The following is a 288,358-nucleotide window of genomic DNA, read 5'->3' as shown; positions in this document are numbered from 1 at the left end:
AAAAAAAAACGTACAATATTTGGACACAAAATCTGAAACCAGTTTCAGCAAAGCAAATTTCAAGATCTATTTTTCTAATTTGTTTTTGTGCTATATCCAGTAGAGGGGTACAAAATGCCTGGGTGGGGGTAGTTTGTTAGTTTGTTAGTTTGTTAGTTTGTTCAGGGTATAAGGGATTTTATTCAATCAATTAGATACTTTGCTTCACTTGTTATGAGTAAAAGGAGTTTTAAAAGCATAGACAATTACTACAGCACTGGACTGAACACCCTCAACATTTAGAAAACAATCTACATAAATTTGGATAAAAATTATATTCCTAGAACCCAGAGTAAGATGTCAGTGACTCAGTGGTGTGTGAGCGGGTAGGGCATAAATTGTGAAAATATTCTTGGTTTTAGTCTTGTCAGGATACTATTGAGTATATGCCACTGGCTCAGAATTGATAACCTGTACACTAAAGTCCCCTAAAACTTTGGAAAAATCTCTCTCAGCAAGATGCTAATTTTGCCATTTGGCATTTACCATATCTGAGAACACATGCACCTATCCCCACTGCTTTCTCTTTGAGAGTGGCATTGAGACAGTGACAATGGCAATGCCTTATTAAAACAAATTTATTTGTGGTAACTATTTAATTTTTTTTTCCTTATTCAATCCTTCTGTCTTAGTCAGTCTGGCTGCTTTTTAAAAAAGTGCCATTGATTGGGTGGCTTGTAAATAGAAATTTATTTCTTAAAGTTTTGGATCCTGGGAGTTCATCTGAGTGACAGCATGGTCAGTTCTGGTAAATGCCTTCAGGGTTGCTGGTTATCAGGCCTTCTTGTATATTCATATGATGGAAAAAGACAGTGAGAGAGCTCTCTGGGGTCCCTGTGATAAGGGCACTAATCTCAGTCATGAAGGATGCACCCTTGTGGCCTAATTACCTCTGAAAGGCCCCACCTCCTAATACCATCACCTTGGAGTGAGAATATGGGGAGCATACAAATAATTCAGTTCATTGCAACCTTCTAAGCTTCTTAATTTCCAGGTGGTCTCTGACATTTCTTCAAAGCATTGAATATGTACTTTATCTACTCATGTAACATTGAAGAACTCCTCTTTGTAGGCATTTATAGTCTTAGGCTAACTGAGGGCTGTTTACAGTCCCATTCCTAATATTCACAGGGTCTGGGAGAAGAGTACAAGAATAATTTCACATACCATTTCTCTAAGGCTTCTTCTCATCCCACAAGTTTGAGCTTAGCAATTTTCCCTGATCGTGTGCACCTCCATGACCCACCTCAGGTTGTACACTAAGAATATCATATTTTATGTTCTTCAAAGGAAATTAAAGTGGAAAGTAAAGTCACAGATGTGAATTTCTCTGAATTTAAGGAATGTAAGCCAAAACATGGGCTACAGACCAAGCCAGTTTCTTACCGTTCAAACTTTCCTCTGTCCATCCAACAATCCGCCTTTTATTCCAGTACCAGTTTGCATTTACCACTGGGTTATGCCTTAGATTTAAGAATATGTGTATCTGTCACCTTGAATTTTCTGGAAGAAGGATATAAGGAAAGACTGTGCACTCCTTAAAAGTAGGTACAGGACAATTTGGTCAGGATATTCTGAGGACCTGAATATGCTTGTGTGTATCTTGTGAAGGGCTGGATTGTGGGCTATAAGTAGAATTACCTGTTCCCTGGGTTTAAAGGTGATCTGGACTGCAACATTACTTTTTGCTATGACATATATTATATCTAAGAAACCTCACCTTCTGAGGTAGTTATTTCTCTCTGTAAACAAATGCAGAGTCAACTTGAGCCTGCTTGTAAAACCCATCGAACACATGTGCCCAAATACTTGAAGATAGAAATATCGTGCCACACTGCGATGCCTAAAAGACATGTCTACTGAAAACCATTTTCCCTGGCTTCAGCTGCCTCTGTACATCAAGATCTTCCCAACCTGCTGTTGTTAGGTTGCTCAGTCGTGTCCAACTCTTTCATGACCCCCATGGATTGTAGTTCCCCAGGCTTCTCTGTCCATGGGATTTTCAGGCAAGAGTACTGAAGAAGGTTGCCATTTCCTTCACCAGGAGATCTTCCTGACCAGGCATCAAACCCACATCTCTAGCATCTCCTGCCTTGACAGGCAGGTTCTTTACCAGTGCACCACCTGGGGAAGCCCCCTTCCCAACCTACTATCTGCAACATAATTCACTTCCCCCTCTCACATAGTAATGTTTATGCCTGGTTCTGTAAAATCAACCTTGTAAAGTTGAAAGTTGCATCTTAAATCTCCCATAATGTGGTCATGACCATCTATGCAGATGTACACATTTTGCTTTCCAAAGCTAAGTAAGCTACCATCTGCTGAGGCACCTTACTTAGCCAAAAAATTCACCCCTGTCAATGGTCAAGGGATCCTCTGTACATTTTCTTGAGGCACAAATGGCCCCACATCCTGGCTGAATCCTGCAACTTCGCAGTAGGACCTGCATGTACATTCCTCTCTTCGGTGAATTCCAGTACTTCCAATAAACAAAGCTGGCATAAGCTTTAGTGACTGACAAGGTCAATATAGCATGTGATCTATGACTTACAGCCATTTGTCTAAATACCAATAATAAATGAGGCACTCACCTGAGGCAAGCTCAGTCTAATGACCCATTTTAAACCTTTAGAAACTATCAAGATCAAAGCTCTTGTATGACATACCATAGTCAAAGACCTTAGTCACATGAGAAAAATGAGCCTTTCCATTTATATCTTGTTCAATATATTTTTACCTTCCTTATCTATTCCTGAGACTCACAGAGTGAGGGCCCAGGCTGCCCATGGTTAGCTTGCCCTTCTGAAGTCACCATTTAGAAAGTTTGCCCTCCCACTCCTGACCTCCACCTTCAGGGAGGAAGTGTGAAACAGAAGGCAGACTTTTTTTTTTTTTTTTTAAATAAAGGTCTCTTTAGTACCCTGGTATAAAACATCAGGTCTTAGATGCAAGCTACCCCTCAGAAGAAATTATAAAATGTTACATTTTTCAGAAAATCAAACCAAACAAAGGAAAAACACTTGGCAGGAAGCTGAACAGTTAGTTGGTGGAAGGGGTGGGTGAGGGCAAGAAAAAAATAAAAACAAAACATCGTCATTTAACACAATCTTATAACCTCCAGCTTGCTAAAATTTCTGCTTTCTGATTATATTTCTCTGTAGGTCAATTTGAAAGAAAACACTAATTGGTGCATTTAACCTAATAGAAGCTATATCATGACCTTGTACAAGATAGGTATTCCTGTTGACAAGAATATTCACCAGAGATTTTATAAACAAATTATTGCTTGGCTTCCTGTATCTCTGAATCTCTCTCATATATGCCGATTAGTCAATTGTAAGACTTCTTAACAAAGCAGTATTTCATTATTTATTTTTGAAATTTTAGCATACATAAGTAATTTAATTTTAAATTGTCCTTTATATCTAACTAATAAACTTTATGTGAATTCATCCCATTTATTTACTATAATAAATGCCACATGTATTAGCCAACAAAGTACTTTTTAACATGTACAGAATGCATATCTTTCATGAAACATTTGCCCTTTTAAAGATCAGCATTAAACCATTAGGATGGTACTATGATAAGATATTTCTTATATCTTTTATTACACTACTGACTTGGTCATTCATAAACCAGATAGATAGATATATAGACAGATCTTTTTTTTAGTTAAATGAATTCTAACTTTGCTATTAGCTTATAAAGAAACTTTTTATTTTATTTGCCCTAAAGCTACTATGGAAGCAGAATTCAGTTAAGTCCTAATCTGAGGTCTGACAATAACTTGATATATAAATTTAGACAAATTGCTTAATTTCCCTGGGCTCCATTTTTTTCCCACTGTAATGATTTCTCAGCCCATTTCAATTCTAACTCCATATGCACTTATTGTTAATAGGCAGGTCATTTTTGGAGCAAAACTCTGGGGGTTTAAAGCAATGGATCTTGTTTAAGGGTCATACACTCAGGACAAATTCAATAACACTCTCTGATATTCAGTTTTATTATTTTCAAAATACTATTGTCAATGATATTATCTCTTTCAAAGAATCAAAGGAAGGATCCAGTAAAATAAGATTACATAAAATCATTTTGTACTTGCAGGACAAAGCTTAACTATAAAATACTACTTTAATTCCAAGAAATAAGTTCCATACTTCAAAAGTTTGGTGTCCAATATTTTATTTATTTTAGCCTTAATCTTTACCCTATCAGAAATATTTATAATATGTATTATGTGTTGTATATTTACAATATATATTTTTTCTCCCCTTCATTTCTGATGTTATATTCTTTGTTCTCCAAGGTTGTTCCTCTGTCCTCCTGATCATCTTTGAGCCATGGTTTTGAAATTAACAGAAGTAAAATACATATGTTGTTGGCTGGCATTTATTCTATGCCTGGATTGTCCATAGATGTCAAGATGAAGTTTCCTAAATTGCTACTGATATTTAGTGGAGGCAGGGCTGGGGCAGAATGGGTCACTTATTGTAGTTGATCACAATTCAAAACTGAATGGTGGGTCTTGTCTGTATTCTCAGAAAGCAATTTATATATTCTTTGTGCTTCTTTTGTTTGGGGTCTGAAAGAAGCAATGTGTTTTTACCAGAAATTTTCACTGATCAGCAAAGATCAGTCCTACTCTCTCCCTTTTGTCCAAGTGGCTTCCCTGGCAGCTCAGATGGTAGTCTGCCTGCAGTGCAGGAGATGTGGGTTCAATCCCTGGGTAGGAAATATCCCCTAGAGGAGGAAATAGCAACCCACTCCAGTATCTCCTAGGGAGAATTCCACGGACTGAGGAGTCTGGCAGTCTATAGTCCATAGTGTTGCAAAGAATCGGACATGGCTAAGCAGCTTACACTTTTCACTTTAATAGCATTGAACCTTATCTGCAGTATTTTTTTTATCTCTACAGCCTTCTTGAATAACATCTTATTCTTGACTATGATATCTCTGCTCTGTATTCTCAGAATTAAACTTAAGTCTTATCCTTTATATATGGAATCTGAAAAGAAATTATACAAATGAACTTACTTCAAAACAGAAAGAGACTCACAGACTTAGAAAGTCTATGATTGCCAGAGAGAAGGATCCAGGGAAGGGGGAGTTAGGGAGTTTGGGATGGACGTGTACACACCGCTATGTTTTTAATAGATAAACAACAAGGGCATGCTGTATAGCACAGGGAACTCTGCTCAATGTTATGTGGCAGCCTGGATGGGAGGGGAATTTCGGGGAGAATAGATGCATGTATATATATGGCTAAGTCCCTTTGCTGTTCACCTGAAACCATCACAACATTGTTAATCAATTATATTCTGATATCAAATATAAAGTTAAAAAAAGCAGTCTTGTTTGTTAATAGCCTGGAATGAAATCTATTTCGTCATGAAGTTTTTGGTAGACCAATAATTTTGTGAGTTTTATTTTTCTTTTTTATCTTTAACTAGGTTCAGTTTTCTTTTCTTGAGATGTAGATTTCTTTATATTCTTTCACCATCATAAATAACATTGTTCTTGAAGATAATTTTCTGCAATGACCAAACTGAATTATGAGAGGCATATAGTACACTTACCTATAGATTTACAGTCCATTCTTATCATTCAAAAAATTCAAAGAATATATTAAGCTCTTGAATTGTGCTTTAAAGAAATTAATAACACAAGAATATATACACGCCTTGTGTATATCAGCATGTCCCCCCCAATGCATTTCAGTTGTTCATTTAGTGAATCAAACCATGCTTTCTATGCAACATAATTGTACTCAAAAGTGATGTCAACGTTGATTTTTATAATAAAAATAGTATTATCTTCTGAAATTAAAAAAAGATAAAGTAAAATATAATTGCCCAATGATACTTCTTGTTACACATAGTATTACGACTTTAGTATGGATTGAAATATAGCATTTTTATGTGAAAAGCTGTTATTAGATTGAGAGATCAGAATCAGCACTCTTTACAATTAAGAAAACATGACTGGAGTAAAGGAAATATAAATTTCTGATTCAATGTCAATGATGGATTGATAATGCATATTCAAAGCATCAGCCAAGATGATGGAGTAGGAAAACCTGAGTATACTTCCCCTGGGGTGCACATCAAAATTATAATTATCAGGTTCCAAAGAATAGCAAGGAGAGATAAGAAAGCCTTCCTCAGTGATCAATGCAAAGAAATAGAAGAAAACAATAGAATGGGAAAGTCTAGAGATCACTTCAAGAACATTAGAGATACCAACAGAAAATTTCATGCAAAGATGGGCTCAATAAAGGACAGAAATGGTAGGGACCTAACAGAAGCAGAATATATTAAGAAGAGGTGGCAAGAAAACACAGAAGAACTATACAAAAAGGATCTTCATGACCCAAATAATCATGATGGTGTGATCACTCACCTAGAGTCAGACATCCTGGAATGTGAAGTCAAGTGGGCCTTAGGAAGCATCACTATGAACAAAGCTAGTGAAGGTGATGGAATTCCAGTTGAGCTTAATCAAATCCTAAAAGATGATGCTGTGAAAGTGCTGCACTCTATATGCTAGCAAATTTGGAAAACTCAGCAGTGGCCACAGGACTGGAAAAGGTCAGTTTTCATTCCAATCTCAAAGAAAGGCAATGCCAAAGAATGCTCAAACTACAGCACAATTGCACTCATCTCACACACTAGTAAAGTAATGCTCAACATTCTCCAAGCCAGGCTTCAGCAGTGCATGAACTGTGAACTTTGAGATGTTCAAGCTAGTTTTAGAAAAGGCAGAGGAACCAGAGATCAAATTGCCAACATCTGATGGATCTTCGAAAAAGCAAAAGAATTCCAGAGAATCATCTATTTCTGCTTTATTGACTATGCCAAAGCCTTTGACTGTGTGTATCACAATAAACTGTGGAAAATTCTGAAAGAGATGGGCATACCAGACATCTGACTTGCCTCTTAATAAACCTGTATGCAGGTCAGGAAGGAACAGTTAGAACTGGACATGGAACAACAAACAGCCTGGTTCCCAATAGGAAAAGGAGCACATCAAGGCTTTATATTGTCACCTTGCTTATTTAACTTCTATCCATAGTACCTCATGAGAAACGTTGGGCTAGAGGAAGCACAAGCTGGAATCAAGATTGCCGGCTTGAATATCAACCTCAGATATGCAGATGACACCACACTTATGGTAGAAAGTGAAGAAGAACTAAAGAGCCTCTTGATGAAGGTGAAAGAGGGGAGTGAAAAAGTTGGCTTAAAGCTCAACATTCAGAAAACTAAGATCATGGCATCCAGTCCCATCACTTCATGGCAAATAGATGGGGAAACAGTGGAAACAGTGTCAGACTTTATTTTTTGGGCTCCAAAATCACTGCAGATGGTGATTGCAGCCATGAAATTAAAAGACGCTTACTCCTTGGAAGGAAAGTTATGACCAACCTAGACAGCATATTAAAAAGCAGAGACATTACTCTGCCAACAAAGGTCCATCTAGTCAAGACTATGGTTTTTCCAGTGGTCATGTATGGATGTGAGAGTTGGACTGTGAAGAAAGCTGAGCACTGAAGAATTGATGCTTTTGAACTGTGGTGTTGGAGAAGACTCTTGAGAGTCCCTTGGACTCCAAGGAGATACAACCAATCCATCCTAAAGGAAATCAATCCTGAATATTCACTGGGAGGACTTACGCTGATGCTGAAGCTGAAACTCCAATACTTTGTTCACCTGATGCAAAGAGCTGACTCACTGGAAAAGATCCTGATGCTGGGAAAGATTGAGGCCAGGAGGAGAAGGGGACAACAGAGGATGAGATGGTTGGATGGCATCACTGACTCAATGGACATGGGTTTGGGTGAACTCCAGGGGTTGGTGATGGACAGGGAGGCCTGGCATCTGCGGTTCATGTGGTCTCAGAGAGTCAGACACAACTGAGCGACTGAAGTGAACTGAAAGAGAAGCTATCAATGAGAATGACCTTAAAACTAGCAGAAAGAATTTTCCTTAAGTAAACTTATAAAGAAGGAGCAACAGAGAGAGAAGTAAGAGGGTGGAGGTGTGGTATCATCACAGCCCACATCCTTGACTATGAAACTCACAAATGGAAAGAGACTCAAAATTGCAGAGGTTCTCTCCAAGGATTCAAGAGTCTGAGTTCCGCCTTATGTTCCCCTCCTCAAGGTTTCTGCACCAGGAAGATAAGCCCTCCAAATACCAGTCTTTGAAGGCTAGCAGAGCTTGCACATAAGAGAGCTGGAGGGCTGTGGAAAACAGAGACTGTGGTCTTATAGAGCATGTGTAAAACTTTGTATTCTGTGAGAGGCAGCACAGAAGCAGTAGTGTGAATGGAGACTGGGTAAGACTCACTTACTAAGCCTGCAGAGCCCCACAGAGAGGCAGGAGTCAACGGGGACTCTTGGAGACACACTCTGGCTGCGCCCATCTTGGGGAGCTCATTTTACCATGAGGACTCTGGTGTGGGCAAGCGCCATTTTGGAGTCCTCTCTCTAGTCTGTGAGCACTCAAGCCCAACCACTATTGGAGGGTTAGCACGGCTCTGGAACAACAAGTCCCTGGCCAGTCCGACCAATAGGCAAGTGCCAGCACTGAGACCCCTACTCCCTGCAGCCAGCCATCCCAAGACACAACATCAGTCATGAGCAGACCAGCAACAAGGATCCCCAGATTCCCCAGTTGTAACTGTTCCTTCCTGACCTGCATACAGGTTTATTAAGAGGCAGGTCAGGAACAAGCCCAGGATCCCCAGGTTCTGTAGCCAGCTTCCCAAGTACCAGGCCACACTCACTGAGATGGCACCTAACCAGGTCTCACGAACCTCACAGCCAGTCTCCTCAGGACTCAGCCCTGCCCCCTAGAGTCTGGTAGTCTTATACAAGTCGGGGTCTGTCACACCACTGGGCCAGAGATCAGCCCTTCCTAAAAGCATACCCACAGAGGTTAGGACCGCCACAACAGGAAGGCACGCTCAGTCCACGCTGGGCGTGGGTGGGGCATGCCAGATTATACAGGTCTGGTTATCAGAAGGAAGTGTACTGCTGGCTTCCTAAGTCATCTCCAACATAAAGCCACTTCTACAAGATCAGAATACAAAACAATCTACCTCATACATACAAATAAATACAGATAATCAAGAAAAATGAGATTACAAAGAAATATGTTTCAAGAAAAGAAATAAAGATAAAAGCCAAATTGCTATATTTAGTTCTTTTTTATATTTTCTAACTATCATTGTGTTTATCCATTCTCCTCCTGAGTTCATTGAGCAACTTATATTCATTAGGTTGAACTCAAGTAAAAGTAAGTAAATGGGGCTATATCAAGCTAAAACACTTTTGCACAGTGAAGAAAACTACCAACAAATTGAAAAATCAACCTATTGCCTGGGAGAAGATATTTGCAAATGATATATCTGATAAGGGGTTGATATCCATAATATATAAAGAACTCATGCAACTCAATAGCAAGAAAACAACCCAATTTTTATTTTTTTAATTTTATTTTATTTAACTTTACAATATTGTATTGGTTTTGCCATATATCAAAATGAATCTGCCACAGGTATACATGTGTTCCCCATCCTGAACCCTCCTCCCTCCTCCCTCCCCATACCATCCGGGGATGTGAATGGGTATTTTTTCCAAAAAAACACATAGATGGCCAACACACATATAAAAGGTGCTCAACATCGCTAATCATCAGGGAAATGCAAATCAAAACCGCAATGAGCTATCACCCCACACCTGTAAAAATGGCTGTTACTAAAATGCCAACCAATAACAGGCATCGGCAAGGATGTGGAGAAAGGGATCCTTCATGTGTGGTTGGTGGGAATGTAAACTCGTGCAGCCACGATGGAAAACAGGATGGAGATTCCACACAAAAAAATAGAACTATTGTATGATTTAGCAGTTCCACTTCTGGTTACTTTACTGAAAAAAACAAAAACACTAAATTGAAAAGATATGTGCACCCTATGTTCACTGCAACATTATTCACAATAATGAAGACATGAAAACAACATTAGTGCCTTTCAATAGAAGAATAAATAAAGAGGAGGTGCTAGTACAAGGGAATACAACTCAGCCATAAAAAAGGAGTGAAATCTTACTATTTATGAAACCATGAAGACCTAGAGGATATCAAGATAAGTGAAACAGGTCAGATAGGAAAAGACAAATTGCATGTTTTTTTGTTTTTTTTTTTACTTATATGTGGGATCTGAAAAGCAAAAAAAAAAAAAAAAAGTGAGCAAAGCCTACAAAACAGAATGAGAGGCATAGATACAGAGAACAAACAGGTATCTGCCAGAAAGGAGGGAATAAAATGGTGAGGGAAAAGAAGACATACAAATTTCCAGTTACGAAATAAATGTCACGATGATGAAATGCACTGCCTGGGTAATAGAGTCGATAATAATGTAATATCTTATATAATGACAGATCATAACTAGGCTCACAGTGATCATTTTGTGACATAAGGAAGTAACAAATAACCATGTAGTACACCAGGAACTAATACAGCCTTTACAGCATAGTACAATTACACTTCACAAACAAAAGCTCATAGAAAACGAGTTCAGATTTTTGGTTATCAGCAGTGGGGGACTGGCAGAGAGGAAATTGAATGAAGCCAGTCAAAAGATATCAACTTCCAGCTACAAGATAAATAAATACTAGGGATGGAATGACAACATGATTAATATAATTGACACTGCTGTGTGTTCTGTATGAAAGTTGTGAAAGAGACTAAATCCTGAGTTCTCATTATAAGGAAAAAAGTAGTATTTTTTCATATTCATTTATTTTGTATCTATATAAGATGATGAATGTTCACGAAATAATTGTGTGAATCATTCCATGATTTATCTATGTCAAAACATTATGCCATATATCTTAAACATTAGCAATCATAGTTATATATGATAATGCAAATTATATTTCAATAAAACTGAAAGAAATACATTCATCCTTAATTCATATAGTCATATCTTTTTAACACATTTTCCCATCGTTACTGAGGTGTGGTAGATCAATATGATTACGCATAGCTAAAGAGTATAACATTATGGTTTGCCATATGCATACTTTGAAAAATGATTACCACAATCATGTTAACTAATGAATTCATCATCTCACATAATTCATTTTCATCTGTGTATGTGGTGAGATGCTTAAGTGTTACTCTCTTAACAACACAAGTATGCAACACAACAAGTACGCAACACAGGTGTTATTAATGACAGCTCCTAGTCTGTATATTTGATTTCCGGAACCTAATATCTGAAGGTTTATATTCTTAGATCAGCATCTCCCCATCTTCCACACCCGCTAAGCACTGGTAACCACCATTCTATTTTCTGATTCTGAGTTTGACTTTGTCTTTTTCTGTATATTCCACATAGAAGATCACATAGTATTTGTCTTTCCTCTGAATTATTTCACTTTGATTCAACCATAAGGACATATTCCATGTATATATACACCACTTCTTTTTCATTTATTTAGCTGGTTGTCTATTGTGAATAATGCTTCAATGCACATGAGAATGCAGATATCTCTTCAAGATATTGGTTTCTTTTCCTTCGGACTCAGAGGTGGGATTTCTCAATCATATGGTAATCCTATTTATGTTTCTTTTTCTATATTTTTTTTAAGGTAACATCCATTCTGGTTTCTATAATGACTGAATCAACTTACCTTCTCACAGCAGGGTACAAGGGTTTCCCTTGCTTCCTATCCTCAAAATCACTTGTTATTCATTGTCTTTTTAATAAAAGTCATCCTAATAGCTGTGAAGTAATATCTCATTGTGGTCTTGATTGGTGTTTGCCTGATGATTAATGACTTTGAGCATCTTTTCATGTACCCACTGGCGTTAGTATATCTTTGGTAAAATGTCTATTCAGGACAAGTGTTATTTTAAGTTGGGTTAGTATTTTGCTATTAAGTTGTATGGATTCCTTATATGTTTGGAATATTAACTTTTTATCACATAAATGGCTTGCAAATATTTTCTCCCACACCGTTTAACTTTACTGGTGCTTTGCCTTTCCTTTGCAGAGCTTTATAATTAGATGTAGTCTCAATTATTTTTGCTTTTGTTGCCTGTGTTTTGGATTTCACATTCAAACAATTTTGCCAAAGACCAAAGTTAAGGAGCACTTTCCCTATGTTTTCTTCTAGGAGTTTTATGGTGACAGGTCTTCCATTTACCTCTAATTTCTTCTTAATTTTTGAGAGTACTATAAGTTAGCAGCCCAGTTTCATTCATTTGCATGGTGGATATCCAGTTTTCTCAACACTTCTTATTGAAGATACTACCTTTTTCCTACTTTGTGTTTTGGTATTCTTGCCAAAGATTAGTTGGCTATATACACTGTGCTTATATCTGAGTTCTCTATTGTGTTTCATTGATCATGTGAACCCACATATGTCTGCTATAATGTTCAATGCAGCCTGTTTCGGTTCTTCTGATGTCATAATATTGCTTGAAATCAAGGAAATGTGATGCCTCCAGCTTTATTCATTGTTCTTATTTTTCAGATTTTTTTTTGGCATTTGGGGATTTTTTGATGTGTTTCTATAGAAATTTTAGGAATCCTTTTTAATTTCTACAAAAAAGTACCCTTGGAATTTTTGATAAAGATTGCATTCAATCTGCAGATTGCTTTAGGTGATATCAGAGAAGGCAATTGCACCCCACTCCAGTACTCTTGCCTGGAAAATCCCATGGACGGAGGGCCTGTATAGTCCATGGGGTCACTAAGAGTCAGACATGACTGAGCGACTTCACTTTAGGTGATATGGACATTTTAATAATTTTAGTTCTTCTAATCCAAGACCACGGAATATCTTTCCATGGAATAGAGTACTGTATTTAAGACACAGGGAGCACTGGGGGATTCTCATTGCCAGTTGTTGGTAATCCATAAGCAAGATAATTCCAGTGGCTTGCTGCTGGGCTTTCTGATGGAGTCCAAAGTGTAGTTAGGAGGATCTGAGTCCCTTTGATAACATATGAGAGCCTTAGCTCCTGTTCCCCCAGCTTCTTCTTGCCATCCACTCCAAGTCTATAGAACACCTCAGTATTCTGAAGGGGGTGAGAAAGAAGTAAGCCTCTTTAATAGCATCCCCTAGAGCTGGTAAAGCTTGGTACTCACCATGTGCTTTCTCTTCCTTTCATTTGCAGAAATAGTGGGCTGAGATCTCTCTTGGAACTGAGCAGTGAAACTTGGGGGAAATGTGACTGGGGTAGAGTGAACCTATTTTTCTTACCCTCTTCAATGTGTCAGATTTCAAAGTTTTGTCTCTTGAAGTTCAGGATTGAACTTCTCTGTTGAATTCTTGGACTGCCACACATGCATTCTAATCAGTGGGTGATTGTCAGAATCAGTGGGAGGAAGGTGGCAGGAAACTTCTCTTCCATCATGTGATGGTTCCTCATCATTCTAAGCAAGACAGTAAGCAAAGCATTATCAGTCTGAAAAACACAAAGAGGAGTTAGAAATGGATCCTGTCTTCAGCATGTGTGCAGCCCTGTGTAATTGGTGCACATTTACAAAGGGAAAAATAATATAAAAGCAAAGAGAAAAATCGTTAAAACAGCAGAATTCAGAGGAGAATTTACTGAAAAGTTAACTTGACACAGCAGTTTGACATGACACATTTCTTATATTTTATGATTTGTTATTTCAAAAACCTACTAAGAGGTTCAGTCCAAAAGAATATTCTGTAAGTACAAGACTAATCGATGGCATACCAATATTTGTGCACCAAAGTACTTTCCCTTTCTTTTTCTTGCTGAAATTTCTAATCATGTATTCTGTTTCTTTACTCTAGATCCAGCATTATACTCATCAAATTTGGGGACTAATGAAACTGTACTGTCTTGATGAGATGCAATTGTTACTATTCAAGTCTTAGCATGTTCAACTTCTTAAAATAATGCAGTTATATGTCACAAATCTAGGTCTAAATTTAGGTGTAAACTTCTTTTCCAATAAAATAACTCTCAACTACAAGTCCTTTGATGGTATATCACCCTTGAAAATACATAAGCCTAGGCATTCTTCCCCACCTTTCACTTAACTTTAAGACCGGTCTGCAAAATCACACAACAGCTGCCTTAGTAATCCCCTTACCAACATCCTTTAACCCTCCACACAATTGTGATTTTGAGGGGTCACATCCCTCAAATCCCATTTCATGTCATATCCCATATCAAATCAAACATGGGTCTTTATTGACAGAGTGAAAATGCCAATACATGTTTTGCTTTGCAACACAAAGTTCTTCTCATGTGACCATTTTTATCTTATTTTCCTCCCACTGCCCACAACTATTCAAGCCACATCTAACTTCAAAATTCTCATTCCTGTTTTTCTAAGGAAGCGTCAAGCATTAGCCGTATGCAAGTAAAATGAAGGGCTGGGAAGATACTTGGGCAATTTTGATTTATATAGTTAACATTTTTATAAAGAGCAGACATTTAAAACTCTAATAGAATACATGTGTGTGTGCATTCTCAGTCTTTGCAACCTGATGGACTGCAACCCACTGGGCTCCTCTGTCCATGGAATTTTCCAGGCAAGAATAGTGGAATGGGTTGCCATTTCCTTCTCCAGGGGATGGTCTTGACCCAGGGATCAAACCTATGTCTCCTGCATTGGCAGGCAGGTTCTTAGCCACTGCGTCACCTGGGAAGCCCTAATAGAATATATAGGGAGAGGAAAAGAAAGTTTTGATGGCTTTAATTGCTTGATAAATATTTTTTCATTGACATCAACTTGTTATTGAGGATATTTTATTCTTCCTTGGTTCTTTAAAATTGAATGTATTATGACATGTTGTATCAAAAGAATAATGTTGAAGCTGTAAAGATCACAATTGGGCAATAATGTTTACAAGAAACCTTATAAATTTTAATAAATGAACTTTTCAGGAAGTTGTCAATAGCAAAACTTTTAGGTAATAAATCCAGTAATTCATTTAATAACATATATTTGTCTATCTCTATCTACACACTTTTGTATAATTTATTCATTTCACATCATATATCTGTCAATTATCTATTTCCATGTACACACTTTTGTATACCTTAATTTACAATTAGGCATTTGGAAATAAAAATATATTAATGTTATTGAACACAGCTATTGTAGGATAGTTTACTAAAAGCATTGCTTTTATCTAAATTTTAAAATAGTTTATGAGCAACGTAATTTTTACCATACAAACAGCATCTTCACAAAATGTACAGGATAGGCACAAATGTATGCATATATACAGAGAGAAAAAAAAATAAAAACTGTCCTAAATAACATGCTTGTTGGAATGCTCAAGGCTTGCTTTTCAAATTATGCATAATATCACAAAGCAAGGGGGAAACCCTGTCATTTTAGCTATGGAGTTCAAACACGCTAATGAGTACATACTTTGGCATAAATGTGGTTAGAAATGTACTGTGTCAAAGAGATTGATCTCCATAATAGTTAATGAATCTGAAATGAAGAATAGAAGATACAGTGTCATAGATCCAATTATATTACTTGGAATTATATTCGCCCTTGGCAAAGCAGCTTGTTTATTGGTGCTCATTATAGCTGATACAGTATTGTAGACTACTTTAATCTAAAAACAAAGGTTATCAAAGATCATAACGTAATGCAGGCATGAGTTTTCACAACACTTCAACATGCTTTTATTACTGACTATAATACAGTAATACATGTAGTGTAAGTATTAGCATTACAATTATATTAGCAACACCTTACCTGTAGTTTTAGTGTCAAAAGAAATTATATTTAGTCAAGCTTGGATAATGGTGCAGCTAAAAGCAGCATTGAAAAATCAACACGGAATGCATGGCAAACATTTGAAAACACAGAATGGATTTATTATTCATATTGAATACAACTATTTCATAGTACCAGTGGAAAGAATACACAAAACAGCATGACATGCCAAAGACTACTTTTGTTTTAATATTAATTTACTGGAAATGCTTTTAGCTTAAGGGATCTTGGGAAGGAGGTGGCAGACTGCTGCACCAAACTATAATGGTCTATAAACTTAACAGTTTAAAATGTATTGGTTCTTTCATACAGAGATATTTAAAAGGCAATAATTTCATTATAAAAGTTATATTGAGCCATCCTTAAGTGAAGCTTAGACATTTTAAATATTTTTACATGATTTGCCTACCCATTAGACATATTTAATTGCATGGTATTTTAAAACTGAGCAGTCATTTTACATTGTATTTAGAAAAGGTGGTGATCTCTGGTTATATTAAAAGGCCACTTTTCACCTCAGCAGTGTCAGAGTGTATAAATAAGCTATTAAAGAGAAATCATGAATATTTTGCCAAAAATAATAAATTACATATATTGAATGAATATGTTTTTTGTTTTCATTATAAAGCAAATGAAATTTTCCAAAGTTTTATAAACTGTTTCATTTATGACATTGAGATTACTTTATTCATTTCATCAAATACTTATAAAATTATGTTTGACTAGCATATTTGATGCAATATTCCCCAGCATTTACTAAAATACTTAGGAAAACACAGAACAAAATGTACCTAAATAAAAATGTAGCCTATTAAGGACACTTACTTTAAAGTGAGAGTAATGATATTAGTTTAAAAACAAAGTCTATTTAGGCAAAAGCAAGCTAAATGAAATTTTCATCATCTCAGGATGATGAAAGAGATTTAAAAATAAGATGAAATTGAATACTGCAGAAAAGAATAGCAAAGCAGTTTTTACTATACTAAGAATTTATGGGAAAATGTAATTGTAAAAATAAAAGTTACAGGACACAATTTTATAAAACCATCCGACATGCTATGAGAAGCAAAAAGACATGCATGGTTGCTACAAGGAGAGAAGAGATTACTGAGAGAGAAAGCAAATGAAAAACAAACGGAAAACAGAATGCATTTCAAAGACAGAGTGTTAGATAAAAAAAGGCAATTGGCTGAACTAAGTTAAAGACTGCAAATTTAAAACCCAGTAGCAAATTTATTTCTTCCAGCCCAGCGTTTCTCATGATGTACTCTGCATAGAAGTTAAATAAGCAGGGTGACGATATGCAGCCTTGACGTACTCCTTTTCCTATTTGGAACCAGTCTTTTGTTCCATGTCCAGTTCTAACTGTTGCTTCCTGAACTGCATACAAATTTCTCAAGAGGCAGGTCAGGTGGTCTGGTATTCCCATCTCTTTCAGATTTTTCCACAGTTTATTGTGATCCAAACAGTCAAAGGCTTTGGCATAGTCAATAAAGCAGAAATAGATGTTTTTCTGGAACTCTCTTGCTTTTTCCATGATCCAGCAGATATTGGCAATTTGGTCTCTGTTTCCTCTGCCTATGCTAAAACCAGCTTGAACATCTGGAAGTTCACGGTTCACATATTGCTGAAGCCTGGCTTGGAGAATTTTGAGCATTACTTTACTAGCGTGTGAAATGAGTGCAATTGTGCGGTAGTTTGAGCATTCTTTGGCATTGCCTTCCTTTGGGATTGGAATGAAAACTGACCTTTTCCAGTCCTGTGGCCACTGCTGAGTTTTCCAAAATTGCTGGCATATTGAGTGCAGCACTTTCACAGCATCATCTTTCAGGATTTGAAATCGCTCAACTGGAATTCCATCACCTCCACTAGCTTTATTCGTAGTGATGCTTTCTAAGGCCCACTTGACTTCACATTCCAGGATGTCTGCTTCTAGATGAGTGATCACACCATTGTGGTTATCTGGGTCGTGAAGATCTTTCTTGTATAGTTCTTCTGTGTATTCTTTCCACCTCTTCCTAATATATTCTGCTTCTGTTAGGTCCATACCGTTTCTGTTAGGTCCATACCATTTCTGTTAGATCCATACCATTTCTGTCCTTTATTGGGCCCACATTGGGAACATGAAATGTTCCTTTGGGATCTCTAATTTTCTTGAAGAGATCTCTAGTCTTTCCCATTCTGTTGTTTTCCTCTATTTCTTTGCATTGACCCCTGAGGAAGGCTTTCTCATCTCTCCTTGCTATTCTTTGGAACTCTGCATTCAAATGCTTGTATCTTTCCTTTTCTCCTTTGCTTTTCACTTCTTTTCACATCTATTTGTAAGTCCTCCCCAGACAGCCATTTTGCTTTTTTGCATTTCTTTTTTCCTGGGGATGGTCTTTATCCCTGTCTTCTGTACAATGTCATGAACCTCCATCGATAGTTCATCAGGCACTCTGTCTGTCAGATCTAGTCCCTTAAATCTATTTCTCACTTCTACTATATAATCATAAGGGATTTGATTTAGGTCATACCTGAATGGTCTAGTGGTTTCCCCAACTTTCTTCAATTTAAGTCTGAAATTGGCAATAAGGAGTTCATGATCTGAGCCACAGTCAGCTCCTGGTCTTGTTTTTGCTGATTGTATAGAGCTTTTCCATCTTTGGCTGCAAAGAATATAATCAATCCAATTTCGGTGTTGACCATCTGGTGATGTCCATGTGTAGAGTCTTCTCTTGCATTGTTGGGAGAGGGTGTTTGCTATGACCAGTGCGTTGTCTTGGCAAAACAAGCTGGAATCAAGATTGCTGGGAGAAATATCAATAACCTCAGATATGCAGATGTCACCAACCTTATGGAAGAAAATGAAGTGGAATTAAAAAGCCTCTTGATATAAGTGTAAGAGGAGAGTGAAAAAGTTGGCTGAAAACTATATTCAGAAAATTAAGATCATGGCATCTGGTCCCATCACTTCATGGGAAATAGATGGGGAAACAGTGGAAACAGTGTCAGACTTTACTTTTTGGGCTCCAAAATCACTGCAGATGTTGATTGCAGCCATGAAATTAAAAGATGCTTATTCCTTGGAAGGAAATTTATGACCAACCTAGATAGCATGTTAAAAAGCAGAGATATTACTTTGCCAACAAAGGTCCGTCTAGTCAAGGCTATGGTTTTTCCAGTGGTCATGTATAGATGTGAGAGTTGGACTGTGAAGAAAGCTGAGCATGGAATAATTGATACTTTTGAAGTGTGGTGTTGGAGAAGACTCTTGAGAGTCCCTTCGACTGCAAGGAGATCCAACCAGTCCATTCTAAAAGAGAGCAGTCATGGGTGTTCATTGGAAGGACTGATGCTGAGGCCAAAACTCCAATACTTTGGTCACCTCATGTGAAGAGTTGACTCATTGGAAAAGACCCTGATGCTGGGAGGGATTGGGGGCAGGAGGGGATGACAGAGGATGAGATGGCTGGATGGCATCACTGACTTAATGCACATGAGTTTAGGTGAACTCTGGGAGTTGGTGATGGACAGAGAGGCCTGGCGTGCTGCAATTCATGGGTTCACAAAGAGTCAGACACAACTGAGCGAGTGAACTGAACTGAACTGAGCAGGTTTGTTAATGTTTCACATTGAGGGAGGAGAAAGCAGAAATGAAAGTGAAATTGAATACTGATCTGAAGAATAGGTCAAGACAAACTGCTACAATGCAGGAAACCTAAACTAAAATGATGAAAATAACAAGACAATATACAGAGAAGAAAGAGTGAATTAAAATCAGCTTTATTTAAAGAAGAAACAAAATTTTAAAAAGTAACAAATGTAAAGACATAATTAAAAATACTTTAATGGGTTAAAATACAAACGTTAATATATGTTTATATAAATATATAACACTTTGACAACACAGATTCAAAGTATACAGCATTTAAGCAAAGTAAATAAAAACAGACATATAAATCAAATGAGTGGAATTTTCAATTAGGCAAATTTACATATTTTACTATTTGGGTAAACATCCTACAAACATCAAGCATCCAACTATGCAAAAATACAGGAAATAATTGGTGGAAAGAAAAATAAAAGGACATAAAATACCAGCTACAGTTTTAAAAAAAAGTCAGGCAGAACTCACTAATCTCCTTTACAATTGTAAATGAAAGATAATGTGATTTTGTGAACAAAAATACAATCGTAAACAAGAATCCTCATATGATTTAATTTGTTGAATATATATATAAACCACTTCCAAACACACATGATCATAACAAACAAGAATAGAAAAATAAACACAGTGTTTTTCTTTTTTTACATGGAAGAGACTCAAATGATATTGTTCAAAGGTATTCCAGGAAAAAAAGGTTACAAAATACGTTTTCAAAATCTACAAAAAATATTGTTCAGATTTATTTTGAGGTACCCATTGGAATTTGTGGAGAGATGGAGAGCAGGGAATTCAGTAAGTATATCTGGTGTCTGGAAGGAGAGAGATTACTGGTGTCACAGCTAATGACGGTCGTTCAAACTATAAGAATGAATGAGTTTCAGCAGGGAGGACTTTTAATTATAGGTTCCTGATTGGTGGGTCTTGGTATTATTGTGCTTGAGAAGGGTTTCCAGGTAGCTCTGAAATATTTTTAGCATTGTTACTCAGAGGACCTGGACCAACTCAACATCTGCAGAGTTAGGAAGCTGTTTGCACTGACACTTTGACCCCACTCCCAGAAATGGAACACTAACATTTAGATACTGGGCACTTCACCACACAGAAGCAAGTAAAACAGAACAAAAAAGGTTTATGCACGGGGCTAAGAAAAAGAGATTGCTCTGTTTCTTAAAATATCAAATAATTTTGGATTACCATGTGATTGTTAACTGTGCTCTCTCAGATATAAACCCGGAAGTCACTTTTAAGTGCTTTAAAATGGTGGAAAAAATATGATAACTAAATATCAGCTTTTCTGCTAGGCAGTTTGATACAAATGAAAAGAGTACGATGCAGTGGTAGTGACTCAGTGTCAAGAGAAGGGGAGGAGTGAGAGCACATTGACATTTGAAGAAAGAGAAAGCGAAGAGCAACTGGTTTACAACAGGAAGAAGAAAAGATTATGGATGGAGCAAGATTTCTGGAACGAATGCAGATATGAGATTACCTAAAAGAGGAAAAAAAAATGTGACTATGGGATTTTCCTCTATAAAGAAAGAAGCAATGCCATCTGCTTCCAGGGAGAAGGAAACATTTAGTACAAGGGATATCAAGAAGAATAGTGGAAACTGGAAATAGTGATCTTGAGAAAAGAGTTGCCTATTAAAGACTCATTACCTTGTCAAAGCTGACTTTGAAATTATGAATTTGTAATGATGTAAAATATACTGTGAACACTAGGAATGTCAACAGCATTTATCTATTTAATCTGAAATTAAATGTTGCTATGAAAATCTTATGTTGTATTACATTGAACAAGCCTTTTTTCCCTCCTTCATATTTACTTTATTTTTTAATGAGAGAATGAGAAATTTTGTCAAATATATTTAAAAATCTATTGAAATGATCATGATGTTTTTCTTTAACTTATATGTGTTCATCTTATAAACATGATTCCTAAATCCAAAGCATCTATGCTTTCTAAGTATAAGCTTCACTTACAATTAAATTGGAAAGAGGGAGAGGAGGAGTAGCAAGAGAGAAAAAAAAAGAGAAAGAGAAATGTTGTGTTAAATGTTGTGTGTGCCTCATTTCATCAGATCTTCACTGCAAGTACTTGTCACTGTTATTTCTGTATTCAAATTAGGCCCTTATGATCATCAAATGATAGAAATGAAGATCATTTCGAGTTGTTGGCTATGTTTGTGAGTCATTTAATTCCTCTTTTGTGTAGTACCCAGCTATGCTGTATACTTCATATTGAATATTTGGCATAATGTGAAAAATGTCAAATTCTTTAGCAGTTCTGAGTCAAAGAGCAGCCAGTTTCAGTCAAATCATATGGTGGTTGGTGGTTTAGTCGCCAAGTTGTGTCTGACCCTTGTGACCTCATGGGCTGTAGTCCAACAGGCTCCCCTGTCCCTGGGATTTTCCAGGCAAGAATACCGAAATGGGTTGCCTCTTTCTTCTCCAGGGGATCTTCCCAACCCAGGGTTCGAAATTGCATCATTTACACCTCCTACATTGACAGGCAGGTTTTCTGTTTGTTTGTTTTTGTCTTTTTTAACAATAGCACCACCTGGGAAACCTCCCAAAACATGTGTCCCACTATAATTTCCCCTCATTTAAAACATATAAATAAGCCACAATGTCAGAATATTGTTTTAACACATTTTATATTTTTATTTGTTTACATAGCTTGTTCTCAGGAATGCATTCAGTTCTGTTCAGTCGCTCGGTCGTGTCCTACTCTTGCGACCCTGTGAACTGCAGCACGCAGTCTTCCCTGTACATCACCCACACCTGGAGCTAACTCAAGCTCACGTCCATTGAGTCCGTGATGCCATCCAACCGACTCATCCTCTGTCAACCCCTTCTCCTCCTGCCTTCAATCTTTCCCAGCATCGGGATTTTTTCAAATGAGTCAATTCTTCATATCAGGTAGCCAAAGTATTGGAGCTTCAGCTTCAGCATCAGTCCTTCCAATAAATATTAGGAATGATTTCTTTAGGATGGACTGGTTGGATCTTCTTGCTGTCCAAGGGACCCTCAGGAGTCTTCTCCAACACCACAGTTTAAAAACATCAATTCTTTGGCACTCAGCTTTCTTTATAGTCCAGTTCTCACATCCATACATGACCACTGGCAAAACCATAGCTTTGAGTAGACAGAATTTTGTTGGCAAAGTGATGTCTCTGTTTTTTAATATGCTGTCTAGGTTGGTCATAACTTTTCTTCCAAGGAGCAAGCGTCATTTAGTTTCATGGCTGCAGTCACCATCTGCAGGGATTTTGGAGCCCACCCAAAATAAAGTCTGTCACTGTTTCCATTGTTTCCCCATTTATTTGCCATGAAGTGGTGGGACTGGATGACATGATCTTAGTTTTCTGAATGTCGAGCTTTAAGCCAACTTTTTCACTCTCCTCTTTCACTTTTATCAAGAGGCACTAGTTCTCTGCTTTCTGCCATAAGTGTGGTGGGCAGTTATTGCTATTTCTCCTAGCAATCTTGATTCCAGCTTGTGCTTCCCACAGCCCAGTGCTTCACATGATATAGTCTGCATATAAGTTAAATAAGCAGGGTGACAATATACAAACGGAGGTACTCCTTTCCCATTTGGAACCAGTCTGTTGTTCCATGTCCAGTTCTAACTGTTGCTTCTTGACCTGCATACAAATTTCTCAGGAGGCAGGTAAGGTGATCTGTATTCCCATCTCCTGAAGAATTTTCCACAGTTTATTGTGATCCACACAGTCAGTCTTTGACATAGTCAGTAAGGCAGAAGTAGATGTTTTACTGGAACTCTCTCACAACAGATGTTGGCAATTTGATCTCTGGTTCCTCTGCCTTTTCTAAATCCAGCTTGAACATCTGGAACTCATGGTTCACATATTGTTGAAGCCTGGCTTGGAGAATTTTGAGAATAACTTTGCTATTATGTGAGATGAGTGCAATTGTGTGGCAATTTGAGTATTCTTTTTTATTGCTTTTCTTTGGGATTGGAATGAAAACTGATCTTTTCCAGTCCTGTGACCACTGCTGAGTCTTCCAAATTTGCTGGCATACTGAGTGCAGCACTTGGACAGCATCATCTTTTAGGATTTGAAATAGCTCAACAGGAATTCCATTACCTCCAATCACTTTATTCATAGTGATGCTTGCAAAGCCTCACTTGACTTGACATTCCAGTATGTCTGGCTCTAGGTGAGTGACCACACCATTGTGATTATCTGGGTCATGAAGATCCATGTGTAGCTCTTCTGTGTATTCTTGCCACCTTTTCTTAACATCTTCTGCTTCTGTTAGGAACATACCACTTCTGTCCTTTATCGTGCCCATCTTTGCATGAAATGTTCCCTTGGTATCTCTAATTTTCTTGAAGAGATTTCTAGTTTTTCCCATTCTATTGTTTTCCTCTATTTCTTTGCACTTCTTATCATTCCTTGCTATTCTTTGGAACTCTCCATTCAAGTGGATATATCTTTGCTTTTCTCCTTTGCCTTTCACTTCTCTTCTTTTCACCGCTACTTGTAAGGCCTCCTCAGACAACCATTTTGCCTTTTTGCATTTCTTTTTCTCAGAGATGGTCTTGATCACTGCCTCCTGTGCAATGTCATGAACCTCCATCCATAGTTCTTCAGGCACTCTGTCTATCAGATCTAATCCCTTGAATCTACTTGTCACTTCCATTGTATAGTCTTAAGGGATTTGATTAAGGTCATAACTGAATGGTCTAATGGTTTTCCCTACTTTCTTTAATTTAAATCCTGACTTGTCAATAAGGAGTTCATAATCTAAGCCACAGTCCACTCCCAGTCTTGTTTTTACTGACTATATAGAGCTTCTCCATCTTTGGCCACAAAGAATATAATCAATTTAATTTCGCTGTTGACCATCTGGTGATGTCCATGTGTAGAGTCTTCTCTTGTGTTGTTGGAAGAGGGTATTTGTTATGACCAGTGTATTCTCTTGGCAAAGCTCTATTAGCCTTTGCCCTGCTTTATTCTGTACTACGAGGACAAATTTGCCTGTTACTCCAGGTATTTCTTGACTTCCTACTTTTGCATTCCAGTCCCCTATAATGAAAAGGACATCTTTTTTGGGTGTTCGTTCTAAAAGGTCTTGTAGGTCTTCATAGAACCATTCAACTTCAGCTTCTTCAGTGTTGCTGGTCGGGGCACAGGTTTGAATTACTGTGATATTGAATGGTTTGCCTTGGAAATGAACAGAGATCATTCTGTCATTTTTGAAGCTGCATCCAAGTACTGCCTTTGGACTCTTTTGTTGACTATGATTGCTACTCCAGATCTTCTAAGGGATTCTTGCCCACAGTAGTAGATATAATGGTCATCTGATTTAAATTCACCCATGGCAGTCCATTTTATTTCACTGATTCCTAAAATGTTGATGTTCACTCTTACCACCTCTTGTTTGACCACTTCCAATTTGCCTTGATTCATAGACCTGGCATTCCAGGTTCATATGCACTAGCATTCTTTACACCATCAGACTAACCTCCATCACCAGTCACATCCACATGCTCCAGAATGCATGCTCCAGAGGTAATTTCTATAGTGCAAAGCTTGCAAAAAATGATTGATTTTTTTCTGACTTGGAGATGGATTAACAGGAACAGAGTATTACAACAAAATATCCTGATTTTTAACATATCCTATGGTTTATTTGGACAGTGAAGCATATTTTCAAGCATAGAACTCTTGGGGGGTGGAAATGCCTCTCTTTAAATTTAAATTTTATGTTTTTTTCCTTTTATTTTTCAGCACAGCATTTAATTTGGATTTTCTTATAACTCCCCTGAGATAAAAATTTTATAGGCAGCAAGGAAGAAGAGGCTGAAAATAAATGTCATTGCTCACAGAAATAATGGATTTACAAGAAATAAAAGCAGTTTGATACCATTTATTTTTTGTTTTCTTTGACTATTTGATATCTTGTCACTTCTGAAAATAATTGAGTCTAGCTGCCCATGCTGAGTGTACCCCATAGCTACAACTACTTTGAGATAAGTCTATGCTTATATTTCCTTCATTATTTTCGTAAAATTCATCCAGTGCTTTTGAAATAGATTGATGGAAAGTACTCCCTTCTTATTTGAATATTGTATTTCTTTTTAATCTAGGGCTTCATTTATGCAATTTTGTTGAAAATCAATGTCTAAGTGAACTGACTTTATTTTTACTTGAAGTGGAATGTAGACATTTTGGATGTAAACTGAGTCAAAATCAACTACAGCATGAATTGCACTGGCTGTAGTCATAGCAACAGAAGATAAAACCTCTTGTATATAGATTGGCACATAAAAGTTTTTCTCCTATAATCTTAGACATTTCCAATGCTGGTTTATAATAAATGTTAGAAACAAAAATCAATCAATTTGGTCACTATAATTCACTATATTTCAAACAACATGGTTTATAATAATGATATAAAAGTAATTAAAATACCATTAAAAAAAAGTTCAGATTCATGGATGTTTTGGTTACCAGCATATTTCATTATCTACCACGATGACAAAAACAGGTGTATGAACCTTCTGTGATTTTCATGAAAATATATTGATGTGCATCTCAAAAGACCTAGAGTTTAGAGCTTCTTGACTGGACAAGCCAAAGTTGCTACATTGTCCCCTTTATCAAACCTCTGATACAGGATTTATTTTTGCTAAGTCATTTTTCATACTGCAAAATAACTTTTTTTCATGATCAAAGTATCACATCTACAGATATATTTCTATGGTGTGAAATTCCTTAACTACACACATGACCATAGTCATAAAATGACATAGAGGCAAATTTGTGGATGCTTCTCCCCAAATCAGCTTCCATTTGTTACCTGGGAGTGCATCTCCATTGACTGGCAATGCAAGTAGCTGCATTCTGGAGTCTCCTCTGTTTAAAAAATTGTCTGGCACTAAGTATCATGCCTATTCTAGTCTAATTTCTTTGGATTTGACATTCTTCTTCGGAGCTCTGATAGAGAGGACATTAGTGTTTCTTTAAATTTGGCAAAGTATGACACTAGTAAAACTAGTTTCTGATAAACTTTTTCAATAGTAGAAATAGGTGTATGGGGAATTGGTGAGAGTTTGAACATTTAAATCAGAGAAAAAAAGAACATAGATATAAATAGTACACAGAAAGTCACTGACACAGTTTTCTACTGAAATTTCACTTTGAAAGCCTCTCCATTGGTTGTACAAATTAAACCAAGTATCTCTTTGGCCTTTAAAGTAGTATTGATTTTTATGTAAAATCTTTATTTTCTGTGAAAAATATTATAGTATTGCCTATTTACAAGAAAAAAAATAGTTGAATTTGCTTTAAAGAATGATCACAAACCTATACAGATGACAATATGCATCTTTGTATAACTATATAGATTTTATAGATATATACATATACTCAAATATATATATATATATATATATATATATGCCCACACACATATGTATATATACCTCTTATCATAATGCTCCTTCTCTCATGCCTGAAAGGTTAGAAAATTATTAGCAAGGAAATCTATTTCCTACAAGGAACGTAACAGTAAACCTTTATAGAAGGACAGATTAAACTGAAATGTAAAATTTCTCATTTGTTTCAAAGTTATTGGCATATAAACTTCGAAAGTGCATGACACATATCTTCTTCTTTCTGACATGACAGCCCTTTGTAGAACACAGGAATCATTGAAATAACTGCTTCAACATCTCATTCAGGGGCTCACAATTCTTCCATCGTATGCCTTTGTCATTTCTTGGGCCTCAGAATCAATGCTAGATCATTTGCGTCCAACAGGATAAGCAAAGAAGTATAGAGAGTCATAAAGAGGTATTAAACCCTGGTATAAAAGCGATGCCTTACTTTGTTGCTGTTTAGCCAATAAGTCATCTCCAATTCTTCTCAAATCCATGGACTGCAGCATGCCAGGCTCCTCTGTCCTTCACTATCTCCTGGAATTTTCTCAAACTCATGTCTATTGAGTCAGTGATGATATCTAACTATCTAATCCTCTGTCACCTCCCTCTCCTCTGCTTTCAATCTTTCCCAACATAAGGTTTTTTTTTTTTTTTTTTTTTTTAATGAGTTAGCTCTTTGTATCAGTTAACCAAATTATTGGAGCTTCAGTATCAGCAACAAATCTTCCCATGAATTTTCAGGATTGATTTCCTTTAAGATTGACTGGCTTGATCTCCTTGCAGTCCAAGTGATTCTCAAGAGTCTCCTCCAGTACCACAATTAGAAAACATCAGTTCCTCAGCTCTTAGCCTTCTGTATAGTTCAACTGTCATGACTACTGGATAAACTATAGCTTTGACTATATGGACCTTTGTTTGCAAAATGATGTCTCTACTTTTTAATATGCTGTCTGATGCTTTAGTTTTGCATCCATATTGCATTAGACTGATCTCAGTCACCTGGTCTCAAATGCTAAGCCACTTCAGTCGTGTCCGACTCTGTGCAACCCCATAGACGGCAGTCCACCAGGCTCCACCATCCCTGGGATTCTTCAGGCAAGAACACTGGAGTGGGTTGCCATTTCCTTCTCCAATGCATGAAAGTGAAAAGTGAAAGTGAAGTCGTTCAGTCGTGTCAGACTCTTAGCGACCCCATGGACTGCAGCCCACCAGGCTCCTCCGTCCATGGGATTTTCCAGGCGAGAGTACTGGAGTGGGTTGCCATTGCCTTCTCTGTGGTCTCAACTAACAACAGCAAAAAAGCTGGAAACTGTTGTCTAAGGCCTACAAGAAGGAAAAGGAAAAAAAATAAACAAAACTGATTAAGTAGAGTTGTGTCTCTGTCAAAGCCTTATATTCCAGCAATGAGTAATTTTTTAAACCTTCCTCTTGCACACAGAACACACACATGCTTCTCCAAAGAACAGAACTCAAAATCTCACTTGGTCACTGCAACTCCAATTCCAAAATGTCAGAGTCTTTGTCACTACGTGTATACATGAACTGTGTGGTCTAAGAGTATCATTATTATCAAGTATAGATAAACTACTTGGTCATCATCATACTCTTATAGTCTACTTGATTAGCACACACACCCACATATATACACATACACAAAAATATGCAAAGAACAATGTTAATGTTGGCCCCTTTAACAGTATTTATACACACATATATCACATATTTGTGTTTCCCAGGTGGGGCTAGTGGTAAAGAATCCACCTGGCAACGCAGGAAACATAAGAGATGCTGGGTCAGTCCCTGGGTAGGGAAGATTCCCTGGAGGAGGGCAAGACAACCTACTCCAGTATTCTTGTCTAGAGAATTCCATGGACAGAGGAAACTGGAGGGCTGCAGTCCATAGGGTCGCCAAGAGTTGGACATGACTAAAGTCAATTAGCACATTTATATATTTCTATCTAGATCTACATCTGTGTATAGTACAAAATTTATATATTTATATGCATATATTATATATACATTTCTATGTGTATGCAGAAAGTTATATAAATATAAATATTAAATATTTGTATATATATGTGTGTGTGTATATATATATATACACACATTCAAATATTCTTATTTGAGGCAAAATTTACAGGGAATAAAATGTACAGATCTAAGAGTACAATCATTTGTGGAATTTGTATAAAAGCATATCACTACTTCTATTAACTTATTGAATAGCTTCATTATCCTAAAAAAGTGTCTTCATTCCACATTCTACTCAATCCCTAGTATTAGCTCTTTTCCAGGTAACCGCTATTCTCCTTCCTATCCTTGGACATTAGTTTGCTTATTTCTGATTTTCACATATAAAAGAAATTAAACAGTATATATTTATTTGTATCTGGATTCTTTCATTTAAAATGGTGTCTTTATATAAAGTCATGTTACTATTGTGTTATGTTGTAGATACAGTCAACTTGTATCATTTTCAAAAATTAATAGAGCAGTATGAATTATATTATAATACATACTCTTTGCAATTTTAAAAATACAGCTTCCAGGTGATAAACAACTGGTTTATTTACAGTTATTATTATTATTATTTAAGGGGAATAAATACACTTGTGTAAGTTTTTGTGGAATTTCATTTGGGGAAATAAATTCCTTGATTTATAAGACAGATGGTTCTTAAATTTTATACAAATCTGCCAAAATCTGTCCAGAGTAATTGTACCAGATAAATCTCTATTAGCAATTTAGAAGAATTTCATTTGTTCTACATATTTTCCACTATTATATGGTTATTTACCTTCTTTCTTTCTGGTAAAATGAAATTATATCTTATGGCAGGTTTTTTTTTTTCTGCAATTTAATGATACCTAATGATATTGGGTAGCTTTCCATCTATTTATTGACCGTGTCTATTCAAGACATGTCTATTCAAGAATTTGCCAGTTGAGGTGTACATGTTTTTCTTTTCATTATTGATTTCAGAATCAATATTCTACATATCAATTCTTGATTTAAACTATTTGCTGCATATAAGGATGGTGAATATTTTCTCTTAATTCCATTACTTGTCTTTTTCAAAATATTTTACTTTTAGAGCATTGTTAGATTAACAAGAAAATTGAGAGGAAGGTACAAAGATTTCTCAGACTTGATTTCTTCATACATGCATAACTTCCCTCATTGTCAACATCTTGACAATGGAGCCCAAATTCATTGGAAGGGCTGATGCTAAAGCTGAAGCTCCAATACTTTGGTCACCTGATGTGAAGAGTTGTCTCACTGGAAAAGACTCTGATGCTGGGAAAAAGATTGAAGGCAAAAGGAGAGGTAGTAGAAGAGGATGAGATTGCTAGATAGCATCACCAATTCTATGGACATGAATATGAGCAAATTCCAGGAGATAATGAGGGACAGGAAGGCTGGAGTATTGCAGTCCATGGGATTACAAAGAGTCAGATATGATTTAGTGACTGAATATCAACAACACATAATGAAATTGAATAGTTATACATATTATTTGACTTTTTCTGAGTCTATGGGAACTTCTTACTAGAACAGGAGCTATACAATTTTTTGTACATATAAATAAGTTGCAAGTTATTGTGCAAGAAAGCCATATAATAGACTTCTGGATTGCTATCAGCATATGTTCAAAATGATAATCATCAGCACATTAGCTTATTAAGTGCTTGCAGTCTAATAATTTGAGCATTTAAGAATAATTGGATAATGATTTTATATCATGTCACTTAACTGAATTTGTTAACTAGTTTCAAAAGTTTTTGACTGAGTCTTTATTATTTTTATATATAAGATCATAGAGACAATTTTACTTCTTTATTTCTGGTTTGAGTGATTTTATATTTTTTATTTTTCTTGCTTGATTCCTGTAGCTAGAACTTAAAGTCTAAGAATGGTGTGAGTAGACCTGATCTTCGAAGGAAAGCCTTAACAATTTCAACATTACCTATTATATTTACTGTGGGTTTGTTATATATGGCCTGTATTATGTTGAGGTATGTTTCTTTGATATCCAATTTGCTGAAATTTGCAAAGAAAGAATTTCATATGTAGTCAAATGCTTTTTATGCATCTATAGAGATGATAATAGTATTTTCATCTGTTAAAATGACATATCACATCTATTAATTTATATATTTTGAACGATCTTTGATTTCAAGGAATAAATCTTACTTGATAATGGTGTATGATGTCATTAATATGTTGCTGAGTTTTGTTGCTAATATTTTGTTGAGATTTTTTGCATTTACATTCATTAGGAATATTGATCTTATTTTTATATTTTTATTTTCTTGTAATTTCAGACTTTTGCATGAGGTTATTGCTGGTCTCATAAAATAAATTTGATAATGTTCCTTCCTCTTCAAATTTTGGAAGAATTTGAGAAAAATCATTCACAAGTAAAGCCATATGGTCCTGGGATGTCTTTATTGGGAAGTTTTAAATTCCTGATTCAGTCTCTTTACTCTTTATTGTATTTCTAAGCACTAAAAACAAACAGTCATAAAGAGAAATCAAGAAAAATCCCTTTTATAGTTGCATGAAAAAGAATAAAATACTTAAGGATAAATTTCATCAAGGAAGTGAAAGGTCTATGCAATAAAAACCATAAAGATTTTGACAGAAATTGAAGAATATGCAAATGGAAGTGTATTCCATGTTCATTGATCAGAAAAATTAATATTGTTAAAATGTCTATACATATACATATATGGGATATTATTTATGAAATATTGCCAGCTATGAGAAAGAAAGAAATCCTAACATTGTGTACAATGTAAATTAAACTTGCGGGCATTAGGATAAGTGAAATAAGTCAGACAGAGAAGACAAATGTTGTTTGATTTATTTTATGTGTGGAATTTAAAAAGCTAAATTCATAGAAACAGGGAGTAGAATGGTGGTTACCATGGGGTTAGGTCATGGGAAAATTGGGGAGATGTTGGTCAAAAGGTACACAGTCATTATAGAAGAAGAGTACTTTTGGGGGATCTAATGTACAGCATGGTGCTTATAGTAAACAGTACTGTAAAACATACTTGAAAGTTTCTGAGACTAGATCTTAAATGTTATTGTCATAAAAATGAAGTAATAATGCAATGTAATAAGATGTTAGCTAGATTATATTGTAATCATATTGTAAGATAAAAGTTTATCAGGTCAACAGAGTTATAAGTCAATTATATCTAAACAATAAAAAGGAGAAACTGAAAATATTCTTTAGCCTAACTTAAGAGTTCTTTTCGGAGAAGGTGATGGCACCCCACTCCAGTACTCTTGCATGGAAAATCCTATGGATGGAGGAGCCTGGTAGGCTGCAGTCCATGGGGTCTCAAAGAGTCGGATATGACTGAGCGATTTCACTTTTCACTTTCATGCATTGGAGAAGGAAATGGCAACCCACTCCAGTGTTCTTGCCTGGAGAATCCCAGGGATGGGGGAGCCTGGTGGGCTGCCGTCTATGGGGTCGCACAGAGTCGGACACGACTGAAGTGACTTAGCAGCAAGAGTTCTTTTATGTAGGTGATTTGTCATATAAAATGAAAATAACAACACCTACTCTGTAAGGATCATTTTGAAGATTAAATCATGCAAACACATGTAGAACACTTAGAATAGTTTGTCATCTATTGAAGACCAAGGGCTTTCCTCGTGGCTCAGATGATATAAAACCTGCTTGCAATGCAGGAGACCCAGGTTTGATCCTTGGGTTTGGAAGATTCCCTGGAGGCGGAAATGGCTAATCCACTCCAGTATTCTTGCCTGGAGATTTTCGAGGACAGAGGAGCCTGGTGGGCTACAGTCCATAGGGTTGCATAGAGTTGGACATGACTGAGCAATTAACACTTTCACTTATTGAAGACCAAAGACTGCCTACTGTTACTATTATTACTGGGGAAAATGAGGTATAGCTATATCTTAGAGTGATTGTCATGGAGTAAAAACTAAATTGGAAAGTAGAAAATTGTTAGCAACAATTAAAATTAAAACTTAAGCATGATAATTTTGTCCAGTGATGAAAAATTATGGTTAAGGAAATGCCATTGAAATGGAAAAGAGGAAAAGAGTAGCCTATCAGGCTCGTCTGTCTGTGGTATTTTCCTATCAAGAATACTGGAATGGGTCGCTGTGCCCTCCTCCAGGGTATCTTCCCTACCCAAAGTTCAAACCTATGTCTACTGAATCTTCTGCATTGCAGGGATGTTCTTTACCCACTGAGCCACCAGGGAAGTCCTTTAAATCTTGGTAGCCACTGAATATAGTAAACCAGGCAATTTGTTAAAGATGGCCCTAAGTCTCTTAAGTTGTCTACCTGGATATACAATGATACCAGCAAAAATGATAGGTAATAAAGAATGAAAAAGAAAGGTAAGATGTTCCAATTTTAATATGTTGGGTTTGAGTAACTTTAGAATAACCATATGCTAGTGTCAGTTAGGAGTCGGATATGACTGAAGCGACTTAGCAAGCATGCATGCATTGGAGAAGGAAATGGCAACCCACTCCAGTATTCTTGCCTGGAGAATCCCAGGGACGGAGGAGCCTGGAAGGCTGCAGTCTATGGGATCACACAGTCAGACATGACTGAAGCAACTTAGCAGCAGCAGCAGCAGTAGCAGTGTCAATTCTTAGCAAGTAACTCTTGAAAATGATATTAGGAGAAAAATCTAGGTTTTTTGTCCATTAAAAATGGTTAATCAATGTGCTAAGCATCAAAATTGATACCTTGAAACTGTGGTGCTGGAGAAAACTCTTGAGAGTCCCTTGGAGAGCAGGGAGATCAAACTAGTCAATCCTAAAGGAAATCAACCCTGAACGTTCATTGGGAGGACTGATGCTGAAGCTGAAGCTCCAGTACTTTGGCCACCTGATGCAAAGACCCAGCTCATTAGAAAAGACCCTGATGCTGGGAAAGATTGAAGGCAGGAGGAGAAGGGGATGACAAAGGATAAGATGGCATCACTGACTCAATGGACATGAATTTGAACAAACTCCAGGAGATAGTGAAGGACCGGAAAGCATGGTGTGCTGCAGTCCATAGGGTCACATAGAGTCAGACACGACTGAGTGACTGAACAACAACAAACCAATGTGCCAGATTATTTCTTCTTCAAAATCCATGAGATTAATTATTCTCAGTACAACTACAGACTTGTTTCCATTACACATATATGGCTATTCATTTTAAATTTGAGAACAACTGGTATTAAGAAAGAAAGAGTAAGAGAAAGGTAAAGAAAAACTGTGGAAATAATCAAGAGATAAGAAAAAGATAGAAAATAAAACACACACCCAGAGTTAAGGGAGAGAGAGAAATTCAGAGAAAGACCTTGAGGAAGATACTAAGACCAAATATAGAGTGCAGATAAAAAGGAACCACAGAGAGCAAGATACAAAATGGATTTGGAAATGAACTTTAGTTACAATCATTACATTTTAGTGAATCGCATTGTCACTTTTGAAAGAGATTAGAGAAAGTCGCTCAGTTGTGTCTGACTTTTTGAGACAGCATGGACTATATAGTCCGTGGAATTCTCTAGGCCAAAATATTGGAGTGTGTAGCCTTTCCCTTATCCAGGGGATTTTCCCTACCCAGGGGATCCAGGGGATTTTCCCTACCAAGGGATCAAACCCAGTTCTCCTGCATCGCAGGCAAATTTTTTACCAACTGAGCCACAAGGGAAGCCCAAGTATATTGGAGTGGGTAGCCTGTTCCTTCTCCAGCAGATCTTCCCGACACAGGAATTGAACTGGGGTCTCCTGCATCGCCGGTAGATTCTTTACCTACTGAGCTATTAGGGAAGCCCAAATATAAATAAATAGTGATTAACTATTTAATTATTGCTGATAGCTCTTTAACTGTTTAACTGTGTGTGTTAAAGTCACTTCAGTCCCATCCAACTCTTTGTCTGACTCCTCTGTCTATGGGATTATCCAGGCAGGAATGCTGGAGTGGGGATATCTATATGTTTAGAAATATGCTGAAGAATGTAGTGAAACAAATATCTTATCAAGTGTATTTTGGAATTATCATATCAGTGTCAAAATATTTTGTCACTATAAACTGGTTTTATTAAATCAGAGATTTTAATTTGGTTCTTGTCTATCTTGTCAACTTCACCTCTTTGTAGTAGTTAATATGATTAGAATTGTGCTTATACACACAAAAAATAATTTTGAACCACCTCCATAAAAATACAAGAGTTTTAATCTGTTTGAAAGTGAAAGTGAAAGTTGCTCAGTTGTGTCTGACTCTTTGTGACCATTGGCTACACAGTCCTTGGACTTCTCCAGGCCAGAATACTGGAGTGGGTAGCCTTTCCCTTCTACAGGGATCTTCCCAATCTAGGGATCAAACCCAGGTCTCCCGCATTGCAGGTGGATTCTTCAGCAGCTGAGTCACAATCTGTTTATATGAGATAAAACCAGGATAACAAATAATTCTAGCTATGGATCACATCATTTCACAAAAACTATTTGATATCAGTTTGATATCAAAACCCATACACACATACACAAACATACATAAACACATTCCTTCACCATGATAAAAAACTCAAACTAAATATTTGACTAAATGAATTGAACTGTTTTAATATTTTGATAGCAATTTTACCCATGCTAGTGCACAGTTCATGTTCTCTTTTTGGAGTAGAACGTATAATTTTCTTAATAATTAATTAATGGAGGCTAATTCATTGTAAACTCTAAACAGATAAAGTACTAGATATATCTTTCAGTATTAATAAAGTACTGTTCTCATATAATTAAGATTCTGATGACTGACAGCATTCAGACCCTCTCCTGCTGTAATTAATGTCCTTTTCATTTTCTAAAGCCTACTTTGCATTATTCATATGGGGAATTAAAGTGAATAGCACAAATGGACATTTTAACAGCAGCCAAAAATCAGGATTTGTGACTTACAATGTGATAGCTGTTCTGAGTTCCTAATCCATTTACCCTGAGGAGTCAAAGAATAGCCTTAATACTCTGTATGTAAGCCACTTTGTTTATAGTTCTACAAATATTTAAGAAGATAACCATTTTTCCATTTGAAACTACAAAAAAGGACATCGATAATTAATGACTGTGGTTGAGCATGGGGAGGTTGCTGAGTATTATTGGAATGGAATGAATTAAAGAATTTAAGCAGGGTGCTTTTATGCTCATTTGGATGATGGTGTTTTGTGCTTCCTACATGCTCTATTTTGGTTTACAACTGAGTACATTTAGCTACCTAATGTCTTTTATGAAATAAGGTGAGATATTAATAAACACATAAACATAAACAAAAACTATTAAAGAAATGTGTTTTGTTTTGGGGGAAGATTAAACATTATAAAACACAAACCAATTATGACTTCAACAGGGACTTCCAATTCTTAAATCTGTCTTTGTTTTCAAGAATATTCCCATTATATTTCCATTTTATTTCTTTGTAGTTGCTATCTAGGAACAAAAGCAGTAAAAACGCTAGCCCTATGTATATAAATAAATTAAACAAACACATAAAAATAAGCATAATAAGGAAAAATAGTTGAAAAGAAGAATAACACAAATATATCAATAATTAAGGAGATTGTGAATAGCCAACATTTTATGCTTACACTGACTTCAAAGCTTCATTCTCCCTGCCTTTTATTTTGGCTGCAAACATTTATTTTCACATTCTTCGGGTTATGAATATCCCAATAAAACTAACTTCTCAGATGCCAATAAATTGAGTTTCAGTTTTTAAAGAATTCTTCTTAGGGACTATGGAGATACTAAATTTTTTACTCTAACATTATAAAACTATTACAATATCATCTAAAATAACTCCATATTTTAAAAAATCAAGGATAGCATAACATTTGTATAACTTGTCAATAAGCTATATCTTGTTAATATGAAATTATTAAAGAGAAAATTTTGAACTAAGGGCTAAGGATTTAGCGTATACAATGGACAGGGAAGCCTGGCGTGCTGCAGTTCCCTGGGGTCTCAAAGAATTGGACATAACTGAGCAACTGAACTGAACTGAATAACTTTACATTATGAAAAAAAGCACTCAGATGATGTGTAAAATAACCTGGTTTCTAATCCTAGCCCCTGAAATATCTTGTTGGTGTTAGTTCTTGAGTTGATTGTTCATCAGTACTACTCAGCAATTATATGTGATGGGGGCATATATAAGTGGTGAATGAGCATAAATATCATTATTAACATGACTAAAACATTATGCTTGACATTATTTTATATTTTCTTACTCTTTATCATTGTGTCCCAGACAGGTGGAAAGCTTAGTTCATGTCAGGTCTAGGGAAGGATTGTCATGATGATTTTACATGGCCTTCACTCAGGAGGCAGCTGACACTGTATCCTCTATCCTTGACTTCCCAGGATATCTTTGTCTTAGAGAACAGTGTTCCCTTTCCATCAGCATTCCCTCTGCCTCAAACACCCACTTTAGTCAGTACTCCTTTAGGACTCAGTAAAAGAGAAGCATATGCTCCTTTTATGGGAAATGTATGGGCTTAAAGCACTATTTCTTATAGTCAAGTTTAGGAATCAAATAGATAATCACAGAGTCTCTAAGTTTTTATGTTAAACTTAAAAATCAGTTTGTAGCATTTAAAATGTGACATATATACACAAAAATATATATTGTATATATATATATATATGTGTGTGTGTGTGTGTATACTTTCATCATTCATTCAGTTTGCAGCAATTAAAACGTGATACATAGGCTTCCCTTGTGGTGCAGTGGGAAAGAATCCCCTTGCCAAAGCAGGAAGTACAAAAGACACAGGTTTGATTAATGGATTGGGAATATCCCCTGGAGCATGAAATGGCAACCCACTCCAGTATTCTTTCCTGCAAAATTCCATGGATAGAGAAGCCTGGTGGGCTACAGTCTTTGGGTGCAAAACGGTGGACATGACTGAGCATGCGCACAGAAGTATGAAATGTATATATAAACATTTACATTTATGTAAATATACATATAAAAACTCCTATCCTCTTTTTATTTATCCCACTGCGACTATACACATTCATCTTTCTGTCCTTAATATAAAGTTCTTCTAAAAGATTTTGGTAATACCATGAAAGTCTGCCTTTTTTTTTTGTCTTTTTTTACACAAAACATGAAGATATTAGCTGCTTTGAATTATATAAAAAAATTGAAATCTGACACAGTCAGTGGTATGCTGAACTTATTTCTTGATCTGTTGAACTTAAGCACTTTATAGATCCACTGCTTCAAATCAACAATTTAAATATTTACATATATAGAACAAAATGCCTATTTTGAGGATACTAGTATTGATTATAACATCAGAGTCATCAAGTTACAGGTCTCCAGGAGAAATAGTGCGAAAAAAAGAAAAAAAAAAAAAGGTGAATCTGTTGCCTAAAAATAGTAGCTTTGAGCCAAATCACAATTTCAAAAGATAATAAATATAACTCTTCAATGATTATTTTATAAATATCTAAAATTTTTCAAAACTAACATTTAATCATTATATAAAATCTCACTTTAATGACTACTAAAGCTTGCTCAATGAATTTACTATGTTTATTCTAAATTTGGACTTCCCTGGTGGCTCAGATGGTAAAGAATCTGCCTGCACTACAGGAGACCCAGGTTCAATCCCTGGGTCAGGAAGATCCCCTGGAGAAGGGAATGGCAACCCACTCCAGTGTTCTTGCCTGGAGAATACCAAGGACAGAAGAGGCTGGCAGTCTACAGTCCATGGGGTCGAAAAGAGCTGGACACAACTGAACAACTCTTTACCATTTCATTCTCAATTTACTGTCCTTTTTTAAATTGTAGAACCCACTTTTAACTCATAGGATTTATTGAATACTCTGTGCTAGTTATACTCTGAAGTTCCTAGAACTTCATAATGAGAAAATCAGACAAAAATTCTTCCACAGAAAATAGCCTGAGAGATTTAGGATTAATATGGTGGAGTTTGCTAGTGGAGGTAAATTGCTATTGTAAGTATGTGAGAAACTTGGGTGAGGTGTTTAAATTTAGATATCATTGGTTATGACAAAAAAATGAAAGAAAAAAGTAAAGTTATCTCCAAGCAAGTTATCCCCTTCACATTTGGTTAGGCAAGAAAGAGTAACTCAAACATGTCTGAGAAGAAACATCAGATAATTGGACAAAAATCAGGAATATATACTTTCATTGTTCATTCAAAAGAGGAACATTTTTCTAGTAATACTATTTACCAGAACAAGCATCTAAAAAAACTGAAAAGAATCTGAAAGAAGGGTTAGAGAATGAATAAGTCAGAGGAAAAAGGTTTTGAGAAGCCTGTCTACAAAGAGGAACGGAGAAAATAGGCTGTGTTTGAAGTAAAGATGTGGCAAAGTGAGTGCCAGTCACTCAGTCACACCCCACCATTGGCAATTCCATGGACTGTAGCCCGCCAGGCTCCTCTGTCCATGGGATTCTCCAGGCAAGAACACTGGAGTGGGTTGTCATTCCCTTCTCTAGGGCATCTTCCCAACCCAGGGATCAAACTGGGGTCTCCTGCACTGTAGGCAGAGTCTTCACTATCTCAACCACCAAGGAAACCCTAATGTGGAGAAGCCCTAATGTGATTCAGTGCAATCAATGATGAGTTCACCAATGAGGAAAAGTCCCTGAAAAAATAAAAAGGGTACGGCCAGTGGGAAGGGCAGCCAAGATAAAGGTGGGGACACGGGAGGTACAGACTATTGGGTGTGAGAGAGGCACAAGGGTGTGTTGTACAGCATGGGCTATCTAGCCAATACATTGTAATAGCTAAATGCAAAGCAACTTTTAAAACTGTATAAAAACTTAATTTAAAAAAATTAAAAATAAAAAAGGCTATGGCATACAGGATACACTGTAATGACTAATTTTTGATAGAAAGAGGATAAATCTCATCATAGAAATGGAAGAAAACAGTAGGAGCACAGATTAGTAGTCTACTGTATTTATGGATAAATATATTTATATGGTTTCTGTCCATTCATGGCTGTTTCAGCCATTAGCTGAAAGTGAAGTGGTGAAAGGGAATGAAAGGTTTTGAAAGAGAAAAAGTGATATTAACTATCCCTTGGGGAATGTGAAAGTGATTTTATAGCTATTTATCAAAGAAATGGAGTACATTACTGAGCCAGCTAAAGGTTTATCTGATCTTGCAGATCCTGAATTCAAACGGATCCAGTCTGCATAGGAGGTCACTTTTTTCCAGCCATGCTTAGTCCCTACCTCCCTATTTCCTACCGTAGGAAACAAAAGAAGGATAGAGGAAAAATAAATCTGAGATAATTTTTTTATAGTGAATTTATGAAAGGTCATGGATATATTAGTTTCCTTGGGGTTGCCATAACAAATTGCCACAAATGAGTAGATTACCACAAGAGAAATGCTCTCTCACAGATGCCTAAAAGTTCTAGGAAAGAATCTTCCCAATTTCTGGTGGCCTCAGATGTTCCTTTGTCCGTGTTAGCATAGTTCCGATCTCCGTCTCCTTTTTCCAAGGGCATTCTTCCCTCTGTGGATATGTCTAAATCTACCTCTCCTTCCTCTTATTAAGATTCCAGTCATTGGATTTAGGTTCTACCTAACTCCAAGGAGACTTTATATTTACACCCTTAACTGATATATCTGCAAAGATGCCTTTAAAAATAATTATAGACAGTCATTTCACTATGGCCTAGAGATAATTATTTTCAAAATTAGCTGAAATTGAAAATCTCAAATGCAAGCATTAAGGGGTCATCAGAAAGAAGAAAGAGGAAGTTCTAACTGGTACAGAAATATTTAGCCTTCACTGAGGTTATGAGCAGATCTTTCAATATTACTGGAATGAAATGGAAAAAAGAATGAGTATTATAGGCAATTTTGGAGACGGATGGTGAAAGTTTGAGAATGAGCTCATTTAATGTCATTTTTAAAAATTGTGTTACACAAATATGTGCTGAACTTGAGGCAACGATTTTGAGCTCTGAGAATGAAAGAAATGTTTAAAATTGAGAGTGAACATTAAGAAATACTGCAAGAGTTTGAAGAGAAAAATTACAAAAGAAAGAAAAATACCATGGGTCAGGATTTTGGTTTAATAAAATTAGTGACCATGCTCTTAAACACAATTCTCTAATGTCTCCTAAAGCCAATATATGTAATGTATAGGTTTTTATATGCCAGATGTTTTACATCTATTATTATTGAATCTCACTAAGACTCTTTAACTTTGGTACAGTTATTTTTACACAGGAAGATTTTAAGACAATGTTAAGATTCACTGCATTGCACACTTTGAAAGATAGTCTACCATATTTTATTTTATATCAAGAAGTAGCAAAATTAGAATTATGTACCTTTAAGAAATATACTATTATTTGGAAAAATACTAGGGCTTGCTTCATTAAAAATGAAGGTTAAAATCTATTAAAAATAGAAAATAACTGGGGCAAAAATCCTTAGAAATAATTTTCTCAGATTAATTTTCTTGCCACCATAAGACAATATACTTCATACAGATTTGTTTTGTCCATACACTAATTTGCTTTTATCACTGAACCTCTTTCTACCACTTGAATATAAACTGCTAGATTTTGCTTAATATGATAATTTAAATGTCTTTTTCTTTTTAATTACCTGCAAGAGAAGGTGAGCCAGAACAATTTTATGCTTCATATGGTGTTCATAATTTGGCATACTACAATCATGAAAAGACCAAAAGCATGGAGTTTAAACAGATGTCTAACTTGTACAGGTCCATAATACATTGGCAGCTTTTTCATCATGAACTCTGAGGCATCCTGATTTCAGTTAGGTGGAAGAAAAGACAGGCCTGATAAATGTCTAGGAGGAAAAAAATAAATCAGTGCAGCTGTGACCCAGGTCAGGATTATTCTTAATATTCACAATTAATTTCTGGAGAACAGCTTGTATACAACATTACCAGCTGCTTTTTAAACAAATATGTGCACATTTTGGCAACCATAGATTTAGTAATTTGCTCTACTCACATGAAAACCAAAAGGTGAACTCATTTTGCACCCTTTGCTTTTTTTTTCTAGTTTCCTTTATAGTGATAATGCTTTTCATTGTATGAATTACAAGTGCAAGTTAATTAAGAATGATGTGATTGACATTTGAGCTATGAATGAGCATTGTTCAAGTTAGGGTACATGTCTTAATTAAAATGTTGGTGAATGGTAAAGGTAGACCTCTCAGTGACTTTCTTTTCTTTTTTGTTCTGAATCATTGTAGAGATACTTTCATTTTTGCTAATCTGTTTATGTACTTTGCCTAAAGTGTAGATATCGAATTAGATTATATTAGTTTAGATTCAGTCTGCAATGACTTGAAACACTTGTGTGTGTGTGTGTGTCTCCTTTACAGAGATGAATGGTTGAAAGCAGCCCATGTGTATCTCCTATGCAAGGTGACACCCCTCTCTCCTACCGAATCTCTTTTAGGATTGTTTTGTATAGATTCCTGTCCAAGGGCTGAAGGATGAATTACATGACCTTTCGACATCAATTCCATCTGCATGCAGTCTTCTAACACTAAAAGATACACTAATTAAGAAAATTCAATAGTATCGTGTGAGTATTAGTTAAATGTGTTCAAAGGTGAGGGGGCAGTATTAGAATTCTATAAAACCAGAACTGTGGGGAAATACAGACTTTGTTTTTGCACCTTATCAATTACAACCAGGGTTTACTTAAAAGATCCAATGTTTTCGAGTTTGATTTATAAAAATGACTATATGAATGTATACATAGGGTTACTGAAATGCAGGTTCAAATATCTGACATCACATATATCATTTTGTGAATTTGGTGCTTAAAATGAATACAGATTATGACCCTCTTTTCTAAAATAGATTTGAGAAGATCAAGAACTAAATAATGTGAGAATAGGGGAGAATTCCTAAGGATTATACTAAAAAATCTAGTGTAACAGTTGAATAATAACCAATTTTTATTTTGAGCGCTTGTATACTCAAAGAAATAATGGAAAGGACCTACTCAAAATTCATATTTTATTCATTGAAAAATAAGTTCTACTATTAATTAAATCAATCTATAGATTTTTATAACTGTTGCTTTTTTGTGAAGGTAAATATTTTTCAAATACCTTTTTTTAAAATTTATTTGTAATATATATAGCCTCTGTTATTTCAGGGATGACTGGGGGAAATTAGGAATTGATTTTCTTTAAAATTCACATATATCCAAGTAGTGCCTTAATTTGCTGGGGTTGCCATATGAAATGCCACAAGCTAACTGGTTTAAACAGCAGAAATTTATCTCCTCACAATTCTAGAAACATGAAATCCCAGGATCAAGGTAGAAGCAGGGTTTAATTTATTTTAAAGCCTTTCTCTTTGGCTTGTATATGTCCATCTTCTCCCTGAGTCTTCTCCCTACTTCTCTAAGTCTCACTGTGCTTGTCTGTGTCCAATCTCTTCTTATAAGAATGCTAGTCAGATTGAATTAAGGTCCCCCCATATGACATCATGTAATTGTCTCCTTAAAGACCCTTGATCCAAATACAGTCACTTTCTGAACTACTGGGGGACTAGACCTCAGCCTATGAATTGGCGAGGGAGGTATGATTTATCCCATAGCATATGCCTCACTATGATTATAAATGTGTTGTATTTTTCAAAATTTATTTATTTCTGATTGCATTGGGTCTTCTTCATTCCTGCACGGGGTGGGGATACTCTTTAGTTGTGATGTGTGGGCTTCTCACTGCAGTGGTTTCCTTGTTGCAGTGCATGTACTCTAGAGCATAGACTCTAGCTGTGGAGCATTCACTTAGTTTTCCCTAGGCATATGGAATCTTCCCGAAATAAGGCTTGAACCAATGTCCCCTGCATTGGCAGGCAAATTATTTACCACTAAGCTACAAGGGAAACCCAGTATGTTCTTTTTTTTTGCCTTACAAAGAAATTGTCTTTGCAATACTCAACAATATTGTACATGGGACAGCATAGGACACACTTGAAGATTTGTGTATTAATCATTATGAAATATTGATTTTATCCTTTTCTAGTATCTTGATCTTCAATTAAACTGAAGACTATTGCTATCAATGCTTTTTTTTGTAGTTTATATTCATTTGCCTGCCACTTTACCGTTACATGACATTCAGTGATGCTGTGTTATTCTTTTCTTGTTGCTGTTGTTCAGTTGCTCAGTCATGTCTGAATCTTTATAACTCCATGGACTGCAACATGCCAGGCTTTCCTACCCTTCACTATCTCCCAGAGTTTGCTCAAACTCATGTCTACCAAGCTGATGATGCCATCCATCCATCTCATGCTCTGCTTCCCCTTCTCCTCCCACCTTCAATCTTTCACAGCATCAAGGTCTTTTCCTGAATATTCATTGGAAGACTTGATACTGAAGCTGAAGCTCTAATACATTGGCCACCTGATTCGAAGAGCCAATCCATTAGAAAAGACCCATACTTAGCCCGACCCAGAGACATCTGATATAGTCAATTCCTACTCAGTTCAGTCCAGTTCAGTCTCTCAGTCGTATCCAACTACTTGTGACCCAGGGAATGCAGTAAGCCAGGCCCCTCTGTCCATCATCAACTCCCAGAGCATACTCAAGCTCATGTCCACCAAGGTGGTGATGCCATCCAACCATCTCATCCTCTGTTGTCCCCTTTTCCTTCCACCTTCAATCTTACCCAGAATCAGGATCTTTTCAAATGAGTCAGTTCTTCTCATCAGGTGGCCAAAGGACTGGAATTTCAGCTTCAGCATCAGTCCTTCCAATGAATACCCAGGACTGTTTTCCTTTTGGATTGACTGGTTTGATCTCCTTGCAGTCCAAGGGGCTCTCAAGAGTCTTCTCCAAAGCCACAGTTTAAAGGCAGCAATTCTTTGGAGCTCAGATTTCTTCATAGTCCAACTCTCACATCCATACATGATTACTGGAAAAACCATAGCTTTGACTATATGGACCTTTATTGGCAGAGTAATGTCTCTGCTTTTTAATATGCTGTCTAGGTTTGGCATAGCTTTTCTTCCAAGGAGTAGGCATCTTTTAATTTCATGGCTGCAAGCACCATCTGCAGTGATTTTGGAGCCCCGCCAAATACAATTTCTCACTGTTTCCACTGTTTCCCCATCTATTTGCCATGGAGTGATGGGACCAGATGCCATGATTTTCGTTTTCTGAATGTTGAGTTTTAAGCCAACGTTTTCACTCACCTCTTTTACTTTCATCAAGAGGCTCTTCAGTTCTTCTTCACTTTCTGCCATAAGGGTGGTACCATCTGCATTTCTAGGTTATTGATATCTCTCCCAGAAATCCTGATTCCAACTTGTGCTTCATCCACCCCAGCATTTCTCATGATGTATTCTGCATATAAGTTAAATAAACAGGGTGACAATACACAGCTTTGACTACTCCTCTCCCTATTTGGACCAGTCTGGTGTTCCATGTCCAGCTCTAACTGTTACTGCTTGACTTTCATACAGATTTCTCAGGAGGCAGGTCAGGTGGTCTGGTACTCCCATCTCTTTCAGAATTTTCCACAGTTTGTTGTGATCTACACAGTCAAAGGCTTTGACATAGTTAATAAAGCAGAAATAGTTGTCATTCTGGACCTCTCTTGCTTTTTCAATAATCCAGTGGCTGTTGGCAATTTGATCTCTGGTTCCTTTGCCTTTTGTAAATCCAACTTGAACATCTGGAAGTCATGGTTCACATACTGCTGAAGGATGGCTTGGAGAATTTTTGAGCATTACTTTGCTAGTGTGTACGATGAGTGTAATTGTGAGGTAGTTTGAACATTCTTTGGCACTGACTTTCTTTGAGATTGGAATGAAAACTGACATTTTTCAGTCCTGTGGCCACTGCTGAGTTTTCCAAATTCACTGGCATATTGACTGCAGCGTTTTCACAGCATCATCTTTTAAGATTTAAATAGATTGACTGGAGTTCCATCACCTCCATTAGCTTTATTCATAGTGATGCTTCCTAAGGCCTACTTGACTCCACATTCCAGGATGTCTGGCCCTAGGTGAGTGATCACACCATCATGGTTATGTGGGTCATGAAGATCTTTTTTGTATAGCTCTTCTTGCCACCTCTTCTTAATATCTTCTATTAGTTCCATACAATTTCTGTCCTTTATTGAGCCCATCTTTGCATGAAATGTTCCCTTGGTGTTCGAATTTCCTTGAGGAGATCTCAAGTCTTTCCCATTCTATTGTTTTCCTCTATTTCTTTGCATTGTTCACTGAGGAATTCTTTCTTATCTCTCCTCGATCTTCTTTGCAACTCTCATTCAGATGTGTAAATCTTTCCTTTTCCTCTTTGCCTTAGATTTTCTTCTTTTGTAGCTACACATAAGGCCTCTTCAAACAACCATTTTGCTGTTTTGAATTTATTTTGGGGGGAGATGGTCTTGATCACTGTCTCCTGTGCAGTGTCACAAACCTCCATCCATAGTTCTTCAGGCACTTCGTCACTTCCATTGTATAATCATAATGGGTTTGATTTAGGTCTTACCTGAATGATCTAGTGATTTTCCTTACTTTATTCAATTTAAGTCTGAATTTGGCAATAAAGAGTTCATGATCTGAGCCACAGTCAGCTCCCCATCTTGTTTTTGATAAGTGTATAGAGCTTTTCCATCTTTGGTTGCAAAGAATATAATCAATCTGATTTCAGTATTGACCATCTGGTGATGTCCATGTGTAGAGTCATCTCGTGTTGTTGGCAGAAGATCTCTATGATCAGTGCATTCTCTTGGCAAAACTCTATTAGCCTTTGCCCTACTTCATTTTGTGTTACAAGGCCAAATTTGCTTGTTACTCCAGGTGTTTCTTGACTTCCTACTTTTGCATTCCAGTCCCCTATAACAAAAAGGACATCTTTTTTTGATGTTAGTTCTAGAAGGTCTTGTAGGTCTTCATAGAACTGTTCAACTTAAGCTTCTTCAGCATTACTGGTCAGGGCATAGACTTGGATTACTGTAATGTTGAATTGTTTCCCTTGGAAATGAACAGAGAGATCATTCTGTCATTTTTGAGATTTCATCCAAGTACTGCATTTCAGAATCATTTGTTGACTGTGAGGGCTACTTCATTTCTTTTAAGGGATTCTTGCCCACAGTTCAGTTCAGTTCAGTCGCTCAGTCGTGTCTGACTCTTTGTGACCCCATGAGTCGCAGCACGCCAGGCCTCGCTGTCCATCACCAACTCCCAGCGTTCACTCAGACTCACGTCCATCGAGTCAGTGATGCCATCCAGCCATCTCATCCTCTGTCATCTCCTTCTACTTCTGCCCCCAATCCCTCCCAGCATCAGAGTCTCTTCCAATGAGTCAACTCTTCGCATGAGGTGGCCAAAGTACTGGAGTTTCAGCTTTAGCATGATTCCTTCCAAAGAAATCCCAGGGCTGATCTCCTTCAGAATGGACTAGTTGGATCTCCTTGCAGTCCAAGGGACTCTCAAGAGTCTTCTCCAACACCACAGTTCAAAAGCATCAATTCTTTGGCACTCAGCCTTCTTCACAGTCCAACTCTCACATCCACACATGACCACTGGAAAAACCATAGCCTTGACTAGACGGACCTTTGTTGGCAAAGTAATGTCTCTACTTTTAAATATGCTATCTAGGTTGGTCATAACTTTCCTTCTAAGGAGTAAGCGTCTTTTAATTTCATGGCTGCAATCACCATCTGCAGTGATTTTGGAGCCCCCCAAAATAAAGTCTGACACTGTTTCCACTGTTTTCCCATTTATTTCCCATGAAGTGATGGGACCGGATGCCATGATCTTCATTTTCTGAATGTTGAGCTTTAAGCCAACTTTTTCACTCTTCACTTTCACTTTCATCAAGAGGCTTTTTAGTTCCTCTTCACTTTTTGTCATAAGAGTGGTGTCATCTGCATAACTGAGGTTATTGATATTACTCCCGGCAATCTTGATTCCAGCTTGTGTTTCTTCCAGCCCAGCGTTTCTCATGATGTACTCTGCATATAAGTTAAATAAACAGGGTGACAATATATAGCCTTGATGTACTCCTTTTCCTATTTGGAACCAGTCTGTTGTTCTATGTCCAGTTCTAACTGTTGCTTCCTGACCTGCATACAAATTTCTCAAGAGGCAGGCCAGGTAGTCTGGTTTTCCCATCTCCTTCAGAATTTTCCACAGTTTATTGTGATCCACATAGTCAAAGGCTTTGGCATAGTCAATAAAGCAGAAATAGATGTTTTTCTGGGACTCTTTTGCTTTTTCCACGATCCTGCAGATGTTGGCAATTTGATCTCTGGTTCCTCTGCCTTTTCTAAAACCAGCTTGAACATCAGGAAGTTCACGGTTCACATATTGCTGAAGGCTGGTTGGAGAATTTTGAGCATTACTTTACTAGCATGTGAGATGAGTGCAATTGTGCGGTAGTAGATATAATGGTCATCTGAGTTAAATTCACCCATTGCAGTCCATTTTACTTCACTGATTCCTAAAATGTGGATGTTCACCCTTGCCATCTCCTGTTTGACCACTTCCAATTACCTTGATTCATGGACCTAACATTTCAGGTTCCTATGCAATATTGTTGTTTATAGCATTGGACTTTACTCCCACCACCAGTCACACCCACAACTGGGTGTTGTTTTTGTTTGACTCTGTCTCTTCATTCTTTCTGGAGTTATTTCTCCACTCTTCTTCAGTAGCATATTGGGCACCTACTGAGCTGGGGAGTTCATCTTTCAGTGTCCTATATTTTTCCTCCACTTCCTACTATCTAATAACTTTTCTCAATCTTCTCCCTCACCATGCCCATGAAGGACCTCCTTTTCATTCTCAGTTTTTCCAAGTTCTTTGCCTAGAATTTGTGTATAGTGCTTCTTCTTGCTGTAATGAAGTTCTACAGCTTGTGACTCTATTGTCCAGGTCTAACCTTTAAATTTTCAGGTTGTATTGTTTCTCTTCACAATAGCGTTCTGTGACTTTGCTTTCTGTTATGCTACCAGCTTTTTTTTTTTTTTTAATTCCAGTCATTCTGTCACATTACCATCCCTTATTTCTTTCACAGGCCGTTTCAGCATTGAAATTTCCTCTCTGTCTTGTTACTTCTATATTAATACTTTTCAATAGAGAGTTGTACAATAATTGAAGTGTTCTATCTGCATTGTCCACTACCGTAGCCACTAGCCATGTGTGTCTATTGAGCACTTGAATGTAGCCATTGAGACTGTTGAACTAAATGATTAATTTCATTAAATATCAGTTCATTCAAATTTAAAATTATGTAGTCACGTGTGTCTGGTGGATTCTATATTGGGCAGCACAATTCTGTCTCCTCCATTAAATGCAAAATTCCAGAATAACAGGAAATGTTTCTGTGATAAGGGCTCATCTACCTTTATAACATAGTACTTAGAATGTTCATACTTAATGATAACATATATAATGGTATATGTATATAAAATATTTGTTTATATTACATTTATATAATGATAAGTATATAAAGTATTTGTAGAGTTAATAAATGAATAGATGAATAAATAATAGTACTATGTAATCTATTTATTTTCATTGTTGTTTTTCTTATCTTAGTTTGACCATCTTTCTTCTTTCCCCTCTCCTGGCTTCAGTTCGATTGATCAAATCTTCATTATTTGTTTTAATCTTATACATTTGGATATTCAAATTGCAATCATAATATATTTTAAATTATTAGTAATTAATATCGGACACGTCTATGAGTTCTTCACTTTTCTTACCTTGTCTTACTTATGTCATAAATGAGGGATGAGGTCTTACTCTATAGCACAAGGAATTATATTCAGTATCCTGTGATAAACCATATTGGAAAAGCATATTTAAAAATACATATATATGTATTGCTGAATCACTTTGCTGTACAGTAGAAACTAACACAACTTTTAAAATCAACTATATTTTTATTAAAAAATAAATATGTATATATACACATATATATATATATATACACATATATATAAGATTAAAAAAGTGAGGGAAGGTGGTTTCAAAGGTTATTTTCCATAAGTTTTACATTGCTTCTAAATTTGTAAGCATTCTTATTATGCTAGAAGCTATCCTTAAATTAAAAAATTTGAAATTATATTTACTATTATGTGAAGTTGCTCAGTCATGTCCGACTCTTTGCAACCGCAAGGACTGTAGCCTATCAGGCTCCTCCTTCCATGGGATTTTCCAGGCAATAGTACTGGATTGGGTTGCCATTTCCTTCTCTAGGGGATCTTCCCAACCCAGGGATTGAACCTGGGTCTCCCGTATTGTAGACAGATGCTTTACCATCTGAACCTATATTGAAATATAAATACTAAGAATCACATGCTGCAACTGAGTCCACATGCTCCAATGAAAAGTTTTGCATGCTGCATTGAAAAATAGAAGATCCCACCAGTTTCAAGTAAGACCCAGCATAGCCAAATAAAAATAAATAATAAGAAAAAAAATTGAGTATTAAAAAAATATATCTGTAAGGCACTTTCCTTTCTAGCAGTTTCTATATTTTACCATCAGCATTACCCCAGGTTGACAGTTGTGCTGTACAGTTTGGATTTGGAAAGAGTTGAAAGGACAGTTGTCTCTTTTCAATAATTCCTGGCTTCACCAGGCAAGACCCTAAAGGAATTTCAGAACCAGCTAAGCCACAGGCTACAACTGTGGGCTCTTTCTTTTCCATACAGGTCCTATCAATTCAGGAGACCATAAAAGATGCAGGTTCAATCCCTGGGTCAGGAAGATCCCCTGGAGGAGGGCATGGAAACACTTTCCACTATTCTTTCCTGGAGAATCCTATGGACAGAGGAGCCTGGCTGGCTACAATCCATAGGCATAGGGTTGCAATGAGTTGGGTGTGACTGAAGCGACTTAGCACACATGCATGAACAGCTACTTCAAATACCAAAATGCAACAGGACACGGTGCTTTTTTCTCATCATGTTTCCTTCACACTTCCATACTGACTAACTGATAAATAGGTAAAGCAAATGTGATATATAGTTATACAAATTATTAATGTTACAGATTTATCTATAGTCAACAGGAAAACTAATTGCTCTATAGAAACAAAACTAAGTAAATAAATTAAAACTCTTATGCCTAGAAATACATATTTATACACAACCCAAATCCATCTTTTGGCTCTGTTTGCATTTTTGACTTGTCTTTCTGGAACTATCTGTGTCAAAGAACTGCCTACAGTCATTCCCAAATTAGACTTGCTTTTCCACTCTTTATTTACATGTCATTTATGGCATTTAAACTCAAGTTTGGAGCTTGCATCCTTGAAACCTGTGCATTTATTTCTTTGTAATGACCCTAAAGCTAGCTGATTCTCTTCCAAATGTCCAGAAAATATGTTTCTGTGATCAAAATTATAGAAAGAACCAAATGTCTACTTTCTATTATAAAAACCAGTTGGTATTAATATGACCTTCACACTTCTTATTTTATTATGCAAGCCTCTTTCACCTCAGATGGAGTTTATTTCTAAAACACTATGTGTTAAATAGTAATATATTTCAGTTTTTTCTTTAACATTTTACTCCCAAGATGTATAGATACATAAATAAAAATAGGAAAATATGTAAATTCAAATTCTGATAAAATTAAGGCAAAAACAATACCTTAAAATTTAATACCCAAAACAATAGAAAGTGTAAGTGAATATTTTTTGGACCTGGTATGGAAGGGATTTCAAAGTAAAATGTATAAGAAAAGTTTCATAATTTGACTGCATTGAAGTAAAACACACTTAACAATTGTATAGATTACAAACTGGGCAAGATTTAAACAGGCACAACCAAGAAAAATATACATATGAGGATTACATAAATAATTTGCAAAAATCAATAAAAAATCACAAAAAATAGGGAAGAAAAATAATACTAACAGATAGTTCTAAGTCTGGGAACCACATATGACCAGCTAACATACAGAAAGATGTCTAAACTGTAATCATAAATTCCATTGTCTCTTTTTATTCTTTTATTTAATTTTTTTCAGCACTGTATAATGTGGTCACATTCCTTTATGAATCTTTTCTTTTCTGGCTTATAGTCCATGCTCAATCACACTCCTTTACTTGTCAGACACATTTCTTCATGTTACAACCTCCTGCTTATTCTTAGTTCAACCGTTTCATGTAACAAACTTGCTAATACACCTTTGTATCTCAAGTGTTGACTCAAGAATGATAGGAAATGAAAAAAGATAAAGCCTTTTTTCTCCTTGTCCTTTAAGTGCTTATGATCTAGTAAAAGAAGACAGACACATCACAGCTAATTTTTAGCATCAACCTTCTCACTCAATGATTCCATCTTACTAATATGATATATAACCTCCTCTCTGAAACCTCCTCAGAGTTAGCTTGTCAGCTGTCACAGACAATCTAGGTCCTATGGGTACCATGATGACTTTGTTATCTGCTTTTTGTGGGCAGAAATGAAATCTCATATGGTTTAAGAAGAGGATAACCAATGGAACATATCATAAAATTTATGTTATACATTCTATAATGAAAATAATAAAAATGCATAGAATTTTAATGCAAATAAAATCAATGGGAGAAACTTTCAAAAGGAAACAGCAGGGGAACTATATGATGGTCAAAATGGATATATTGGTAAAGACACTTATTAGAAAAAGGAAAAACATGATTCAATCTTTATTTTGATGTATGTAGAGAAATTAAGGCTGTGATTTGGCTCCAAAGAGGTCTTTGGCATTATCAACTTTGTTTCAAATCAACTAGAAATCATGAGCAAAGAACTGGTCACAATTTTAATAAAAAAGCATGTTTAGGGTATATAATGCTAATGTAGGTGGCTATTGCACATGTAAATTATATCACCTGCATTTAAAGAACTACAGTATTGTGAGAAAAAACATAGCTATATAACATAGTATCAAAAGTGCAAGAAGTTAAGAGAGATGAGTTAGAGATCATACTGATAGTTACAAGGTTTTTCTCTAATTGGAGGAGTATTTGTGTGTGACTCTGCTTTAGTTCGGAGAAGGCGATGGCACCCCACTCCAGTACTCTTGCCTGGAAAATCCCATGGATGGAGGAGCCTGGTGGGCTGCAGTCCATGGGGTCGCGAAGAGTCAGACGTGACTGAGCAACTTCCCTTCACTTTCATGCATTGGAGAAGGAAATGGCAACCCATTCCAGTGCTCTTGCCTGGAGAATCCCAGGGACGGTGGAGCCTGGTGGGCTGCCGTCTATGGGGTCACACAGAGTTGGACACGACTGAAGTGACTTAGCAGCAGCAGCAGTAGCTGCTGCTTTAGTTCTTATATAAAAAAGAATGAAACATTTTGTAATCTCTTGTAATTTATAATGCTGCTGAAAATTTATGCGTAGCCAAGTGAAGTCTCAGAAATCATCAAACTTTAGTATTTGTCTAAATTCTTTAGTTTTGGCGAGTGGCATAAATGTACAGCATTGATAAGGATAGACTAATCTCACTATTATATTGGTTGGCAGATAATAGTCTGAAGGATTTGGACAGAAATATTAAAAAAAAAAAGACTCCCTCAAAACTAGCAATTATGTATGCTACAAAAATTGAACATAAGTAACCTGAAATCTGACCTTATTTTTATGTTAATTTATTCAAACATTTTAAAAGTTCATTCAAAAATATCTATGCTATGAGGGCTTCGTATTTCCTGGGTTTAATGCTAGTGACTATGTGTGGACAGTGATAGACATTTCCACTTCAAAAAGCTCAGAGTTCAGTGCAAGAAAAAGACATGTGAATAGATGGTAGCCTGAAGGGAAAAACAGTAGTGCATATACTAGAAGGGTGACCTCTGGGAAAGAAACGGTCTTCACACCTGTGGTAATATTAGAGGAAGCCTCCAAGTGGCTCACTGGTAAAGAATCTGCCTGTCAGTGTAGGAGACGTGGGTTCAATCCTTGGATTGTGAAGATCCCCTGGGGTAGGAAATGGCAACCCACCGCAGTATTCTTGCCTGAAGAACCCCTTGGACAGAGGAGCCTGGTGGGCTACAGTCGACGGGGTTGAGAGCAGTCAAACATGGCTGAGCACCATGCTGTGTCATTAAGGCTGATCATGATACTGAGTTGATGTGAAGAAGAGCATTTCAGGCGATTTGCTTCCAACCCAACCCTACCATAGCCCACAACGGTTAAGACTACTTGATTTCCAGTCATTGCTCTACTCCTTAATCCTGGATTCTTTTTTTAGTGCTGAATCTCATCACAAAGTCAAGTTTCTATGAGTAGCTTGATGGAGCTGACTGTCTCTCAAGATCACGATGTAAAACTTCCCATGATTTGAATCCACTTATTTTAACTAACTCAGTCCTATGTTTCCATTATTTTTGTATTTTTCCATATATTTTTATGCCTATTAATATCAGAGCTGAGTTTTCCATTATGGACACAGTTTCCTAATGGTCCCACTGATGCACAAATCAATTAACAGTGTCCTGGTGACAAATTTCATGAAATCCCATAAAACCAATTTAATGCTTTTCTTCATAAACTTTGAATCACATTTATTTGTCCATATTGCCTAGATACCCTTTTAGTACTTATTTACATCCTTCTTTGTCCTAAGCCCTGTAACTAGTGCTATTTTTTCTCTTTTTTTCCCTTGAATTTCAGTCTTCTTACTGTACATAAATATGCTATATATATGTATATATTTTTTCTTTATGATTAATGTACTTCTTCAATTTATATTAACAGATCATTCACGGTATGCCAAGTAGTCATGAATTGTATTACAATTGTATCCATGCCCACAAAATTAATCTTGGTAGCATAAACAAAATGCATTTTACAATGCCATTAACTTTCCACTCTCTTTGGTGACTTTAAGATGAGACATTATTTACAGAACATTTTTAATGCCTGATGGTAACTTTATTCTCTGAATTGAAGGTGAAATTTTTATTTCTGAAGATTTAAAAACTAGTTAAGAAAAACTTGAAAAAAGGAAGAGACAATGTGTACATAAACGTTTTGCTTTTCTCAAGGAATTCGAAGTTTAATTAAAGTAAGTCGATCCACCATTATTTTTAATCTCCTAATCAGGTGCTATTTGCATTTTTTCAATTTGAATATGCCTATATCTTTTAAGCTAATGAACTGTATAGTTACAACTAGTCTGCAATGCTAAAAAGGCAGACTTTCCAAATCATCAGGACGGTTTGGGTAACATAAGTCAATTTAATTTGTGTAAAGTAGATCTCCCTATCAGGGTTTTTTGCTGCAGGTCTTTTAATTTCCCTATAGGTTTTCAACTCCATGATGATTTTTTGTAATTAAGAGTTATGTATCTAATGACATGAGGCTTGTGAGGTAAAGTGCTGCTGCCTACACTGCTAACAGCAAACTAAGAGCACGCTCTGAAAGGCTGCATTTCCCAGTTGAAACCATAGGACTCTAAGCTTTCCTCTGCAGTAAACGTGCCACGCTATTAGACTTGTAATTTTTCTGGTTCATAAGCAAAGGTTTGCACTCAACAGACTCCAGAAACAATCCCATAGTGTTGAAAGGTTTCAGATACTAAGGAAAACTATACAAAGTTTAAGACTAGTTAAATTGAGGCACTTTTCAGTTGCTACAAGGTGCTACAAGCTACAAGTTGCTTTTATTTCATAGGTAAAATAGTAAATAATAATAATAATAAAAATCTAATAAAACAATGCTTCAAAGTAACCAGACTATTATTGAGGAGATGTGAGACGGTGGATCTCCTATAGGAGCAACCTCATTGTGAAGATGTTCACTATGACTTGTAGCTAAAATATATGACGTTTATGCTCAACATTTTAAAATAATTCTGACTTTTGGATCATTTACAGTTTGGATCATTTGAATCATTGCTTAGTGATTCTACCAGACATGAAAATTACTTATTAATCATTTGGAGGTTTATATTGTGAGAAGGTTGAAATAAATGTAAAATAATAGTTTTAATTCTTTAGGTGACACAACAATATGTGCTTCAGAGGACCTGACAATTTCAGTGGCACTTGGATAAAAATGATGACTACTCAACGTTTCAGGCAGTCTCGCTGATCCTTAATAAAATTGTGAATGACATGAGCTTTATTTCAGCTGAGTTTGTAATTGACCTCTGCTTTAGACAGAAGGTGGTCTTCTGTTCTCTCTTGGCTGCACACATGCAGCTACTCAGTGTACAGGCAGAAAGGCAAATTCTATCTTTCTCTACTTCCTCTAAAAAACGCTTTTTGTTTTTGTCCTCATTCCTTCAGTGTTCATATTTATGGCAGTTTATATGGTACAATTATACCTGCTAATTTGCTCAGTGTGAGAAAACTTCTTTGAAATACAGAAATGATCAAAGTTTACTCAAGAAGTGAATGATCTTTACATATTAATGAAACAACCCCTTGCAACACCCCAGTCTAGATAGCGTCCCTTGGGAATTCTACAAAATTTTGGAAGAAATCATAAAAAATTATACGCAGAATCTTTCAAAATATAAAACAAGAGAATAATACCTAATTTAATCCATGAGTCAAGAATCACTGCTACCCTGCTATAAAAACCAAAGACACTAAAAATGAAAGACAGAAAGAGAGAAAACAATGATTGCAATGAATGCAGGAAGAGCATTTGAAAGAAATTCACTCTTTCATGATAAAAAAAAAATTAGTTATGTAAAAATAGGAAATTCCTCAAGAAGGTAAAGGCATCTATAACGAGTTTTAAATTAGCATAATTTTTAATAGTGTAAGAATGTATGCCTTCACCCAAAGACTGGGAAAAGGAGAAACACAGACACACACAATACTTATAAACCTAACCAGTGTAACTGAATGAAAAATAAATAAGCAAATGAAAATTCATCAAAATTAAAAACTGCTTTCTCTTCAAAGGACAATGTTTTGAGCATCAAAAAAGCCAGCCATATACTGGGAGACTATACTTGAAAATCACGTAACTGATAGAGGATCATATCCAGATTCTATAAAGAATTCTTACTAATCAATAAGAAGAAGAAAAACAACTCAATAAATAAACATGGGTGAAAGGTTTGACCAGACATCCACCAAGGAAGATATACAAAAGGTATAATCACTAAAAAGCTGCTCAAAAATGTTAGTCATTAAGAAAATGAAAATTAAAGCTATAATGAAATACCATTACTCTCACCTGAATGGCTAAACTTACAAACACTAACAATATCAAATTCTGGTAAGTTTAAGGTAGTGAAGCACCTGGAATTCTTGAACATTGCTGGTCCAAAAAAAAAAAAGAGTATAAGCACGTTGTAAAAAAATGTTTTCACATTTTTTTAATAAAGTTAAGCACACACTGACCTTCCCTGGTGACTCAGTGGTAAAGAATCCACCTGGCAATGCAAGATACTTGGGTTCAATCCCTGGATCAGGACGATCCCCTGGAGAAGGAAATAGCAACCCACTCGAGTATCCTTGCCTGGGAAATCTCATAAACAAAGGAGCCTGGTAGGCTACAGTCCATGGGGTTGCAAAGAGTCAGGGTTGCAAAGAGTCAGACACAGCTAAACAACAACAAAATCACACACTCACCACATGATCCAATAATTGTACTCCTAAATATTTGTGTGTGCTGTGTGCTTAGTCATCCAGTAGTGTCTGACTCTGCAACCACATGGACTGAAGCCTTCCAGGCTCCTCTGTTCTTGGGGATTCTCCAGGCAAAAACACTGGAGTGTATTATCATGTCCTCCTCCATGGGATCTTCCCAACCCAGGGATCAAAACCAGGTCTCCCTCATTGCAAGCAGACCTACACAAGTGCTCATAGAAATATTATTAAAATTGTAAAGAACCAATGTCTACCAACTGCTGAACCTATAAATAATTTGTGTACTGTCCCTGCAATGGATTACTCAGAAATTTAAGACTACACTAACAAGGCACACAGAAACATGAGTAAACCTCAAAAGCATTATACTAAGTGAAAGAAGTCACTTAACAACAGACCATATGCATATAAAACAACATATTAGACATTCTAGGAAAGGCAAAATAATAATGATAGATAACATCAGTATTATCACAGGCCAGGTGGTATGGGGAAGAACTAAATTCCAACAAGCAAAAGGTAATTTTATGAATGGTAACAATATTTTGTCTCATTATTTCCATAGTTGGTACAGGATGGTATTAAAAAAAAAAAAAACTGATGTATTTTGCGCTTACATTTGATATATTTGATACATAAATAAAACCAAATGACCAAAAACCAAGAAGCAGAAAGTGGCAGTTTAATTCAGTTACTGTTGTCAAACAATCAAATCACTAAAAATGAGAAAGAATGACTTGTTTTTTCATTCAATGCCATAGAAGTATATGCTTTATGTATTGTTACATTAAGAAAACAAAGTATGTATAGAATATAATTTACTTGTGTTTTAAAAATAAGAAGTATCTAGGTGAGTATGAAAATTATTATCAAATATGTGTAAATAGCATGTCAAAAATTTCTCTAAAATGTATTTCATGATGAGGGGAAAATAGGGCATTTTACTTCTTATTGCACAAAATTCATTCTATGTGATTTTGGTTTAAATAATGAATGTATTTTAAAATAATTATAATACATTTTAGAAGGTGAATTAGTATTATTATAACAAAATTCAGATTATTCTTTTTAAGTAACGCAAAATGTGAGGCACTCTAAAATTGATGAAAATTATCAATAAGTTAGTAGATGTCCATAGGTGGATTCTAGTCTTGGAAATTTCCCTAAACTTGCAATTCATCAAATCCTTCCTTGGGAAAAACTAGTGTTATGATATATTATTTACATATAACTATTAGTTTAAATATGATACATTACATATTAAAATTCTCATCCAAAATGTTCCATTCCTTCTTATTTCTCTTCCATGTATTTTAATATTTTGTCACATCATCTCAATAGAAATACAAGGGTTATTAATAGAAATGGAATAGTTGAAAAGTGTACCAGAAGTATTTTAAATTTCTTCAACTCACAGATATGGCCAAGTATCATTGCTGGAAACCTTCCACAGAGGTGAAGATTAGTTCTACTGGTTTATAAAGATTTTTCTCCATACTGCCTTATTTATCCTCATAATACACTAGTGAGACAACACTGGTTGTTCAAATCAAAAGCTTTTAAGTCAGCTTCATTTGTATGTGACAAAATTCTCAATTAGTCTTAGTTCTCAATCAGTTCAGTTCAACTCAGTCACTCAGTCATGCCCGACTCTTTGTGACCCCATGGACTTCAGCACGCCAGCCCTCCCTGTCCATCAACAACTCCCAGAGTTTACTCAAACTCATGTCCATTGAGTCAGCGATGTCATCCAACCATTTCAACCTCTATTGTTCCCTGTTCCACCCACCTTCAATATTTCCCAGCATCAGGGTCTTTTCAAATGAGTCAGTTCTTCGCATCAGGTAGTCAAAGTATTGGAGTTTCAGTATCAGTCCTTTCAATGATTATTCAGGACTGATTTCCTTTAGGATGGACTTGTTGGATCTCCTTGCAGTCCAAGGGACTCAAGAGTCTTCTCCAACTCCACAGTTCAAAAGCATCAATCCTTCAGTTCTCAGCTTTCTTTATAGTCCAAATCTCATATCCATACATGACAACTGGAAAAACCATAGTTTTGACTAGGCGGACCTTTGTTGGCAAAGTAATGTCTCTGCTTTTTAATATGCTGTCTGGGTTGGTCATAACTTTTCTTCCAAGGAGCAAGAGTCTTTTAATTTCATGGTTGCAGTCACCATCTGCAGTGATTTTGGAGCCCAAAGAAATAAAGTCTGTCACTGTTGCCATTGTTTCCCCATCTATTTGCCATGAAGTGATGGGACCAGATGCCATGATCTTAGTTTACTGAATTTGAGTTTTAAGCCAACTTTTTCACTCTCTTCTTTCACTTTCAACAAGAGGCTCTTTAGTTCTTCGGTTTCTGCCATAAGGGTGGTGTCATCTGCATCTCTGAGGTTATTGATATTTCTTCTGGCAATCTTGATTTCAGCTTGTGCTTCATCCAGTCCAGTATTTCTCATGATGTACTCTGCATATAACAAGTTAAATAAGCAGGGTAACAATATACAGCCTTGACTACTCCTTTCCTGATTTGGAACCAGACTTTTGTTCCATGTCCAGTTCTAACTGCTGCTTCTTGACCTGCATACATGTTTCTCAGAAGGCAGGTCAGGTGGTCTGGTATTCCCATCTCTTGAATAATTTTCCACAGTTTGTTGTGATCCACATAGTCAAAGGCTTTGGCATAGTCAATAAAACAGAAGTAGATGTTTTTCTGGAGCTCTTTGGCTTTTTTGATGATCCAACAGATGTTGGAAATTTGATCTCTGGTACCTCTGCCTTTTCTAAATCCAGCTTGAATGTCTGGAATTTCATGGTTCACATACTGCTGAAGCCTGGCTTGGAGAATTTTGAGCATTACTTTACTGGTGTGTGAGATGAGTGCAATTGTGCAGTAGTTTGAGCATTCTTTGGCATTGCTTTTCTTTGGCACTGGTATGAAAACTGACCTTTTCCAGTCCTGTGGCCACTGATGAGCTTTCCAAATTTGCTGGCATATTGAGTGCAGCACTTTCACAGCATCATCTTTTAGGATTTGAAATAGCTCAACTGGAATTTTATCGCCTGCACTAGCTTTGTTCATCGTGATGTTTCCTAAGGCCCACTTGATTCTGCATTCCAGGATATCTGACTCTAGGTGAGTCATCACACCATCGTGGTTGTCTGGGTCATGGAGATTTTTTGTATAGTTCTTTTTATTCTAGCTATCTTTTCTTAATATCTTCTGTTAGGTCCATACTATTTCTGTCCTTTATTGTGCCCATCTTTGCATGAAAATTCCCTTGGTATCTCTAATTTTCTTGAAGAGGGCTCTAGTCTTTCCCATTCTATTGTTTTCCTCTATGTATTTGCATTGATCACTGAGGAAGGCTTTCTTATCTCTCTTTGCTATTCTTTGAAACTCTGCATTCAAATGGTTCTCAGTAATAACTTATAAAGTGTTACCATGTGGCACAGTTAAAGACCCCACCTGCCATTGCAGGAGATACAAGATATGCTGATTTTATCCCTGGGTCAGGAAGATTCCCTGGAAAAGGAAATGGTAACCCACTCCAGTATTCCTGTCTGGGAACCACCATGGACAGAGGAGCCTGATGGTTCACAGTCCATGGGGTCGCAAAGAGTCAGACACAACGGAGCACTCACACCACCACCAGTAACTTATAAGCACAAAGTAATTTTCTTTCTACAAATCACCAAATGTCCCTGTCTAAAATACAATAATCTCCACTTACCTATTAGACAGACACAATTAACTTTTCTGAAGGAATTTAAATACCTCTGCAAAAATTTTTCAAAAGAAGAACTTTGTATTTTCTACACTTCACTTTTTTCCTTCAACGAATATTAGATAATGAAATTCTCATGCTTTATCATTATTATTTTCATCTGTTTTAAAATATCTATTGTGAACAATTGCTTTCATGTTTTTCTGTTACTTTCTCTTACCCAGGATTTGAACCCAGGTCTCCTGGATTGCAGGCAGGTTCCTTACCGACTAAGCTATGAGGGAAGTCCTCTCTTCTATTACTCATTCTCTTACATAAACATTGCCCATAAAACAGATTGCATAATTTCAAGAAATTTGTGTCCAGGAAATTCTGTGGTTTTGGAGGCACTTTCATAATTCTAGAATATTATTTAATATCACTTTAGGTAGAATAAATATCACTCCTTCTTACATTTAGCTCTTACTTCTTCTTTTACTGGTATTTTTAACCATCTTTTATTTGTCCAAGCCTATGTAGAATAAATATCACTCCTTTTTACATTTAGCTCTTACTTCTTCTTTTACTGGTATTTTTAACCATCTTTTATTTGTCCAAGCCTATGTTATTTCCTGCCTTTAATCTATCACCATTCTATATAACTATTTTATAAAAATATTATTATATTTGAACAATTGAAATTCATTTACTCAGAATAAATTAGTTTAGCACTGAAAAAGAAAGATAAATATGGATAAATATTTTAGAGATGGTTTCTTCTCAGCATAATAAATTAGGTTTTCACAAAACTAGCAATACTAATTATAGTTGTTTATTGATGCTTAAACTTCTTGTTTTTTCCTATTGTTAATAGCCAAGTATTCTATACAACCCCCAAAGCTCAACGTTTTTAAGTCAGATATTCATCTAAATTATCTTGTCTTTTATTTCAATACCTTGAAAATTTTGGGTCCTATTTCCAAATTTCCTCTTGCCTCAAAGACCTTATTGTACTATTTGTTTACTCTGGCTAAACTTTACTTTGTACTGAGTTAGAATCCAATCCGAACTTTTACTTAAGTGAAAGAAACACAAAAGTTTGAAGCAGTTAATTTTACAAGTTATTTTTGATTCAAAAGCAACCCAAGTGACTAAGCTCAATTTGCATGCCTAAGGTGTAACTTTTATATAGAAGTAAAGTCAATTTTAATTTTTCCCTTTTCATTTGATTATGCTTAAAATCTCCAGAATTTTCATTGAGAATTTGGTAACTGTTTTAGCATCCTTTTAATTAAATTTTGGTTTCAATTAAAAAATACTTGTATTGACAAATACTTTGTTTCACCATTTTGCCCAGGTATATTACTCTGCTTCCCTCTCTAGGAAAAGTCAAACATTTGTTGTAGAATTATACTATCACTCTATGGCTTTGAATTGTATCATTCAAATAGTTTTGATCATGAAAATTATCTAAATATGAACATCCTGGCAAAAATACATAACTATTTTACTTGGCCTTTAAATTCAAACAATATTTAATGACATTCAATAAAAAAGATAAAAGAATAGTTTATAGAAATGTGTACACATATATACATGTAAAATAATTTTAATGAAAACTTTACATTTTTAAATTTGAATCACCAATATATACAAAATAGAAATTATATAAAGATCTTCAGCAGGACTTCCCAGGTGGTGCTAGTGGTAAAGAACCCACCTGCAGGAGAGGCAGTCCTAAGAGGGTGGAAGAATAGAATGGGGAGACCACTTTCTCCCCGACAAATTCATCAAAAGATCACTGGAATGCTGAGCAAATCCCACAAAACAACCTCTGAACCCTGGCAGAGGACACCAGACACCCAGAAAAGCAGCCCATTGTCTTGGAAAGGAGGTAGAACAAAATATAAAAGATAAAAGGATAAAAGAGTTAGGGATGGAGACCCATCCTGGGGAGGGAGTCTTAAAAGAGAAGTTTCCAAACACCAGGAAGCCCTCTGACTGGCAGGTTTGTGGGGAGTTTTGGAATCTCAGAGGGCAACATAACCAGGGGGAAAAATAAATAAATACATAAATAAACCCCACAGATTTCTTGCTTAATGGCAACTCCCAGCGGAGAAGTAGCCCAGACACTCGCATCCACCAGCAGCAAGAGGGGCACTGAGCAGGGAGGTGCGGGCTGCATTGCTTAGGGCAAGGACTGGGCCTGAATGCCCTGAGGGCAATCTGAGGGGGCTAACGTGAGATAGCAATCCAGACTGGGATAGCCAGAGACAGGGAATAAAAAAAGAGAGAGAGAATTACCCCTGAAAAGCCCTAAATTAAGGCACTGCCGGGCCCGCTCACAGAACAAAGGACTGAGCGAATACCAGAGGAGAGCTAGCTGGCTGGGGACTTTTCCATCCGCAGAGGCAGGGAGACAGGCAGTAGCCAGAGCTGGAAAGGGGCAAACTTGGCCTTAGAGATGGCATCCTCTACCAAACTGCAAGCAGGCTTCTAGTAGCTAACCAAGACTTCCTGGGATTCCCTGACGGTTGACATCCAATGGGAGGGTTGCCGCCAGAGATCAGCTCCCCAGAAGACACACAGCACACCTGAGAGGGCATGCCTGCTGCCACGCAGGAATTCAAGTGGCTGGCAGGGAGGTGATAAGATGCACCACACCTAAGGAGAGTGTGCTCGCCAAGCACCTGGTTGCCTGAGCTGCTCGGACCTGGGAAGAACACAAAATGTAGGCCCAACTGAGTCTGTGCCTTTGTGGAGTACCCAAGAACCTGAACTTGAGTGGCTTAGACCTGGGAAGAGCACGCAACTCAGGGCCTGCTCCCTGCAGAGCAACCTGAAGCCTGAGCAGTGTAGACTAGAAAAGCATACACGCCTTGAACGGGCACAAACCCAGTGTGGCCAAGACACTGCAAGCATTCCTCACACATGCCTGTGATATTTGTTTGCAGTGTTCCTCACTGCCCACAGCACCACTGAACAAGTGAGCCTAAATAAGTGACCACCTTCGCCCCTTGTGTCAGGGCAGAAATTAGACACTGAAGAGATCTGCAAACAGAAGAAGCCAAAATAAACAGAGGGAACCACCTTGGAAGTGACAGTTGCAACAGATTAAAACCCTGTAGGTAACACTGACTACATTGGAAAGGACCTATAGATCTTGAGAAGTATAAACTGGAACAAGGAACTATCTGAAACTGAGCTGACTCCACTGCCCACAACAGTCCCAGAGAAATTTCTAGATATATTTTAACTATTATCATTTTTTTAATTTAATTTTTTTTATTTTTAAATTTTCTATTACTCCTTTAATTTTCATTTTTATAACCTACTATTACCTTGCAAAAAAAAAAGACTCTATTTTTAAAGCAAACTTCATATATATTTTTTATAATTTTTGTGATTTTGTCTTGTTTTTTTAATACTGTATTTTTGAGAGTGTAACATCTACTTTAGATTTTTAATCCTTGCTTTGGTATTTGTTATCAAATTTGTACCATTAAGAATCCAATCTTCAGTATCCATTTTTACTTAAGAGTGTGATTACTGGCTTGATTGCTCTCTCTCCCTTTTGACTCTCCTTTTTCTTCCCCAGGTTACCTCTATCTCCTTCCTGCCCCTTCTCTACTCTTCCCAACCCTGTGAATCTCTTATGTGTTTTCCGGGCTGTGGAGAACACAGGCAACTGATTACTGCCTAGATCTGTCTCTCCCCTTTTGATTCCCCCTCTTCTCCTCCTGGTCACCTCTATCTCCCTCTTCCCTCTTCTCTTCTCCATGTAACTCTGTGAACCTCTCTGGGTGTCCCTCACTGTGGAGAATCTTTTCACCATTAACCTAGATGTTTTATTATCGGTGCTGTATGGATGGAGAAGTTTTGAGGCTTCCATAAGAATAAGGCTGAAAACCAGAGGCGGGAGGATTAAACCCAAAATGTGAGACACCAGAGAACTCCTGACTACAGAGAACATTAATTGATAAGAGATTATCCAAAAGCCTCCATACCTACACTCAAACGAAGCACCACCAAAGAGCCAACAAGTTCCAGAGCAAGACATACCACACAAATTCTCCAGCAACACAGGATCATAGCCCAGAGCTTCAAAATAAAGGCTGCCCAAAGTCACACCAAACCCGTAGACATCTCAAAACTCACTACTGGACACTTTATTGCACCCCAGAGAGAAGAAATCCAGCTCCACCCACCAGGACACCGACACAAGCTTCCCTAACCAGGAAACCTTGACAAGCCACTCGTCCAACTCCACCCACAAGGAGGAACCTCCACAATAAAGAGGAACCACAAACTGCCAGAATAGAGAAAGGCCATCCTAATGAGAGAGTCATTTCCTAGGCAGGTTGATAGGGAGTCTAGGGGTCCCCAAGGAGACAGGGGTCGGGAATTCTCAAGGAGGAAGAAAGGACAAACTTTTTTTCTTTCTCCACATTCCTTAGGATTATATAACAATAATGTATCCTGCCTAAGGACAGTCTTTGGATTCAACCTTCTGTGATCTTAAAATGTTAATTATAGGAGTAGACCTGGTCTTTAAAAGGATGTATCTTGCCTGAGGACAGTGTTATCTTAAAATGTAAATTATGGGAGTAGGTCTGATGAGGTCTTTACAACCTCCAGACATTCTTTGGATTGTATAACCTCATTGTTAACACTAGCAAGCGGGTACTCTTTCTGCTCCCTTCTGATGCCTATGTCAGAAGCTTTCTCTATCTCCTTTATACTTTAATAAAACTTTATTACACAAAAGCTTTGAGCAATCAAGCCTCGTCTCTGGCCCCAGATTGAATTCTTCTCCTCCGGGGGCCAAGAATCCCAATGTATTCACGTGATTCAACAACAACCTTTCATCTTGGGGGCTCATCCAGGATCCTTCAGGACAAGGTAAGGAAGCTTGGAGCTTTAGTTCTTTGTTCTCTTAGCCAACACGTTTTCTGCTGTGCTTTACTAACTCTACCGTGTGCTTGTGTGAATGAATGGCATGCCCTGTGTGAAGCAAGTAAGGAGCCCTGCTCTGTGGTTCCATGGTGATCTCACAGGGCTTATGGCAGAAACCTGTCGGGGTGTTATACCGACCTGCCAATGCCAAGAGGCACGCAATGTCTCCTTTGGGAACCGACCAGAAATGGGCAAAGTATGTGGACCGAACTCTCCTTTCTCGGTCAAACTTTTCGGTCTCTTTGACCATTTCATAACCCCTTGGGAATTAGAAGTACTAACCTAGTCTATTGGATCATAGACTTTCAAGGGACTTGTGATCTATACTGTTATTGTGTACTGTGGCTTAGGTCCCAAACTTAGATTGGTAGCCAATAAAGTGCCTAGCCTCGCTAGGAATCGAAAGTTCGGAAGCTAGATGGAGCTCTAGCTCCAAGAACATCTCTGAGGTTAAAGGTTACTCAGATTGGGACTGCAATGGGTTTTTTCCTTTGGTAACGCCAGCTCTTAGTAGATCAGAGGAGGCTGTTATACTGGTGTGGTGATACTTGGAAAGAACATATCAGTTTTATGTTCGTGTCGGTCTTATTGTAGTCAGGAAATACTCAGGGTCATGCACAGGCACTCAGGTGATGAATGTTTCCCACAGCGGTCTTAGCTTGGGAGGCATTCCGGAAGGTTACTCTGACTCACCCTGGGTGACATCAGAGGCAAGCAAGGTTAAGGGTGAAGAGCTGGACGTCAAGTAGGGATGCTATCAAGTCTACCCTTGGTACATGCCCACCCCATCTCGGTGGTAGAACCGGGAGGGACGAGTACGGAGCCTGCGTTGGTAAGGGACAGACTAAGTCCGACCAGGAAGGAAAAGCTTTTGGTGTAACGTCTGTCTACACCCCCATCTAGAGCAGGGAGGGACGCCTCCGGTAGAAAAAATGGCGCTGGTCGCTTTTTTTCTCTCTTACAGATGGGAGCTAACAATTCCAGCCTCACTCCTTTGAACTGTATCCTGAAAAACTGGGATAGATTTGATCCCCAGGGCTTAAAGAAGACACACCTGGTCTTCCTATGTGATACTGCATGGCCACGGTATCCATTGGAGGATGGCAAACAGTGGCCAGTTGGAGGGTCTCTTAAGTGTAATACTGTTCTACAATTAGACCGGTTCTGTAAGGAACAAGGGAAATGGGTAGAAGTAGCATATGTGTTGCCCTTTTTCTCTCTGCGAAATATGCCAGACTTATGTCCTAAGGGTATACATTTGGGCGTGAAATCTTCAGCTCCCTCCTGTCCTCTTACTTTGCCCCCATACCGGGGACTCCAAACTGGGATTCAAACTGCCCACATGGAGGTCCAAACAACTCCTGTCTCAGTACGACCTCAGACTACTCTGGTTTCAGTAGAAACTCAGACCATCGAAGTAAGAGATGAGATGGAGGACAGGAGACAAAGAGAAGAGAAAAAACAGGTTTCTCCAATCTATCCCTGGGATCATAAGCACAGAGCAGCCAAAGAGACTGAGGAACAGCCACACAAGCTGTTGCCTCTTTATGAAACACCCACCAGGAGAAATAATCAGTCTGTGAGAGTTAATAAGCCTTTCTCTTATCAAGAAATACAAAGAATCAAGGAGGATCTGGGAGACTATTTAGAGGACCCAGAAAAAGATATTAGAGCCTTTAAAGGTGTTACTCTGCTTTATGACCTCACTTGGAAGAATGTGATGTATATCTTGGGACAAACGCTGACTCCCGAGTCAAAGACTCGAGTTTTGGGAAAAGCGGTTGCTTATGGAGATGAATGGCTTGGTAATGAAGCAGTAGGGAAGAGGGAGAATGAGATAGCCGCTCTCCCCACTGGGAATCAGGCGGTCCCAACTATAGAACCAGACTGGGACTACAACACAGCTAAAGGAAGATGGGATCAGAGTCATTTTGTTAGACGTATTCTTGAAGGACTTAGGCAGGCGCGTTCTAAGCCTTTAAACTATGGCAAATTGGCAGACATAGAACAGGAGGAGAAGGAAGCTCCTGGTAAATTCCTAGATAGACTGAGAGAAGGCCTTCGCAGATTCACTGAGATTGATCCCGAAAGTGAAGAGGGAAAAGTGATCTTAAAGGATAGATTTCTCACTCAGTCGGCTCCAGATACCTGCTGTAAGCTATTAAAACAGGCGTATGGAACAAATCAGTCTTCAGATACTCTGTTACAACTGGCTCAGACAGTCTACTATGGTAGGGAATATGAGGAAAAGAAAGAAAGGCAAAAAAAGAGAAAGGAAAAGGTGGAAGCCTTCGCCATGGCTATGAAAAACTTTCTTAAACAGCCTGAGAAAAATGCCCAGAGGGACCCAGGTGAAAAGGGGTGGCCTTGCTATTACTGTGGAAAGGAGGGGCACCTCAAGTGGGATTGCCCTCAGGCATCTAAGCCACCCCCTGCTCCATGTCTGGTCTGCAAAGGACCACACTGGAAGAGAGACTGCCCCCAGAAGTGCAGGTCTCTGGGGTCGGACTCTCAAGACAATCAGGACTGAAGGTGCCCAGGGGACCCCACACAAGCTCCCGTCCTAATTACACCTGAGGAACCCCGGGTATTAATAATTGTGGGGGGCCAATCCGTCGATTTCCTTTTAGATACTGGGGCAACTTATTCTGTGCTTACTGAAGCCCCTGGCTCACTTTCTTCCCTATCCGCTTTCATAATGGGACTGTCTGGACGAGCCAAAAGGTATTATTTCAATTCTTTATCTTGCAACTGGGATTCTGTGCTGTTTTCACACGAGTTTCTGATTACGTCAGAATCTCCCTCACCCTTTTTGGGAAGGGATATACTGAGCAAGGTCCATGCTTCTGTTTTAATGAATACGGAGCCCTTCCTTTCTCTCCCTTTAGTTGAACAAAATGTAAATCCTAGATGGAAAATCTGTGGGTCGAGCACAAAATGCTATTCCTGTAGTTGTTTAGCTCAAAGACCCACACGTATTTCCACATAAGAAGCAGTATCCACTGAAACCTAGTTAAGGAAGGATTAAAACCCATCATTGAAAATTTAAAGGAGCAGGGACTATTAATTCCCTGTAACAGTCCTTGCAACACTCTTATTTTGGGTATAAAGAAATCGAATGGTAAATGGAGACTAGTTCAAGATTTACAAATAATAAATGAGGCTGTAGTTCCTTTACACCCCGTGGTGCCTAATTCTTATACTCTATTGTCTGAAATTCCTGAATGGGCCAAATATTTCTCAGTAATTGATTTAAAGGATGTTTTCTATTCAGTGCCTTTGGCAGAAGAAAGTCAATTTCTATTTGCCTTTGAAGACCCTACGCAGCCAGCTTCTCAGTTAACCTGAACAGTTTTGCCCCAGAGATTTTGTGACAGTCCTCACTTATTCGGACAAAGTTTGTCACGGGATCTACAAAACTTTAATAGCTCTGAAGCAGTGGTGTTACAATATGTAGATGATATTTTGCTCTGTGCTGAGACAGAGGAAGCTTGTTCGTGAGCCTCAGAAGATTTCTTAAACTTTCTGGCAGACTGCGGTTACAAGGCATCAAGAGAAAAGGCTCAGCTTTGTCAACAAAGATATCTGGGCCTAATCATATCAAAAGGGACTAGGGCCATAGGCCCTGAGAGAATTAAACCTATACTAAATCACCCCCTACCTATGACTTTAAGACAATTGAGAGGATTTTTGGGAATCACAGGTTACTGTCGCATTTGGATTCCGGGTTACGGGGAACTTGCCTGGCCTTTATATAAACTTATAGCTGAAACTCAGCAGGCCCAAACCGACAAACTGGTTTGGTCTCCAGAAACTCAAAAAGCTTTTAAGGTTCTTCAGACTGCTCTCCTGCAAGCTCCATCTCTGAGCTTCCCACAGGGTCAGAATTTAATTTGTTTGTCACTGAATGAAAAGGTGTGGCATTGGGAGTTTTGACACAACCCCGAGGGCCTCACCAGCAACCTATTGCTTATCTAAGCAGAGAATTAGATGTAGGTTCACGTGGGTGGCCCACTGCCTAAGAGTAATTGGGGCAGCGGCTTTATTAGCACCTGAAGCTTTAAAAATAATTAATGGAGGAAACCTTACTGTACTGACTTCTCATGATGTGAGTGGAATCTTAAATTCTAAGGTTAATATTTGGATGACAGACTGTAGGTTTCTTAAGTATCAGTCATTGTTGTTAGAAGGACCAGTAACTAAGCTTAAAGTTTGTGAAAATTTAAATCCTGCCACTTTCCTTCCTGAGAAGGAAAATGAAACACCTGATCACGATTGTTCTCAATTCCTAACTTTAAACTGTGCAGCTCGGGAGGATCTAAAGGATACCCCATTAGACAATCCTGACATGGAAGTATTTACAGACGGCAGTTCTTTTGTTCAGGATGGAAAGCATAAAGCAGGTTACGCCGTGGTGACTGCTGAACAGGTTTTGGAAGCAAAATCTCTCCCCCAGGGAACCAGTGCTCAGTTAACAGAGCTTGTGGCTCTGACCTGAGCTCTAGAGTTAAGCAAAGGGCAGCAGATGGGCCTGATAATCTATGTGAGTCTACTTCTGCTGACTCCAAAAATCCTGAGTCTGCTGTTTGATCCTCAAGACAATGCCTTCCTGTCCTGGGCTCACTCCTACGCTGCATTCCACAATCGGTCTAACTGCTGGATCTGCGGGGCACTCCCCTCTTCATCAGTGGATGGCTTCCAGTGGTGGACATCCCCACTTCAAGGAAAAGACTTTCTCTAAGTCTGTGAATACCTTCGACAACAATCACATGCGATGCCTCTTCTTCATCTGATGACATTTACCAACCCTAAAATGGACTGGTGCAACACTTTGCACTTTAACTATGGACATATGTGACTTTTAATTTTGATTCTGATTGTTTTGTTTTTGCTGTTTGCCCCCTGCATCTGTAATTTGTTTCTAGCTGCATGAAAGCTTTTAAGTTACAAATGGTTGCTCAAACTCCTGCTACTGCTGTAGCTTCCTCCAACTACTATTTGGGGCCCCTGGATCAGATATCCTCAATATGAGGATTAGGAGAATATGTTGCCTCACCAATTTAGGGACAACACCCCTTGTCAGCTCGGAAGCAGTTATGGAATGAGAACGATGCCCCTTTTCCCTAGGCAACATAATTCTCCTAAAAGAAAAGGGGGGAATGAGAGAGTCATTTCCTAGGCAGGTTGATAGGGAGTCTAGGGGTCCCCAAGGAGAGAGGGGTCAGGAATTCTCAAGGAGGAGGAAGAAATGACAAACTTTTTTTCTTTCTCCACATTTCTTAAGATTATATAACAATAATGTATCCTGCCTAAGGACAGTCTTTGGATTCAACCTTCTGTGATCTTAAAATGTTAATTATAGGAGTAGACCTGGTCTTTACAAGGATGTATCTTGCCTGAGGACAGTGTTATCTTAAAATGTAAATTATGGGAGTAGATCTGATGAGGTCTTTACAACCTCCAGACATTCTTTGGATTGTATAACCTCATTGTTAACACTAGCAAGCGGGTACTCCTTCTGATGCCTATGTCAGAAGCTTTCTCTATCTCCTTTATACTTTAATAAAACTTTATTACACAAAAGCTCCAAGTGATCAAGCCTCGTCTCTGGCCCCAGATTGAATTCTTCTCCTCCACGGGCCAAGAATCCCAGTGTATTCGCATGATTCAACAACAACCTTTCACTAAACACAGCAATGTAAACAAGATGAAAAGGCAGAGAAGTACTCATCAGGTAAAGGAACATGATAAATGCCCACCAAACCAAACAAAAGAGGAGGAGATAGGGAGTCTGCTTGAGAAAGAATTCAGAATAATGATTGTAAAAATGATACAAAATCTTGAAAACAAAATGGAGTTACAGATAAATAGCCTGGAGACAAAGATTGAGAAGATGCAAGAAATGTTTAACAAGGACTTAGAAGAAATAAAAAAGAGTGAATCAATAATGAATAATGCAATAAATAAGATCAAAAACACTCTGGAGGGAACCAACAGTAGAATAATCGAGGCAGAAGATAGGATAAGTGAGGTAGAAGATAGAATGGTAGAAATAAATTAAGTAGAGAGGAAATAAGAAAAAATAATTAAAAGAAATGAGGACAACCTCAGGGACTTCTGGGACAATGTTAAATGCCCCAACATGATGTCCCAGAAGAAGAAGACAAAAAGAAAGGCCATGAGAAAATACTTGAGGAGACAATAGCTGAAAAATTTCCTAAAATAGGAAAGGAAATAGTCACCCAAGTCCAAGAAACCCAGAGAGTCCCAAACAAGATAAATCCAAGGCGAAACACCCCAAGACACATATTAATCAAGCTAACAAAGATCAAGCACAAAGAACAAATATTAAAAGCAGCAAGGGGAAAACAAGAAATAACACACAAGGGGATTCCCATAAAGATAACAACTGATCTTTCAATAGAAACTCTTCAGGCCAGAAGGGAATGGCAGGACATACTTAAAGTGATGAAAGAGAAAAACATACAACCTGGATTAGTATACCCAGCAAGGATCTCATTCAAATATGAAGGAGAAATCAGAGGCTTTATAGACAAGCAAAAGCTGAGAGAATTCAGCACCACCAAAGCAGCTCTTCAACAAATGCTAAAGGATCTCCTTTAGACAGGAAACACAGAAAGGGTGTATAAACTTGAGCCCAAAACAACAAAGTAAATGGCAAAGGGATCATACTTAATAATTACCTTAAATGTAAATGGGTTGAATGCCCCAGCCAAAAGACTGGCTGAATGGATTAAAAAAAAAAAAATAGCAAGACCCCTATATATGCTGTCTACAAGAAACACACCTCAAAACAAGGGATACATACAGACTGAAAGTGAAGGGCTGGAAAAAGATATTTCATGGAAATGGAGACCAAAAAAAAAAAAAAAAAAGCAGAGGTAGCAGTACTCATATCAGATAAAATAGACTTTAAAATAAAGTCTTTGAAAAGAGACAAAGAAGGACACTACATAATGATCAAAGGATCAACCCAAGAAGAAGATATAACAATTATAAATATATATGCACCCAACATAGAAGCACCAGAATATATAAGGGAAATGCTAACAAGAATGAAAGGGGAAATTAACAATAACACAATAATAGTGGGAGACTTTAATACCCCATTCACACCTATAGATAGATCAAATAAACAGAAAATTAACAAGGAAGCACAAACTTTAAATGATACAGTAGACCAGCTAGACCCAATTGATATCTCTAGGACATTTCACCCCAAAACAATGAACTTCACCTTTTTCTCAAGCGCACACAGAACCTTCTCCAGGATAGATCACATCCTGGGCCATAAATCTAGCCTTGGTAGATTCAAAAAAATTGAAATCATTTCAACCATCTTTTCTGACCACAATACAGTAAGATTAGATGTCAATTAAAGGGGGGGGGGACAAACTATTAAAAGTTCCAACATATGGAGGCTAAACAACACGCTTCTGAATAACCCACAAATCACAGAAGAAATTAAAAAAAAGAAATAAAAATATTCATAGAAACAAATGAAAATGAAAACACAACAACCCAAAGCCTATGGGACTCCGTAAAAGCAGTGCTAAGGGGAAGGTTCATAGCAATAAAGGCATACCTCAAGAAACAAGAAAAAATGTCAAATAAATAACCTAACTCTACACCTAAAGCAACTAGAAAAGGAAGAAATGAATAACCCTACGGTTAGTAGAAAGAAAGAAATCTTAAAAATTATGGCAGAAATAAATGCAAAAGAAACAAAAGAGACCATAGCAAAAATCAACAAAGCTAAAAGCTTGTTCTTTGAGAAGATAAATAAAATTGACAAACCATTAGCCAGACTCATCAAGAAAGAAAGGAAGAAGAATCAAATAAAAAAAAATTAGAAATGAAAATTGAGAAAACACAACACAGAAATACAAAAGATCATAAGCGACTACTATCAGCAACTTTATGCCAATAAAATGGACAACTTGGAAGAAACGGACAAATTCTTAGAAAGTATAACTTTCCAAAATTGAACCAGGAAGAAATAGAAAATCTTAACAGGCCCATCACAAGCACAGAAATCAAAACTATAATCAGATATCTGCCAGCAAACAAAAGCCCAGGACCAGATGGCTTCACAGCTGAATTCTACCAAAAATTTAGAGAAGAGCTAACACCTATCTTACAGACTCTTCCAGAAAATTGCAGAGGAAGGTAAACTTCCAAACTCATTCAATGAGGCCACCATTACCCTAATACCAAAACCAGACAAAGATGCCACAAAGAAAGAAAACTACAGACTAATATCACTGATGAACATAGATGAAAAAATCCTTAACAAAATTCTAGCAAACAGAATCCAACAACATATTAAAAAGATCATACATCATGACCAAGCAGGCTTTATCCCAAGAATGCAAGGATTCTTCAATATCCACAAATCAATCAATGTAATACACCACATTAACAAACTGAAAGATAAAAGCCATATGATTATCTCAATAGATACATAGAAAGCCTTTGACAAAATTTTACATCCATTTATGATAAAAACTCTTCAGAAACAGGAATAGAAGGAACATACCTCAACATAATAAAAGCTATATATGACAAACCCACAGCAAACATTATCCTCAGTGGTGAAAAATTGAAAGCATTTCCCCTAAAGTCAGGAACAAGACAAGGGTGCCCACTCCCACCACTAATATTCAACAAGTTTTGGAAGTTTTGGCCACAGCAATCAGAGCAGAAAAAGAAATAAAAGGAATCCATATTTGAAAAGAAGAAGTAAAGCTCTCACTTTTTGCAGGTGACATGATCCTCTACGTAGAAAACCCTAAAGACTCCACCAGAAAATTACTAGAGCTAATCAATGAATATAGTAAAGATTCAGGATACAAAATCAACACACAGAAATCCCTTGCATTCTTATACACTACTAATGAGAAAATAGAAAGAGAAATTAAGGAAACAATTCCATTCACTGTTGCAACGAAAAGAATAAAACACTTAGGAATATATCTACCTAAAGAAACAAAGACCTATATATAGAAAACTATATAACACTGGTGAAAGAAATCAGAGGACACTAATAGATGGAGAAATATACCATGTTCATGGATTGAAAGAATCAATATAATGAAAATGAGTATACTATCCAATCTATAGATTCAATGCAATCCCTATCAAGCTACCAATGGTGTTTTTCACAGAACTAGAACAAATAATTTCACAATTTGTATGGAAGTACAAAAAAAAACTCAAATAGCCAAAGCAGTCTTGAGAAAGAAGAATGGAACTGGAGGAATCAACCTGCCTGACTTTAGGTTATACTACAAAGCTACAGTCATCAAGACAGTATGGTACTGGCACAAAGACAGAAATATAGATCAATGGAACAAAATAGAAAGCCAAGAGATAAATCCATGCACGTATGGATACCTTATCTTTGACAAAGGAGGCAAGAATATACAATGGGGAAAGGACAATCTCTTTAACAAGTGGTGCTGGGAAAACTGGTCAACCACTTGTAAAAGAATGAAACTAGAACACTTTATAACACCATACACAAAAATAAACTCAAAATGAATTAAAGATCTAAATCTGAGACCAGAAACTATAAGACTCCTAGAGGAGAACATAGGCAAAACACTCTCCGACATAAATCGCAGCAGGATCCTCTATGACCCACCTCCCAGAATATTGGAAATAAAAACAAAGATAAACAAATGGGAACTAATTAAACTTAAAAGCTTTTGCACAACGAAGGAAACTATAAGCAAGGTGAAAAGACAGCCTTCAGAATGGGAGAAAATTACATCAAATGAAGCAACTGACCAAGAATTAATCTCAAAAATACACAAGCAACTCCTGCAGCTCTACTCCAGAAAAATAAATGACCCAATCAAAAAATGGGCCAAAGAACTAAATAGACATTTTTCCAAGGGAGTCATACAGATGGCTAACAGACACATGAAAAGATGCTCAACATCACTCATTATCAGAGAAATGCAAATCAAAACCACGGTGAGTCACCATCTCACATTGGTCAGAATGGCTGCTATCCAAAAATCTACAAGCAATAACTGCTGGAAAGAATGTGGAGAAAAGGGAACTCTCTTACAGTGTTGGTGGGAATGAAAACTAGTACAGCCACTATGGAGAACAATGTGAAGATTCCTTTAAAAAACTGGAAATAGAACTGCCACATGACACAGCAATCCCACTGCTGGGCATACACACAGAGGAAACCAGAATTGAAAGAGACACATGTACCCCAATGTTCATCAGAGCATTGTTTACAATAGCCAGGATGTGGAAGCAACCTAGATGTCCATCAGCAGATGAATGGATAAGAAAGCTGTGTTACATATACATAATGGAATATTACTCAGTCATTAATAAGAATACATTTGAATCATTTCTAATGAGGTGGATGAAACTGTAGCCTATTATACAGACTGAAGTAAGTCAGAAAGAAAAATACCAACACAGCATACTAACACATATATGTGGAATTTAGAAAGATGGTAATGATAACCCTATATGTGGGACAGTGAAGGAAACACAGATGCATAGAACAGTCTATTGGACTCTGTGGGAGAGGGCAAGGGTGGGATGACCTAAAAAAATAGCACTGAAACATGTATATTATCATATGTGAAATGTATTGCCAGTCTAGGCTGGATGCATGAGACAGGGTGCTCAGGGCTGGTGCACTGGGATGATCCAGAGGGATGGAATGGGGAGGGTGGTGGGAGGGGGGTTCAGGATGGGGAACACATGTACATCCATGGCTGATTCATGTCAATGTATGGCAAAAACCACTACAATATTGTAAAGTAATTAGCCTCCAATTAAAATAAATAAATAAAACGAACTCACCTGCAAATGCTGATCTGAGTGGCAGGTTCAATCTTTGGATTGGGAAGATCCCTTGGAGGATGGCAGGGCAACCCACTTTAGTATTCTTGTCTGGAGAATCCCAAGGACAGAGGACCCTTGTGGGCTATAGTCCATGGGTTTGCAAAGAGTTGGACATGACTGAAATGACTTAGTATGCACACACACATAGATCTTCAGCACATCTGTTACTGAGTCCAAACTCATTCTGCTTACTACAGGACAGGCCAATAAATTGGGAGAAGGGTTGTTGGAGCAAGGAATAACGTCTATATTCAGAAAAACCAGCAGCCAGAAAGACAGACTAACGTCTTAGAGAACGATCTTTCAGTTCAGTTCAGTCTCTCAGTTGCATCCAACTCTTTGCGAATCCATGGAGGGCAACACGCCAGGCCTCCCTGTCCATCACCAATTCCCAGAGTCCACGCAAACCCAAGTCTATTGAGTCGGTGATGCATTCCAACCATCTCAATCTGTGTTGTCCCATTCTCCCCTCACCTTCAATCTTTCCCAGCATCACAGTCTTTGCCAGTGAGTCAGTTCTTCACATCAGGTGGCCAAAGTATTGGAGTTTCAGTTTCAGCATCAGTCCTTCCAATGAACACTCAGGACTGGTCTCCTTTAGGACGGACTGGTTGGATCTCCTTGCAGTCCAAGGGACTCTCAAGAGACTTCTCCAACACCACAGTTCAAAAGCATCAATTCTTCGGCACTCAGCCTTCTTTATAGTCCAACTCTCACATCCATACATGGTAAAGAACCATCATTACCAACTTAAAAATCAGCTTCTTTTATCCTAAACGGGAAGGAGATGTGTTTGATTGCTGTAAATTTCTTGGTGTCAGAATCCTTTGTTCTTGCATCTGTCTACTTAGTTCAGGTCATGATGTTCCTGCAAACTTCCAACAAGTTAAATGCTATTCTGTTCTGCAATTCTTTGTCTCTATATGAATGGAAGAGTGTTATACCTATACAGGTCAGAGTCTAGAAAATGGTCTACCTTGTGTGTTTCAAGCTATAGGAGCATTCTTTAACAGAAGATGAAGAGGTAGTATAGCTAAGCACTGGCAACAGAAGAGCACACGGGTTAAAGTGAAAGAACTATATCTGCCACGGAATAGGGTTTGTTTTATCATATTACACATCCAGGCCTCCTAGTTTCTGTTTAAAATTCCATTATTTCTGATACAGATATACTTTCAGGTTCAATAAATTACTTCACTGCAATATATTGAAAATTATTTTACATGTTGAGTATATGAACATGACATAGCAAAACACTGTGTATTGCACTCAGATTTTTTAAAGAATGGCCATGTATGCAAACATATTTATGTTTTATGTATGCAAGTTTTACCTGACATGTTTGGATTAGAACTTTTTGAACATAAATGTCGTCCACATTTTTTATTACTAATATTCTTTAGCTGAAATTTTAAAGTGAGTTTTTATTCTATTTTCTAAAGTTTCCTAGCTAATAACTATCTTCAAGAATTTTAGTGATAGTCATCTTTATAACTGATTTTCATAGACTTGGGACTACTTTTCAATTAGACTAAAAGTCAACTGGCTTTCAGCCTATTTGTACATAATCTATTATAGGCATAAGTAATATATCCTAAGTTGCTTTGTAGATGCTTCAAGGTAGGGAATCTTTTTTTGGTCTCCTTTAAACTGTGAAGTATGTGGGCATGACTACACGATGATTATTTTTTCCAGAAAGATACCAGAATATTTCAAGCATAGTGGTCCATCTATGAGTGAAATGGTCCTTTTTGATATATTTTTAATACATATTTTTATATATATTTCCATGGTTTAAAAAAAAAATCCCAAACTTTAACAATTGAATTAATATTACAAAATTTAACAAATTCTTATAAACTTCCAAAATCTTAAAATGTTAGAAATTATAGCTAAGAATTACTTAACCAAACATTTACTGAATATCTACTATATACTAAGCACCATTTTGACATGCAAGGTAAAGCTATGTGAAACCTCATTCTTTGGCTGCTTTCTCTCTGGTGAGTAAAAATATCTTTCTTAAAAAATACTATTCAAGTGGAGATGAGTGATGTAGATAAAATAGAATAAGGTAATGTAAGAAGCATCACTGACTCAATAGGTATGAATTTAAGGAAACTCCAGGAGATAGTGAAGGACTGGCACACTGCAGTCTACGGGGTCACAAAGAGTTGGCCATTTTTAGATAGAAATTCTACAAAGTTCAAGATGTTAAAGATGCAATAAGATAGTACAAAAAAAAAAAAAAAACAATATACAGGGCGCATAAGAGTAGTTGTATTGGATGCTTTGGGAAATATAGGACAATCTGATGCAAGCTCTTTCTTGTGCAAAAGGGCACGGCATTTCAATTTTATGCAAATAGTAATAGGATATCCTAGGTGATAGGATTATGATTATTTGATGCAACAGCTACCATGAGAGTTGCCACTCACTAACCAAAATTTACAAACTATTAGATTCAGTGCCAAACTACAGTAGAATAACTTGATATTCTACTACAGTTGCTCTGCTGCTGCTGCTGCTAAGTAGCTTCAGTCATGTCCCACTCTGTGTGACCCCATGGACTGCAGCGTACCAGGCTTCTCCATCCATGGGATTCTTCAGGCAAGAACACTGGAGTGGGTTGCCATTTCCTTCTCCAACTACAGTTGCTCAGACATACAAATAAGTTTGAAAATAACTATATTCCCATATTATCTTCTGTTAAAATGAAGTAGGGCAAAGGCTAAGAACGTTTTGCCAAGAGAATACACTGGACACAGCAAACACCCTATCCCAACAACATAAGACACAACTCTACACATGAACATCACCAGATGGTCAATAATGAAATCCCTTATGATTATACAGTGGAAGTGACAAACAGATTCAAGGGATTAGATGTAATAGACAGAGTGCCTGAACAACTATGGATGGAGCTTTGTGACATTGTACAGGAGGCAGTGATCAAGACCATCCCCAAGAAAAAGAAATGCAAAAAGGCAAAATGGTTGTCTGACAAGTCTGTAAAGATAGTTGAGAAAAGAAGAGAAGTGAAAGGCAAAGGAGAAAAGGAAAGATATACCCATCTGATTGCAGAGCTCCAAAGAAGAGAAAGGAGAGATAAGAAAGACTCCCTTAGTTAAAAATGCAAAGAAATAGAGGAAAATGATAGGATGGGAAAGAATTGAAATCTCCTCAAGGAAATTAGAGATTCCAAGGGAACATTTCATGCCAAAATGGGACAATAAAGGACAGAAATTTTATGGACCTAACAGAAGCAGAAGATGTTAAGAAAAGGTGGTGAGAATAAACAGAATAACTGTACAAAAAAGATTTTCATGACCCAGATAATCACGATGATGTGATCACTCACGTAGAGCTAGACATACTGGAATGTGAAGTCAAGCAGGCCTTAGAAAGCATCACTGCAAGCAAAGCTAGTGGAGATGATGGAATTCCAGCTGAGCTACTTCTAATCCTAAAAGATGATGCTGTAAAAGTGTTGCATTCAATATGCCAGCAAATTTGGAAAACTCAGCAGTGGCCACAGGCCTGGTAAAGGTCAGTTTTCATTCCAACACCAAAGAAAGGCAATGCCAAAAAAATGTTTGAACTACTGCACAATTGCACTCATCTCACATGCTAGCAAAGCAATGCTCAAAATTCAAGCCAGGCTTCAACAGTAGGTGAACTGAGAACTTCCAGATGTTCAAGTTGGATTTAGAAAAGGCAGAGGAACCAGAGATCAAATTTCCAACATCCACTGGATCATCAAAAAAGCACGAGAATTACAGAAAAACATCTACTTCTTCTTTATTGACAACACCTATTCCTTTGACTGTGTGGATCAGAATAAACTGTGGAAAATTCTTAATGAGATGGGAATAACACCTTACCTGCCTCATGAAAAATCTGTATGCAGCTCAAGAAGCAACAGTTAGAACTGGATACGTGGCAATAGACTGGTTCTGTATCAGAAAAGGAGTAGTCAAGGCTATATATATATTGTCACCCTGCTTATTGAACTTATATGCAGAATACATCATGCAAAATTCTCAGCTGGATGAAGCATTAGCTGGAATCAAGATTGCCAGGAGAAAGATAAACAGTCTCACATACTCAGATGACAACACCTTATGGCAAAAAGTGAAGAGAAACTAAAGAGCCTCTTCATGAAAGTGAAAGAGGAGAGTGAAAATGCTGGTCTAAAACTCAGCATTTAGAAAATTAAGATCATGGCATCTGGTCCCATCAAGTTCATGGCAAAAGATGGGGAATCTTTGGAAACAGTGACAGATTTTATTTTCTTGGACTCCAATATCACTCCAGATGGTGAGTACAGTCATGATATCCAAATATGCTTGCTCCTTGGAAGAAAAGCTATGCCGAACCTACACAGCATATCAAAAAGCAGAGACATTGCTTTGCCAACAATGGTCCATCTAGTCAAATCTATGGTTTTTCCAGTAGCATGTATGGGTGTGACAGTTAAACTATAAAGAAAGCTGAGAGCTGAAAAATTGATGATTTTGAACTCTGGTTTTGGAGAAGACTCTTGAGAGGCCCTTGGACTGCAAGGAGACCAAACCAGTCAATCCTAAAGGAAATCAGTCCTTGAATATTCATTGGAAGGACTGATGCTGAAACTGAAACTCCAATACTTTGGCCACCTGATGCGAATAATGGACTCATTGGAAAAGGCCCTGACGCTGGGAAAGATTGAAGGCAGAAGGAGAAGGGGATGATAGAGGATGAGATGGTTGAAACGTATCACCTACTTGATGGACTTGAGTTTGAGCAATCTCTGCTACTTGATAGACAAGGAAGCCGGAGTGCTACAGTCCATGGGGTCACAAATAGTCAGGCATGAGTGAGCAACTGAACTGATCTGAAATGATTTGATATTTATCACTTTTTCAATAGAATATCTTTATTTAAAATGAATATTATATTTATTGTGTCGGTCCATATTTTTTACCTTACTTAACGACTTCACTTTCACTTTTCACTTTCATGCATTGGAGAAGGAAATGGCAACCGACCCCAGTGTTCTTGCATGGAGAGTCCCAGGGACGGGGAGCCTGTTGGGCTGCCGTCTATGGGGTCGCACAGAGTTGGACACGAGTGAAACGACTTAGCAGCAGTAGCAGCAGCAGCATAATCTTTTGCTATACTGTGTAGTCATGAAGGTACAATGAAAGTTGGCTCCAATATCGTGTCATGATCTTACAGATAGTGTTCATTTCCTCATTTGATGACTGTTGGACAAAAACAAAGATTCTGAAATGATTAAATATTAATAGCAGACATGAAATGCTCTTGCATCATCATCGTTTCAATATTTGCAATTTGCTGTAGAAAAATTATTTAGATCTTTAAGTTATTTACTTACTGTTTGGTTGCTACATTTCTTACTAGTGCTTTTATTTACACGGGAAAAAGAAAATACCAAAAGAAAAATATTAATTAAAGAATTAGTCTAACCAGCATACCCTAAATCTAAGAGTTCAGTTATTATGGAATTTTTAAGGCAAGTACTGCTCTGGTTAATTAGCTAAGTGAAAGTCAACTCTTTGCTGCCCTGCTTGCAAAGACAACCTAAACTTTCTGTTTATTTTTCAATAATTCACATTTAATGTAATTACTGATATGGTCAAATTTTAAACTATTAGCTTGATTTATTTTTTCTGTCTCTTTCTTTCTCTTTTCTTCTTTCTCTGCCTTTTTTTTAATTAACTACTTTAAAATAATTTAGTTTATTTCCTTTTTTGACATTAGATATAACCCTTTGCTTTTTTAAAAACTGATGTTTTTGGACTTCCCTGGTGGCTCAGATGGTAAAGCATCTGTCTACAATGTGAGATACCTGTGTTCGATCCCTGGGTTTGGAAGATTCCCTGGAGAAGGAATGGCAACCCACTCCAGTACTCTTGCCTTGAAAAAACTTGGTTCAGGCTACTATCCATGGGGTCGCAAAGAGTCGGGCACAACTGAGCAACTTCACTTTCTTTTCTTTCTTTTTTTCTGTAGAGTGGATTTACAACTTCTGTTAGTTTCTACTGAACAACAAAATGACTTAGGTATACATATATACACATTTTTTAATATATTATTTTCCATTATGGTTTATCGCAGGTCATTAAATATACTTCCTTGTGCTGTACAGTGGACCTCATTTATATCCATTCTATGTATAATAGTCTGCATGTGATAGCTCCAAACTTGCAGTCCATATCTCCCCCACATCCCTTCCACTTGGCAACCACAAATCTCTTCTCTAGGTCTGCATAGCTCTTTTTAAAAACCTTTTATTTTGTATTGGAATCTATTTGATATATATTTGATTAGCAATGTTGTGGTATCAATAGCTTCAGGTTTACAGCAAAGTGATTCAGATATACATATACATGTATCCTTTTTAGATTCTTTTCAATTTAGATTATTATATAATAGTGAGCAGAGTTCCCAGTGCTATACAGTAGGTCTTTGTCATCAATTTTAGGTATAGTAGTGTGTACATGTTAATCCCACATTCCCTAACAATCCCACCCCCCCACCATTCTCTCCTGATAACCATAAGTTCCTTCTCTAAGTCTATGAGTCTGTTTCCATTCTGTAAATAAGTTCATTTGGCCATGAAGTACATGAAAAGATGTTCAACATGGCTAATTATTAGAGGAATGCAAATCAAAATTACCATAAGATATCTCCACACACCAGTCAGAATGATTAAAAATCCACAAATAAATACTGGAGAGGGTGTGGAGAGAAGGGAACCCTCCTACACTGCTGTTGGGAAAGTAAATTAATACTGTCATTATAGAAAACAGGATGGAAGTTCCTTGAAAAACTAAAAATAGAACTACCACGTGATCCAACAATCCCAATCCTTGGCATATATCCAGAGAAAACTATAATTCAAAAAGATATTTTACTGCAGTGCTGTTTACAGTAACCAAAGCATGTAAGCAACCTCAATGTCTATAGACAGTGAAATGGATAAAGAAGATGTGATACATTTATACAATCGATATTACACAGCCATTAAAAGGAATAAAATAATGTCATTTGCAGCAACATAGATGAACCTGATTATTGTCATACTGAGTGAAGTAAATCAGACAGAGGTAGAGAAATATGGTATTATATTGCTTATATGTGAATTCTAAAAAGGAGTCATACAAACTCTTTGCTCTTTTTTTCTTTAGAACTGGGAGTATGGAACTTTAACTCATCACAATCTGCCATCAAGTAAGAACCATAAAATAATATCATTTTCCTTCTGACCATTGTGGTATTGTTGTTGGGCATTTTATTTTTGGAGATTCTAGGAGATAACTAGTGGAAATAGACTTCTGTTTTGTGATGACTCTCCAACTGTAATACATCAATAAATTATATTATATGCAGGCATTATTCTGGAAAGTAAAATATTTTCTCCAGAGTTTTTCTGGCTTATAATTTGTCTAAGATTACCATTAGTCAGATGTAGGGCATTATTTATAATTTATTTCAGGTATTCAGTGCTTATAGAAATGGAGTTAATATATCTCTGAATTACAAGCCAATCACTTTACAAATCTCTTTTGAGAGAAAGTTGTCTTCTGAACTATTCCAGAAAGTCAGGTTTGTTTAAGCTTATAGACTGGATTATTTTCCTATTGATAAAGTTATATTTTGTTATTTGTTTATTAATATTTATGTCCATCACAATTATATACACACAAAACCATTTGATACAATTTTCAGGGAGATTAATAACAGCAGACACGATCAACAAACTAAATGGGAAAAAAAAGTACTATATCAGAATTTAATGATCTTTCTCTTGCCATGTTGAACAGAGGCTACATGCTCTTATCTTCAAGCTTGAGCCCGACACATATTCAAATAGAGAATCTAAAGATTTGTTGATAGAAGAAAAGTGGTTCCCTGTTTGCATTGAGAATAAGCCTTGGGTGCTTTAATATAAGATGTTTGCTTACATAAAATGTTTATCTTATAATAGATTGCTTGTCCTACCTCGACCCTGAAATTCAACTCTAAAACAAATTTTGTTATGCAGGACTCTCACACAAAACTGCTTACACATCTATCATTGTCCTCTACAAGGCAAGCTTTGAGTCTGTACTATATTTATTATGCAAATTCTTTTGAAATCTGTAGTGCAGGTGTCTCATGCCTTTCAAAATTAGTTTGCATATTAAATGTAGTATAGAAAATGATGGCCCACAAACTTTAGCTGCTTGATTTTAATGAGAGAGTGTAGAATAAAATGCTTTGGGTATTCAGAATAATTCACACACAATGGGAATAATTAATGGGAAATACTCTAGCACACAATTTGTTTCAAACTATACAAGTTGAAGAAAGCATCTGTTACCCAAACATGTTTTCCTCAATTGTTTCATTTTATTTGAAAAATATCTGAACAAGACAAATATGTACAACCCTTTCTAGAAGGATATTTGTGGGACTGACTGACTTTTTTTTTTTAATTTACTTTTATTAAGATAAAAAAAATTGCCTCAGGATGACAAATATATTTTTCTGATGACTGTATAATGAGAATGGACAAATGCTTTATGAAAATATTCATCAGAAAACTAATCGCTGGAGCATTATTTTTTAAGTAGAATGAATTTAAATAAGTTATAAATCAGCAAATAAATTGATGCATAATTTGAAGCATTTCAGAAATGGAATATTTTAGTGCCTGTTTTTATGATGATAGCTGAATTATAGGACCACAGTATGAAAATTTATTTATAAAATACTTGCAAGTAATGGGAAGAGTGATAAATAGTTAGAGCATGGGGATTTTAAGGGCAGTGAAAATATTCTGTATGATATCACAAGGCTGGATACTTTTCATTTTATATCTCTCAAAAATCCAAAGACTATACAAGAGTAAACACTAACCATCAAAATTTTGGTGATTATGATGTATCAATGTAGGTTTATCAATTTAAGCAAATGTCCTACCCTGGTGGGGGATGTTGATAATAGTTGAGACTGTACTTGTTCTGAGGGAAGAGAGGATATAGACAAAATTTCTGTAACTTCCTTTGAATTTTGCTGTAAACCTAAAACTGCTTCTAAAAAAATTGTCTTTTTAAAAATCACTTCCAGATAATGTTTAAATACCACTTACAAAGATGACAGAGAACTTCCAGTTTCAGCTCCAATATTTAAAGAGCTTATATGTTATCACTCCATTTTTTCAAGAATAAATAGTAAAATAACCTGAAAATCAGTGACTTTTCTTGGATCAATACGAAAATTGAAATTTCAGGGAAGCTGCACCCTAAAATTTGGAGAGACAGGCAAATCCAGAGAATTACAGTCAGAGATCAAATTACCTGGAGCAGGAGACAATGAGGCATTTAACTGCTAAGAACACTAATACTGCTGACAAATTGCTATAGGCTGAGAGAAAGTGAGAAAGTGTTACTGAGTCCAAGCTTGTTTTGCTCACTGCACAACAGGTCAGGATATTGAAAGACAAGTTGCTGGGGGGGAAGGAATAGATATTTTAGTGGGAAAGCCACCAGATTGACAAGACAGTGGACCATCTTTCCTGGGTTTGGATGCTAGTTTCTTTCATGCAACAAAGAGGGAGGTGAGGAAGTAAAGTTAAAAGGTGAAAAGTTGTTGCAAGTATTTCCTGGTTCCAGCCAGAGTCCAGAGAAGATATGCTTGTTTCTTCTTTCCTGTTCTAATTATTTGACAAGATCTTTCAAATCTATTGGGCTTCCCAGGTAGCTCTAGTGGTAAAGAACTCACTTAACAATTCAGGAGACATAAGAGATGTGGGTTGGATCCTTGTGTCAGGAAAATCCACTGGAGGAGGGCATGGCAACACACTCCAGTATTGCCTGGAGAATGACATGAACAAAGGAGCCTGGTTGGGCTACAGTCCATGGGGAGGCAAAGAGTCAGACACAACTGGGGCAATTTAACACTAAAAATTCATTTAATCCTTGCCACAAACTTTGAAGATAGAAAACATCGTATCTGCTTTTTACAGATATCAGAGAAAAGTAGAAGAGAGTAAATGCTCAAAATTGTACAGCTAATAAATTATGAAAATGTGATTTGAGCCTAAATTAAGGAGAAATGTAGGGAACATTATTCTGTGTCCTTCTAAGTTTGCTTTGAAACATGGATTGGGTTATAGAGTTGAAAAAACAGAACAGCTAAGTAACTCTTTCTGAAATAGGTATAAGGCTCCATCTCTGTGTGTGCTTAGTCGCTCAGTCATGTACAACTCTTTGCAACCCTATGGACTGCAGACCACCAATCTCCTCTTCCCATGGGGATTCTTCAGGCAATAATGCTGGAGTGGCTTGCTATGCCCTCCTTCAGCAGATCTTTCCAACTCATGGATCGTACCCAGGTCACCAGCTTTTCAGTCAGATTCTTTACAGTCTGAGCCACCAAGGAAGCCCAAGAATACTGGAGTGGGTAGCTTATCCTTTCTCCAAGAGAGTTTCCTGATCCAGGAATCAAACTTGGGTCTCCTGCATTGCGGGCTGATTCTTTACCAGCTAAGCTTGCAGGGAAGCCCAAGGCTCCATCAGTGGAACATAAATCTGAAATTTCTGAAACAGATGGACACTACAAGGATTCCCAGGCAGCAGTGGAAAATCTTTAACACTCAAAGAATGAGTGACAGTTTTAAGTAACCTGTAGCTTTGTGAAGGTTAGATGGATAGCTGGAATGGCTAATAGGTATGAGGGCCATCTTTCTCTATCAGAAGAATCAGGAGCAACACAGAGGCTGTCAAGAATTATCACATTGGACACCGTGACAGAATTCTGATTCATGTGAGAACAAGGCACAGAATCAGAAGACATATGACATGTATTATTAATAAAGATGAAACCCTTAGCTCAATGATATAAGAAGTGGGGCCAGACTGTGGTAGGAAACTTTTTAGCAAGTTAAAATTAGGAACTGTAAAAACCCCCATTGTAATGATGGAAATGTGGGAAGTCATGATGATGAGGGATGTGACAGCTATCCTAAGAATAAAAGTTCCCACTCAATGGTCACACACTCCATGTCAGAAATTATATTAAGCATTAAAATATTTCCTTCCACTTAACTTTTACAAACATCACTTCTTCTTAAGAGTTAGAAAGACAATCTGAAAAAAAAAAAAAAGATCTATCTGATCAAGTCTGTGTTTAAAAAACTTTTCCTAATAAATTGTGATAAAATATTAAAGCATTAGAGAAAATGGCTCTTATCTATAAGATTGTAATGAGGAAGATAAATTTAGAATTAAAGATTTTATCAATTGATAATAATGTGATCAAGTCAGCTTATGAAGATCAAGAAGCTCAGGTACAAAAGGAGAATTCTTGACTTATTCAAACCAATTATATAAAAACTACATTTAAAAATATTTATGTATGAAAAAGTGTTCTACATTATGTGTTAGGGGAATACAGAATAAAATAACTGTCAAACTCTTCAGTTCAGTTCACTTCAGTCACTCATTTGTGTCTGACTTTCTGTGACCTCACCTACTGCACTATGCCAGGCTTCCCTGTCCATCAGCAACTTCAGGGCTTGCTCAAACTCACGTCTATCGAGTAGGTGATACATTTCAACCATCTCATCCTCTGTCGTCCCTTTCTGCTCCCACCTTTAATCTTTCCCAGCATCAGGTCTTTTACAGTGAGTCAGTTCTTTGCATCAGGTTGCCAAAGTATTGGAGCTTCAGCTTCAGCATCAGTCCTTCCAATGAATATTCAAGGACTGAATTCCTTTAGGATTGACTGGTTTGGTCTCCTTGCAGTCCAAGGGCCTCTCAAGAGTCTTCTCCAACACCACAGTTCAAAAACATCAATTCTTCAGCGCTCAGCTTTCTTTATAGTCCAACTCTCACATCCATACATGAATACTAGAAAAAGCAGAGCTTTGCTTTGGCTAGAGACATTTTTTTGTAAAGTAAGGTCTCTGCTTTTTAATATGCTGTCTAGGTTGGGGATAGCTTTTCTTCTAAGGAGCAAGTGCCTTTTAATTACAGGGCTGCAGTCACCATCTTCAGTGATTTTGGAGCCCCCACCCCCAAAAAATAAAGTCTGTCACTGTTTCCATTGCTTCCCCATCTATTTGCCATGAAGTGATGGGGAAGGATGTCATGATCTTAGTTTTCTGAATGTTGAGTTTTAAGCTAACTTTTTCACTCTCCTTTTTCACTTTCATGAAGAGGCTCTTTAGTTCTTCCTTGCTTTCTGCCATAAGGGTGGTGTCACCTGCATATGGGAGGTTATTGATATTTGTCCCGAAAATCTTAATTCCAACTTGTGCTTCATCCAGCATGGCATTTCACATGATGTAGTCTTCATATAAGTTACATAAGCAGTTTGACAATATACAGCCTTGACTACTCCTTTCCCAATTTGGACCAGTCTGTTGTTCCATGTCCAGCTTTAACTATTGCTTATTGACTTGCATACAGATTTCCCACGAGGCAGGCAATGTGTTCTGGTATTTCCATCTCCTTAAAAATTTTCCACAGTTTTTTATGACCCACACAGTCAAAGTCATAGGCGTAATCAATAAGCAGAAGTGGATGTTCCAGTGGATGTTGTCAATTTGATCTCTGGTTCCTCTGCCTTTTCTAAATCCAGCTTGAACATTTGGAGGTTCATGATCATTGAAGCCTATCTTGGAGGATTTTGAGTATTTCTTTGCCAATGTGTGAGATGAGTGCAATTGTGTGGTAGTATGAACATTATTTGTTATTGCCTTTCTTTGGGATTGGGATGGAAACTGACCTTTTCCAGTCCTGTAGCCAGTGCTAAGTTTTCCAAATATGCTGATATATCGAGTGAAGCACTTGGACAGCATCATCTTAGCGGATTTGAAATAGCTCAGCTGGAATTCCATTACCTCCACTAGCTTTGTTCATAATGATGCTTCCTAAGGCCCTCTACTTCACATTCAAAGATGTCTGGCTCCAGGGGAGTGATCACACCATCATGGTTGTCTGGGTTGTGAAGATCTTTTTTGTATAGTGCTTCTGGGTATTCTTGCCAGTTCTTCTTAATATCTTTGTTTCTGTTAGGCCCATACCACTTCTGTCCTTTATTGGGTCCATCTTTGCATGAAATGTTCCCTTGGTATCTCTAATTGTCTTGAAGAGATCTCTAGTGTTTTCCATTCTATTGTTTTCCTCTATTTCTTTGCATTGATCACTGAAGAAGGCTGTCTTCTCTCTCCTTGCTATTCTTTGGAACTCTGCATTCAGATGGGTGTATCTTTTCTTTTCTAATTTGCCTTTTCCTTCTCTTGTTTTTTCAGCTATTTGTAAGGCCTCCTCAGGAAACCATTTTTCCATTATGCACTTCTTTTTATTGAGGATGGTCTTGATCACTGCATCCTGTACAATGTTAGAAACCACTGTCCATAGTTTCTCATGCACACTCTATCAGATCTAATCCCTTGAATGTATTTGTCACTTCCACTCTATAATCATAAGGGATTTGATTTAGGTCATACCTGAATAGTCTAGTGGTTTTCCCTACTTTTTTCAATTTAAGTCTGAATTTGGCAATTTGGAGTTCATGATCTGAGCCAAAGTCAGCTCCTGGTCTTGTTTTTGCTGACTGTAGAGTGCTTCTCCATCTTTGGCTGCAAAGGATATAAAAAATCTGATTTCCTTGGTGACCATCTGCTCATGTCCATGTGTAGTCTTCTCTTGTGTTTTTGGAAGAGAGTGTGTGCTATGACCAATGCATTCTCTTGGCTAAAATCTGTTAGCTTTTGACCTGCTTCTTTCTGTACTCCAATTCTAAATTTGCCTGTTACTCCAGGTATTTTTTGACTTCCTACTTTTGAATTCTAGTCCCCTATAATGAAAAGGATATCTTTTTTCAGTATTAGTCCTAGAAGGTCTTCATAGAACAGTTCAACTTCAGCTTCTTCAGCTTTACTGGTTGGAGCCTAGATTTGGGTTACTGTGATAGTGAAAGGTTTGGATTACTGTGATAGGAAACGAACAGAGATCATTCTGTTGTTTTTGAGACTGCATGCAAGTACTGCATTTCAGATTCTTTTGTTGACTATGAGGGCTACTCCATTTCTTCTAAGCAACTCTTGCCCACAGTAGTAGATACAATGGTCATCTGAGTCAGATTTCCTAATCCAGTCCATTTTATTTCAATGATTCCTAAAATGTTAATACTCACTCTTGCCGTCTCCTGTTTGACCACATTCAATATACCTTGATTCATGAACCTAACATTCCAGGTTCCTATGCAATATTGTTCTTTACAGCATTGGCCTTACATCCATTACCAGTCACACCCACAACTGGGTGTTGGTTTTGCTTTGGATCCATCTCTTCATTCTTTCTGGAGTTATTACTCCATTCTTCTCCAGTGACATATTGCGCACCTACCGACCTGGGGAATTTAACTTCTAGTGTCCTATCTTTTTGCCTTTTCTTACTGTTCATGTGGTTCTCAAGGCAAGAATACTGAAATGGTTTAAAGCAATGGCACCCGACTCTAGTACTCTTGCCTGGAAAATCCCATGGATGGAGGAGCCTGGTAGGCTGCAGTCCATGGGGTCACTACAAGTCGGACACGACTGAGTGACTTCACTTTGACTTTTCACTTTCATGCATTGGAGAAGGACATGGCAACCCATTCCAGTGTTCTTGCCTCGAGAATCCCAGGGATGGGGGAGCCTGGTGGGCTGCCGTCTATGGGGTCACACAGAGTCGGACACGACTGAAGCGACTTAGCAGCAGCAGTAGCAGTCCCATTCCCTTCTCCAGGGGACCACATTTTGTCAGAACTCTCCACCATTACCTGTCCGTCTAGGGTGGCCCTACACAGCTCATGGTTTCATTGAACTAAACAAGGCTGTGGTCCATGTGATCAGTTTGATTAGGTTTCTGTGATTGTGGTTTTCATTCTCTGTGCCTTTTGATGGATAAGGATAAGAGGTTTATGGAAGCTTCTTGATGAGAGAGCCTGACTGTGGGGGAAACTGAGTTTTGTTCTGATGGATGGGACCATGCTCAGTAAATCTTTAATCCAATTTTCTTTTGATGGGTGGGGTTATTTGACCTGAGTCAATACTCTGGTGAAGGTAAGGAAGATAATGGCAACCTCTTTCAAAAGGTTCTATGCATGCATTGCTGTACTCAGGGCCCTCAACCCTGCACCAGGCCACTGCCGACCCACACCTTTCCTGGACATTCATGGGCAAATCTGGGTCAGTCTCTTGTGGGATCACTGCCCCTTTCTCCTAGGTCCTGGTACACACAAGGTTTTATTTGTGCCCACCAAGAGTCTGTTTCTCCAGGCCTGTTTAAGCTCTGGCAGCTCTATGGTTGGGTTAATGGTGACCTCCAACTATTAGAAAAGCCAAAATCCAGAACACTGACAAAACCAAATGCTGTTGAGAATGTGAAGCAACAGGAGCTCTCAATCAATTGCTCTCCAAAAGTCAACATTCTACTTGAGGGTGGGGGATAATGAACACAATAATAAAATATGGAAGAGTAAAATAAAACAAGGTGAACTTAGAAAAAACTTGGAGAGACATAAAATTTAGATAAATTAGTGACAGTAATCTCCTCATAGAAGGGGCTATTTCAGTTGAATCCTGAGAGAGTGGGAGAAAACTATCAGGCATCTAAGAATATTGGGAATGTGTTGAAAAATGCAATAATTTTGAGGAGGAGATGAGATGAGTAATCTACTGACACAGACAGAAGTCCTGTATCTAGTGTCTATTCATCTCATTTTGTTTTTCATGTTTATTATAGCTTATTTTATTTCATAATTATATTAGAAGGCAAAGCAGATCTACCATTTAATTTCAATTCTAATAGAATGCTTCTTTCTCTGAAAACTAGCATTGAACAAGATAACAATTTATATGATATTTTTCAATAAACATTATACTTATTCCCCTCTGTTTCACAGTACTTTCAGGTGTGCTTTAAAATCCAAATCATAGTTTCCTACCAGATTTTTGGCTTAATGATGTTATGATAGTGTTGAGAGAAGGAATCTGGTGTGCAGAAGAGTCTCTGCCCATGGCATAGTCTCTGAATTAGGTAAAGCTGCTGCAGTCCATGGGGTCGCTAGGAGTCAGACACCACTGAGCGACTTCCCTTTCACTTTCACTTTCATTCATTGGAGAAGGAAATGGCAACCCACTCCAGTGTTCTTGCCTGGAGAATCCCAGGGACGGGGAGCCTGGTGGACTGCCGTCTCTGGGGTTGCACAGAGTCGGACATGACTGAAGCGGACATAACTGAATCAACTTAGCAGCAGCAGCCATTAAAAAGCTGCAAAAAAGAGAGAGAGAGAAACTCAGCCAGACCTGCCTTTGAGTGTTTGAGTGTCTCCTGAGGAGGTATGGGTCAGCAGTGCACTGCCACAGGGGCAGGGGCTCTGGGTGCAGCAGACCTGGCTGTGGCATAAGCCCACTTGGAGGAGTTCTCCATCAACCTCAACATAGAACCACCAGAACTTACAAAGAACTTGGGAAACAGACTCTTGGAGGGCACAAACAAAACCTTGTGCACACCAGGACCCGGAAGAAAAGGGCAGTGACCCTACAAGAGACTGATCCAAACTTGCCTGTTAGTGTCCGAGAGTCTGCAGTGGAGGCATGGATTGGAGGTGGCCTGCTGCAAGGTCAGGGGCACTGAGTGCAGCAGTGCATGCATAGAATTTTTTGAAGGAGGTTGTCATTATCTTTATTACCTCCACCATAGTTTGGTCTCAGGTCAAACAACAGGAGGGAACACAGGCTGGCCAATCAACAGAAAATTGGATTAAAGATTTATTGAATATGAGCATGGTGACTGCAGCCATGAAATTAAAAGAGGCTTGCTCGTTGGAAGAAAAGCTATGACCAATCTAGACAGCTTATTAAAAAGCAGAGACATTATCTTGCCAACAAAGTTCCATCTAGCCAAAGCTATGGTTTTTCCAGTAGTCATGTAGAATGTGTGAGTTGGACTATAAAGAAAGCCGAGGGTCAAAGAATTGATGCTTTTGAACTGTGGTGTTGGAGAAGACTCTTGAGAGTCTCTTGGACAGAAGAAGATCCAACCAGTCCATCCTAAAGGAAATCAGTCCTGAATATTCATTGGAAGGCTGATGCTGAAGCTGAAACTCCAATACTTTAACCAACTGATGTGAAGAAGTGACTCATTGGAAAAGATCCTCATGCTGGGAAAGATTGAAAGTGGGAAGAGAAGGGAACGGCAGAGGATGAGATGGTTGGATGGCATCACTGACTCAGTGGACATGATTTTGGGTAAACTCTGGGAGTTGGTGATGGACAGGGAAGCCACAGGTGCTGCAGTGCATGGGGTTGCAAAGAGTCAGACACAACTGAGTGACCTAACTGAACTGAGCATGGGTCTGCCCATCAGAATAAAACCCAGTTTTTCCCACAGTAAGTCTCTCCCATCAGGTAGCCTCCATAAGCCTATAATCCTTATCCTTCAGAGGGCAGACAGAATGAAAATAAAAATCACAGAAAACTAATCAAACTGATCACATGGACCACAGCCATGTCTAATTCAATGAAACCATGAGCCATGCCATGTGGAGCCACCCAAGAAGGATGGGTCATGGTGGAGATTTCTGACAAAATGTGGTCCACTGGAGAAGGGAATGGCAAACCACTTCAGTATTCTTGCCTTGAGAACCCCAAGAACAGTATGAAAAGGCAAAAAGATATGACACTGAAAGATGAACTCTCCAGGTCAGTGGGTGCCCAGTACGCTACTGGAGAAGAGTGGAGAAATAACTCCAGAAAAAATGAAGAGACAGAGTCAAAGCAAAAACAACACCCAGTTGTTGACGTGACAGGTCATGGAAGTAAGTCTGCTGTAAGGAACAATATTGCATAGGAACCTGAAATGTTAGGTCCATGAATCAAGGTAAATTGGAAGTGGTTAAGCAGGAGATGGCAAGAGTGAACATCGTTTTATGAATCAGTGAACTAAAAGAGATTGGAATGGGTAAATTTAACTCAGATGACTATTATATCTACTACTGTGGGCAAGAATCCCTTAGAAGAAATGGAGTAGTCCTCATAGTTAACAAAAAACTCCAAAATGCAGTTCTTAGGTGAAGTCTCAAAAATGACAGAATGATCTGTTCGTTTTCAAGGCAAACCATCCAATATCACAGCAATCCAAGTCTATGCCCCAACCATTAATGCTAGTGAAGCTGAAGTTGAACAGTTCTCTGAAGACCTACAAGACCTTCTACAACTAACACTGAAAAAAAAAAGATGTCCTTTTCATTATAGGGGACTGGAATGCAAAAGTAGGAAGTCAAGAGATACCTGAAGTAACAGGCAAATTTGGCCTTGGAGTACAAAATGAATCAGAGAAAAGGCTAACAGAGTTTTGCCAAGAGAATGCATTGGTCATAGCAAGCATCCTTTTCCAACAACACAAGAGGAGATTCTACAATGGACATCACCAGATGGTCAACACTGAAATCAGATTGATATTATTCTTTGCAACCAGAGATGGAGCAATACATTTGCTGACTCTATACAGTCAGCAAAAACAAGACCAGGAACTTACAGTGGCTTAGATCTTGAACTTATTTTTCCAATATTCAGACTTAAATGAAAAAATAGGAAAACCACTAGACCATTCAGGTATGACCTAAATGAAATCCCTTGTTGTTATACAGTGGATGTGACAAATAGATTCAAGGGTTAGTTCTGATAGACAGAACACTTGAAGAATTATGGACAGAGGTTCCTGAAATTGTACAGGAGGCAGTGATCAAGAACATCCCCAATGAAAAGAAGTGCAAAAAGGCAAAATGGTAGTCTGAGGAGGCTTTACAAATAGCTGAAAAAAGAAGAGAAGGGAAAGGCAAATTAGAAAAGGAAAGATACACCCATCTGAATGCAGAGTCCCAAAGAACAGCAAGGAGAGATAAGAAAGCCTCCATCAGTGATCGATGCAAAGAAATAGAGGAAAATAATAGAATGGAAAAGACTAAAGATCGCTTCAAGAAAATGAGAGATACCAAGGGGAAATTTCATACAAAGATGGGCTCGATAAAGGACAGAAATGGTATGGACCTAACAGAAGCATAAGATATTAAGAAGAACTGGCAAGAATACCCAAGAAGCACTATATAAAAAAAATCTTCATGACCCATATAATCACGATGGTGTGATCACTCACCTAGAGTCAGGCATCCTGGAATATTAAGTCAAGTGGGCCATAGGAAGCATCACTACCAACAAAGCTAGTGAAAGTGATGGAATTCTAGCTGAGCTATTTCAAATCTTCAAAGATGATGCTGTGAAAGTGCACTCAGTATGCCAGGAAATTTAGAAAGCTCAGTAGTGGCCTCAGGACTGGAAAAGGTCAGATTTCATTCCAATCCCAAAGAAAGGCAATGCCAAAGAATGTTCAAATTACCTCACAATTGCACTCATCTCAAGCTCAAAATTCTCCAAGCCAGTCTTCAATAGTATGTGAACTGTGAACTCTCAGATGTTCAAACTATATTTAGAAAAGGCAGAGGAACCAGAGATTAAATTGCCAACATCCATTGGATAATCGAAAAAGCAAGAGAGGCTTTTTTTTTTTTATTTTATTTTTAAACTTTACATAATTGTATTAGTTTGCCAAATATCAAAGAAAATATCTACTTCTGCTTTATTGACTATGCCAAAGCCTTTGACTTTGTGGATCACAACAAACTGTGGAAAATTCTTAGGAATGGGAATATCAGACCACCTGACTTGCCTCCTGAGAAATCTGTATGCAGGTCAAGAAGCAACAGCTAGAGCTGGACATGAAACAACAGACTGTTTCCAAATTGGAAAAGAAGTAGCCAAGGCTGTATATTGTCACCCTGCTTATGTAACTTATATAAAGACTACATCACAGGATGCTTGGGGCTTGTGCACTGGGATGACCCAGAGGTATGGTACAGGGAGGGAGGTGGGAGAGGTGTTCAGGATGGGGAGCACGTGTACACCCGTGGCAGATTCATGTTGATGTATGGCAAAACCAATACGATATTGTAAAGTAATTAGCCCCCAAATAAATAAATTTAAATTAAAAAAAAAAAAGACTACATCATGCAAAATGCCATGCTGGATGAAGCAGAAGCTGGAATCAATATTGTCCAGAGAAATATCAATAACCTCAGATATGCAAATGACACCACCATTATGGTAGAAAGTGAAGAACTAAAGAACCTCTTGATGAAAGTGAAAGTGGAGAGTGAAAAGCTGCCTTAAAACTCAATGTTCACAAAAGTAAAATGGCATCTGGTCCCATCATTTCATGGCAAATGGATGGGGAAACAATGGAAACAGTGTAAGATTTTATTTTCTTGGGCTCCATAATCACTGCAGATGGTGACTGCAGCCATGAAATTAAAAGATGCTTGCTCCTTGAAAGAAAAGCTATGAGAGCCTAGATGGCATATTAAAAAGCAGAGACAATACTTTGCCAAAAATGGTCCATCTGATCAAAGCTATATTTTCCCAGTAGTCATGTATGGTTGTGAGGGTTGGACTATAAAGAAAGCTGAGTGCAAAGAATTGATGTTTTTGAACTGTGGTGTTGGAGAAGACTCTTGAGAGTCCCTTGGACTGCCAAGAGATCAAACCAATCAGCCCCAAAGGAAATCAGTCCTCAATATTCACTGGAAGGACTGATGCTGAAACTCCAATACTTTGACCACCTGATGCTAACAACTGACTCATTGGAAAATACCTCAATGCTGGGAAATTTGAAGGCAGGAAGAGAAGGGAAGGGCAGAGGATGAGATGGTTGGATGGTATCACTGACTTGATGAACATGAGTTTGTGTAAGCTCCAGGAGTTGGTGATGGACAAGGAAGCCTGATGTTTGCAGTCAATATGGTCACAAATATTCGGATAGTACTGAGTGACTGAACTGACTGACTGAGCTTTTTAAATGTATTCTTTAGGGTAATATCTGATTCATGTATTTACTCATTTTCCCCATACGATGATCCAGTTTTGTAACATACCTGTGCTTATCATCATTCAAGTATAATTTGCTTCTCTCGTGTAGAATGACTTGCTATCAAGATTCTAGGAAAAATAAATTCCTCATTAGCCTGCATTATCATTCCCTATCTCTCATATTCTGCTATTATCAATGATCTTTTTCAGTCTTTGTCTACTTTGACCTATCTACAGCTTTTGGTAAGATTGACCAGTATATCACATTTTTGTCTGAACTTTTCCTCCTTTTAATCTTACGGCATGGCCGTCTTTTTTATTTCCTCTTGCTCTCTGATTACCTCTTCTGTCTTGTTCAGTGTCTTTTATTACATCACACTACACACAGTGTTTCCATGGTTTCTCTTGTCCAGCATCTTGCCTATCTAATTTGATTCTGTCTTGATGATCTCAAACACACCATGGCTTTATCTATCTTCTTTCTGTATATGATTCTTTTCTTCTAAAATGTAAGCTTCACTAGGACATAGGTGTGTGTGTATGTATGAATGCACTTGTGTTTTCCATTCGTATGTCCCAGCAACAATGCCTGTCACAGATATAATAGGTATCCAATACTTAAGTGTTCCTGAAATAACTTCTAAGTATACAATCCCAAGAAATCTCTAAGTTTAATATGTGTTATGATAACCTACAGTGTTTAGGTGGCATATCATCAAGTCTAATACTAAAAGATTTCTGTTTATTGGTTTGATCTAAGACAAGAAATGTTCATGTCTAGGTTCTTTGGTGACAGATGTAATTCTTGCTTTTAGAAACACTGGATTAGACAAGTATGTTTAACTGCTATGAAATATCTGTTGCTGAGTATACTATTAATACTTTTAATATTTTTAATTTAATACTTTTCTTTTAAATGTTTACTCTTCTGTTTCTAAGAATGTAGTCTCTATTATGTTTTTCCTGCTTTAAAAACACCTATAATTCTCGTGTATACTTAACAGTTAAGATTTTTCCCATGTATGTTCCTTCTATTGAGCTCTTTTCTTCCCCCTCCACTGCCATTTAACAATTTCAAGAACTTAAAGTATGATCTTGATTTATCTTCTTAGTTTAATGCTTTAAATAAAAGGTGTTATTACTACATGGACAATACCATTGTTTTAATTCAGTTGCTTAGTCGTGTCTGACTTTTTGCAACCCCATGGACTGCAGCAGGCCAGGCTTCCCTGTCCTTCAACATTTCCCAGAGTCTGCTAAAACTCATGTTCATTGAGTTGGTGATGCCATCCAACCATCTCATCCTCTGTTGCCCCCTTCCCCCAATATCATATCCTCCAAGAATTTGAAAATAAAGATTAAGCCTGAGCAAACATGAATTTAGAATGAGAATAAATGTAAAAATAAACAAAACATACTGAATAGATTTATGACCTAAATTTTATTTTATAAATCTTTGTATTATATGATATTGCTTTCCATCAAATTATATTATATTGTTTTTAATATCTTATCAACAAAGGTCCATATATAGTCCAAGTCATGGTTTATCCAGTAGTACTTGTTTTTTCAGTAGGTAGGGATGTGAGAGTTGGACCGTAAAGAAGGCTGAGCACCAAAGAATTGATGCTTTGACCTTTGGTGCTTGAGAAGACTCTTGAGAGTCCCTTGGACAGCAAAGAGATCAAACCAGTCAATCTTCTAGAAAATTAACCCTGAATATTCATTGGAACAACTGATGCTGAAGATGAAGCTCCAATACTTTGGCCACCTGATGAGAAAAGCCAACTAATTAGAAAAGACCCTGATGCTGGAAAAGATTGAGGGAAGAAGCAGAAGGGAGTGACAGAGGATGAGATGGTTGGATGGTATCACGGGCTCAATGGATATGCATTTGAGCAAACTCTGGGAAATAATGAAGAATAGGGAAGCCTGGCATGCTGCAGTTCATGGGGTCACAAAAAGTTGGACATGACTGAGCAATTGACTACAAAAATCTTAGTATTTATTGAGAATATATACACATAAGAGAGCAATTTAAGTACTTTGGGGTTATTTGTATTATACATGTAAAAAGATTATGTATTATAACATTTTAGAAATTTGAAGGAAAGGAAAATGTATCAGATCAGATCAGATCAGATCAGTCGCTCAGTCGTGTCCGACTCCTTGAGACTCCATGAATTGCAGCACGCCAGGCCTCCCTGTCCATCACCAACTCCCGGAGTTCACTGAGACTCACGTCCATCGAGTCAGTGATGCCATCCAGCCATCTCATCCTCTGTCGTCCCCTTCTCCTCCTGCCCCCAATCCCTCCCAGCATCAGAGTCTTTTCCTATGAGTCAACTCTTTGCATGAGGTGGCCAAAGGACTGGAGTTTCAGCTTTAGCGTCATTCCTTCCAAAGAAATCTCAGGACTGATCTCCTTCAGAATGGACTGGTTGGATTTTCTTGCAGTCCAAGGGATTCTCAAGAGTCTTCTCCAACACCATAGTTCAAAAGCATCAATTCTTCGGCGCTCAGCCTTCTTCACAGGCCAACTCTCACATCCATACATGACCACAGGAAAAACCATAGCCTTGACTAGACGAACCTTTGTTGGCCAAGTGATGTCTCTGCTTTTGAATATGCTATCTAGGTTGGTCATAACTTTCCTTCCAAGGAGTAAGCGTCTTTTAATTTCACGGCTGCAGTCACCATCTGGAGTGATTTTGGAGCCCAGAAAAATAAAGTCTGACACTGTTTCCGCATCTATTTCCCATGAAGTTGGGACGGGATGCCATGATCTTCGTTTTCTGAATGTTGAGCTTTAGTTAAGGGGAAGACTGTTCTAAGTTTTAACAATTATATAGACAAATAATCATAGATATAAACTTTTGTGTTTGTGTGTACTTGTGCATATGTGTGTGATATTGCATATTTGTGAAAGCAAATGTTTAGATGATAACTCAATTATAAGAATAATTTTCTATTCTTGATGAAATAATGCCTGCCTTTATTATGTCACATAAAACTCTGTATTTTTATTGTAGGGTTTAAATTCAATCTCTTTTTGCTGTCTTTCCCTAGAGATTCAAATTTTTTTCTTATACCTAACCAAAAACTTTTGTATATATTACAGGGAATCAATCAATCAGTAAGAAGTGAACAGTAGTAGATATTTATAGAACAATACAGTTATATTTAGAAGCAATTTTAGTTCTTTTTGAGTACTATTTCTATTATAAATAGTAATATTTCAGCTTAATTTTGAAAAATGCTCAGTATATAAATACTTTAATTTAGTTTCATTCTTATTCTGAAGCAACAGATGCGTAAAATAAAGTACAATTTTTAGATTCAAGCTTTAAGTGATTTTAGCAATGATTGTTTCATTTTCTATTATACTAATTCCATTTGTTAGCTATACATTTAAAATGTAGACAAATATCAGTACATAAGGAATTTAATAACAAAATAGTTTGAAATTTTCATAGGGTAATATTTTTTAAAATATGTGATTATGATTTATTTTTCTCTCTTTTTTCTTAGATTTTCCCAGGAAGTGTTACCTTTTTGGACATCTTAAGACATCTGTGATGCTGAGGATGTGAAAAGTGGAAAGATAGGTATAGCAGAAGTTAAACATTTGTATTTTAAAGACTAATTTTAATTTTTACATTGAGATCAGAGTTTTAACCCATGTTTCCTGAGAAAGATAATTATTTCCTAAATTTTATATTTCCTTGAATGTCAGTGAAAATATAGTAAATAAGTCTGGTGTACTTGATCATATCATTTTAAAAATAGCTTATACAATGTCTTTTCTTCTATAGAAAACATCTTTTCTATAGAAAAATGTCTTTTTCTTCTGTGGTAGAATCAACAATAGATATGGCATTTAAAAACAGTGCAACTGTACAGATTTAAAGTCCTGATTTGTTAGTGTAACTGTCTTTGTGGCATAATGTTCTACTGCTTATGATGCCATTTTGTCCAATCACTAGAAAAGCTTTGGCTTTAACATTAGTTCAGCAGAAATAGACAAAATCACTTAGTGAAAGTTCATGTCATAGGCTCTGCCAAGTATCTGTCCTTTCTGATCCAGCCTATTATGGAATGTTTTAGGAAAACAGAAACAGATGGTACCATGTTCAGATATGGTTTGCGATCCTCTCATTCTGTATACTTTCTGGAGAGAAGTGGTTAAAATGTTGAGAGTGGTTCTAGGCAAAAAAGTGTAAGATCTTAAGAAATGTATAAAAATAAGTTTGGGATGAGAATAAATTCAGTAGAAGAGAATATTTATGGTCTGAATTTACCTCTAGCTGGCAACTCTTGGCTTCTGGTTTTGTATCATACACAGCATGGACTTTCCAATGTAGGTAGGAACTTTATTCTACAATTCTGTGGGATAAGGCTATCTTTATTCTTCTGTTTTCTAACATTGAGACAGGTACAGGGAGTGCCAGTATGATAAGGTGCCTTATTAACAGCCCACCATGTTCATATTACAAAGGACATCAGGAATCTGGCTATGTCACCTTGTTGCTTAGAACTCATGAGTGTCTCTGTATTACCTTCAAGGATAGATTTCAACTCCCTTTTCCTGGATAGGAAACTCAGAATAGTGGTCTGTCTATTTCCCTTCCCACCATGTCATGGCACCCATTTAATCATTCCAAACATTGAAGTTTGTGGCTCTCATGCCTCTTCTAATTGCGCCTTTAATTTTTCAACTTCACTAGTTTTGTTCTCTTCTGGAAAACTTCTCCCCTCCTCTTCACTTGGCTAATTTTCTTTCAACTTTCAGAAAACTCAAGAACCACCTCTTCCAGGAAGCCTTACCTAAGTTCCCAAGTTGATTGCAGAAAGCTTCCCATCCTTTTGCTCCCCAAATAAATTCACTCCTGAACAGGCCCAAAATTGCTCTCGATGAAAATAGCTTCATTAGAGCCAAGCATATTTACATTTCTTAACAAGAGAAGACAACAAGAAAGCTTGGGTTCATATAACAGATAATACTGATGCTGTAAAATCCCAGAATACCTGAATATGTTCTAGTTCACACATGAAAGGAGGGCACACATTTAATTGTTGTTGGTAACAGTCCAGTGGGGTATGCAGCAAAAAACTAGAATCCAGAATTGCCATCCGCTCTCAAGGAGGTTATGTGACAGTTGGTTGCTGAGGACCTTTCCAGTGGGTATCAAAGTGGTGAAGTAGTCACAGTATTCAGGGCAAGCCAGGAAAATGAGAAGGAGTGGAAAAATGTGATTTATATTTCCAAGCTGTAGAAACTCCAACAATAGCTCCAGTGGAGTCTCAGGGAAAATCATTTGACCCAACTGAGTTGATGGGGAATAGAGCCAACATAAAACCAGCCATCCAGAACAGTCCCCAAACTTTTTGGAACCAGGACCTGGGTTTGTGGAAGACACTTTTTCCACAGACCAGGGGACAGGATGGTTTGGGGATGACCCAAATGTATTACATTTATTGTGTGCTTTATTTTATTAAGAGTACATTGTGATACATAATGAAATAATTACACAACTCACCACAGTGCAGAATCAGTGGGAGCCCTGAACTTGTTTTCTTGCAACTAGACAGTCCCATCTGGGAGTGATGGGAGACACTGACACACAAACTATGTTGCTTGTGTCCAGTCGACTCCATAATCTTGTTTTGGTTGCTGTCACTGCAGAAAACCCTGCTTCACAAATATAGGATGTTGGAAATGGAAGTGGGCTTTTCAGTGATTTTGTGACAGTCTCAGGATATTCAGCTTTTATTTTAATCCAGAATATGTGGAGATTTGGAGCTGTCTCAAATACACTTTTAAGGCCACCATCACTTGTCATCTCAAGTAATTGATCCCATTCTAGCACAGTTAAAAGTGGATTCACCTCGCTTATTCACAAATGTCTCAAGAATCCCTTGCTTCTCAGTTTGGGTGCCTTTTGTAGTTAAGAAGTAATGCTCAAACTCTTTTGAAAGCTGAGATAGATGATTATGCACCAGCTAGGAGAAAGTAGGCCCTGGATCAGTATCTTTCAAACCCCTGCTAATGTTTAAAACATGCCAAAAATCCAAGTCTTCACTCATCATCCCCATAATTCCAATTTGACTTTGAATGCAGGGACTTCATCCACTGACTTGAACACAGTTGTTATTCTTTCCTGAAGTGACAGATTGAGTTTGTTGCAAGTAACAGTAACAAAGTTTTGCAACTCATTCTATGTGTCTGAAATGCCCTGCTAGTGATGACTTTTTTTTTTTTTTTTAAGAAATCTCTGGAGCGTCCCTTGTAACTCAAAAACTCTGGCCAGTGACCTACATTTAGAAAACCGTCTCATTTCCATGTATAAGAGAACACATGTGTGCTCTGCATCTCTCTCCTCACAAAGCTGCACAAACAGACATGAGTTAAGGATAGGTACTTTGATATGGTTGATCATTTTGTTACCAAGTCCAAACTTGCCCTGCTTGCTGCATGACAGGCCAATAAATCTGAGGAATGAGCTGTTGAGGCAAGGAATATAACTTTATTCAGAAAGCCAGCTGACCAAGAAGATGACAGACAAATGTCTCAAAATAATAATCTTACCTGGGTCTCTGGATGTCAGGTTCTTTTACAGAACAAAGATGGGGAGAGGTAAGGAAGTAAAGCAAAACAAATAAAAAATAGCAAACCTTGGGAAGGGGATGTGTTAATTTCTTCCTTCCTGCCATCCACAGGTGGATAGGGTTCTGAATAAAGACACTTCAGTTTAATACTCTGACAGAGGGTCAGAGTTCCCTGAGGCAGGCCTTTATGTATAAACAGTATTCTTCTAGTAAACAAAAGCAGTGGGAAAGAAAGGTTAAAGTTAAACAAATAGACTCAATATTGAGTCAGAATTGACTCTTCCCCACAACAATTTTAATCAATCATATCCTTCAAAACACTGTTAAATTCAGGTGACATTTTTAGGCTAGCCAGCATTTCTCTATGGATAACAGTGCATAGACTCACATTCAGAAGCTTCCTCTTCTACCCAAGCAGGGACACCCGAAAGCCATCCAGTCATGGCAGCTGCTCTGTCTATACATACACTACCACAAAATGACCAGTCTCATTTTCCTGGTATGTAATCATTCAAAGGCTTAGATGGTTCTGCAGCTGTGGTGTTGGTTAACAAGAGTGCACATAACATATCCTCAAGCACATCTTCCTGAAAAATATATCTCACAAAAATAAGCATTGTTTCCTTGTTGTCAACATCCGTAGACTTGTCAACCTGGAGTGCAGACCACAGTAACTCATTAATCCTGTCTAATAATTGTGGCTCAGTATCCTCTGTTATTTAATCAATTTGACTAATTATTGTGCTAATCAAAAGAGGAACTCATGCCACCTTTTCAACCGTAGCCTCTCCTACTCCTACAAGTTTATGATGAATGTCATTAGCAGCAGTCACCTATACATCACTGACAGTAAAGGGATTCTTAGCTTTAGCACTGTGGTTCTGAATCAGTTCAGTTCAGTCATTCCGTCATGTCTGACTCTTTGCGACCCCATGAATCACAACACGCCAGGCCTCCCTGTCCATCACCAACTCCCGGAGTTCACTGAGACTCACGTCCATCGAGTCAGTGATGCCATCCAGCCATCTCATCCTCTGTTGTCCCCTTCTCCTCCTGCCCCCAATCCTTCCCAGCATCAGAGTCTTTTCCAATGAGTCAACTCTTTGCATGAGGTGGCCAAAGGACTGGAGTTTCAGCTTTAGCATCATTCCTTCCAAAGAAATCTCAGGGCTGATCTCCTTCAGAATGGACTGGTTGGATCTCCTTGCAGTCCAAGGGACTCTCAAGAGTCTTCTCCAACACCACAGTTCGAAAGCATCAATTCTTCGGTGCTCAGCCTTCTTCACAGTCCAACTCTCACATCCATACACGACCACAGGAAAAACCATAGCCTTGACCAGACGGACCTTTGTTGGCAAAGTAATGTCTCTGCTTTTGAATATGCTGTCTAGGTTGGTCATAACTTTCCTTCCAAGGAGTAACCGTCTTTTAATTTCATGGCTGTCGTCACCATCTGCAGTGATTTTGGAGCCCAGAAAAATAAAGTCTGACACTGTTTCCCCATCTATTTCCCATGCAGTGATGGGACCGGATGCCACGATCTTCGTTTTCTGAATGTTGAGCTTTAAGCCAACTTTTTCACTCTCCTCTTTCACTTTCATCAAGAGGCTTTTTAGTTCCTCTTCACTTTCTGCCGTAAGGGTGGTGTCATCTGCATATCTGAGGTTATTGATATTTCTCCTGGCAATCTTGATTCCAGCTTGTGTTTCTTCCAGTCCAGCGTTTCTCATGATGTACTCTGCATAGAAGTTAAATAAGCAGGGTGACGATATACAACCTTGACGTACTTCTTTTCCTATTTGGAACCAGTCTGTTGTTCCATTTCCAGTTCTAGCTGCTGCTTCCTGACCTACATACTGATTTCTCAAGAGGCAGGTCAGGTGGTCTGGTATTCCCATCTCTTTCAGAATTTGCCACAGTTTATTGTGATCCACACAGTCAAAGGCTTTGACATAGTCAATAAAGCAGAAATATATGTTTTTCTCGAACTCTATTGCTTTTTCCATGATCCAGCAGATGTTGACAATTTGGTCTTTGGTTCCTCTGCCGTTTCTAAAACCAGCTTGAACATCAGGAAGTTCACAGTTCATGTATTGCTGAAGCCTGGCTTAGAGAATTTTGAGCATTACTTTACTAGCGTGTGAGATGAGTGCAATTGTGTGGTAATTTGAGCATTTGGAATGAAAACTGACCTTTTCCAGTCCTGTGGCCACTGCTGAATTTTCCAAAGTTGCTGGCATATTGAGTGCTTTTTGTTAGTCACTAAGAATGATGCTCTCAGTACAGACACATCTGATAAAAGTGATTCTGTTCAGTTCAGTTCATTTCAGTTGCTCAGTCGTGTCTGACTCTTTGCTACCCCATAAACTGCCGCACGCCACACTTCCTGTCCATCACCAACTCCAGGATCTTACTCAAATTCATGTCCATTGAGTCAGTGATGCCAACCAGCCATCTCATCCTCTGTCGTCCCCTTCTCCTCCTGCCTTCAATCTCTCCCAATGACTCAGTTCTTCATATCAGGTGGCCAAAGTATTGAAGTTTCAGCTTCAACATCAGTCCTTCCAGTGAATATTCAGGACTGATTTCCTTTAGGATTTACTGGCCCAATCAATCCAAGGGACTCTCAGGAGTCTTCTCCAACACCACAGTTCAAAAGCATCATCAATTCTTTGGCGCTCAGCTTTGTATATGGTCCAACACTCACACCCATAAATGACGACAAAAAAAGAAACATATCTTTGACTAGACGGACCTTTTCGGCAAAGTGATGTCTCTGTTTTTTAATATACTATCTAGGCTGGTCATAACTTTTCTTCCAAGGAGCATGCATCTTTTAATTTAATGGCTGCAGTCACCATCTGCAGTGATTTTGGAGCCCCAAAATTGCTTCTGTTCTCCTTGTTCACATTTATTCTTCTGGAAAATTCCAAAGGCTTGTCTTTTAATGCAGGATGCTTGGTCCTCATATGGCAAAACAGTTTTGAAGCTTACATGGCTTTGTTGGATACCCACAAACAGTTGCCATATATTATACAAAGCAGGCTTGGAGAATATGACTCACTTGTTGCAATGAACCCATAATTTAGGTAGGTCTTTGGTATTTTCTTTTAAATGCAACTTTTTTTTCCAATGTCTTATCCTTTGGTCTTTCCCCTTTTTCAAAGAAGCTCTCTAATGATATTTATTTTTTACTCACTTTAGCTACCGTTAGCTTGAGAGCCTACCAAAACTGTGACTGCAATAAGTGCATAGTTTGAGAATGAGCCATGTATGAAAGTGGTAAATAAAATAACGTGTGGGCCACTCTAAGACTAAATTAAGTGCTGGATTCTGATTTAAAACCTGCCACCAGATGCCCCTTAATTGTCACATGTCACTCACTGATAAACTTTTAAGATGAGTACGCAAGCAACTGATTTATTATGGTCTCTGTGCAGTCAAACCTCTTTGCTAATGATAATCTGTATTTGCAGAAGCTTCCAAGTGTTAACATCACCATCTCAGTTTCGTCTCAGATCAGCAGGCATTAGATTCTAGATCCCTTGCATGTGCAGTTCATAGAGGGTTCATGCTCCTCTGAAAATCTAACACCACATTGATCTGTCAGGAGGAGAAGTTTAAGTGGTAATGGTAATGCAAGCAATGGGGAGCAGCTGCAAATACAAATGAAGCTTTGTTCACTTGCCTGCCTCTCACCTTCTCCTGTGTGGCCTGGCTCTGAACAGGCCATAGGCCAGTACCTGTCCATGGCTCAGGGGTTGGCCCCTGTTCTAAACCATCAATTTCAGGAGAATGAGCAGTAGCAGGTTAAAAGACTATTGCTGCAGATACCACAGGAATTGAAAGACAATGCTAACATCCAATGTGAAATCTAAAATGATAGGTCACTTTTTTGCCACCACCCCACCTTGGAGGTTGTGCAAGCCCTCCTTCCACATATATCATTGTCAGGAAGAAAGAGAAAGGGGAGGATGCCAGAAAGCTGAAGACTTAAATAAATGAAACTGGATTACTCAAGGAGAAGAGATTATTAAAATTGAAATGTGATTACTGGATTGATCTCAATTTAGCATTTTAGTTCGATACTAATAAATAAGATGAGAACCTCAAAAGGACTACAGTTGATTATGGAAAAAAATATGTTACATTTTCTTTATATTTCTGGATGGAGAATCAGTGGATGTAGATTCTGGTGTATAATAAACCTTTAATTGATATGTGTGTGTATTTCTCTTATGAATTTATGTCACTTGAAAAGGATTGAACATTTCATATATACTGTGAATATCTCTTGCTAGATTAAAATAACTAGAATTAAAAACCTACATATGTCTAAATTCAAATACTGAAAACAGGAAAAGTCTTAATTTGTATTTATATATTGAAAATCTCTTTAATTTTAGTGAAAACATATTCACACTCCATCCCTCAAAATTATCAGCTCTGTTATTCTTAAATAATGTCATTATTAGCAAAGTAATACATTTTATAAGTTAAGACATAATTCACAATAACTTTAGTTTTTAATAATGCTTTATTATTTATCTCACAAAAATCATGATTACTCTTTTTATTCTTCTTTACCTTTGAAGAAAATATTTAATATTATGCATAAAATAAACTGAAAACTATATAAATATAATGTTCCAGACAAAATCATCACAGTATATTTTTAGGTTTTATACTACTTTGGGGCATAAATGATTTATACTACTCTTACTATTCATTATCTCTTGTAGCTTTCCATATTTTACTTGAGATAAGTGTTTCAAAATTTGATATGATTTCTCATTTTAGTGAAAACACAAATAATTTTTGTGGTATCTCCATTTTCTCTTTATTCTTATAAACTAAAAGGTAAAAATGTCTCTTGTTACTATGAAATAATTAATAATAAAAAGGCATTTTTAAGAGTTTCATTTTCTAGAATAAACTGTTCAATTTTCCATCTTATCTTAATAACCCTTTGTTAAAAATTATAGAGACAATAGGCATTGAAGTGTTAATTATCTATAGATTGTAATAGGAATTGAGGATTATTATTTTTTGATGATGCTTTAAAACTCTAAGATATAAAATGAAGAAATTTAATGAATATGTAAAAATATAATCCTAATTAATTATTTTTAAATAGGGCATGGAAATTAATATCAACAGATTTTACTTTGAAGGAATGTATGAACTTATGAGAACTTTCAAAAATAGTAAGGCATATCTCATCTAAGAGTTAATCTAATTTAAGAAGTGCTCATTATATTTTAAATGTAAAAATATAATATTTCCTTTATCAGAGGAAATGACACCTAGAGAGACGGAGGTGTTAGCAGGGTATACTATGATGGACATCAGTACACAATAATATTGCCTTGTCTATCACTAATTCTTATCCTCAGATGACACAGATACACTTGGAGGAATGCAGTTCCTTGTTCAAAGTCCCACATATAAAACCAGTGGGAGCAAGGGTAAAGCAGATGGTCTGGTTCCAAAACCTGTACTCCTCACTACTATACTGATAACTTCCCTTTGATGTATAAAACTCCCTCTTATGGAAGTGAATGATAGGGATCTACAAGTCATAATTTCCTCAGGAAAGGATGACCCAAACATTACAATAACTGATCAATGAAGAGACAGCCGATTAACCAAAGGCATTATTTCAGCAAGAGTTGACATTACTGAGGTGGTAAAGATACAGTCTTACTAACAGCTTCCAATTTTCTGGAGTATAAATTAGAAACATAGAATACATACATCCAAATGTAAAGAATAGTATTCAACTCATGCAAGTATACAGATTATCAACCCTGATGTACTAGACTGTAAGGAAGTCACAGCCACCAAAATCTAGGGTCAGACAGAAGGAATATAAAAGTTGTTAAAAATCTGGAAAAGGTTCATGGCAGAAATAATCCTTAAAATTGAATTTTATCTTTTCATAAAATGAAATCATTGGTCATTCTTATTATAAGAATTTTGCTTTTTTAAAAAGTTATTTTATGCCCATTGACCATTTCTTTATAGATAACAAGCTTGATTTGTTACTTGTTTTATTTTTAGACATTTTATTTTTAAAATTTAATGAAAAACTAAGAAGATAGTACACAAAGTTCCCATACACCTCATCTCCCATTTTCACACCTTGTTTCCCCAATTATTAATATCTAGAAGTAATATAACTTGTTAAAATGGATTAATGAATATTGGAAATTAAGAGTAACTAAAGTATATAATTTACATTGTTTCACTCTGTTTGATCTGCCTCTTGAGAAATTTGTATGCAGGTCAGGAAGCAACAGTTAGAACTGGACATGGAACAACAAACTGGTTCCAAATAGGAAAAGGAGTACGTCAAGGCTGTATATCGTCACCCTGCTTATTTAACTTCTATGCAGAGTACATCATGAGAAACGCTGGACTGGAAGAAACACAAGCTGGAATCAAGATTGCCAGGAGAAATATCAATAACCTCAGATATGCAGATGACACCACCCTTACGGCAGAAAGTGAAGAGAACTCAAAAGCCTCTTGATGAAAGTGAAAGAGGAGAGTGCAAAAGTTGGCTTAAAGCTCAACATTCAGAAAACGAAGATCATGGCGTCCGGTCCCATCGCTTCATGGGAAATAGATGGGGAAACAGTGGAAACAGTGTCAGACTTTATTTTTGGGCTCCAAAATCACTACAGATGGTGACTGCAGCCATGAAATTAAAAGACGCTTACTCCTTAGAAGGAAAGTTATGACCAACCTAGATAGCATATTCAAAAGCAGAGACATTACTTTGCCAACAAAGGTCCGTCTAGTCAAAGCTATGGTTTTTCCTGTGGTCATGTATCGATATAAGAGTTGCACTGTGAAGAAGGCTGAGCGCCAAAGAATTGATGCTTTTGAACTGTGGTGTTGGAGAAGACTCTTGAGAGTCCCTTGGACTGCAAGGAGATCCAACCAGTCCATTCTGAAGGAGATCAGCCCTGGGATTTCTTTGGAATGAATGATGCTAAAGCTGAAACTCCAATACTTTGGCCACCTCATGCGAAGAGTTGACTCATTGGAAAAGACTGTGATGCTGGGAGGGATTGGGGGCAAGAGGAGAAGGGGATGACAGAGGATGAGATGGCTGGATGGCATCACTGACTTGATGAACGTGAGTTTGAGTGAACTCTGGGAGTTGGTGATGGACAGGGAGGCCTGGCGTGCTGCAATTCATGGGGTCACAAAGAGTTGGACACGACTGAGCGACTGATCTGATCTGATCTGATAGGTCTTGATAACTGCATACTGTTATATACACATCATTACAGTGTGATACAGAATAGTTTTACAATTCTGTATAATCTAAACATTTCCTCTTTATCTATTCTCTCTCCTTCCTCCTTCAACCCAACCCCTTAGTAATCATGGATATTTGTACTGTCTTCACAGTTTTCTCCTTTCCAGAATGTGATACATACAGCTGGAACCACACAGTTGATGGCCTTGTCAGACTAGCTTATTTCAGTTAGCAATGTACACATGAGTGTCTGGGTTCCCAGGTGGCGCTAGTGGTAAAGAACCCGCCTGCCAATGCAGGACACACAAGAGACATGGGTTCAACCCCTGGGTCAGGGAGATCCCTGGAGAAGGAAATGGCACCCCGCTCCAGCATTTTTGCCTGGAAAACTCAATAGACAAAAGAGCCTGGCAGGCTACAATCAATGGGATTGGAAAAGAGTCAGGCGTGACTGTGGGACTGAGCATTTGAGTGTTTAATTCTGCTTTTCATGGCTTTTCATGGCTTATTTCTTTTTATTGCTGAATAATATTTCATTTTTCATACATACAATATACCAGAGTTAATCTATTTACCTATTGATGAGCAGCTTGGTTGCTTCTAGTTGGCAATTATAAATAAAACTGCCGTAAATGTCTGTGTGTAAGTTTTTGTATGTTGTTGTTTAGTTGCTAAGTCGTGTCCTGCTCTTCGTGACCCACCTTTGTGTGAGATATCCCAGGTGAGAATATTGTAGTGGGTTGTCAGTTTCTTCTCCAGGGATCTTCCTGACCTAGGAATTGAGCCTGCATCTCTTGCATTGGCAAGTGGATTTTTCTACTGCTGAACCCCACCAAGGAAGCCTGAGATTTTTGTGTAGAAATAAGTTATCAACAGAATTGGGTAAATACTTAAGAGGAGATTTGCTAGATCATATGGTAAGACTATGTCTAGATTTTTAGAGACTGTTGAACACTTGCAAAACAACTGCATCATTTTGAATTTCTACCAGCATCGAAGGCATAATGGAATTCCATGATATACTCTCCAGCACCTTATATTGTCAGGTTTTCCTATATAAGATGTTCAAATAGGTGTACAATGTTATCTCATTTTTGCAACTTCCTAATGCCATGAAGTTGTGCATCACTTTATATGCTAATTTTCACTAATTTATCTTCTTTGATATGAAGTCTCCTTATATATTTTGCTCATTTTTGAATTAAATTGTTTCTTTCTTTCTTTTCTTTTTGCTTTTTAAGGGTTATTTGTATATTTTAGTTACTAGTCCTTTATCACATCTTTGTTTCTTAAATATTTTCTCCCATTAAGTAATTTATCACAATGCTCTTAACATCTTAGTCTTTCACATAGGAGCTTTTAATTTTAATAAAAACTTAATATTTTTATTGCAAGTGGGCATTATATATGATTCCATTTTATCCCCTCTTAGCATGCTAATTTTACTTTCATTTTATTGTCTTTAGTAGTTACCCTAGATTTGCAATAGACCTTTACAACTAATTTAAATCCACTTTCAAATAACACTCTAACATATTACATGGAGAGTAGCACTAATTTATGACAGATTATTTCCAATTCTTCCCTCCTATCTATTATAACAAGCGACTTAGCACACACATTCATCTTTTGTAACAGTGTTGTCATTTATTTTATTTAGTATTTATTATTTCTTAATCACTCAGTACATTGTTGCTATTGTTACTTTGAACACTTATTTTTTTTCTATTAGGTTAATAAAATGAGGAAAAAAACATGTTTTATTGCACCTTTGCTTATTCTTTGAGGTACTTCCTCTTTGTGTATATCCAATGTGTATGCTATGTACTTATGCTATGTAATTTTCCTTCTCTCTGAAGAATTTCTCTTAACATTTCTAGTAAGGTAAGTCTACTGGCCATAAATTCCTTCAATATTTGTCTATGAAAGTATGTCTCCTCTTTTGAAGGATTTGTTGTTGTTTAGTCACTCAGTTGTGCCTGACTCTGCAACCCCATGGACTGCAGCATGCCAAGCCTCCCTATCCGTCAACACCTCCCGGAGTTTACTCAAACTTATGTCCATTGGGTCAGTGATGGCATTCAACCATCTCATCCTTTGTCATCCCCTTCTCCTCCTGCCCTGAATCTTTCCTAGCATCAGGGTCTTTTCAAATAAGTCAGTTCTTTGCATCAGGTAGCCAAATTATTGGAGTTTCAGCTTCAGCATCACTCCTTTCAATGAATACTCAGGACTGATCTCCTTTAGGATGGACTGGTTGGATCTCCTTGCAGTCCAAGGGACTCTCAAGAGTCTTCTCCAACACCACCGTCAAAAGCATCAATTCTTCAGCACTCAGCCTTCTTTATAGTTCAACTCTCACATCCATGCATGACTACTGGAAAAAACATAGCTTTGACTAGACTGAAGCCACTTCAGTATTCTTGCCTTGAGAACCCCATGAACAATATGATTATTATCCTAGTTTCTACCTAAAATACATGTTAAGGGGTTTTTAACCCCAGTTTCACTCAAGATATTTTCCTTTGTCTTTTTGGAGTTTGAATATTGTATGCTTAGGTATTGGTTTCTTCATATTTTCCTGGTTAGTATTCTCTGAGCTATCTTGATTTATGGTTTGGTGACTGTTACTCATTTTGAAAAGATTTTAGATGTTGTAACTGCAAATGTTTCTGTTGCTTTTCTTTTTCTTCTTTGTTTAGTATCCTCACTAAGTATATATTATACAACTTGCAATTGTCTAATAGTGCTTGGATATCATTGTTCAATTCTCCCATTATTTTTGTCTCTTTGAATCTCAGATTGGAAAGTCTATATTGCCCAGTTTTCAAGTCTGCTGATTCATTCCTTGGCTGTGCCCAGGTGACAGATGAGTCCATCAAAGTCATTTTTAATTTCTGTAACAATGGTGTTGCTGTTGTTTAAATATCTGGATTTATTTTTGATTAGTTGTAACTATTCCTTTTTGGTTTCTAACTTTATATATTTTGATCCTCTCTTTTTCTTGATGAGTCTAGTTGATGGAATGTCAGTTTTGTATCTTTTTAGAAAACTAGCTCTTTGTCTTATTTATCTTTTGTAGTTTAAAGACCTATTTCATTTTTTCTACTTTGATATTTATCTTACCTTTTACTAGCTTCAGTTCAGTTCAGTTCAGTCACTCAGTCGTGTCCGACTCTTTGATCCCATGAATTGCAGCACGCCAGGCCTCCCTGTCCATCACCAACTCCTGGAGTTCACTCAGACTCACATCCTTCGAGTCAGTGATGCTATCCAGCCATCTCATCCTCTGTCGTCCCCTTCTCCTTCTGCCCCCAATCCCTCCCAGCAACAGAGTCTTTTCCAGTGAGTCAACTCTTCGCATGAGGTGGCCAAAGTACTGGAGTTTCAGCTTTAGCATCATTCCTTACAAAGAAATTCCATGGTTGATCTCCTTCAGAAGGGACTGGTTGGATCTCCTTGCAGTCCAAAGGACTCTCAAGAGTCTTCTCCAACACCACAGTTCAAAAGCATCAATTCTTCAGCGCTCAGCCTTCACAGTCCAACTCTCACATCCATACATGACCACAGGAAAAACCAAAGCCTTGACTAGACGGACTTCTGTTGGCAAAGTGATATTTCTTCTTATGAATATGCTATCTAGGTTGGACATAACTTTTCTTCCAAAGAGTAAGCGTCTTTTAATTTCATGGCTGTCGTCACCATCTGCAGTGATTTTGGAGACCCAAAAAATAAAGTCTGACACTGTTTCCCCATCTATTTCCCATGAAGTGATAGGACCGGATGCCACGATCTTCGTTTTCTGAATGTTGAGCTTTAAGCCAACTTTTCCACTCTCCACTTTCACTTTCATCAAGAGGCTTTTGAGTTCCTCTTCACTTTCTGCCGTAAGGGTAGTGTCATCTGCATATCTGAGGTTACTGATATTTGTCCCGGCAATCTTGATTCCAGCTTGTGTTTCTTCCAGTCCAGCGTTTCTCATGATGTACTCTGCATAGAAGTTAAATAAGCAGGGTGATGATATACAGCCTTGACGTACCCTTTTCCTATTTGGAACCAGTCTGTTGTTCCATGTCCAGTTCTAACTGTTGCTTCCTGATCTACATACAGATTTCTCAAGAAGCAGGTCAGGTGGTCTGGTATTCCCATCTCTTGAAGAATTTTCCACAGTTTATTGTGATCCACACAGTCAAAGGCTTTGGCATAATCAATAAAGCAGAAATGGATGTTTTTCTGGAAGTCTCTTGCTTTTCCCATGATCCAGCAGATGTTGACAATTTGGTCTCTGGTTCCTCTGCCTTTTCTAAAACCAGCTTGAACATCAGGAAGTTCATGGTTCACATATTGCTGAAGCCTGGCTTAGAGAATTTTGAGCATTACTTTACTAGCGTGTGAGATGAGTGCAATTGTGTGGTAGTTTGAGCATTCTTTGGCATTGGATTTCTTTGGGATTAGAATGAAAATTGACCTTTTCCAGTCCTGTGGCCACTGCTGAGTTTTCCAAAGTTGCTGGCATATTGAGTGCAGCACTTTCACAGCATCATCTTCCAAGAATTGAAATAGCTCAACTGGAATTCCATCACCTCCAGTAGCTTTGTTTGTAGTGATGCTCTTTAAGGCCCACTTGATTTCACATTCCAGGATGTCTGGCTGTAGGTCAGTGATCACACCATCGTGATATCTGGGTCCTGAAGATATTTTTTGTACAGTTCTGTGTATTCTTGCCACCTCTTCTTGATATGTTCTGCTTCTGTTAGGTCCATACCATTTCTGTCCTTTATCGAGTCCATCTTTGCATGAAATGTTCCCTTGGTGTCTCTAATTTTCTTGAAGAGATCTCTAGTCTTTCCCTTTCTGTTGTTTTCCTCTATTTCTTTGCATTGATCGCTGAGGAAGGCTTTCTTAGGGCTTTTTATGTTTTTCTAATTCTCTTCAGTGTAAGCTTAGGTGGTTTATTTAAGAATTTTTTTTTCTTCTTTATTGAGGTTCACTTTATTGTGATCACCTATTAGAACTGCTTTTGCTGTGACTCATAGATTTTGGATCATTGTGTTTTCATTTTCATTTGCCTCTAGGTATTTTTAAATTTCCTTTGTTTCCTTCACTACTGACATTGGTTTTTAGCACCATATTGTTTAGCCTCCACATTTTTTTGTGTTGTTTTTCAGTGTTAAATATATACTTGATTATGTGTATATATATATATATGTGTATATATATATATATATATATATATATATACACATACTCACTTGATTTCTAGTTACATAGATTTGTGGTGGAAAATATGCTTGAAATGATCAAACTTTTAAAATTTACTGAAACTTACTTTATGTTTTTTTCTATCCTGGAGAATGGATCATATGCCATTGAATGTTATGCTCTTGTGCTGCTTTTGAATGGAATACTCTATGTATATAAACTTATCTAATCTAACATGTCATTTAAGTTCAGGGTTTTCTTATTGATTTTCTATCTGGATGAACTGTCCATTGATGTAAGTGGGGTATTTGAGTCCCTACTATTATTCTGATACCTTGTGTTTCTTCATATTTGTTAATATGTAGGTGCTCCTATGTTGGGTGTGTATATATTTATTTGCAGCTGTTATATATTCTTCTTGAATCGATCCTTTTATCATTATGCAATGTCTTCTTTTGTCTTTTGTGTTATAGTCTTTGATTCAAAGTCTACTTCGTAGGATATAAATACTACCACTCCAGCTATCTGTTTGCATTTTCAGGAAATGTCTTTTTCCATCCCCTCACCTGCAGCTTATGTTAGTTTTGAGCTAAAGTGAGTTTCTTTTAGGCAGTATATATGTGGTTCCTCTATTTGTGTCCATTCCACCACTTCATGTTTTCTAATTGGAACATTTAAAATCTATTTACTTTTTAAGCAATTATTGATAGGTATATGCTTATTGTGATTTTGTTAATTATTTTCAGGTTGTTTTAGAATTTCATTTTTTGTCTCTTTAGTTTCTTTCACTCCCTTTGTTATTTGATGAATTTATTTAGTGTTATGTTTGAATTCTTTTCTTTTTTTTTTTTAGCATGTGTGTTTATTTTGGTTTTTGGCTACCACGGGGTTTATATACAGTATCTTATGTATATATACACATACATATGTATATTGCTTTAATTTGTTGAGCTCTTAAATTCTGGTAGATCAGCTGGTAAGGAATCCACCTGAAATGCAGGAGAGCCCTGGTTTGAAACCTGGGTTGGGAAGATCCCCTGAAGAAAGGATGGGCTACCCACTCCAGTATTCTTGGGCTTCCTTGGCTCAGATGGTAAAGAATCCCCCTGCAATGCTGGAGACCTAGGTTTTATCCCTGAGTTGGGAAGATCCCCTGGAGATGGGCATGGCAACCCATTCAAGTTTGGTTGCCTGGAGAAATTCCATGGACAGAGGAGCTTGGCGGGTTACAGTGCATAGTGTCGCAAAATGCTGGACACGACTGAATGACTAAGAATACACGCTTAAGTTCTAAAACATTCTATCAGTCCTGTATTTTTACTCCCCTTCACTATTTTTACTGTTTTTTTTTTTTTTTACATCATACTTTACATATTTTTGTATTAGTTTTAGTCTATAACTACTTATTATGGATATACATTATTTTATTCCTTTTCTCTTTTAATCTTCCTACTGGTTTTATAAGTGATCTACATTTGCTGTGTATTTTCTTTAACAATACAATTTTTCTTTTTGTTATTTTCATGTTTCCCATCGTGGTCTTTTCTGCTCAGAGAAATCCCTTGGATATTTCTTGTGGAGACAATTTAGTAGTACTGAACACTTTTAGCTTTTGTTTGTCTTTAGAATTTATTTCTCCTTAAAATCTGAATGATAACCTTGCTGGGTATTTTTTATTTGTTTGTTCACTTGTTCGTTTTGATTGTAGCCTTTTTCCTTTTATCACTTTAAATACACTTTGCAACTCTCTTCTCATCTGTGAAGTATCTGCTGCAAAATCAGCTGGTAATTTTAAGAGTTCCATTGTATATATCTAGTTGCTTCCATCTTTCTGCTTTTAGTGGCCTCTTTTTATTTTTATTTTATTATTAATATTATTGTTGTTATTTGTTTTATTATTATTTTTTTTTAAATTTTTTTCCAGTTTAATTCAAAGGGTCTTTGTTTGGGCCTCTTTGGATTAATCTTATTTGGAATTCTATGTGTATTCTGGGCCTTTCTGTTTTCTTTCCCAGGTTTGGAAATATTTTGGCTTTTATTTCTTTGAAGGTTTTCTCTGCCACTTTCTCTCTTTTTGTACTGGGAGCCTTATAAAGCAGTAGTTTATACATTTGATGTTGCCTCAGAGGACTCAAACTGTCCTCCTTTTTTAATCCCTGTTTTACTTTTTGTTGTTGTTGTTCAGCTTGAGTGATTTCTGTTTGTCTGTCTTCCAGTCACTGATCCATTCTTCAAAATGTTTAATCTAATTTTGAATCCTTCTTGTGTATATTTATTTCAATTATTATTTTCTTCAGCTTTGTTTGATTCTTCCTTATATTTTCTAACTGTTAATCTTTTTATTGCGCTCATCCATTCTTATACTGAGTTTGTTGAGCATCTTTATGATCATTACCTTGAACTCTTTATTGGTATAGATTGTTTATCACCACTTCACTTGTTTCTTCTTCTGGGGCTTTATCTTATTCCTTACTTTGGAACATATTATTTTGCCACTTAACTTTGCCTGGTTCTCTGTGTTGTTTGTATGTATTAGGTTAGCTGGTTACATTTCCCAGTTTGAAGAAGTAGAGGCATATAAAAGATGTCCTATAGGGCCTAGTAACATACTCCCCTCTGGTCACCAGAGCTTATAATCTAAAACTGACCTTGTGCAGGCAGGGTTGGGCCCTCTGTTGTGGTAGGGCTGAATACCGTGGTGTGTTGGTAGCTGGGTCTAGTCCTTGGCCTGGTAGACTTTCATATTCTGCCTTGTGCAGAGACTACCAGTCTCTGGTGACCAAGACCTTACTAAGGAGAAGTTGGTTGCCTTGCCTGAGGAGTCCTGGGGCTGGTGGTAACCTGCTTTTGGGTAAGACCAGTTCTAGTGTGGCTGGCTGTAGGGCCCAGAATTTCTGGAGTTAGTTTCTGCCAGTTGGTTGACAGTGTTGAGTCCTGGCATGTCTCGGTGCAGGATCTGAGTGATTCTGGGGTTAATGCCAGCCCATAAGTGGGTGGGATGATGGTCTCCATGGGAGGCTATGGATCTAGGTTCCTGGGACTAGTGCTGGCTTATTGGTAGATATGGCCATAGTCTTGAAATTTCTGGGACTGTTATCTTGCTGGGAGTAGGGTCTATCATGAAAAAAAACAAAACAAAACAAAAAAAAAACTGGTTATGAGACCTGGAGGAAGGGCTGATGCCATTCTCATGGTGGGCAGAATTGGATCTTCAGAAGACTGACTACTTGTGTCCTGGGGTCCTGGGATTAGCTGGTGTGCAAGGTTATGTCCTGGTGCTAGTAGTGAAGAAGAAAAGAGAAAGTGTTAGTCACTTAGTCTGTCTGACTCTTTGCCACCCCATGAACTGTAGCCCACCAGGCTCCTCTGTCCATGGAATTCTCCAGAAAAGAATACTGGAGTGAGTTGCCATTCTGTCTCCAGGGGATCTTCTCAAGCCAGGAATCAAACCCATGGCTCCCACTTTGGAGGCAGACTCTTTACCATCTGAACTACCAGGAAAGTCAGAGAGAGGAGTCCAAATGGCCCTTGCCATGAGCTATCAGTGCCTGCAGGGTAGAACAAGCTCCAAAAATGGTTACCACCTCATGGTTTGTACCAGGGACCTCCTGCCTCTCTGAGATCAAGCAGGTCTGGTTTAGGACCTTTAAAATTGCTGTCTCTGTGCCGGGTTTCAGAGTTTGTTAGAACTTCCTTGTCCCTTTCAAGAGTGGAATATCTTTTGTACTCTGAGTTTCAAGGCAAACCCTGTTGGCCCTCAAAGTCAGGACATTCCAGCGTTCTGAGGACTCATTTGATGCAAGACTCATTTGGGGAAGGACTCCAGAGCTACAAGTCAATGTGGGGCTCAAATTCTCACTTCTTGGGGACAACTTTTACAATTCTGGTTACCTTCTTGTTTGTGAGTTGCCTACCCCTGAATGTGGGTTTTGAGTATACCATATCTCTGCTGCTCCTACCCATTTTGCTGTGGTTCCTTCTTTATACCTTCAGTTATGGAAAATCTTGTGTTAGATTTCAGAATAATAATTGCTCTATAACTTTTATTTTTAATGTGACTGAGGGAGGAGATGAGTTCAGGGTCTTCTAATTCTACCTTCTTGACCAAACTTCCTGAATTTTGATCAATCACAGTTATTTTAAGTTCTCTGTTTACCAATTCAAAAATATGTGGTTTATCTGAGTCTGGTTTTAACGTTTGCTTTACTTCTTCACTCTGAATTTTCTCTCTCTCTCTTTTTTTTTTTTTTTTGCTTAATTTTCAGCATGCTTTGTAATTTTCTGTTGAATGTTCAACAAGATGTATCAGGTATTAGGAACTGACATTATTTGACATTCAGTGTGGATTTACATGTTAATTTGGCTAGGAATCGGGCCTTATTTCCAGTTTTCTATAGCTGTACATGTCAGAAATTTCATTTTCTCTAATTTCCTTGTTTGTATGCTTTTGCCTGTTTATTTGTTTACTTGTTTATTTTAACTCTTGTTTTTGGTTTCTTTAAGAAACACTGCTAGTGGCTGTGTCTTTTACTGTTTTAGTTGCAATTCACTGCAATTTTGCTTAAGCTTACTGATGTGGTGATAAAGTTTTGAGAAAGAGAAGAAAAGTGTTCTATACTGATTAAATCTCAGTTTTTTAGTGGACTTTCACTTTAATCTTTAAACTTGTTTCTTATCTTTTCTTCTCTCTTTAAGTTAGATAGAAAGTCCAATTTGGAGTTTACTAATTATCCTTCCCCAGGTCATAAAAAGTCTTTGGTAATGTTGATATCCTTGGAAGTCAAGCTCCGGTTATTAAAAAAAAAAGAAAGAAAGAAAAAAACTTTAGTGTATTTTAAAGTGACTTTGTTGCTTTCACTGCTAAACAATAGAAGATTTTCTTGCAACCTAGTGCAGGAGAATCTGGTGACCAAATCCAAAATGGTTTAGGGATTTCTATAAGATTGGTTCCCGTAGTTTTTTTTTGTTTTGTATTATATTGTTATTAGGCATCCCAGGTGGCTTTAGTGTTAAATAATCCACTAACTAGTGCAGGAGACAAGAGATGCAGGTTTGATTCCTGGGGCAGGAAGATCCCCTGGAGGAGGGCAAGGCAACCCAGTCTGGATTTCTTCCCTGGAGAATCCCATGGACAGAGGAGCCTAACAGGCTATGGTCCATAGGGTTGCAAAGAGTCAGACAGAACTGAAACGACTTAGCACATACTCACGAATATTGTTATTAAGACTTTATTTTTTTTGGAGTAGCTTTAGGTTAGTAGCAATTTGAAGGGCATTATGGAGATTTCCCATACAACCTTACGCCCACATATCCCTAGACTCCCCCATTACTAATATATCCTATCAGTGTGGGACATTTGTTGCAGCTGAAAAGCCTAAACAGACATATAATCACCCAGTGTCCATATCTATATTACAGTTAACTCTTGTGGCTGTAATTCTAAGAATTTGAACAAACACATCCAATTTTATGATATTATACAGAATATTTTCACCCCTAAAAGTCATCTGTACTCTGCCTATTCATTTCTCCCCCAACCAAACCTCTGAAAGTCAGTACTCTTTTTTCTGTCTCCATACTTTTGTCTTTCCCAAGGTGTCTTACCTTGGGGTCATATAGCAAATAGCCTTTTCAGATAAATTCTTTCACTTAGTAATATGCATTTAAGTTTCTTCCATGTCTTTTCAAGGCTTGTTAGTTCATTTTTCGTACCAAATAATATCCAATTGTCCAGATATATCACAGTTTATACATGCATTTACCTACTAATAGACACTTTGATTGTTTCCAAGTTTTAGCAATTATAAATTAAGTTGTTATAAATGCCCTCCTACAGATTTTTGTGTGGAAATATTTCAAAGTTTGTATAAATACTAAATAGCATAATTGATGGATGTTATGGAAAGAGTTTGTTTAGTTTTGTAAAAGCCCACCTGTCCCAAAACTGTCTTCCCAACTGTTTGCACTCTCATAAATGAATAAGAGTTTCTATTGCCTCATATCCTTACCAGCATTTGATATTATCACTGTTTGCATTTTTTCCATTTCAACATACACATAGTATTATTTCATTGTTGTATTACTTTACATTTTCTTGATGATATATAAAATGAAACAATTTTTAATGTGTTTATTTTCTATCTGTAAATATTCCCTAGTGAGATGTCTGTAATGTCTTCAGTCTTTTAAAAAATAAGGTTGTTTGTTTTCTTATTGTTCAATTCTAAGAATTCTTTGTATATTTTGGGTTACATTCCTTTATCAGATATGTCTTTTGCAAATATTTTCTCCCAGTATGTGACTCTCTTCTCAGTTTCTTGAGCATAAGTTTTCAATTTTAATGAAATACAATCTACTAAATAGTTATTTCATAGATCATATCTTTTCTTTTGCATCTAAAAAGCCATTGCCATATCCAAGGTCTTCTATTATCTTGAAATAGTTTTATAGACTTTCATTTTACTTTAGGTCTGTTATCTATTTTGAGTTAAAGTTTGTGAAAGATAAGGTTGGTGTTTAGATTATCATTATTGTTATTATTTGTTGTGTGGATGTCCACTTGCTCTAATACCATTTTGAGAAGACTACTTTTATTCTATTGTATTGCCTTTGCTTATTTTTCAAAGATTATTAGACTATATTTTTGTGGTCTTTTTTTCAAGGCTCTCTGCTCTACTATGTTGATCTCTTTGTCTCTTCTTTTATACACCACACTTTCTTGCTCATGGTAGCTTAGTAGTAAGTCTAGAAATCATTATTGGTCAGGGCATAGACTTGGATTACCATTATATTGAATGGTTTGCCTTGGAAATGTACAGAGATCATTCTGTCATTTTGAGATTGCATCCAAGTACTGCATTTCAGATTCTTTTGTTGACTATGATGGCTATTCCATTTCTTCTAAGAGATTTTTGCCCAAAGTAGTAGATATAATGGCCATCTGAGTTAAATTCACCCATTCCTGTCCATTTTAGTTCGCTGATTCCTAAAATGTCAATGTTCACTCTTGCCATCTCCTGTTTGACCACTTCCAATTTAACTTGATTCATGGACCTAACATTCCATATTCCTATGCAATATTGCTCTTTATAATACCAGATTTAAGTTCCATCACTAGTCACAGCCACAAATGAGTGCTGTTTGTGTTTTGACTCTGCCTGTTCATTCTTTCTGGAGTTATTTGTCCACTGATCTCCAGTAGCATATTGGGCACCTGTCAACCTGGGGAGTTCATCTTTCAGTGTCCTATCTTTTTGTGTTTCATACTGTTCATGGAGTTCTCAAGGCAAAAATACTAAAATGGTTTGCCATTCCCTTCTCTAGAGAACTATGTTTTTTCAGAACTCTCTACCATGACCCATCCATCTTGGGTGGCCCTACTCGGCATGGCTCATAGTTTCATTGTGTTAGACAAGACTGTGGTCCATGTGATCACATTAGTTAGTTTTCTGTGATTGTGTTTTTCAATCTCTCTGCCCTCTGATGGAGAAAGATAAGAGGTTATGAAAGATTCCTGATGGGACAAACTGACTGAGGCAGAAACTGGGTCTGTTCTGATGGGCGGGGCCAAGCTCAGTAATTCTTTAATCCAATTTTCTGTTGATGTGTTCCCTCCCTGTTATTTTACCTGAGGCAAAACTATGGTGGAGATAACGAAGATAATGGTGACCTCCTTCAAAAGACCCCATGCACACACTGCTATACTCAGTGCCCTTGAATGTGCTGCAGGCACGGCCAACCCACACTTCCATGAGACTATTAGAAGCTCACGGGCAAGTCTGGGTCAGTCTCTTTTGGGGTCACTGCTCCTTTTCCTGGGTCCTGGTGTGCACAAGGTTCTGTTTGTGCCTTCCAAGAGTCTATTTCCCAGTCCCGTGTAAGTTCTGGCACCTCTATGGTGGGGATAATGGTGACCTCCTTCAAGAGAGCTTATGCCATAACCAGATCTACTGCATCGAGAGCCCCTGCCCCTTCAGTAGTCCACTGCTGACCCGCACCTCCTCAGGAGACACTCAAATACAATCTCTCTCATTCTCTGTGGGGTCTCTGGGTCCTGGAGCACACAAGGTATGTTTGAGCACACTGAGCATGTCTGGAAGGTATGGGATTTGATTCAAAACATGATTTCACCCCTCCTACCATCCTGCTGGGGCTTCTACTTTGCCTTAGGATGTGGGGTATCTCCTCAAAGTCATCCCAGAGCTGTGCAACCACCACTCAAGCACCACACAGCCACCACTCTCATAGGTTCTATGATGACTTACAAGACTTTCTAGAACTAACATTCAAAAAATATGTTCTTTTCATTATATGGGACCAGCATGCAAAAGTAGGAAGTCAAGAGACACCTAGAGTAACAGACAAATTTGGCCTTGGAGTACAGAATGATTTAGAGCAAAGGCTAATAGAGTTTTGCCAAGAAAACACACTGGTCATAGCAAACACCCTCTTCTATAACACAAGAGATGACTCTACACTTGGACATCACCAGATGGTCAGTACCGAAATTGGACTGATTATATCCTTTGCAGTCAAAGATGGAGAAGCTGTATACAGTCAGCAAAAATAAGACAGGGAGCTGAATGTGGCTCAGATCATGAACTCCGTATTGCCAAATTCAGTCGTAAATTGAGGAAAGTAGGAAAAATCACTAGACCATTCAGGTATGACCTAAATCAAATCCCTTATGAATATACAGTGGAAATGATAAATAGATTCAAGGGATTAGATCTGATGGGCAGAGCGCCTGAAGAACTATGAACAGAGGTCCATGACGTTGTACAGGAAGCAGTGATCAAGGACATCCTCAAGGTAAAGAAAGAAAAAGGTAAAATGGTTGTCTGAAGAGGCCTTAAAAATAGCTCTGAAAAGAAGAGAAGTGAAAGGCAAAAGAGAAAAAGAAAGATATACCCATGTGAATGCAGAGTTCCACAGAAAAGCAAGAAGAGATAAGAAAGCCTTCCTCAGTGATCAATGCAAAGAAAGAGAGGAAAATAATAGAATGGGAAAGACTAGAGATCTTGTCAAAAAAATTAGAGATGCCAAGGGAAATTTCATGCAAAGTTTGGCACAATAAGGGACAAAAATGATATGGAGCTAACAGAAACAGAAGATATTAAGAAGATGTGGCTAGAATACACAGAAGCACTCTTTAAAAAAAGATCTTCAAGACCCAGATAATCACAATGGTGTGATCACCTGGCTAGAGCTAGACATCCTGGAATGTGAAGTCAGGTGGGCCTTAGGAAGCATCACTACAAACAAAGCTAGTGGAGGTGATGGAATTCTAGTTGAGCTATTTCAAACCCTAAATGATGATACTGTAAAAGTGCTGCACTCTATATGCCAGCAAATTTGGAAAACTCAGCAGTGGCCACAGGAGTGGAAAAGGTCAGTTTTCATCCCAATCTCAAAGAAAAGCAATGCCAAAGAAAGCTCAAATTACCACACAATTGTACTTATCTCACACGCTAGCAAAATGATGCTCAAAATTCTCCATACTAGGCTTCAACAGTACATGAACCGTGAACTTCCAGATGTTCAAGCTGGATTTAGAAAAGGAAGAGGAACCAGAAATCACATGCCAACATCTGCTGGATCGTCAAAAAAGCAAGACAGGTCCAGAAAAAAAAAAATCTACTTCTGCTTTATTGACTATGACAAAGCCTTTGACTGTATGAATCATAACAAACTGTGAAAAATTCAATAGATGGGAATACCAGACCACCTGACCTGCCTCCTGAGAAATATGTATGCACGTCAGGAAGCAACAGTTAGAACCAGACATGGAACAACAGAATGGTTGCCAATTGGGGAAGGAGTACATGAAGGGTTTATATTGTCATCCTGCTTTTTTAACTTATATGCAGAGTGCAACATGAGAAATGCTGGACTGGATGAAACACAAGCTGGAAACAAGATCACAGGGAGAAATATCAATAACTTCAGATAAGCATATGGAGCCACAGTTATGGCAAAAAGAGAAGAAAAACTAAACAGCTTCTTTATAAAAGTGAAAGAGGTGAGTGAAAATGTTGGCTTAAAAATCAACATTCAGAAAACTAAGGTCATGGAATCTGGTCCCATCACTTCATGGCAAATTGATGGGTAAACAGTGGAAATAGTGAGAGGCTTTATTTTGTGTGTGTGGGGGGGTGGGGGCTCCAAAATCACTGAAGATGGTGACTACAGCCATGAAATTAAAAGACCCTTGCTCCTTGGAAGAAAAGTTATGACCAAACTAGACAGCATATTAAAAAGCAGAGACATTACTTTGCCAACAAAGGTCCATCTAGTCAAAGCTATGCTTTTTCCAGTAGTCATGTATAGATGTGAGAGTTGGACTATAACGAAAGCTGAGTGCCGAAGAACTGATACTTTTGAACTGCGGTACTGGAGAATGCCTTGTGTTGCTTGAGAGTCCCTTGGGCTGCAAGGAGATCCAACCAGTCCATCCTAAAGAAAATCAATCCTGAATATTCATTGGAAGGACTGATACTAAAGCTGAAACTTCAATACTTTGGCCACATTATGTGAAGAACGGACTCATTTGAAAAGATCCTGATGCTGGGAAATATTGAAGGAAAAAGGAAAAGCAGACGACATAGGATGAGATGGTTGGATGGCATCACTGACTCAATGGACATGAGTTTGAGTAAGCTCCAGTAGTTGGTGATGGACAGGGAGGCCTGGTGTGCTGCAGTCCATAGGTGACAAAGATTTGGACGTGACTGAGAGACTGAACTGAACTGAAGTCTATACATCAGGAAGTATCAGTCCTTCGATTTTCCTCTTCTTCAATATTGTTTTTGGTATTCTGCATCTTTCTCCTCATCATATGTAAATTTAGGGTCCCTTTGTCAATATTCACATAACAACCTGCTACGTTACTGAGAATTTCCACATTTGTAAGCTGGATTTAGAAAATGCAGAGGAACCAAGGATCAAATTGCCAACATCTGTTGGATCATAGAAAAAAACAAGATAATTCAAGAAAATGAAAAAAATCTGCTTCATTAACTATGGTATATCCTTTGACTGTGTAGATAACAACAAACTGTGGAAAATACTTAAAGAGATCAGATAAGATCAGTCGCTCAGTCGTGTCCAACTCTTTTTGACCCCATGAATCGCAGCACACCAGGCCTCCCTGTCCATCACCAACTCCCGGAGTTCACTCGGACTCACGTCCATCGAGTCAGTGATGCCATCCAGCCATCTCATCCTCTGTCATCCCCTTCTCCTCCTGACCCCAATCCCTCCCAGCATCAGACTCTTTTCCAATGAGTCAACTCTTCCCATGAGGTGGCCAAAGTACTGGAGTTTCAGCTTTAGCATCATTCCTTCCAAAGAAATCCCAGGGCTGATCTCCTTCAGAATGGACTGGTTGGATCTCCTTGCAGTCCAAGGGACTCTCAAGAGTCTTCTCCAACACCACAGTTCAAAAGCATCAATTCTTCGGCGCTCAGCCTCCTGGGAATACCAAACCATCTTACCTGCCTCCTGAGAAACCTGTATGTAGGTCAAGAAGCAACAGAACCAGATATGAAACAACGGGCTGATTCTAGCTTTGGAAACTAATTTGTCATGCTGCTTGTTTTTCACCCTGCTTATTTAACTTATATGCATAGTACATCAGGCAAAATGCTGGACTGGATGAAGCACAAGTTGGAATCAACATTAGTAGGGGAAACATTGACAGTCTCAGATATGCAGATGACACCACCTTTATGGCAAAAAGTGAAGAGGAATTAATGAGGTTCTTGTTCAAGGTGAAAGAGGAGAATGAAAAAACTAGCTTAAAACTCAGCATCCAAAAACTGAAGGTCATGGCATCCCGTCCCATTTTATCATGGCAAATAGATGTGGAAACAATGTTAACAGTGACAGACTTTATTTTCTTGGGCTCCCAAATCACTGTGGATGGTGACTGCAGTCATAAAATTAAAAGACACTTGCTCCTTGGAAGAAAAGCTCTGGTAAATCTAGACAGCATATTAAAAAGCAGAGACATTTCCCTGTCAACAAAGGTCCATCTAGTCAAAGCTATGGTTTATCCAGTAGTATGTACAGATGTGTGATTTGGACCATAAATAAAACTGAGCACTGACAAATTGATGCTTTCAAACTGTGGTGTTCAAGAAGACTCTTGATAGTCCCTTGGACTGCAAAGAGATCATATAGTCAATTCTTAAGGAAATCAACCCTGAATATTTATTGGAAAGACTGATACTGAGGCTGAAGCTTCAATATTTTTGCCACCTGATGTGAAGAGACAACTCATTGGAAAAGACCCTGATGCTGGGAAAGATTGAGAGCAGGAGGAGAAGGTGATGACAGAAGATGAAATGGTTGTAATGCATCACTGACTCAGTGGACATGAATTTGAACAAACTCCAGGAGATGGTGAAGGAAGCCTGGCATGCTGCAGTCCATGGGGTCACACATAGTCAGACACGACAGCAACTGAACAGCAACAATGACTGCTGGGATTAGAGTGAAGTGCAATTGAATCTATACAAAAAATTGGAAGTACTGCCACTTCGAGAATATTTAATTTTTATTCATGAACATGGAATATATTTTCATTAATTCAGTTTTTTTATTTATTGAAATTCAGTAGTTTTTTTTCAGATGTATTGTGTACCTATTTTGGACCTATTGTGAACCTATATTTATGCCTGAGTATTTTTGGATGGTGTTAATGCAAATAGCATTGTGCTTTTTATTTTAAAATTAATTTGCTCATTTTTGAGAATATTGGAAATAAAAGCAAAAATAAACAAATGGGATCTAATTAAACTTAAAAACTTCTGCACAACAAAGGAAATTATAAGCAAGGTGAAAAGACAGCCTTCAGAATGGGAGAAAATAATAGCAAATGAAGCAACTGACAAACAACTAATCTCAAAAATATACAAGCAACTCCTACAGCTCAATTCCAGAAAAATAAATGACCCAATCAAAAAATGGGCCAAAGAACTAAATAGATATTTCTCCAAAAGACATACAGATGGCTAACAAACACATGAAAAGGTGCTCAACATCACTCATTATCAGAGAAATGCAAATCGAAACCACTATGAGGTACCATTTCACACCAGTCAGAATGGCTGCGATCCAAAAGTCTACAAGCAATAAATGCTGGAGAGGGTGTGGAGAAAAGGGAACCCTCTTACACTGTTGGTGGGAATGCAAACTAGTACAGCCACTATGGAGAAGAATGTGGAGATTCCTTAAAAAACTGGAAATAGAACTGCCTTATGACCCAGCCATCCCACTGCTGGGCATACACACTGAGGAAACCAGAAGGGAAAGAGACATGTGCACCCCAATGTTCATCGCAGCACTGTTTATAATAGCCAGGACATGGAAGCAACCTAGATGTCCATCAGCAGATGAATGGATAAGAAAGCAGTGGTACATATACACAATGGAGTATTACCCAGTCATTAAAAAGAATACGTTTGAATCAGTTCTAATGAGGTGGATGAAACTGGAGCCTATTATACAGAGTGAAGTAAACCAGAAAGAAAAAGACCAATACAGTATACTAACGCATATATATGGAATTTAGAAAGATGGTAACAATAACCCTGTATATGAGACAGCAAAAGAGACACTGATATATAGAATGGTCTTTTGGACTCTGTGGGAAAGGGAGAGGGTGGGATGATTTGTGAGAATGGCATTGAAATATGTATAATATCATATATGAAACAAGTCGCCAGTCCAGGTTTGATGCACAATACTGGATTCTTGGGGCTGGTGCACTGGGACGACCCAGATGGATGGTATGGGGAAGGAGGAGGGAGGAGGGTTCAGGATGGGGAACACATGTATATCTGTGGCAGATTCATTTTGATATATAGCAAAACAAATACAATATTGTAAAGTTAAAAAATAAAATTAAATAAAAAATAAAAAAAATAAAATTAATTTGCTCATTTTTAATATATTTTATCCATACTCTTCTTATAAGCATTTATCAGTTCCAGGACTTGATTGTTGTTTTTATATATTCTACATTAGTGATCTTGTTGTCTGTGAACAATAAAAGTCTACTTTTTTCACCAATTTGTGACTCTTGATTTCCCTCCCTTTTCTTATTGTATTAGCTAGAAATTCTATTGAAATGCTGAAAAAAATTATGAGAAAATACATCCTTTTCTTGTATCTGGTTCTAGTGGGAAAGATCTGACATCTCACCAGTAAGTTTGATGTTAGCTATACTTTTTTTTTTCTTTTTTGTAACTATTCTTTATCAAGTTGAGGAAGCTCCCCTCTATTTCTACATTATTAAGAGTTTTTATCATGAATGAATGATGTGTTTCTGTCAACTGCTTTCACTATATATTTGTGTGTGTGTGTGTGTGTGTGTGTGTGTGTGTGTGTGCAGTCATGTCTGGTTCTTTGGGACCCCGTGGACTCTAGCCTTCCAGGCTCCTATATCCATTGAGTTTTCCAGGCGATGCGATATACATTAATATGCATATGGTGGGGTTTTTTTTAAAAGCTTATTTATGTGTTGGATTACAAGAGCTGATCTTCAAATATTGAAATAACCTTGTATTCCTGGAATAATCTACTTGGGTGTGGATGTTTTCTTTTCACATTATTGAATTTGAACTAGTATTATTTTTTTAAGGAGTTTTGCATCTCTTTTGATGAGATATATTGGTCTGTAGTTTTCTTATAATATCTTTGGGGAGTTTGGGTGTTTCTCCATTTTTAATAATTTCACAGAATACAGAATTCCAGGTTGGTAGCATTTTCTTTTTTTTTTTTTCTCAGCACTTCAATTATTTCACTCCACTCCCTTATTGTTTGCAAGGATTCTGAGAAGTTTGATGTGATTCTTATCATTGTTCCCATCTGGTTGAAATGAGCCCCCTACCAACACTCCATGGCTGCTAACTGGATCATTTTATCTTTGATTTTCTATAATTTGAAAAAGATATGCCTAGGTGTGGTATTTTAGGCTTTTATTTGGCATGGTGTTCTTTGAGCTTCCTGGATCTGTGGTTTGGAATCTGACAGAAATGTGAGGATATTCTCAACCATTGCTATTCATGTATTTCTTTTTTTCTGTTCACTCTTCTCTTTGTAGTAGTCCTAGTCATGAGTAAGTTACACTTTTTTTTTTTTTTTCCAGTACCACAATGCTTCTCCTTGTATATTCTGTTCAATCAGTCTTTGTTCTTTTAGCTTTTTGGTTTCAAGTATTCTGTTGATAAGTGCTCTAGCTCAGATCTTCTTTCCTTAGCTGTGTCCAGCTTTCTAGTAAGCCCATCAAAGGCATTCTTCAATTCTGTTTTTAATCTCTAACATTTTTGTTTGTTTGCTTTTATTCATTCTTAGGATTTCTATCTCTCTGCTTACACTGATCTGCTGTTCTTCTATGCTGTTTATTTTATCCATTAAAGACTCTGATAATACCACAGCAGGTTAGGCTCTGGTAACATATATATATATATATAATATATATATATATATATATATTATATATTATATAAATATATAAATATATATATATAAATATATATATATATATATATATATATATATATATATATATATATATATATATATAATCAGGCAACAGTTCTCAATAAAGCTTACCCTCTGGGAAAATTAGTTACCAGAGCCTAACCTGCTGTGGTATTATCAGAGTATGGTATTATTACATATTATATAATATATATATAAATGCTTTCTTTCCTCCTCTCTCTGACAGAGTCAAAATGGATTTTTCTTTGATATTGAATTTAAGAAACTGTTCAAGGTCTTAGTGATAAATTTCATAATATTCCGGGGGTTTCCCTCTTTGACTAGGTCCCTCTGGAGTTTTTAACTCTCAATATTGTCTACACTGAGCTTCCAGCAATTTGTCAACTTCAGTTCAAGTTTTCCTTTCCTGGTATTGGTTCCTGTGGTGGTTTTGAGTTCTGTATCCACCTGTCTTTCTCTCCAGTATTGCAGGCAGCAGTTTGACCTCCATTCTTCCCTCTCTTACAGATTTAAGAAGTGTTGTTGATAATTCAGTCTGCTTAGCTTTTTCACTTGTTATTAGGTGGAGTGGCAACTTATAAGTACCTTAAACATGGACTGGAAGCCTCCCCGGTAGTTTTTAACTCAAGATCGCCCACACTCAGTGTTCAACAGTTCTTCAAAGCTTTACTTTAAGTATTCCTACTGGCTCCAATGTCATCTGTTTCAGTTAATGTGATCTTGGCTGTAATTTCCTTTATTTATCTGTCTCTCAAGATTTTGAGGTGGCAGTTTGTCCTGCTATCTCAGTTCTCTGATGGATCTGAGAATAGATAAGTACCTGCGTATGTAATGTAAACAAGCATTGCTTAAGTTGTTCTTTGACTCTGTTGAAGAAGAACCACTTGAGGAGCTTTTAAAAATTACTCAAGATGCATGCCAGACCAATTCAACCAGTGAGAGTTGAATTTCTGAGAGTGAGACCCAGGAATTTTTATATATATAACCTTACTGGTGATTGCTGTGCCAGCTCAGGATTGAGATCCTTGCAGGGTGTCTAGACTAAGGTGCCTGAGTTGGAATCATGCCTCTTGAGCTTACTATCAATATGCAGCTAGACAAACCAGTGAATCTCTTCTTTGGAATAAGGGAATCATATCTGTCTCATAGTTTTGTTCTTGGCGTGTAGTAAGTGTTATATATGTGCTCACTATTTTTTTGTTTTTAATATTATTATTCCAGCTGTGGACAGTAAATTGAACCTTAGCAGTGATCCAGGAATTTTCTGTGTTCCACCCTAATGATACACAGTTCTTCCCCATTTCCAAAAGGGATACTTAGCTTGAATATTTTATTTACTATTGGGTTTTTTTAAATTTTAGAATCTTCTTACTTTTCTTTATAGTAGTATTATATTTGCATACCTAAGCAATAAATTGCATTGTTTTTGTGTCTAAAAATTTCTGAAGATACATACTATAGGTATTCTTTTGTAGTATGTTTGTTTAATCTGCTTGTATTTTTCTATTGACTAACACTACCACAAGTACCTGCAGTTCATTTATTTAAAGCATTAAATAGTGATACATTTTATGAACATGCCACAATTAGTGTATCCATTATATTATTATCGAGCATTTATTTTCTTTCTATTTATTTTGTTGTTGTTATTGAAAACGATGGTATTAAAATGTCTTGAACATATAATAGTACATGTTCACAGGAAATTTCTTTAGAGGACATACCTAAGAGTGAAATTCTTGAGTTATAAATTATGCATAGAGTTGAGGTTCAATCCCTGGTTTGGGAAGGTCCTATGAAGAAGGGAATGGATACCCACTCCAGTATTCCTGCCTGGAGAATTCCGTGGACAGAGGGCCTGGAGATCACGGGGTTTGCAAAGAGTTGGACACGACTGAGTGACTAATACAAACAAGACAAAATTGTTTAGCATATTGATTTTACAAATTTGCTATTCAGTGTGGATGAATGTAAACATTCCTCCACATTCATATTGTCACTTGACACAATTTAAAAATTTGTGTCACACTGATGGATATGAATTATTATATTCATTCTTTTTTAAGTACCTATTGAAGTCATTTGACCATTTTCTATTGTAAGATTCTTCTTTTTCTTTACTTTAGAAGGTCTTTTGAAATACATATTGAATATCAAGTCTTTTCTAGTTATATCTGTAGTAAGTATCTTCTAGTTTATGGATTGCTGTTTCATTTTCTACAGGGTCTATTTGTTAAAAAAGAAGTTATTTCCTTAGATCAGTCTCCAAATGCAAAAGAAGAACAAAAATAAACAAATGAGATCTAATGGAACTTAAGAGCTTTTGCACAACAGAGTGAAAGTTGCTCAGTTGTGTCCAACTCTTTGAGGTCCCTTGGACATGTATATGGTCATGGAATTCTCCAGGCCAGAATACTGGAGTGGGAAGCCTTTCCCTCCTCCAAGGGATCTTCCCAACCAAGGGATTGAACCCAGGTCTTCTGCATTGCAGGCAGACTCTACCAGCTGAGCCACAAGATAAGGCCAAGAATACTGGAGTGGATAGCCTATCCCTTCTCCAGCAGATCTTCCTGACCCTGGAATCGAATCAAGGTCTCCTGTATTACAGGTGGATTATTTGCTAACTGAACTATCAGAGAAGCTACAAAAACCATCAACAAAACAAAAATACAGCCTACAGGATGGGAGAAAATACTTGCAAACAATAAGATTGACAAGAGGTTAATTTCCAAGATATACAAACAGTTCATACAACTCAATATCAAAAAACAAACAAACAAACAACCTCATCAAAAGATGAGCAGAAGACTTAAATAGATGTTTTTCCAAAGAAGACATACAAGTGGCCAATAAGCACACAAAAAGATTCTCAACGTCTCTGATAGAGGCATGCAAATCCAAATGCCCATGAGATATCACCTTACACTGGTCAGAATGCCCATCATTAAAAAGTCTATAAATAAATGCTGGAGAGCATGTGGAGAAAAGAAAATTTTCCTCCACTGTTCAAGGAGATATAAATTGGTGTTGCCCTTATGGAAAAACAGAATGTAGATTTCTTTAAAAACTAAAAATGGAACTATCATGTGATATAGCAATCCCACTCCTGGGATTCTAATCCCATATCTGGAAAAGAGGAAAACTATATTTCATAAAGATATGTGTATCCCAATGTTCACAGCTATTTTTGCTATTGCTATTGCTAAGTCACTTGAGTGGTGTCCGACTCTGTATGACCGCATAGACGGCAGCCCACCAGGCTTCCCTGTCCCTGGGATCCTCCAGGCAAGAACACTGGAGTGGGTTTCCATTTCCTTCTCCAATGCATGAAAGTGAAAAGTGAAAGTGAAGTCGCTCTGTCGTGTCCGAACCTCAGCGACCCCATGGACTGAAGCCTTCCAGACTCCTCTGTCTGTGGGATTTTCCAGGCAAGAGTACTGGAGTGGGGTGCCATTGCCTTCTCTGATGTTCACAGCAGCACTATTTAAACAGCCAAGACCTTGAAGTAACCTAATTATTCATGAACAGATGCTTAAGGAAGAGGTAGAATATATATAAGTATAAATATAAAAATATATAATGGAATACTACTCTGCCATATAAAAGAATGAGATATTGCCATTTGCAGCAAAATGAGTGGACATAGAGAATATCATACTAAGTTTAGTAAGTCAGACATAGAATGATAAATAGGACATAGTATCTCTTATATGTGAAACCTAAAAAACGATGTAAATGAGCTTGTATACAAAAAAGAAATAGACTCACAGGCATAGAAAACAAAGGTATAGTTACCAAAGGGAAAAGAAAAAGAGGGATATATTAAGAGAATGGGATTAACAGATGCATACTACTATGTATGAAATAGATAAGCAAGAAGAATTTACTGTATAACACAGGGAACAATATTCAAAATCTTTTAGTAACTTACAATGGAATATAATCTTAAAAATTGCATATATATGTGCATATATATATATACACATATATACATCTGACTCATTTTGCTGTACACCTGAAACTAACACAATGTTGTAAATCAAATATCCTTCAATAAAAATCTTCCTAAATCTTAATTTAATACAATTTGTCAAAATTTTCTCCATATTTTATATTTCCTGAATACATCTTATTCAAAAATTAAGACACTTTTTAAACAAAGTCTGACGTTATTCCCTTAAAACTACACTGTGAAGTTTTTCCTCTGTAATGATTTTTAAACATTTGATAAGTTTTCTTTTTTACATTTCAATCTTTAAGTTACCTTAAATGATTATTTTTTGTATATGGTTTAAAATAGAAGTCCAATTACACGTATTGTTTATATAACTAAAGATTTTATTATTTTAATAGCTCATCAATTTTCTTACCAATCTGTATACTCAGTTTGAGATAAATCAAGTTTTCTTATATGTATTTCCTCCAGTGAATATTCTGTTTCATCGATCTATGCTTGCACCAACACCAATTGCCTTTACTACTATTTTATGCCTTGATGTCTAGTGAAGATATATCCCCCACCCCCTGCCTGCTTTTTCTTTAACTGTACTTTGGTGAAGTGTGGTACATCTTTTCAGAGAGGTGTTCACATTAATGAAGGCCCTTACATGTTTTTCATATGGAAAGGAGAAATAGTCTTCTCGAATTTTTATGATAATTCTGAAATAACAGGAAACTTGTCCATATTTATTTCTGCCTCAAAATTTGCCTTTAGCTTTGCTTCTTCAGGGTAAATTTAAATTAGTTTCTTAACTTGTTCACTCTTGTCTGATGTTTAGTTTGTCGGTATAGTTTACTTCTGCTTTTCACGTCTTTGCTATTGTAGAAATAATGTACATATATCCTCAAGGTTCTTCCTGTCATTTATATAAAAAAGAAGTTTAAATTGACTGAGTAATATATATTTAGTTACACTTCCTGAAGCAATATTTAGATGACTGCAACTTACTTTGCACATTAAAAGGTACATTTGGTAATTTGTCACTAGAGTAGACACATTTTAAAATAAGGATGCAGTCAACATTTTTCTTAAAATAATGCATATTTGTTTGAGAAGGATGAATATACTGCTGAGTATAAAACAATGGCTATGTTACATTTTGCTGTATTCTGTGGTTTAATTCATTCTGTGTGTGCTCAGTCATGTCCAACTTTTTGCAATCCCATGGACTGTAGCCCACCAGGCTCCCCTATCCATGGGGTTTTCCAGGCAAAAATACTGGAGCAGGTTGCCATTTCCTTCCCCAGGGAATCTTCCTGAGCCAGGGATCGAACCCTCATCTTCTGTATCTCCTGCATTGGCATACAGGCTCTTTACCAGTTGAACCACCAGATAATTTGAGTAATATGTAATTTATTTAACATTAAATTAAAACTAATTTTGTAAATTAAAAACAAATTTATAAACTATAGACAGAAAAATAAACATTTTATATTTCTAATACCTATGTTTATAGGACTATAACAATAGACATGACTTCAATATTTAGGCACAACACTAATATAGATTAAGTGTATGTATGTGATGTGATGTCTATAATGTATGACAGTAAAAACCTCATTCAACACATATTTGCTGAACATGTAATATGTACCAAGACATGAGTTTTCCTTCATTTAGGGTAAAATATGTACCTGACAAACTTAGATAGTCCCAAATTGTTGTTACTTAGTTGCTAAGCTATGTCTGACTCTTTTGTGACTCCAAGGACTGTGGCCCACCAGGCTCCTCTGTCCATGGGATTTCCTAGGCAACGATACTGAAGTAGCTTGCCATTTCTTTCTCCTGGGGACCTTCCAACCCAGGGATCATTGGCAGGCAGATTCTTTACCACTGAGCCACCTGGGAAGCCCACCCCCAAGTTAATGAAGGATAATAGATCCAATATAATGAACATCCTGTAGAGTAATCCATGCTAAAATAAAGGTAAAAGCAAAATATTATATGAATATAAAGAACAGAATAATAATACACAAATTCAGAAGATTCTTCCCCAAATTTATGAAGTTTATGTCAAAAAACTCTTTTAGCAATAGCTAAAAATTTAGGAATTTTTCAGCTAGTGAAAGATAACTGTTTACACACATTGAATATTCCAGTCTCATATGCTCCAGAATGCTTGTGCAGTTTTAGTTCTATTCAGGAATAAAAATGGAAATTTCATACATGTTACTCAGAAATTTGAATTTAAAATTTAAGCTCAGAATAGGTTTTATGGATTTCCAATTTTTCTGCATTGAACACATTTGTTCTGAATATCTTATTATAAACACACTCCTTTATAGTTCAGTTAGCATAGGAAATTTGTTTTATAAAGCACACATATACACACACATATATTTTTAATATCATATACATACATAATATATGCATATACATGCATTTTTACATAATATCCTTATATATTTTCTGCACCATGCGTGATTATGAAATATTCCTTAAGAGAATACAAGGGTCTAGAGGTGGTTTGAAATTACTCAACTTGAAAAATATGTTTAAAATAATAATGTATTTGCTGATCTAGGAACTGTGATGGATATAAACATAGGTTTACTTACTAGAACTATAAAATTATGATTGTGTATGTGTTATCTGTGGATGTGAACAGAAAGCAGTTAATACTAGAGAAAGTACGTAAATGATAACAGCAAAAAATCATAAGAGGTTACTGGATACTAGGCATTTTGTATAATTTATTTTGTCTGAGTTTCATAATAATGCTATTATTATCATTCACATTTTATAGAAGAGAATTTTGAAAAACAAACAAAGTAGTATGTCCAAAATAAAGTCCTGTGGCTAGTAAATGCCTGAATCTGAGCTCAAACACAGACAATGTGACTCCAAAGTCAGTGTGCTTAACTAAAAAGAGAGATAAAAAGAGGGAAAGACACACACACACACACACACAGAATATTAATATAGTCTCAGGCTGAGTATATATAGAACTTTGTGGCTGATATTGTAACAAAAAATCAGGGGGAAATGGACAAGTTTTGTCAATTTGTCTTAAGGTTTCAAGGTGGATGAAAAATAGTGATGATATTAACAGAAATTGAATTATTAGAAAACAAAGTTTGGGGACAGAAGGTTTGACTGTGTATCATTTTGGCTTGGAAATTCATCTAAGTAAAATTAGAAATATAAAAGGAAAATTGAGGTCAGTGTACCAATTTGGAAGTTTTATCAGATACACATTTCTAGTTTTGTGTGCTAAGTCACTTCAGTTGTGTACAACTCTTTGTGAGCCCATGGACTGCAGTACTCCAGGCTCCTCTGTCCATGGGATTCTCCAGGCAAGAATACTGGAGTGGGTTAAGACAATATGTAACATGAAAAGTGTTGCATACAGTTCCAGAAAGTTGACCAAAGCTATTATATTCCAAAGCAAAAGGATAATAGCTTTCTCCAATACAAAAGTACCATCTGCTATTATTCTGTGTGCTTTGATGACTCTTAGTTATTGCCTTCCGTGTTCCTTTCAGAATTCTCATGCCAGCATTACTCAGTTCATCATATATCTAAATAGACAACCAATAATCTACTTTGGTTTTAATTTGAATACCTGCTCTTTATACCTTAGACAGTGTATATCACAACTTTTAGAAGCTTCATTCATCAAGATAAACACTTTTTCTCTTACATGCTCATATTGCCTATTAAGAGAGAGATTTAACACCTTGGATGTCATGCAATGATAAAGGGATAATAGTTCTTATTTTTACCTATCCACCACCATTAAATAGCCTCCCAGTAGGCTCTAGTGGTAAAGAATCTGCCTGCCAATGCAGGAGATGCAGGTTTCATCCCTGGGTTGGGAAGGTTCCCTGGAGAGGACATGGCAACCTACTCCAGTATTCTTGCCTAGAGAACCCCATGGACAGGGGAGCATGGTGGGCTTCAATTTATAGGGTTTCACAAAGTTTAACACAGCTGAAGTGACTTAGCACACATGCATCACCAAATATTCTTAACAACAACCAGATCTTCTCATTCAATAAATTAATGGCATTTGGTGCCTCTAGAGTTGGAAAGATATTTGTTTTTCAGTCACTCAGTCATGTCTGACTCTTTGCGACCCCATGGACTGCAGTACACCAGGCTTTCCTGTCCTTCACTATCTTCCAGAGTTTGCTCAAACTCATGTCCTTTGAGTTGGTGATGACATATAACCATCTCATCTTCTGTCATCCACTTCTCCTCCTGCCCTCAATCTTTCCCAGAATCAGGGTTCTTTCCAACGAGTCAGCTCTTAGCATGAGGTGGCCAAAGTATTGGGGTTTCAGCTTCAGTATCAGTCCTTCCAACGAATATTCAGGATTGGTTTTCTTTAAAATTTAATGGTTTGATCTCCTTGCTGCCCAAAGCACTCTCAAGAGTTCTTCAGCACCACAGTTCAAAGGCATCGATTCCTCACCTCTCAACCTTTTTATTGTCCAGATCTCACATCATACATGACTACTGGAAAAATCATAGTGTTAACTATACATATATTTGTAAGCAAAGTAATGTCTCTGCTTTTTAATATGCCGTCTACTTTTGTCATTGCTTTTCTTCCAAGGAGCAAGGATCTTTTAATTTCATGGCTGCATTCACCATCCACAGTGATTTTGGAGCCCAACAAAATAAAATCTGTTGCTGTTTCCATTGTTTCCCCATATATTTGCCACAAAGTGATGGGACCAGATGTCATGATCTTAGTTTTCTGAATGTTGAGTTTTAAGCCAGCTTTTTCACTCTCCTCTTTCACCTTCAACAAGAGGCTTTTTAATTCCTTTTTGCTTTCTGCCATAATAGTGGTGTCATCTGCATATCTGAGATTATTGATCTTTCTCCTGGTAATCTTGATTCCAGCTTGTGCTTCAATCAGCCTGGCATTTCACATGATGTAGTCTACATATAAGTCAAATAAGCAGGGTGAAAATATACAACCTCGTTGTACTCCTTTCCCAATTTTGAACCAGTCCATTGTTTCATGTCTGGTTCTAACTGTTGCTCCTTGACCTGCATACAGGTTTCTCAGGATGCAGGTAAGGTGGTCTGGTATTCCCATCACTTTAAGTATTTTCCACAGTTTGTTGTGAAACACACTGTCAAAGGCTTTAGCATAGTCAATGGAGCAGAAGTAGATGGAAAGATATAGCTGATTATAAATCATACTTGGGTGTTTTGATAGAATTTTGTTTAACGTCCTTTATTAGTTTTGAAAGCAAACACAATTTACAGAAGTATGGGTTTACTAAGGGAGAATTGAATTTTCTCTGAATACTCAAAGTAGGACACTAACAGTTTAAGACAAGTCTAGATTCTTGTAAACTGTATATTTAATACAATAAAGCCAAGTTGATACACATTATGGCATAAATTTTAATCATATAGCAGCAGTCCCCAACCTTTTTGGCACCAATAATTAGTTTTGTGGAAGACGATTTTTTCCATGAATGGTGTGGTGGGGGATGGTTGGGATGATTTAAGTGCACTACGTTTATCTCTGGTGCTTCACTTCGTGCTGTATGGCCTGGTTCCTGTCTGTGGCTCAGAAGCTGGTGAGCACTGCCATACAGGATGAGGAAGAGAACTTTTTTCGAATGTTAAGAATTTAGCTGGGGAAGGCGCCAAGATGGCGGAGGAGTAGGACAGGGAAAACACTTTCTCCCCCACAAATTCATCAAAAGAGCATTTAAACGTCGAGTAAATTCCACAAAACAACTTCTGAATGCCGGCAGAGGACATCAGGCACCCAGAAAAGCAACCCAACTCCTCGAAAGGAGGTAGGAAAAAATATTAAAGACAATAAAAGAGACAAAAGAGGGAGGGACGGAGTTCCGTCCCGGGAGGGGAGTCTTAAAAAGAGAGAAGTTTCCAAACACCAGGAAACCTTCTCACTGCCGAATCCGTGCCGAGCTTTGGAAGCACAGAGGACAACATAACAGGGAGAAAAAATAAATAAACAATTAAAACTCGCAGATTGCGAGCCCTACGGTAACTCCTCCAGCGGAGAAGCAGCGCAGATGCCTGCATCCGCCATTAGCAAGCGGGGGCTGGGTAGGGAGGCGCGGCACGGGCTGCATCGCTGAGAGTAAGAATCTGGCCTGAATACCCTGAGCATTATCTGACCGAAATAATTTGGGCTAGCAAACCAGACTGTGGGATATCTACCATGCGAAAAGCCAGCCCTAACCTAAGACACTGCCAGCCCGCGCACGGAACAAAGGACTAAACAGAGGTAGCCGGCTGCAAACCTTCCCCCTCCGGTGACAGGCAGCCAGAGCCGGAAGGGGGCAATCGCAGCCCCAGAGAGACATTATCTATAAAACTGGCTTCTTTGCTAACTAAAACTTATTGGGGGTCTGGACGGTCAACATCTGCCTGAGAAGGTGCGCCGGTTTTACACCCAGATAACCAAGTGGCGGGGAGGCGATAAGTCGCAGCATTGGCGCTCGCCAAACACCTCATCACCTGAGCTGCTCGGACCTGGGAAGAGCACAAAACGCAGCCCCAACTGAGTCTGCGCCTCTGAGGACTACCTGAGTGCCTGAACCTGAGCGGCTTGGACCTGGGAGGTGCATGCAACCCAGGGCCAGCCTCGGATTGTTCCCGGCGGAACAACCCAGAGCCTGAGCAGTGTGGGCAGGGAGGCTACACGCGCCGTGAGCGGGGGCAGACCCAGTGTGGCTGAGGCACTGCGAGCGCAGTGTGGCTGAGGCACTGCGAGCGCACGCCAGTGTCATTTGTTTGCAGCATCCCTCCCTCCCTCCCCATAGCGCGACTGAACAAAGAGAAGAAATACAGCTCCACCCACCAGAACACTGACACAAGCTTCCCTAACCAGGAAACCTTGACAAGCCACCTCTACATACCCACACACAGCGAGGAAACGCCACAATAAAGAGAAGTCCACAAACTGCCAGAATACAGAAAGGACTCCCAAACTCAGCAATTTAAACAAGATGAAGAGACAGAGGAATACCCAGCAGATAAAGGAACAGGATAAATGCCCACCAAACCAAACAAAAGAGGAAGAGATAGGGAATCTACCTGATAAAGAATTCCAAATAATGATAGTGAAATTGATCCAAAATCTTGAAATTAAAATGGAATCACAGATAAATAGCCTGGAGACAAGGATTGAGAAGATGCAAGAAAGGTTTAACACGGACCTAGAAGAAATAAAAAAGAGTCAATATATAATGAATAATGCAATAAATGAAATTAAAAACACTCTGGAGCCAACAAATAGTAGAATAACAGAGGCAGAAGATAGGATTAGTGAATTAGAAGATAGAATGGTAGAAATAAATGAATCAGAGAGGATAAAAGAAAAACGAATTAAAAGAAATGAGGACAATCTCAGAGACCTCCAGGACAATATTAAACGCTACAACATTCGAATCATAGGGGTTCCAGAAGAAGAAGACAAAAAGAAAGACCATGAGAAAATACTTGAGGAGATAATAGTTGAAAACTTCCCTAAAATGGGGAAGGAAATAATTACCCAAGTCCAAGAAACCCAGAGAGTCCCAAACAGGATAAACCCAAGGAGAAACACCCCAAGACACATATTAATCAAATTAACAAAGATCAAACACAAAGAACAAATATTAAAAGCAGCAAGGGAAAAACAACAAATAACACACAAGGGAATTCCCATAAGGATAACAGCTGATCTTTCAATAGAAACTCTTCAAGCCAGGAGGGAATGGCAAGACATACTTAAAATGATGAAAGAAAATAACCTACAGCCCAGATTATTGTACCCAGCAAGGATCTCATTCAAGTATGAAGGAGAAATCAAAAGCTTTTCAGACAAGCAAAAGCTGAGAGAATTCTGCACCACCAAACCAGCTCTCCAACAAATACTAAAGGATATTCTCTAGACAGGAAACACAAAAATGGTGTATAAACTCGAACCCCAAACAATAAAGTAAATGGCAACGAGATCATACTTATTAGTAATTACCTTAAACGTAAATGGGTTGAATGCCCCAACCAAAAGACAAAGACTGGCTGAATGGATACAAAAACAAGACCCCTACATAGGTTGTCTACAAGAGACCCACCTCAAAACAGGGGACACATACAGACTGAAAGTGAAGGGCTGGAAAAAGATTTTCCATGCAAATTGGGACCAAAATAAAGCAGGAGTTACAATACTCGTATCAGATAAATTAGACTTTAAAACAAAGGCTGTGAAAAGAGACAAAGAAGGTCACTACATAATGATCAAAGGATCAATCCAAGAAGAAGATATAACAATTATAAATATATATCCACCCAACATGGGAGCACCGCAGTATGTAAGACAAATCCTAACAAGTATGAAAGGAGAAATTAACAATAACACAATAATAGTGGGAGACTTTAATACCCCACTCACACTTATGGATAGATCAACTAAACATAAAATTAACAAGGAAAAAAAAATATGTATCTATAAAGCTCACTAAAGCAAAGCACAGTAAAATGAGGTATGGCAATAAAAGGCGTTAAATTTATCAAAAAAAAAAAAAAGAATTTAGCTAAGCTAACCCATCGCATTGCATCCATTTTGTAGTGACCTTCAGTTCAGTTCAGTTGCTCAGTCATGTCCGACTCTTTGCAACCCCATGAATCGCTGCACACCAGGCCTACCTGTCCATCACCAACTCCTGGAGTTCACTCAAACTCACGTCCATTGAGTCAGTGATGCCATCCAACCATCTCATTCTCTATCGTGCCCTTCTCCTCCTGCTCCCAATCCCTCCCAGCATCAGACTCTTTTCCAATGAGTCAACTCTTCTGATGAGGTGGCCAAAGTACTGGAGTTTCAGCTTTGGCATCATTCTTTCCAAAGAAATCCCAGGGCTGATCTCCTTCAGAATGGACTGGTTGAATCTCCTTGCAGTCCAAGGGACTCTCAAGAGTCTTCTCCAACACCACAGTTCAAAAGCATCAATTCTTCAGCACTCAGCCTTCTTCACAGTCCAACTCTTACATCCATACATGAACACTGAAATGATCTTAAAATGGCACTAATCCATGCAGGTGAATGGCTGAGATAACAGCCCACAGAGTCATAAGAAAATTTAAGTTTCTGCTATGACTTCCCTAATTGCCCTTGTGATCAACAGTCTCTCCTGCCTCCCAGCAATCACATGACTAACACATTTTTAAAATAAAAACCCTATGGGGCTTACCAAACCTCAATCTTTGGTTTAAATAGCCCAATCTGACCTTATTCTGGAAACCCCAAAACACTCCACTTATGAACCCTAATAAACTTTTTCTGCACTCTGCCTGGAATACCTCCTGTGGCCCCTCAAAATGTGCCAGTCACTTCCTTTGGGACCTATGAGTAGTAGAATTCTCTATTTTAGTTTCTCTTGTGGTCTGTTGTTGAACTAAAGACCCTCACCAGGCACCCTGGGTTCTAGTTGATGTGCTAATTTGACAGATTGATAACACTGAATCTCAGGGGTAAGTCAGTAGAAGAAGAAAACTACAGATTAGAACTGATTGCCCTTGATGATTTGCTCATGTTAAAAGTCCAGAAGTCCAGTGAGAAGAAGGTAGAAATTCTCACCTTGGCTTGGAAGACTCTGACCACATTGTGTGTGATACTTGCTTCCACCACAAACACTAAGGATGCTATCAACCTCTGTAATCAGTGCCTTGGCCAGGGAGCCAGGTCCAAGGTAAAAGAGCAACAAGGGAGTAGCAAGCATCTTGAACATCTTGAAAAAGGGTGTGAGTGAAAAGAGATGAATTTAAAGGGTTTTGTGTAGAGAAATTTTTAAACTTGATGATGTAAATAATGAGAATCAGTTGAAACCCACATGCCCAGTCATCTCTTGATCTGTTTTATTTTTTATGCAAACCATTCAAGCTGCTATAAAAATAAACTATGTTGAGGTAAGAATGGAGATTGAGAGACTAGTTACTAGTCCCTAGTAATGGTTCATTTTAGTGATGAGGGTGGATTTGACCATGGCTGAAAAATAAAATATAAGTATTAAGAAACATGAACTATATGAGAGAAAAAAAATTGAAAAGACAATGCAAGGGTTGTGGGCTATTAACAGAAGGATGATCAACAAGTCAAAGTTTTAAGTCAAAGCATGTGAGTGTGTGGTGTTGAAATGTGTTGAGATGAACTCATAAAGCTGCCAGAGTTTATGCTACTAAATATCTAACTCTGATAACTAAATTCCTTTACTTTTTAAATTTTTATGCCCATTCAGTTTCTTCCCATGTAGGTTGTCTATAGGGAAAACAAATTAGTATTTAGGCAAACACGAAAGCCTGACCTACCTTCTGTAATATCTCTCACTGTAAATTAATTAATTGACTCTCTGGGTTATACACTTTGTGTTTTGTGAGTTTCAATCAGTGAAAGTCATCCCTTAAATTTCCAGTCAACAATGTGAACTGACAAGTCTTATATTTTAGTGCCCACAGGTAGCATCACACATTCAGCAAAGTAAAAGGTACCTTGCAGAACCAACTACTTGGAGTAACCACTGTTTTATTTCCATTCAAATTTCTGTGTGTATCTGCCTGTGCTACACTATGCAAAAAACATGAAATGCATATTCTGGTCAAGAACAACCTCTAACATCCTTCTGTGGAAACTAATGCAGGGTGCACTCAACTGCCACAACAAATAAAGCATTTGAAAACTAATATCACAGTCAATTTGAATCCTCCTAACTACCATAAATTCCTGAGGCCTTATTTCAGTATTTATTTCAGCAGAATATTGACTGTCTTACATCCCAATCATAGTGGATTCCTTTCTCTCTCACTGTCCTCCACTGTGCTGTGTTGCTGGAACAATTCTGGAATAAGCCACTTTGCCAGCAAGTTGTCTTCTTAATCCCTGAAGGCACTGAAGTTCTTCTAGAGATGATTGTTAGTTCAAACATATAAAAATGTTGGCTTTTCAAAAGATTCCCATTATTTATTAGCTTGAAAAATCTACTAAAGCCCCACTGCTTCAGTAAAGCAGAAAACATTTGTCAACCATCCATGGCAATCCCTTATCTGCAGTTTCCTGTCTAGAGTTAAAAAAAAAAAAAACAAAAAAACAAAAAAAAAAACAAAGAAAAACTAGGTTCAAACCTAATCCAGTGAAACAACTCTTTAAGCAACCTTACTGAGCCTACCTCAATTTTCGAGAGTAAACTCAATGTAAAGAGAGGAAAAAGCATTTTCACTTTAAGGTATGCTATCCTCAAGGAAATATATTAAAGACTGAAAAGCGTATTATAATTTATTTAAAATTGCTTTGTCCTGCCCATTGTAATGTAATATATATATATATATATATATATATATATATATATATATATATATACATTTTTTTGCCTTGGTTTTAATACACTGTGTCTACACTCAAGTTATAATTTGAGGTATTCTAATTAGCATCACCTATCTCAGAAATAGTTTTGTTAATATTTGAGAGACTAATTGGGAATTTATGGCCCCAGGCTGCATAAAATAGCTATAGAATGCTATAAATGTTCATCACCGGCAATCCTAGTAGGTGTTAACATACAGAGATTGACTAGCGATACTGTAACATGTGTAGAGGTGTATGAATGTTATGTAAGAATATGACACTCCCTGCAGTTTTACATACTGCAATGGCCCCTGAGGCCAAGAACTCCATCCAATCCAGTATCCCACCACTAAGATGAAGGAGCCATACATTTATTCAACTAGAAATGTAGTAAATAATGCAACAAAAATGACAAGGTTTTTCTTTGATTGCTGATAAAGTTTACTTATGTGGTAAAAATTGGTCTTAAACTTTCTTTTATTGTATCAAATAACCAAGTCACATGGGTAGCTCAGCTGATAAAGAATCTGCCTGCCCTTCAGGAGACCTCAGTTAGATCCCTGGGTCAGGATCCCTGACCCACTCCAGTATTCTAGGGCTTCCCTGGTGGCTCACATGGTAAAGAATCTGCCCACAATGCAGAGACCTGGGTTTGATCCCTGGGTTGGGAAGCTCCCCTGGAGGAGGGCATGACAACCCACTCCAGTATTCTTGCCTGGATAATCCCCATGAACAGAGGAGCCTGTTGGGCTATAGTTCACAAGGTCACACAGAGTTGGACATGACTGAGCGACTAAGCAAAGGCACAGCACATGGCTATGAAAGTGGGGGACAAAAAATATTTGCTTCCTCTAAAACTTAAGGCTACAAAGGCTGAGTAAGGGCATGATAAAGAAAAGAAGTTAAAATAACATTTGTTTGGTAAAAACTATTATGACCAACCTAGATAGCATATTGAAAAGCAGAGACATTACTTTGCCAACAAAGGTCCATCTAGTCAAGGCTATGGTTTTTCCAGTCGTCATGTATGGATGTGAGTTGGACTGTGAAGAAAGCTGAATGCCGAAGAATTGATGCTTTTGAACTGTGGTGTTGGAGAAGACTCTTGAGAGTCCCTTGGACTGCAAAGAGATCCAACCAGTCCATCCTAAAAGAGATCAGTCCTGGATGTTCATTGGAAGGACTGATGCTGAAGCTGAAACTCCAGTACTTTGGCCACCTCATGTGAAGAGTTGACTCATTGGAAAAAGACCCTGATGCTGGGAGGGATTGGGGGCAGGAGGAGAAGGGGACGACAGAGGATGAGATGGCTGGATGGCATCACCAACTCGATGGATGTGAGTTTGAGTGAACTCTGGGAGTTGGTGATGGACAGGGAGGCCTGGTGTGCTGTGATTCATGGGGTCGCAAAGAGTCGGACACGACTGAGCGACTGAACTGAACTGAAAGCTTCAGCTCTGCATTCTCAGTTACACAGTCATGTCTGACTCTTTGCCATCCTTTGGATTATAGCCCACCAGGCATCTCTGTCCATGGAAATTTTCAGGCAAGAATACTGGAGTGGGTTGCCATTTCCTCCTCCGGGAGATCTTCCCTACCCAGGGATAGAACTTGCATTTACATTATCTCTTTCATTGCAGGTGGACTTTTTACCCACTGAGTCATTGGAGAAGCTCAAAAACTAAGCTTCAGCCTTTATATTAAATAAGTGCTTCTTACAAGTTATGATTCATATAAATCACCTGGAGAGAGAGAGAGAGAGAAGTCGCTCAGTTGTGTCCAACTCTTTGTGACCCCATGGACTGTAGCCCTACCAGGCTCCTCCGTACATGGGATTTTCCAGGCAAGAGTACTGGAGTGGATTGCCATTTCCTTCTCCAGGGGATCTTCCCGACCCAGGAATTGAACCCGGGTCTCCCTCATTGCAGGCAGACGCTTTACTGTCTGAGCCACCAGGGAAGTCTAAATCACCTGGGGATCATGTTAAAATGCAGAACTTCATTCAGATCTGGAGTCTGACCTGATAATCTCTTAACTGGAGGACTGCTATTACCCATAGTCCAACAGTGAGAAGTAGGGATATAAAATAAATATCTATATATTGTTTCAAATTGTAATACTGTAAGAAAATTTTAACTAAGTGTAGGAAAATGATCAAGAAACAAAAAAGTTTTCTTTTATAAAAAAGTTCATTATCAGAGAAATGCAAATCAAAACCACTATGAGGTACCATTTCACACCAGTCAGAATGGCTGTGATCCAAAAGTCTACAAGCAATAAATGCTGGAGAGGGTGTGGAGAAAAGGGAACCCTCTTACACTGTTGGTGGGAATGCAAACTAGTACAGCCACTATGGAGAACAGTGTGGAGATTCCTTAAAAAACTGGAAATAGAACTGCCTTATGATCCAGCAATCCCACTGCTGGGCATACACACTGAAGAAACCAGAGGGGAAAGAGACACGTGTACCCCAATGTTCATCGCAGCACCGTTTATAATAGCCAGGACATGGAAGCAACCTAGATGTCCATCAGCAGATGAATGAATAAGAAATCTGTGGTACATATACACAACGGAGTATTACTCAGCCATTAAAAAGAATACATTTGAATCAGTTCTAATGAGGTGGATGAAACTGGAGCCTATTATACAGAGTGAAGTAAGCCAGAAGGAAAAACACCAATACAGTATACTAACGCATATATATGGAATTTAGAAAGATGGTAACAATAACCCTGTGTACGAGACAGCAAAAGAGACACTGATGTATAGAACAGTCTTATGGACTCTGTGGGAAAGGGAGAGGGTGGGAAGATTTGGGAGAATGGCATTGAAACATGTAAAATACCATGTATGAAACGAGTTGCCAGTCCAGGTTCAATGCATGATACTGGATGCTTGGGGCTAGTGCACTGGGACGACCCAGAGGGATGGTATGGGGAGTGAGGAGGGAGGAAGGTTCAGGATGGGGAACACATGTATACCTGTGGTGGATTCATTTTGATATTTGGCAAAACTAATACAATTTTGTAAAGTTTTTTTTAAAAAAAGTTCAGTAACTCTAAAGGAATGGGGAAATTTAGAGATGTCCTATTTAGTTCTGTGGTAGATGTGCCTTTGAACATTCTAATGATCATTTTGAATTAATTCCTAAATTATTTTCATGTTGATTCAATTCTGATGCCTCCAGATACAAAACTAAATTTTCCATTTTTCTAAGTTGACACTAGCTCTTACATACAAAGTCATCAGTTATTCTGAAAATTTGAAATTGTGTTTATGACTTCTACAACAGGAGATCGATTTTCTTTTTATATAAATGTGAGAAAGAGATTTATGACAAAAGACTTTAGTGCATACTTGCTTGCGTTGAAGCAGCAAAATTCTATAATTTATAAAATAAAATTATTAATTTTACAAGAGTAAGGATAAATTTCTCCTAGCAGCCGCCCCTTCTGACTTTGAATGTGGAGTAGCTCCTCTCGGCTCTCCTGCACCCATTGTCACCGTGCTTAATGAGAAATGCTGGGCTGGAAGAAGCACAAGCTGGAATCAAGATTGCCAGGAGAAATATCAATAATCTCAGATATGCAGATAACACCACCCTTATGGTAGAAAGTGAAGAGGAAATAAAAAGCCTCTTGATGAAAGTGAAAGAGGAGAGTGAAAACATTTGCTTAGAGCTCAACATTCAGAAAACTAAGATCATGACATCCGGTCCCATCACTTCCTGGGAAATAGATGGGGAGACAGTGTCAGACTTTGTTTGTTTTTTGGGGGGCTCCAAAATCACTGCAGATGGTGATTGCAGCCATGAAATCAAAAGACGTGTACTCCTTGGAAGGAAAGTTATAACCAACCTAGATAATATAATAAAAAGCAGAGCCATTACTTTGCCAACAAAGGTCCATCTAGTCAAGGCTGTTTTTTCCAGTGGTCATGTATGGATGTGAGACTTGGACTGTGAAGAAAGCTGAGCGCTGAAGAATTGATGCTTTTGAACTGTGGTGTTGGAGAAGACTCTTGAGAGTCCTTTGGACTGCAAGGAGACTCAACCAGTCCATTCTGAAGGAGATCAGTCCTGAGTGTTCATTTGAAGGAATGATGTTAAAGCTGAAACTTCAGTACTTTGGCCACCTCATACAAAGAGTTGACTCACTGGAAAAGACCCTGATGCTGGGAGGGATTGGGGACAAGAGGAGAAGGGACGACAGAGGATGAGATGGCTGGATGGCATCAATGACTCAAGGGACGTGAGTTTGAGTGAACTTCGCGAGTTGGTGATGGACAGGGAGGCCTGGCGTGCTGCAATTCATGGGGTTGCAAAGAGTTGGACATGACTGAGCGACTGAACTGAACTGAAGGATAAATATATCATTTCTTAATACTAAACAGATACAGTAAATATTTTCTGGCATCACACACTACACTAGAAATTGTTGATGACTTTAACATTTAAACAGGTCTTCAAGTAGAGCTGGGGATAGGATTGTAGAGCACTCAGGAAAATAAGCAACAAATAAGAAGAGATCTTAGACGTGTTTAGATATATAAAAATATTTTGATCAAATAAAAATGAAACAGTAGCCAGCTCAATACTAAATATATGCATAAATTGAGTGATTTTCTGTAGACAGAGTTAAAGGAAAAAATTTATCTTTCAACATTTAAAAAAAGTGATCTTGAGTTATACCTTTGAGTTCAAAGAATGAATGGAATTTTCTTCTAGTATATGAAGGACTATAGTACACTGGGAGAAAAGAAATATCTGACTAAAGGGAAGGGACAAGGAGTGAAGAAAAGGTTCAGAAAAGCTCAAGAAGCTTTTGTTAATGTTTTTGGCCTATGGTTAGGCATGTTAATGGTCATCTGAGTTAAAGTCACCCTTTCCAATCCATCTGAGTTCACTGATTCCTAGAATGTCAATGTTCACTCTTGCCATCTCCTGTTTGACCACTTTCAATTTGGCTTGATTCATGGACCTAATATTCCAGGTCCTTATGCAATATTGCTCTTTACAGCATCGAACCTTGCTTCTATCACCAGTCACATCCACAACTGGGTGTTATTTTTGCTTTGGCTCCATCCCTTCATTCTTTCTGGAGTTATTTCTCCACTGATCTCCAGTAGCATATTGGGCACCTACCGACCCAGGGAGTTCATCTTTCAGTGTCCTATCTTTTTGCCTTTTCATACTGTTCATGGGTTCTCAAGGCAGGAATACTGAAGTGATTTGCCATTCCCTTCTCCAGTGGACCACATTCTTTCAGATCTCTCCACCATGATCCGTCCGTCTTGGGGGCCCCATATGGCTTGGCTTACTTTCATTGAGTTAGACAAGCCTGTGGTTCATGTTCAGATTCGCTAGTTGTCTGTGATTGTGTTTTCAGCCTGTCTGCCCCCTGATGCCCTCTCTCAGCGCCTACCCTCTTACTTGGGTTTCTGTTACCTTGGACGTGGGGTTTCTTTCACAGCTGCTCCAGCAAAGTGCAGCCGCTGCTCCTTACCTTAAACATGGGGTAGCTTCTCTCAGCCACTGCCCCTGACCTTGGACATGGGTTGCTTTCTTTCCACAAATATCTGTGAAAAGAAGAGAAGCAAAAAGCAAAGGAGAAAAGAAAAGATATACCCATTGGAAAAGCAAGAGAGTTCCAGAGAAACATCTATTTCTGCTTTATTGACTATGCCAAAGCCTTTGACTGTGTGGATCACAATAAACTGTGGAAAATTCTGAAAGAGATGGGAATACCAGACCACCTGACCTGCCTCTTGAGAAACCTGTATGCAGGTCAGGAAGGAACAGTTAGAACTGGATATGGGACAACAGACTGGTTTCAAATAGCAAAAGGACTACACCAAGGCTGTATACTGCCACCCTGATTATTTAACTTATATTCAGGGTGCATCATGAGAAACCCTGGGCTGGAGGAAGCACAAGCTGGAATCAAGATTGCCAGGAGAAATATCAATAACCTCAGATATGTAGATGACACCACCCTTATGGCAGAAAGTGAAGAAGAACTAAAGAGCCTCTTGATGAAAGTGAAAGAGGAGAGTGAAAAAGTTGGCTTGAAACTCAGCATTCAGAAAACTAAGATCATGGCATCTGGTCCCATCACTTCATGGCAAATAGATGGGGAAGCAGTGGAAACAGTGGCTGACTTTATTTTTCTGGGCTCCAAAATCACTGCAGATGGTGATTGCAGCCATGAAATTAAAAGACACTTACTCCTTGGAAAGAAACTTACGACCAACCTAGATAGCATATTCAAAAGCAGAGACATTACTTTGTCAACAAAGGTCTGTCTAGTCAAGGCAATGGTTTTTCCAATAGTCATATATGGATGTGAGAGTTGGACTATAAAGAAAGCTGTGTGCTGAAGAATTGATGCTATTGAACTGTGGTGTTGGAAAATACTCTTGAGAGTCCCTTGGCCTGCAAGGAGATCCAACCAGTCCATCCTAAAGAGATCAGTCCTCGGTGTTCATTGGAAGGACTGATGTTGAATCTGAAACTGCAATACTTTTCCCACCTGATGTAAAGAGCTGACTCATTTGTAAAGACCCTGATGTTGGGAAAGATTGAGGGCAGGAGCAGAAGGGGATGACAGAGGATGAGATGATTGGATGGCATCACCGACTAAATGGACATGGGTTTGGGTGGACTCTGGGAGTTGGTGATGGACAGGGAGGCTTGGCATGCTTTGTTTCATAGGGTCACAAAGAGTCGGACAAGACTGAGCGACTGAACTGAACTGAACTAGGCATCTTAATAAGGCGGTGGGAGAGATAACTTTTAGAGACTCTCCAGATGCTACTGTGAAGGCTAGTGAATATGAAGTATAATAAATAAGAGAGAAATACCTTAATTATTTTTAATACATCAATGATATCTCTATTAGAATACATTAGATGGTTCTTATTAGCAAAAATTGCTTCCTTCCTTTGCTTAATAAGCAACTGACAGACATAAAATAAATATCATTTTTATTTTCATGTTCCCATAGCTAAAGGCACTGTCTTAACTACTGAGAGCATATTATCTTTGGTTTCTAATGCAATTATTCATGTAAACTTAGTTATTATAGATACATTTATTAAAATTAACACAGAACTGGAATATGATTAAGCAACACATATCATTTGGATTTTATAAATGCTTTTATAAAAGTACTGAATAATAATAATGAAGATTAAACATCAACATGCATATTTAAGAGGAATAAATGTCTTAAAAGGAAACACTTTTGTTTTAAATATTGGGAATTCTAAATAGTGAATGCCATTACTATTATTACTAATTTGGTAGAAAACCCTTTGCATGCATGCTAAGTTACTTCAGTCATGTCCAACTCTGTGTGACCCTAGAGACCTTAGCCTGACAGGCTCCTCTGTCCATGGGATTCTCCAGGCAAAAATGCTGGAATGGGTTGCTGTGCTCTCCTCCAGGGGGTCTTCCCTCCTTAAGGATCAAACCCATGTCTTTTATGTTTCTAGCATCGGCAGGCAGGTTCTTTACCATTAGCACCACCTGGAAAGCCGAAGATAACCCTGTATACACATATAATTTGTTTAATTTTTGTATATTTTTATCAAAATATTTTGCTTATACTGATTTGTTTCAAAAAGTTAGCTTTCATTACCTCATTATAAAATGAGTTCAAGGTGGGGAGAATGAGTAAATAAAAATAACAGTGGTCAAAATAAAAGCCATATATAAGACTTAAATTATTAAACATAATGATTTCGTGTATACTAAATTTGGATTTACAGAATAGTCCTTTGAAGGGAAAATCAAAAAAGCTAAGTTTATTAGTTTAATTCAAAATGACATGAGATTAAAAGCAACAATTACAGCAACAAAAAATATTTTCTCAGGAGAAATGTATTATTTTTGGTAACAAAATATGATTATATCTTTCTCAGAGTTTTCTGTAAATAAGTACTGAATATCTCACTTATATCAGCCTGTAAATTAAACCATTTGCATTTTATAAAATAAATTCTGTTAGTGGTCAATAATTATCTAAATATTCAGTTTGCTGAACTGGCAAGAAAGTGGAATGAATTATATATCTTTTGTGCATACTTCCTTAAAAATTATTACTCTCAGCTGAGATTTTGATAAATAATAACTAGTCATAAGATTGATTCTATTTTAAAAATTGAAAATCTTAGCTGATTCCTTTTTATTCTTTAATTTTAACGTTTTTGATTTTTATTGAAGAATAGTTGGTTTACTGTATTAGTTTTAGGAGTATAATATAGTGATTCAAGATTTTTATGGATTATGTTTCATATAGATTTATAAAATACTGGCTACATTCCCTGTGTATGCATTACGTCTTTTAACTTATTGATTTTATAAATATTAGTTTGTGCCTCCTAATCCCCTTCACCTATCTTGCCCCTCCCCTTTCTATTAATTAATTTTGAGCTCTATATCTGTGATTCTGTTTCTGTTATTTGTTCACTATTTTAACTTCACATATAAGTGAAAACATATGGTATTTTTCTTTCACTGTCAAACTTATTTTACTAAATATAATACTCTCCTGATCAATACATATTGTGGCAAATGGCAAAATTTCATTCTTTTTTTATGGCTGAGTAATACCCCAAAGTATATATTTACCACATCTTCTTTATCCATTCATCTTTTGATGGATGATTAGCTTTTTTTCATATCTTGGCTGTTGTAAGTAATGATGCTATAAACATTGGGGTGCATATATCTTTTGAAATTAGTGTTTCAATTTTTTTTTTTTTGATGTATACCCAGAACTAGAATTGCTGTGTTGTATGGTGTTTCTATTTTTAATTTCTTGAGAAGACTCCATACTGTTTTCCATAAAGGCGTAGCAATTTATAGGCCTACCAACATTGTACCAGGGTTCCTGTTTCTCCACATCCTTGCCAACACTTGTTATTTCATTTCTTGTTAGAATGATAACCATTCTGACACTTGAGAGGTGATATCTTATTGTTGTTTAAACTTGCAAGTCCTTGATGATTAATGATGAGCATCTTTTCATGTGTCTAATGGTCATCTGTATTGTATCAGTTGTATCTCTCCTTTTTCACTTCTAATTTTCTTTATTCAGACCCTCTCCTTTTTAATTAATTAGTCTTATGAAGGCTTATTAATTTTATCTTTAAAAAATGTCCTAGTCTTATTAATCTTTTTTATTGATTTTGTTTTGAAAAATAGTTGCAAATTTTTCTCAAGGACATAGCAAACCAAAGGCAATGGCACCCCACTCCAGTACTCCTGCCTGGAAAATCCCATGGATAGAGGAGCCTGGAAGGCTGTGGTCCATGGAGTCGCTGAGGGTCGGACACAACTGAGTGACTTTACTTTCACTTTTCACCTTCATGCATTGGAGAAGGAAATGGAAACCCACTCCAGTGTTCTTGCCTGGAGAATCCCAGGGACGGGGGAGCCTGGTGGGCTACCGTCTATGGGGTCCCACAGAGTCGGACACGACTGAAGTGACTTAGCAGCAGCAGCAGCAATGTCATATGAGAATTACCTCACCAGTTCTCTGCATTAAAATTTTGCAACTTTGCATCTCAGTAGAGGGAAAGAATGCATCATTATCATTTAATTTTGGGTTTATTTAAGTGTCATAATGTTATCAGCCATTGTAAGATAGTCATATATTTCCTGTAGATAACTTATTACTGTCATATATATTTTTTCTTTTTAAAAAATTTTATTTAATTGGAGGCTAATTACTTTACAATATTCTGGTGCTTTTTGCCACACATTGACATGAATCAGCCACAGGTGTGCATATGTCCCTGAGTACTGAAAACCCCTCCCTCCCACCCCCTTCCCCATCCCATCCCTCTGAGTAGATCCAGTGCACCGGCTTTGAGTGCCCTGCCTCGTGCATAAAACTTGTACTGGTCATCTGTTTCACATACAGTAATATATTTGTTTCAAAGCTATTCTGTCAAATCATCTGGCCCTTGGCTTCTTCCACAGAGTCCAAATGTCTGTTCTTTATATCTGTGTCTCTTTTGCTGTCTTGCATATATGGTCATCGTTACCATCTTTCTAAATTCCATATATATGTGTTAATATACTGTATTGGTGTTTTTCTTTCTGACTTACTTTGTATAATAGGCTACAGCTTCATCCACCTCATTAGAACTGACTCAAATGTGTTCTTTTTTATAGTTGAGTAATATTCCGTTGTGTATATGTATCACAACTTATCCATTAATCTGCCAACGGACATCTAGGTTGCTTCCATGTCCTGGCTATTGTAAACAGTGCTGCAATGAACATTGAGGTATATGTGTCTCTTTAAATTCTGGTTTCTCCAGTGTGTATGCTCAGCAGTGGGATTGCTGGGTTGTATGGAAGTTGTATTTCCAGGTTTTTAAGGAAGCTCCACACTGTTCTCCATAGCGGCTGTACCAGTTTGCATTCCCACTGACAGTATAAGAGGGTTCCCTTTTCTCCACACCCTCTCCAGCATTTATTGTTTGTAGACTTTTTGATGGCAGCCGTTCTGACTGGTGTGAGATGGTACCTCATAGTGGTTTTGATATTTATTTGTCTCATAATGAATGACGTTGAGCATCTTTTCATGTGTTCATTAGCTGTCTGTATGTCTTCTTTGGAGAAACGTTTGTCTAGTGCTTTGGCCCATTTTTTGATTGGGTCATTTATTTTTCTAGTATTGAATAGCATGAGCTGCCTGCATATTTGGGAGGTAATTCTGTGTCAGTTGTTTCAGTTGCTAATATCTTCTCCCATTCTGAAGGCTGCCTTTTCACCTTGCTTGTAGTTTCCTTCGTTGTGCAAAAGCTTTTAAGCTTAATTAGGTCCCATTTGTTTATTTTTACTTTTATTTTCATTACACTGGGAGGAGAGTCATAGAGGATCTTGCCATGATATATGTCAGAGAGGGTTCTAGGTTATGTCTAGAGGAAACTCCTAGGTTTCCTCTAGGAGTTTCACAGTTTCTGGTCCTAAATTTAAATCTTTAATCGATATTGAGGTTATTTTTGTGTTAGAAAGTGTTCTAGTTTCATTCTTTTACACATAGTTGACTAATTTTTCCAGCACCACTTATTGAAGAGGCTGCCTTGTCTCCATTGTATATTGTTGCCTCCTTTGTCAAAGATAAGGTGTCCATAGATGTGTGGATTCATCTCTGGACCTTCTATTTTTTTCCATTTATTTACATTTCTGTCTTTGTGCCAGTACCATATTGTCTTGGTGACTATAGCTTTGTACTATAGTCTGAAGTCAGGCAGGTTGATTCCTTTAGTTCCATTCTTCTTTCTCAAGATTGCTTTGGCTATTCCTGTTTTGTTGTATTTCCATACATATTGTGAAATTATTTGTTCTAGTTCTGTAAAAAGTACCATTGGTAGTTTGATAGAGATTGCATTGAATCTACAGATTGCTTTGGGTAGTGTACTCATTTTCACTATATTGATTCTTCCGATCATTGAACATGGTATATTTCTCCATCTATTTGTGCCATCTTTGGTTTCTTTCACCAGTGTTTTACAGTTTTCTATATATAGGTCTTTTGTTTCTTTAGATAAATTTATTCCTAAGTATTTTATTCTTTTTGTTGCAATGGTGAATGGGATTTTATCCTTAATTTATCTTTATGTTTTCTCATTGTTAGTGGAATGCAAGGGATTTCTGTGTATTAATTTTACATTCTGAAACTTTACTATATTCATTGATTAGCTCTACTAATTTTCTGGTGTCTTTAGGGTTTTCTATGTAGAGGATGATGCCATCTGTAAACAGTGAGAGTTTTACCTCTTTTCCAATTTGCATTCCTTTTATTTCTTTTTCTTTTCTGATTGCTATGGTTAGGACTCCAAAACTATGTTGAATAGTAGTGGTGAGAGTGAGCACCCTTGTTTTATTCCTGACTTTACAGGAAATGCTTTCAATTTTTTGCCATTGAGGATGTTTGCTGGAGTGGGTTGCCATTTCCTTCTTCAGGGGGTTTGTCATAGATGGCTTTTATTATGTTGAGGTATGTTCCTTCTATCCCTGTTTTCTGGAGAGTTTTTTTTTATCATAAATGGATGTTGAATTTTGTCAAAGTCTTTCTCTGCATCTATTGAGATAATCAAATGGTTTTTATATTTCAGTATCCCTGGTGCCTTAGATGGTAAAGCATCTGCCTACAATGCGGGAGACCCAGGTTCAATCCCTGGGTCAGGAAGATCCTCTGGAGAAGGAAATGGCAACCCACTTTAGTACTCTTGCCTGGAAAATCCCATGGATGGAGGAGCATGATAGGCTACAGTCCATGGGGTCACAAAGACTGGGACATGACTGAACAACGTCACTTTCACTTTGTTAATATGGTATATCACAAGATAAAAGCCCATCTGATCATGATATATGATCTTTTAATATGTTGTTGGATTCTGTTTGCTAGAATTTTGTTGAGGACTTTTGCATCTATGTTCATCAGTGATACTATAGTTTTCTTGTGTGTATGTGTGTGTGTGTGTGTGTGTGTGTGTGTGTGTGGCATCTTTGTCTGGTTTAGTATTAGGGTGATGGTGGCCTCATAGAATGAGTTTTGGTGTTTACCTTCTTCTGCAATTTTCTGGAAAACTTTGAGTAGGATGGCTGTTAACTCTTCTCTAAATTTTTGGTAGAATTCACCAATGAAGGCTGCACTTTTGTTTGTTGGAGGATTTTTTATTACAGTTTCAGTTTCTGTGCTTGTGATGGGTCTGTAAAGATTTTCTATTTCTTCCTGGTTCAGTTTTGGAAGGTTATACTTTTCTAAGAATTTGTTCATTTTTCCCAAGTTGTAAATTTTATTGACATATAGTTGCTGATAGTAGTATTTTATGATCATCTGTATTTCTGTGTTGCCTGTTGTGATTTCTCCATTTTCATTTTTAATTTTGTTGATTTGATTCTTCTTTCTTTCTTGATGAGTCTGGCTAATGGTCTGTCTATATTATTTATCTTCTCAAAGAAAATGCTTTTGATTTTGTTAATTTATGTTATAGTCTCCTTTGTTTCTTTTTCATTTATTTCTGCTCTGACTTTTATGATTTCTTTCCTTCTACTAACTTTGAGGTTCTCATTTCTTCTTTTCCTAGTTGCTTTAGATGTAAAGTTAGGTTATTTATTTGATGTTTCTCCTGTTTTTTGGAGGTAAGCTTGTATTGCTATGAATCTTCCTCTTAGCACTGCTTTTACTGAACCCTATAGGTTTTGGGTGGCTGTGTTTTCATTTTCATTTGTTTCTATGACTATTTTGATTTCCTTATGTTTGTATTGTTAATAGTTCTTTTTTTTCCCCCTGTAGTTGACATCTAATCTTACCGCATTGCGATCAGAAAATACGCTTGAAAATTTAAACGTTTTTTTTGAATTTACCAATGCTAGATTTATGGCCCATGATGTGGTCTATCCTGGAGCATGTTCTGTGTGCACTTGAGAAAAAGGTGAACTTCATTGTTTTTGGGTGAAATGCCTTACATATAACATTTAGGTCTAACCTGACAATTGTATCATTTAAAGCTTATGTCTCCTTGCTAATTTTCTGTTTGGTTGATCTATTCATAGGTGTGAGTGGGATATTAAAGTCTCCCACTGTAATTGTGTTACTGTTAATTTCCCTTTTCATACTTGTTAGCATTTGTCTTACATATCAAGATGCTATGTTGGGTGCATATACATTTATAATTGTCATATATTCTTCTTGTATTGATCCTTTGATCATTATGTAGTGTCCTTCTTTGTCTCTTTTCATGGTCTTTATTTCAAATTTTATTTTATCTTCTATGAGTGTTGCTACTCCTGCTATCTTTAGGTCTCCATTTGCATTAAATATCTTTTTCAAGCCCTTCACTTTCAGTCTGGATATATCCCTTATTACTGTCATATACATATTTTCTATTGGAGTGTCAATTGCTTTATTTATTCATAAGTATTTTAAATCATTAAGTGTTTTCTATTTATCTTTTTAATGAACTGCTAGCTATAATACTTACTATAATTCTATATTTAAATATTTAATTCCTACTTTATTTCATTGCAATAAGAGAATATAAAAATGCTCAAATTTTTATTGCATAAATTTTTTACATGAATAAAGTATTTTCTTAAATTTGTTTAAATATGTTTTATTATTTGTGATGACATATTGATGGTGCTTTAGTGAGAGTTTCTGAAGTGAAACTTCAAATTTATTTTTTATTTACTTTAAATCTATTTCTATTTTTAATTGAAATATAGTTGATTTACAACATTGTGTTAATCTCAGGGTACATAACAATGGATTTTTAAAATTATTATTATTTTTTTTCACAGGTTATAGTCCATTATAGGCTATTGTAAAATAGTGGATATAATTCCCTGTGATATACAGTAAATCCTTGTTGTTTATCTGTCTTCTATATAATAGTTTGTAACAGTTAATCCATACTCCTAATTTATTTCTGCAGCCCTCCATCTCTGTTTTGGTAAATGTAAGGCCATTTTCTATGTCTATGAATCTGTTTACATTTTGTATATATATTTACTTGCATTACTTTTTAGATGATACATATAAATAATGTCATGTAGTATTTGTCTTTCTCTGATTTATACCATTGAGCATAGTATTCTCTGGCTCCATTCTATATATATATATATATATATATATATATATATATTTGTGGCTTAATAATATTCTATCATATATAAATATTTCACATCTTCTTAAACCGATCATCTGTTAAATGACATTTGGATTGTTTCTATGTCACAGCTATTGTAAATAGTGTTGCTATCATTATTGGGGTGAATGTATTTTTTCAAGTTAGAGTCTTTATCTCTTACAAATATATTTCCAGAAGTCTGATTGCTGGATCACTTGGTAGCTTTTTACTCTTTTAAGAAACCTGCTTAAGGTTTTCCACTGTGGCTATACAAGTTTACATTCCCATGAACAGTGTACGAGGGTTCCCTTTTCTTCATACCTTCTCTAGAATTTACTTGTAGACACCTGGGTGATAGACATTTGGGTAGGTGTGAGGTGATATCTCATTGGGTTTTGGTTTGCATTTCTTTAGTCGTTAGTAACATGGAACATCTTTTCTTGTGTCTGTTGACCATTTGTGTGTCTTCTCTGGAAAAAAACGTCCATTTATGTCTTCTCATTTAAAAAATTTTTTTGACTGGTAAGGTGTTAATATCCCAAATATACAAGCAATTCAATTTTATTTTTCAACAAATACCTGAACTTTGTTAAAAGTATCAAATAGTATCAATGATTTTATACTAGAAAATACAAAACCCTTGGCTGATTCACACTGCTGAAATAGAATGGATTTCAGTTTTTATAAACTGTTTCTCCTTAGTGTTTATCTCTGTATAATACATAATACACTTTACTTAATTCATGCTGCTGCTAAGTCACTTCAGTCATGTCCGACTCTGTGGGACCCCATAGACGGCAGCTCACCAGGCTCCCCTGTCCCTGGGATTCTCCAGGCAAGAACACTGCAGTGGGTTGCCATTTCCTTCTTCAATGCATGAAAATGAAAAATGAAAGTGAAAAATGAAAATTAGGTCGTGTCCGACCCTCAGCGACCCCATGGACTGCAGCCTACCAGGCTCCTCCATCCATGGGATTTTCCAGGCAAGAGTACTGGAGTGGGGTGTCATTGCCTTCTCCAACTTAATTCATAAGTTGAGTTAATTTTATCTTTCATGTATCACTGTCCATGCTTTCTTTTTGTTTTCATTTTGCTGTCTTTTTTATGTTTTAATTTAATTATTTTGTTATATCACTTCTGAGATTGGATATTTTTTTTTCCTGGCAATAGATAACTTTATTCCATTTACACTTATTAAAATTACATTGTTTAGTCTTTGGTTTGATCTTCTTTTTTATATTCTTTCTTTTTGATGTTTTTCTTTTGATTTTTCCTATTTCACGATCCTGTGTTCTACTCAATTAAGGTAACTAAATCACTGCTACAAATGAATCTAAAGGTATAGCTCAACAACATATTAAAGGCTTATTTCTTGATGCTCTAAAATCATCATATTTAACATATTTTAAATTGTGCATCTTCAACACTAGAATGAAATTTCCAAAAAGAAAACATTTTTCTTATCCTCTTAAACTGTTATAATGTATATCAGATCAGTCGCTCAGTCGTGTCCAACTCTTTGCGACCCCATGAATCGAAGCACGCCAGGCCTCCCTGTCCATCAACAACTCCCGGAGTTCACTTGGACTCACGTCCATCGAGTCAGTGATGCCATCCAGCCATCTCATCCTCTGTCATCCCCTTCTCCTCCTGACCCCAATCCCTCCCAGCATCAGAGTCTTTTCCAGTGAGTCAACTCTTCCCGTGAGGTGGCCAAAGGACTGGAGTTTCAGCTTTAGCATCATTCCTTCCAAAGAAATCCCAGGGTTGATCTTCAGAATGGACTGGATGGATCTCCTTGCAGTCCAAGGGACTCTCAAGAGTCTTCTCCAACACCACAGTTCAAAAGCATCAATTCTTTGGTGCTCAGCCTTCTTCACACTCCAACTCTCACATCCATACATGACCACAGGAAAAACCACAGCCTTGACTAGACGAACCTTTGTTGGCAAAGTAATGTCTCTGCTTTTGATTATGCTATTTAGATTGGTCATAACTTTCCTTCCAAGGAGTAAGCATCTTTTAATTTCATGGCTGCAGTCACCATCTGTAGTGATTTTGGAGCCCCCAAAAAACAAAGTCTGACACTGTTTCCACTGTTTCCCCATCTATTTCCCATGAATGATGGGACTGGATGCCATGATCTTCATTTTCTGCATGTTGAGCTTTAAGCCAACTTTTTCACTCTCCACTTTCACTTTCATCAAGAGGCTTTTGAGTTCCTCTTCACTTTCTGCCATAAGGGTGGTGTCATCTGCATATCTGAGGTTATTGATATTTGTCCCGGCAATCTTGATTCCAGCTTGTGTTTCTTCCAGTCCAGCGTTTCTCATGATGTACTCTGCATAGAAGTTAAATAAATAGGGTGACAATATACAGCCTTGACATACTCCTTTTCTTATTTGGAACCAGTCTGTTGTTCCATGTCCAGTTCTAACTGTTGCTTCCTGACCTGCATACAAATTTCTCAAGAGGCAGATCAGGTGGTCTGGTATTCCCATCTCTTTCAGAATTTTCCACAGTTAGCACTCGTGTTTATTTTCTCACTAAAATTTTCAAATTGTTTTTTGTTTAGTAATATGTTTAAGCATTTCCCTTTTTCCTAACTTGTCCATTTACCTTTGTGTCTTCTGCTCTGTATGATTACATTTTATTATTTGAATTTTCTTGCCTTTTTTATTTGTTTGTTTTACATGAATAACTTTCTTTATCTAACTGGATCAAGTATAATTGTGCTTTTCAATAGAATCTTGTACAAAAACCTTGTCTGTCTTACAAAATTCATATTTAACGACTCGTCTCTTGTTTAGTAGTTTTTTTGCTATGATGTTTTGAAATAGGAGAGAGGATAGACTCTTTTGACTCAAGAATTCAAGTATTTCACTCTATGATAAGTCCAATTTCAGAGAAAAATAGAAGACTGACACTAAAATTAGGCTAAAATTATATTTTTACTATAGATCGACATGGCCACCCACTCTGTGATTTTATTTCCAAAATTTCTTCCCATTGTTCGCTTGGCACCATCCAGTTTTGTCTTCTTGAGTTTCCCCATAACAAATCAAACACATTCTCACTCAAGAACACTTGTATCTAATGTTTTCTCTACTTGGAATGACTTTGAGCAAAATATCCATGTAGGTGTTTGCTTCTTCACTTCATTCAAGTCTCTGCTCAAATGACATTTCAGCAGAAAGGCTTTCTACAACACTTTTTCTTAAACAAGCATCTGCAGTCTATTATCATTCATCCCACTTTACTTATAATCACAGCACTGATTATCGCAGACACAGTTTATTGTCTGATTGTTTCACCAAAACATAACACCTAAATTTTAGTCATGGTTTTGTAAATTTCTGCTTCCCCAGAATCTCGTTTAATGTCCATCCAATGAATGAATGTTGGCTACATGAGTGAATCGAAGCAATAATGCAACAACAATATATGATGGATGTTCAACAATGCTCATCAATACCCTCCGCCCCAGCCAAATACTCTAGATACTTACATAGATAGTGAATATTTAATACTAGAGAGCTTATTCAAAATCATAGTACCCAAACTGCATAGGCCATTTAAGGTAAGGATGTTTTCAATACCTTCTAATGCCTGCTGCTACTGCTGCTGCTGCTAAGTCGCTTCAGTCGTGTCCAACTCTGTGCGACCCCATAGACGGCAGCTCACCAGGCTCCCCCATTCCTGGGATTCTCCAGCCAAGAACACTGGAGTAGGTTGCCATTTCCTTCTCCAATGCATGAAAGTAAAAAGTGAAAGTGAAGTCGCTCAGTCGTATCTGACTCTTAGCGACCCCATGGACTGCAGCCTACTAGGCTCCTCCATCCATGGATTTTCCAGGCAAGAGTACTGGAGTGGGGTGCCATTGCCTTCTCTATCCTAATGCCTAGATGTTGTTATTATTGTTATCTAGTCACTAAGTCACGTCCAACACTTTTACCAGTCTATGGACTGTAGCTTGCCACGCTCCTTTATCCATGGGATTCCCCAAGCAAGAATATTGGAGTGGGTTGCTATTCCTCCTCTAAAGAATCTTCCCAACCCTGGGATTGAACTGGCATCTCCTGAAATGTAGGTGGATTCTTTAGTGCTGAGCCACAAGGGGAGCCCCAATGCCTAGATACAAAACATCATAAAATGCTGGGGATATAACCATAAGTAAAGCACAGTTCCTACATTCAGGGAACTCTCAACCTAGGGAAATAGGTGAGATATGTGCAGATATATTCCAAATTGTGTAAAGTTTATGCCACACAGCATTGTCTTTGAGGTATGAGATCATGATTTATTTCATATCAAATTTCCTCAGCAAGATTAGTATGAAAAAACCCACATTGTCATTATATGTATACTTTATTTATTGACATCCTTCTTATTTATTGATTTGCTTTTATTTTGAGACCTACATCTAATTATAATTCCCCAGCAAGGGCTAAACTTCTTACATAGAGCAAGTTAAAATTCTTGTTCTATACATACTAAGCCAGCAATTTCTGCCTACAGTTTTAGATATAAAATAAATTGGTTGTTTCCTGAATGCTTGAATATGGATATTTTTGCTCTACGTCCTTGTTATTAGGCCAAACCTTTCAAAGTACATTTTGGAAATCAGAAAAAAAATGTAGGCAACATTTTACTTTAAAAGCCATTAGAGTCATGTGTTTTACATTGAAATTAATATAAAACTATCCAGTTTCTACTCCAACTCACCCACCTCTAAGAACAGCATTTATTATAATGCAAGTTGCCACTGTTGAAATACATCTTTTCACCTTCATAAAGTTAAAATCATTAAGTATTCATTTTTTAAAATGCAGTATCTCTGTGCCAGCCATTTAGGTAGTACCAGCACTAGGCTACTAACACTGCTATATTTACTGTAATTGAATTTCTCAAGAATAGCAAGCTGTTAGGACTATTAAGTGCCCAATCAGAAACTTCCCATATGTCTCAATTAAAATGTGGCAGCTACACAGGATAAATAAATATGCATGCCTTTAAGCCATACAGAACACTGTGATTTTTGCTGCAAAATGAATAATTTAGAAATAAAGACTTTATCAAAAATATGCACCTATGTATTTTATTCTTCCAAAATTTTCATGATTATGTCACTTATCTTCCTGAAGTAAAGCCAATTCAAGACTAATTGAGTTAGAGGTTTATTTTTATTAATTGTTCTTAGCAAGTGTTAGGAGAAGGAAATGGCAACCCACTCCAGTATTCTTGCCTGGAGAATCCTGTGGACAGAGGAGCCTGGTGAGCTGCTGTCCATGGAGTCGCACAGAGCTGGACACAACTGAAGCAACTTAGCATGCATGCATGTATTGGAGAAGGAAATAGTGATCCACTCCAGTATTCTTGCCTGGAGAATTCCAGGGACAGAGGAGCCTGGTGGGCTGCTGTCTATGTGCTTGCACAGGGTCAGACACAACTGAAGTGACTCAGCAACAGCAGCAGCAGCAGCAAGTATTAAATATTCTATACATTTAAATGATAATTAAGACTCATGACAGTATTGACACATATATATTGAATTGAAATTGTAAATTATATTTATCTGATAGTGTTCCGGTTTGGCTTGATTGTTTTAAGGAGGAAAGCAAACACACCATGCACAGCAAGTTTATTTTTTGTTATTTGATTTTTGGTTTTCAAAAAATCATTTTTTTCCCACCAGTCTTGAATCTTCATTTTTAATTATTTTCTAAAGAAAGAGAATTTCCTACTGACCAAAAGCTGATTTTATGTGTGAATGGAGATGTATGCATTTGTGTGTGTGTATACACACACATTTTCAGTTTTTAGGGTTTTTACTATTTCTGATTTACAAACAGATCTATTGTTTTTAGTATATGTACATGGAAGCATGTGCATGTATGTTTAATAGCTACTTATAAAGTGAGTATAATAGATTTCTCTAACATTAAGCTTACTAAAGAATTGGTTATGCTCTTTTCAAAAGTGAAATGACTTTCACAGTCAGGTTATTGCTATAGTGCAACAAAAATGCATAAAAGTAAAATTCACAGTCTTAGTGGTTACAATCACTGTATGTGAAAATTAGAATTCTTTTTCTATTACATTTGTGCAGGAACCAAACGAATAGGCATTTAGAGACACTTAATGGAAATGTGTCCACAGAGGCATCATTTTGTTCAGTCTACAGATTGATATTTCAGAGTTTAATTATAAATATCTCCAAACTAATACATATTTAATCTGTGAAGTACTTGGCATGTGGTTGCACATTTAAAATTCTAGGAATCTCAAAGTAACAAGAATATCAAAATATTTGTGTGGGAGAGTTTCTGCATTCTGTACAAGCATTTTCTCATTTAAGAGTTTTATTCTCACCTGTCAGAAGTGTGGTTTTGGTCTATTATATAATATTTGATGTCATGTCTATGATTGCACTCTTTGGATTTTCTCAATGCATGCTTTTCAACATTTTATAGATTTTTTTTTTCTCCTGAATTTAACCTTGAATTTAGAATAATGTACATTTTGGTCAGAGATTAATCTGTTTTGAAAGTGAATTTATGCCTCCACAAACATTTCCTTTGACAAGCTTACAGTAACATCTTCTCTAACATTGTTCAAGACCACAATTTATTATTTTTCTTATGATTAATTTATCAATATGTAATTAATTGTATGTGTTTATGTATATTTTATGCACTTATTTTAAAAATGTATTGTGAGCAGGCTATGTGCCAGTCTAAGGCACTGGGCATTGTATATTAGCAAGTTTGAAATTCCCCTGTGGAATTTGCAATTAATTAAGAAAACAAGCAGGTAAAGAAGCAAATGAGGTGCAATACTAGAGACAAGAGCAAGGAGAAGTGGTAGTGTAGCATATGTTCTTTAAGTTGGGCCTTCAGGATCACTTTCTTTGAGGAAATGATAATTAAATGACAACAATAAAGATTTCTATTATTAGATCTGTGCAAAAAGCAGAAGAAATGCAACTCCAGGCAGAAAGAAAGAAGGAGTGAGAAGGGCCCTGAAACAGGAAAGAATGCATTTTTTGCCATCAAATAAAATCTCAGTATGAACAAAAACCAGAGTGATTTCACTCACCGCTGACCCAGCATGGTGTCCATTACTGAAGATTTACTGAACATTTAATAAATATCTGTTGAATGAAATTTAAATAAACTTGGTAATGCTTCAAAGCTCGTCAGCATAATTACTTCCTTTAACATTTGAAGAGAAGAGACATTTTAGATTTAAGAAAATTTACTTATGAGTCCCAAGTGGTGCTAGTGGTAAAGAACCTGCCCACCAATGCAGGAGACATAAGAGATGCTAGTTTGATCCCTGGGTCAGGAAGACCCCCTGGAGGAGGGCATGGCAATCCACTCCAGTATTCTTGACTGGACAACCCCAAGGACAGAGGAGCCTGGCGAGCTACAGTCCATAGAGTTGCAAAGGGTCAGACATGACCAAAGTGACTTAGCAAGCACTTGGAATAAACGCCATTGTAATTGTTTCCAATTTGGACCTTGAGTAGAGAAAGAATACTTTTAACATTATTAAAAGTATTATACTAGTCTATAAAATAACTTTACATTAATCTATGCATATTTACTGCTGTATACTTACTAATCTAAGCTTTTTACATCATTCTCCTTCTTTAGTTCAGTTCAGTTCAGTCGCTCAGTCGTGTCCGACTTTTTGCTACCCCATGGACTGCAGCACGCCAGGCTTCCCTGTCCATCACTATAGAGTTTCCTCAAGCTCATGTCCATTGAGTCTATGATGCCATTCAACCATTTCATCCTCTGTCGTCACCTTCTCCTCTTACTTTCAATCTTTCCCAGCATCGGGGTCGTTTTCAAAGAGTCAGCTCTTTGCATCAGGTGGCCAAAGTATTGGAGCTTCAGCTTCAGCATCAGTTCTTCCATTCTCCTTCTTATGAGCAATCATTTCAATGTGCCATTCGTGTATCAGTCTTTCTTGTATCATTGGAAATTATGTATTGCTATTTTGAAATTGATTTTTATTTTTATGGATACTACACTGTTACAGGACTCATTCTGCTTCTTCTTTTACAAGCTAAGTCTATATTTTAAACAGCTGTATGGAGGATGTTTATTACCAAACCAGCAACCCAAATGCTGGGTTGGCAGGATCTTCAGCAGAGAAAGCATTGTTCTCGAGACAGCCAATTGAGAGCGGAAGAACAAATCTCAAATAGACCTCTGAAAGTTAAAGGGCTTGGGGTATTTGTGGGATAAAACTGAGGCATGGGGGTCATGGGGAAAGGTAATATGAGATAAGAAAAAGGTGAGGTAGTCATCTTTCTATGAAAGTTCAACTAGCTACAGTCTTCTTTATGGGGCATAGTCAGAAAACGGTGGAAGCAGCATGCTCTGAGCGGGTAGTTTTGGCCCTCTGACATCAAAAGATCAGACACGCATGTATGCCCAGTTGGAGTATGGGTGGTCCCAACCAATCTTAATTGGTCTGGGATTGAACCGGACTCAAGATCCTGAAAAAAGACTGAGGCAAGCATCTTATTGTATACGCTGCATGAAGCTTGGAAGATATGCAAATTTTTACAAACTTGATCAGTTAGAGCAGGTTATAGTTCTTTATTAAGTAATTTATAGATTAGTGGATCTAAGTGATGCCTACTCTTGGTTTCAGTATTGTTGACATATGACAAACTGCGTCTGTTAAAATATACAACTGAATGAACATATCTATCAACCCCAAAGCTTCCTTGTGTGCCACTGTAATTAATGATTTCCTTTGTTATTCTCTCATTTCTAGGCATCCATCTCCTTTCTATCATAGTAGGTTAGTTTGCAATTTTTAGAATTTTATTTAAACTGAACTACACAGCATGAACTCATTTTTTTCTTGATGACTTTCACTCAGTTTAATTCCTTTGAAATAAACACATATTGTTGAATACATCTGAAGCTTATTTCTTTCATTGGTACCAATAGTCAGTTGTATGAACATCCCCCTTTGTTGATCCATTCAACTATTGGTGTTCATTTGAGTTATTTCCAGTTTTTGTTAATAGAATTAACTTGCATGTGTACAAATGTCTACTTTTGTTCAATGATTACTTTGAAATAAAACAACTGGGTTATATGTTAGATATATGCTTAAATTTTTAAGACTCTTTCAAACTATTTTTCCAAATGGTTATACTGTATTAAAATCCTATAAGCACTGTATGTGAGCGCTGAATGCTCCAAATCCTCCCCTAACATGCCACACTTGGTAAAGATTTTAAATTTTATCTCTTTGTTTTATGTTAGTTTAGGTAGTCGGATTACATTATCAATGTAATTTCAATTTCCTTAGTGTCTAATAACATTAATTAACATCTTGAACTTTAAAAAAAAATCCAAATGTCTTCTTTAACAAAGTGTTCATTCAAATGTACTGCTTTTTAAAAATTCTGCGCATTGTTTAACAATGGATCTGTTTGTCTTCTTATAACTGAGTGAAAAATTCCTCCACAAGCTACTTACAAGTCTTTGTTGGATATATGTTCTGAGAATATTATATTGACTGTCCATTATCATTTAACATCATTCATTATTTCATTTTTCATTATCTTAGCAGTGTATTTTGAGGAACAAGGTTTTATTTTTATGAAGTCAAATTTGTTAATTTTTCTTGTCTTTTTTTTTTTTGAGAAGTAATTAAGAAACATTTTCCAGACTCAAAATCACTATGATATTCTCCTGCCTAACATATAGAAATTTTAGCATTTTATTTTGTTATTTATTTCTTATTTATTTCAACTTAACTTTGAATTTGGTATTAGGAAAAGATTTACTACTTAGCTTATGGCTATTCAAGTTTTCCAGCACAATGTGTTTTAATTTTATTCTTTCACTATTGAATTGCCTTGGTAACATTTTTGAAAATGAACTGATCACATAACTGTGGGTTTCTATTCAGACTTTGACTCAGATGCTAAAGAATATGCCTGCAATGCAGGAGACCCAGATTTGATCCTTGGATCATGAAGATGCCCTGTAGGAGGAAATGACAACCCACTCCAGTATTCTTGCCTGAATAATTCCATGGACAGAGGAGCCTGGAGGGCTACAGTCCATGGAATCGCAAAGAGTCGGACACAACAGAGTGACTAACATTCACTTTTAGATCACTTGGTTCACTGTTAAGTACATCTATGTTTACCAAAACAAACAACAACAACAAATAAAAACCCACTGTTTTGATAACTGTAAGTTGAAAGAAAATAAGTCTTGAATGTGGTGATATAATTTCTTCACTATTTTTCTTCTTTTTCAAAGCTTTGTTGGCTAACATGTGTGTGTGTATGGTGTTAGTCACTCAGTTGTGTCTGACTGTTTGTGACCCCATGGACTGTAGGCCCCCCAGGCTCCTCTGTCCATGGAATTCTCCAGGCAAGAATACTGGAGCATTTGCCATTTTCTTCTCCAGGGGATCTTCCCGATCCAGAGATTGAACCCGGGTCTCCCGCATTGCAGGCAGACTCTTTACTGACTGAGCCAGTTTAATTCTTTTTATTCTATTCAGTTTCAGAATTTGCTTCTTAATTTAGGCAAAACAAAAAACCCAATTCTTTGTCTCTTATAATCTGAAATATCTCTCTGTGTATCCAAGACCAGTCCATATCCAGATTAGGTATGGGTAGGAGAGCACTGTCATTCTCTGAAGACCTATGTGTTTTTTGTTTTGCTTCTTTTTTTAAATTTAGTTAATCAGAATTTCTGATTCAATGTTTCTTTGCTAGTTCCACAGAAAACTATGATTTTTGTTTTGTTGTACTTTTGGCTGCCATATGAAAGCAGGTGTCTTATGCAACTGTAGAAACATCTGGGCCCATGCTGTTTTACTCTTTAATACCTACTTGTTTAGACAAATTTTCTATTATTTCATGTGCTAATTTTATGCCTTATTTATTTATTTTTCAGAAATCTTTTTCCTTTTCCCCAGTTTTCAAGTTGACTAATACATACAGGGAGTCCTCATTTTGCATGCTTCTGACACTCACAAATTTCACTTATCAGGGCTTAGTAATACTAGTGCCCCCAGCAACATGGTTCAAATTTCAGTTACTATGGTTTATTAACTCTGAATAGTGATATAAAGAATGAACTATGCTGCTAGCTCTTTAATTCACATACTACTACATAAATAATAGTGCCTATCATCATTAGTGAACAACCTTAATTTCCTTTCAAATCTGTCAGTGATTGGTGATTATACATTTATTCATTTCTGAAACAGACAATAAAGGAGGTAGTTGTGTGAACTCCGTGGTTCCCAGGAATAAACCCAAATGGCATTTTACACAATGGATAATCAAAAGAGGAAGTTGGCCAAAAAAGAAGTGCAGCAGAAGCATGGAAAATGATAAATGCTAAAACTTAAATCTGAATGGAATGTAAATGGAGTTGTTATAAAAGTAATAGTTTGATAATGGAAATATTGACACTGCCACCATTCCAGAAACTAGATATGCAGAAAGAAGAAGTTAATCAGAAATAAATTTCTTCCATAAAGGAGAAAAATGATTATGGCTAAAGGGTAAGATGTTTTAGAAGAGACACCATAGAAAGCTTCATACTAAAGAAACTCAGAGATAGTTCACAATATAGAAAATGAAAAGGGTAAAGTGTTGGAAGCTGATCCAAACTTACAAATGAGCATGAAAATTTGCCAAAGCATAGAAAAAATAGTTTCTCATATTATAGGTTTTGCAATGAGAATTAGAAAGTTAACAATAATCAGAATTCTTTGCATAACTTTTCCCAAAGGAGTTTTCTCAACGTTTATACTATTTGAAATTACAATGTATGAAAATATATTAACTGTTCTATTTGTATATTTTTCTGTATATTTATAATTGACCATAAGAGACTTTTAAACTTTTGACAGTACTTTGAAATGTCATAGGACTATTGTAAATTTCTCCATTGATTACTAAAATTACTTCGTATGGTTTCAGCTTGCAGTCATTTTTATGACCCTGCACTATTGTGCAAAGTAAGCATTGTCAATATTTATTCAACACAAACTTTTATCCTTTTAAACCTCTGTCGTTTATACCTATTTATTATTTTTTATGTATTTCATTTTTGCATCTTTTTCTTCTGATAGCAATTTTCAGCTCTATAGATGTTTATTTTTAAAGAATCAATCACTGATTTTGTTTTTAGTCTCTATTTCTTGTTTGTTTTTAATTTCTATAATTATTTCCTTTTTTTTCATTTTTTATCTTCCTCTTTGGGTTTAACTATTACTCTTTTGACAAAGTTTTAAAATTACTTGTGTAATTCATTTGCTTTCAGTTTTTCTTATTTCCTAATGAAGCACCTGTTAAACTGCCTTTTACCTAGTAGAAATTTAATGAATATATTTTCAGATGTTACTGAATTAATATTCCCATTCTCTTTGCATATTCTTTTTCTTATTTTTTTTTAACTGAGGTGAGCTGAAAGTCTAAAAGTTGGGAATCTTTATAGGATCCCAGTGAATCTTAAGAAACATTAGTAGCTATTTTTTACTCATGCTTGTGACACTAACTGTATAATATTGAGAAAATCACATCACTCCTTGGATCTCAGGGTTTTTTGCAAATCTAATCTAAATGGTTGATGTAACTTCTTTTCCTCTGAAGTTGCATGTTCACTTTGAAGTCAAGAGCTGTGCTGGATATTTTAACCATAAAGTTTGCAAAGTTTTCTGGGTCCCAGTGCACACAAGGTTTTGTGTATGTGTACCAGGACCCAATGACCCCAGAGAAACTGAGCCAGACCTCCCTTTGAGTGTTTGAGTGTCTCCTGCAGAGGCATGGGTCAGCAGTGGCCTGCTGTGGGGACAGGGGCTCTGGCTGCAGCACACCTGGGTCATATAGTGTGGCATAAGCCCTCTTGGAGGAGGTCGCCATTAGCTCTACCATACAGTTGCTGAGTGGATGACCCGCAAACTGCACAAAAATTATACCAAATAAATTCTTGCACTGTTAAGAAGGTTCTAGGACACACAACAGATTTCCCAACCTGGGGATCTGGCAAAGGGACTGAGAACCCCCAAGAAATGTGAGTTTGGAGGCCACTGGGATTTGATTGTGGAACTTCCACAGGACTGGGGAAACAGACTCTTGGAGGGCACAAACAAAACCTTGTGTGCACCAGGAGCAAGGAGAAAGAAGCAGTGACCACACAAGAGACTGACCCAGACTTGCCTATGAGTGTCCAGTAGTCTCTGGTGGAAGTGTGGGTTGACAATGGCATGCTGTGGGGTCAGGGGCACTGAACAAGTCCTTTTGAAGAAAGTTTCAAGTCTCAAGTCAAAAAACAGGGAGGGAGCACAGGCCCACTCATCAATAGAAAACTGGACTAAAGATTTACTGAGCATGGCTTGCCCATCAGAACAAGAGCCAGCTTCTCTAACAGTCAGTCTCTCCCATCAGGAAGCTTCCGCTTTTTATCCTTACCCATCAGGGGGAAGATAGAATGAAAAACACAATCACAGAAATCTAACCAAACTGATCACATGGACCACAGCCTTGTCAAATTCACTCAAACTATGAGCCATGCCAGTAAAGGCCACCCAAGATAGACAGGTCATGGTTGAGAATTCTGATGAAATGTGGTCCACTGGAGAAGGGAATGGCAAACCACTTCAGTATTCTTGCCTTGAGAACTCCATAAACAGTAGGAAAAGGCAACAATATATGAAAATGAAAGATGAACTCTCCAGGTTGGTAGGTGCCTAATATGCTACTGGATAAGAGTGGAGAAATAACTCCAAAAAGAATGAAGAGATGGATCCAAAGATAAAACAATATCCAGCTGTGGATGTGACTTGTGATGGAAGAAAAGTCTGATTCTATAAGAATAATATTGCATGAGAACCTGGAGTGATAGGTCCATGAATCAAGGTAAATTGGGAGTGGTCAAACAAGAGACGGCAAGAGTGAACATCAACATTTTAGGAATCAGTGAACTAAAATGGACTGAAATGGGTGAATTTAATTTAGGTGTCCATTATATCTACTACTGTGGGCAAGAATCCCATAGAAGAAATGGAGTAGCCATCATAGTCAACAAAAGAACCTGAAATACAGTACTTGGATGCAGTCTCAAAAATGACAGAATGATCTCTGTTCCTGTCCAAGGCAAGCCAATCAATATCACAGTAATCCAAGCCTATGCCCCAACAAGTAATGCTAAAGAAACTGAAGTTGAATGGTTATATGAAGACCTACAAGACCTTCCATAACTAACACCAAAAATGATTTCATTTTCATAATGGGGTAGGAAGTCAAGAGATACCTGGAGTAACAGATAAATTTGACTTTGGAGTGAAAAATGAACCAGGGCAAAAGCAAACAGAGCTTTGCCAAAGACCGTACTGGTGATAGCAAACACCCTCTTCCAACAATACAAGAGGCAATTCCACAGATGAAAGTCACCAGGTAGTCAATACCAAAATCAGATTGATTATATCATTTGCAGCTGAAGATGGTGAAGCTCTATACAGTCAGCAAAAGGAAGACTGGTAGCTGATTGGGACTCAGATCATGAACTCCTTATTCCAATATTCATACTTAAAATTCAATAAAGCTGGGAAAACCATTAGACATTAAGGCATGACCTAAATCAAATCCCTTATGATTATACAGTAGAAGTGACAAATGGATTCAAGGAATTAGATTTGATAGCCAGAGTGCCTGAAAAATTATGGATGGAGGTTCATGACAATGTACAGGAGGCAGTGATTAAGACCATTCCTAAGAAAAAGAAATGCAAAAGGCAAGATGGTTATCTTATAAATAGCTGAGGAAAGAAGAGATGCTAAAGACATAGAGAAGGAAAGATATATCCCTATGAATGCAGAGTTCCAAAGAATAGCAAGGAGAGATAAGAAAGCCTTCGTCAGTGATCAAGGCAAAAAAATACAGGAAACAAAAGAATGGTAAACATTAGAGATCTCTTCAAGAAAATTAGAGATACCAAGGGAACATTTCATGCAAAGAGGGACATAATAAAGGACAGAAATGCTATGGATGAACAGAAGCAAAGATATAAAGAAGAGGTGGCAAGAATCCACAGAACTGTAACTATACAAAACGGATCTTCATGACTCAGATAACCACAATGGTGTGATCACTCACCTAGAGTCAAACATATGAAATGTAAAGTCAAGTGGGCCTTAGGAAGCATCACTATGAACAAAGCTAGTGCAGGTGATGGAATTCCAGCTGACCTAGTTCAAACCTTCAAAGATAATGCTGTGAAAGTACTGCATTCAATATGCTAGCAAATGTGGAAAGCTCAGCAATGATCAAAGGACTGAAAAAGGTCAGTTTTTATTTTAATCCCAAAGAATGCTCAAACTACCACACAGTTGCACTTATCTCACACGCTAGCAAAGTAATGCTCAAAATTCTCCAAGCCAGGCTTTCAGTTCAGTCACTCAGTCATGTCTGACTCTTTGCTACCCCCATGAATTGCAGCACGCCAGGCCTCCCTGTCCATCACCATCTCCCGAAGTTCACTAAAACACGTCCATCGAGTCGGTGATGCCATCCAGCCATCTCATCCTCTGTCATCCCCTTCTCCTCCTGCCCGCAATTGCTCCCAGCATCAGAGCCTTTTCCAAAGAGTCAATCCTTCGCATGAGGTGGCCAAAGTACAGGAGTTTCAGCTTTAGCATCATTCCTTCCAAAGAACACCCAGGACTGATCTCCTTTAGGATGGACTGCTTGGATCTCCTTGCAGTCCAAGGGACTCTCAAGAGTCTTCTCCAACACCACAGTTCAAAAGCATAAATTCTTCGGCACTCAGCCTTCTTCACAGTCCAACTCTCACATCCACACATGACCACTGGAAAAGCCATCGCCTTGACTAGACGGACCTTTGTTGGCAAAGTAATGTCTCTGCTTTTGAATATGCTATCTAGGTTGGTCATAACTTTCCTTCCAAGGAGTAAGTGTCTTTTTAATTTCATGTCTGAAATCACCATCTGCAGTGATTTTGAAAAGTACATAAGCTCTGAACTTCCAAACGTTCAAGTTGGATTTAGAAAAGGCAGAGGAAGTGGAGACCAAACTGCCTATATCCACTGGATCATAGAAAAAGTAAGAGAGTTCCAGAAAAACATTTACTTCTACTTTATTGACTATGCCAAAGCCTTTGTGTGGATCACAACATACTGTGGAAAATTCTTAAAGAGATGGGAATACCAGACCACCTGACCTGCTTCCTGAGAAATCTGTATAGAAGTCAAGAAACAAAAAGAGTTAAAACCAAGCATGAAACAACAGATTATTTTAACACTGGGAAAGGAGTATGTCAAGGCTGTATATTGTAACCCTGTTTATTTAACTTAGATGTTGAATATATCATGGAAATTCTGGACTGAATGAAGCAGTGTGTGTGAAAGTTATTCAGTCATGTCTGACACTTTGCCATACAGTCCATGGAATTCTCTAGGGCAGAATACTGGAGTGGATAGCCTTTCCCTCCTACAGGGGATTTTCCCAACCTAGGATCAAACTCAGATCTCCTGCATTGGAGCCAGATTCTTTATCAGCTGAGATGGAGCAGAAGCTGGAATCAAAATTGCCAAGAGAAATATCAATAACCTTGGATATTCAGATGACACCACCCATATGGAAGAAAATGAAGAGGACCTGAAGAGCTTATTGATGAAAGTGAAAGAGTAGAGTGAAAAAGTTGGCTTAAAACTCAACATTCAAAAAACTAAGATCATAGCATCCAGTCCCATCACTTTATTTCAAATAGATGGGAAAACAATGGAAACAGTGACAGACTATTTTCTTGGGCTCAAAAATTACTGCAGATATGAACTTAAAAGACTCTTGTTCCTTGGAAGAAAAGTTATGACCAACTTGCTGCTGCTGCTGCTAAGTTGCTTCTGTCGTGTCCGACTCTGTGTGGCCCCATAGACAGCAGCACACCAGGCTCTCCCGTCCCTGGGATTCTCCAGGCAAGAACACTGGAGTGGGTTGCCATTTCCGTCTCCAATGCATGAAAGTGAAAAGTGAAAGTGAAGTCACTCAATGACCAACTTAGACATCATATTAAAAAGCAGAGACATTACTTTGTCCACAAAGGTCCATCTAGTCGAAGCTATGGTTTTTCCAGGAGTCATGTTTGGATGTGAGAGTTGGACTCTAAAGAAGGGTGAGTGCCAAAGAATTGATGCTTCTGAAATGTGGTGTTGGAGAAGACTCTCGAGAGTTCCTTGGACTGCAAGGAGATCCAACTAGTCAATCCTAAAGGAAATCAGTACTGAATATTCATTGGAAGGACAGATGCTACAGCTGAAAGTCCAATACTTTGACCACCTGTTGGGAAGTGCTTACTCTTTGGAACAGACCCTGATGCTGGGAGGGATTGAAGGCAGAAGGACAAGGGGACAATAGAGGATGAGATGGTTGGATGGCATCACTAACTCAATGGATGAGTTTTAGCAAGCACCAGGAATTGGTGATGGACATAGAAGCCTGACATGCTACAGTCCATGGGGTTGCAAAGAATCATACATGACTGAGCATGTGAACTGAACTGAATATAAATGATTCAATAGTGTAATTCTTTCCCCCTGAAGTTATATGTTCACTTTGAAGTCAAGAACTGTGCAACATCATTTAACCATATTTTTTAGAGTTAAACATCAGTTTTAATTCCTCTGAAACATACGGTTAATTTTCTAGATTTTTATTCTTTCATATCACCAATCTTTAATTTCCCCTTTATGTTAGAAAAATGCTTTGGAATTAAATGTACTCCCTTTGAGAAGTTTGCAGTCAGTATTTCATACAAGAAACAGAAAACATTTTAGGTATTTCCCTTGAAAGGAAATCAATATATGGGACTTAAAAGCACTAGAAGTGTAGACAAAAGAGGTCAGAGTCATAGAGCTGCACTTCACAGGTGAGAATGCCCCTCTGCTACTGCATTGACTGCAGCAGCTCTGTGTCTGGATGGTCTCAGAGTCTGCAATGCTGAGTCTGAATGCCTTAACTACTCATTTCTCCTGGCTGTGTTACTTAAAGATCCAGCAGCAAGGTGGACTCCCACTCTTCCTGTCTTCAGTAAACTAGCGAAATAAATAAGTGAATTAATCGATTTATTTTCAGAACCTTAGCTCCAATAGATACTAAGAAACATAGCTTTTATAGTTCCCTTCTTCCCTAAATAGCCGAAAGCAGAATGAGAAAACTTAATGTATTTGTTACGCAATTGTATCTAACAAGATTGTCAAATAAACAGGGAGGCTTTATTCCATTGTATATGGCTAATTTGTTTGAAAATTTCAGTGGGCATCTCTTTAAAATATAAAAAGGAAAATAGTTCAGAAGGTAACTAGCAGTGGGAAAAGACAGCCTTAGTGAATTGATTAATATCTCAACTATATATACATATATGTATGTATATACATATGGATTTTACAGATGAGTGTGCTTTTAAGATGATTGACAGTCAGTGGATATAAACTCAAGTATAGTATTTCATAATTATCCACAAAAGTCTAGTGGCTGGATATAGCTCAGAATTTAGTACTTAGAGCTTGTATCAATAGAAATGTTATTGAAAGAATTTTTGCTGGATCTTACTTTAACTCAACTAACATGATTAGAATTTGAAAGGGAAGATTTGTAATTTTCTCAACTATATTGGTTATTTATAGTGGCGATTTTTTTTAAGAACACACAAAAAAGTCTTAAACATAATCTGAATAATCAGTGGGCATTATGTTTTGGGTTTTGGAACTGGGAGCATAGCCAATTGGGGTGGAATTTTAATAACTGCTTTGCTACTTTTACTGTTTACTTTAAGCAAATTTTTCATAAAAAGAGCTGGATTGACAGTCTCTGTGATCAAAGTCCTCTTTTTATCAACTGAACAGATACAGCACAGGGAGTAAAAATTTCCCATCAGCCCGAACCACCACTCTGGAGATTTTACCTATGAAGGATGAGAGGCGATTTCAAGCTTTGCTTTTGTCTTTTTTTCCTGGGAGGATTCCTCATTCAGTGGCACTCACACAGGCAAAAATGTTTTTTGAATTAACAATGCCAGATAGATTTCATTTGCTTTGAGCATTTTTTCCATTACAACTTAACATATCATATTTGGGAAATATTTCAGAATGAATTTTGTATTTTAAACTTAATAATATGTTTATAAGCTTATGTTTTCATTTTGCTAATTAATGAAGTCAAGAAAATTTAGGTACTTCTAAAATCAAAGGCAAATTAATTGTAGTGCTCAAGTAAATATTCATAGATTCTGATCATATAATGCAATAGCAAGCAAGAGAATCGGCAATGGATTTGTAGTATCTTATCATGTTTGTACACCACATTTAATCTGATCATCAAAACCACTATAATAAGAGTCTTAAGGTGAATCAGATAAGAAACTAACATTCAAAGGATCAAAGGAATCATGTTATATATATGTGTGTATATACGTATATATATATATATATATATTTCATTACTAACAAAGATGTGGAATGTTATTTTGTAATTTTTAAGAAATAAATTTCTGAATTTAGAGTGTATTTTACTGCTGATGACCTGTCACAATTAATTGATAGCATATATTATTTCTCAGTAGCAAGGAAAGCATCACTTACCACACATGGTGTTTGATTAGATTACATGAAATGCAAAGACTAGCATTACTTTCATTCTATAGACAAAGAAAATGAGGGTAAAAAGAAGGGAAGCAAGTTTTTTCAAGCAATTTCTGCAAATTAAGAAATCATATGGCCTGAATCTGGGTTAATCTAGGTTAATCTAATTCCAAGTCCCTCCTTATACAAACATGATTAAGAATACTGAGTGTGACAAAAAAGTCAAAATAAAATTGGAGAAATTCAAAATAGGTATAACTACAATGCAATGCAGGAGACCCCAGTTCGATTCCTGGGTTGGGAAGATCCCCTGGAGAAGGGAAAGGCTACCCATTCCAGTATTCTGGCCTGGAGAATTCCATGGACTGTATAGTCCATGGGGTCACAAAGAGTTGGACATGACTGAGTGACTTTCACTTTCACAACCCTAATATGCTGCAGATAAAGCTGCATGAGGCCAGACAAAATTACTGATTTTTAAAGTTTGAGATATGTATATATGTGTATGTATATATATATATATATATATGTATATATAAATGATTATGTAGATTTTGACTGTATATACATGTATGAAGAGACTTGAAGAGATTTACTCCTTTAATCAGGGTGCATTAGAGTAGGAGTCAAAATTCACCATTTAGAACCAGATACTAATAATTATTTTAGGACAAATGCTTATACTATGATTTTTCAGCATTTATAATATACATAGATATCATTCTCCTGAAAAAGTAGTTTAGAGATGATGGGGGTATTTTTTTCTAAGTCTTCTGCACTTGTCAGAATGTTTCTGAATAATTTCAAACATATAATACTGTAAGTATTAGTTGTACAGTAATGCAGGGAGGATGATAGCGAAGGTAGAGATCCAAGACATCCTAAATTCTATACAATAAAAATAAATTTAAATATTATATCTACTCTAAGGGATAATACTAGAAGAGGTATATAGTGCATTGGGTACAGCAAGACAAAGACAGAAGCCTGGGAACGCCCATATTTTAATATTTGTGAAACTCTGATTCATGCTGTCCCCACTGAATATCATCATCTCCTTGGGGATAATGCCCTGTTGTGACTCTATAAATCCCACTGTTACTCTAACTCCTAGAAGAATGCCTGTCAGCACTGTTACTGTTTGCCTATCAAATGGATTAATTAATTAAGATAGGTACTTTTGAAACTCTAGTATTAAGCATATAAAGCACAGCCACTCCCAGGGTACAAAGTACCAAGTAGAAATGCTTCGCAGCATACTTTGAAACAATCAACTCCTTTGAGCAGTACTGTTAGATGACAGAGACTTCCAGGGTGCGAGTCTCAAAGACACTGAAGGTACCTTTATATTAAGGTTTTTGCATGGAATCTGTTCAGTTGAGATAAACACATTTCTTAAACAAGTTCCTATTCAACTAATATTCACTGAGTTCCTAAAGCATGTGGCAAGCACTTGGCAAGCTTTTGGTACAGTGTAAAAAAAAATCACACACAACACTTGAAAGTGAAAAGTGAAAGTGTTAGTTGCTCAGACATGTCCAACTCTTTGCAACCCCATGGACCACCGGGCTCCTGTGTCCATGGGATTTCCCCGGCAAGAATACTGGAGTGGGTTGCCATTTCCTTCTCGGGAGCACCTACACACATCAGCTGTAAACTTTAAAGTCAAATGGGGATCACAGATTAGCTAAACTTTTGTGACTTCACTTTTCTTTTTTTTTTTTAAACCGATTGTTAATTTAGGCATCTGAGGTGGGGCATCCCACCTCCAGCTTCTGCTTTTGCAGACCAAGGGGTCACCCGCAGGTAGGGTAGGATGGGGTGAGGCTGGCTGTGAAACGCAGAACTCGGGTGGTGGAGGGAACTGGTGGGGCCTAGAGACAAATAGGGGTCCCAGGACAATGAGGACCCGTTGAACAGCCCGGAGGCCCCCTCCGGATAGTGATCAGGAATGCCCAGCAGCCCTGAAACTGGCACGCGGGTCCTTGCCCTGTTCCCCGAGTTCCAAGGAACGTACCCACAGCCAGCAGGGGTGTGGTTGGCCAGGGCCGCTTCCCATCACCCCTAACTGCTGTTTATTCCTTGGAGTCTGGTGCACATGCAAGGCCAGGTCTCCTCTGTCCTTCCCCTGGGTCTCAGTCCCGTGGCCAGAAGCTCAGCCAGACAGGCTGGCTCAAGGCCTGAGAGGACGCGAGGCTGAGGTCCAAGGTCCGGAGTCCTTCCGACTTGGGCTTTGGTGGGTGGTGGGGAACTGGAAGCGGTTCTGACCAACAGGTCCACGTGGGAGGCAGTCCAGGCCCGGGACCCAGAGCAGGTGGATGCTCACCCTCTCATAGGTGTCCTCGCACCGAAAGGCCACTTTTCATTGGCTCGGGTGCCTCCGCGGGGCCTTGGCTGCTGTGAAAGTAGGGAATGAACTCAGGCTTCTCTTTCTCCATTTGAGCAGTGGCATGGAGACCAGACCCACGTTCTGGAAATTATCCCTGAGCACGAAGCATGCCTGCCTTCCAGCCAGGACCACGGTAAGGAGCCCATCTGCCTGGCTTCACCTTCTCTGTTCCCGAGGTCGGGTGACACAAGGAACGCATTTAAAGCAGGAAAATTAACTTCGCAAGTAAACCAGATTTCTTTCGAGGTTATAGATAGATCATATAGATTGTATAGGGCTTAGCTGGTGGCTCAGAGGGTCAACAATCTGCCTTTAATGCAGGAGACCTGGGTTGGATCCCTGGGTTGGGAAGATCCCCTGGAGAAGGGAATGACAACCCACTCCAGTATTCTTGCTGGAGAATCATATGGACAGAGAAGCCTGGTGGGCTACAGTTCATGGGGTCACAAAGAGTCTGATGTAACTGAGTGACTAACACTTTCACTTTCTCATAGATTATATGAAGCTTTTATATATATATATTCACCAGTAATGTTAAAGGTATACTCTAGAAGATATGTTTCTGGAGCAATCTGAAGACTACACTGAATATAGAATTTGGAAAAAAAAAAATTTGGGTTGACAGTTTTTTTTTGTTATTGTTTTTCTTCTACCATTTGAAATTTTTTTTAAATTTTATTTTATTTTTAAACTTTACATAATTGTATTAGTTTTGCCAAATATCAAAATGAATCCACCACAGGTATACATGTGTTCCCCGTCCTGAACCCTCCTCCCTCCCCATACCATCCCTCTGGGTCGTCCCAGTGCACTAGCCCCAAGCATCGTGCATCGAACCTGGACTGGCAACTTGTTTCATACATGATATTTTACATGTTTCAATGCTATTCTCCCAAATCTTCCCACCCTCTCCCTCTCCCTCAGAGTCCATAAGACTGTTCTATACATCACTGTCTCTTTTGCTGTCTCGTACACAGGGTTATTGTTACCATCTTTCTAAATTCCATATATATGCGTTAGTATACTGTATTGGTGTTTTTCCTTCTGGCTTACTTCACTCTGTATAATAGGCTCCAGTTTCATCCACCTTATTAGAACTGATTCAAATGTATTCTTTTTAATGGCTGAGTAATACTCCGTTGTGTATATGTACCACAGCTTTCTTATCCATTCATCTGCTGATGGACATCTAGGTTGCTTCCATGTCCTGGCTATTATAAACAGTGCTGCGATGAACATTGCGGTACACGTGTCTCTTTTCCTTCTGGTTTCCTCAGTGTGTATGCCCAGCAGTGGGATTGCTGGATCATAAGGCAGTTCTATTTCCAGTTTTTTAAGGAATCTCCACACTGTTCTCCATAGTGGCTGTACTAGTTTGCATTCCCACCAACAGTGTAAGAGGGTTCCCTTTTCTCCACACCCTCTCCAGCATTTATTATTTGTAGACTTTTGGATTGCAGCCATTCTGACTGGTGTGAGATGGTACCTCATAGTGGTTTTGATTTGCATTTCTCTGATAATGAGTGATGTTGAGCATCTTTTCATGTGTTTGTTAGCCATCTGTATGTCTTCTTTGGAGAAATGTCTGTTTAGTTCTTTGGCCCATTTTTTGATTGGGTCATTTATTTTTCTGGAGTTGAGCTGTAGGAGTTGCTTGTATATTTTTGAGATTAGTTGTTTGTCAGTTGCTTCATTTGCTATTATTTTCTCCCACTCTGAAGGCTATCTTTTCACCTTGCTAATAGTTTCCTTTGATGTGCAGAAGCTTTTAAGGTTAATTAGGTCCCATTTGTTTATTTTTGCTTTTATTTCCAATATTCTGGGAGGTGGGTCATAGAGGATCGTGCTGTGATAGAAGGAACATACCTCAACATAATAAAAGCTATATATGACAAACCCACAGCAAACATTATCCTCAATGGTGAAAAATTGAAAGCATTTCCTCTAAAGTCAGGAACAAGACAAGGGTGCCCACTTTCACCATTACTGTTCAACATAGTTTTGGAAGTTTTGGCCACAGCAATCAGAGCAGAAAAAGAAATAAAAGGAATCCAAATTGGAAAAGAAGAAGTAAAACTCTCACTATTTGCAGATGACATGATCCTCTACATAGAAAACCCTAAAGACTCCACCAGAAAATTACTAGAACTAATCAATGACTATAGTAAAGTTGCAGGATATAAAATCAACACACAGAAATCCCTTGCATTCCTATACACTAATAATGAGAAAACTGAAAGAGAAATTAAGGAAACAATTCCATTCACCATTGCAATGGAAAGAATAAAATACTTAGGAATATATCTACCTAAAGAAACTAAAGACCTATATATAGAAAACTATAAAACACTGGTGAAAGAAATCAAAGAGGACACTAATAGATGGAGGAATATACCATGTTCATGGATTGGAAGAATCAATATAGTGAAAAATGAGTATACTTCCCAAAGCAATTTATAGATTCAACGCAATCCCTATCAAGCTACCAACGGTATTCTTCACAGAGCTAGAACAAATAATTTCACAATTTGTATGGAAATACAAAAAACCTTGAATAGCCAAAGTGATCTTGAGAAAGAAGAATGGAACTGGAGGAATCAACCTACCTGACCTCAGGCTCTACTATAAAGCCACAGTTATCAAGACAGTACGGTACTGGCACAAAGACAGAAATATAGATCAATGGAACAAAATAGAAAGCCCAGAGATAAATCCAGGCACATATGGACACCTTATCTTTGACAAAGGAGGCAAGAATATACAATGGATTAAAGACAATCTCTTTAACAAGTGGTGCTGGGAAAACTGGTCAACTACTTGTAAAAGAATGAATCTAGAACACTTTCTAACACCATACACAAAAATAAACTCAAAATGGATTAAAGATCTAAACGTAAGACCAGAAACTATAAAACTCCTAGAGGAGAACATAGGCAAAACACCCTCTGACATTTGAAATTTCTTGTACCACTTTTTTGACCTCTACTGTTTGAAGAATGATGCTGTATTTCTAATGGTTTTCCTTTGTGACATTTTTTCAGATTCTTTTTTTTTCTTTTTTTTTGTCTTTAGTTTTCAGAAGTTTAATTATAATGCATATTAGCATGGATTCCTTTGGGTTTACTCAGTTTAAGGTCCATCATAACTTGTTGTGTTTCCCCTGTGGCTCAGTGGTAAAGAATCTGCTTGCAAGGCAAGAGATTCTGGTTTGATCCCTCGGTCCGGAAAATTCCCCTGTAGGAGGGCATAGCAACCCACTCCAGTATTCTTTCCTAGAGAATCCTGTGGACTGAGGAGCCTGGAAGGCTACAGTCCATAGAGTCACAAAGAGGTTAACAGGATTGAGGTGACTGAGCATGCATAATTTGTTAGAATTTTAACTTTGAATATCCTGCTATGTTTCAGATGTTTTCAGCCATTATTTGGGTACTTTTTCTGTCCTGTAGGTTTTCTTCTTTCTAAGACCTTGAAGACACACATGTTCTGATTTTGTTGCAGTTCCAAACATCCCTAAGTCTTTGTTCATTTTTTTTTTTAATTTAAGTGTATTTACTCTCTCATTCAGATTGGATAATATCTATTATTTATTTATTTATTTTTCTTTTTTTAATTTTATTTTATTTTTAAACTTTACATAATTGTATTAGTTTTGCCAAACATCAAAATGAATCCATCACAGGTATACATGTGCTCCCCCTCCTGAACCCTCCTCCCTCCTCCTTCCCCATACCATCCCTTCAGGTCGTCCCAGTGCACCAGCCCCAAGCATCCAGTATTATGCATTGAACCTGGACTGGCATCTCGTTTCATACATGATATTTTACATGTTTCAATGCCATTCTCCGAAATCTTCCCACTCTCTCCCTCTCCCACAGAGTCCATAAGACTGTTCCATACATCAGCGTCACTTTTGCTGTCTCGTACACAGGGTTATTGTTATCATCGTTCTAAATTCCATATATATGCGTTAGTATACTGTATTGGTGTTTTTCCTTCTGGCTTACTTCACTCTGTTATTTAGTCTTCCACTCACTTCCTTCTGTCTGCTCCATTCTGATGTTAACCCTGTCTACTGAATTTTTGTTGTTGTATTCTTGAGTTTTAAAGTTTTTATTTGGTTCTACTCATATCTTCTATGTCTTTGAACAGACTTGCTGAAGCTTTCTGTTTTTTCATTTGTTTCCATTGTATTCGTAATTGCTAATTGAAGCATTTTTATCATGGTTGTTAAAAATCTAATTTTAAATTGGATTTAGGTTTTAAATTAGATTTAACATCTGTGCCATCTTGATGTTGACATCTGTTGATTTTTTTTTCTCATTTAAATTGAGGTTTTCCTGACTCTTAGTATGATGAAAGATTTATCAGTTGAATCCTGGCCATTTTTATATTTTATCTGAGACTCTGAATCTTCTATAAAACTTCTATTTTAGGTGGCTTTCTTTAATGATTCTCTGGCAGGGGAAAGAGGGATTTCACCTCATTATTTCCAGGTGAATGTAGAAATCTGAGTTTCCTACTCAGTCCCTGGTGACATCTGAAATGGGGAGAAGGGGTTTCTAGTTAATGAAGAAGGGAGGGCTGGAAGTCCACGTCACTGCCATGGTCCCCACCAATAGTGCTGTAAGCAAGCTCATGATGAGCCATCAGGAATGAAATTGCTAACCCTCTACTTGGCATTGCCTCACACCATCTATGCAGGGGTATTGGTATGTGCTGCCCCAGGCTCTCCAGGGTGGAAGTTTGGGCTCTGTAATCAGCTGTTGCTAGTATGGTGAGTGTGGGGCTCGTGTTTTCTGTTTTATTCCAATCGATTAGACTGGTTGTTGTCTATAAGTTTTCTGCCTTGTTAGGTTGTCCCTTTCATTGTTTGTTTGTTTGTTTTAACCTAGAGAGAGCACATTTTTGTTGGCTTTTTAGTGTGTGTGCTTATTGGTATTTCCAGACTGCTAGCTTTTTTAGTTTCCAGTTTTGCATACAAGAGACAAAAGACAAAAAGAAATTGGTCAATGTGTGATCATGTAGTTCCTCAGGTCCCAGTTTGCTTGATGGTCTGCTTTTTTAAAATTTTTATACTTTGAAGAATATTTTTATTTTCTTTTATTATAATCCCTATTGTTTTTAGTTGTGCTAGGCGGGAGGAGTAGTGAGAATTATATTCCATCTTACACTTCTTGAAAGTGAAAGATGGAGTATACTATGATCGTAATTGTGATAATAATGATGATGATTTTTGGTTTTACTCTCATATTTAATGCTTTTTGGATTATCCCTTATTTGATGAATTGCTTGTGATGCTTCTAGGCTGATTTTCCCTGTTTCTTGACTTTATTTTTGACTTAGAAATTTCCTACTTGCAACTTTTTTGACCTTTGGTGGAATTAAAATACTTTGGAATTGTCCATTTTTCTAGATTATTGATTGAACAATTTGACAAGTCAGAATATATTTCTACTATATACTGTTAAAACTATTTTATATGCTATTTTATTGTACATGCTGCATATATTTTCAGAAGGATTTTATAAATTTCATTCCTAATGTTTATATAAATATTTATGACTTTGTTTTTATTATAATACCTACATTTTATTTGCTAATTTAGAAACATTTTTGTCTACAGTGTTTTATTTGTAAGTAATAGGCAGCATGCGATAACAGAAGCACTGCTGTAGAACAGAGCTGAACCAAGTTCTGAATTGAAGTCAATTTTGCCACCAATTTAGTATCTTAATATCTGTCATGAACAAAACCTCACACCTTATCTATTCTCTAGCATCTTTATCTTTAACATGTCCACGGGATTGCCCAAAAAAGAACACTGGTGTGGCTTGCCATTTCCTCCTCCAGGAAATCTTCCTGACTCAGGGATCAAACCCACGTCTCCTGTGCCTCCTGCATTGGCAGGTGGATTCTTTACCACTGAGCCATCTGGAAAGCCCCAAACCTTCAGACAATAAGGTTATTTGATCTAAAACTACAGCAAAATGACAAAGCAAAATTATTTTTAGAAACCTAAGAAACTATGCTTTAACTGTATTTCTGAATCATATGAAAAATAAAACAGAGACCTATTAACTCCAACAGCACTTATAGAATATTTCTGTCTTTGTAAAGTTTGTAGTTAATTTTCATTGTGGATTTTCCTTTGACATATGTGTCTTTTATTACTTTAAATATTTTTATTATTTTTAGAAGAATAGCTGTTTAAATGGTTATATTTGAAGCATTATCTTTTGCATTTCCTTTTTTTTCTTTTATTTATTTTTAATTGGTAGGTAAGTGCTTTACAACATTATGTTGGTTTCTGCCATATATTAACCTGAATCAGCCATAGGTATACATATGTCCCCTCCCTCTCGAACCTCCCTCCCACCTCCCAACCCACCTCATCTGTCTAGGTAAGCGGTGTAGATATACTCAGCCATAAAAAGAAATACATTTGAGTCAATTCTAATGAGTGGGTGAACCTAGAGCTTATTACATAGACTGAAGTTAAGTCGGAAAGAGAAAAAAGAAATACCATATATGAACACATATATATGGAATCTAGGAAGATGGGACTGGTGGACCTGTTTGCAGGGCAGCAGTGCAGATGCAGACATAGAGAACAGACTTGTGGACCCAGTGAGGGAAGTAGAAGGTGGGACGAGTTGAGAGAGAAGCATGGAAACAGATACACTGCCATCTGTAAAATTAAATAGCCAGTGGGAATTTCCTGTATGATACAGGGAGCTCAAATCCACTGTTCTGAAGTGCTATGTCTTTACAAATTTTGGTACACAGTGGAGAGATTTCTTCCAGCCTAGCTTACATTTTTATTACTGCTAGGTGCAATCAGTCAATCCATTTGAAATCCCAGTTATCAGATTCCCCCACTTAGGTCTTGACTATACCCAAATATTGTTATTTTAATTTTCCTTTTCTTCTCTGATATAGGTCTAGATACCTAAGAGTAGTCAATTGTTATTCCATTTTATTTATTTGTGGTCTAGAATAATTATATCTGTTTTTGAAGAGAATATGTCTCACTGCTTGTCACGAATTTAAAATAAAAGTTTAGCTTAAGAAAAGCAATATGCTTATGTGCTTTTATATCATTAGATCATGTTTAGGAACCTTTGGTCAGTACTGCCTGCCCCTTTGTATCTTATAATTGTGAAAAATGTGAACTAATCTTTAAACGACTGGGCAAAATTGATGGATTTAGCTTTTATTTATAGATATACTTTCTGTGTAAGTTCTACATAATTAAATTATTTTTGAATGAAATAGAATTTCAGTGAAATTTTATTCTATTATACACACATTATTTATTACACAGATTGTTCTAAGCTCTAAACCAAAGCTTTGGACACATTCAATGTAAGTATTATAAGTTGCCAAGAGTAAACCCAGAAGAGCAAGAGGAGAAGGGAATGACAGAGGATGAGATGGTTGGATGGCATCACTGACTGGATGAACATGAGCAGGCTCCGGGAGTTGGTGATGGACAGGGAATCCTGGTGTGCTACAGTCCATGGTGTTGCAAATAGTCAGACATGACTGAGAGACTGAAATGAACTGAACTGAAACCCAAAAGAACACCTAAATTTATTTGGATATCTCTGAGGGAGGCTGTGAGCAGGGGACACTCCTAGGGAGAAGTAAAATATAAGTTAATACTTGAAGAGTAAATTGGGATTATTGAAATAGGGGAGCAGGTGATGAGCTCACAACTGTCACAACTGTTTCTTCATCTGCAGAAACATTATCCTCATCAAAATCATGGGTGTCTGAAGGTTAGAAGAGTCACTTTTCTCTTACTACATATTTCCAAACCACAGTGCGATCCTTGTTTCCTAATAATTCCTACCTCTATGAAACACTTAACGTGGGGTATGCAAATATTTCCCATAAATAAAAACTCCTTATCTCCCGTAAGTAAAAATTCCTTATCTCCCGTAAATAAAACTCCTCTAAGGCACGGGATTCTAGGAGACATTCTAATCTATCATCTGAACACATGATTACACACTAAGAAGTCTAATCCATGAAAACAAGTTGCTCTGAAGAATGAAATCATTGCCCTTAAACTAATCAGAGCTATATTCTCCAGGAAGGAAAGCACTCTTGAAAGGGTTAATGTGTGGAGGAGCTACTCATAGACTGATCACAAAGGATAGTCCATTTCAAAATGCTACAAATACCCTTCCTTTCTTCTCCTCAACAGTTTCTTCTTAATTTAGTGATATTTAAAATAATTTCATCTTCAGTTTTGTTCTTCAGAATTTGGACATGGTTTTATTTTTCCCCTTAATTGTATTTTATTAGAGAAAAAAAAAAGAACATTTTATATGCTTTTTTTCTACAGGAATGATTCTTTTGAGAACTTTACCGATCTCTTTTTTTGTTGTTGTTTTGATTCTGACTCATTAGTTTCTCAATAACTTCTTTTTAGTAAGCTGCCTCATTTATAGAATCTTGTAAATGTCAACAACATCAACTACACAAATACCTTTGAACTCCTTCAGGACCTCCTTTTCTACAGTTGGTTCTGATTGCTAAGCTAACTTTGCATTTATCTGTTTTCCCTTCCTTTTAAACTCCCTCTTCTGCTAGTCACTACCTCTGTTTACCCACTCAGCTACTAACTCCCTTTCACTTTAAACTTCTTTTTATTAGGACTCATGCAGAGTCTGCCATGTTCTCATGCTGTCTCTCAGTAGCTGGCCTCTCAGAGCTTCAGATTATTGATCATTCTGCACATCAGAAATTAAGTTAAAATTCCTCTGCTTCACTGTGCTATTATTCATGTTAGGTTTCAATTCAGCATTTCCAACTGTGTTTCACTATATGGAAAGTATTATCTATATTAATTTGTGGACTATTTATTAGTAACTAATATACTTAAAATGAGCCCATAGAGTTTAAGTGTTCAACTAGTTTTGAATATATCACTGTATAATTTAAAGATTAGGATATATTCAGAAATGTTAAGTGATTTGAAGTAAGTTTGAGTAGTGAAAGTTTGTGAAAAGATAGAAAATACATCAGGTTTTGTAACTCCTGATTTAAAAAGTTTTTCAGTTTACTATAATATATCAGTACATGTATTTATTGAGTGTGGCCATGAAATTAAAAGATGCTTACTCCTTGGGAGGAAAGTTATGACCAACCTAGATAGCATATTCAAAAGCAGAGACATTACTTCGCCAACAAAGGTCCGTCTAGTCAAGGCTATGGTTTTTCCAGTGGTCATGTATGGATGTGAGAGTTGGACTGTGAAGAAAGCTGAGCACAAAAGAATTGATGCTTTTGAACTGTGGTGTTGGAGAAGACTCTTGAGAGTCCCTTGGACTGCACGGAGATCCAACCAGTCCATTTGAAAGGAGATCAGTCCTGGGTGTTCTTTGGAAGGAATGATGCTAAAGCAGAAACTCCAGTACTTTGGCCACCTCATGTAAAGAGTTGACACATTGGAAAAGACTCTGATGCTGGGAGGGATTAGGGGCAGGAGGAAAAGGGGACAACAGAGGATGAGATGGCTGGATGGCATCACTGACTCGATGGACGTGAGTTTGAGTGAACTCCAGGAGTTGGTGATGGACAGGGAGGCCTGGCACGCTGCAATTCATTGGTTCGCAAAGAGTCGGACACGACTGAGCGACTGAACTGAACTGAACTGACCACTGTTTTATAAGTATTTAAAGCTTTTGTATCCATACAGTCTTTGTTTAAACAGAAAAAATATTTAGATTTTGGTATTATCCCCCTAACAGTAGTCCTATGATACAATGAAAGCTGTACTTTCATTTTCAAATAGTACCTCAGTATCAGACAATATTAGTAATAGGTTACTGATATGTATGGGCTTTCCAGGTAGCACAGTGGTAACGAATACACTTGCCAGTGCAGAAGACACAAGAGGCATGAGTATGATCCCTGGGTTGGGAAGATCCCCTGGAGTAAGAAATGGCAACCTACTCCAGTATTCTTGCTTGGAAAATTCCATGGACAGAGGAGCCTGGTAGTATACAGTCCATGGGGTCACAGAGTCAGACAAGGTTGAGCACACACACACACACACACACACACACACACACACAAGCTTATATTTTTACATGGTGATCTAAATTATTTTTTTCTTGCTTTTTCCTGACTTTGGAAACTGTAAAAGTCACTATGTTTTATTTTATAGTCATTTTCACAGATACCCTGAATTGCTTAGACTCCTCTCAATCTCAAGCTCCTTGATTTGAAAAATGAGTTCCAGAAACTTCCTCATAGTGAAAGAATAAACAATTAAAAACACTAGAATACTGCTATGTGGTTTTCAGACCCTGAAATCCCCAACTTGTTGGATTTATTTAGATTTTACTGGAAAATTTCTAAGGCCAATACTTATTTAAAGAGGAAAAAATGAAATTTCTTAATATGTACAATTTATACTATAAAACTTTGATTTCAGTTCTAGTTTTACTAAAGAAAATTTTCGTCTATTCTAAAAGCAATTCCCTATTGGTATCTCAAAATGAGTAAGTATCTCCCTGTCAATATTTTCTTTTCTTTTTATTTGTCTCTCCATGTTTCTAGGACTGAATCTTTGAATCATTCTAGCGAATGTGTTAAGGTTTCAAATCACATCCTTTTGCTTCAGCTACCCACAAAATGACAGCATTCTAGTTTGTATTTGAAGTATTTCTCTGTGAAGAATGTTATAATCTACACATTCTGGTGGGACTCTACAAAGGCAGTGGCATGGCTGTTGACATTTACCATGCTCTGAAATACAGAGCAGGAATAGACTTCCTACAAGCATATATTTTTGGAACAACTCCTTCCAAATTCAAAATATTAGTACTCTTTATTTCTTTCATCTCTTAGAACTTAAATGGAATTGAGCAATAACAAATTTGTCATAAAAACCTTCCACATAATTTTAAATTATATATTTTACAAAAGTGTTATTTTTGAAAAGTATTCTCTTTTTTTATGGCCATCCTGGCATTGAATGTATAAAATATAATTTTAAATATTCAGTCTGTTTGAAAATGTATATTGAACCATTCAGTCAAATCTCCTATAAGTAGCATATCTTTACATAACCATATGTGCATATATTAATTACAATTGTTAGAATATAATATTATTTTTGTAGATGTAGGCTTTTTCCTTCATCAGGGATAAATAGTTATAGAATCATGACTACTGAAATTGAAACTCATAATTTTAAATTCGGTTAAAGCCCAAAATTTTGTATCAGTTATGCACTTTTAGATAATTAAAAAAGAACAAGTTATATTTAAACTGTTTCATTCTTTTCAAAAGAACAAAATTTCTCAATCCAAGAAGAAGATATAGCATTTATAATATATATGCACCCAACATACGAGCACCTAAATACATAAGACAAAGGTTAATAGGCATAAAAAGAGAAATCAACAGTAACACAATAATAGTAGGGACTTTAACACTTCACTTTCATCAATGGACAGATTATTCAGAGAAAAAATCAATAAGGAAGCACAAGCCTTAGACCAGATAGACTTCAGTTCAGTCGCTCAGTCATGTCTGACTCTTTCCGACCCCATGAACCACAGCACGCCAGGCCTTTCTGTCCATCACCAACTCCTGGAGTCCACCCAAACCCATGCCCATCAAGTCAGTGATGCCATCCAACCATCTCATTCTCTGTCATCCCCTTCTCCTCCTGCTCTCAGTCTTTCCCAGCATCAGGGTCATTTCAAATGAGTCAGCTCTTTGCATCAGGTGGCCAAAGTATTGGAGTTTCAGCTTCAACATCAGTACTTCTAATGAACACCCAGGACTGCTCTCCTTTAGGGTGGACTGGTTGGATTTCGTTGCAGTCCAAGGGATTCTCAAGAGTCTTGTCCAACACCACAGTTCAAAAGCATCAATTCTTCTGCGCTCAGCTTTCTTTATATTCCAACTCACACATCTATACATGACCACTGGAAAAACCATAGCCTTGACTAGATGGACCTTTGTTGGCAAAGTAATATCTCTGCTTTTTAATATGCTGTCTGGGTTGGTCATAACTTTCTTTCCAAGGAGTAAATGTCTTCTAATTTCATGGCTGCAATCACCATATGCAGTGATTTTGGAGCCCAGAAAAATCAAGTCTGACACTGTTGCTACTGTTCCCCTATCTACTTTCCAGGAAGTGATGGGACTGGATGCCATAATCTTAGTTTTCTAAATGTTGAGCTTTAAGCCAATTTTCACTCTCCTCTTTCACTTTCATCAAGAGGCTCTTTCGTTCTTCTTCACTTTCTGCCATACGGGTGGTGTCATCTGCATATCTGAGGTTATCGATATTTCTTTTGGCAATCTTGATTCCAGCTTGTGCTTCCTCCAGACCAGGGTTTCTCATGATGTACCCTGCATATAATTTAAATAAACAGGGTGACAATATACAGCCTTGATGTACTCCTTTTCCTATTTGGAACCAGTCTGTTGTTCCATGTCCAATTCTAACTGTTGCTTCCTGACCTGCATACAGGTTTCTCAAGAGGCAGGTCAGATGGTCTAGTATTCCCATCTGTTTCAGAATTTTCCACAGTTTACTGTGATCCATACAGTCAAAGTCTTTGGCATAGTCAATAAAGCAGAAATAGATGTTTTCCTGGAACTCTTTTATTTTTCAATGATCCAGAGGATGTTGGCAATTTGATCTCTGATTCCTCCGCCTTTTCTAAAACCAGCTTGAACATCAGGAAGTCCACGGTTCACATATTCCTGAAGCCTGGCCTGGAGAATTGTAAGCATCACTTTAGTAGCGTGTGAGATGAGTGGAATTGTGCAGTAGTTTGAACATTCTTTGGCATTGCCTTTCTTTGGGATTGGAATGAAAACTGACGTGGCCACTTCTGAGTTTTCCAAATTTGCTGGTATATTGAGTGCAGCACTTTAACAGCATCATCTCCCAGGATTTGAAATAGCTCAGCTGGAATTCCATCACCTCCACTAGGTTTGTTCGTAGTGATGCTTCCTAAGGCCCACTTGGCTTCACATTCCAGGATGTCTGGCTTTAGGTGAGTGAATGATCACACCATCGTGATTATTTGGGTCATGAAGATCTTTTTTGTGCAGTTCCTCTGTGTATTCTTATCACCTCTTCTTAATATCTTCTGCTTCTGTTAGGTCCCTACCACTTCTGTCCTTTATTGAACCCATCTTTGCATGAAATATTCCCTTGGTATCTCAGATTTTTTTGAAGGAATCTCTAGTCTTCCCTATTCTATTGTTTTCCTCTATTTCTTTCCATGGATCACTGAGGAAGGCTTTCTTATTGCTCCTTGCTATTCTTTGGAACTCTGCATTCAAATGGGTATATCTTTCCCTTTCTCCTTTGCTTTTCACTTCTCTTGTTTTCACAGCTATTTGTAATGCCTCCATAGACAGCCATTTTGCTTTTTTTGCTATTCTTTTTTTTGGGGATAGTCTTGATTCCTGTCTCCTGTACAGTGTCACGAATATCCACCCATAGTTCATCAGGCACTCTATCTATCAGATCTAGGCCCTTAAATCTATTTCTCACTTCCACTGTATAGTCATAAAGGATTTGATTTAGATCATACCTGAATGGTCTAGTGGTTTTCTTCCATTTAAGTCTGAATTTGGCAATAAGGAGTTCATGATCTGAGCCACAGTTAGTTCCCAGTCTTGTTGTTGCTGATGTATAGAGTTTCTCCATCTTTGGATGCAAAGAATAAAATCAATCTGATTTCAGTGTTGACCATCTGGTGATGTCCATGTGTAGAGTCTTGTGTTGTTGGAAGAGGATGTTTGCTATGACCAGTGCGTTCTCTCAGCAGAACTCCATTAGCCTTTGCCCTGCTTCATTCCATATTCCACGGCCAAATTTGCCTGTTACTCCAGGTGTTTCTTGACTTCCTACTTTTGCATTCCTGTCCCCTATATGAAAAGGACATATTTTTTTGGTGTTAGTTGTGGAAGGTCTTTTAGGTCTTCATAGAATTGTTCGACTTCAGCTTCTTCAGTGTTACTGCTTGGGGGTATAGACTTGGATTATCATGATATTGAAAGGTTTGCCTTGGAAATTAACAGAGATCATTTTGTCGTTTTTGAGTTTGCATCCAAGAACTGCATTTCGGACTCTTTTGTTGACTATGATGGCTACTCAATTTCTTCTAAGGGATTCCTGTCCATGGTAGTAGATATAATAGTCATCTGAGTTAAATTCACCCATTCCAGTCCATCTTAGTTCGCTAATTCCTAGAATGTCGATGTTCACTCTTGCCATCTGCTATTTGACCACTTCCAATTTTCCTTGATTCATGGACCTAACATTCCACGTTCCTATACAATATTGCTCTTTACAGCATCAGACCTTGCTTCTATCACCAGTCCCACCCACAACTGGGTGTTGTTTTTGCTTTGGTTCCATCCCTTCATTCTTCCTGCAGTTATTTCTCCAGTGATCTCCAGTAGCATATTGGGCACCTACTGACCTGGGGAGTTCATCTTTCAGTGTTGTATCTTTTTGCCTTTTCATAGTCTTCATAGGGTTCTCAAGGCAAGAATACTGAAGTGGTTTGCCTTTTCCTTCTCCAGTGGACCAGATTCTGTCAGGCCTCTCCACCATGAGCCGTCCATCTTGGACCTATGGCATGGCTTAGTTTCATTGATTTAGACAAGGCAGTGGTCCATGTGATCAGATTGGACAGTTGTCTGTGGTTGTGGTTTCAGTTGGTCTGCCCTTTTTGGCCCTCTCTCTGTGCCTATCATCTTACTTGGGTTTCTCTTACCTTGGATGTGGGGTACCTATTCATGGCTGATTTATATCTATAAACATTCCATTCCAAAGCAGCAGAACACATTTTCTCCTCAAGTGCACATGGAACATTCTCCAGGATAGATCACATCTTGGGTCACAAATCAAGCATTGGTAAAAAAAAAAATTTAAGAAAACTGAAATTATATCATCTTTTCAGACCACAATACTGTGAGAATAGAAATTGATTACAGGAAAGACAAAAACAAAAACTTGTAAAAAGCACAATCACAAATATAAAGAACAAAGTTTTGGATTATGGGGGGAGAAGGCAAGGGTGGGACTATATGAGAGGATAGCATTGAAACACGTATATTACCATATGTAAAACAAATGACTAGCGCAAGTTCAATGCATGAAGCAGGGCACTTAAAGCTGGTGCTCTGGGGCAAACCAAGGGATGTGGTGCAGAGGGAGTTGGGAAGGGTGTTCAGGATTTTGGGACACATGCACACCCATAGCTGATTCATGTTGATGTATGGCAATACCCACCACAATACTGTAAAGTAATTAACCTCCATTTAAAATAAATAAAATAATTTTAAAAAATTACCTGGAGGCAAAGCAATATATTACTAAATAACCAATGGATCACTGAAGAAATCGAGGAGGAAATTGCAAAAATATCCAGATGCAAATGACAAGTACACGACAATCCAAAAATCTATGAGATGCAGCAAGAACAGTTCTAAAAGTGAAGTTGATAGTAATACAATCTTATATCAGGAAGCAAGAAAAATCTCAAATAAATAACCTAGCCTTAGACATAAAGCAGGTAGAGAAAGAGGAACAAACAGAACCTAAACTTAGTAGAAAGAAAAAAAAAATCATAAAGGTCAGAGCAGAAATAAAAAGAGAACTGAAAAAAAAAATAGCAACAATCAATGAAACTGAAAGCTAGTTCTTTGAGAAGATAAACAAATGGTAAACTTTTAGCCAGATTTACCAAGAAAGAAGGGAGAGAACTCAATAAAATTAGAAATGAAGGAGGAGTTACAATTGACAGCACAGAAATATAAATAATCACAAGAAACTACCATAAGCAACTGTATGCCAATAAAATGGAACCTAGAAAAATGGACTAATTCTTAGAAAGGTACAATATCCCAAGACTGAACCAGGAGAAAAGAGAAAATAAGAACAGACCAGTCAGAAATAATGAAATTGAAAGTGCAATTAAAAAAGCTTCCAACAAACAAAAGTTCATGACCAGAAGGCATCACAGGTGAATTCCATCAAACATTTGGGAAAAAAAACACCTAGCCTTCTTCAACTATTCTGAAAGAAAAAAAATGCAGAAGGAGCATTCCCAAGCTCATTCTATGAGGTGATCATCACGCTGATACCAAAACCAGATAAAAATAACACACACACACAAAGAAAGAAAATTAGAGGACAGTAACACAGATGATCATAGATGCAAAAATCCTTAAGAAAATATCATAATCCAACAACACATTTAAAACATCATGCACCATGATCAAGTGGGATTTATCCCAGGGATGCAAAGATGCTTCAACTTATGCAAATCAATCAATTATAGACAAAATGAAGAATATATTAAGAAAATGAAAAATAAAAGATATATGGTCACCTAAATAGATGTAGGAAAAGCTTTTGATAAAATTCAACACCCATTTGTGGTAAAATTTCTCCATAGAGTGCACATAGAAGGAATATACTTCAACATAATAAAGGCCATATAGAGCAAATGCATAAAATGCATAGCAAAAGTCTTTCTCAACAGTGAAAGATGAAAAGCATTTCGTCTAAGATCAGGAATAAGAGAAGGATGTCCTCTGTCTCCACATTTATTCAGCATAATTTTTGAAGTCCTAGTTATGGCAATCAGAGAATAAAAACAGATAAAAGGAATGCAAATTGGAAAAAGAAAAAAGAAGTAAAACTGTCACTGCTTGCAGATGACATGTTATTATACATAGAAAATCCTTAAGATACTACCAGAAAGCTACTAGAGCTCATAAAAGAATTTGGTAAAGTTGCAAGTAAACAAAATTTATACACAGAAATTACTTGCATTCCTATACACTAAAAATGAAAGATCAAAAAGAGAAATTAAGAAAGCAATACCATTTACCACCAATCATGAAGAATAAAATAACTAGGAATAAACCTACCTAAGGAAGCAAAAGACTTGCACTTAGAAAACTATAAGATAATAATAAAAGAAATTAAAGATGATACAAGCAGATGGAGAGATATACAATGTTCTTGCATTGGAAGAATCAATATTGTCAAAATAGCTATACAACTCAAAGTAATCTATAGATTCAGTTCAATCCCTATCAAATTACCAATAGCATTTTTCACAGAATTAGAACAAAAAGTTTACAATTTGTGTGGAAACACAAAAGATCCAAAATATCCAAAGCAAGCTTAAGAAAGAAAACAGAGCTGGAGGAATCAGTCTCCCTGACTTCAGACTATACTACAAAGCTGTAGCCATCAGAACAGCATGGCACTGGCACAAAAACAGACGTACAGATAAATGGAATAGGAGAGAAAGTCCAGAGATAAATCCACACACCTATGGTCACATAGTACATTACAGAGAGAAAATAATATACAATGGATAATAAACATTGTCTTCAATAAGTGTGCTGGGAAAAATAGACAGATACATATAAAAGAATGAAATTAAAACATTCTCTAACACCAAAAGCAAAAATAAACTCAAAATGGACTGAAGACCTGAATGTAAGGTCAGACATTATAAAACAGAGGAAAACATAGGCAAAACATTCTTTGACATACTTTTCAGGAAGATAATTTGATCCATCTCCTAGAGTAATGAAAATGAAAACAAAAGTATATAAATGGCTCCTAATTAAATTTAAAAGCTTTTGCACAGAAAAGGAAATCATTAAAAAAACAAAAAACAAACAAACAAACAAAAAACCTAACAGAGTGGGAGAAAATATTTGCAAGCCAAGTGATCAACAAGGAATTAATCTCCAAAATATACAAATGACTCAAACAGTTCAATATTAAAAAGAAAAAAAAAAAAAAAGAAACACCAACCCTATAAAAATTAGTGGAAAGTCTAAATAGACACTTCTCCAAAGACATACAGATGGCTAAAAAGCACATGAAAATATGCCCAACATCAATAATTATTAGAGAAATCCAAATCAAAACTATAAAGTAATGTCAATTCATACTTCCAATAATCACCATCATCAAAAAATCTACAAACAATGAATGCTGGAAAGGCTGTGGAGAAAAGGGAATGCACCTACACTTTTGGTGGGAATGCAAATTGGCATGGCCACTCTGGAGGACAGTATGAAGGTTCCTTAAAAAATTAAAAATAAAGCTATGACATGATCCAACAGACCCATTCCTGGGCACATATCCAGATATAGCCATATTTGAAAAGATATATGTACTCAGTGTTCACTGAAGCATTATTTGCAATAGCCAGGACATAGAAGCAACCTACATGTCTACTGACAGAGCCATGGATAAAGAAGATGTGGTACATATATACAACGGAATATTACTTAGCCATAAAAATGAAATAATGTAACTTGCACTAATATAGAGGGACACAGAAATTGTCATGCCTAGTGAAATAAGTCAGACCAATTTCAAAGTCATATGACATTTCTATATGTGGAATGTAAAAAATATATATACAAATGATCCTATTTACAAAACAGAAATATAGTCATCAATGTAGAAAACAAACTTATAGTTACCAGTGGGGAAAGGGGGGGAGGGATAAATTGGGAGAATGAGAATGACATACACATACTATTATATATAAAGTCAATAACTAATAAGAACCCACTATATAGTGAACCCAGGGAACACTACGCAATATTTTATAATGACCTATATGGGAATTGAATCTAAAAAATAGTGGATATATGTATACATATAATTGATTCAAATTATAACTGATAACAACAGATGGGTTCCAAATCAGGAAAGGAGTACATTAAGGCTATATATTGTCACCCTGCTTATTTAACTTACATGCAGAGTAGTACATCATGAGAAATGCCAGGCTATATGAAGCACAAGCTGGAATCAAGATTGCCAGAAGAAATACCAATAACCACAGATATTCAGATGACACCACCCTTATGGCAGAAAGCAATGAACTAAAGAGCCTTTTAATGAAAGTTAAAGAGGAGAGTGAAAAAGTTAGCTTAAAACTCAACATTCAAAAAACTAAGATCATGGCATCTGGTCCCATCACTTCACGGCAAATAGATGGGGGAAACAATGGAAACATGAGAGACTTAATTTTTTTGGACTCCAAAATCACTGCAGATGGTGACTGTAGCCATGAAATTAAAAGATGCTTGCTCCTTGGAAGAAAAGCTATGACCAGTACAGACATCATATTAGAAAGCACAGACATTACTTTGCCAACAAAGGTTCGTCTAGTCAAAGCTATGGTTTTTCCAGTAGTCATGTATGGATGTGAGAGTTGAACTGTAAAGAAAGCTGAGTGTCAAAGAATTGATGCTTTTTTTTTTTGCATGTAGATTTTATTGTTATTTTATTTTTTTAATTGGAGGCTAATTACTTTACAATATTGTGGTGTTTTTTGCCTTACACTCACATGAATCAGCCATGGGTGTACATGTATTCCCCATCCTGACCGTGCTTTTGAACTGTGGTGTTGAAGATGCTTGAGATTCCCTTGGATTGCAAGGAGATCCAACCAGTCCATCCTAAAGGAAATCAGTCCTGCCTGAATATTCATTGGAAGGACTGATGCTGAAACTGAATCTCCAATACTTTGGCCACATGATGTGAGGAACTGACTCACTGGAAAAGATGCTGATGCTGGGAAAGATTGAAGACAGGAAGAGAGGGGGATAACAGAGGATATGTAGTTGGATGGCATTACTGACTCGATGGTCATGAGTTTGAGTAAACTCTGGGAGTTGGACAGGGAAGCCTGGCTTGCTGCAGTCCATGGAATCTCAAAGAGTTGGACATAACTGATTGAATGAACTGATCTGATAACTGATTCACCTTGCTGGACAGCTAATTCACCTTGCTGTATAGCAGAAACTAACACACCATTGAAAATCAGCTGTATCCAATAAAATAATTGAAAAATTAAATAGTAAAAGAGCAAAATTTGTGCAAAGATTTGTACAAACATGATAATTAAGAAGCAAAGTGCTCTCATTTATAAAATAAGCTGTGAATACTTTTCAGAATTCATCTCCCAGCATCATTAAGATCTTCTGGGAACTGGTTAGAAATGCAAAATATCTTGCCCCCGCCCCAGACCTAGTGAATTGAAATCTGTTATTGGGTCCCAACACTCTGATTTAACAAGTCCTGCAGGTGATTCTTAGGCAGCACAAATTGAGAACCGAAGTCTTAATAAGTCAGCTCTTAATGAGAAAGTAAGCTATTCTCAAAGAGTATATAAGAATCAACAGAGATTTCATTTAGAATGTAAAATAGCTTGAAGAAAAATAATAAATAAAATCAGAGGGGAAAAGGTTGAGTTTATCTTCATTTTTCATGAAAAGTCCTTTAGAAATTCCAAACATGTTTAGTTTTCTCTAGTCCTTATGAACAAATAATTGTGATGAAATTCATGATGAGAATTTGAATTTTGGACCTCACATGGTAGTCTATGTTTGTTGAATATCATGACTTCAATCATTGGATCAGGTTATGCATAATTATTGATGGCCAGTTTTACTATTCATATGTAAATACACAAATTTAAAAAATTGTGGAAATGAATATTTAGCAATTGGCTCCTCAATGAAAATTTTGAAATGGGATTTATTTTCTTGGCTTTGTTAGCATTGAATATATTAGCCCTGCTCTAATAAAACTTGAATTTTCTCTCTCTGCTTACTGAATGAGCTGTTTAAAAGGCAAAGATCAAGAGCTTTGCTTAGTAAACAAGAACAAACTTACAGCAGGTGTTGCTAGCCTGATACTCAAGTTTCATAGGGAAACAAACCAGAAACACATTAATGGAAGCAAGAATGTGAAAATCATATGTTCAGATGTATTACCTTTTGTGGCTATTTTTAAAGAAACTCATAGACCTTTGAGGATAATTTTTATACTTTGGCCTTGATCTTATAAAATAAATCTATTTATCTAATTTAGGTCTGATATTATCCTACTAAGTACTGTGAAATCTACATAAAGGACAGATATGTACATAAAGTCTACATGAAAGACAGATATATTTAATTCAATGCCTTCTCACAGAAATCATTAAAAGCAGTTAATAGAGTTGATCATCAAATTGACCAAAGCCTCCATCAGCAATGGAGGAAATTGCAGTGTGGGGCACACTAGTGTAGGAGTCTAATTTTTTATTAAGTAAACATTTATTGTTAACTATCTATAAGCTAGAGCATTGTTCTCAATGTGTAGCGCCCATTAAGGCAGAACTGAAATCACCTATAAACTTATTAGAACTGGTAACTCACAGATGTGCAACTCTAGTCCTACTAAATGCTGGTGGGATTATTAAAATCACCTCTAGATGGTTCCAATAAATATTACAGCTTCAGAATTACCATCCCAAAGCTAAGCATTATATTAGTTATCAAGTGTACCCAAGTAGAAAGGAAAGATGGGAGAAAGGGAGAGAAGGAATAAAGAGTGAAAGATAGGTGGTTAGATGGATAGAAAGCAATTAGATTTCTACTCTCAATTCAGTCGTAGTCAAAGAGAAGAGACAGATTGCCAATTAATGTAAATTTACAGATTTCAAGGATACATACCAGGTGCTTTAAGGATACTTTGGGACTCGTTGACAACTTATAGCAGAGAAAGCTATAAGTGAGAGAAAGCTTGTAAAGGGGATTTCCAGTACATTTCAGGTAAGGCCCTATCTCTGTCTTTATTCACTTCACTCCTTTGCTGCCTCTAGTTTAGATTATTTTTCTACATTTGGTGTGATAAATAAGTTAGGCTTTCTGATTACTTAGTACTGGAAGTGGTGTTTGTCAGCATTGGAAGGATAATATAATCAAAGGCAATTAGGTGGATATTTTTATGTTTCAAAAACATTAATTTATGAATTACTTTTTATTTTCAAGTAATAGTGTATTTAATTGATTTTATTTAATTTGTTAGGTCAAATAAGAGAAGAGGCATGGAAATATCATCTTGTTCTCTGGCTATTAGGCCTAGTAAAAGAGAAGACGATATACATTCTCTCACCATGGTATGTAGTGTATCATGGTATCTTCCCTTCATCCACATACTTTTTTCCTACACAATTTTCTCAAATTCACTAAAATTTTTACCAGGGTGGGGGACTTTAGTGTCTATTTGTTTCATAAGATTGTAGTAAAAATAAAAACAAAACATTACACACAAAACATTTTTAAGATAAAACAGGAATAAAATAATTTATCATTAGAGATGGAGATACCATAATGATTCATATAGCCTAATGTTTTTCTTTAGTACTCAACGTAAATTATATGGACTCTGTTCAGTTCAGTTCAGTTGCTCAGTCATATCTGACTGTTTGCGACCCCATGGACTGCAGCATGCCAGGCTTCCCTGTCCATCACCAACTCCCGGAGCTTCTGTAGAAGACACAGACACAAAAGGAAGATGACCATATGAAAATGGTGGAAGAGACTGGAGTGATGCCTCTCCATATTCAGGACGGCCAAGGGTTGCCTGCACTCACTCATATAAGAGAGACATGAAACTGATTCTCCTTCAGAGCCTCTGAGAAAAAGCAACCCTATTGACACCTTGATTTTAGTCTTCTGCTCTTCAGATTTGAGGGAGTGTATGTCTATTATTTTAAGCTCCCAAATTTGTCACAGTTCATGACAGGAGCCCTAGAAAATTATATACCTGGTATGAGAGATGTGCTTCTTTTAAAAACCTTCCCTGTCCTTCTGCCATTGGCCATCAATACATTTTTGAGAATGTAAATTGACATTGTACACTTATACATTGTATGCTTATACATTAAAAAAAGCTTACCAGAATCTCTGTTGCAAAGTTATTGGTAGGAAGCCTTTACCCTCAACTTTAGAATCAACTAAATTTGATTGACCTATGTGCGGTTCAGTGAAAAACAAAAACCATTATAGGTACTTTCTAGAGAAGAGATCTATGGCGTTAGATGCTCACAAAATGTTTAGGAGTGTTGAGGCAGCAGATTCTAGTCTGAAACACATTGACTAACTCCTAATACAGCTGAACAATAATCTGCTAACAGAGCAAATACTCTGAAGCAGCCTCTTGGATTACGATTGAAGTGAAAGCTTCACCACTCTAACACTTGCTTCTCAATAGCAAGGCAGCTGGAGAGCAGAACCAATGGTTTTGATGTAAGGTGCAAGCATGCATGATAAAAGTCACTTCAGTCATGTCCAACTCTTTGAGACCCCATGCACTACAGCACACCAGGCCTCTGCATCCATGGGATTCTCCAGGCAAGGATACTAGAGTGATGAAAGCATAGGCAAAAGTCTTGGCCTTACCTCTGGCTTTTTAATCGATTATGAATACATCTATTTGGCAAAACAAAGTCATATGCAGAATTCTAGCTACAAGAAATTTTATAAATTGTATATTTCAGATTCCTAATATTTAGAAGAGCTTCACATTGGCTTTAAAGCTCTGCTGTTACCATCTTGAAATTCCTAATAATGACTGAACAATTTTGCATCGGGCCCCTTAAATTGTGTGGTGGATTCTGTTAACCCTGTATAGTGATCAGACACGTTGCCAGGACCTGCTATTGCAAGGAAATTGGTTAGGGCTTTTATTTACTGTTTGCCTCTTTCAATCCCAATTCCAAGGATTCTATTATTTTATTGTTGTGTCTAATTTTCATTTTTACTGAAGTATAATTGACTTCAGTTCAGTTCAGTCGCTCAATCATGTCCGACTCTTTGCGACCCCATGAATCCAGCACGCCAGGCCTCCCTGTCCATCACCAACTCCCAGAGTTCACTCAGACTCATGTCCATCGAGTCAATGATGCCATCCAGACATCTCATCCTCTGTCGTCCCCTTCTTCTCCTGCCCCCAATCCCTCCCAGCATCAGAGTCTTTTCCAATGAGTCAACTCTTCAAATGAGGTGGCCAAAGTAATGGAGTTTCAGCTTCAGCATCAGTCCTTCCAAAGAAATCCCAGGGCTGATCTCCTTCAGAATGGACTGGTTGGATCTCCTTGCAGACCAAGGGACTCTCAAGAGTCTTCTCCAACACCACAGTTCAAAAGCATCAATTCTTTGGTGCTCAGCTTTTCTTCACAGTCCAACTCTCACATCCATACAGGACTCCTGGAAAAACCATAGCCTTGACTAGACGGACCTTTGTTGGCAAAGTAATGTCTCTGCTTTTCAATATCCTATCTAGGTTGTTCATAACTTTCCTTCCAAGGAGTAAGCGTCTTTTAATTTAATGGCTGCAGTCACCATCTGCAGTGATTTTGGAGCCCAGAAAAATAAAGTCTGACACTGTTTCCACTGTTTCCCCATCTATTTCCCATGAAGTGATGGAACCGGATGCCATGATGTTCGTTTTCTGAATGTTGATCTTTAAGCCAACTTTTTCACTCTCCTCTTTCACTTTCATCAAGAGGCTTTTGAGTTCCTCTTCACTTTCTGCCATAAGGGTGGTGTCATCTGCATATATGAGGTTATTGATATTTCTCCCAGCAATCTTCATTCCGGATCGTGCTTCTTCCAGCCCAGCATTTCTCATGATGTACTCTGCATATAAGTTAAACAAGCAGGGTGACAATATATAGCTTTGATGTATCTTTTCCTATTTGGAACCAGTCTGTTGTTCCATGTCCAGTTCTACCTGTTGCTTCCTGACCTGCATACAGGTTTCTCAAGAGGCAGGTCAGGTGGTCTGCTATTCCCATGTCTTTCAGAATTTGCCACAGTTTATTGTGATCCACACAGTCAAAGGCTTTGGCATAGTCAATAAAGCAGAAATAGATGTTTTTCTGGAACTCTCTTGCTTTTTCGATGATCCAGAGAATGCTGGCAATTTGATCTCTGATTCCTCTGCCTTTTATAAAACCAGCTTGAACATCTGGAAGTTCATGGTTCACGTATTGCTGAAGCCTGGCTTGGAGAATTTTGAGCATTACTTTACTAGCGTATGAGATGAGTACAATTGTGCAGTAGTTTGAGCATTCTTTGGCATTGCCTTTCTTTGGGATTGGAATGAAAACTGACCTTTTCCAGTCCTGTGGCCACTGCTGCGTTTTCCAAATTTGCTGGCATATTGAGTGCAACACTTTCACAGCATCATCTTTCAGGATTTGAAAGAGCTCAACTGGAATTCCATCACGTCCACTAGCTTTGTTTGTAGTGATGCTGTTGTGTTAATTTCTGATGTACAGCAAAGTGTTTTATATATATATATATATATGCATATATATGTTATATATGTGTATACATATATGTTATATACATGTTACATATATGTTATATATGTATGTATATATATTCTTTTTCGTATTCTTTTCCATTGTGGTTTATTATAGGATATTGAATATAGTTCCCATTGTGATACAGTATGACCTTGTTTATCCATCCTATATCTAGTAGTTTATGCCTGCTAATCTCTAACTCCATCTCTCCCACCTCTATTAGTTCTATTGTGATGTCAGCTCCAGGATCCTGATCTTGGCTCTCACAGTATGTTGCATCTTCCCAGATTCCTAGACTTGGAGCTCTGCCAACATCCACGTGTGACCATTCTCTAGAGTTCCATGATTCTTCTAATATGGCAAGACTTCTACTTTCATGTATTCTCAAACTCTCCCTATGCTGAAGTGTTCCTGCGTGTTCCAGACTTTTTTTGTCTCTCACATACTCAATTTCACTTGAAATTCATCCCACTTTAGTATATAGACAGATATGTTGTGCATTGACTCACTAGCATAGTTTTTCTACCACCAGGTAAGCAAGATTATCATGCACTTAAGCTAGCATTACCATACAGCTTTCCTTAAATTTATATCTTTAAAAATGATGTTGTGTGTGTTAGAACTGTGTAATAGAAGGCCATTTGTAATCTGGTGTATACTGATTATACAGTAAATACACTGATTAGGGAAGACAGAGACCTTGGTTCACACCCCAGTTCTGGGGTTAACTGCCTATGAGACCTCTGGATATTTCTTTCTCCTTGTCTCTCGACATATAAATTAGAAGGGCTATATTAAATAGCCTATAAGTTCCTTTCCAACTCAGATTTTTTCTTTCTATAAATACAATAACACGTATAGGTAGTCCCATAGATTTTGTTATTAAAAAATGCTATTTTTCTTCTAATGGTGCACCATGGATACAGGGAAATGACTACTGGTAATCAAAGGTAGCATGCTGTTTCCTTCTATATTGCAATCATGATAAATTAAAAAGTTAATTTTAACTGGAGTAAAAACTGTTTGTTTTTTTATGACAAAAAAAAAAAAAAACACTAGTGCTAGCTTCTCAATATTCAAACAAACTGATATTGAGACCTGCTGCTTTGTTGAGATTTAACTAGTCAATTTCCGCAGAAATGGAGAGATCTAAATAAAGGGGGGGTGCTGATTAAAATAAAAGGAAATAAAGGATGAGAATGGTTGAAGATTAAATTGACAAAATTATTTTTTAGATGCTTTACCCCACGCCACTGTATCCTTTGGGTGTTAAGCAATACTATCAAAGGTGTTGCTATAACAACACTAATTAATTATAGTAGGCTTTTATGCATTGTAGCTTAGAGCCAGTTCATGAGTTTTTTATTATATGTCACGCAAAATGTGGCAAAAATGCTTATGCTGAAGTGTCTAGAGATAGAAGGTGATATGCAAGTCACCACTTAGTAACTGCTTTAACCTATGCCTGGGCTAAGTTATGTGCATAATATCCTTTTGGTTGTAAGCATATGGCAGGGCCATCAGAGTTAATGAAGCTTAGAGTGTACATGGACCGTGGACATTCTTTGAAGTCAAAGGAAAATTGTGATAAAGGACAGATTTGTGAAACCCGGATTACCACTAGTACTGAATTAGAGGGCTGAAAAAAATCATGTCTGTCAATGTGCTTATGACAATTATTCCCAGGGATTCTAAAATGACTATAGCAACCATCTGACAGTGAGATGAAATCCAATGTAAGCAATAAAGAATCTGTGATATATACGTACTAGGAAGATGTCCAAGACAGTAAATAAAACTAGAGTACCCATATGTATGTGTATTACCTTTGGATGTTGCGAAAATGTCGTTGTCATTGTCTTAGTTACTGAATTCATCTCTTCTTTCCCTTGCCCCAAATACAGCATTTTTCCAAAGCTTCTTACAGTAATTGCTACAGTGAAATGCCAATGCACTAAAATCCAAGTTCTTTATCTTGGGGATATATTATTATCCCCAAGCTATTACAAATTCTGAAGAAAGCTTAAAAAGAACTATTCACTTCAAAATCATTAAAACTCTTGAGCTAAATTAATTTCTAAAAGATGTCTATTTGTCCTTTAGGTGGAGAGAGTTGGTGAAATGGGATAGCAGATCTTTAAGCAATTTACTAGGTGAGGAGAAATTTGAACCCTCAGCTATGATTAAAAAGACAACAGTAACAGCAGCAAAAACAAAAATAAACCATCTTGTAGTGTGGGTTGCAGAGAAGCAGACATTTGGAAGGCAAGGTGGATGCTCCCCATTTAGCTGTGTCGAACCTGATTGTCATGTCCCTGCATCCGGCCGCCAGCTGTGAAAGGGACTGCCAGCAAATCTGATTCCCCTGCAGACATAGCAGCAGCTGTAATGCCACCTGTGTAAGGAGGTGAGTCTGAGAGTCGAGAGAATTACACTGACCTCAGGCTAGTTTTGTCTTTCTCTAATTTCTGCACCACTGTCAGATTTGAAAAAGAAAATCACCACCTTCTGATATTGTCTCATCAGACCCCTCAGTGCTCTGGAGGGCACTGGGTAGCAATCAGAAGCATATGAATACCAAGCAGCACATCAGTGAGAAGGACATGAGCTCTTTGGTATTTTTAGATAAATTTAAATTAGACGACAGATACAGAATAGACTCAAGAAGAGAGGTGCTAACAAGGAATGAAAGTGACTAAGTCTCTAATGGTGGAGTTCATCATCATTTAACCTTAGGGAATCTGTGATTATTAGTCAAGAGTTCCCGGGAAAAGTCTGTTTTAAGCCAACAAAGGAAGGACAACAAGTAATTTGTTTTCTTGATGTGAAATAGGAGATTGCTGCAGGACTTTAAGGAATTAGAATAGAATATTTGGAACAAGAATAATATATATACAAATACAGGAAGGAGTCTACATAGGCTAATATTAACTTAAAAGAGAATCAAGAAAGTTAAATGAGTTTGTGATGATGAAATAATACATGGAAGCAATATTGTAATAAACATTTTCAAGATTAGCTAATAGAAAGATTAATAGGGAAAGGGAAATGAAAATAAAAAGTGTCATTTTAACACTACAAGAATAATTATACAGTCATTATTGCAGCCAAATTCCCACTGGTTTCAGTGGGGGCTTTGGAGAGAACTAGAAGACATATGCTTCAGTAGCGTACCTAGAATTGCAAAGTTTATTTAAGGGATAAATGTAGAAAAATCTAGGAGGTAATAATTGATAGATTTTTTAAAAAAATACGCCATGCCTGTATTTTTTAGAAAGGAACCTTTTAAAAGAACTGATACAGAGATCTTATTTCACAATTGGCATGTTTAAGCTGAGTACATTTGTATGTATCACTAACTTTTATCAATTCATCAGGAGTCTGGGTCTCTCAGCACAATCCCTCCATCCATCTTTGCTGTGAAACTGGAAATGGATTTGTTTAAATTATTGGGCTTTTAATTTGCCACATTTTGTCTCCTGTCTGAGAAGCCTGTTTATTTTCAGGCAGCTGCATATGTTGGCGTGATTGATGAGAGCCGCCACAGTCAAGCAAGCAGCCCTGGGCGGCCAGTTTACCCTTCCCTGCTAGGGTTTCAGCTGCCAGTTGCCCCCATTCTGTGACAGCTTCTCCTTCTCCTCACCTTGTCATCAAGCCAAGATTGTACACTGTGGGAGTACAGGTAAGCATCTGCCTCCATAATCATTGCCAACAGCTCTCCATTATCAACTGCCAGGGGTGCTTCAAAGCAATGTGGAGCTCTTTCTCTTGACACGGAGACCAAGTGTTTTTATATCTAAAAAAAAAAAAAAAAACCTCTGCCTTAGCTGACCGGGGAACTTCACATTTAAGTTGTATTTAATTGCATCACACATCACTATAATATTAAAAAGCAGGTCAGATCATCCCCAATCCTACCCCCACCCCCTGCAGGTATTCCAGATTACTCTATGCAAAGACTTGTCAGTCTAGATAGAATTTTTTTCTGATTAATACATTTCCATATACTCAAAAAATTAAAGGAATTTGTCAAATATTTTTACCCCAGCATAGTGTAAATTAAATTTACCTATGAATGTAAATTGTCCTGTAACATCTGTCTTTCTGTTTGAACAGCAACAATATGTGTGGATCAAAACCAAATGAGAAAGAGAACTTGTTAGCATAAAGCAGCATTAAAGTGAATTCCGCTGTTTTGGTTTTTAACTGACTGATAATAAACATTTTGTTGTTAAAGGATCTGTTATTATAATGCAATATTTATTGTAGCAAAGGAAATGGCAGCCCATTCCAGTATTCTTTCCTGGGAAATCCCATTGACAGAGGAGCCTGGTGGGCTACAGTCCATGGGGTTGCATAGAGGGCGCACAACTGAGCAACTAAACACCAACAATATTTATTGAGAGTCTGATAATCTAGAAACTTCATGGACTATCATTATAACTCTCCCTTCTAAAAGGAACTAAATTTCTATAGTAATATATGTTATCAAATTTATTTATGCATGTGACTTTTTATATGAAGAATATGGTATATAGTTTTGACAAAAATATATGTTTATCACAATAACAATGATTTGCTTCAAGGCAGTTAAAGAGGAAATGTTATACATTGGTTACTAAGATCCAAGACTTTCACGGAAATAATTCCACTCAAATCCAGGGTTGGTACATACCAGCTGCAAGACGCTCTTGGATGAGTTATTTAACTTCATGGAACATAAGTTTTCTTATTTTCAGCTGATGATGAGGAAATTTACCTTTTCTGGCTGTTCTGAGAACTGAATATGAAAATATGTGTAAAGCTCTTAGTCTATGTATGACACATGGTTATTAAAGAAGTGACTGAAAGACATAAGACTCATTACTAATCGGTTCTGAGACAGTCATGATCCACACTCTAGGAGGCTTGTAGCAGTTCAAGTTGACTAAATGCCTGTACATAAAAGCTATAGCATATAAATAGAGTGGTGGAGGACAGCAGTTTTTTTCTGTTAATTTTTGTCCTGATATATAATTGCTTAACCCAATTTAGCAAGTCAGAGAAACTAGTTTGATTTGTTCCCTCTATAAAGACAATATTCAAGGTCTGTTCAAGCTTCTGTTTATGTAATGACTCACTTTGGTGATCTTGATACATAGTTAGGATCATTACTTTCCTAATGTCTACTTTTCTTATGTGTAAAATGACCCAACTACTTTTACAGATTACACCTGCTGTTCCCAAGCTTCATCTCCCCTGTCTTGAGAAACTATCAGAACACTCTCTGTTTGTGGAATTGTTCATGGATTTAGCCAATTATAATATTTTTCCTCATAAATGATCATTTTGAATAAATTATTCAACACAACTTATTCTCAGTTTCTTGATAAGTAACAGTAGGCTAATGGGCATCAGTGAAATAATCCATAGAAAGCATTTGGCATAGAGCTTCATTCATTGCTTGTTTACAATTATTATTATTATTATTATTGTCACTATAATTGCTTTCTTATATTAAAGTTCAACTGAAATTGGAAAATTGGCCTTGTAATGTTAGGTTAATGTGAAAAATTACATTTTAAGTCAATTTGGGTTTAAAAAGTTATTGGTTGCCAGATCATTAATAAAAGCTTGAAGTGAAGAACCTTTATATAATCTGGCTCATGTTTCTCTCACCCTGAATCCCAAAAGATAGACAACTGTATTTGTACAGACAACTGTATAGATAGAAAGACAACTGCACAGATAAAGCCCCACCAGGGGCTACAGTTCCCTTCATTTATCTGTATTTTTTTTCGGGGAAATACCTACTAGGATGAGCATGTGATCACAATTAACAGCAAAGAGTAAAAGATGCTCTAATGGTAAGAAAATCATCCGTTTCCTTCTTTTTTTATTCTGGTCACAAATTATTGTCATGACTATGATTACTAGTCACATTGGTTTAGAAGTAGTCCATCAACAATATCATAAAAAAACAGCATACAGGTCACAAATAATATAATCTCATTTTAACTCAAGCTCCGATGTTAGCAGAATACTTAAGAAGTGACAGAGACCAAAGGAACATGGATGGATACAAAATGACTAGGTTACTTTGCATCATAACCTCAAGGTGGACAGGTCTTTGAATACTCACAGCAGGAAGCTGCGCCAGTATCCAGCAGGATAACAAATGGGTGTCACACATGAGTGGGATGGCAGAAGGACAGTATTCAGACAATATTTGCTGTCAATTTTTAACCTAGTAAGATAAGCACTGAAGCAATATAAATGTCAGAGATTCTTAGGTTAACACAGAAGAATATGTGAAATTTTTTTGTAAGTAAAAAATGACTGAGAAAGACTGGAACAGTTGATGCAATAAAGCATGAAAAAGGCAGATGGACTAAAGGATGAGGTGGAAATATTTTGCCTTTTATTTTCAATTGACAAGATAAAATTATTCATTTCGTAAGCCCAATTATCTACAAAACATGTATATTTCCCCAACACTGGAATATATCTTTTTCCCCATGGACTTTAAGACAGAGATTATCATAATGTTATATATAACACAGTAATATGATCATTATTATCCATTGTCCTTCAGGAGAAAAATGAAATTAATGCATGAAAAATAGCCGTGCTGTGCTGTGCTTAGTCGCTCAGTTGTGTCTGACTCTTTGTGACCCTATGAACTGCAGCCTGCCAGGCTCCCTGTCCATGGGGATTCTCTGAGCAAGAATACTGAAGTGGGTTGCCATACCCTTCTTGAAAAATAGCTATTATCATAAAAATGTAATAAATGCTGGTCAGCAATGAGTCAACATATGAGAATTTAATTCTTAAATAATTTGGTGATTTGGGGTCAGTGACTTAATTTCCTGTGTTCTTCAATTTCCATATAAGGTAAATTGTGTTAAGTATAATATTATTCTTCATATCCTATTATGGGTTAATGATTGTTTTTATTAAATGTCATCAATCTATATTAAAACATATTTTCTTATATCAACTCACAATATAATTTTTATTTTAGGCATGAAATTGCAATTGTACCTATAGTGTGTTGTTGAAAAAGATTATATGTGCATCCCAATAGGGTTTCAAGGACAGAGAATGTATTAATAAATTACCTTTCATGAGCAATGGGGGTAGAGTGAAATATCAGCTGTTTCTGAGCCAAATAATCAAATAACTAACTTATTTTCCTGGCACAATCTTATGTGATGTGTGTTAGTCATTCAGTTGTGTCTGACTTTTTCGACTCTGTGGGCTGTAGCCTGCCAGTCTCCTCTGTCCATGGAATTCTCCAGGCAAGAATACTGAAGTAAGTTGCAATTTCCTTCTCCAGAGGATCTTCTCGACTCAGGGATCAAACACATTGTCTCCTGCCTTGCAGGCAGATTCTTTACCAGTGAGCCATCAGGGAAGCCCAAACATGTGGGCAATTGTGATAGCTTATGTGATAGCTTATGTATTGTGACAGCTTATGTGATAGCTGTTTGCATTTATTCTTTTTTTTTTTTTTTAATTAGTCCTATTCTGTGACTCATTTGAAAAGACCCTGAAGTTGGGAAAGATTGAAGGCAGGAGGAGAAGGGAACGACAGAGGATGAGATGGTTGGATGGCATCACCAACTCAATGGACATGAGTTTGGGTAAATTCCGGGAGTTGGTGATGGACAGGGAGGCCTGGTTCATGGGGTCACAAAGAGTCGAACACGACTGAGCGAATGAACTGAACTGATTCTGTGACAGTTATAACTGACTGCGCTCAGCTCATTTCTTATCTTATTAAATTGGAGCTTAATCCTATGAACAGATTGCACTGAGAAGAAACTGACAGTATTAACCTATTACTAACTTTAAGCTTTCTTGTTCCATTTAGATAGACTGACCACCTTTGTTGGAGGAAATTAGCCTTGCTTTGCTTGAAAACACTGATAATCTCTCCTGATGCAAACACTTGCAAGAGAGTAGAAATTCTTCTTAAGACCCCAAGAAATCACCCCTTATTTCTTCTTGACCCATAAACAGTCAGATATCAACACGAATGTAAGGAAATAGCTCCAGGGAGAATTCTCTAAACCTCTTCAGAGTGATACATTATCTCTAACTTCCATTGCCTTCACTATTCAAAAATGCTCCTCACTTAGAAAGGAGGGCCATGTAGAAGCATGCAAATATTCATGGAAAATACTGTCCAACAGTTTATTACAAAGAACAGCAAGGACACACTGGTAACTGGTTACAATTTTGCCCAGTGTACCTAATTAATCATCATCTCCCAAGCTAGGTATACTCTTGCAGTTGTATACTTGCTGTACTATCTTTCTTGGCTGAAACACTTTTTCCACTGTCATCTGTGGACACATGTAATGCAGTAACGTGGTATTCTACACAACTTTGCTTCTAGCCAAGGGAATTATTTCACAGAAGTATAGCAATGGCTTAAAGAAATGGAATTAACTGGTTTTACCATAAAACCCATATCCAGATAAATTTGCCCTAATAGATAGTTGGGATGGCTTGATGAAGACTTGGTTATAGCACAGTTTAGGAGATGACAGTGCTTCCCAGGTGGCACTAGCAGTGAGGAATCTGCAAGCAGGAGACATAAGAGACACAGGTTCGATCCCTGGGTTGGGAAGATCCCCTGGAGGAGAAAATGGCAATCCACTCCAGTGTTCTTGCCTGGAGAATGCCATGGACAGGGGAGCCTGGTGGCTACAGTCCATAGGGTCACAAAGAGTTGGACATGACTGAGAAACTAACATACACACACACACACACACACACACACACACACACACAGGAGATAATACTCTGAAAGGATGGTTTCCTGTCTTACAGTTTGTAATACATGTTTTTCAGCAGAAAGTTTTATAAATATATAGTGTTTCCATCCATAACTAGTATATCTTGGTTCTGGAATTAAGGGATGGAAGTGGGAGTAGCTTTTTTCATCACTATACCTAAGAATCCATTCATAGAACTTTTGATCCTTATTTGACAGCTTTTTTTTTCTCTGTTGGTTTGAAAACTTTTCCAAGAAAAGTTCAGTTTCCAAGCTTCCAAGGAAGTTTCCACAAACTGACAATGTTTCACTGAATTTGAAGATAAGACTACCACTGGTCTTTGTGGTTTTCTTACCTCAGTCACTAAATGAACAGACAGGAAGGAGTTATTTTACTCAATATTGAGAAGATAAATTGGCAAATGAGTATATGAGTTACCTAGGAATTTTTCTAGGATATTTGTTAACACTCCCATGCCTAATCATAAAGAGCAACCACAAAATGCAGGATATTTCAGGACTCAGCTCTTCAGAAGGAAAATTTGGAGGCATTTCACCAGGCAAAGCACACCAGCTTAGATTATTGCTGAGAATGAGTTAAATAGAAAAAAGCAGTAAAAGGAATACAGTTATGATACCAACTATGACTTTATGCTCAGTTACGTTAAAGATGAATAACTTTGTATAATTGCCTGTGTATATATGTATGGCTTAAATCATCAGCTCTTCACAGCAAAATTCAGGCTTCAACTAAAGAAAGCAGGGGAAAATACTAGACCAGTCAGGTACAACCTAAATCAAATCCCCTATGAATATACAGCAGAAGTGAAAAATTCAAGAGACTGGATCTAGTAAACAGAGTGATTGAAGAACTATGGACAGAGATATTGTACAGGACACAATGAACAAAGTCACCCCAAAGAAAAAGGAATGCAAGAAGGCAAAGTGGCTTTCTGAGTAGGTTTTATAAATAACTGAGAAAAGAAGAGAAGTGAAAAGGAAGGGAGAAAGGGAAAGGTATACCCAGACTTCCATAGAATAGCAAAGAGAAAGAAGGCCTTCTTCAATGAACAGTGCAAAGAAATAGAGGGAAACAATAGAAAGGGAAAGACTAGAGATGTCTTTAAGATAATTGGAAATATCAAAGGAATATTTGACCTGAAGATGGGCACAATAAAGGACAGCTATGGTACAGACTTAATAGAAGCAGAGGAGATCAAGAGGCGATGGCAAGAATACACAGAATTGTACACTGTAAAATATATATGTATCTTAATGACCTGGATAACCACAATGGTGTGGCCAGTCACCCAGAGCCAGACATTCTGGAGTGTGAAATCATATGGGCCTTAGGAAGAACTTCTGTCAATAAAGCTAGTGGAGGTGATGGAATTCCAGCAGAGCTACTTAAAATCCTAAAAGATGATGCTATTAAAGTGTTTCACTCAATATGTCAGCAAATTTGGAAAACCCAGCAGTGCCCACAGGACTGGAAAATGTCAATCTTTATCCCAGTTCCCAAGAAGGGAAGTACTAAAGAATATTCAAAGTACTAGATAATTGCACTCATCTCCCACACTAGTCAGGTTATGCTCAAAATCCTTCAAGCCAGGATTCAGCCTTACATGAACTGAGAACTTCCAGATGTTCAAGCTGGGTTTAAAAAAAGCATAGGAACCAAGACATAATTGCCAACAGATTCTGGATGATAGAGAAAGCAAAGGAATTCCAGAAAAACATCTGCCTCTGTTTCATTGACTACACTAAAGCCTTTGGCTGTGTGACTCATAATGAACTGTGGAAAACTCTTAAAGAGATGGGAATACCAGACCATCTTACCTGTCTCTTGGGAAACCTGTTAGAACCTTATATGGAACAAGTGACTGGTTCAAAATTGAGAAAGAAGTACAACAAAGCTATTTATTATTACCCTGTTAACTTATATGCAGAAAATCATGTGAAATGCCAAGGCAGATGAGTTTCAAGGTGAAGTCAAGATTGCCAGGAGAAGTATCAACAACCTCAGATATGCAGACAAAATCACTTTAATGTCAGAAAGCAAAGAGAACTAAAGAACTTCTTGAAGAACTTCTTAAAAAGCCAAATTAAAATTTAAATTAAAGAAAAAAAAAAACAAAACTAAGATCATGGCATTTGGTCCCATCACTTCATGGCAAATAGAAAGGGAAAAGGTGGAAAGGGTGATGGAATTCCTCTTGTTAGGCTCTGAAATCAGTGTGGATTGTGACTTCAGCCATGAAATTTAGATGACTGCTTCTTGGAAGGGAAGCTATAGCAATCCTAGATAGCATATTAAAAAGCAAATACATCAATTTGCCAAGCTAGTCCATATAGTCAAGGCTATGGTCTTTTCATTACTAATGTATGGACCATAAAGAAGACTGAGTGCCAAAGAATTGATGTATTTGAGCTGTGGCTGGAGAAGATGCTTGAGAGTCCCTTGGACAGCAAGATCAAACCAGTCAGTCCTAAAGGAAACCAACTCTGAATACTCATTGGATAGACTGATGCTGAAGCTGAAGCTCCAATGCTTTGGCCACCTGATGTGAAGGTCCAACTCATTAGAAAAGACCCTGATGCTGGGAAAGACTGAAGGCAGAAGGAGAAAAGGGGGACAGAGGATGAGATGGTTGGATGGCATCGTCGATGCAATGGACACGAACTTGGGAAAACTCCAGGAGATGGTGTGGAACAGCAAGACCTGATGTGCTACAGTCCGTGGGGTCACAAAGAGTGGAACGTGACTTGGAACTGAACAACAACAATGTATGTAAATATATTTTTATATATTATTTATGTTCTTCATTTATCTCCTTCCTTTATTATTTTACATACATACAATTGGATATTAAAATTACTCTTTAAAGAAGAGAATATTCAGTCTTCTCATTTTGGGGAAGAGATTAGAACTCCATTTGTATAAATGATAGCAAATGATATGCTTTGCTTAGTGGGAACAAGAGTGATTTTATTATGTTGAAATTCAAATATGAATATGTGTACATAAAGAAGCTAAATAGCAAACACGGTGGACTATAACAGTTATCAAATTATTACCTCTGTGTTCCACATTCCCTTTCCTTTGACCTGTTGTTTGATAATTAAGTTGTACCCTGTGTATAGTCGGGCCATTCAAGATGGCTGTACTCTTGCTCTGTCTTCACTCCCTGCTTGACCACTGCCTGCTTTATCTACACCCTACTCACTTGACTGACTTTCCTACATACTTGCCCCAGGCTCCAGCTAATGATTGTTCTCAACAGGGCAGTGAGAACTAACCTCTGTTAGTTTCGCTGATAACCAATGAACCAACTGACATAAAGTCCTCCTAAAACTTGCAGTGTCCCCCTCTCCCAGGAGTAAAGAGTGCCGCCATGCCCTGCTATTCATTGCACAAGGTAGGGTATTGTTCCAAGACCTTGCTTCAGACATGCCAGACCTCCTGTCCATTGGTGTCCTTTTTGCTGACTCTGGGCTTTTTCCTTCAGTTCTTGAAGCTGAGCAAGCAAAGGGGCCTATAGGCCTGTAAGATGCAGCCCAACACCTGTAAAAAATGTGATGTTATATGTTGTCAATGGAGGGAACTGGAGAACAAAGCAGCAGTAGGAACTACTCTTCTTGTCTTCAGTCAGTTCAATTCAGTCACTCAGTCGTGTCTGAGTCTTTGTGACCCCATGGACTGCAACATGCCAAGCCTCCCTGCCCATCACCAACTGGAGTTTACTCAAACTCATGTCCATTGAGTCGATGATACCATCCAACTACCTTATTCTCTGCCTTCCCCTTCTCCTCCCACCTTCAATCTTTCCCAGCATCAGGGGCTTATCAAATGAGTCAGCTCTTCACATCAGGTGGCCAAAGTATTGGAGTTTCAGCTTCAGCATCAGTTCTTCCAATGAATGTTCAGGACTGATCTCCTTTAGGATGGACTGATTAGATCTCCTTGCAGTCTAAGGGATTCTCAAGAGTCTTCTCCAACACTACAGTTCAAAAGCATGAATTCATTGGCACTCAGCTTTCTTTATAGTCTTAACTCTCACATCCATACATGACCACTGGAAAAACTGTAACATTGACTAGATGGACCTTTGTTGGCAAAGTAATGTGTCTGCTTTTTATTATGCTGTCTAGATTGGTCATTAGAGAAGGCAATAGCAACCCACTCCAGTACTCTTGCCTGGAAAATCCCATGGGTGGAGGAGCCTGGTAGGCTGCAGTCCGTGGGGTTGTGAAGAGTTGGACACGACTGAGCAACTTCACTTTAACTTTTCACTTTCATGCATTGGAGAAGGAAAAGGCAACTCACTCCAGTGTTCTTGCCTGCAGCATCCCAGGGATGGGGGAGCCTGTTGTGCTGCCATCCATGGGGTCACACAGAGTCAGACACTACAGAAGCGACTTAGCAGCAGCAGCAGGTTGGTCATAGCTTTTCTTCCAAGGAGCAAGCATCTTTTAATTTCATGGCTTTAGTCACCATCTGCAGTGATTTTAGAGCCCCCCAAAATAAAGTCTGACACTGTTTCCACTGTTTCCCTATCTACTTCCCGTGAAGTGATGGGACCAGATGCCATGATCTTCATTTTCTGAATGTTGAGTTGAAGCCAACTTTTTCACTCTACTCTTTCACTTTCATCAAGAGGCTTTTGAGTTCCTCTTCACTTTCTGCCATAAGAGTGGTGTCATCTGCATATCTAAGGTTATTGATATTTCTCTCAGCAATCTTTATTCTAGCTTGTGCTTCTTCCAGCCCAGCATTTCTCATGATGTACTCTGAATATAAGTTAAATAAGCAGGGTGACAATATACAGCCTTGACATACTCCTTTTCCTATTTGGAACCAGTCTGGTGTTCCATGTCCAGTTCTAACTGTCGCTTCCTGACCTGCATATAGACTTTTCAAGGCAGATCAGGTGGTCTGGTATTCTCATCTCTTTCAGAATTTTTCACAGTTCATTGTGATACACAAAGTCAAAGGCTTTACCATAGTCAACAAAACATAAATAGATGTTTTTCTGGAACTCTCTTGTTTTTTTGATGATCCAACAGATTTTGACAATTTGGTTTTTAGTTCCTCTGCTTTTTCTAAATCCAGCTTGAACATCTGGCAATTAGTGGTTCATGTACTGTTGAAGCCTGGCTTGGAAAATTTTGAGCATTACTTTACTAGAATGTTAGATGAGTGCAATTGTGCGGTAGTTTGAGCATTCTTTGGCATTGCCTTTCTTTGGGATTGGAATGAAAACTGACCTTTTCCACTTCTGTGGCCACTGCTGAGTTTTCCAAATTTGCTGGCATATTGAGTGCAGCACTTTCACAGCATCATCTTTCAGGATTTGGAATAGCTCAACTGGAATTGCATCACCTCCACTAGCTTTGTTCGTAGTGATGCTTTCCAAGGCCCACCTGGCTTCGTATTCCAGGATGTCTGGCTCTAGGCGAGTCATCACACCATTCCTGGTCCTGGTGTGTTGCTTTTCCCTCCTATGTCATATCCACCAACAAAAGTCTGAGCTCCTTATTGAGTTTCCCTAGCACTCCAGCAATTCTTCCTTTTGACCTGCTCTTACATTTCTGTCCTGGAGTTCTGTACTTTACAGAGGTTTAATCACACCCTAACATATGATCTACATCCATGTTTTTGATTCTTAGTCCTAGAGGAAGTAGAAACTTTGTATATAGGCTATTCCTGTATTCCTTAGAGGTCTTTTATTTACTTTATTAGGCTTTCTTTTTGTGGATGACAAGAATTTGTGTTGGTTGTTTAGTCACTAAGTTATGTCTGACTCTTTGTGACCCCATGTACTATAACCCAGCAGGCTCCTCTGTCTTTGGGATTTTCCAGTCAAGAATAGTTAAGTAGGGTGCCATTTCTTTCTCTAGCGGATCCTTCTGATCCAGGGATCGAACCCACATATCTTGCATTGACAGGTGAATTCTTAACCGCAAAGACACCAGGGAAGCTCCTGACAATGTTTTATAAGGAAGTAATTCTTTAAATTCAGTTTTTAAAATTACTGGTGCAATTATTGTCTCCTTACTTATTGCTCATTATACTTATTCTTAAGGAACAGATTATATAAAAAATCTTAAATTAACAATTAAACATATTATTATCAATTCTATTATATAAGCTGTTTCTCCAATAGTCAAGACCCCACTTTATTTCCCAATTTATCTATGACTAATTTTCAATTAAACTAATCTGGTCATGAATGCTATGTCAGTTAATTCTCTTAGATTAATTTATTTCAAGTTTGGTCACATTATACATATACATGTGAAAATTTTGTTCTTTTTTAGAACATAATGAATTTTCATTAATTGTTTTTGACTTATTATAATACCTGAATCATTTATTTCAATCAGTATAGTTTTGAGAAAAATGGTGTTATTGATTTTTCCCTATATTCATTGGGAATTAGTATATTGTTTTGCTTACAGATATACAAGTTCTATTGTTTTCTTTTTCATATAAATGTATGAAAACTGTCTTGTTGTTGTGCTTAAATCAACAACAACAATATATTCAATAAAACCAAGGAAACATCTTAATTCTTTTTTCCCATATGTGTATATAGCTAAATTTTTAAAAGCATTATTGCTTAAAATAAATTCCACATGGATCAATCATTTTAAAATAAAACCATAGAAATATCAAGGCAAAATCAGTGTTCTTATAAGTCAAACATAATTGTATTCCAGAAATCATAAAAGAAATATTAATACATTTAACAGCTTTTAAAATGTTATATAAACTGATCATAGGCAAGATCCTTGAAGGAATAAACAGAAAAAAAAAAGACTTTTAACTTACAAGACAACCCCACGACTAATACTCTATTCTAATATATACAAATACCTTACAAATCACTAAGAAAAATACAAAAAAAAAAGCTTAAAATAGGAAAACATCAGTCCTAAAAATACACACAAATTGATTATAAATGTTAATATATGAAAAATTGCTTAGATTCACTAATAATTAGATAAATGTAAGTTTAAAATAAGAACATTTTTTATTTTGGAAAAAAAAACTAATTCTTTGTATTACATAGTTTAAATTTGTAAAAAATGAGATTTGTCTTATTTAACTAGATAATACAGAGGACAGCTTTTCAACTATTATTAATTATAAATGTGAATACTCTTGCAGCAACAAATATTCACTGAGGAATTTAGCCTATAATTTTGCTTCTAAATAGGAAGATATATTAATAAAAATCTTGAAATATTATTGATAAAAGAGAAAATTTCATCTCAAACACACGTCTATAATCATTCATTTCATTATGTTATCTCTCATATTTAATTTTTTTATGTGCTTCTTCTATCAAACACATTATCTGGGATTTATATAACAGTGTTGTATAATATCTATTCTTTCCAAAATGGTAACCACTGGCCAAATATGCCTATTGAACACTCTACATGTGGCTACTGCTACTGAGGAACTTTTAAGTTTTAAATTGATTTAATATTAGTTAATGTGTATTTAAATGTAAAAAAGCCACATGTGGCTTAGGAAATCTTATTGGGCGGTGCAGTTTGAGACAAGTTTTGTTTCCTTTCTTAGATATATAAATTAGCCACCAATATATGTTAAAATAATGTCTCAAATATGTTCCACCTGAGCTTTTTCTTTTTATACTGATGGTTTCCTTTCAGTTTTTCACCTGTTTTGCTGCACCGTCTTTCCACGGGAACCCATGTCATTGCACCTGACCCAAAGGACAGATAAGATGTTTACAAAACGTAGATCTTAGTTTGTTATTTCTGTGTTTCAAGCATTCATCTCTTTAAAGCCATCAATATTTTGGCCCAAGATTCTCTCTCTAGCCTCATGCTCCTGAAACATTATCAAACTATCAGATTATTTCCAGACATATCAGTCCACTAAAATTGTCTTCTTAAAAATCACCTTTATTTCTATGTCTCCATGACTTTGCACATTCTAATGCTTTGTTTCCGCCCCCCCGCCTCTGGGATGCTTTCTTCCACACAATTTTACTTATATATCTCCAATTCTTTTCTTTCTTTCTTTCCTTTTTTTTTTTTTTTTTTAAGAGTAAGCTCATTCTTACCTGTAAATGTCCCTGGTTCTACAAGAAAAACTGTTAGTGATCTCTCTGCATTACGTCCAGTCATTAGCCCAGTGATATATAGTAAATTAACAAATAAGTATAGTCATAACTGAAAGCTCAGTAGTGCATACAGGAACTCACAATACAGGACACATTTCTTCAGTGTTGAGAACTACCTGGGAGAAAACCTCTGAAAACTGACAAGAATTGCTGAAAATTAAGAAAGGTTTCAAATTTTATTGCTTGAGTTGTTTATTTGGGTACTTTATTTTCACTGCCTGTTTACAATTACTTTGACAATAACAATGTTGGGAGATAGATTTTAACTAGAGGTGATTGCAACTGCCTAGGAATAATGAGGGGCTTCCCTAGTGGCTCAGATGGTAAAGAGTCTGCCTGAAATGTGGTAGACCTGGGTTCAGTCCCTGGGTTGGAAAGATTCCCTGGAGAAGGGAATGGCTACCCCACTCCAGTGGGATTCTGGAGAATCCCATGGACAGAGGACCTGTACAGTCCACAGGGTCACGATGAGTTGGACATGGCTGAGCAACTAACCCTCACAAGGACATAAGGAATGGAGTATCATTCTTCCCCTTACCTGCCTTTGAGTAGTACCTTTGTACTTTTTTTTCCCCCATTAATAGTAAGCTGGAGGGGATTGGGGGCAGGAGGAGAAGGGGACGACAGAGGATGAGATGGCTGGATGGCATCACTGACTCGATGGATGTGAGTCTCAGTGAACTCCGGGAGTTGGTGATGGACAAGGAGGCCTGGCGTGCTGGGATTCATGGGGTCGCAAAGAGTCGGACACGACTGAGTGACTGATCTGATCTGATAGTAAGCTGACATTGGTGAGTCCAGGAAAATTATCTTCTCTCACGTCTCATCTCGAGGACAGATAATAAGTGCCACTCACTATGAGCATATCCCAAAGACAAACCCAAGACTACCTACATGTCTTTGTGAAACCATCTTTTAATCATTATGACTAAATATTTTTTCTTTGCCTTGCAAGTCTGTGTTAATTAAGAAAACCAGCCCTGTGTGAATCCCCACAGAATATAAGGCATGTCTGGTATGTTATCCTGCACTCTTTTTTCCAGTCAAGTAGTTCAAACTTTGTCCTGTTTTTGGTTGCTAATTTTTCTGTCACCCCAACCTCACCATTATTTTTCCTGTCATAGTAGGATTCACTGGTTTGATCTCCTTGCAGGCCAAAGGACTCTCAAGAGTCTTCTCCAGCACCACAGTTTGAAAACATCAATTCTTTGGCACTCAGTCTTTATACGGTCTTTTTACTCAGTCTCACATCCATACATGACTCCTAGAAAAACCATAGCTTTGACTAGATGGACCTTTGTTAGCTTTGACTAGATGGACCTTCTGTCTCTGCTTTCTAATATGCTGTCTAGGTTGGTCATAACTTTTCTTCCAAGGAACAAGCATCTTTTAATGTCATGGCCACAGGCACCATCTGCAGTGATTTTGGAGCCTAAGTAAATGAAGTCTGTCACTGTTTCCATTGTTTACCCATCTATTTGCATGAAGTGATGGGACCAGATGCCAATAATATTTAATATAATTAAAACAAAGTAATATTGATAAACTACATTTATTGCATATTTACCATGTTCAAAACACTATTCTAAGCATTTATTTTAACCCATATGATTTGATGTTCAAAGTGGTTATTGATAACTTACTCAAAAGAGTTTTGAAGAGTCTTGTTAAGTAAGGGCTGATTTTATTACAGATAAAAATTTTACTATACAAAACTTTATTTATAATTTCTATTTATACATTATTTATATATATTATGTAATATAAATTATACAAAGATTATAATATGTTTATCATATATGTTCTTAATATATATAATATAATATGTATAAAGATTATGAGTGAAACTGAACTCTGAGTGGACTCACCCTAGGGTAACCCCCAATGTGTCAAATTCTTGTATAAGCTCATCCCCTTGAGGGTGGATGGAAATTTTGACTTGCTTCTGACAAGCAGAGTATAACAAAGGGAATGGTATGTCACTGCCATGATTAAATTACAATGCACATATGAAACTCCATCTTGCCAGATTGTCTAAGGGTTATTCTCCTGCTGACCTCAGAGAACTAAACAGAGATGTGAAAATGCTGATGGAAATTCCCTCCTGGCAGGGAAGTGCAGGCAGTTTCTTGGACATGGTGATGACCGACAGCCACAACCAGTGAAAACTGGGGCCTTGGTTCCATAATCATAAGGAAGTACATTCTGCTAACCATGTGAATGAGCTTGGAAGAAAATACTTCCAGAATCCATCCTCCACATGAGAAAGCAACTGATACCGTTTTGCATCTTTGTGAGTTCTGAACAGAATACTTGAACAAGCTGTGCTTGGACTCCTAACCTATGGAAACTGCTAGATAATGAATAGGTGTTTTAAGCCACTACATTTCTGGCAACTTGCTGCACAAAATACTAGTATGAGTACTATGTCAAGAGTAAATAAATAAATAAATTTTGACATTTTTGCAGTCTTCAGTAAGCTGAATGATTTTCTTTTATAAATTCTCAAATATATGTTATCACAATTTTTAAGTTGACTAATAATTTTGAAATATTTAGGTTGTTGATGAACTTTGCTTAAATAAACAGAACCGTTTCTATCACTTTTTTCCAATATTAAATAACTGTATATTGAAAAAATCTCCTCTACCCAGATTTCAATTTACAGTCCCTTTATAAGTGTGTGATTGAAGTGCAAGAAAATTCTCAACTTTATGTGCTCCAATACATTCCATTTAACAGAACATGGGGTAATGTTTATCATTTTTTAATTAAAAAGTGCTAGAGAGATGACATAATGGAAGATGATCAGATCATCCAGAAAGTGACTTTCATGAGACTTTAGTGTCCTATTGATAACTTGCTATTTTTCCCTTACCTAGTAGAGATTTATTATTAATGTTAAAATTCTGATTTTTTGATGTATTCTGAATAACATAACCTACATACTTGATATAAAATAGAAATGATCTCCCCTCCCTAATAATGCATAATCTGCCATTAGAAGCAACTTAGTCACTTGATGAAATTAAATATCAATTAATACAACATTTCTGTATTGTATAAAATGATCAATTTAAAAAATTTTACAAATGTGTTATATACCTATTTGCATTTTTGATCTATTATACTCAGTGAGAATCTCATCTTTGCTGAGCTTTCTGTTCATGCCTATTTTACAAATTTTCCTTGTTATCTCAATATCTTGAGTCATAAAAGTGTGCATAATGGGAATAATTGCTCTTAAGCTTACATACCCTTCGTTTCACAGTGTATTTAAAAGACTCAGTCTAAAGAGTGACTACTTTTTTTTTTTCTATGAAGTAACTACCAATTCAACAAGGTGTTTATTGGTGGCAACAGAGTCCATTAGCATAATCCCCCAGGACCTGCACTGCTATGCTGAAAAATTCTGCATTGGAAGACCATCCCAGGCAATAAAAATATAATCTCTTTTCAGAGTCATTACCCTCAGCAATTAAAGCTGTTAAAAGTAGAAAACACTCATATTTTCAAGTTTTTTCACCAGATGATGAGGTTTTAAAAAATAGGGCGTAAATAAGAAGGTGACAGTTGAATTTTTTACTCACTTAACAAATAAATTTCTAGACTGATTTGTACATTTAAGAGTAACTCTAATATAAATTTTTCAATTTTAAAATGCTTGTTTTATAATAGCTACATTCTGTTACCAAGGCACATGCCTAAATTCTAAAGACTCATTTAGTTTGAAATTATAAAATACAAATTAAAATTATTCTGCTAATACTAGCAAATAAAATGATATAACTGCAGAATTTCTGACAGGTAGATTTCAAGGGAAAATATTTTAGGGTCAAAGAATGAACCTAAACCATATGAAAGCTCTTTAGCATACAAAGGGGATATAAAAGTTAAGTGTATATATATATATTAGAATAACAATTTTGCTTGGGGCTGGTGCACTGGGACCAGAAGGAGGGTATGGGGAGGGAGGAGGGAGGAGGGTTCAGGATGGGGAACACAGGTATACCTGTGGCAGATTCATTTCGGTATTTGGCAAAACTAATACAATATTGTAAAGTTTAAAAATAAAATAAAATTTAAAAAAATATAAAGCAAATTTCATAGTTTTTTGAGATGAGAAATTGATAAATATACCAACATGATGCGAGGTTTGAAAATACCTCATTAGTTCAGTTCAGTTGAGTTCAGTCGCTCAGTCATGTCCAACTCTTTGCAACCCCATGAATCGCAGCACACCAGGCCTCCCTGTCCATCAACATCTCCCGGAGTTCACTGAGACTCATGTCCATCGAGTCAGTGATGCCATCCAGCCATCTCATCCTCTGTCCTCCCCTTCTCCTCCTGCCCCCAATCCCTCCAAGCATCAGAGTCTTTTCCAATGAGTCAACTCTTCACATGAGGTGGCCAAAGTACTGGAGTTTCAGCTTTAGCATCATTCCTTCCAAAGAAATCCCAGGGCTGATCTCCTTCAGAATGGACTGGTTGGATGTCCTTGCAGTCCAAGGGACTCTCAAGAGTCTTCTCCAACACCACAGTTCAAAAGCATCAATTCTTCGGCACTCAGCCTTCTTCACAGTCCAACTCTCACATCCATACATGATCACTGGAAAAACCATAGCCTTGACTAGACGGACCTTTGTTGGCAAAGTAATGTCTCTGCTTTTCAATATACTATCTAAGTTGGTCACAACTTTCATTCCAAGGAGTAAGCATCTTTTAATTTCATGGCTGCAGTCACCATCTGCAGTAATTTTGCAGCCCCAAAAAATAAAGTCTGACACTGTTTCAACTTTTTCCCCATCTATTTCCCACGAAGTGATGGGACCAGATGCCATGATCTTCGTGTTCTGAATGTTGAGCTTTAAGCCAACTTTTTCACTCTCCACTGTCACTTTCATCAAGAGGCTTTTGAGTTCCTCTTCACTTCCTACCATAAGGGTGGTGTCATCTGCATATCTGAGGTTATTGATATTTCTCCCAGCAATCTTGATTCCAGCTTGTGTTTCTTCCAGTCCAGCGTTTCTCATGATGTACTCTGCGTATAAGTTAAATAAACAGGGTGACAATATACAGCCTTGATGTACTCCTTTTCCTATTTGGAACCAGTCTGTTGTTCCATGTCCAGTTCTAACTGTTGCTTCCTGACCTGCATACAAATTTCTCAAGAGGCAGATCAGGTGGTCTGGTATTCCCATCTCTTTCAGAATTTTCCACAGTTTATTGTGATCCACACAGTCAAAGGCTTTGGCATACTCAATAAAGCAGAAATAGATGTTTTTCTGGAACTCTTTTGCTTTTTCCATGATCCAGCAGATGTTGGCAATTTGATCTCTGGTTCATCTGCCTTTTCTAAAACCAGCTTGAACACTGGAAGTTCATGGTTCACGTATTGCTGAAGCCTGGCTTGGAGAATTTTGAGCATTACTTTACTAGCGTGTGAGATGAGTGCAATTGTATGATAGTTTGAACATTCTCTGGCATTGCCTTTCTTTAGGATTGGAATGAAAACTCACCTTTTCCACTCCTGTGGCCACTGCTGAGTTTTCCAAATTTGCTGGCATATTGAGTGCAGCACTTTCACAGCATCATCTTTCAGGGTTTGAAATAGCTCAACTGGAATTCTATCACTTCCACTAGCTTTGTTCATAGTGATGCTTTCTAAGGCCCACTTGACTTCACATTCCAGGATGTCTGGCTCTAGGTCAGTGATCACACCATCGTGATTATCTTGGTTGTGAAGATCTTTTTGTACAGTTCTTCTGTGTATTCTTGCCATCTCTTCTTAATATCTTCTGCTTCTGTTAGGTCCATACCATTTCTGTCCTTTATTGAGCCCATCTTTGCATGAAATGTTCCTTTGGTATCTCTGATTTTCTTGAAGAGATCTCTAGTCTTTCCCATTCTGTTGTTTTCCTCTATTTCTTTGCATTGATTGCTGAAGAAGGCTTTCTTATCTCTTCTTGCTATTCTTTTGAATTCTGCAATTTGATGCTTATATCTTTCCTTTTCTCCTTTGCTTTTCACTTTTCTTCTTTTCACAGCTATTTGTAAGGCCTCCCCAGACAGCCATTTTTCTTTTTTGCACTTCTTTTCCATGGGGATGGTCTTGATCCCTGTCTCCTGTACAATGTCACGAACCTCATTCCATAGTTCATCAGGCACTCTATCTATCAGATCTAGGCCCTTAAATCTATTTCTCACTTCCACTGTATAATCATAAGGGATTTGATTTAGGTCATACTTGAATGGTCTAGTGGTTTTCCCTACCTTCTTCAATTTAAGTCTGAATTTTATTGATAAATTTTTAAAACAAAACAACAGGAAATATAAGATATATATAACATATTTCTTCAATTTAAGTCTGAATTTTATTGATAAATTTTTAAAACAAAACAACAGGAAATATAAGATATATATAACATATTCATTAATAATTGATCTCTTGACATGTGTCCACTGGAGCATACATTTTCAAGTGCATGTAAGACATTTATAAAAGTTGATCTATGTGTTACAGTATAAAACTAAACATAAAAAATTTCGGCTTAACAGATTTCAAGTCAATTAATTAGTGTTACTGAGTCCATACTACAACCAGACAAGCATTTGAATAAAAAAAGATAGCCAGTCAGCCAAACAACCCTTATCATGTATCCTAAAAACATTTTCACCACTCAGCCAAAAATTACAAGGTGCACAGAAATAGGAGAAAAAACACAGTCTGAAAAGACAAAGAAAATTTTAGAAGCAGAATGAGATATAACACAGATGTCAGGAAGATCAGATGAGAAATGTGAAATGGATATGTGTAATATGTTAGAAAAAAGGTCCATCTAGTCAAAGCTATGGTTTTTCCAGTGGTCATGTATGGATGTGAGAGTTGCACTATGAAGAAAGCTAAGCCATGAAGAACTGGTGCTTTTGAACTGTGGTGTTTGAGAAGAGTCTTGAGAGTCCCTTGGACTGCAAGGAGATCCAACCAGTCCATTCTGAAGGAGATCAGCCCTGGGATTTCTTTGGAAGGAATGATGCTAAAGCTGAAACTCCAGTACTTTGGCCACCTCATGCGAAGAGCTGACTCATTGGAAAAGACTCTGATGCTGGGAGGGATTGGGGGCAGGAGGAGAAGAGGACGACAGAGGATGAGATGGCTGCATGGCATCACTGACTCGATGGACATGAGTCTGAGTGAACTCCGGGATTTTGTGATGGATAGGAAGGCCTGGCGTGCTGTGATTCATGGGGTCACAAAGAGTCGGACATGACTGAGCGACTGAACTGAACTGAACTGAATATGTTAGATTTTTCTAATTGAAAAAATGGAAAAAATGTATGATCAGATGATTTCAACATGGAGATGGAAACTAAGTGAAAAACTTAAAAATTATAGAAATCAGAAAAACAGAAGAGAAGTAAATAATGCCTTTGAGTTGTTCATCTTGTACCCCGGAAAACTGAGAAAATTATCAGTGAGTATGAAGATAGATCAACAGAAAATTAAAAGCTTAGGATGTACATTTAAAATTTTGAGATTAGAAGTTGAAATAAATATGAAAAAAATGATAACATTGAATTCTATAATTGAAAAAAAATTTTTAGAAATTAAAAAATAGAAAAAAAAAGAAGTTGAAATAAATAAATAAATCTCTGGCATTTTCACATCTTTTTGATATTTTCAATCATATTGTCATTAGGAAACTACAAATGTATTTTCTTGTTAGTATATTTTATTATTTTAAATGAAGTACTATTTCCTCCAGGATATGAGCTGGAAACAGGTTTGAAGGAACTCAATTCAATCAGTAGTGTTGTTAAGTTTGATGGCATACAGAGAAATATGCAGTTGAACTTGACAGGTAGTGAGTTCCATGGGTATAAATAATCATTAGGCTGTGTCATCATCAAGATATTGTGGTCATTTTATAATTATAGATACAATTTATTACTCTCCATTTCAACTATCTGCCTGGCAGAGTTGGGTAGGTATTATATTTTAACTCTCAACACATATAATCAATAGGTTTTATTTCTTTGTTTTTCAGAAGCAGCAGATTGTAGCACAATGTCACACAGGTGCAAGTAGCTGGGCCAGGATTTGATAGTTATCTGAGACTTTGACAACTATTTCCCAAACATTTCTGTCAAGACAAAAGCAAAATGAACATAGTCTCAGTGATGCCGTATATGTTAATTTAATTGCTCTTTCGGTCAAAGTTCTAGTCAAGACCATTGTAACAAATGAAAGGGCTGTGTGTCGGTTATGCGGTTTTGTTTAAAAAGCAGACATATAAAAAAAAATAAAAATAAAAAGCAGACATAGATGTCGTTAAAATTAAAATCTGAGCTGATTGTATTCTGCTTCATTAGACAAGGACATATAATTGCTGAAAGGCGATTAGCACAGATGATTTTTTTTAAAGTGTGCAACAGATATTTGGTGGTTACAAAGTTAGAAAATAAGTGAGCCACCCCTTAAATAGGATGGGATTCAAACAGTAGAAATACTTATTTAAAGGTACATTAAATATGACTTATTATTTCAAATAAGGCATTAACATTTTTAATATTTAGAAGTTCAAGCTAATAAGAATAGGCATTCATTTATCTGTTTAATAATTCACCTACAGAAATGGCATTTTAAATAGGTTGTGGATTTTGGAATTGAATCTATGTTGTTTTGCTAGTGGTAAGGAATCCGCCTGTCAATGCATGAGATGCAAATGACGCAGGTTCCATCCCAGCGTCAGGAAGATACCCTGGGGCAGGAAACGGTATCCTACTTCAGTATTCTTCCCTGCAAAGTTCCACGGGCCTAGGAGTCTGGCAGGCTACATTACATGGTACAACAAAGAGTTGGACTCGACTGAGCAACTGAACACACACAAACACGCGCACATGCATTGTTTTAACTTTGTAATGTTAGTCTTTTTATTTAAATATTATACTGATTTTTAAAAAAATCTTTGGGGATAGGATAAGAATGCAATTCATCACAAAGATATATGTATAATTATATAATTTCAATTTCCTGAAATCTAAGCCAGATTTAATGAGAGATATGCATGTAGTGGGGCTTCCCATGTGGCTCGGTGGGTAAAGTACCTGCCCGCAATACAGGAGATGCAGGAGATACTGGTTTGATTCCTGGGTTGGGAAGATCACCTGCAGGAGGGTTTAGCAACTCACTTCAGTATTTTTGCCTGGAGAATCCCATGGACAGAGGAGCCTGGTGGGCCACTGTCCATAGGTTGCAAAGACTCGGACACGACTGAAGTAACTGAACACGCATGCATGTAGGTAAGTAGAAAGCATTGCAATGTTTGAGGTGGTGCTGTCATATTAGTCATCTATTTTGTAAGTACTTAAAATTTATTTTAAAGTTATTATTACTCTAATTCATCTATAATTTCTACAATTACCTTATTTATAATTAGGGCATCAAAAACCCAATTAAGGTCCCAATTAAAGGCTAAGACTGGCTGGTTTCCAACTTTTGAATTGAAAATGAGACAGGGTTTGGCTTCTTAAAGCCCCTTCTTCAAGTGGCTGCTAAGACCTGAAGGCCTTCCTTCAGGTTACAAATAATGAAGAATCTGAACAAATGTGCCAGTAATTCAAGTAGGGACATGACGGTCTAATATTAATGACAGGTCCTTCATTCATTAATGAAATGCATAGGTTTTTTAAAAAAGTACCTATTTCCTGTGCCTTGTTTCGTTACTTGGAAATACTTAATATTTTCTGACTTTAATTTCTGATAGTGGTATGTTCAGATCTCTTTATATATGGTCTGATTTTCTTGAGTTATACTTTTATTAGCTCATCATCATCACCCCTTTAAATATCCTGAGAATACTAGAATTCCAAACAGACTCCATCTATCTCAATTTTACTCTGTAAATTTACTCCAAGCATTACATAAGCTTCATATTATGTGCTAGGTAACAAGAGCTATTGAATTTTTAAAAAATACTGAGCAAAAAGAAAATTTATTTATTTGCCAATTTTTAGTAGTCCTCAGCAATCAAATTAAAATGGCAAAGGGATATAAAATAGGTGTTTATTATACCACCCTATTTGCCGGAAGCTATTTTCAGTGGCCTTATCTCTATAAACACCTGAAATAAAGCATCGTGAAACTATAGAAGATACATTACATGATCATGGGGACAGATCATTTGCAAAAGCTTTATGAAAACTCATTTTGGGAACAAAGAATGTCACAAAACTGAGCACAAATAGTCAAATAATAAAATATGTTATAGAAATGAGAAATATACCTATGTCTTTCTGAATAATTTAAATGTAATATGTTGAATCAAACTGGATTTCTTTCATCACCATAAGTAGAAATCATATATGAATTTCTTAAGAGGAGTTTACTTGGATCACACTGAAGTGTTCATTCAAAGTGAAGACTGATCTGAGTGACTGTGATCTGTGTGCCTCTTCTGCATAGACAGTTTACAGTTTTTCACGCTAAGGTTCATAGCATATGTAAATATAAGGTTTATATGTATGTGTGTTCTTATAAGGGCTTCTCAGGTGGCACTAGTGGTAAAGAACCTGCATGCCAATGCAGGAGACATAAGAGATGCAGGTTCTATCCCGTGTAGGAGAGATTCCTTGGATAAGGGCATAGCAACCCATGCTGGTGTTCTTGCCTGGGGATTCCCATGGACAGAGGAGCCTGAAGTGCTACAGTTAATGAAGTCACAAAAAGTCAGACAAGACTGAAGAGACTTAGCACCTGGGCATACATTTATATATATATATATATATATATATATATATGATCAGATCAGATCAGATCAGTTGCTCAGTCGTGTCTGACTCTTTGCTACCCCATGAATCACAGCACGCCAGGCCTCCCTGTCCGTCACCAATTCCCAGAGTTCACTCAGACTCATGTCCATCAAGTCAGTGATGCCATCCAGCCATCTCATCCTCTGTCGTCCCCTTCTCCTCCTGCCCCCAATCCCTCCCAGCATCAGAGTCTTTTTCAATGAGTCAACTCTTCACATGAGGTGGCCAAAGTACCAGAGTTTCAGCTTTAGCATCATTCCATCCAAAGAAATCCCAGGGCTGATCTCCTTCAGAATGGACTGGTTGGATGTCCTTGCAGTCCAAGGGACTCTCAAGAGTCTTCTCCAACACCACAGTTCAAAAGCATCAATTCTTTGGTGCTCAGCCTTCTTCACAGTCCAACTCTCACATCCATACATGACCACAGGAAAAACCATAGCCTTGACTAGATGAACCTTTGTTGGCAAAGTAATGTCTCTGCTTTTCAATATGCTATCTAGGTTGGTTATAACTTTCCTTCCAAGGAGTAAGCGTCTTTTAATTTCATGGCTGCAGTCACCATCTGCAGTGATTTTAGAGCCCAGAAAAATAAAGTCTGACACTGTTTCCCCACCTATTTCCCATGAAGTGATGGGACCAGATGCCATGATCTTCATTTTCTGAATGTTGAGCTTAAGCCAACTTTTTCCCTCTCCACTTTCACTTTCATCAAGAGGCTTTTGAGTTCCTTTTCACTTTCTGCCATAAGGGTGGTGTCATCTGCATATCTGAGGTTATTGATATTTCTCCCAGCAATCTTGATTCCAGCTTGTGTTTCTTCCAGTCCAGTGTTTCTCATGATGTACTCTGCATATAAGTTAAATAAACAGGGTGACAATATACAGTCTTGACATACTCCTTTTCCTGTTTGGAACCAGTCTGTTGTTCCATGTCCAGTTCTAACTGTTGCTTCCTGACCTGCATACAAATTTCTCAAGAGGCAGATCAGGTGGTCTGGTATTCCCATCTCTTTCAGAATTTTCCACAGTTTATTGTGATCCACACAGTCAAATATATATATGTATAAATATCAGAGAAGGCGATGGCACCCCACTCCAGTACTCTTTCCTGGAAAATCCCATGGACAGAGGAGCCTGGTGGGCAGCAGTTCATGGGGTCGTGAAGAGTCGGACACGACTGAGTGACTTCACTTTCACTTTTCACTCTCATGCATTGGAGAAGGAAATGGCAACCCACTCCAGTGTTCTTGCCTGGAGAATCCCAGGTCTCCAGCCCACAGAGCCTGGTGAGCTGCCGTCTATGGGGTCTCACAGAGTCGGACACGACTGAAGTGACTTAGCAGCAGCAGCTTGTATAAATATATGTGTATATACATATATATATATATATATATGTGTGTGTGTATATATATATGTGTGTGTGTGTGTGACAAGAAGGCAATGGCACTCCACTCCAGTACTATTGCCTGGAAAATCCCATGGACGGAGGAGCCTGGTAGACTGCAGTCCATGGGGTGGCTGGGAGTCGGACACGACTGAGCAACTTCACTTTCACTTTTCACTTTCATGCATTGGAGAAGGAAATGGCACCCCACTCCTGTGTTCTTGCCTGGAGAATCCCAGGGATGGGGGAACCTGGTGGGCTGCCATCTATGGGGTCGCACATAGTCGGACACGACTGAAGCGACTTAGCAGCAGCAGATGTTTAGATAGATAGTCTAAGACTGAGTTCAAAGCTAGCTAAATACAGTATCAAGAGCTATTTTTGAAAGAACTGTGAATAATATAGCAAAATAATGTCATTAACTTTTCATTATATTTAGACAATTGATTCAGAAACACCTTCAAAATGTATGTAGCCAAAAACTTCTCTAAGGCATCTAAAAGCCAACATTTGATGCATAGCTTTAAGATACAAGTTAATTAAAGCACAGGGACATATCTGTTTTATGGAAGCATAATGTCCTGCAATCTTACTTGGAATCCAAGTTAATTGTCCAAGAAGGACTAACATTTTAAAAGTGGAATGTGAAGCTACATTATATAAGTTTGAATGTGTGTTCTGGATATAGTCACCTTGAATTTAAATGTTAAAAACATGAAGTCTATGCCTATCATTATATTTTTGCTCCAGGATATAAAATGAATTGATTTAACCATGGATCATTTAAGTTCTGTAATTCTTCGTAACTAATTTAATATTACTCATCTTATCAAAAAGAGAATTTTGAATGGTAAGAGAATATAATGTTTGAGATTCTAGTTACAAGATTGCACACTGCCTCAGTATGAGGCTGCTTAAACATTGCCATAATTTAGGGAAGCCATTTAATTACTCTGTTCTACAAATTTAGTTGTAAATAGAAGTATAATTAGCACCCAGTCCCTACTTGTTTTGTGGATTCAACTATATACATGTGTATATAGAACTGTATACTTGACAAGGGTGAGGGGCCGGGGTTGGGGGTGATGGGGAAGAGGATCTAAAGGGGACTTAGGTAGGGGGTTCGGAGTGACAGACTTTCGGGAAGCTCTGCCAGGATTCCTATTTCTATTCCTGCCACCTGAGGCCCATTTCCAGTCCTCTCATCCAAATGTCTCTCATTTCCAAGCTCCGAGACAGAGACAGCGAGATACACAGAGACAGAGACGCCAAGGCACCAGCATCCCTCTCCCCTTCTGTCCCGCACACACACACACACACACACACAAAAAGAACTGTATACTTGTGTATATGTGTACCACTGGACTCCCTGTCATGTGGTACATTGTATATAAATGTATATATATGTGTGTGTTGCTCAGATGTGTCCAACTCTTCGTGACCCCATGGACTGAAGCCCACCATGCTCCTCTGTCCATGGAATTCTCCAGGGAAGAATAGTGGAGTGGATTGCCATGCACTTCTCCACGGGATCTTCCCAACTCAGGGACTGAACCCAGGTCTCATGCATTGCAGGCAGATTCTTTACTGTTTGAGCTACCTGGGAAGCCCTACATGTATGTATAATTATTACTATTACTCTTAGTTTATTTTTTAATTTAATATTGCATATAAATAAATTCATCTCTAGAGGAATTTAAATTTCTATTGCCAAGAATACTGTGGATGGAAGGTGAAGAGACAATAGCTGCAGTAATAAACTGTGAAGCACAGGAGCACAACAGAAGTGTTCAATAAGAGACAGTCATCCTTCTTACAGAGAAGGCAATGGCACCCCACTCCAGCACTCTTGCCTGGAAAATCCCATGGACAGAGGAACCTGGTGGGCCGCAGTCCATGGGGTCGCTGAGTCGGACAAGACTCGGCGATTTCACTTTCACTTTTCACTTTCATGCATTGGAGAAGGAAATGGCAACCCACTCCAGTGTTCTTGCCTGGAGAATCCCAGGGATGGCAGAGCCTGGTGGGCTGCTGTCTATGGGGTCACACAGAGTCGGACACAACTGAAGCGACTTAGCAGCAGCAGCAGCAGCAGAATCCTTCTCAAAGATTAAGACAAGCAGTGTCAACAAATAACTTTGAGGAAAAATGTGAGCAAGGCACTCACATGAAAGTTTTCTGAGCATAACTGTCAACAAAGTGAAACAGTGAAATTCTGGATAAGCAAGGCAAGTGTATGAGCGGGAGTATTAAAAGCAGGCAACCGAGAATAACTTCAAAGGACTCCATTTGGAGACTGAAACCAATGATAATTTTTGTATTCATAAGGATCTTTGCAAATAATATTAAAATATTTGAAAATCTCCAGTAATATATCCTGTTTATATATTTAGATAATATTCTACATGAATTCTCAAATATATATGTGGCAATGGATGTTTAGTATATAGTAAAGAAAATATGTAACTATACAGAATTAAAATATTGATAAGAGCTATAATAATTTTTGTCAAGCATTAGGCAGATTCTTTACCAGCTGACCCACAAGGGAAGCCCAAGAATACTGGAGCAGGTAGCCTATCCCTTCTCCAGCAGATCTTCGAACCGGGATCTCCTGAAATGCAGGCAGATTCTTTACCAAAAATTCCAACTGAGCTATCAGGGAAGCCTCAGTTTTTTTTTTTTTTTTTTTTTTTAGGACTGTGATAAACATGTTACAGGAAATATCTCATTTTTCTGTCTATAAAGTCTTATACAGTATGGAGTTGCCCTAGTGGCTCAAGATCGTAAAGAATCTGCCTGCAATGCAGGAGACCAAGGTGTGATCCCTGGGTCAGGAAGATACCCTGGAGAAGAGAATGGCACCCCACTCCAGTATTCTTGCCTGCAGAATCTTATGGACAGAGGAGCCTGGAGGGCTACAGTCCATGGTGTTGCAAAGAGTCGGACACAAATGAGTGACTAACACTTATACAGTAAGGACACTGCATATTTCTTCTTGAGTCAACTTTATTCACCTAATTTATATACCATAAAGCAATGGCAACCCACTCCAGTACTCTTGCCTTGCAAATCCCATGGACGGAGGAGCCTGGTAGGCTGCAGTCCATGAGGTCGCTAGGAGTCGGACACGTCTGAGCGACTTCACTTTCACTTTTCACTTTCCTGTATTGGAGAAGGAAATGGCAACCCACTCCAGTGTTCTTGCCTGGAGAATCCCAGGGATGGGGGAGCCTTGTGGGCTGCCATCTCTGGGGTCATACAGAGTCAGACACAACTGAAGTGACTTAGCAGCAGCACATACCATAAAACTCACCCTTTTAAAATGGATAGCTCCATGTTATTAAAAGCATGAATAAATGAGCAATCAGTACAGCTGTTAACCTATAACTTCTATTTACTAGCAATAAAAATGTGATTAAGTAGCACCCAAAGTATGCAATATTTTGTTGACTAATATAGTTAAATGTGTATAAGACCTGTGTACTGAAAACTACAAAACGTTGCTTAGAGAAGCAAAAGTAAGCTTAAGTGAATTGATTTTTCCATGCTCGTAGGTCAGTGGAATCCATATTGCTATATTCCTTGCTTAACTCTGACAAAGTAGTGCAATTTTGGTCATAAGCAGAAATGAATCTTTGAAAAAAAATTTTTGCCCTGAAGGTGGAGTCAGCCTTTGTGTCTGCATGACCCCACTGATTGGTCAAGACATTTCCATGATTTCCAACAGTTTTAGGATAATTTCCGCAGCCTTGTGGTGTTGTATCATTTAGCTTCCTTGAGCCACAGTTATTATTTTTCTTAATGCCTTAGATACTCGATGGCAAATGTCACTTTGAAAAGCTCACTTAGCTCTTCAGGCCACTAAAGCAGTCATTTGTGTTTCTACCACTGTTCTGTGAATGACAGCCACACCTCTTTGAGTCCCAAAGAGAATATACCTCACTGGGTGACTGTTACACTTCAAGGGTGGATGGCCTCTCTATTATTAGTTCCTGGTGAAATAGTAAATTGCTGAGTAAGCTTAATCTTTTAGCATTTCTTTATTGCAATGGTGTAGAAGTCTCATTCCTTTTGAAGATGAAACTTTAATATTAAAATTGATTTTGGGTATGGATCTACAACAAAATAAAAAAAATTCCTTTTATGTGCAGCAAAAATGGCTAAATGTTACACTCACAGGTTTTTCATATTGTAGGAAATGCATGAAATATCCTTAGTGATAGGGAAAGGGCCTCTGGGACCTTAGATGTCAGTTATAAAAGACAGATTGTTATGCTTATAAATTTGTCTCTCCTGGAAGTGACATCCAAGGTCCCAGAGCCTTTTTTTTTTCCATTCACGGAAGATTTTTTATGCAATTCCTACAGCATACTGTATTCCATTCTTTACAAGAAATGTTCAACCATTCATATTACAGAGACAGGCAGACACCTTGCCTGCTGCTAAAGAATGGGAGGAAGAAGTTTGAAGGGAGGGCAAAATGTAGCATTCCTACTAACGTTAAAAAAGCACAAATGTTTAATTACAAACAAAAGTTACTTGCTATGTGACTACATTCAAGTGTGAGTACATGTGGTGTATCTAATTTAAAATAAAAAATGAATAATGTTCTGAATGATCTGAGATCATTTTTTTTTTATAGAAGTGCTTTGAGCTAGTTAGCTTTTAATAATTTCAAAAAAGCAAAGTAATTTTTTTGTCTCATTGCCTTTGTGGCTTTGTGTTAATAATCAATAGCATTAGTCACTCAGTTGTGTCCAACTCTTTGCAGCCCCATGGGTTGTAGCCCGCCAGGCTCCTCTGTCCATGGGATTCTCCAGGCAGCAATACTTGAGTGTGGGGTCGTTTTCTTCTCCAGAAGATCTTTCCAATCCAGAAATCTAACCCAGGACTCCTAGACTGCAGGCAGATTCTGTACCATCTGAACCACAGGGAAGCCATCAATTAATAATCAATACATGATATCTTTGAATTTCAAATATAATTAATATATAATCATAAGTCTCCACACCAGTGTAACAGGTAAACATAAAACTGATTATTGTTTTTGGCATAATCATTACATTGAAGATTAGTCAACCAATTTTGTTGGGGGGGAATTCCAGTGTACTCAAATCCATACCTTTTGTCTTAATAAAATGCAGTCTTTATCTCCTGTGTCTCTATAAGAAAAACTTGGTTGGGTCATCAAAGAAGTTTCTGATTTGGAGGATACACATGGCCTCAAATGCTGTATTCATTCATTCATAATGTAAAATATGCTTATTTATTGGCCCATTTATCTATGATTTCATATAATACCCAAAATATTTTAAAGTATATTTTCTGATTATCAAAGTCTATTAACAATGAGTTCTTGCCAATGGTCATAAGTTATGCACTCAGGGCTTCCCTGGTGGCTCACCTGGTAAAGAATCCTCCTGCAATGTGGGAGACCTGGGTTTGATCCCTGGTTGCGAAGATCCCCTGGAGAAGGGAAAGGCTACCCACTCCAGTATTCTGGCCTGGAGAATCCCATGGACTGTGTAGTCCCTGGGATCACAAACATCAGACATAACTGAGTGACTTTCACCACCACTGAACAATGAGTAAAATGTAGGTAAAAATGGGGCTGACAGGGCTTACTCTGCTTATGACATTTTTCAAATAAAAATTATGATTGATGACTTCCAATTATATCTATTGTTTCATACAAGAGATTTATTGGGAAAGCTCCAATAGAAGCTATAAATTATAAAGGATATTTAGCAAAATAAATTATTAATTATTATCATTTTCAGTATTATAATGAGAAAATTACCTTTTGCTTCAGGTATTTTTATTAGTGGAATTTATTTGAAAATGAGTTGATAATTAGATACTTGGATTTTCATCTTTCATTATCTAGAAAGAGGAGCAATAATACTAATTAAATGGTGAATACTAAAGGATGTCAGGATTCTAACTAGGAAATTTGACCAAGGGTCTCTGGGAGAATATTTTTCTTTTGATTTTGTTGACTATACTTATTTGTATGTTAAAGGTATTTGAATGAACAAATTTTCTTGCTTCATTTCTTTATTTTGTCTTGTATAGGTTTTCTTCTGTGTACAGAGTAGTTATTGTATTTCCATGACTGCCTTCTTCTCTCAACTCTTTTTTTTTTTTTTAATAAACTATTAATCATATGAACATTAGCTTTGGAAAACATTTATACTCAACTTCAAAATACTGATTTTCTGCATTTCATAGCAGTTTTTTCTGAGAAGGGACATTGTCATTTTTTGCTGGCTTCCATAACTTTTCTGCCTCACACAATACTATAGTTTCATGCTGTTTTCCGTCTGGGGCTGTATTATACCCTGTGGCTATTTTCTCATCACCTCTCTAAGGCTCATATTTTTCTCTCTTGCTTAAACTCACATCCAGATGAGGGTGTTTCTAAAGACATTTTACTAAATTATTTTTATTTTTATTTGCTTCCAACCTTAACAGTTTCAACCACTTTCATGACCTTAACAATCATTGCAATATTGATGACTTGTAAACATTTATTGTGAACTCCTCATCCAGCATCTTTGACAACTTTCAAAACTGCATACCTAGGTGCAATCGCAGCCTGTGAATATACTCATGCTAACTCAAACTCAATGACTCCTATAATGAACCTATCATCTGTAATCCAAAGTTGATATTTTTATTATTATTTAACCATTTATATCAATAATCACTTGGATACAGTCCTAATCAAGCCACCATCCTATTTAAATCCCAGCCCAATCCCATCACAAAGCACTACTGATTATTTTTCTTTGTAAAATCAAAGCTATTATTCATATTTTTCTGCCAATAATAAATCCAGACTCACATCAGCTTGCTTCTCCAAAGTCATGCCTACTCTGAAACACTGTTATACAAATACTTTATATACAACTAGCAGATTAATTTATAAAAGACGTTAGTTCCTTAGTTTTGCTGTGGTTCATTCCCCGCCGCCCCTCCACTGCCGTTGTTATCTTATCTATTTCTAGGCTGCAAAAACATAATTCTATAAGCTATGATGTAGATAATCAATGTCTGCCTCAGTGATTTTAACACTACTTTTATAAACCACTACTGCAATGTGGGTAGTGATATTCACAAAATCAAGGATGGTATTATAAAGCAACATAATTAATGAGGCTTGTTTTACATGATATAGTGACAGTGCCTAAAACTTTTAATTATATTGGCACAGTGAGTGACAGGTGATGGTCAACAGCTCCAGATACAAAAATCTTGACTTAGATGGCTGTAAATTATAACATGGAAAATGGGCAAAATGTTTTAGATAGGTAGGATGAAATGAATGAAAGAAATGAATGAAAGAAAGCTTTGATTGACAGATTGTGAATTGAATGCTTAATTTATATAGCACTCTTATGCTTTTTGATTCAAGATACCACAATAGCATTTCTAAACGTGGGAAATTTCTGAGCTTATGAATATTGGAGAAAGCAGAGGATTTTATCCTATGAATAAGTTGAACATGTCAAATAATGATAATAGAAATGATATTGTTGGAAAGAAGCTAATACTAATTGAGTCTTATGTACTGGAAATATGTTAAGAGAAGTTTGTATTAATTAAATAATTGAATCTTATCTGTAGCCCTCATAGGTAGTTGCTATTATTCCTAGTTTGTGGATAAAGAAAATGAAGTACAGTATGCAACTGACTCCCTCAACTCACAGAGCTTATGGGTGGTAAAGAATTTCAATACCAGTTCTCAAGTGCTATTCTCCATTCTTATTAAAACATTACTTTTCTACCCTCCTTACAGGTAGAGTGATGGCTCCATCAATCAAATACACCCACCATGAATTTTCACTTGTGAATTAATAATAAAGAGAAAGATGATTGTAATCAATATTCTATAAAGAAGAATGGTGGATTTTCTGCAACAAGAGTGGCAAAATAGTTTGATTCTTAAATATCTCCTTTAGAAGCAAAAATATTTATGGAATATGAAGAATGAAATATTTGCATATTTCACAAAAGGCTAGCTTAATTTGCATAAATTTAATAATTCTAAGTCTGGCAAGCTGAATTTACTTTTGACACACTACAATAGAGTCACAGTCCTTTGCCAACTTCCAGATGTCAGATCATAGACTCAGAGTCCTTTCAATAAATGGAAGGACAAATACCCTTGAGGAAGACATCTAAATTGATCTTAAGCACTATAAACACAGCTTATGATCATAAGCACTGAATCATTACTACTTTTCCTGAGAAAGTCTGAATACAGGGAAAGAAAAAAATAGTCAGACCTTATGAAGATTTTTGTAAACTACTTCCTATGCATCTTGAGTGCCACTACAGTTCACCAAACAGAGCAGCGTTTGATGGGCAGCAGACAATAAATGGATTTGTAGCGTAAGTTCTACCCAAGGTAAGATACAATAAGGTTTCCAAAATGTACTTATTTCTTTAGTTTCTGTGTATATTCTTTGACTAACTATGCTTCACAACTGCCACGATCCTTGTAATTTGTCCATGATCTATGAAGGGAATTTGAGCCCATGTGCAAGAAGCAAGGGGGAAACTTTTAGAATGTTCTCTCTCTGCCCCAAAAGCTGCCTCAGGAGAATTACAGAGAGCTGCTGCTATCAAAGTTGTGAATGCGAGAGTGGCAATTTTTGTTTCAGCCTTACTGAACTTTACAATTCAGTGAAGAAGACCTAAGTAGCGAAGTTAGGCCAGCTGTTGTATTTTATGTCATAGTTTAGTACACAGACTTAAATATTTCACCAGACCCTAGAAGTCACGTCTGAAATATGTGGAATAGTGGGAAGCTGAGTTAAGAGGATTATATCAATAATTGAAGGTTTACAACAATCCCTACCTTCTTTACAAAATAATTAGTTACCTTTTGAAAAACACCTCTTGAATCGCTATTGAATACAATGGAGAACCACTTGACCTTTGGCCTTCTAGTTATTTATAAATTTGGGAGAGTCCAATAACATTGCATTGTTCAGTGATAGTGGCATATGTTAGATTAGCTAGGAAATCTCTAATGCACAATTAACACAAGAAGTTGTTTTATACTTCCTGTATGTTGATTTCAGCTATACTGCCACCTAAATCATTTGTCTTTTGTTATATTCTTAATATTACATTTTCTCTAGATTAATAATTCTGAAGTTCTTTTTCAGAGGGATCTGCACAATATTCTGGCACAAGCCAGGAGTAATCCTGAAGAATGATAGAGAAAATCCTCTTACTGGATGAAATTCTCATAATATATGCTTCATTCAGGAAACATGATCCAAAGTAAAAATGTACATTGATTCATGGACTATAGCTGACAAATGGCCAGGAGGTAAAGAATTTGGAAGGAACTGTCACAAAGAAATGAGTGTATAAATAGATAGACCTCTTCTTAGGCCAAAAATTTAGAGATATTTGTCTTCTGAGAATAGACACCATAAAGACTCCTACTTACTAATTATGCAGAGGCACATGTGATAATGGATTTATACTTCTAGATTAGAAAAGCATTCAAAACTAAAAAATAAGAAAACAACTCAATTAAAAAATAGGCAAAGCATCTGAACAAATATTTGGCTCAAGAAGACACATGGAGGTCAAATAACACATAAATGTCCAACATCATTAGTCATTTGCAAAATGTAAATTAGCAAAATAATGAGATAGTATTGTACATCTATTATATTGCTAAAATAATAATTTTTAAAACAGACTCCCAATCTAAGTACTGGAGCGGTTATAGAGTGACTGGAAATCTCATACACTGATAGTTGGAATGCAAGATATTACTACAATTCTTTTGCTTGGAAGTTTCTGTAAAAATTTAAAATTGCAATTAACATGCAGTGTAGCCATGCTAGCTCTAAGTATTTATCAATGGGAAATGAAATTATAAATGCACATAAAAGCATATACAGTGATGTTTCTAGTAGCTTTATATATAATACCCCAAAACTTCAGAGATCCATTCATAGATCCACGGAGAGAAAAATTGTGGTATTGAAACTTTCATACAAATAATATTATCCAGAAACACTAAGGAAGGAATTGAACCACTGAAATGCATAACTAAATGACTGGATACCAAAGTAATGATGCTGGATGAAAGAAGTCCAAATTAATTATGCTGGTTGAATAAAGACCAAAAACAGTGCATTTGAAGGATTTTTTTTTTTATAGAACTCTAGAAAATTCAAAATTTATTCCTCTTAAGCAGAAAGCATATTAGTAATTACCTGAAAATGGAGAATGGGCTTCAGGGAATCAAAAATGGACACACCAAAAATTTGAGGGGTAACGGATAAGCTCATTACCTTGATTAAAATCATTTAAAATATTCTGTGAATTAACTAATTTTAAGTAAATTTAACTCAGTAGAGAGAACTTTACAGAAGAGTTGCAACAATAGGACAAAGACTTCCCATATACACTATACCTAGTTTCTCTCATTATTAACATCTTAATATGATAAATTTGCTAAAATAAATGAACCAATAGCTTATAATTAAGTTCATACTCATTTTATATCTTCTTAGTTTTTTTCCTTAATATCTTTGTTCCAGGATCTTACCCAGGATAGTACATCATCCTTTACTTGGAATGACAGTTAGAGATTACCTAACCTAACCTTCTATTTTAAAATTTAGAATAAAAAAACAAACAACTATGGTTCTGCACTCTGCTGGGGCTCTAGGGTACATTCACCCATGCTGTGATATGAGTAGGAGAAATAATGACTGTTTTCATTCACATTCTGAAAGCATCAGATCAGATTAGATCAGTCGCTCAGTCGTGTCCGACTCTTTGTGACCCCATGAATCGCAGCACGCCAGGCCTCCCTGTCCATCACCAACTCCCGGAGTTCACTCAGACTCACGTCCATCGAGTCAGCGATGCCATTCAGCCATCTCATTCTCTGTCCTCCCTTTCTCCTCCTGCCCCCAATCCCTCCCAGCATCAGAGTCTTTTCCAATGAGTCAACTCTTCACATGAAGTGGCCCAAGTACTGGAGTTTCAGCTTTAGCATCATTCCTTCCAAAGAAATCCCAGGGCTGATCTCCAGAATGGACTGGTTGGATCTCCTTGCAGTCCAAGGGACTCTCAAGAGTCTTCTCCAACACCACAGTTCAAAAGCATCAATTCTTCGGCGCTTAGCCTTCTTCACAGTCCAACTCTCACATCCATACATGACCACAGGAAAAACCATAGCCTTGACTAGATGGACCTTTGTTGGCAAAGTAATGTCTCTGCTTTTGAATATGCTATCTAGGTTGGTCATAACTTTCCTTCCAAGGAGTAAGTGTCTTTTAATTTCATGGCTGCAGTCACCATCTGCAGTGATTTTGGAGCCCAGAAAAATAAAGTCTGACACTGTTTCTGCATCTATTTCCCATGAAGTGGTGGGACTGGATGCCGTGATCTTCGTGTTCTGAATGTTGAGCTTTAAGCCAACTTTTTCACTCTCCACTTTCACTTTCATCAAGAGGCTCTTTCGTTCTTCTTCACTTTTTGCCATAAGGGTGGTGTCATCTGCATATCTGAGTTTATTGATATTTCTCCCGGCAATCTTGATTCCAGCTTGTGGTTCTTCCAGTCCAGCGTTTCTCATGATGTACTCTGCATATAAGTTAAATAAACAGGGTGACAATATACAACCTTGACGAACTCCTTTTCCTATTTGGAACCAGTCTGTTGTTCCATGTCCAGTTCTAACTGTTGCTTCCTGACCTGCATACAAATTTCTCAAGAGGCAGATCAGGTGGTCTGGTATTCCCATCTCTTTCAGAATTTTCCACAGTTTATTGTGATCCACACAGTCAAAGGCTTTGGCATAGTCAATAAAGCAGAAATAGACGTTTTTCTGGAACTCTCTTGCTTTTTATATGATCCAGTCATTTCCTTGACGATTGAAATATTTTAAAGTAAATTTATCCTTGAAAAAAGTCACTTACAATAGTCAGTTGTAACAATCGCTAATTACGTAATGAACAACATTCCAAGTTACTAGTTACTAGCCTGTAACTGTGTTTCTGTCCTTGATCAGAGGAAAACAAGATATAAGAACAACCAGGAAAACAGCTCAGGGTACTGCAGTAACTGATTCTTATTTGTGTGCTGAAGTTGTATCCGTTCCTGTTCCTGAAACATGGACCAAATGGCACGTTGATAATTATTATATGTGTAATGTATTCCCTTGTTTTTCAGTTGCCCAGTGCCTTGGACTCTTCACTACCCATGGACTGCAGCACACCAGGCCTCTCTGTCCCTCACCATCTCACGAAATTTGCCCAAGTTCCCAAGTTCATGTTCATTGCCTTGGTGATACCATCCAGCCACCTCATCCTCTGACACTCTCTTTTTCTTCTTCCCTGAGTCTTCCCAGGATCAGGGTCTTTTCCAGTGAGTCAGCTCTTCTCACCAAATGGCCAAAATACTGGAGCTTCAGCTTCAGCATCAGTCCTTTCAATAAATATTCAGGGCTGATATTTAGGATGGACTGGTTGGATCTCCTTGCAGTCCAATGGACTCTCGGGAGTCTTCTACAGTACCACAGTTCAAAAGCATCAATACTTTGGTGCTCTGCCTTCTTTATGATATATATATATATATATATATATATATATATATATAGAGAGAGAGAGAGAGAGAGAGAGAGAGAGAGAGAGAGAGAGCTCTCACAAGTCTATGTGACCACTGGAAAGACCATACTCTTGACGATCCAGACTTTTGTTGCAAAGTGATGTCTTTGCTTTTCAACACACTGTCTATGTTTGTCATAGCTTTCCTGCCAAGAAGCAATCATCTTCTGATTTCATGCCTGCAGTCACCATCCCAGTGATTTTAGAGCCCAAGAAGAGGAAATTGGTTACTGTTTCCACCTTTTCCCCTTCTATTTGCCATGAAATGATGGGACCAGAGGCCATAATTTTAGATTTTTCAATATTTAGTTTTGAGCTGGCTTTTTCACTCTTGCCCTTCACCCTCATCAAAAGATGCTTTGGTTCCTCTTCACTTTCTTCCATGAGAGTGGTATCACCCACGTATCTGAGGTTGTTGATGTTTGTCCCACCTATCTTGATACAAGCTTATAACTCATCCAGCCTGTCACTCCTCATGATGTGCTCAGCATATAGGTTAACTAAACAGGGTGAAATTAACAGCTTTGTTGTACTCCTTTCTCAATCCTGAACCAGGTCGTTGTTCCATATGGGGTTCTAAATGTCGCTTCTTGACCCACATGCAGGTTTCTCAGGAGACAGGCAAGACGGTTTGGTATTCCCATCTCTTTAAGAGTTTTCCACAGTCTGTTATGATCTTTACAGTCAAAGACTTTGGTGTAGTTGATGAAACAGAGGGAGATGTTTTTCTGGAATTTTCTTGCTTTCTCCATTATCCAGCAAATGTTTTCAATTTGATCTCTGGTTCCTCTGCCTTTTGTAAACCCAGTTTGGATATCTGGAAGTTCTTGGTTCATATAATACTGAAGCCTAGCATGCAAGATTTTGAGCATGACCTTACTAATGGCAACTCACTCCAGTATTCTTGCCTGAAAAATCCCATGGACGGAGGAGCATGATAGGCTACAGTCCACGGGGTCGCAAAGGGTTGGACATGACTGAGCATCTTCACTTCATGTACTAGCATGGGACAGGAGTTCAATTGTCCCGTGGTTTGAATATTCTTTCATACTGCCCTTCTTCAGAATTGGCATGAGGCTGACTTTTTCAGTCCTGCGGCCACTCCTGTGTTTTCCAAATTTGCTGACATATTGAGTGTAGTACTTTGATACATCATCTTTTAGGGTTATAAATAGCTCTACTGGAGTTCCATCTCATCCACTAGCTTTACTGACAGCAATGCTTTCTAAGGCTCACTTGACCTCACACTACAGAAGGTCTGGCTCTGGGTGAGTGATCACATCATGTGGTTATCTGGTTCAAGATCTTTTCTGTACTGTTCTTCCATGTATTCTTTCCAACTCTTCTTGATCTCTTCTGCTTCTACTAGGTCTCTACTGTTTCTGTCCTTTATTGTGCCCATCTTTGGGTGAAATATTCCCTTAATATTTCCAATTTTCCTGAAAATCTCCTATAAAAGGAGAATTAGAGGGTACTGCATATAAAAACTTTTGTCTAATTTTCTAGCTGTAAAATATATGCTGCTCTTTCTCTGAAGTATTACCATATCTTGTTCACCTCTTGCTATCAATTACCACTACTGGTCTAACTATAAATTGTGCTGTTTTACTTATTTCTTGTTAGTATAAAAAATAGAATCACTTCCATTTGTCAAGATATTTCCTCTTTTTTAAACAAAGATTTCCTTCCTAATATTGTGAGTAATTGGGATCTTAATATACATTAAGGCCCTCTGTTTCTTTGTTGCTTGCTATTCGAGTTTAATTTTAAGAGCTTCACATGAACATTCTTTAAATGCATTCCTTATTTTAATTTCACATATGTTAGAAGTGCCTAACACTGCATTGCTTATGTTTAAAGCTTTTTTTGTTTAATTCATCAATAATCATATGTTCCTTTTCTAAGTCAATTATGCTACTTCCTCTTTTCATTAATTATGTTCTCCAATATAGGGAAGCCATAATCTTTCTTTTTTATTGAAATACAGTTGATCTACAATATTATGTTAGTTTGCAGTATACAGCATAATGGTTCAGTGTTTTTTGTAGATTATACTCTAAAGTTATAAGGAATGATGTCTATATTTCCCTGTGCTGTATAATATATCACTGTTGTTCATCTATTTTATAAATAGTAGTCTGCATCCCTGAATCTGATGCCCTTATCCTCCCACTTCCCCCTTCCCTCTCCCCCTTGGTATCCATTTGTTTGTTTTCTGTATCTGTGACTGTTTATCTGTCTTTTATGAACATTCATGTTGTTTGGAGTTTTTTCTTTTGTTTTCTATTTTTTTTTAGATTTCACATGTAAGTGATAACATATAGTGTTTGTCTTTCTCTGTCTTATTTCACTAAGCATAATAACCTCTAGGTCCATCCATGTTGTTGTGAATGGCAAATTTAACTCTTTTTACGTTTGAGTAATAACCCACTATAAATGTATACATCTCTTCTTTTGGAATTCATCTGTTGATGGACATTTGGGTCGCTTCTATATTTTACCTATTGTGAATAATGCTGTTACAAATATTAGGGTACATATATCTTTTCAAATTAGTGTTTTGTTTTCTTCAGCCATATACACAGCAGTAGAATTGATGGATAATATGTGAGCTCTATTTTTAGTATTTTGAGGGACCTATATAGACTTTTCCATAGTAGTTGCACCAATTTATATTCCAGCAGTGTACAAGGGTTCCCTTTTCCCAATATCCTTTCCAACATTTGTGATCTTTTGGAGGATAGTCATTCTGACGGGTGTAAGGTGATATCTCATTTTGATTTGCATTTTTCTTATAATTAGCAGTGTTGACTATGTTTTCATGTGCCTGTTTGTCATTTGTATGTCTCCTTTGGGGAAAAAAATGTCTATTCTGGTCTTCTACTCATTTAAAAAATCAGGTTATTAATTTTTTTGTTATTGAGTTGCATCAGCCATCTATATATAGATTTTTTAATGCAATATACAAACTTTACTTAACAAAATAACACATAAAGTAAAACAGGCACTTGCTCATTTATGTGAGAAACACTTACTGCTGCTGCTGCTGCTAATTTGCTTCAGTTGTGTCCAACTCTGTGTGACCCCACAGATGGCAGCCCACCAGGCTCTCCCATCCCTGGGATTCTCCAGGCAAGAACACTGGAGCGGGTTGCCATTTCCTTCTCCAATGTATGAAAGTGAAAAGTGAAAGTGAAGTTGCTCAGTTGTGTCCGACTCTTCAAGACCACATGGACTGCAGCTTACCAGGCTCCTCCAATCATGGGATTTTCCAGGCAAGAGTACTGGAGTGGGTTGCCATTGCCTTCTCTGAACACAGATACACACACACACACACACACACACACACACACACACACATATATGTGTGTGTGTGTGTGTATATATATATATATATATATATATATAATTTCTGGAAGAGAGCATAGGGAGAACACTCTTTGACATAAATTGTAGAAATATATTTTTTATCTAACTCTTAAAGCAAAAGAAATAAAAACAAAAATGAAAAATAAACAAATGGGACTTAGTTAAACTTAAAGGCTCTTGCTCGGTAAAGGAAATCATTCACAAAATGAAAAGACAAGTTACTGAAAGGGGGAAAATATTTCCAATGATATTATCCACAGTAGGTTATTATATAATATAAACTCATGTATGTATGTGTGTTTAGTTGCTCAGTCATGTCTGACTTTTTGCAAGCCCATGGACAGTAGCTCACCAGGCTCCTCTGTTCTTGGGATTCTCCAGGCAAGAAGACTGGAGTGGGTTACCATTCCCTTCTCCAGGGGGCCTTCCTGACCCAGAGATCAAACCCACGCCTCTTATGTCTGGAGCAGTGGCAGGTGGGTTATTTACCTCTAGTGCCACCTGGGAAGCCTTTTAATTGACTACTGATAGTTATGTATTTATTGCCATTTCATTGCTTGTTTCTCTTTTTACATTTTTGTAGTTCTTCTCTGTACATTTCTTTTTTTCTCTTCCCTAGTGTTTTGATGATTTTATTCAGTACTATGCTTGTATTCCTTTATTTTTAGTATTTGTGTATCTATTGTAGGTTTTTGATTTTTTTATTAAATTGAGGTTCATATATGTTGACTTACAGTTAAATCTACTACTTTAAACCTTGTAATCATTTAGGTTCAAACACATTTTAAAAGATCTACAAGATTATTACTTCATGTCATAGCCTTTTCTTTTCCACTTAGATAAAACTAATTTAACTTTTTTTTTTTTTTTTTTTTTTAGTATAGGTTTAGTATTGGTAAGGTCTTTTAGTTTTGCTTCTCAGGAAAGGTATTTGTTTTCCATTATTCTGTCTTCCAGATAATTTATGTTGTCTATTTAGTCCTTCTAGTTTGTTTCTTTTTTTACTTTAGATATTATATTCTCCAGTTCTTCCTGCATATTTTTTAAAATATTTTTTACTTTCTTATTAAAATTCTCACTGTGTTAATCTATTCATTTCCATAATTCAGTTACTATTCTTATTACTAGTGCTTTGAATTCTTTATCTGGTAAATTGTTTATTTCTGTCATTATATTTTTCAGGATTTGACTAGTTCTCTGTCTTCTTTTGCTTAACTTTCTCTGTCTCTGTGAACATAGGTGATTTTTTATTTTACCCATTGTGGTCTTGAAATTGTGGCCTTATGAGGGAGTGTCCCTGTATGAGCTGTGTGTGCCCACTGCCTTGGTGGGAGAGCTGGACCAGTGTGAACACAGTAACGTCTTTTCCTCAGTGTGCTGGCAAGCTATCTCTTGGGTAGGATGTGGGGACTGAGACAGAGGGTCTAGAGCTGGAGCTGGGTCTGAGGTGTGAATCCAAGCTGGGTCAGCTCCCTTTAAGTGTGTGTTCTCCCCTCTCCCAGCTCTGGGACCCTTGACCCAGTGGCGGTCGGTGGTGAACCAGGAGGGGCCAGTGTGGTCTGTCATCCTGTGATGGCACAGGCTGAGGAAGCCTGACCGCAGACAGAGGTCCAGTCTGCCTCCAACCTTCCGTCCGTGTAAGTGGCAGCAACGACAGCCCCCACACTGCTCAGACACAGCCTCGGGCCTGTGTCTTCCTCGTCTGGCACAGCCAACCGCAGCGCCCAGTCTCCGCCAGCCCTCTCTCTGTGGACAAGGGCTGTGGGGGTTCTCAGCATGCATACGGGTGGACACTCTCAGAGACTGGGACTGTCACCGACATGCTGCCTAAGTGACGGCCACCCCAGCCCACACAGACTCCACCCCTGGTCTGAGACATCTCTGTGTCCCCCCCTGAGCTCTCTCTCTCTCTGGTCAATGCTGCCCTTTGTCTAGTGTGAAGGCGTGATGTGAAGTAAGCAGACCTGGAGCAGTCAGTCACTTGACTCAGGCTGGGCCACGTTCCAGCCCTCCCCACTTCTTTAGGAGCATTTGCACTCCTGCGAGTGGAGTCTAGGCTTCCCAGAGCCCTCTTGTCAGACCCAATGACCCTTCGACTGGCCAGAGGGACTTGTCTTCACAGGACTGGTGAGCTCATTATAAGGCTTGAGTCACACACTCTGTGGGAGAGACCTCCACCTCTGTGATCTCCCTGAGTCCCCTACCCCAGAGTCACAGGGTCCAATGTGACCCCTTCTCTTCCCATCCTACTCAATTCTCCTCATTTTCGCACAGGTTTGTTCGTATAGGAGCTTTTCTAATAGTTTCCAGTTCATTTTCAGTGAGATTTTTTCCATGTGTATATGCATTTTTGATGCACTCTTGGAGGACGTGTGTCCCACATCTTACTCTGCCATCTGTTTCAACTGTATAATCTTTTTACAAGTATTTGCACATACACTGACACAATGTTTCCAAAGTGTATGCCATGCTCTTTGATGCCATTTATGTGTATAACTACTGAACCTCAAATTGTATAATTGTATCAATCCCCTCACTTTTGAATGTCACCCCTTTAATTGTACCCTAATTGTAGTTTGTATGAGAAATACGGTACTGATAATTTTTTTTTTTATTGTTTAACCTATTGAATGTATAGCACCACCATTTTAAATAATTCTTTTCACTTACAAGTGGTCAATTTATTCCCTAACTTCACTTGCAATCTCACACACTTTGATCAAATAAAATTTGTCGCAGCTGATTTCTCACCCACAGGGGTCAGGCACACTTTAAACATTTTGCACAGTGACCATCAATTGCTTTTCATCTACAAAGCATTTTATCAACATTGACTTAGGAAGTGTGTATTACCAAGATTATTTATTCATAGATATCCAAATATAAAACTTAGACTGGCATAATCTATGTTGGAAAATTGCTGAAAGACCAAACACTATGTCTGAAAATATAAAAATATCCAAGTAGCAAAATTGTTGCTGTTCAGTCTCTCAGTCATGTCCGTTTGCGACCTCATGGACTACAGCACACCAGGTTTCCCTGTCCTTCACTGTCTCCTGGAGCTTGCTTAAACTCCTGTCCATTAAGTCAGTGATGCCATTCAACCATCTCATCCTCTGTCATCCCCTTCTCCTCCTGCCTTCAATCTTTCCCAGCATCAGAGTGTTTTCTAAAGAGTTGACTCTTCACATCTGGTAGAAAAATATAAATCAGGAAACATAAGTGTTTTTGAAACATGTAAATGATTACATCGTTCATTTTTCACTGTCTAACATCATTATGAAAATGAAAGTCACTCAGTCATCACAACTCTTTGCGATCCCATGGACTATACAGTCCATGGAATTCTCCAGGCCAAAATACTGTAATGGGTAACCTTCCCCTTCTCCAGGGGATCGTCCCAACCCAGGGATGGAACCTAGGTCTGCTGCATTGCAGGTAGATTCTTTACCAACTGAACCACATCATTATCAGTTCAGTTCAGTAGCTCAGTCATGTCTGACTCTTTGTGACTCCAGGGACTGCATCAAGCCAGGCTTCCCTGTCCATCACCAACTTCTGGAGCTTACTCAAACTCATGTACATCAAGTTGGTGATGCCATCCAACCACCTCATCCTCTGCAGTTCCCTTCTCCTCCTGCCTTCAATCTTTCCCAGAATCAGGGTCTTTTCCAATGAGTCATTTCTTCACATTAGGTGGCCAAAGTATTGGAGTTTCAGCTTCAGCATCAGTCCTTCCAATGAATATTCAGGACTGATTTCCTTTAGGATGGGCTGGTTGTATCTCCTTGCAGTCCCATAATTATAGGAGTGTCTTTATCAAACTGAAGCATTTTGTTGTAATTTACATGCAGACCAATTCATGATAATTGAAAGGAAAAAAATCTCAAGCAGAATAAAAAGGCATATACATCTGTTATATTTTATCTGATTCAGGCTATTTTGGGGAGATAATTTTCCTTGTATCTTTTGGGTTTCTGAATGGTTTTGTTAACCATGTTCTAGACTATGTTCCCAAGGATATTTGTATTATAAACAGCCTTGGATAATGAAAATGGCGAGTCCCTACAGGGAAGAGAATGGATTTACTTCCTGAAGAAGAAACTAAAGCTAATGCTTACAAAGTTTGTCAATAGCCTCCCTTATAAGATTGGTGTTTTCCTAAGGTTAAGCTTCCTCTGTTGTTTCACAAACTGCTGTGGGTACAGAATCATTTAGACCTCTGTACTTAGACCACAGGTCTTGGGTAGTGAGGGAAATTGATGTGAACTTGAAGCTTATGCTTCCTGCTGTGCCTTGAGTAATACATTGCTTTGTCTCTGCTTCAGAAGTCTTGTGGTTTCTGTCAATATCTATAAAACACTGGCCAGCTAAATTGTTAGCTTGTGAGTAGGGTAAAGTCTCAGACCCTTCACCATTCCCAACTATAAATGGATATGTTTCAAGAATCTCCTTGACTGTACCAAAAATAAGTCTTGCCATGACTTTTTTCAGAAGCAAAACTAGGCTATAAATAGAAATGTGCTGTTCATTTTTTTAAATGAAGGGAAGAAAAGAAATAAAAGAAAAGGAAAAGAAAAGAAAAATAATGAAAGTAAAAGAACAAAATACTTTTCATTTGTTATTTAATCAGTAAACAAAACTAAGAAGCATCTATTCCATTCTAAGCATTCTTCAAGATAATACCATAGAGAACAGAGTAGATATGGTACCATGTTTATGGAGTATACTTTCCTGTTATACATAAGGAAAAATCAGCAAAAACCATTGTTAATGATGACATGTAACATGGTAGAAATGAAGGTGATTGGAGCAGATGTAGTTAAGGGAAGGCTACATTACATGAGTGATGAAAAATTCCTTATTTACTCTGAGAGATTTAATCTGAGAGCATGATTTAGTGAAAGAAGTCCCTGGATTCCAGTGATGAATCTAATATTTATTAGTTTGGGAATATCTCTGCAAAAAGATAAAAACTGTCATACCAATTGATATCTTCTCTAATTGTAAAACTGACATATTAAAACATATTTTGATATTGTAGAACACACAATAAAGGTTTGATATTACTAGTATTATTTATGCTACCAGATTCTGTTCACAGATTTTTTTCAGGTAAACTAAATGTTGACATGCCCATGTTTTGTTTTTGCTTTTATGTCTTGGATATGTTTTACAAATATCAATGTGCTTCCCTTATATTATAAGTTATAGTGGCCAAAGACAAGCTGACCTTGAAATTAAAGAGCTTCTTTGTGTTTTAGCTTAGACATCACTTTTTCGTTTGCTAATGCTTGCTATCCTTCTTGAAAAACTGAAAAAAAAAAAAAAAGGGAGAGGGTTATATAATTGCATTTTAGCTAAGTGGAATTAGGGTTATATAGGAATTATTTTCTGTAGTATATGAATTAGAACTTTTAAAATGAAGATATCTATTTAATCGTACCAAAAGGTTCTAAATTACTTTGCATATCCTCAAATCACAAAACCATAAATGCAGAGATCTCATAGTCTCAGGTTCAAATACAGAAACTTATTTCTTATAAATTGGATACAATTTGAATTTTCATTCTTGACCATAAATGAGATTATTAGAGAGGAAAAACTTGCATTTTAACTTTGGATTTAATACAATTGATATATTATAGATTAAAAATTGTGAAAATTTTAAGGGTTACATAAAATTTTCCTTGTTGAAAATACAAATTCAATTTGCTCATATTAGAGATAAGGACAATACAGCAAAATTAAATAGCTAAATTATTTTCTAATGATCACAAGATTGATCAAGTTAAAGTGAGATTTAGAAGTTTGGCTTTCTTTTTCCTTGTCCAGGCCATTCTGACTAGTCCTTACTTCACTTATGTGATGCTTGTATTTTATATATCAAAACACCTTTGGTGCTTGTTGATTTCAGATTTCTAGGCCCTCAATGATATGCTGACTTTGAATTTGGATAATAAGGCTTAGCAATATGCATTTTGATAAGACTTTTTCAGGTCCTTATGTATAGTTGAAATCTATACAACCACTGAATAATTAATACAGTAAAAATGAAGTGCCAGGGCTATTAGAATTATCTGAAATTGTAATTTATATAAATTAAACAACTAATACATAAGCAATTGATTTTTTGAGAATTCATTGGTAAACTTCTCTTTATCTTGCAATTAAAATTCATTTTGGGTCAATAAGTTTTCTCTCAAGGTATGCACAAAATGTTGCAAATGTAATGAAATGTGTATACACACATACATACATACCCTTGAAGAGCCCAAATAATAATATTCTATGTAGTGATAAGTAAAAACCTATAATAAATAGTAAATAACTATATGAAAGAGCTTGATAATCATTTATTTTAAAAGTTATACTTCCATTTATCATTTTTTATATATTTTATTCTTTAATCAGCTTCTAGAAACTTATTTTGAAACTCAAAGCCAAAAGTTTGCTGTGACTTCATTTTATACTCTCTTCTCCAGGGCAATGGCCCTCAGCCTGTTTTTTTTTGTTTGTTTGTTTTTGTTTTTAATTGACATATAATTTCTATACAGTGAATTTCTGATAAAATTTTTTGTTTACAGTTGGATAAATTAGATTAGCTTTAATGATGAAAGTGAAACTAAAATTACTGAGATGGAAAATGTGCCAAATAATATTTTAAAACAATATCTTGGATTATAAGGAACAAAGAAGAACTCTGTGAAGTTAAATTATTATGTTCTTGTTAGTTGTAATTGCAAAATATGAGAAGAAGAAAAGTTATTGTCATGATGGGAACTTAAACACAAGAAACAGCAAAAGAACAACCCAAATGTAGTTGACAAAAAGCCAGGGTAATAATTGCAGCTTAAAACTAATTGTGAAAAGAAAACTAAGAACTAGAATTCTGCATTTTGGTCAAATTGCTGTTTCTATAAGTCAACTTTACTACTGTAAATTAGGATAATGTCATAATATCATTCAACAAATATTAATAGGACCTATGTGTTAGATATTATCCTATTTTCTATCTATATACTAGAGGAAAAACATGATGAATATAAAGTATTTAGAAATTCCTGGCATATAGAAAGCATTCAATAAATCATGTTAAATATGATTGTGCAAATAACAAAAATCAAATGTAAGAAAGGCCTCTCTAGAGGCGCTGTGAAGTGAAGTGAAGTCGTTCAGTCATGTCCGACTCTTTGCGACCCCGTGGACTATAGCCCAGCAGGCTCCTCTGTCCATGGGATTCTCCAGGCAAGAATACTGGAGTGGGTTGCCATTTCCTTCTCCAGGGGATCTTCCTGACCCAGGGATTGAACCCAGGTCTCCCACATTGCAGGCAGACGCTTTAACCTCTGAGCCACCAGGGAAGCCCTGGTACTGTATAACTATATAAAGAGGTGCTGTATAACTATATAAAGATATACAGTACAAGGAAAGAGGGCAGGAGTATAATGATCTGAAATGGGGTTCTGAGAAAACAGAACCCCATTTATTATTTTATGTTAGAAATTATTTTATTTTTAATAATAATAACATAATTATATGTTATATTATTATTATTTTATATTATTATGTATAACATAATTATATATGTTATATTATTATAATAAATAATAATAATAACATAAATTATTTTATGTTATTTTATGTTAGAAACCCAAGTAGTATGTGTAGGGTAGAATGGGGAGAAAAATAAGGACAGCAGATCTAGCCCTTCTTAAAGGTTATAATTAAAGCTATCCTGTCCTAAATTATCTATGTGTGTGTGTGTGTGTGTGTGTGTGTGTGTAAGGATTGAAGATTCAGGAAGAAGCTGCAATCAGGAACAGAGACTGAGATGAGGCAAGTTGACAGTCAGCCCATGGACTAGAGATCAGGCAGAGAGAAAAATCTGAAAGAGCAAATCACACTGACATTTTGGGTGTTCTGTCACTCCAGGGATACACAGGACCTCAAAAGTTACCCCGGAGGTCTTTGATCTTGATCTTAGTATTGGTTGGAAGGTGTTGGAGAAGGTCATCAAAAGGCTGTGACCTTGGATTGACCCAAGAACTGGACTCAGGCAGTTGGAGGTTCCTTGCCCCTCCCCCATCCTTGGAAAGTGCACTCTGCCCGCCATTCCCACTCCAGGAGCTGTTCCAGGGACGTAGATTGGAGAGGATAAGGCTGAAGGTTGAAGCCATTTGAATTGTGTTTGTGACAAAATCTAGTCCTCTGTATAATCTTTTAAAATTTTGGCAGGCAGTGTGAAGACCTACTCATCTTGTGGTGCCCATGACACATCCTGTGTATAAGTTCCTTTGCTTCTTAAACCTGTTGCCTGTCAATCTGGAGTGACTGGATTCTGTATCCAGTCTTTACTTGCCTTCCACATACGGGGGCCAGTTTCAGATTTCAACCTTGAACACTCCAGTTTGGGGACCAACAGCAGGACACAAATCTTAACCCAGACTGCAGATAATAGAAGGACTGGGATTTCTCAAGTGTTTCCACTGTGAGTGAACTCTTAGGGGACTCCATTTCATGTGGACACTCTTCAAGGTACTGAGATCAATTTGGATCAGGGTGGTTCCCTCAGTGGATTTACTCAACTTAAGGCATTAGTAAGAATACAAAAGATTCTATAAATTTTTCACTTTCTTATTTACCAACTCAGGTATTACATATTTATTGGGAATCTATGATCTTTATCCATAAGGATAGGTTTTCTCTTTTTCAATTTGCACAACAAATTGGAATGGTGAAAAAACGTAAGTCCCTTTACACTAATTTAAGACTTTATTCCCAACAGATGACGTTTCCTGGGGGAAAGAGGAGTGGTTACCAAGGTGTGAATGTTGCCTCTACTATTCCTTCTCATCACTTGGTTGTTAGTATGTCTTCACACTTTACAGCAAAATACACAATTTAATAATCAGGGAAACATCTGGCTAATATAAGGATTATTTATGAAAGAGAAAAGAGTATTTTAGAGATAGGCAGAATTTGACAGAAGGAAAGATGTAGCTTCATACTTTTATATAAAGAAGATTCAGAGTAAAGATACAAGTGAAATTGCAGAGGCTAACTCATTGTTTTACCAGGCATCCCCCCATCTCTAGTTTCTTACAAGATCCAAGTTGGACTGAGTGCTCGTATAGCGCCATGAAATTCAAAGGTAGCATTTATATATCTGCATTCTAGAAAAAGCCATCATAGTGTTAGTGGAAGGGAGTCTAGAGACCCCTCTTCCCATTGGCCTTGGTTCTTGGTAAGGATACAAAGAAGAATTTGAGGTCTTACTTGTTGCAAGAGAGTTTATTGAAGCTAAAGAGAGAACAGAGAGCCTATCTCAAGAGAGAAGTAGACCAGGCCAAGGAAAGCAATGGCTCTGGAGGGCTGTGATATAGAGTTTTTTTTTTTTTTTTAATTAGTCAAATATTTGTGTTTAATGATTTTTTTATTTTATTTTTTTTAAATTTTATTTTATTTTTAAACTTTACATAATTGTATTAGTTTTGCTAAATATCAAAATGAATCCGCCACAGGCAAAGTTTTTTGCATAATCCAGGAGGTCATTGGCTGACAGTCTTTTTTTTTTTTTAATTTTATTTTATTTTTAAACTTTACATAATTGTATTAGTTTTGCCAAATATCAAAATGAATCCGCCACAGGTATACATGTGTTCCCCATCCTGAACCCTCCTCCCTCCTCCCTCCCCATACCATCCCTCTGGGTCGTCCCAGTGCACTAGCCCCAAGCATCCAGTATCGTGCATCCAACCTGGACTGGCATCTCATTTCATACATGATATTTTACATGTTTCAATACCATTCTCCCAAATCTTCCCACCCTCTCCCTCTCCCATAGAGTCCATAAGACTCTTCTATACATCAGTGTCTCTTTTGCTGTCTCGTACACAGGGTTATTGTTACCATCTTTCTAAATTCCGTATATATGCGTTAGTATACTGTATTGGTGTTTGACAATCTTAACTGAGAGCTGCAGGTTATATAACAAGAGGCTCTGCTGTATATGTCCTTTCCATAATTCAGTCTGTTATAATTAGATGCATGTGTTCATGGAATATTTATGAGCATTTAATGAGCCCAATGGCCACCAAGCTTATCTAAGGACATGATAGTGTGAGGTGTGTGCATGTGCCAGAGAGGGGACAATTGCCCACAGGGGGATTTTTCTGATCTTTTGAGCATTTTGAGTACTGACAGGGCTGTGTTTGGGACAAGACTGGTAAATAGCTTGACGGGATTAGGCAGCTACTGGACGTTTAGTCAATGGGGCTGCCTCTCATTGCTCATGGCTAATTTCCTGCTGAACAACAGCAGGTACTGTTTCTGTCTTTTTTTTTTTTTTTTCTTTTCTTATATCCCTAGTGCCTAGACACTTGCCTTGAAATCAAAGAGGGACTCAGTAAATATTTGTTCATTGTTAAAAGAATCTCAGCTTAATCAAAAATAGTTAACTTTTATTATTTTCAGATTGTCATTTGCTCATTTAATCTGTGTTCTTACCTCTTGAGAGGGAGTTTGGAAAGAAAGAAGATAGGCATAATATGATATGTCTAATCATCCTCTCTCTCTATTTAGGGGATGCGAATCAAATTTGAATTTCACACTCCTTTCCTAATGTTACCTACTCTGACCTTGGACTGCTTGCCATGTGACAGGCCAATAAATTGAGAGATGAGCTGTTAAGACAAGGAATAATGATTTTATTCAGAAAACCAGGAGACCAAGGAGATGGTGGACTACTGTCTCAAAGAACCATCTTCCTCAGATTTGGGTGCTGGCTTCATTTATAAAAACAAAGGCCAGGGAAGGTGAGGATGTAATGTAAAAAAGGCAATACATTATTTCAAATATTTCCTGGTTCTAGTCAGACTCCAGAGAGAATGTATTCATTCTTCTTTACTGTAGCCATTCACAGATGGGCCTGGTCAGGATGTTTCCTGTAAACTTTAGCAAAAATATTTTAGCTTAACACTCAGGCATGGGAGGCAGAGTTCCCTAAAATGGGCTATTTTGTATATTCTAAGCTATAGGCAACATGCTTCTCAAGTGGTGATAATGATAAAGAACTCACCTGCCAATGCAGGAGACATGAGATGTGCGTTTGAACCCTGGATTGGGAAGATCCCCTGGAGGAGGGCATGGCAACGCACTCCGGTATTCTTGCCTGGAAAATCCCATGGGCAGAGGAGCCTGGTGGGCTACAGTCCATAGGGTTCCATAGAGTCAGACACAACTGAAGCAACTTAGCACGCACACATGCACACAAGCTAAAGGCAACATCCATTTGTGATTAACCTGTAGTAAAAACAATAAACAGAACACAAAGTTTAAAGTAAAAGAAGCAGATCAAGCATGGAATCAGATCTGTTCTTCCCTATTACTCAAGGCATGTTGCCTATCCTGTCCTCCATATGAACACAAAATTCTGTCAATAACTGTGGTAATGGTACATGTTTGGATATGACCTTCAGATTAAGTATCAATACCATTTCATCCATGTAGCACATTTTCATGTTGTAAGGGCTGTAGACTAAGTATCAATATCATCCCATCCAGGTAGCACATTTTCAGGTTGTGAGGGTTGTTCCTCTTTTCCTGAGATTTCTAGAACCTGTTCCAATATGTGGCTGCCAAACATTACATAGATGGAATATTTTAAACAAGTTCCCCTAGTTTTAAAGTTTTTTATTGGAGCTACTAACCTTTTCAAAACTGAATATCAAAGAGCATTTCATCTGTGGGAGAGGAATTTTTCACATGCTTTTATACACTCTAAAAATATAAACTTAAGCTGTGGTGTAATAATGATGTGTACTGTATCACTTTGTGTATTACTATTCTGGGATATATGCACATTTGCCTGAGGGTGTATAGAAGATGGTTAGTATAAAAACATAAACAGAGTGGGCGGGTGACACCAAAGCATAAATGAAAAAAAAAATTAATGGAAATGTTTTGCACTTGGTATTCTACTTTGGACACTCGATTTAGGTGACAATCACAGGACTTGAATTCGAGATGGAAAGAGATTTTACTGGCAGCAAATTTCAGAAGTAATTGTGTGGGCTGCTTAGAGCAGTCACCAGGTCCCTTTCCTGACTAGACTGCTGATGAGAAGGCTCAGGTACCTTGTTCTCGCCTACAAACCACTTCCTTTTAACTCCCTGCCAGTTCAGAGAAATTCATAAGATTTGATCCACTTTTGAATATGAATAGAGCTCTTTATAATCTTTAGTGAGATTTATATTAAGTCAGAACTCTCTATAAGGATTTTTTTTTCCTTTTTGTTGTACATGGTCTTTTTGTCTTACAAGAGTTTTAACTCTTAAAACTCACTCTCTCACTAAATTCTTGACTCTGGTGTAATAATCACAAATGTTTTTGAAAAGTGTCAGCAGAATGTAACATGTCTTATTTGTAATTTGCCTTAGATGCCCCTTGGAAAGTTTTAATTATGACAACTAATAATTTTCTCTACTCTGAAACAAAAATGTATGTGTATGGGTAAGTGAATTTTTAATTGGAAAGACATTTCCATTTGTTTCTGTATGAAGACTATTTCCAATTCCATTTAAGGGAAAATTTGTAACTCTGAAAACTTTCAGAACTAAATAGCTAATTAATTGTGCTTATGTTACCAGGTCAAGAGGGAACTAGTTACTTTTGATAATTTTGGAGTTTAAAAATGAGGTGTTATAATCTGTTGTCACCAATGGAAAGATTAGTGTTTATTTGATGATACAGTCATCATCAAAGTATTATTTGAAAGAGTAGTGATTATGCTTAAGGCTAAATGCCTACATATTTACAAATTTTAAGCCAAACTGATAGGCATCAAGACACTTAATCTTCATCATCAGATGAGAACACAGGTAAAACAAACAAGCAAACAAAAAAACTGCATAATGCTTCCTGTCCTTTCCTTCAGTTTGATACTCAGGATCTAGGAATAGTAAGATCTTTAGTGAGCTCAGAACACAGAGCTGATAGAATAGACTGGAAATGTTGCCACTATAGAGTCTCAATAAGAAGCCAGGATATTTCATTTTAAAATTTACTCTAAAGGGTATGTGAAAACAACATTAAGAGGAAACTTTTGAATGCTACAATGTTGAGTCCATCTCCTTTAAATGGGGTTTTCATTCATATTATATGTCATTTCTTTCATGTTATTTCATTCATATTATATGTAATTAAGCACATTATATGCATTTTCTTAATAATTTGAACAGTAATAACTATGATAGTTATACATACAGCATTTCATGTAGCATTTTCACTGAATTATTCAATGTGATAAAAAGATATTAGATTCCAGGGAAAAAGGGATTAGTAAAGTAAACCCTCAAATTTCAAAGAGTTAACAACTTAACCTGGGAGTTATTGTTGTTCACTTGCTCAGTCGTGTCCAACTTTTTGCGACCCCACAAACTGCAGCCTGCCAGGCTTCACTGTCCTTCACTGTCTCCTGGAGTTTGCTCAAATTCCTGTCCTCTGTGTCTATGATGCTACCCAACCTTCTCATCCTCTGTCACCCCTTCTCCGCTTATGCTCAATTTTTCCCTAACCTGGAAGATATATATGTAAATATAGAAACATAACACAGCTTGGTAAATCTCATGATGGTACCATGAACAAACTTCAGGAGGTGGTGGAGGACAGAGGAGCCTGGCGTGCTACAGTCCACAGGGTCATAAAGAGCTGGACATGACTTAGGAACTGAACAAGCACACACCCGTGTCACGAGAGCATAGGTCAAGCAAGAACTCAATATATTATTTCTGGAGAATATTGCTTATTTTATGTGACCCTAATATGACAACAATTCCCCAAGGGCTATTCAGGGACTTTTCTCCATATTATCCTCTTTTTCTCTCATGACTTTAAATGTTGTCTAGACAGCAATTCTCTCACATCAGCACTAAAACATGGTTAAGTCTCTCTCTCCCTAAAACTCACACACACACAAATGTAAACTCAACTTCATGCTCAGCTACTTTGGCACCTCTTTCCTTTTATTCCCACTTCTTATTATTGATTTCTATACTTTCTCTAATTTTCCACATCACTCATTCACTCCTCAATCTCCTCACTATGGCTTTTGGTGCCTGGTATTTTAAGAAGCTGAAGCTTTCACCAAAAACAAAGCAAACATACAAATGAAAACAACAATGAAAAAGGAGCTTTGAAAGGATAAGCAATTTGTACAAAGTTAAATCAATAGTAGAAGTGTAGGGTCTCTGAATTCTAAAGTACCTCAGAAATTAATTTATGTATTTAATAAAAAATCATATTTAACATCAATCTATTGCAGCTAATTAAATAAAAATCATGTTTTCAACATATAGCTCTTTGTTTTTTGTTCACTAACATACAAAAACATACATGTAGAAAACCTCATATGCTTTTAAAATTTAACAACACTGATAATTTAAAACATGTCAATAAGAATCATGTTAGTAACCCTGTATAGAGCTGTCAATTACTTTATATCACCCTTAAATTCAGGTCCACATTTCTTTCAGTGACATAGTGCGTGTGCATGCTAAGTAGATTTAGTCATATCTGACTCTGTGTGACCCTATGGACAGTGGTTCACAAGACTCCTCTGTCCATGGGATTCTCCAAACAAGAATACTGAAGTGGGTTGCCATGCCCTCCTCCAGGGGATCTTCCCAACCCAGGGGTCGAACCTGCACCTCTTATGTTTCCTGCATTGGGAGATGGGTTCTTTATCACTAGCACCACCTGGAAAGTCCTCAATGACATAGGGGACTTTTTGTGGCTCTGCCTGCTGTCTGTCTCTCTCAGACTAAAAGAAGAGAAGGAATACAAGGTGAAGTCCAAGGTATATGGAGCCTGAACTGACTCCACGTGGAAGAGATTTCTTAGCCTCTGTGATCACACAAAGAGCCACCTAGGAAACAAGTTCACACAAGTGATGAAAAAAGAGGAATTGACTCAGATATTAGAATTTCAAGGGATTTTGTGTAACCCCCCAGGGTGATATTCTATTTTGATATGTTGATAAAGTTGTGATAGAAGCTTTCCAGATTCATTAAATATGATTCAAAGACAGTGAGGGCAACAGTGTGACTGCACCTAATGCTCTCTGAGGGCAGGGCAATTTCTAACATATTTGTTTATTTTTCTTTTTATTTTCATTACTCTAGAAAGTGGAACCAAAAAAAAAAAATGTTGTGATTTATGTCAAAGAGTGTTCTGCATATATTTTCTTCTAAGAGTTGTGTAGTATCTGGCCTTACATTTATGTCTTTAATTCATTTTGAGTTTTGTGTATGATATTAGTGAAAGTGAAAGATTGAGTTGCTCAGTCATGTCCTACTCTTTGTGACCCATGGAATGTAGCCTGTCAGTCCATGGAATTCTCCAAGCAAGAATACTGGAGTGGTTAGCCATTAGCTTCCCCAGGGGATCTTCCTGACCCAAGGGTTGAACCCAGGTCTCCTGCATTGCAGGTGGATTCTTTACCATTTGAGCCACCAGGGAGTCTTCTAATTTCATTCTTTTACATATAGCTGCCCAGTTTTCCCAGCCCCACTTATTGAAGAGATCATCTTTTCTCCATTGTACATTCTTGCCTCCTCTGTCATAGATTAGGTGACTGTAGGTACATCGGTTTATCTCTGGGCTTTCTATCCTGTCCCACTGATCTATGCTTCTTTCTTTCTTTCTTTCTTTTGGTGCCACTTCACACTGTTTTGATGACTGTAGCTTCGTAGTAAACTCTGAAGTCATGAAGCCTGATTCCTTCACATCTATTCTTCTTTCACAAGATCGCTTTCACTATTTGAAGTCTTTTGTATTTCCATACAAATTGTAAAAGTTTCACTCTAATTCTGTGGAAAATGCCCTTTGTAATTTGATAGGGAATGCATTTAATCTGTAGATTGCTTTGGGTAATATAGGTATTTTTACAATATTAGTTAATTTCTAACATAGCAAACATTAAATAAACATTTTTTGAAGATGAATAAGCAAATGAATTAATAAAAATTAATTGAGGAATTGATGCTTTTGAATGGTGGTGTTGGAGAAGACTCTTGAGAGTCCCTTGGGCTGCAAGGAGATCCAACTAGTCCATCCTAAAGAAGATCAGTCCTAGATGTTCACGGGAAGGACTAATGTTGAAGCTGAAACTCCAATACTTTGACCACCTGATGTGAAGAGCTGACTCATTGGAAAAGACCCTGATACTGGGAAAGATTGAGGGCAGGAGGAGAAGGGGACGGCAGAGGATGAGATGGTTGGATGGCATCACTGACACAATGGACATGGGTTTGGGTGGACTCCAGGAGTTGGTGATGGACAGGGAGGCCTGGCGTGCTGCAATTCATGGGGTCGCCAAGAGTTCGACACGACTGAGCTACTGAACTGAACTGAACTGAACTGAATGATATCTTTTGAAATAAATTCAGTTAATTTGTATGTGTTAGTCACTCAGTCATGTATGACTCTTTGTGACTCCATGAACTGTATGCCAGGGCTCCTCTGTCCATGGAATTCTCCAGGAAAGAATACTGGAGTATGTTACCATTCTTTTCTCCTGGTGATCTTCCCGACCCAGGAATCAAACTCAGGTCTCCCACATTGCAGGCACATTCTTTACCATTTGAGCCACCCAGGAAGCCTTCAGTTAATTTGGGTGCTCACGAAAGTACAGTTCAGATCAGATCAGATCAGATCAGTCGCTCAGTTAGTGTAGGTAATTTAAATTTTACTTAAATGTATTGCACTGTTCAACACCCAATCTTTAGTTGCTATTTATCATTTTTTTTAATCTTATAAAGAATTATTATGGATTGTTTTGGATAACCATTAAGTAAAGAATGCTGATGAGACAATTAAAAAAATATCACAAATTATCTAAATTAGATGAGGTACTTTCCAAAATAATTTAAGAAAAGTAATTTGCCTTTTAGTTTTTGTATATTTTAACACCCTTATTAGACTATCCTTTTGAAGCTGCAAAGCTATTTAAACTAGTTATGTTCAGTTTAGGTTTCTTCCATGATCTTTCCTTGATATTACATCTTTTAGTTTAGTGTGAAGTTTTCAATGAGAGTTGGAATTAAGGATACATCAGGTATGCAGAAACACCAATGGAAAAGTCATCCCACAGGTAAGATTGACAGCTGAAAAAAAGGATGAATAAATGACAGTTTTTCATTGAACCTGTCTACTTTCCTCAAGCTATTTTACTGAGAGTAAGATAAAAAAAAATTCTATTTAAAAAGGAATATTTTCTATGATTTGTGTTCATTACAAAAATGATCGTCAAACATAGTAACAAAAATAGTATTTCTGGGTAAATGCATATGAAACTGGTTTGTAAAGGTAATAAAAAAATAGAAAAGGATAAACAGGGTACCTGTGAAAGACAGATTTAAAAGAGCACTTGATTTGATAATGACAGTATGGATTCAGATTTTATGATACATTAAAATATCTTTAGATTCACCTTACACAGAAAACTATAATTTCTCAATTACTGTAGAAATATATCCTAACTTTTACATGTTTTTAATAAATATGTCTTAAAGTCTCATGCAGTTAAAATTAACTGCATGATTTTAATTTGTCATCCTAATCAGCATTGCTAAATGCTGTTAATATTTTAAAATATTCATTTGTTGAGTTCATATTTTACTTATTGTTGTGATTCAGATTACAAAAATAATTATAGAGAATATTGTGGTAAGTTGATATTTACTCAATAGTGCAGGCACCCCTAGTGGCTCAGATAGAAAAGAATCTGCCTGGAATGTGGGAGACCCAGGTTCAATTCCTGGGTCTGGAAGATCCCCTGAACAAGGAAATGGCAACCCACTCCTGTATTCTTGCCTGGAAAATTCCATGAATAGAGGAACCTGACAGGCTACAGTCCATGGGGTCACAAAGAGTTGGACATGACTGAGCTTAACTAATAATAATATAGGGTACTCTTCTTATTCTAGAACAAACTTGTGAACTTGGGCATTGGTTTGCAAGTAAGAAAACTGAATGCTATAAGTAATAAGAAAAGGAACTAGAAATGAGATCTGAATTTAGAGATCAAGAATTTTCAAATATAGCAGCTTGGAAGGGATCCTTAGTATGCATGAACTTGATGGTCAATAAACCAGTTTGGTTTATAGTTCTGTCATGAATTAACCAATCTCTTTAAATATTGGGTTCTTCATTTGTAAAATAATAATACTGATTTGAACATCCTGTCATTTCTAAAATGATTCCATTTGGCTGGAACCCTACCATCTTCATGAACCACTATTGGGTGTGAAGGCATTCAGTACATCAGCACATTTCCCTACTTAAGTTTCAGATCAACTTAACCAAATAGGGTAAATGAAGAACAAAATATCCTCTTTATAATTTGTGAAGCTTATATTGGAGAATGTGATATATATTTATGGGAAAATAGACACAGATGAGGGGAGTAAAAGGCAGCACTAGTGGTAAAGAATCTTCCTGCCAATGCAGGAAACATGAGTTGTGGGTTCAATCCCTGGGTCAGAAAGGTCCTCTGGAGGAGGGTGTGGCAAACTACTACAGTATTCTTGCCTGGAAAATCCTATGTACAGAGATTGGTGAGCTACAGTCCATAGGGTTGCAGAGTCATTCACGATTGAAGCAACTTAGCATGATCACAGACATACGTGAACACTCCAAGATAAGACAGATTATCCACTGGTAGGCACAATGAATTGAACCAGCCTTCCCCATTTTAAGAAGCATAATCTGTTCCTTTATTATTTACGTAACTGAGCAACACTGCAAAACATATTTTCTCTTCTCAAAGGTCAGTTTCTAAGGGGAAAAATTGGAATAAGGGGTAAAGTCTTATATGATTGGAAATTCACTTTCTTATACTCAGCAATTAGATGACTTCCTCCACCTCTGATGGAGAGAAGTGAAGTGTAAAAATAAAGCCAAAGATCCAACATTGATATACATTCTTACTCTTGAAATTTCAACCATGAAGTGTTTTCCACTTTATATTTTGCTTAATTGGATCTTTTTTTTTTTTTTTACCTTCTACTTCTTTATCCTAATTTGGGGGCCATTTTTTCTAGCAGCTATATTGAGAGTCACATAGAGCTAAAATCTAAGTAATTTTATACTAGAATTCACAGAAGAGAATAAAAAAAAAAACTGACTTTTAAAAAATCCGATTAAGGGCCCTTGCTTTACCTGTTTACTTATTGAGGCTTGGGTTTATCCTATAGTCATTTTTATTAAATGCTAAAATCATCAAGGTCTCTCTTATCTGATTTGAAACACTGTTTTCTTCACTATAATTAGCTAACATCTATAGCAAATTTGGAAAACTCAGCAGCGGCCATAGGACTGGAAAAGGTCCGTTTTCATTCCAATCCCAAAGAAAGGCAATGCCAAAGAATGTTCAAACTACCACACAACTGCACTCATCTCACACGCTAGTAAAGTAATGCTCAAAATTCTCCAAGCTAGGCTTCAGCAATATGTGAACCATGAACTTCCTGATGTTCAAGCTGCTTTTAGAAAAGGCAGAGGAACCAGAGATCAAATTGCCAACATCTGCTGGATCATGGAAAAAGCAAGAGAGTTCCAGAAAAACATCTATTTCTGCTTTATTGACTATGACAAAGCCTTTGACTGTGTGGATCACAATAAACTGTGGAAAATTCTGAAAGAGATGGGAATACCAGACCACCTGATCTGCCTCTTGAGAAATTTGTATGCAGGTCAGGAAGCAACAGTTAGAACTGGACATGGAACAACAGACTGGTTCCAAATAGGAAAAGGAGTATGTCAAGGCTGTATACTGTCACCCTGTTTATTTAACTTATATGCAGAGTAAGTACATCATGAGAAACGCTGGACTGGAAGAAACACAAGCTGGAATCAAGATTGCTGGGAGAAATGTCAATAACCTCAGACATGCAGATAACACCACCCTTATGGCAGAAAGTGAAGAGGAACTAAAAAGCCTCTTGATGAAGGTGAAAGTGGAGAGTGAAAAAGTTGGCTGAAAGCTCAACATTCAGAAAATGAAGGTCATGGCATCTGGTCCCATCACTTCATGGGAAATAGATTGGGAAACAGTGGAAACAGTGTCAGACTTTAATTTTCTGGGCTCCAAAATCACTACAGATGGTGACTGCAGCCATGAAATTAAAAGATGCTTACTCCTTGGAAGGAAAGTTATGACCAACCTAGATAGCATATTCAAAAGCAGAGACATTACTTTGCCAACAAAGATTCGTCTAGTCAAGGCTATGGTTTTTCCTGTGGTCATGTATGGATGTGAGAGTTGGACTGTGAAGAAGGCTGAGCGCTGAAGAATTGATGCTTTTGAACTGTGGTGTTGGAGAAGACTCTTGAGAGTCCCTTGGACTGCAAGGAGATCCAACCAGTCCATTCTGAAGGAGATCAGCCCTGGGATTTCTTTGGAAGGAATGATACTAAAGCTGAAATTCTGGTACTTTGGCCACCTCATGCGAAGAGTTGATTCATTGGAAAAGACTGATGCTGGGAGGGATTGCGGGCAAGAGGAGAAGGGGAGGACAGAGGATGAGATGGCTGGATGGCATCACTGACTTGATGGACATGATTCTGAGTGAACTCCAGGAGTTGGTGATGGACAGGGAGGCCTGGCGTGCTGCGATTCATGGGGTCACAAAGAGTTGGACATGACTGAGCGACTGATCTGATCTGATCTGATATCACTGAAAAGGATAAATTGTTTTACATTTATGGTGTTCAAATGTCTTCTTTGGTGCCTATCAGATTTCAAAAGTTAATAAATTTACTCAGCCATTAAAAAGAATATGTTTGAATCGGTTCTGGTGAGGTAGATGAAACTGGAGCCTATTATACAGAGTGAAGTAAGCCAGAAAGAAAAACACCAATACAGTATACTAACGCATATATATGGAATTTAGAAAGATGATAACAATAACCCTGTATACGAGACAGCAAAAGAGACAGTAATGTATAGAACAGTTTTGGACTCTGTGGGAGAGGGAGAGGGTGAGATGATTTGGGAGAATGGCATTTAAACATGTATAATATCATATATGAAACAAATCGCCAGTCCAGGTTCGATGCATCATACTGGATGCTTAGGGCTGGTACACTGGGACGACCCAGAGGGATGGTATGGAGAGGGAGGAGGGAAGAGGGTTCAGGATGGGGAACACATGTATACCTGTGGCGGATTCATTTTGATATATGGCAAAACCAATACAATATTGTAAAGTTAAAAAATTAAAATAAAATAAAAGATTTACATTATGGAAAAAAAAAGTTAATAATCTACTAGATTTGTCTAGACTTTTGCAGATATATTTTTATGAGTTTTATAGATTTTTCTTTGTTGTAGTTCAGTCACTAAGTCGTGTCTGATTCTGCAAACCCCATGGATTGATTGCAGCATGCCAGGATTCCCTTTCTTTCATCATCTCCCAGAGTTTGCTCAAATTCAAGTCCATTGAGTCGGTGATGCCATCCAACCATCTTACCCTCTGACACTCCCTCTCCTCCTGCCTTCAATCATTCCCATCAGCAGGGTCTTTTTCAATGAGTCGTCTCTTTGCATATGGTGGTCAAAGTATTGGAGCTTTAGCTTCAGCATCAGTCCTTCTAGTGAATATTCAGCATTGATTTCTTTTAGGATTGACTGGATTATTGGTCTCCTTGCAGTTCAAAGGACTCTCTCTCAAGAGTCTTCTCTAGCACCACAGTTCAAAGGCATCAATTCTTCGGCACTCAGCCTTTTTTATTGTCTGGCTCTCACATCCATACAAGACTACTGGAATAACCATAGCTTTGACTATACTGACCTTTGTTGGCAAAGTGATATCTGCTTTTTAGTATGCTATCTAGGTTTGTCATTGCTTTTCTTCCAAGGAGCAAGAGTCTTTTAATTTCACGGCTGCAGTCACCATCCACAGTGATTTTGGAGCCCAAGCAAATAAATTCTGTCCCTTTATTTTTCTTTACATGCATGCTAAATCCTTCCTTTTATGCATATAGAGATATATTATAGGTTTCAAGGAAAAGTATGTAAGTTCTATCTCCCTGATCAATTCTGATTCTTTACTAAACTGTGGAAGATTCTAATATCTTACTCATTGCCTATCATTAATTGTTTGTTTTTTGTAGACCAGAATCTAAGAACCAAGTCATTATCTTTTTTATTTATTAGCTCTTTAGAATAAAATCACAATACAATGTTAGGAACTGAAATTATATGCTGCACATTTGTTGTTCTCTGATATTAACCTTTAAAATCTCATAGTCTTTTACCTAATATGAGACAACAAAATGCTGTTCACTCTGAAATCTTTGCTACTGAAAAAAAATAAAAATATATGAGTGGTAGAGTAAATCAAGGGAAATTATTTAGGAGGACAAATATAATTATTAGGGATTTGAGAATAATTATACTTCCATAAACACATTTCAATCTGAGGGTAGAAAAAGTGTAAATAACAAAGAAATAAATAATTTTCTAGAAACACAGCATTTTTCTAATAAAATATTTATTTACCATATATAATCTATTAATCACTATGCCAAGCACTGGGTTTAGTATGTATGAAATTTGGTCTCCCACTTCAAGATACAGGAAGTAGTCACTTGAAATAACAATTTATGTAGTGAACTCAAAATTCTAACAGGAATACTCAGAATGCTACTGGACTCAGGGGAAAGATACTTACTCCTATCTGATTTGTCATGGTAGGAAAGAGAGAAGAAAATTCAATGAAAACGTGCTAGAATAGAAACATAAAGTAAAATTCAAAGAAACCTAAAGAATGACTGTCTGGGCTAGCTAACCAGAGAATACTTTACATATATACTACAATGAGTAACCAAGAGTATAACTCAAATAAATAGAGTACTTTTAATATCAGACATTAAAAACAAATAAGATGTACTTATTGAACACAGATTTAACAAAAGGAAAAATGAATATAGTATCAATCATCTTTGGCCACCTATTCCTCCACTGCTGAGCTGTTCTCTTTTATTGTGGTATGGTTAGTAATTAATTTTATATAAATTATCATTCTTGGACCATAGTTTCAAAGCACTGAATCTTATTTTTCAGTAACTTGGTTGTTATTAAGGAGAGAGTCAGAGATTATTTGGGGCTACTCCAAATTTGCAGAGACTGCACCTATGATTCGTTCCAGAAATTATGCAGTTTTAGCCTTTCAGTTTATGTCTTGGATGCACTTAGGGATTTAGAGTTGTTTTTTGTTTTTTGTTTTTTTTTGCGTAAGGATGAGCTAATATTTCACTCTTCCCTCGTGAAAACATCTCTGTGTTCCATTTCTTGAAAATATTTCCCTTTTCCAGGTGAATTTGTTTCCCAGTTTTCTTGAAAATCTTCTGAAAATATATAATTAGTCTTTTTCTAGGCTCTATTCCGTTCCTTTTGCCTGTCTTTGTCCTTTTATCAGTACCATGCTGTTTTGATTAGTATAGCTTTGTAATAATGCTTGAAAATCAAATTATATAAACCCTTTCCAATTTATTTTTATTTATAATTTCATTGTCTAATTGAAAAACATTTTTATAAAAATTATAATTAGTTCATCAATCCTCACATTAAAAAAAAAAATTATTCCAGAATTTTTATTCTGATTACAGAAACCTATTGATCAATTTGGGGAAAATTTATGTTTTAACTACATTGACTCTTTAATTTGTTAAATACGGTATGCTCCTCTACTTATTTCAATTTTCAATAATTCTTCTGACCAAGGTATTGAGGCTTCAGAATCAATCCTTCCAATGAATATTCAGAGTTAATTTCCTTTAAGTTTGATGGGTTTCCAGTCAAATATATTTGAGAATCCCTAAATTGAAAACAAATTGTGACATAAAGTAGTTTAAAGAATAACGACCTTGAGTTATATGTTCCTGTGACCTTATGGTTCTTAACATTTATCTCTAAAAATCAATTTTTCTTCAACTGAAAAAAATCATTGCAATAAATATAATTCAGTAGTAAAACAAATATTTTCTATTTTCCTTTTAAAAGTGCTAAACCATTTAATAATATTTCACTTGCTTCCTTTGGTTTCCATTCAGAGGAGTTTTAAACTGGATGTATTTGCATTTCTAAGCTTCCAAACTTTAGATAAAGCAGTTGTCATTTTAAAATCAGTTATGTTTTCTATTGTTCACATATACTTTTTTGTTATTTTGTCACTCAGTTAAATTTAGAAGTACTTACTCTCAAGACCATATGAATCAAAAGCACTGACCTTTTCTTTTTCACTTCCCTTATTTTTTTCAGACAGGCAATTGAAAAACATTAGAGTTAGAAAAGGAGAAATTTCCTATTCTCACATAGTTCATTAAATATCTAACATTTTAGCTTTATTTATGAAACATTGGTTTTTTAAAAAATAATTTAGTTTTATAGACTAGATAAAATTTATGCAATATGATAGCTATAAACCCAGATTTTACGCATGGAGGTCACAGCACATACATACACATGTAAACACACATTTATACTCTGTGCACATACACATTATCACCAAGACGACCGGTACCACCATTTTTTTGTAAATGTAAATGCAACTCAGTATTCTAGATATTTAGTGATTTCAGAGAATAAGGTTAATCAAATATTGGATTTAGGTCTGCTTATCTTATAGAGTGCAGGTTCTGAAGGCAAGGAATAAGCCAAAGTTAGCAGCTTGCTACTGTTTCATCTCTCAACCAGACTGTGGACTTCACTCTGCATGTTTGACCTTTCGTCTCATTCGTTACATCTACAATTAGTGTGGTTCAGTGCCCTTCTTGTCACTAGCTGCTAATGAGATTTCAAGTCATCTTTAAAACTAGCTTAAATGCATCAGTGTCATTTGATGTCATTTTTTGATCTGCTTTAGTATTTTACCTGTTAAAGGAACACACAGATTGATGTTTGGCACAGATGTCAATCAGACATCTGATGTTTTGCTCTTGTTAAACTTTAATATATTTTTTATGTGATTTGTGGCAGGTGAGGTTTTCTTTATATTCTCATCATTTCATTCTGTTTTTGTTTACTTGAAGGATAATTGCTTTATAATGTATATTCTACCCTACAACAACAAGAATCAGTCATAGCTATACACACACACACACACACACACACACACACACACATATATACACATATAATTTCCCCAACACTTGAGACTCCTTCCCGCCTCTCCATCCCAACCCTCTAGGTTGTCATGTCACAGAGTGCCAGGGTAAGCTTTTTATTAGATAGCAGCTTCCTACTAGCTATCTACTTTACACATGGTACTGTATATGTGTCAATGCCACTCTGTCATCTTTTTGATATTAACATCAGTCTCATTCATAAAACTTTGAGATAGGTTGCCTCTATATTGAGAATCAAAGTCATTTTGAATTATCCCTAAATCAAAAATGATAGTAATGCCCAAACTAGATGCTATCTGGCAAATGATAGGAATTTTCAAGTCCCTCAATATATTCACATATTTGCAGTTTTTCAAAGCAATAAAATGTATTATATTTTATGAATTGTAAAACATATGTATAATTTGTCTACAGCCAGATATCCTGGAATGCAAAGTCATATGGGCCTTAGGAAGCATCACTGTGAACAAAGCTAGTGGAGGTGATGGAATTCCAGTTGAGCTATTTCAAAAACTGGACCACTTTCTAACACCATACACAAAAATAAACTCAAAATGGATTAAAGATCTAAACGTAAGACCAGAAACTATAAAACTCCTAGAGGAGAACATAGGCAAAACACTCTCCGACATACATCACAGCAGGATCCTCTATGACCCACCTCCCAGAATATTGGAAATAAAAGCAAAAATAAACAAATGGGACCTAATTAACCTTAAAAGCTTCTGCACATCAAAGGAAACTATTAGCAAGGTGAAAAGATAGCCTTCAGAATGGGAGAAAATAATAGCAAATGAAGCAACCGACAAACAACTAATCTCAAAAATATACAAGCAACTCCTACAGCTCAACTCCAGAAAAATAAACAACCCAATCAAAAAATGGGCCAAAGAACTAAATAGACATTTCTCCAAAAAAGACATACAGATGGCTAACAAGCACATGAAAAGATGCTCAACATCACTCATTATCAGAGAAATGCAAATCAAAACCACTATGAGGTACCATTTCACACCAGTCAGAATGGCTGCGATCCAAAAGTCTACAAATAATAAATGCTGGAGAGGGTGTGGAGAAAAGGGAACCCTCTTACACTGTTGGTGGGAATGCAAACTAGTACAGCCACTATGGAGAACAGTGTGGAGATTCCTTAAAAAACTGGAAATAGAACTGCCTTATGATCCAGCAATCCCACTGCTGGGCATACACACTGAGGAAACCAGAAGGGAAAGAGACACGTGTACCCCAATGTTCATTGCAGCACTGTTTATAATAGCCAAGACATGGAAGCAACCTGGATGTCCATCAGCAGATGAATGGATAAGAAAGCTGTGGTACATATACACAATGGAGTATTACTCAGCCATTAAAAAGAATACATTTGAATCAGTTCTAATGAGGTGGATGAAACTGGAGCCTATTATACAGAGTGAAGTAAGCCAGAAGGACAAACACCAATACAGTATACTAACGCATATATATGGAATTTAGAAAGATGGTAACAATAACCCGGTGTACGAGACAGCAAAAGAGACACTGATGTATAGAACAGTCTTATGGACTCTGTGGGAGAGGGAGAGGGTGGGAAGATTTGGGAGAATGGCAATGAAACATGTAAAATATCATGTAGGAAATGAGTTGCCAGTCCAGGTTCGATGCATGATGCTGGATGCTTGGGGCTGGTGCACTGGGATGGCCCAGAGGGATGGTATGGGGAGGGAGGAGGGAGGAGGGTTCGGGATGGGGAACACATGTATACCTGTGGCGGATTCATTTTGATATTTGGCAAAACTAATACAATTATGTAAAGTTTAAAAATAAAATAAAATTGGAAGAATAAAAAAAAATAAATAAATAAAATAAAAATAAAAATGAAAAAAAAAAAAATTGTAAAAGATGATTGTTTAAAGTGCACTCAATATGTTAGTAGATTTGGAAAACTCAGCAGTGGCCACAGGACTGGAAAAGGTCAGTTTTCATTCCAATCCCAAAGAAAGGCAATGCCAAAGAATGCTCAAAATATGCACGCATATGATCATCTCACACACTAGCAAAGGGATGCTCAAAATTCTCCAAGCCAGGCTTCAGCAGTATGTGAACTGTGAGCTTCCAGATGTTCAAGCTGGTTTTAGAAAAGGCAGATGAACCAGAGATCAAATTGCCAATATCCACTGGATCATGGTAAAAGCAAGACAGTTCCAGAAAAACATCTATTTCTGCTTTATTGAGCAGGCCAAAGCCTTTGACTGTGTTGATCACAACTTACTGTGGAAAATTCTTCAACAGATAGGAATACCAGACTACCTTAACTGGCTCCTGAAAAATCTGTATGCAGGTCAAAAAGCAGCAGTTACAACCAGACATGGGACAACGGACTGGTTCTAAATTGGGAAAGGACTACATAAAGGTTGTATGTTTTCACCCTGCTTATTTAACTTATATGCAGAGTACATCATGGGAAATGCTTGGCTGGATGAAGCACAAGCTGGAATCAAGATTTTCAGGAGAAATATCGATAACCTCAGATATGCAGATGACACCACCCTTATGGCAGAAAGTGAAGAGGAACTAAAGAGCTTCTTGATGAAGGTGAAAGAGGAGAGTGAAAAAACTGGCTTAAAACTCAACATTCAAAAAATGAAAATCATGGCATCTGGTTCTGTTACTTCGTGGTAAGTAGACGGGGAAACAATGGAAAGAGTAATATACTTTATTTAGGGGGGCTCCAAAATCACTGCAGATGGTGACTGGAACCATGAAATTAACAACAACAACAACAAAAAAAAAAAAACAAAAAACACTTGCTCCCTGGAAGAAAAGCTATGACCAACCTAGACAGCATATTAAAAAGCAGAGACATTACTTTGCCAACAAAGGTCTGTTTAGTCAAAGCTATGGTTTTTCCAGTAGTCATATATGTGTGTGAGACTATAAAGAAAGCTGAGTGCCAAAGAACTGAAGCTTTTGAACTGTGGTGTTGGAGAAGACTCTTGAGAGTCCCTTGGACTGCAAGGAGATTAAACCAGTCCATCATAAAGGAAATCAGTCCTGAATATACATTCAAAGGACTGATGCTGATTCTGGAACTCCAATACTTTGGCCAACTGATGCGAATAACTGAATCACTGTAAAAAACCCTGCTGCTGGGAATGATTGAAGGCAGGAGGAGAAGGAGACAACAAAGGATGAGATGGTTGGATGTCATCACTGACTTGATGGATATGAGTTTGAGTAAGCTCCAGAAGTTGGTGGCGGACTGGGAACCCTGGCGTGCTGCAGCCCATGAGTTATTAAAGAGTCAGACATGATATGAGCAAATGAACTGAACTGAACTGAAGTAAAGTTGAAACAAAAGAGATATGTACATATAGTGTATTGTAGGATTATTTTACAAAACAAAATATTAGAAATGCCCTATTTTTCAAAAATATGGTTGTTGTTACAGAAGTCTGTACATATCTAATGGGTTCTCTTCTGTAATCAGGAAAAATATGGTTTATTATCTTAAAATTAATGAGAACAAGTGCTTGAATTCTGGAAAGTCAAAAGAAACAATTCAGAACTATCACTAGTATGTATGTATCTATTCAGTGATAAAGACAATGTATGTTATTAATATAGTAAGATAAATCAAATGAATGCATAACTGCCTGCATAACTCTCAAATTTTAGAGTTGATTCTTCTATGGTTATTTGACCTTTCTGACTATCAGTACTTATCCTGGCCAATTTGGCTGGGGTTAAAGTGAACTATTTTTGAAAAATGTGATTTTCATTTTAGCACTCCTTAAATGCTAACTTATGCTACATCTTTTATTACTTAAGTTATTTGTTGTGTTTGTTTTATAGTCAATATTTCAAGAATGAATACATAACATGATTAATTTGTAGACAGAGAAAACCTTACAAAAGCATAATAAGGATAATACACTTGTATTTTTTTACACATCTGAGAACTATAATCGACAAACATAACCACATATTTTTGTATGGTAATACCTAAACTGGTTCTTAATTAGATGTTATAAATATAGCAAAGAATTTGCTCATGATACAAGCTATGAGCTCAGTTCAGTCACTCATACGTGTCCGACTTTTTGTGACCCCATGTACTGCAGCACGCCAGGCTTCCCAGTCTATCACCAACTCCCGGAGCATGCTCACACTCATGTCCATCGAGTCAGTGATGCCATCCAACCATCTCATCCTCTGTCGTCCACTTCTCCTGCCCTCAATCTTTCAAAGCAGGGTATTTTCCAATGAGTCAGTTCTTCCCATCAGGTGGCCAAAGTATTGGAGCTTCAGCTTCAGCTTCAGCATCAGGCTTTCCAATGAATATTCAGGACCAATTTCCTTTAGGATGGACTGGTTGGATCTCCTTGCAGTCCAAAGGACTCTCAAGAGTCTTCTCCCACACCACAGTTCAAAAGCATCAATTCCTTGGCTCTCAGCTTACTTTATGGTCCAACTCTCACATCTGTATACGACTACTGGAAAAACCATAGCTTTGACTAGACGGATCTTTGCTGGCAAAGTACTGTCTCTGCTATTTACTATGCTAAATCGGTCAAAGCTTTTCTTCCAAGGAGCAAACATCCTTTAATTTCATGGCTGCAGTCACCATCTGAAGTGGTTTTGGAGCCCCCCAAAATAAAATCTGTCACTGTTTCCATTATTTCTCTATCTATTGCCATGAAGTGATGGGACCAGATGCCATGATCTTATTTTTCTGAATGTTGAGCTTTAAGCCAAGTTTTTCACTCTCCTCTTTCATTTTTATTAAGAGGCTCTTCAGTCCCTCTTCAATTTCTGCCATAAGGGTAGTGTCATCTGGATATCTGAGGTTGTAGATATTTCTCCTGATAAACTTGATTCCAGCTTGTGCTTCATCCAGCCCAGCATTTCACATGATGTACTCTGCATATAAGTTAAACAAGCAGGGTGACAATGTAAGTCTTAACATACTCCTTTCCTACTTTGGAACTGGTCCGTATTCCATGTCCAGTTCTAACTGTTGCTTCTTGACCTGCATATAGATTTCTGAAGAGGCAGGTACAGTGGTCTCGTATTCTCACCTCTTGAAAAAATTTCCACAGTTTGTTGTGATCCATACAGTCAAAATCTTTGAAATACTCGATAAAACAGAAATTGATATTTTTCTGGAAACCAAAGGAGCACATATAGTTTTAATCTATGTGATGATATGACCTAAATCAGGGGTTGGCAAACTATGGCCATTTGCCACACCTAGCTTTTTGCATAGCCCCAAAAGGCAAGAATAGAGTTTATACTTTTAAATGCTTAAAAAATAAATCAGAGGAAAAAGATCATTTTGTGATATGTAAGAATGATATGAAGTTCAAATTTTCGGTCTGTAAATAAAGTTTTACTGAGATTCAACTGCAATCAACATGTACATGTTTTCTATGACTGCTTTTTTTCTACAGCTATTGAGCTGAGTAAGACAGTGCCCGCTATGTCCTGAAAATCTTAACGTTTTCACTACCTGGACCTTTATAAGAACAATTTGTTCATCCCTGCAACTAAAGTTAGTTTGAAGGTGTAATAGATTTTATTCCATAAGAAATGCATGATAATTCTGACCAGAGCGTATTCTTGATGTCCCACCTTGCTTTTTCATGTGACATGTAAGTCTGCATCCTATCTTCGTTATTAAGTCTTTGTCTTGTATATGCACTTACTATGGGCCAATGTGCTCAAAGAAATAAACTTTTTAATCTGTTTCTTGAAAGTTTTGCATCTTCTCAGCTGAGGTTGTGTGGTGTTGTCATTTTCCACTTTTCTAACTGAAGCCCTCTGTTTAAAACAGTGTTATTTTCAGTCGTTTTTTTTTTTTTTCCCTTTCTACAATAGCTTCTGATTGCTCAATGACAATAGGAGTTGTGTTTTTAAGTAGCTTGAATAAAATGAGTCTTTTTGTTTGGCATATTAATTTCAAACTGTTCACTGTCCTTTGACATCTCAAAGTATCATGGAAATTTCTCCTGGAAACTTAGCCAATGGGTATTATTGTTTGACCCCGACATGACTAATATTGATAATTTTGCATGTCTATTATGCACACCAGATATTTTTTTCACAAACATCGCTTTCAGAAAAATAGTTCTAAAAAGACATATTCAAAGATGTACTATACTCTGCCAGAAGCCTTAAAAGCAAACTCAACTGCAAGTAATGCAACATAGGAACATATATTGATAGAAAACCCTGGGTATGCAAGTGGATACAAAAGAGTCAATGTTATTTTACTACCTGCACTCAAAATCTTTATAAGAGTTAGATAATTCAACCATTTTCTTTTCTAGGAGCAGGGTGTGTGTGTGTGCGAGTGTGTGTGTATTTGTCATGAACATGATCTATCTCCAAAACCTCATACAAGTCAAAGTCATGCATATTGTTTTCTTATTGACTGATGGAGCTTTAAACATGAAATGTCAGTGTGACAGAAAGCCACTGTTATCTGAGAGAAATCTGATGCTTTCCTATTTTCTACCCAAATATATTTTCACTTATGTTACATTGCAGAAAATGTTTTCCTATTAATTTACTATAGTAAACTTCCCCTAGCATCAAAAACACATCTTGTTTTTCCTCTAATTTTCATAGTATTTTCCTAGCAAGATAACTGTGTATTTATATTAAAATGTCAATTAAAATAATTTATTCAAAAATTTCTTTGTGAAGAAACCAAGTACAACAATCCATTCAATATTCCTGATCCTTGTATATTTTAACTGATGGACATTCATGTGGTTTTAACACTTGAATTCTGAAAACCAACCACAAATAAGATGTTCATGTTTTCTTATGTGATTAAGAAATTGCATGTTTTAATTGTGTTTTATATTTGAATGTCCTGGCAGCCATTAAGATTAAACATATATTTAAATTAAATAGCAAACATTTGCAATATAATGCTTATTCTATTAAAAAAGTAGTCATATCCCAAAACATTTGAAATCTGATTATTTTCTTGCAATTGTTGTTTTCACTCCATAAATATTGTAGGGGTAGTTTGTAAAAGTAATATTTTATAGTGCTAGTATTTCTTTTAGTTTCTGTTGTTTTACTGAGAAATTTTACTGTAAAAGCGTGTTTATTCAGAGAATTCCATTGCTCAAGATCTGGCTAAATACATTTTGTGATAGTTCCCTGTCTTGTATCCAAATTTTTAAATATAATTACTACTATTTATGATGTCTCATAATCAGATAGGGTAGCTGTGTGACCCATACTTTTCAGATTATTATAATATAAAGTACTTAAAGGAGATGTGTCATAGGTTTCTGGTGTGCTCATTTCAATAATTAGACATCTTAAACTCATTATACCATTTGGGAATAATATCAGCCCAGTTAGCATCAATTATCAGTAAAGTGATGTTTTGTTGGCAGTCAAGAATGCAAGAGAAATATGAGCTTTGGTACATTGGTAATGCGAAAAATAATTCTAGGACTTCTACTTGTGGGAAGATATTGGGTAGACACACTTCTTAGTCGTCTTCTACTTCTTTAATGTTTTAAGGACTTCCCTGGTGCCTCAGCTGGTAATGAGTCTGCCTGCCAATTCAGGAGACACAAGAGACATGGGTTTGATCCCAGGGTCAAGAAGATCTATTGGAGAAGGAAATGGCAACCCAATCCAGTATTCTTGTCTGGAAAATTCCATGAACAGAGGAGCCTGACAGGTCCATGGAGTTGCAAAGAGCTGGACACAGCTACTTAACATATTTGTAAAGTGACATGAAAGAATGGAATCTCTGTTTTCTTTCCCTTATTTCATGTTTGTTTTCTGCTCACTTACTATTATATTACACTTTTGTAACTTAATCCAGTAATAACAGACAAAATAGTATTTGAAAGCTAGAGCTCTGTGTTCTTACCTTTGATTAAATAATGTATTGGGAGATTTTCTTATGTTCTGCAGGGAGTTTTTCTTTAGCTTTTCTGACATACGCTTTGAAATTTACCTCCTGAAGAGGAGAGGACACTGTCTTTAATCCTGGAACTTAAGCAAAAAATAATGACACACACACATCATATATATGTATTTCCCATTCTAGTTCATCCCTGCCTAGTTAAATATTAATAAATACAAATAATAATGTTTTTTTCAGTTGTGGCCACAGTTC

General features: G+C 37.1%; 1 long non-coding RNA gene across 2 annotated transcripts; it reads left to right on the top strand.

The window, feature by feature from the left end:
• Window positions 1-98,483: 98,483 nt before the first annotated feature.
• Window positions 98,484-246,881, top strand: LOC133258153 (uncharacterized). Of its 2 annotated transcripts, none has more exons than XR_009739832.1 (5): window positions 98,484-98,559; window positions 101,582-101,658; window positions 184,731-184,806; window positions 213,376-213,551; window positions 246,795-246,881. It is a non-coding gene; the product is annotated as an uncharacterized LOC133258153 (long non-coding RNA). The 2 variants fall into 2 exon arrangements; XR_009739833.1 differs by having other exon boundaries at window positions 184,728-184,806.
• Window positions 246,882-288,358: the final 41,477 nt, after the last annotated feature.

The sequence above is a fragment of the Bos javanicus genome, chromosome 12 (assembly GCF_032452875.1).
Source record: "Bos javanicus breed banteng chromosome 12, ARS-OSU_banteng_1.0, whole genome shotgun sequence".
Lineage (NCBI taxonomy): Eukaryota > Metazoa > Chordata > Mammalia > Artiodactyla > Bovidae > Bos > Bos javanicus.
Note: the sequence above shows the minus strand (reverse complement) of the source record. Positions and strands in the feature narration are given on the sequence as shown.